We start from the raw sequence: 288,358 nt of genomic DNA on the forward strand, positions 1-288,358 counted from the left end.
GTAAGTTGAGGTAGTGCACAGACAGAGGTGATGGTCAATGTGGCAAACCGACCTTTGGAACACTGTCAGGGACATAAAAGCAAGTGTGGCAAATAGAAACATTGGTGACATAACAGAGCAGCAGAACCTACATTTAGAGCATTCTGGAGGCGGTATCAAAGCACGGATATACACAACAGTCGCAAGTTAACAAGTGAACAAAACCTGCATCTGAGTATGCAAAAAGCGTGTGGTGGCTGATTCAAGGGAGTCAAGGTGGATATTGAATTCACCAAGCAAGAAGAGTTTGGAGGAAGAAGTTGAGAGGGAGGAGACACGGTAGGCCCACTCCGAGAGGAAGAGAGGAATAGGGCCAGGAGGCCTATTGATGGTAGCGAGTGTGGGAGAGAAAGTAGGCGAGATCCCAAGCCTACAGACGAGACATTCAAAAGAGGAGTAGGATTGAGTAGGTATGACAGAAGCAGGGACCCACTCAGGGAAAATCAAGGCCACTCCACCTCCTGGCAAGTTGGGTCTGGGTTTGGAGAGGATTTTGGAGCCCTCAGGAAGTAGAGTGTCAAGAGCAGTGACAGAGCTGGCATTGAACTACATCTCTGTAAGTGTGAGGACGTCAAAGTCTTCAAAGGGAGAAAGTAGCTAAGTGAAGCTGATTGCCACTGTTGAATGTTTTCTGAGGGGATAGAGGGGGGGTGGTACTCCCGTTGGTGGTTGTGGAGAGGTTAGAGGAAAGGCAGAAGGAGGGGTAGCAGGAGAAGAGGGGAAGTTAATGAGAGAGGGCAGTCGTCGGTCAAGGAAGAGGAGAGTAGGTTGAGAGCCTTGGGCCATGATAGTGCCATTGCGGTAGATATTACTGATGCACCAAGAGGATGAGAAGTATTTTAAGAGTACTTCCCATCTAGTGCCGCCATTAATGGGAGAAGAGGAAAAAGAAGAGAGTGGAGTCCAGGTGGGAAGTCCATACATTAGGAGAAGGGACAGAAAAGAGGATGTCAGTGAAAGTCTGCCTGGTGGTAGCATTGTCAGCAATAGGTGACACCTTTAAATGGAGCACAACTCAGTGGCAGGAAAGAGTGACAGGAGAAGGACCATGAAGCCAGCGCAGCCAGCAGAGGACCGTGCAGCATTGCGTGGGAGTGGGGACTCCCTGGAGCAGACTAGGAAAAGTGAAGAGAGCTGTGCTGGAAGGGTGCCCTTTTCCTTTCTATTCAACGTGGAGGACCACCCCAGGAGTGTCCATGGGGCAGAAACTGGACCTCTGGCACTGAAAAAAGAAGGCTGTGTGATCCGCGTGGCAGCACAAATAAAGAAAGTGACCAGTGAGTTTCTGGGGCTTGAGAAAACCACTGGGTGCGTGTGAATTTAAGCCTTTCCTGAAATACATTGGGGGTCACTACAACCCGGGCGCAAAGGGATACCGGGCACCGGTAATGACACCGGTGCCTGTAATCCCTTTGCGCCCTATTCCGAGGTCCCTTTTTGGGTCCTTCCTTAACACCTGGTTTTAGCAGGCGTTAAGGACGGGACCCGCAAAGGGACTTCAGAGCTAATAATGGTACCGTAATTTACGGTACCATTATTAGCACCCTCCCCATTCCCATTGAGCCCTCTGGGAACCTCGGAATGAGGCCCATTGTATTGGAGTGGTCACGTCTAGCAAGAAACACGTTTTTGAAGGCCTCCAAGAAATTAACCGTTCATTTAAAGTGAAACAAACAACTATATTTGTCAATTATACAACAAAGGGAAATACTTTGTATCAGAGTAGTTGCGTGTTGCAAGGAGCATGTTTTCAAATGCTTCTGAACACCAAACTATTCAATTAAAGTGAAACAAACAGTTTCTATTTTTCTGTTATTGAACAAAGGGAATTATTTTGCATCGGAGTGGTCGTGTGTGACAAGAAACAGGTTTTTGAAGCTCGCTGCACATTGAGCTGTTCATTTAAAGTAAAACGTACAACTATTGACCTTTACATGAAGGGAAATGAACCCTAAGCAAAATAACCAATTATTGAATACTGAATTGAATTAAAACTTGCTGCTTAACAGAATTAAAACGTTGCTGCTAAATAGAATTAATCAGTTGAAATCTACAGGAGGAAAGAAAGTTTAAATCCAGTCAAACCATCATACATTTAAGTGCTAAAATTAATATAATTATAAACCAACCCCAGTATGCTGAAATATAACATAATTTGAAAAGAACAGGCAAACAAACAATACGATACTGAAGACTGATTTATAGTGACATTTTCAATGTGTGTGAAAGCTACAAAATTATCTGAACTGTACACTTTAAAACCAACATTAACTAAACTGTGGAAGATAAGGGCATTTTGTGTTTCTCTTGGAATAGTGACACTTGGAACTTGGGGTAGGGATCCCTGAATCCTGACTAGAAGCCTTTCATTTTATGGTCATTTAAAGTGTGTGATTTGGGATTTGGGGAAGAAAACCCTGAGTCCTAAAGCCTTTCCTTTCAAGGTATTTAAAGTGTGTGATTTGGAACTTGGGGACGGAACTCTGAGTCCTAACTTGGGGAAGGAGACCCCCAGATCTGGAAAGACAATTTGCATTCTAATTCTAAGAAAATGAATTTTGAGACGTACTTTGTTGAACTGTTTTATACTTGGGGAAGGGATCTGAAAGAAAGCTGCAAGCTGAAAGAAGGTTAGGATTTTATGTTGAACACTGTTTTCTTATGGTTGCTGACATCACTACACATTGTATAGAGTAATTGTGAGGGCCAGCATAGATTTGGACACAGGCAGATTCCTAAATTGAGCTCTTTGCCTCAGACTGTCCTTAGTTTTACATAGGTAGGGATATCCCACCTTAGTATAGGGCAAGTTAGGCCTTTTCCATCCTGACATTTAAGTTAATAAACCTGTTTTTAAAGAAAATGAAATCTGTTGTGTCCTTCTTCATGATGCCTTCAGAGCTGCCTATGAAGGTGGATAGAAAAAGAAAGGGAGGCAAAGAGGACCCACATCCTTCTCTTACTGATCTGTATGTGCCAGTTTAATATTTTTTCACATTTCTTGTTAAAACCTTATTACAAAGTTATGCACCTCAAAAACACAACACTAGTAACCAGACAGTTGTAATACACAACATTCTTCTAAAAAAGGCAAATGCTCTTTAAGGAACTTGGTATTCATTTTCCCTTGTGTGTGGTTCCCAGAGGGCTTATCACATCCCCATCTTCTAACAACAGCAGAGATCATTCGAATATTTGGGATGATCTATTTAAAAGGGTATTGTTTTGATTTTAAATATCCCTTATTATGGGTTGACCAGGTTCTGTGACACAATTCTGTTGATGCTCACCTTCTTCAGGACCGTAATGACTAACAGCTACAACCAGTGTTGTGTATCATATTTCCTGTTAACTTAATTTGCAGCTTTTATTCTGGGCAAAACCATACTTGGCTAAATGAGTGGATATCAACTAAACAAATACTTCCCCATTGCATGGCTCCCAGCTGGCTGTCAAAGTAGAGTGTAGCTTATGCTGCTCAACCCTTACCTTAGTAGAGTTTTCTGGGAGCATATTTGCCCAATGGCAGATGGGAAAAAGGCATGAACAAAGATACACAAAGCTTACTATTAATGTCTGTGAATAAGTATCTTGTGTCTAAGTTCACATAGTCCTTGACATTTCTTAAAGCTTAATTTCAATTAATTTTCAGAAAATATCTCGCTCCTGAATTGTGCAGGCAGCTCACCAGGTTACTTGAAGTCTGCCTACAAAGAATACTTTTACTAGTTAAAGAATCATTAAGAACACCTCGAAACTGCATGAAAAAGAAATAGCGAGCCATCATTCCATGTTGACAATCCTTACCCGATTGCATGCCCGCACGGTACTGATACGCGCAGCCTCACGTCTCCCTCAATCGCTCTCCCTGTACCAATTCCGACTCACTTAAAAGCTGGAGTTGCCCGATCACATGGCAAAACATGGAATATACGTGTACATTCTAGTGCCATTTCTATGACAACCCAGCACTCATGGCAACATTCTACGTTGAGTGCAAACGTAACTTAATTGTCAATTCACAGTGTTGATGAACTGCGTATGGTCACTATGATGACGCTTGATGCAGTGAAACTCAATTGCCAACTTGTCTGTCTTATCCACAACTGTTAACTCCTTGTATGATGTTGAAACTCATTTTTTTACATTTGTTACTGTTTACGGTGAAACGGCTGGAGGAGATAGTGGCCCTCATTACGAGGGTGCCGGAAAGCCCACCGGTAGGTGGCTGATTTCCGGTAACCCGTACCGGTGGGCTTTCCGGCAACCCCGTAATGAAGGCCACTATCTCTTATCCTATGTCCTATAGGACTCCATGGGAATGGGGACAGGGAACCACCGGCACTGTTGCTAATGGTGTCAGTGCTTCCATGACAACCATGCCAGTAGGGGCCTGAAAAACCAGTGTATTATTTGTGGGTTTAAATTCAATGGTGGGTGCCTTCCTGTGGTTCTAGATTTGGGATGTCTAGGTTTGTTTGTCCTATGTGTTGCAGGTTTGCTCTTTGTTCTCGGTGTGAGCTCCTTCTTGGACGACTTCTTTCTTTGTCTTGGGGTTAGTTTACAGTGGCAAATGCCTTGCTGTGTTGTCGAGTTGTGGGGGGTTGGTTTCCTCGGGTTGTGGTTTCCTTGTGTTATGTTTGCTGGTCCGAGGGAATAGGTCAATGTGCGTGCTGCAATTCACAGTGAGGTCTGCCTCGCTGTGGTTGATGAATTGAGGTAGCTTGCTTCTTCTCTCAGGGGTCTTGTCTTGTGCTTGTATTTTTTATTTGTTTAATTTTTAATTAGTTACTGAGGTGTGTAGCGTTTCGGTTGTCTCGGTGGGAGAGGTCTCCCTGTGAAACTCATCTCGTGGTTGTAAATTTATTGATTTGGGTTGGCACCTTGGATTTAGGTGTGGGTGAGGTTTGGTTAGGCGTCAGGGTTCCAAGTGGACGGATTTCATGAGGGTGAGGTACGAGGGTGTAGCCTGGTCAGAGCTCAGGTGTGGTGCTCCCTTCTTGATAGTAGGCTTCAAAAACGGTGCCACCTAGCAGACATGAAGTTTAAATGAGTGCCGAGATTAGCTTGAATTCAAATGTGGTGCCGGTCGTGCCGTATGCGAAATTTAAATGTGCAGCAACCCATGCAATAGTGAAGTTTTGGTTTGGTGCAACTCTTGTAGCATCAGGATTCTGTGGTGCAGTATGTTTGGAACGTTCTGTGAATCAGATTGCAAATGTGGCAAACAAGCAAAAAGCGTGTGGTGGCAAAATACAAACAGAGGTGGGTTGAGCGGCAGCAGAATTTTACATTTGGGCACTCTGGGGGCAGAGTGCAAGTGATGCAAAACCCAAATGCTGGTGAGAACCTACCTTAGGGACGGTTTGGGGGAAGGGTGGAAGAGTGCAATACACAAAACAGTGGCAAGATTGAATGTGGTGGACTTATGTTTGGGCCACAGTGGCGGGATAACAGAGTGCCAAAGCCTACATATGGGACGCTTTGGGGGGGGGGGGCAAATGCAGGTAGTGCTAATATACCAGCATTGGTGAAGTAGCAAAGCTCCAACATCTACATTTGGGATACTCTGGTGCGGTATGCAAGTAGTGTCAAAATTGCAAACTGCAAAATGCAGTGGTGGGATAACAAGCAACAAAACTACATTTAGGTCACTCTGGGTATTAATAGAAGTGGTGGCAGAATATGAACTGAAAAATACAATTTGCGAGCTAACAGGCAATAGACCTACATTTGGGACACTCTGGGGCTATATGCAAGTAATGTGAAAATATAAACTGCAAAAATACTGTGGCAAGATAACAGGCAACACAACTACTTTTGGGACACCCTCAGTCAAAAAGCAGGTATTTTGTATTGTATTTGAGTTTTACATAGCACTGTACATAGAATCAAATGGTACAATAGGTAAGAATTAACAACAGTTATTTAAGTTATTAACCAGAGTGAAGTAGGTAAGACTTCAGGGAATCACGGAACAAAGAATACGCTGTGGTAGAACGAACGGAAAGGGGAAGGGCATTCCAATGCAGGGGGGACAAGCAAAGAGCAAGAACGAAATTGTGATCGCGCAGAGGGTGCGGGGGACAACAGGGGGAAATTGAGAACAAGAACGAAGCGCGCCAGTGGGTATATTGAATGAAACCAGAGAAGAGAGATAATCAAGCACAAGTCCATAGAGAGATTTAAAGACTAGACATATAAAGTTAAATTTGAGACGAGACTGGAAAGAAAGCCATCTAAGAGTCGAACGTTTAGAGAAAATAGAGTTTTTAGGGGCTAGAAGACAAAGTAAGCTAATAGAGGTATTGAAAATAGATTTAAGAGGTGCAAGACAAGTAAGAGTGATGCCAAAAAGGGCGGAAGAACAGTGAAAAAGACAAGAAAAGATTAGAGAAGATATCAAGAGCTTGGTGTCATCAAAGGTTAGGAATACACAATCTTTCAGAATATTATATAAATGAAAGCGAAAAGCATGTGCAGATAAGGAGATATGATACTTAAAGGACAGCTCAGAGTCGAAATAAATTCCTAGGCTATGAGCTGTAAGAGAAATGGATAATTGGGAAGGAGGAAATGAGGAAATGAAACAAAGGAAGGGGTGAGAGGAGGTGGAATAGTGTTAGCTGGGAGGAAAGTACCTCGGTTTTAGCAGACTTAAGACCGAGAAAAATGAGCTGACATCCAAGATTGAATGGCCAGGAGACCCGTGGAAAGTTCAGTGTGAATATAGTAGAGAACAATAATGAAAAAGAAAGAAAAAGCTGGGTGTCTTCAGCATAAAAGTGGTGGGAGAGACCAGAGCAGGAGATAACTTCAGCCAAGGGGGAAGTATAGAGAGAGAAAAGAAAGGGGCCAAATACTGAGCCTTGGGGGACACTGTGAATAAGTTTGAGCGTGTCAGAGGAAGGCCCCTGCCCAAGAAACTGATAATGTCCTTTGGGATAGGTATGATTTAAACCAGGAAAGAACCAGAGGAGGAAAGGGAAGCCAACATTAGAGAGTGTTCAACAGTGTCGAAAGAAGCAGATAAATCAAGGAGAATAAGTAAATATGAGTGTTTAGAGTAACAGGCAGATAAAGGAGAATCTAGAACAGAAAGAAGGGAAGTTTTGTAGAGTGAAAGGAGTGAAACCCAGATTGAAAGCGAGGAAGATAGTGTTATCAGAGACGTACGTGGAGACTTGAGGGTAAACAATACGTCAAGTAGTGTCAGAATTATGAATTGCAGAATACAGTGGCAACATAGCAGGCAACAAAACTACATTTAGAGTCAAAATGCAAGTAGTGGCAGAATATGAAGTGCAAAATAAAGTGGCGAATTAGCCGTCAACAGAACTACATTTGGGACACTCTTGGTCAAAATGCAAGTAATGGTGAGTTTATAAAATGCAGAATACAGTGGCAGGATAACAAGGACAAAACTACATTTGGGACATCTGGGGCAAAATGTAAGTAGTGGCAGTATAAAGACTGCAGAATGTGTTGGCAAGATAACAGGCAACAAAACTACATTTGGGCCACTCTGGGTTAACGGGCAAGTGGTTGCAAAATTACAAATTTCAAAATACAGAGTATAACTAACAGGTAACAATACTACAATTGGGGAACTCTGTGTCAAAATGCAAGTTGTGGCTGAATATGAACTGCAAAATACAGTGGCAAGATAATAGACAACAAAACTACATTTGGCACACTCTGGGGCAAGATGCAAGTGGTGCCAGAATATTAACTGCAAAATACAGTGGTGAGGTAATAGGCAACACAACTATATTTGGGGCACTCTGGGTCGGAAAGCAAGAAGTGGGAATATGTAGACTGCAGAGGGCGTTGCAAGGTAACAGACAACAAAGCTACTTTTGGGACACTCTGGGTCAAGATGTAGGTAGTGGCAAAATTACAAACTGCAAAATACAGTGGCAAGATAGCAGGCAGCACAACTACATTATGGCTACCATAGGTCAAAATGCAAGTAGTGTCAAAATTACAAACTACAAAATACAGTGGCAACAAAATTACATTTGGGACATTCTGGGGCACGATGTAAGCGGTGGCAGAATATGAACTGCGGTATTCATTGGCATAATAACAGGCAGCAAAACCTACATTTGGGACACCATAGGTCAAAATGCAAGTAGTGTTAAAATTACAAAGTACAAAATACAGTTGCGAGATGGCAGGCAACAAACCTAAATTTGGGACACTCCGGTACAAGATACATATGCAAATTAGGCATCCTTACCTCAGGGTAGCTGTAGCGTGTGGCATCCTGTAGGGCTGGGGCACACAAGGCAAACAGGCAAACAGGGATGGTGAGCACCCAAAGGGAAGGCACCCTTTGCCTGTGCCCTTAGCCGGCTGCCTGGCCAAGGCTGCCCTGGGAGGGCCACAAATGAGTGCTGTTCCAGGTCATGTGACCCCCAGCAGCACCAATCAGGGCCTAAGGAGGGCGGGCTAGGAAAGGGTAGGGGGAAGGGGTTTAGGAGTTTAAAAAAAAGTTATATTAAAATGAAAGGAAATCAAGGGGGTAGGGGCTTGGGGGAGCAAGGCGAAACAGTGAAGTCATAAGGCTTTCACTAACCTTAGGTTGGGTGGTGTGGGTCTCGTCCTCGATGTGGTAGGAAGCTAGCGGGCTTCCCCATTCACTTCCCTGTTTTTCTTGGTGCTGCTGTTCTGGGTCACATGACACCCAGCAGCACCAATTAGGGCCAATGGAGGGTGTACTGGCGGATGGTCAGGGGAGGGGGGTTTAGGAGTTTTATTCTTTAATGTTAAATTAAATTAAATTAAAGGAAAGGAAAGGGGTAGGGGTCAGGAGGGAGTAGGGGTAAAGAGTGTAGACCTAAGGCCTATTGGCACCAAGGGCAATTTGATAAATTAAATGTATCATCATATAGTAAATTATGTATCACTACATGAAACTTGCGCAGCCTATTATCTGAGTACTTTGAAGACTCATTTTACAGGTGGTTTACTTGGTTTTTTGCCCATCACACTCAATAAGACACGACAGACTATTCCAAAACATTTTTCAAACCTGCAAACAAGACGAGTAATATATATACTCAAAAGTTCAAGTAAGAGGTGTTGCCTAACCAGTCAGTTCCTTAAAAGCCAACTGTTTGAGTTTGATATCTGTTCATGTTATGTTTCTATATGTGAAATCACAGTCACTGTATATATTATTGCCAGAGAAAGGATTTCACTCAGCTAAATAAAATATGCATTTTTCTAATTGCATGATCACCTGTGTTTGAGTCTATGAAAGGGCTGTTTGTCTTGTGCATATTTAGCTATATTACATCATTATAATTGCGCTTCCAGAGTTCCAGAGGAGAAGGACACAGCAGGAGCCTGGTGTGCTCAGCAAATGTGTTCTTGTACAATTTTGTTTGACATTTACTACATTGATATGATGTAGGTAGTAAAATAGCTCACTGGGTTGATGCACCATCTGCATCCTACTATCCCATCAGAGCCAACTCAGACTTTCCTCCTACTGAAAGTGATCAAATGAGTGCCATTGAGTAGGTCTTAGAAACATTTGGTAACCATGAAAGGAGACCTTTCTCACATTAGAAGGAACTGGGGATGACAATGTATCACTCTAAGATCCTCTCAGAGGGTGAGTTTTATGTATTCATTTAAAAATTAGATTGTCAGTGAAAGGCATCACTGCTTCTTGCACATAGATGGAGCACAGGACGTAAACGTTGTTATTTGTACAGCTAACCCATTTTCTCCTCTCGCCCACCACCGCACCTTCACAACTTAGTGGAAGGGACGGGCTCATGCCACACACCCTGCACTCACTTATAACACAAACACTACTGCACAACACCTCTGCCATAAGAATGAAGCTACCTTTAATGACATAAATTCGAACTGTAGCTTCCCACATAACTATCTCCTTAAACACAACCCTCCCTTTAGTTTATAGTATACCTCCGCTGGGCCCATCCACACACAACTAGACATGGGTGACTAGCTGGGTCTTGGCCACCCACACATAACTTTAATGGCTGAAATGCACACATTCATAATAGCACCTCCCAATTTTTTCAAAGTTTCGTGCTCCGGTCCCTCCGTAGGCATTCAACCAACAGTGCGTTGGGACTATAATTATGATGAAAGGTGCTTTACAAATGTCAAAATGAATGAAAATGAAAAAAATTGATGACAAGAGTGCTAAAATACTGCACAATGATGCCTTTCGAAAAGCACTTAAAACACATATTTTTTAGCAAGTCTGCTTACTGTGTTTTTCTCCTTTCTTTGGGCTGTCTTTCTCCTTCTCCTTCTTAACTTGCTACTCTGTAGCGCCAAGATACCCCCAGGTCTTTGCTGCACTTAAAGACGTTTTGATAACATGATTTGTCAGGAAGAGATAAAAACAAAGTAATTGTTTGCATTTACATACTTATATTTTTAATTTTGACTGAAAGTTGGCAAAGCAAAACTTCTTTAAAAAGTGTGAGAAATGCTTTTCTTTTCCATTTATAAGGTAAATTGAAAGGAAATGTGTTCTGGTATGTGTTAGTCATGAAGGACCTCCTTTAACTATAAAGAATGAAACAGGTACAACATTTGCACAAGTGCGCTTTGGCAATAAACATGCCAGAACTGAACAGGGAGATCATAGCACTGCACATTCACAAACACCAACACCAGCTAACACAAGCCCCTAGCCACGTACACGCACAAACCTTCCCAGCATTGTGTACACACCAACCCACTGCACTGCACACCCACCTCACCCCACAATGCACATACACCCTACTCCATGGCACATCTGCACCACCCAGCAGTGTGCATACACACCTCCCCACTGCCAAGCACATTTCATACACACCACCCCACTGCACTGCACACCCAGACTGCTCTACACGCACACCTTCCAGTGCACTGCACACATGCACACAGCCCAAACACTGCTCTACATTCCCATCCTCCACACAATGCATGAATGTACACAGCCCCAACCCTGCTCTTCACACACTTCCTCCCGCCCTGCAATCACACCATCCCCAAACTGCATGCAGTGTCACAGACCCAAAGCAGCTCTGCACTCACTGCTTCCAGCACTGCATACCCTCACATACAGGCTCTTGCACTGCACACATGCTCACACACTGCCCACAGTATTGTACTGTACACACAAATCAACCTTGCCACTACACGCATTGTCCCCAGTACATCATTGTAGTATACAAAGACACACTAACCCCAGCATTGTGCACACACTACCCCAGCACTGCACGCACAAACTGCCTCAGCATTGATTGCACACACAGCACTGATTCAACAGGGAGTCAAACTAACCTTCATGCGCACACAACTACCACAGCACTGCATACACACATAAAAACACACTCTGCCACAGTTCTGCACAAACACCATACACAATAATGAACACTAACCCTGAGGCACTGTGCACAAACCGCCCTCAGAACTGCACTGTGCGCACATACACACACAGCGTTCCAGCAGTGCACTCCACACATATCTCCCTGCAGCTCGCACTGCCCCCAGCACCACACATATACATTCCACTGCACCCCACATACACACACCGACAGGATATGTCTTTGTGGGCTAATGGACATACTGAGGTCTGAGATTACTGTGCTGGTGGTCATTATGCCATCTTACTTTACTGTGATGAATGAAAATAATAGAATTTAATTTAGCCTAACTGTGCTAACTTGGTACATTTGAATATGCCATGACTTTTGATAACTTGGCATATTGGTATCTGGCCATTCTGTGCAAGGTGGGCCTACTGGAACCTGCCATTGATGTCCAATTTTCCAAGTTAGGTGCAATGGGATCTTTCACTGCTATGCTATCAAGACATCAGGGAACCTGGCACTGCCTCCTAATTGGAATCATGGAGATTGGCACTGTTAGACTGAGTGTGCCTAGCCTTGAAAATGGTGTGGGTACCTGGGTATTGAATGATAATGGTGCAAGAACATGGTTTATTGATGAGAGTAGCTAGTAATGGTATGAACACCTTGAATTTCAATACGAAAACCTAGAATCGGTGAGTGTCCGGGCTTTTGATGTCATTACCTGGTATAGGGTAGCAAGATATGATACATGGTGTGAGTACCAGAGCATGTCATGACAATACCTGACAAATTGTGGTACTCTCTGGGCCCAAGACGGAAATAGCTGGTAATTAGCATTAGTGCCTAGAGTTATGATGACAATGCCTATAATATGCTTAAAGGTGAGTAATTGGAACTGACAATCTTTATTGTGCTCATAAAAAGTCTGGTTCTTATATCATGCTTCATGTCGGATGCCCAGCCTCTAAGCACGGTACCAAGATTTGAATCCATGATGCTCAGCATTGTGTTCTTTCCAAGATAAGCGTGTGACCCCTTATCTATCTTCCCAGCCTTGGCATCTGTGACTCCTCTCCCTCCCCCAAATGCTTCTCCACCCAAATCATCTTCTTTTACCACCACGTTCACTCAAATTGGTTACATGTCTCCTCCTGTCTACTCTCTTCTTTCACTCTCCCCCAACTTCCACCCTCCGTTCTCTTCCATTCAACTCTTCCACCAACCAGTGAGAGGCTCTGAAATGATTGTTAAATACCCAGAAATCAATGATTTCCTTCTCTCTGGTGAATTAACAAACATACCCAGTATCAACAAGTATTCTTCAGTCTCAGAACTGGTAGACATTTTTTGGAAGCACCCTGCCTACAGAAGGAGCTTTCTTTGCACAGCTGCAGTCACTGCAGATCCTCTTAACTGTTCCAGCTTCATCCTGTGAGGCTGAAAGAAGCTTCAGTGCTTTGTAACGACTGAAACCGTTGCTACATCCAACTATGTCTCAGAAAAGACTGAATCATGTTGCTGTGTGCAATATACATATATATAACATGGATCGAGTAGAACTAGAAGCAATAGCAAAAGAATGTATTATTCATACTGAATGCCACCAAAAAACGTAACAATGTTCAACAATGAACAATGTTCATGATCCTCACTATGAAATAATTGCCCCTTTTTACAGTGTGGCTTTTCTTAAAAAGAGAGATGGTGAAGGAGAAGGCAACCGGCAGTCAAGGAGATGGGGTTGATCGGTCTAGATGGAATTTCACATGTATCCTATTTGTCATTTTATATTTTATATAATTGTATTTCTGACTTATTTTTCTTATTCCCTTGTAAATGAACCAGTGTGTGTGTTATGTAGTACATATGTATGAAAACAAAATATGTATTGTGAAACACAACCTATTTTGTGGTTCAGGTTATTTTCTATGTATAGGTGAGATGTTTTATCAATTACCACACCAGCACACTCAATACTCTTAGTGCTGCCTTTGAATGTTGTGTGTAGCGTAAATGGTGTATCCATGTGAAAGGTGTAAGTTTGGGTCTGTCTCAATCTACTCTCACTCACCATGTGTTATTGCCAACATTTTGAGTGAGCTTCCACCAATAGTGAACTATTAGTTCTCTGAGGCTCTACAACTTCTCCCAGCAGTGTCATGCCAATGCACCAGAAATCACAATGTATGAGGTCCTTCCAACAATGCCACCTTAGTGCCATAGGACACAAGCAGAGTGGTTTTCTCCTCTAATGTATTGTCAGTTATATAAGGCTCCAAAGCAGGTTTTGTAGCAATAGCTCTGAAGGTACATTTTAAAACCGCATCTGGATTATTCGATTGTTGAATCCAAAATTGATTTTTTGAGACAACCATACGCTTCTCCCTCTTGCTCCCAATGTTGCAGGAGTCCAGCAGTGCAGAAACATATCTCTGAACTTTATTTCCTCATTTGGAGGAAACCCATTCTCATATTGATGTTTACCTTTTTTTGCATAAAAGACAACCAAATATTGTGACTCTCTATAAAACATAATCAAGCCCAACACATCAGTTGAACGATATAACAATATGAACTCCCCTCACTACAACTACATTACCATCTTCACAGAAATTAAGAGAACTATGTTTCCATAAAATGACTGTTGTTATATTTCAAATGTTTAAACTTGTGTTTTAGCAGTGCACAAATACTTCATTTCTAACTGTTTTGATACAAATTACAATCAACTTTACATTATGTGCCATTGATGAGAAATCTACAACTTATTGGAAGTGTATCTGCGCTTTTAAAACTGCCATTATTTGATGCTCTTTCTTAAAATAAATCTAACAGCCCATCTGTTGATAGGGGTTTTAATGTTCAGCACTTAGCCCCATGGCAGCTTGGATTGCATCAATATCAAAGTCCCCTATGTGTCCCCTGCCCCCCCACACCCCAGAGTTTGAGTGTCCCCTACACCTCTGAATAAAGACACCACCTTTCATTTCAGAACTTTAAATGTAGCCAGATCAAGTTGACAGGTGATGCTTACAAGGCCAACATGTGGTTGTCGTATGCTCAACAAGAGGCAGGGTCGGACTGGGGCATAAAATTGTCTCGGGTACCAATGAAAAAGTGGCCCACCGTTGCAAATGGCAATTCATTCCTTTTGTGACAGGCTGTTAAAGTAGTTCCTAAGGGGGTATTTTTTGATAAAATGTCATGCAAATTGTTCATTTTAAAGAATATGTATTCAGTAACACTTCTCAAAACTACAAGCTGCATGGTGAAGTAACTCATCAAAGTGGCCCACAATGGCCACAAAACTGGCCCACGTTAGCATTTTGCGTTTTGTGTTTGGGCATTGCCCTATTGTCCTATACGCCAATCCAAGCCTGACAAGAGGTGTAACAGGAAATGGCAAAAACAACTTTAAGGTCTGGGAATTCAGTCCAAAATGTTTATTTCTGTTTTTGTACAAACCATACAATACGGTACAATCATACATTCCATATATAATACAAAAGGCACAATCCAAGTTCAAAAGAGTTAAAAATAATCAGTTAAAACAATGCGCATACACAATGATCGAAGTAAAATCAAAAGCAATAGTCTTTACACTACATGGAAAAAAGAGAAAGCACAATTTGTTTTTGGCAAAAGGGTTGTGCTTTAGCACCACCTATTAGCCGCAATGATTGCATTGGAGTGAAAAAAGCAGAGAGATGGGATGTGAGGCGGGACACACAGCTGATAGGTGTTATTTAGCTATTTACCCAACCAGTTGACAGTCATGCGCTCATGCTAATCCCCATGGCCAGTTGCACTCACTACATGCCCCCCTCCTCCCAAAACACACCTTCATGGGATGTCTTTGAGCCAACTATTTCATGGACTCACATTAATCACTATATAGCCTACCAGTGCTCTTTCTAAGATGTTTGCTGGGAGTTAATGGCTTAACTGCAGCTTTAACTGAGTCTTTGGTGTAATCAAAATATCTTTACCAAGTGTGCCTTTAGCCAGTTGATTCATAAGAACTATGTGTGTACTCACATTTCTTCCTTGCACTGAAGTCCTTCCAAAAACAAGATCTCTGCATAAATACAAGTATGTGTGTCAAAGCCAACAATTTGGACTTGTGTAGAGGTATTAGTTGGGTATTTGTCAGGCCCTGTCAACATATGCCCAGGCACTCACACACTGTTGCAGCTGTCATTACTTAATACCATGATAGCAGTGCCTGACAAATGGCCAGCCCATGACTGCAAAAAAGGCAACACTGTTAGTCTTTCCCAAAGCTTTTTTTTTTTACTTTTTGAAGTGGTGCAAAGGTGGTGATCTCCCCCTGCAAGTATAGCAAAACGCAGTCACTGCCCATTTGCCATTATTAACAAGCATTGGCAATGCCAACAGTTTGGGCTTTTGTAGAGGCATGGGAAAGGCATTTGCCAGGCACTGCCGTCGTGGTATTGGCTTGCCATTGATGGTAGCCAGTGCGAGTACTTAGGCACCTAATAGCAGTGCCTAGCAAACGCCTAATACTTGTAAACAAGCCAAAACTGTTGGCTTTGCCAATGCTTGTTTATTCATTTGTGTGAACAAACTGACTGTGAGTTCGCTGCTCTGCAAGTGTGAACTGGACCCGCCCATAATGTAGTCCTCGGATTTACAGTGTAACACAGCCAAGGAGACCTTGCAGCAGAGATTGTATTGGCTCCACTTGTTTGGAGGGAGGGCGTGTGGGGAGGGGGGAGGGGTGGGTCAGCAGAAAGCTCTTCAAGAATTGGTCTTCAGTTTGTGGCCCAACATGACACAACAATTCACCCTCGCTTATTGCTGCTCTGAGCATCTGTCCACTCTTGAAGAATGAAGCGGGCAGATGTTGGCCACCAGCATCTCTTGAATCATTAGGAGTTCTCAGAAAGACATATACCTTTGAGGATTTTTAGGCCTAAGCATCATCAAATTTGCTCGGTTGCGACTCCGCGGCTTTCTCAGTGAAGGTTTACTGTTGATAAATAGTGCCTCTTTGTTAAGCCCTCCTCCCTGGGGTCTTGCATCTTGCTACACAGCTCACACTAGAGAGCAGGCCCTCCTTTGCAGCTGTGGTATTCCAGTTGCACCCAACTCATATCTGTTAGGGCATCTTGGCACTAAGAACTTGTAAACGCTGCCTCTATCGTAAGCTGCTATTAGTTTGCTTGCTTTAGAATGGCAGCAGACAGGCCATTCCACAGTTTTGCTACTGGAGCAGAAATGCTGTTTCCACAAAGCCTGGTAAGTGTCCGGTGCTTTTTGTACCTTGTTCATGTCTGCATGGTGCGAATGGGATCCAGGCCATAAGTTTTGCAGGCATTCTTCTTCTGGTAGAATCACCTACATGATACAGTGCAACACAACAGGACAATGGTTCTGGAGGCAAATCACGCTTTTACCTGGAGGCAGGCACTCACACTTATTGAAAACACAAGGATGTGTGAACCCCAGGCTTCTGAAACAGAAGCATATTCTATGAAGACAGCTGGATTGGGGGTGCCCCAGCATACAAACATCACTGCTGCGTGCGCATTTCTTAGCATCAGTGGTAGACGGTACACGCATTAGTATGGTGGCTTGGTATAGGACACCTTTGTCTATCCATTTGTTTTTCTACTACACATCCCATCAGTCATAACCAGCGCAGTCAATAGGAAGGGATCACGGGAGCTGTAGTTCGAAACATCTGGAGAGATGTGGGTTGTAGATTTCTGGTACAGGAGTACACACTTACAGAATACTTGCCAGAAAGAGGATTGTAACTAGACAGATTTGTGAATTTGGGGTACATTATTAACTTTTGGATATAAAGAGGTGCTTGTCTGCTATTTCCCACTGTCTCTGCCCACTTCAGAATGAGGTCCTGGGGGTTGTATGGAAATGTATTGGCAAAAATGTGCCTGCATGCATTCCCGCATGGCCGGCTGATAATGCAGCAGGGCTGATGGGGGACCATTTCAAAAATGATATTTGGGGGACTCTCTTGCCTTGGAGCTGGTAAAAACAGACAGAGCTGCTTGTGGGGTGTTTATGTTCTAATGAAGTCAAAGGAATACAGTGAGGTGGTGCATTGCTGCCGTTTATTGTGGGACAGGCAGCCAGCAGGGAGCCGCAACGCTAAATGTCTGACTGTAAAGCTATTAATCGTTCGTTGACATCAGGTGGCAGCCTGAGGGTCCAGCAAAGGCAGCCTGAGATGTCCACACTGGGCAGGTTTCATGTCCCACATTAAAGGACTGTGGTTTCTGTCTCACAAGACTAACAACATGGGACAGCTGCTCAGGGCCCCCCTGAGCACTGTGACCCATTTCAACTGAAAACGTTCAAAGGTCCTCACACCGTGTCTGCATTCCTGTTTTGCATTCCTTTTACCCTCCCTATACCCCCTTTCTCACAATCCGTCCACCTCCTGTATACGCAAGGAGGACAGCTGTCAGTGGCGTTTCTTGGCGACGCCATTCTGCTGCAGGCAAATCCTCCTAATACGGGGTCCAGTTGCCTTGATATGGTGAAGTTAACAAACGGACTGTTTTGAAATCAGTGGGACACGGCGTACATGTTCTTTATTAAAAGGTCGATTTTAAGCGAGCGCATTTAAGGAGGACAGTGGTACTTGCTGCCGTGGAGCACAGGTAAAACTCGGGTACTGCAAGTGGGGCACACGTACCAGGCATGCAGTGAGTCAGCGGTGCTGTGGTGTGACACTTTGACCCTATGAATTGCCCACAGGTGTGTTTGTGAGGCATTCATGGGAAGAAGAAATGGTGCGAGAGATTGGGCGTGTAATGGGGTTACAAGCATGGCACATGGACTGTAGGTGGTGGACAAGTGTGTGGTTCTGTGTGCAAGTGGCGCCCTTATGAAAGCCGTGCACAGGTGCGGAAGTGCTGGGAAGGTGTGAGACGCCAAATGTTGAATCAGTGGGGACGAAGGGGGGTATTGAATGTTGCAGTGTTAATGTGGAGGCAGGCATGGCAGATGCACGCGCTGAGGGCGAACAGGGAGATGGTTAGATAGTGCAGGCGCACGCAGTGTTTGATAGACAGGCAGCAGGAGGAGATCAAGATGACGAGGCACGAGCTCAGACATTAGAAGCAAACGAGCCACAGCATGGGTGTGTATCTGAACGCCCGGGTGTTGTAGAAAAACTTTTTGAAGGCCACAGAGATCCCACGTGCACAGCAAAGTGCCTTTGGAGTTCAGATCTTCAAAGGACGCTTGGGATTGTTTAACTAAGAGTGTGACCCGTGCAAAGGACTTTGAATCCTCAGAAGGCGGCTCTGTCTTTGGCTTTTTTTTGTTGCTAGTGTTACCACCACGCAGCATCATCAAATGGGAAGATGTATTGATCTGATTTGAAGATGCCGGAAAATGTGTTTTTCATGACAATAGGACGGGGGAGGGCTAGGTCCAATAGCAATTTTCTGATTGATGTATTTATTAATTCATTGTGCATTTGTAAGGCGCGTATACATCAAGTGAATTGTGTTTCAAAGCGCCCACAGGGCAACAGAGAGGGAACATGGAAATGAAAGGCAAATATAACAATGAAAGAGGGAGGCGGTCCTACTAGGCCCTGTGAGCATTCAGAGGGTGCAAGTGCAGAGCGAGAGAGAGGGATGGGGTAAGTGCTAGGAGTAACAAGGAGGGAAGTGTTAGGGAGTAAGTTGCAAACTCTTAAGTGACTGGCATAGATCATTTGGTGAGAGTGGTCGACTGCCAGTAAATAAGTACAGACCTGTGATAGCACAGGCCAGTGGGCGCCTAAGGCAAGTGCTGGGAGTGGGCAGAGGCTGAAAGCGAGTGGGGGTGGGAGGCCAAGACCCAGGTGGACACATAAGAGCCCTGGTCACCAATCTCAGGGACTGTGCGGTTTAGCAAAGGAGGGAGGGGGAAGGAGAAGATGAAAAGGAAAGTCTTGAGCCGCGTCCGGAATTTGAGGAAATCTGGCTCACGACGAAGAGGAAGGGGGAGGCTCTTCCATAGGAGGGAGCAGCTGAGGAAAGAGATCATCCACCAGCTTGTTTTTTAGCAAATCGCTTGACACGCAGAGAGTTGGTGCCGGAGGAATGTAGAGATCTGGATGAAGTGTATTTAGTGAGAGCCGATTGTCGATAGCATGGTCCCCAGCCCCAAACAGCCTTATGGATGATGCAGAGGGATTTGAATTTGATCCTTGCAACAACCAGGAGCCAGTGGAGGGTTTTTAGGGCTGGAAAGATACAGTCCCTGGCCGTGAGGCCAAGGATAAGTCTTGCAGCGCTATTCTGGATTAGCGGGATGGGACGTAGAGAGAAAGAGTGTAGATTAAGGAAAGGCTATTGCAGTAGTCAAGTCTACGGTCAAGCCTAGAGAGTACCAGAGCTCTAGAGACATTGAGCTTCTGGGGAAAAGTGAGGAAAGGAAGGATTCCTTTGAGGTGGTGAAGTTGAAAGTGGGACTTCTTGTCAAGGTCTTGGATGTGAGGGAGGAAGGAAAGAGAGGAGTTGAAGATGACTCCAAGGTATTTGGCTTCAGATGAAGGAAAAGGGGGAGAACCCACAGATGGTGGCCAGAGTGAGTGGAAGAATGAGGGGGCATGAGTCCTAATGGGATGGATTTCAATCTTGCTGGCTCTTGTTATACGATATGGACAGTTTTGCCTTTTCTTTACATCATTTTACTGAAAGCAAAATATTTTTGTATAGCGGAGTCAAAATTCCAAAGGACATTACTAAAAATTATAATTAAAAATTACAATAACATTTGACATTATGTGTTTGAAAAATTATAAGTCTCTAACCGAAACTTAACTATTTGATTTGCGAAAGGAGGGTGCATGGTATCTTTCCCATTCAAAAATGGCCGCTAGTTTTGGCTTGTTTCCAGAGAGCTTCCTTAGAGACAGTCATCCAAGATCGCTTCCTCCATGGAAGAGCTCAATGGATGGGATTAACCATAGGGATAAGCATGGTTAGGAGCAGGGAATGGGAGGCATTCAACTGTATATCCCTCCTCAAATGTCATCTCCATTGGAAAAGCATTACAGACCCTCATTCAAAGCCCATATGTGAAGCTCTAATGTTAAAGCTCTTATATTATTGACTATAATTTAGGCTTAAAGGTAGCGCTTTTAACTCTACCTAATAGCCCAAAAAAAAGCAAGCGCTAGGTCTATCATTGTTAAAATCTAATGTCCTCAAAAAGGGACAAAGCATACAATTTCTGGACTGATTTTATGGGGTGGCAGGAGAAAAGAAAGTGCATATATATATATCAAGTGCTTTATCTAGTCCACTACCGTCCCATCTTCAAGTATTAAAGCGCTGTTGAAGCTGCGACACGCAGAGGTTTGTCATCAGTGGTCTTGTACTATTGTTTTATTTTATAGAGAAACAATTTGCAGCCTGGCCTTGATATGAAGGGAAACTTGCACTGTGGTCCTTGGAGGCTCGTGTGAGAGGGGTTGGTATGATTGGAACTAACCAAACTTATAATTAACTTCTTTAAGATGTGTCTTCCAACAAGATTCTGGTACTAATGGGTGAAACAGTCATATATATTTGTTGCTATCTTCCAAATAGTCCACTCAACAAAGAGACACGAAAAAAACAGGGCATTCATTACATTACCTTATAACGGTAGGCCCTGCTAGGCACCGGGGGCCTGGGAATATTGAGGTCCCGGGCATGGAGCACACATATTTGACCGCTCAATGCAAAACCAACTAAAGAAAAGTGCTGCATATTTGATCAAATTCAAAGCAATCCATTGAGGTTGCAGACAGAGGTATTTATAGAGCTGCTTTTAACTCCCAACACTGAAATAATAGCAGTGTAGAACTTCAAGCTAAAAGGCGCACACACAGTGCTTTGTGTGCAAAGCCCCTGCCTTGTCCACCTGTCCTGAATTGGTAGTAGTGGCTGGTGTTAAGTTAGTGTGATGCGCCTGAAGGAATCTCACAACCACTCCCTGGGCTTTAGTCTGCTATCACAACACGGCTGGTCAGCATCCAAAGCCCTCGCTACCAAAGGAGGCTTTCTGTGCACTGGCAGCTGTCCTGAATGTGCCACTCTGCATAGTGCTCTCCATCCACATTTTCACATCCCAGGTGTTTAGACAGTCTCTTGCAGTTCCAGCTATATTGTATCAACTTCACGAGCAAAACCATAGCAGAGTGTGCCATCGCCAACACCACAGCACCTACGAATTCGGGTACTGACTGAACAATCACCCTGGATTTACCATAGCCTCCTAACTGCAGGTGTCCAGCCCTCCACCCACGACCACTTGCTGCGACTGCCTTCCTCCTCCACTGTTGGATCCCTGGCCTTGGATCTTGGCCTGAAAAAGCCAGCTAGGAGATACATTGCACCCAAAACACAGCACCAGCCTCTGCAGGATCATGGGAGGACATTCATAATCTCCTCACCTCCCCAGACAAGACCAAACATACACACTTAGTCAGCCCCTAAACCACTATCTCTCTTTCAACCCTGCTAGCTCTTGGCTGATTGGCCCAGGCAGATGGCTCATTTCCCCAGACTCTTAAGGCTATCTAAGCAGCTCACGGCGCTGCACACCAAAGTATGACACCGTGGTACATTTTCACCCCACACCAAAGAACCCGACAATTCAGGCACCAGCAGTCCACTGAGCCCAATGGCACATTTACCTGACTCCATAATGGAGCACTGACCCCACTTTTACTGCAGAGCTGAGAGGGTGAGAGATGGAGGAAGACAGAGGGACTCAGTGTCCCTCTGTTGTACCTTTACTGTGTATGATGGAAATTGCCCATTTGAACACTAGGGCAAACCTGCCTAACCTCTGGGTTTGTCCCGGATTCTCTGGGTTTTCATGCTCTTCTCCGGGCGCATTAAACCTCTGGGTTTTTCAAGACTGCAATAAAATGTGTGGCTGTCTTCCTTTAACAGTGAATAGAGGATGCCTGCGGAGGGGCAGGGGCCCTTAAACATTTAACATCTCTTTGTTAATGGCCAGAGATAAGAACTTGGGGGAGACATTTGCCATGTTGCATCATAAAGGACAAAAAAACACCACATAAATATCCAAGACTGTGCCTTGTTTCAAGACAAAAGCATTTAAACTATCTTCCAATTCTGTTATTTTATTCTTATTTTGAAACACACAAAAGAGGGTTTGTATTTATGCAGAATTTAACACTTTCTTAACACTACCTATAAGTAATCAGGATGCCTGGGTTAACAAAGCAGGCAAATGTATCACTGTATACTTTGTTATGGAGCTTTAAGTGTTGAGAGCACATTTGCAAGATGTAAAAGTAATTTTTTTTAGCTTGCACTACTTTGCATTCTGGAACTTACATTCCTACATTCAAGAAGGACAGGAAGAGAAAGCTACAACAGAGATCCATATGTTAAGTTACTATTGCTGCATTATTTCTTTATATATATATATATATGTATATATATATATACACGTATATATATATATATATATATATATATATATATATATATATATATATATATGGGACTTTGTTATTTGTATATGAACAAGCTAAGTGTGTGTAGCAAAACGTGTATTACAAGTGTTTCTTTTTTACCCTGGGCTCAGGGCTGCAAGCCATGAGCACGGGCTGTTGGCCACGTTATGGGCTCTAGTGGACACTGGACCAGGATGCAGGCTTGGTGCAGTGGACAACATGGGTGGTTTGGTGGGGCTGGTGTCATAGTCGAGGCTCATGCCTTAGGCAATTCAACCATGGCTTGCATCCCCAGCATGTGCTGAGGAAAATGACACACATCAGTATGCACTGCAAAAATAAATGTTTGTGAAAGGAGGTTTATAGTTCTTTCATATATGTTAAAATAGGAATTATTAATAATGTATATACAGTGCTGTAACATCATGAAACATTGTTTTGCCGTCACAGGTGACATCACATATCCAGGGCGGTTGTCTTTGTTCAGTGACGGTGAGAGTTTTAGCTATATTGTTATTCTACTTTCCTTAGGGTTTGGCATGAGCTCATGGTGTACATACATGGGATCATTTTATATACATGCGGATGAACCTTAATCTTATTGTCATTTTCTGGTCATGGCGTTTCTTTCCTACTAGAGTTTCCCTGTATGTGCCACAGATTGGTATGCATTGAAGCTCTCGAGGTGTATTTTGTGTACTAAAACGTGTGTAGTAATTAAGGTATTGTTAGCTGTTAATTCCAAGTTTAACATTAGTCAAGATTCTGATAGGTTTGGATTTGTGATTCTACTGGCCAATATTATCAGAGTGGCTGCAGCCATTGCCTATGTGTCTGTATTATTAGATTGCTGTATTAACAACAACACTTCAATAGAACGTTTCTGTTTCAAGAAGTACATTTTGTGATACATGTAGTAGTTCATGAGAGGTCTCCCGATAACCATTCATATGTTGCTAGCAATATTCTAAACAGACCCCCTTGTAGGGACTTTTCACCAGAATGTATGTAATTTGATGTCATCATGGATGCCATTTGTGATGTCATCTTTGATGTCCTGGTGTTAGTCTTAGCAGTGCATGGTGGTAATAATAATAATTTAACATTTATATAGCACTACAAACCCTCAGGTATCAAAGCACTGCGTTTTATTACCCACGGTGTGTGGTGCTGATTTATCAACCTCGGAAGGATGAAAGGCTGAGTTTGGCCCTGCTGGGATTTCAAACCTGCGTCAGCAGGCTCTGCACAGATGTCAAAGTGAACGCTCTACTCGCTGTGCCATCAGACCAGCCGGTGGTGTGAGTTATGGTTGCATTGCTTACCATAACTGCCAAATTTCATTGGTTTTTCGATTTTATCTTGCAACCATAACGTCCCTTTAACGTTTTTTTTTCAATTAATTTCATAGGTTTTTGTTAGTGCAACTTAAACATAGCGTCCCTTCAACAATGTTTTTCAGTGAAAATATATATATATATATATATATATATATATATATATATATATATATATATATATATATATATATATATATATATATATTTAAAAAAACAGACAGAAACCAGACCGCACTCCTGATCAAAAGGATGCCGAGACCAATTGAAAAAAAGACCAAGATGGAATGGCTTGGAACGTTTTATTAGTAAAAAAGCACAGCATGCAGGAGGCACACAGGGGAAAAGGTTACGGGTTTCACGCTCGCAGAGCGCTTGCTCACACAGCAGTCACCGCCCTATATTTAAGATAAAACTGAGTTACATGGGAAATCCCAAAAATGAATTGCTAATAACTTTTGACACATGTGTCAGATTTGGCTGAAGGTGTGCAAAATAAAGGTTTGTCACAGGCCGCCCAGACTGGAAGGTTTCGAAAAGATTCTTTGAAAAATAATAAATGCATTAAGAAAACAAATAAGCGCAGGTTGGGCCTAGTCCCCATTCTTTATCCCACAGACGTAAAAGGTCAATTTTTGCCAGACCGCACAGCCAAAGCTGCTGGACAGATTTGGATCAGGTCTGAAACAACTTGGGCACAAATCATTCACTTGCGATCCTTCTGTGGTTTGGGGTTATTCTGGCCAGTACTTTTTTTAGTATTTGACCGAAGTGGGAGTGCCCTGTCTTCAAAATAGATAGCTATATCTTGGGTAAATTGCCAAGAAACCATGTGTTTATTAATGAAACAGCAGCTATCTTTTTTTTCTCAATGCAACAGATAGCTGCGGTTATACCCCAGGTTATAGCCGAGGGTATTGGAAAATAAAGTGCCGAAAATAGTCATTTTTAGGTGAAAAAACATGTAAATGCCAATAGTCTAGAGGTGGGGTAGGAGGGGTAAGAGGACGCCAGGTGAAATTTGGGAGTTAGTGTGGGGCTAGGGACCTAGTTTGCAACATGAGGCTCTGACATTTGTTGCATACCCTCAGTTATAACCTGGGGTATAACTGTGGCTACCCAACATTTCAACTGAAACTGCGTCACAGAAATGACAAGTGTTATAGGGGAATCAGAGAGGGCTGGGGAGGTCATCAGGGAAGTGGGAGGAGTGGGCACAGATGTGGGGGGCACTTGGTGAGGGCCTGGGAGAGTAGGGAATCTTTTTTTTTCCCCATTTTTCCCAATAGCTGAGGTTATGATCAAATAGAAATAACTGGTTTAATTGCTTAGTGGCATATACGCGGGTATTCAGCATCGCACTTGCTATATAACCTGGGGTATACCTGCAGCTAGCTGACATTTCAACCGAAACTGCATCACAGAAATGACAAGTGTTATAGGGAGAATGGGAGAGCACAGGGGAAGTGAGGAGGCCATCAGGGGATTGGAAGGGGAGCTGGCAGAGATGTGGGGGGCACTTGGTGAGGGTCTGGGAGAGCAGGGAACCTATTGTTTCTTCTTTTGTCATTTTTTACGATAGCCGCGGGTTATGATAAAATAGTGTAATTGGTTGTTGGCATACTCGTGGGTATTCAGCAACAAGCTAGGCATATGTAGCCATGTTAATGTACGACGCCAGCTGACTGGTTGTTAATGTACACGCGGCTATGCAGGATAGCCATCGGTATTAAGCCACACATTTCTGTGCAATAATCATATTGTTCCATGGATGTTAAATCACACAATTTTACATGTATTTCTTATTCCTTGCCCTCACCTCTACCCTTCTGTCAATTGAACATTGAAACCGTTGCAATGTGTGTTTTTGAGCATGTAAAGAATGTACGTGTATCCGCAGTTACAAGGTGTTCATAGCTTTGGGTGAAATAGCCATGGTTATAAAAAGATGGTTAACAAAAGTGTTGTTTGTGATTATATGTCTGCATATGTATGTAATAGCTAGACCTTAAAAGGACTGTTTTGGAGTAAACTGAGGGCCTGATTCTGAGCTTGTGATGAAATGTGTGTGAAAATACGACATTCTGCCCCCCAGTTGGATTTGTATAGGATTATTTGGGGATTGCACTGCTTTTGGATTTTTATGAGATTGTTTAGTGATTACACTTTATTTTTTATTGTATTGTTTGGGGATTGCATTGCTTTTGGGTTGTTATTGGATTGTTTGGGGATTGCATTGCTTTAGGATTTTTATTGGATTGTTTATGGATGGTATTGCTTTTCGAATTGTACTACTAAGGATTGCTAATGCAATCCACTAAATGCAAATGTATTTTCTGGATTTAAAGAGGATTTAAAGACCATTTAAATCATTGGAATATTCCATTAGTAATGTACTTTCAATGCAGATTGTTTGGGGTAGGGAACATCAGCATTCTATTTTTAGTCCCCAAGAGGAGACATAGATGAGGCAGCCACTGTCAGGATTAACAAGATCTGTCCCTTGATCCTCACCTGAGTCTTCCTAGGTGGATGGTGAGGGGGACCCTTCCTGTATCACCTTTTTATCCTGCTTCTTAGAGGTCTTCCTCTCTTGCAAGAGATATGGTCTGCCACGAAATGAAGCCACTATGTCTGACTAATGAACAGACAGACAAGAAGCCCAACTCTTGGTACAGCCGACTGCGGAGAAAAAGCCAATAAAGGCAAAAAAACGGAATTGTTGGAGTGTCGGTTCCCGGAGAACCCAGAGAGTAGATGATCTCTGAAGATTTGTAGTGTTATGATACTCAAACAAAGCAGGCAGGGCTCCTTCACAAAAGGGTAGTATCTCAAGGAGATATAGAGTGACAACAGGGATGAGGAGAGTAAACAAAGATGAGTAGCAGAGTTCCGTGAGGAAAGCAGCGGAGGACAGGGGACCAGGAGACTGCAGAGGATCCAGGAAGAGCAACACAAAATGGGGCAGAAAGGAAAGGTGGAGAGAGAGGAGAAAGGTCGGAGGAATGAGCGCTAGCAGGCGGAGGGAAATCCTAGCACAAGCGCCTTACCTGCAAGAGCAGGGAAGTCTGAAGGGTTGCAAGGCACCGCTCGAAAAGAGGAAGCAACGGATAACCAGTTGGACTGCAGCCATCTCGGGAAAGACTGGAACATTACAGCACATTCCTCAGGAAATGTAGCAGAATGTCAATGGTGCTGTGACAGTATGCCCTCTCCTATAACTGGTAGTAACGGGTTTGCCCGGCTGTATCCGATGAAACATTTAAAGTAGTCGGGTGGGAGTGGGTTCCCATAACATTTTTGGACAGAGGAAAATTCTTCCTCTTAGCCAGGTATTGGGGACTGCCCTTGTGAGTGGTAGACACAGGAGATCTCATACTCCTTTGGTGTGGAAGGTATAGGGGTTTGTATCTCCTTTCTCCGTCGGGAATAAGGGTCAGGCATCCAAGGACGTAGAAGGGATGAATGAATGAAAAACTGGATGTAATGGCTCAAGGAACTGGGTAGTCGTAATCTTAACGCCTGTAACGCTCACCTGATTCCCACAGAGGCGCCGACCCGTTCTGGACTGCTACAACTTCTTCCACGGTAAAGCGTAGTGCTTGGAAGATGGACTGGACTGGACCCCCAAACCTCGTCTGTCTGGCCCGTAGAATAATCCTTCTGTAGATGGGAAAAGGGAGTTAACTGTCTGCTAGATTGTGTGTGAGATTCCCCCCTTTTTCCCCTTCTCACCCTCCTCGAACCCTAGCTGTGCCTTCCGCAGACTCTCACCTTAATTTCTGTATGAACGAGCTCTCCATCCTGCTTCTGACGCAGGGGTGCGTAGATTTCCAGTTACTTCACTGGATCTCGGATTTGGCGAGGGTTCGATGTCTGCTTGCCTTTACCAAAATGCTGCCGTAAGTATATAGTTCAAAAGATCAAGTCTTATTTGTCCCTTGGCCTTTGTTTAATTTTCAGGGACTAGGTGAGGAATCCGTGTGGAGGAATGGATTCGCCGAGGTAAGCTCAGGTGAGTACTTTTAATGAAGGTGTGCCGTAGTGGTTTGCTCCGACACCTTAATGAGTGTGTCTTATTTCCCCATAGGGGCCAGGGTACGGAAAAGCCAGAAAAGCCGCTCCGACCCGAAAAGGGAACTGAGGTCCCAACAAAATTCAGGTAAGACTTAAGGTGAGTAATCTGTCCTTTTGCAATTAGTTCTTTGCTCACCTTGTTTTGTCCTTTTTCTTTGTAGGTCTTGAATGCGATCGATGTCGCCTATGGGCGCTGAAAAGGTTGCCGGCGCCACGTGAAGGTAAGTGGAAGCGGCGCGGCAGCGTGAGAAGTGGAGCGCTTCTAACTATTGTCTTTCTTTTCCGTAGGTGCTGGGATGCGGCCACGTGAAGGTAAGTGGAAGTGACGCTGCAGCAAGCGATGAGATGCGTTTCTAACCATTGACTTTCTTTTGCAGGATCGACGGAGTGAAGAATCCGGATGCTGGATGAAGGTAGGTAATGTCCTAATGCTTGCCTTTCTCTCCTTGCAGGTGTTCCAGGTGCTGGCGGGCGTGGCAGGATCCAGGATGCAGGAGCCGACTCGGTGAGTGTCCTGCTGCAGATGCAGAATAACGCGAAGCACGTGTGGCCATCCGGGCGTGGTTTAAATAGCCTTTGAAGAGCTTCAGGTGAGTGTTCTTCCACTGGCCCAACCCGAGTAAGAAAAGAGTTCCTGAAAGAAAATAGTTCCTCCCCAGCCTTAGTTGGCTTGGAGCTTCAGACAGCATGGTCTGCCTCGGGTGAGTATGCAGCATGGTCTGCCTCAGGTGAGTTCACCCAAGCATTACCATATGTTCTGCCATGATGAGCCTGGCGCCTATGGCGCCAGGTCAGATGCCTTTTATGAGCCTGGCGCCAAAGGCGCCAGGACAAGGTCCAAAGAGCCCCTATAGGGGTTTGCTGGGTCCTGCTTGGTGAGTATGAAGTCTGCTTCCGGGGACGCTGGGCCTGACCTGGCTCCTCGGGAGCAGGCATCATGACAGCACTCCCCCCCAAGGCCCCTCCCAAGGTTGTTTTCCCTGGGGGTTTTGGTTTGTCTGGGAAGGCCCGGTGAAATTTTTTAATTAACCGAGGAGCATGTACATGGTCATGGGGTTCCCACAACCTCTCTTGAGGCCCGTAACCCTTCCAATCGATTAGATAGAAAAGCCTTGATCTTATCATTTTAGAATCTAAAATGTTCTTCACCTCGAACTCAGGTTCTCCCTCCACTTGAATGGGTTCTGGAGGCTTGATTAGTCTGGTTCCAGGTTGCACAGGTTTCAAAAGTGACACATGAAAAACAGGATGTATTCGCATATGAGCTGGTAAATCCAGTTTAACGGCCACAGGATTGATTATGGCCGTAATGGAATATGGTCCCAGGTATTTGGGATTAAAAGTTCGAGGTCCTTTGAGTGATAAGTGTCTGGTAGCCAGCCAGACTTGTTCCCCAATCTGGTACTGAGGTGCCTCACTTCGATGTCGATCAGCACTTTTCTTGTATCTTTTCTTGGCTTGTTGTAAATGTTCAGTTGCTTCTTTGAAGGCTTTGGTAATTGCGGTATGCAGCTGGTCCACTGCGGGTGTTCCGAGGTCATGAGGTGGATCCAGGTCAGAGGTTCGAGGGTGAAGCCCATATAAAGTGTAAAAAGGACTTTGCCCAGTTCCAGAGTGCACAGAATTATTATATGCATATTCAGCTATCCAAAGAATGTCTTTCCAGTTACTTTCAGATTGTTGCAGCATACAACGTAAATATTGTTCGAGAGTCTGGTTCGTTCTTTCTGTTTGACCATCGGTCTGGGGGTGATGACTGGTTGATAGTCTTACATCGATTTGTGCCAATTGACAACATCTACGCCAAAAGTGGGAAATAAATTGGATTCCTCGATCTGAAATCAGCACAGACGGAAATCCGTGTAACCGGACAACATTTTCAAGGAATTCTTTAGCTAGAACCGATGGAATGAAGTGTGCCATCTTGGAGAATAAATCCACAATAACAAGAATAGTGTTATATCCTGAACAGGGGGGTAAGTTCGTAATAAAATCCAATGAGAGGGTGTGCCAGGGCGATGGTGGAATGTCTAACGGTTGAAGAAGACCGGCTGGTCTTTTCTTTTGGCCGCACACACCACAGGACATCACAAATGATTTTACATCTTTTCGCCAAGAAGGCCACCAGAATTGTCTTTTCACCTTTTCCTCAGTTTTGGCAATGCCGGGGTGTCCCTCTATTAGTGTATCGTGATAACAAGAAACAACTAGCTTTTGTAAATCTGTGTGTGGAAGAAATAATCGTCCTCGGAAATAAGGTAAATCGTTATCTATAGTAAAATCAGATCCCTTTTGAACCCAGTCCTGCAAGTCTGTTGGGTCCAGGAGTTGTTTAACTCTAGTTTGGATATTTTCTAGCGATTGTGAAGAAGTCATACCTAAGATCCTCTGTTCGGGAATTATCGGCACAGGCTCTGAGTTAGTGACTGTGTCCCCCATTCCAATTCGGGATAGAGCATCCGCTTTGCCATTCTTACAGCCAGGACGGTTGGTGACTATGAAATCAAATTCAGCAAAAAACAGAGCCCAACGGAGTTGTCGAGATGACTGAGCCTTGGCGGTTTTCAAGTACTGTAAATTCTGATGGTCGGTGATCACCAAGGTGGTATGTCTTGCGCCAAGGAGATAATGTCGCCAGGCCTTCAAAGCATATTTAATCGCTAACAGTTCTTTGTCCGTGATGGCGTAGTTAATCTCGGGAGCCGAGAACTTTCTGGACCAGAACGCAACGGGATGCAGTTGGTTAGTCTCTGGGTCCCTTTGAGAAAGGACAGCTCCCATAGCTAGACTGGATGCGTCGGTTTCGACGACATAAGGGAGATCCGGGCGCGGGTGTTTCAATACGGGTGCAGAAGCAAATTTAGCTTTTAGTTCTTGAAAGGCTTGCTCAGCTTCTTTAGACCATTCAAAACGTTTATTTTTTTTTAAGAGTGCAGTGATGGGTTGAACCACCCGTGAAAACTCCGGAATGAACCTGCGATAAAAATTAGCAAAGCCAAGCATGCTTTGAACACCTTTTACAGAGCTGGGTGATGGCCATTTCAGGATAGCATCCACTTTTCGTGAGTTCATGTGGACTCCTTTAGGTGTCAGGATAAAACCTAGAAATTCGACTTCCGTGACATGGAAAACACATTTTTCAAGTTTAGCAAATAGTTTGTGTTGGCGCAATTTCTCGAGGACTGCCCTGTCATGGTTTCAATGATCAGATTCTGAAGAGGAGTATACAAGAATGTCATCGATGTATACGATAACACAAACATCGATGAGTTCCCTGAGGACATCGTTCATGAAATATTGGAAGGCAGCCGGTGCATTGCACAGTCCAAAAGGCACAACTAAGTACTCGAACAACCCATATTTAGTGCGGAAGGCAGTTTTCCATTCATCGCCTTCTTTGATTCGCACTAGATGGTAAGCCCCCTGGAGATCTAGCTTGGTGTATATGCAGGCATCTTTTACTTGGTCAAGGAGTTCAGGGATCAAAGGCAAAGGGTATCTGTTTTTGACAGTTATCTGGTTCAGTGCGCGGTAGTATATACAAGTTCTGAGATCGCCTTCTTTTTTTGGCACGAAGAATAAAGCCGAGGATGCAGGAGAATTAGACGGGCGAATGAAACCATTGGCTAAGGACTAGTCCAGATATTGTAAATGAAGATTTTCGGGCTCGGTAAGGGCATAGATTCTGCTGCAAGGGGGTGTTGCACCGGGTAGTAGATCTTTCTAGCAATCGTATGACCTGTGGGGCGGTAGAGTATTGGCCTGTTCCTTTTGGAAGACGTCTTGAAACTCTTGGTACTCTGGCGGTATTTGCAAACTGACAGGAGTTACAGTAGCTAGGCCAATGCTTGTATTTCGTGGATAGCAGGTTTGTACACACTCTGGAAAGGTTATCCTCTTTGCTCGCCAATCAATTTGAGGATTGTGTGTTTCCAACCAAGGGATTCCTAGAATTACTTGAAATTGCGGAGCCTTGATTACGTCAAACACCATTGCCTCCCGATTACCGTCTTGACCCAGTAATGTCACTTCTGTGGTGGAGTGAGTTACCGGCCAGGAGGCGATTTCGGTTCCATCCACAGTGGTGATGACATCTTTATTGGTTTTAGGGCAAAGAGGGAGGTTCATCCTAGAAGTCAATTCACAATCCACGTAGTTTCCTATAGCCCCACTATCGATGTATGCCTTAATTGCATGCAACCGTTCAGGCTGCTTTGGATTTACGAGGACCATTGGCATGGTGAAGTGCGAGGTCAAAGAGTTGGTTTTTAAGCTCGGCAAGCGGACCTCTACGCTTGTCGGGCGTGGTCGTTTCCCGGCTCAGATTCTACAAGATCTTTATCCGTGGCTACTACCACCTTTTTGGGAGGTTTTACAGGGCAGTCTCGTAAGAAGTGTCCTGAAGTTCCACAGTAGAGGCACAATTGCATTTGCCGTCTTCTTTCACGCTCCCTTTGGGTCAAGGGTCCCTTGACTACTCCAATCTGCATAGGTTCAGTAGCATCGACACCCTTGGGGTGAACCTGGGCTTTGGCAAAAACCCGGGTTTCAAACCTGAACCGATCTGCTTTTCTGTTTTGAAGCCTGTGATCCAGTTGGACCACTAAGTCAATATAGTCCGAGCAGTCCTGGGATGGATTTACGACCTGGGCCAAGACATCTTTAAGTTCTCCACGTAGACCTCGATGGAATAGCGTAATTCTCTTATCCTCGGGCCATCTTGTTTCCACAACTAACCTATTGAAGGTCGCAATGTAAGCCAAGAGGTCCAGTTTACCCTGTCGTAGAGATAGGAGTTCGTTGTCCAGGGCCTGTCCCTGAGAATGCCTCGCAAAAAGTCTTTCCATACTTGTCTGGAAGGCTTGAAAGTTCTGAAGGATCCGGCCGTCTTGAGTAACCAATGGGATTGACCAATCAGCTGCGCTGCCGCTGAGATAAGAAAGTACAAAGGCTACCTTGGTTTGGTCATTCGGGAAGGCCCCAGGTCTGCAGAGGAAATGCAATCGGCATTGATTCATAAATACTGCGAATCTTTTGGGCTCTCCAGCAAAACGTTCAGGCGAGGCCAGTGGCACGTTTCCAGGTAGATTGATTTGCACTGGATTAGTTGACGCCACGGGGGTAAATCTACCCCCTGAACTTGGTAGAGGAGTTTGACCAGCTTGACTCTGCAACAGCTGGCGGGCAAGATCATCAGTTTGTTCCTTTGACACAATTAACTCCCTCCTGAGGGCATTCGTCTCCTGGTGAGCGGAATTAACTTTGGCCCGTAATTCCCCTAATAGCTGGGCCAGCTGGTCTGTCTCAGAAGTTTCCATGGCGCCTGGGTAGGAAGTTATTGGTAGGCTTTGCGTTCTGTAACGCTCACCTGATTCCCACGGAGGCGCCGACCCGTTCTGGACTGCTACAACTTCTTCCACGGTAAAGCATAGTGCTTGGAAGATGGACTGGACTGGACCCCCAAACCTCGTCTGTCTGGCCCGTAGAATAATCCTTCTGTAGATGGGAAAAGGGAGTTAACTGTCTGCTAGATTGTGTGTGAGATTCCCCCCTTTTTCCCCTTCTCACCCTCCTCGAACCCTAGCTGTGCCTTCCGCAGACTCTCACCTTAATTTCTGTATGGACGAGCTCTCCATCCTGCTTCTGACGCAGGGGCGCGTAGATTTCCAGTTACTTCCCTGGATCTCGGATTTGGCGAGGGTTCGATGTCTGCTTGCCTTTACCAAAATGCTGCCGTAAGTATATAGTTCAAAAGATCAAGTCTTATTTGTCCCTTGGCCTTTGTTTAATTTTCAGGGACTAGGTGAGGAATCCGTGTGGAGGAATGGATTCGCCGAGGTAAGCTCAGGTGAGTACTTTTAATGAAGGTGTGCCGTAGTGGTTTGCTCCGACACCTTAATGAGTGTGTCTTATTTCCCCATAGGGGCCGGGGTACGGAAAAGCCAGAAAAGCCGCTCCGACCCAAAAAGGGAACTGAGGTCCCAACAAAATTCAGGTAAGACTTAAGGTGAGTAATCTGTCCTTTTGCAATTAGTTCGTTGCTCACCTTGTTTTGTCCTTTTTCTCCGTAGGTCTTGAATGCGACCGATGTCGCCTATGGGTGCTGAAAAGGTTGCCGGCGCCACGTGAAGGTAAGTGGAAGGGCGCGGCAACGTGAGAAGCGGAGCGCTTCTAACTATTGTCTTTCTTTCCCGCAGGTGCTGGGATGCGGCCGATGTCGCCTATGACCGCTGAAGAGCTAGACAACGCCACGTGAATGTAAGTGGAAGCGGCGCTGCAGCGAGCGATGAGATGCGTTTCTAACCCTTGACTTTCTTTTGTAGGATCGACGGAGTGAAGAATCCGGATGCTGGATGAAGGTAGGTAATGTCCTAATGCTTGCCTTTCTCTCCTTGCAGGTGTTCCAGGTGCTGGCGGGGGTGGCAGGAGCCAGGATGCAGGAGCCGACTCGGTGAGCGTCCTGCTGCAGATGCAGAATAACGCGAAGCATGTGTGGCCATCCGGGCATGGTTTAAATAGCCTTGGAAGAGCTTCAGGTGAGTGTTCTTCCACTGGCCCCACCCGAGTAAGAAAAGAGTTCCTGAAAGAAAATAGGTCCTCCCCAGCCTTAGTTGGCTTGGAGCTTCAGACAGCATGGTCTACCTCGGGTGAGTATGCAGCATGGTCTGCCTCAGGTGAGTTCACCCAAGCATTACCATATGTTCTGCCATGATGAGCCTGGCGCCTATGGCGCCAGGACAGATGCCTTTTATGAGCCTGGCGCCAAAGGCGCCAGGACAAGGTCCAAAGAGCCCCTATAGGGGTTTGCTGGGTCCTGCTTGGTGAGTATGAAGTCTGCTTCTGGGGACGCTGGGCCTGACCTGGCTCCTCGGGAGCAGGCATCATGACAACGCCACTGGATTGCCTTTGGCGATGATCTCATAAGACCCAATACATTAGGGGGAAAGTTTGGAAGGATGGACCCATCTTTGTAGATATTTTGTGGACAACCAAACCTTAGAGCCAACATAACATCCGTAGACCTCACTCTGAGGCTTACTGGACTGTTCTTTGTGCCTGTTCTTACTGTCTTCTAAGCTCTGACTGGCAATCTTGTGAGCTTTTGTGATGTCCGCCAACAAGGAGTCAATGGAAGGAATCTTTGAAGGAGGATACAGGGCGCTCGTCAGAGTACGTAGGTGTAAACCATAAGTACAATAGAATGGACTTAACCTGGTAGAAGTATCCATAGAGTTGTTATAGGAGAACTCTGCCGTGGGTAGGAGATCTACCCAATCGTCCTGCTGGGTGCTGACGAAACACCTAAGATATTGTTCCATTGTGCTGTTGAATCTCTCCGTTTTGCCGTTAGTTTGTGGATGATACCCAGATGATAGGGCTCTCCTTATGCCCAATAGTTTGCATAATGTTCCCCAAAACACTATGTACTGCGATCCACGGTCTGAAATGATGTATTCAGGAAGAGAGTGTAGTCGGAATATCTTGTGATGAAACACCTTAGCCATCTCTGGAGTGGGAGGTAACCCTGGATGTGGAGAGAAGGGGACCAACTTGGTAAAGGTGTCGATGGTGACCATAATCGCTGTGCTTCCCAAAGAGGATGGCAGAACCACCACAAAATCCGTAGAGAGATGACTCCAAGGTCGTGTGGGTACCGGGCCTTGTTCCAAGTAGCCGATTGGTTTCCTGGTGCTATACTTGCTTTGAACACAAAAGGGACAGGAGCGGGCTAGGTCTTCACATCTGTTTGAATGATAGGCCACCAGAAATTGCACTGTATGAGTTCCAATATAGCAGAGAAACCTTGGTGGCCTGCGATCTTGTCTTCATTAAACCAAGATAGGACTTGGCTTTCTAAAGACGCATCCGGTATGACCAACCGGTTCTCGTGAAACCTCAAACCTTCCTTCCTTTCCAGATTCAGTTTCTTGTTCTTGTTCCACTCTTGAGTGATTGATGCTCCTTTAAAATCTTGCAAGAAAGGAAATACTAAGAAGACAAACCTGTTTCTTCGAAATAGGTATTCCTGCGGGCGACCTTAAGAGATTCCTACCTCTTGACAACGAGACAGAGCGTCTGCTAATGCGTTCTGACTGCCTGGTATGTAGGTGACGGAAAAATCCAATTGGGCAAAGTAATGAGCCCACCGGGCCTGTCGAGGGTTAAGGCATTCCATTTACTGTAAAATCCATAAGTTACGATGATCAGTGCGTATCTCAAATGGATGGGAGGCCCCGGGTAAAAGGTGGTGCCATTCTTCACAGGCTAGTTTCATAGCAAGCAGCTCCTTTTCAATCACAGAGTAATTGCCTTTGCTCAGGGACAGGGTCCTTGACAGATATGCAGTAGGGTGTTCTTGACGATCCACTTCTTGTTTGAGTACAGCTCCTACTGTGGCGGCAGAGGCGGAAGATTCTATTATGAATGGGAGATCCTGATTGGGTTGTAGCAAGAAGGGAGCAGAACAAAACAAGGATTTGAGGCGCCGAACGGCTGCTTCCGCCCCCTGACCCCACTGGAATGGGGTGTCCTTCTTTAGGAGGGATGTTACAGGAAGGACTATGCCTGAGAAGCCAGAGATGAACTTAAGGTGGAAATTAGCAAGACCTAAGAACCGCTGAATGTCCTTAACAGAAGCAAGAGCAGGCCATTTGAGTATCGCTGATACCTTGCAGTGATCCATCTTGATGCCCTTATCTGACTGGATATATCCTAAACAGCACTGTGGTGACTTTGAATAGACATTTCTCTGGTTTAACCAGGAGTCGGTTCTCTCGAAGCCTATGTAGAACCTCTCTGAGTTGGATCTGATGTTCTTGCCGGGAGGAGGAGAAAACCAGGATTTATTTTCAAATTTGTTTATTGGCATTTATTATTTATTACAGTTACAGGACACTAAATATGTCCGTAATTTGAGGATAATGAGCATTTCAGCATTCAACATTAACAAATTAACATTACAACATTAACTATCTCCCAGTGTTTTTTCGGTTGAGCTAGTGCTGCTTGGCGGACAAGGGGGGGTCCGGCTGGTTTGGAGGAGGGGGGAAAAGGGGGCTCATGTCTGTGAGGGCCCAGTGAGGTAGCGGTGAAATAGTCTCAGGTCCTTCCAATTCGGTTCATAGGTCCGCTTTCGGTGGATTTGTTCCAGTTCATGGGGGCTTGTCATCCGAGGGGTAAAACATGGAGTCTGTGAGTTCTTTCCAGGCCTCCAGGGTCATACTCGAGTCGTCTGTAGATCTGGCTATACTGTCCTCCCAAGCTGTTGTTTCTGCTCGTACCCAGCGTTTCAGCTCAGTGTGCCAGCTTTTCTGCTGGGGCCCAGCTGTTTTCTTCCAGGACATTGCAATTGTCCACTTTGCCAGTATACACATAATGTCCATTAGTCTGGCGAGGTGCCTGAGTTTGGCCGGTCTAGTGTATGTGCCCAATAGGCATTCCTCCGGGGTCCATTTGTATCAGGTCACCCCCAGATTATCGCTTGTCTGCTGTATGGCGGTCCACAGGGACTGCGTCTTAGTGCACAACCAGAACATGTGGATCAAGTCCGCATTATTCATTTCACACCATGTACAATTGGAGTGTGACATTTTATTGAATTTTGCCAGCCTGGATGGGGTTAAGTATGTTCGTTGTAGCAGGTTGAGTTGTATTTTTCTGAATCTGTGGTTTCTGGACACAGTCTTGGGAAATGTCAAAGCCCTCTCCCATTCTCCATCTGACATTTCCCAGCCCATGTCTGTTTCCCATTTGCTTTTCAGATCGGCACTCCGTGGGTTGGGGATGTCACTTAGGTGGCCGTAGATCTGGGACACCAGCTTCCATCCTTCACCCAGGGCATACAGTAGTGTAATCAGGGAGTTTGATTCCGGTTCCTCCGGCCATGACGTCCACTTGGTTCGTGCTGTGGTTCTCATCCTCTGATACCACAGGAACTGGCCTATATGGACTCCATCCATTTCCTGAAGTGTTTCAAAATCTTTAAAAGCTCCATCCGCAAATAGGTCCCCCCATGAGTATATCCCATTCCTTTCCCAGTGTCTGAGGTGATGTAGATCTATGACGGATCTGCATAGGTCCGAGATCAGTGGTATGTCCGGGGAGTACTGGCGCTTAGCACAGGTATGGGTTTCTGTCCTGCGCCAAATTTTTCATCTCAGGATGGCCATGAAAGGGCCATTTCGCATCAGGTGGGAGGGGGCCCAGATGAGTTCTCTCATATGCAACGGGGATACTAGGGACTGCAGCAGGGGCATCTCAGACGTGGCTTCATCTGCTAGCCATTTGGTGACAAAACTAAGCTGTGCTGCCAGATAGTATTTTTCAAAGTTTGGGAGTTGGATTCGCCCCTGGGTGTACGGTAGCATCAGGGTGGTGAGTGCTATTTTGCGTCTTCCTTTCCCCCACAAGAAATCTTGGATTATCCTTTCTAGTAGGCAGAAAAACGGCACGTTGATGTAAAAATGTATATTCTGGAACCCGTACAAGAATCTGGGAAGGACAATCATTTTAATTATTGCAGCTCTACCCATCATGGAAAGGGGAAGTTTCGCCCAGAAGTTCATGGATTGTCTCAGGACAGGATTCGCAGTCTTCGTGTTGTGCTCATGCATTAGTGTAGGGGTATGCATTATGTGTATCCCTAAATACTTGAATGAAGTCGGCTCCCACTGTATTCCTACTGCAGGAAGTTCTGTTATGTCTTTCCCCTTGAGGCCTGCCAGAGGGAATAGACAGGACTTCACCCTGCTGAATTGTATGCCAGAAGACTGCAAAGTTGTCTAAAACGTCTAGCATCGTGGGCACGTTGTTGTGTGGGGCCCTGACATACAGTAGTACGTCATCTGCGTAAAGAGAGATAATATGGTCTATTCCTCCCAGCCGTAACCCAGCATAAAAAAATTGTCTTTGAAAATATATAGCAATAGGTTCCAGTCCTAATACATAAAGCATGTGGGAGAGCGGGTATCCCTGCCTAGTGCCCCTGCATATGTCCCAGGTCTCAGATATGTATTTTCCTGTTTTTACTCTGGCCCTAGGCTTGGTGTAAAGTATCTTGATCCACCTAATGAATCCCGGGCCGAAGCCAAAACCCTCTAGTACCGCCACTAGCCACTCCCAAAATATAGAATCAAACGCCTTAATGGCATCAAGGGACAGCAGTGCATATGTCTCCGTGTTAGCCTCCGTCTGAGCAATAATCTGTTGTACTCTCCGTAGGTTCATGGTCGTGTTCCGGCCTGGTATGAAGCCACACTGATCTTCATGCACTACATCCCCTATGATTTTGGCCAGTCTATTTGCTAATACCATAGTCAATATTTTCACATCGTAATTGAGCATGGCTATTGGGCGGTAGGAGTCACATTTGTCGACAGGCTTATTGAGCTTGATAATTGGAATCAACGGGGTCTCCCTCATGCTGTCAGGTAGTATCCCTCTCTCGTGTGCTTCCTGAAAAACCCCATGTAACAGGGGTGTTAGGGTGGTCTCATATGCTTTATAGAACTCAGTGGGCAGTCCATCACTCCCAGGGGTCCTACCGGTGGCCAGTGACTTAATTGCCTCTGTTATATCCTCTGTTGTGATATCTGCATCCAAGGCTTCAGCCTGTACAGGGGTCATTTTGGGGAGCCCTATTTCCTCCAGGGTGTCTATGATTTGTTCTCGGGGAACCTGGTTCTTGTGAGAGTAAAGGTGTTCATAAAAGCCCTTGAAGGTTTTGTTTATGTCTTGCTGTGTCTGTACTACCTTACCATCTTCAGCTTGTATCATGGTGATCGTGTGTCTGGGGTGCTCTTTCCTACATAGCCAGGCCAGCATTCTACTAGGTTTATCGGCTTCTATGTGCGTTCTGTTTGTTTTGGTAGCATAGTCAAATTTGGCTAGTCTATCCCATGCCAAGGCACGTTTAACTCTGAGTTCTTTGAGGTTGTCTTCTCTTTGGTGGGTATTCACCGGGGTAGCTTCAAGTTGCTCAACCTGTCGTTCCCACTGATCTAATTCACCCCTTAATTGTTTCCTAATGCCCCCTGCCTACGTGATGATTTCCCCCCCGTCACTACTTTAAGGGCGTCCCATATCGTGCTCAGATGGTTAACGCTCCCAGTGTTCCTCTCAATAAAGCTATCTATAAATTCATGTATTCTTCCCTGAACGCCAGGTCACTTAGGGCGTCTATCGGCATTCTCCACATAGGGATAGGGGGTCTGAGGCCAGCTTGGTTCCATTCTATTAGGAGCGGCGAGTGGTCAGAAATGGTTCTTCCTAAGTGTTGTGCTTCTTCTATTTGTGACAGGTGTTCTTTGCATATGAAGATATAGTCTATCCTCGTGTGAAGATCATGAGGGGAAGAGAAGTATGAATAACCCCGGAAGTCAGGATGACGCTCTCTCCAGGTGTCGGCTAGGTTCAATATGTCTGTTAATAAGGACAGGGCTGTCGTTGCTGCTGAGGGGCCTTTCGGGTGGGGCAGGGACCTGCCTAGTTTCGCATCATGGACACAACTAAAGTCTCCCCCCCCCAGAAAAAGATCGATTTTAGCATACACAGAGTTCAAATGTGTCGGAATGTTAGTATTGGGGAGGTAAGAGTTTACTATGCATATCTCTTCCTGTTCCAATCGGCCCCACAGTATTACAAACCTGCCCTCAGGGTCTGTCTCAGACCTGATTAAGTGGAATGGGAGTTGGGGGTGGATCAAAGTGTACACTCCTCTTGCGTATCTAGAATAAGTAGTACCCACACCCTGCCCTCCCCAATGTTCCCCCAGTCTTGCCAGGGAGTCCGCCGTGCAGTGTGTTTCTTGCAAAAGCACTATTTGCACTCTTTTTCTGTTCAAATAGGACTTGATTCTGTTCTGACGTAAATAGGATCCCAAGCCCCTCACATTCCAAGTCATTATCTTTATTTTAGCGTTAGACGCCATGTCGGATCAATCGAAATGTCTCTGATTCATTCCGGCACCTACCAGTATCTTCTGCAGGTTCACGTGATCCCAGCACTCTCCCCTCCCGTCCACCTTCCTCAGCATCTTTTGTTTCACTTGTAGGAGATTTTTTAACTTGAGTAACTCCCATTGCCTTGAATGGGAGTTACTCAAGTTAACGAACAAGTTGAACAGTCCCTAGCAGTTGCTCTCAACTTGCAATGCTCAGGGGGTCCCGAGCCTTCCAGGCCACTCCTGGCCTTCCTGATCAGGTTGTGTGTGAGCAGACTGCTTACACAGTTTCCAGTGGGGTGGGTTGCCTTACTTTCGCTCGTGTGTTCCCTCGAGCTCTCGTCCGGTGTAGCTTACTTTGCAGAAGAATTACTTTGTATTGTGTTTGTCTGCGGTCGGTCGTTGTGTGGGGAATACCCGTTTCCTTTACTCTCTGGCAGGTACATGGTCAGCCCCGATCCGTTTTTGGTAGTTCTTTCCCGTCGTCAGCCAGGTTATTATGTTCAAGCCACATATTGGCTGTGGCTGGAGTCTCCAGGAATATCGCTTTTCCATTATAGAGAACCTTGAGGCGTGATGGGTAGAGCAGCATGTATTTTAAGTTGAGTTTCCTTAGCCGGGCTTTTATTGGAATAAAGGAGTTCCTCGCATGTTGTGCTGCAGGCGTATAGTCAGGGTATAGAACTATTGTCGAATTCTTTTCTCTTTATCTCCCCTCCTTCTCTGGAGTATCTTAATATGGTTTCTCGATCTCGGAAATTTAAGATCTTAGCTATAATTGGGCGTGGATGATATCCGGGCGGAGGGCGTTTCTGAAGGGATCTATGGGCCCTCTCCACGGAGAACCCTTGGGAGAGGTTTCCCGATCCTATTTCCTGTTGCAGCAATGTTTCGATAAAGTCTGTCGGGTCTGGGCCTTCCAAGTCTTCGGGGACCCCTAGTATGCAAATATTATTTCGGCGGGCACGCCCTTCGGCCTCTTCAGAGCGGGCCTCTAGCCTAGCCACTTTCTGTTCCAGATCTTGGACGGTCATCTTTAGGTCTCGGGTGTCCTCTACGTTTTCCTGGAGAGTAGTTTCTGCCGCCGTGACCCTTTCGGTTAGGTTGCGGGCGTCCTGACGCATGAGCTGTATGTCCGATTTCACCTCTTCCAGCCTTCCTTCGAGTGATGTACGGAGGGCAGCTATTGCTTGTAGGACTTGTGTGTGTTTGAGGTCCTCCCCCTGTTAGGGCAGTTCTTCGGGGAGTTCTGGATCTTGTTGTGACTGCCTTTGGGGTCTGACTGTCGTGAAGGAATCCATCGTGACCAATTTCGGCCTGCCCTTGGGGGGAGACATCACTTGTTTTTAAATCTGTGGGTTTGTTTCTGTGCAGTGTGCAGGTTGGTCCTGCGACCCCTATTCTTGGGTTCTAAGTTTCAGATATCAGGTTCGTCCTGTCGACCCGGACCCCTTAGTAGTTCTGTATCTGGTGGCCCAGATGAGACTTCACAATCACACCTCCCTCGCCTTTGGGGCAGTTGGTTGGGGTATAGCAGCAGCTGTTCGGATCGCCGACCTGGCCAGGTGTAGGCCTTTGCTGCTCACTAGTTTCAGGGTCTCAACCCTACCTTTGCCACTGTGTCTAGCAGTGAGCGTCCCAAGGGCCAATCTTCGGTCTCTCAACCAATGACTTTGGTCATGGGTTGTTTCCCGGGCTTGGGTCCGAGTTGACATTCTCTCAGGAGCCTGTTTGGGTTTTGAAGGGATGGTCCGGTGTCTACTGACTCCCATCTGTGTTGTCAATGGGCTGCCGGCGGGTCGGTGTTCCTGGCCTCATGTGGGATTAGTTTCCAGGGGCTTACTGTCCGTCCCAAATCTTTCCCAGGAGCTTCGGTAATGGAGCCGTTTGTGGTTCCCCAGAGCGCATTCACAGCCTTCGGGGGCTTTGCTGTCTAACGTGAGCCCCCACTCGTGGGTCGATCAGGCAGGGCGGGGGCCCGCTCCGCTCCTGTACTCCGGTCTCCCTCCACCTCACCTGCTGCGCCAGCCGCGCTCGGGGCCTCCGCACTCCCTCCTCCGCACGGAAGGCTGCAGCTCCTCTTGGCTCTTGTTCCGCGGGGCGTACGTCTCCGCTCCTGTCCTTCTAGCGGGGCACACCGTTGCAGTTGGTGTCTCGCGGCACAGGTCAGCCCTGCCTCGGGTGGCCGCAATCGTTCCGCAGTCCCGGGGGGCACAGTCCCAGACTCCGCAACTCCTCCGCACAATCACCGAAGCTGTGGTGGAGCCGGTGGAGCCGGAGAGCGATCGGTCAGCCTCAGCAGCCTCAGTGCAGGAGCGCGTCGTCTACTGCAGTCCGTCGCAGGGCGACTTGGTTCGGCCGCAGCTCTTGTCTCGGCGCGCATCGGGCGCTGCCATCTTGTGGGTCCCACGGGCTCGACTTCGGGCTTCTCGTTTTCTGCCTTTGCTTCTCCGGTTCGACCCAAGGATCAGGTCGAGTGTTGGGAAGTGGTTCCCTTCAGTTTCGTCCAGTTTGTTCTTGGATCACAGACCAATTAAAGCGATATTTGTGTCGTATTAAAGGATCTCGGACGGAGCTCCGCAGGAGCCTGTCTCTACAGCATGCGTGCAGACCACACCCCCCGAGGAGAAAACCAGGATATCATTGAGATATACTATGACTGACTGGAACAGCATGATATGACTGACCCTGAGGGAGTTGGAGGCAGATGAGCGAAGAGCTCGAGAGGGAAGATATTAAGGAAGAGAGAGTTGAAGGTATTGGGGCCCCAGAAGGCCTTGCGGACGATGCAGAGGGTTTTGAACTTAATCCTCGCAGCCATTGGGAGCCAGTGCAGAGATTTCAGTCCTGGAGAGATACGTTCCCTGGGCTTGAGGCCAAGGACAAGTCTCGCAGTCCTGTTCTGGATGAGTTGCAGAGGGCGGAGAGTAGAAGCAGGCAGATTTAGAAAGAGGCTGTTGCAATCGTCCAGCCTGGAGAGAACCAGGGCTCTGGAGACAGTGAGCTTCTGGGGGAAGGAGGAAAGGAAGAATACCTCTGAGGAGGTGCAGCTGGTAGTGTGACTTCTTAGAGACGTCAGAGATGTGAGGTGAGAAAGAGAGTGTGGAGTCGAAGATGACCTCCAGGTTTTTAGCCTTGCAGGTGGGAGCAGGAAGAGGGCCAAGAGAGGCCGGCCAGAGAGCTACAGGAAAGGAGGGAGTGGGTGTGCCGATGAGGAGGGATCTCAGTCTTACTGGCATTAACGCAGGGGTCATTGCCGGCACACCACTCCTGCATAGCAGACAGACAGAGATGAGGGACAGGGAAGAGCTGGCCGAGTGTCATCCGCATAGCACTGAAAGTTGGGGCAGAGAGTGGCAATGCAGTAGCCAAGTAGTGCCAGGTATTAGTTGAACAGCCAGGTAGAGAGGTTAGACCCCATGGGGGACACCACAGGTAGAGAAAAAGATAGCAGAGAGGAAGGGCCCAAGTTGGATCTGTGAGCGACGGTCAGAGAGGAAGGAAGTCAGCCACGCCAGGGCCTGACCGGTGATACCTAGGTTATCACGGAGCCACTTTAGCAGGATGGCATGGTTGACAGTGTTAAAGGCAGAAGAGAGATCAAGCAAGATGAGGACACAGGGGATGTTAGAGTCAAGGTTTGAGAGCAGGTCTTCACAGATGTTCAGGAGAGCAGTTTCCATGCTTCTGGCGGCTCTCAAGCCAGACTGATGGTCATGGAGACAACCAACAGATCCAGTGTGGAGATTAAGCTGGAAGATGGCCAGTTTCTCCAGGAGCTTGCCCAGGAAGGGAGTGATGGAGATTGGGCGATAGTTGGCTGGGCAGGAGGGGTCAGCAGAGGGTTTCTTAAGAAGAGGGTGCACAAGGGAGTGCTTCAGGGGGCATGTGAAGACTCCAGTGGCGAAGGAGTGGTTGCAGAAGTCAACAAGCGCAGGAGCCAGGGTGTCAATGTGGTCCTTGATGGTTTTGGAGGAACAGGGGTAAACCTGTTTTTAATAGACTTTCATAGATCGCACTTGTCTAGAAACCTTGTCTGTGGAGAACAGGGGATAGGCAGAGAAGGAGGGAGGAGGGGTGGCTGCAGAAGGGCCAAAGGAAGAGCAGGGAGTATAGGGAAGGAGGGGAGAGGAGGAGAGTGAGGACAGGATGTCCTGAGTTTTAGAGATGAAGTGAGAAGGCAGTGCCGTGTCTGAGAAGAGTCGGTCCATGAAGCGTTGAAAGATGGCAAGAGCATTGGCAAAACGTGCGAAAGAACAGCAGACACCAGAAGCACACCCTTTTTAAATGTTTAGGTATGTTAATAAAAAAGGAAAGTCTTAATCGTATTAAGAATGTATTTAAGGTGCAGGGGAGAAGGATGCAGCCTTGACACCTAGGTTGCATTAAGTGCTACAAAAAACAAAGATAAGTTCCCTAGTCGGGAACTCACGTCCCCTGCACACTTTCACTGACTGGAAAACCAGACCAACATAGTTGTGTTTAAATTATAAATTTAGTAGTTACAAATGTTTTTTTAGAAATGCAATAACTTAAATAAAACCTCATTAACACAAAATTAGGTCACAAGAAACCATCTTCTTTTTATTCATTTTCATGATGTGGTAATCAAAAGGGGCCCAACGCGTTTCGAGTATTACACACTTTTCATCAGGGGCAATAAGTGATTTCTAAGAAAAAAATATATATTTACATCCATATTAGTGGCGGGTCAATCTTAGTGTAAACACAATACATTACTGACTGTCATTTCATGATTACATCCTTTTTTCTAAAAGTAGACATTGGGCCTCATTACGAGTCCGGCGGTAACCGCGGCGGTAAAACCGCCTGGTTACCGCCGGACTCGTATTACCATTCCGCCTCCGTGATTCCCGGAATTACCGGGACATTACAACCCCTGTTTTCCGGGAATCACGGAGGCGGAATGGTGTAAATCCCCATTCCCATTGAGTCCTATGGGACTCAATGGGAATCGGGATCATGGAAACACCGGCAGCATCTTGTAATGCTGCCGGTGTTTCCTCGTCCGCCTGCATGAGGGAGGTGTTAAACCCGCCAGGTCAGACCTGGCGGGAACATCACCTCCCGCCTGCAGGGGTCGGGATCAGGCGGTCCGGAAACAACAGTGGTGGCGGGTTTACCGCCACCGTTATTTCCGGACCGCCAGGGTCGTAATGAGGCCCATTGTCTTTAAATAGAAGCATTTTAGCATAAGCTCAGTTGTGAAGACCTGATCCACATTTCTATACCTATGGGTTTCAATAAATTTGAACCAATCTTTTTTATAAATCAATGAGCAACAGAAAGCTTTCTGGTTACGAATCCTGGTGTGCAGTGGATAGTATTAAAGAAAAAGAGAGAAACAAAGGATGCTAACCTTGTGATTGTTTTTGTCCATACGAAAATATTATGGAGCTTGAAAGAAGTTGTCAAAGTGGAAAAGTCCAGTTTACAAACTCATCTGTATCATACTCCTGGTAAAGGCTTGGCTTCTGATTCTAAAATCTCGAGGAACCCGCTACCTGTAAGTAAGGCCAAGTTTATAACTCTAAACACGAGAGGGGTCCACTAAATTGAGTAAGCCAAAGAATTTGCACTTACTTAGAAGCACTGAGGATATTTCTCTATGTGCGAGTCCAGCATGTGCCTTATCTCTAAGATTCGAGGTCCCAAAGCGCAGCCACCTCGGTGTCAACATGAATTTTAAGGGATACAAAGTCACAAATAAAAAAGGGGGATAAAACTAAAGATGGTCTAATAAAGTTCCTAAATAGGAAGGGTTGTATAACTATGCTAACTATTCTCCATAGGGAGTATGGTCTCACCTGTATCATGTACTCCAGTCCAAAGGAAAACAGGAACCATCATGCTTGACAGTACCCGTGCTAATCTGTGTGGTATCTTTTAAGGGTTGCATACTAATGACGTCATCACGCACATGCACGTGTGACGCATCATCTTGAAAAAATGAGCGCTCGGGCTTTCGTTAATAAAGAGCGCAATGTTATAGAGCATGTTGGGGTAAACTAAGTGTGAGTAAGGAAACTCACAAAAAAATGTTTTTAGTGTATATCTGATATTTAGGAGCACGCGCTCTTTGTTTACATTGTGACGTAATCACGCGGCTCACGTGCATGACGTCACATGTAAACAACGGCCGGCCGAACGCGCACTGGAATAATATAAGCGGGCTGTATATTACATAATACCAAAAGGTAAAAAAAGGGGCTCTAAGTTCCTTGTTGATTTTTATGATTTTTATGATATTTATGATTAGTGTAGAGTTCACTTGTTCTTTTGCCTTGGCTTTCTTTTTCCCTCTTCGGGTCTGACGTCTCCTAAAAAAGGAGGAGGTGGAAGAGTTGACGGGATTGTTAACTCTGATAATCTTGGTGTTAATGCCAGTGGGCCTGTTGATGCTGAATTTTGTACTGTGCTGATGGAACTGGTGCTAGCTTGTTCTTCCTGTTCTCCACTAGTAACTTCACTGCTCTCAGTGTTGTTATTTAAAGATGGTTTCTTAGGTCCATTCATTTAAAAAACCTCTGAGTTACATTAGGAATGCTGTGTTAGAGTGTGATTGACAGTGATGGATCAACAGCATTGTGAAAGAATGTGAACCCAATTGAGGACAGGATTATTACTATCCAGTGTAATAACCAGTAAAAATAGACTATATGAGTTGTATCAGGGTGTCTATAAAATGTATGGCTTAAAACTCATGTCAAGTGGAGTCTTGTTTTTGACTCTTTTATGGGGTATAAGATCAAAACACACCCCATTGAGGGTCTTTTTACATCCATAAGAATGTGTAGATGATTAAAAACATATCCCACTGTGGGGATCATATATCCATGAGAATGTGAACCTGGATCAGGACAGTGATGTGAAGTACTTTATGTTATTGTGAGACTTTTAAATCCTCTATGAGCATGTTGAGTCAGGATCTAATAATGCGTATGCATCCTTCCACTTCTATCTCCATATTGCCACCATTTGCACCTCCACACTAACACTCAACAAATCAACAAGGAACTTAGAGACCTTTTTTTACCTTTTGGTATTATGTAATATACAGCCCGCTTATATCATTCTAGTACACATTCTTTGGCTTACTCAATTTAGTGGACCCCTCTTGTGTTTAGAGTTATAACCTTGGCCTTACTTACAGCTAGCGGGTTCCTTGAGATTTTAGAATCAGAAGCCAAGCCTTTACCAGGAGTATGATACAGATGAGTTTGTAAACTGGACTTTTCCATTTTGACAACTTCTTTTAAGCTCCATAATATTTTCGTATGGACAAAAACAATCACAAGGTTAGCATCCTTTGTTTCTCTCTTTTTCTTTAATACTATCCACTGCACACCAGGATTCGTAACCAGAAAGTTTTCTGTTGCTCATTGATTTATAAAAAAGATTGGTTCAAATTTATTGAAACCCATAGGTATAGAAATGTGGATCAGGTCTTCACAACTGAGTTTATGCTAAAATGCTTCTATTTAAAGACAATGGGCCTCATTACGACCGTGGCGGTCCGGAAATAACGGTGGCGGTAAACCCGCCGCCACCGTTGTTTCCGGACCGCCTGATCCTGACCCCTGCAGGCGGGAGGTGATGTTCCCGCCAGGTCTGACCTGGCGGGTTTAACACTGCCCGCCTGCAGGCGGACGAGGAAACACCGGCAGCATTACAAGATGCTGCCGGTGTTTCCATGATCCCGATTCCCATTGAGTCCCATAGGACTCAATGGGAATGGGTATTTACACCATTCCGCCTCCGTGATTCCCGGAAAACCGGGGTTGTGATGCCCCGGTAATTCCGGGAATCACGGAGGCGGAATGGTAATACGAGTCCGGCGTTAACCAGGCGGTTTTACCGCCTCGGTTAACGCCGGACTCGTAATGAGGCCCAATGTCTACTTTTAGAAAAAAAGGATGTAATCATGAAATGACAGTCAGTAATGTATTGTGTTTACACTAAGATTGACCCGCCACTAATATGGATGTAAATATATATTTTTTTCTTAGAAATCGCTTATTGCCCCTGATGAAGAGTGTGTAATACTCGAAACGCGCTGGGCCCCTTTTGATTACCACATCATGAAAATGAATAAAAAGAAGATCGTTTCTTGTGACCTAAGTTTGTGTTAATGAGCTTTTCTTTAAGTTATTGCATTTCTAAAAAAACATTTGTAACTAGCTGTTTTGTTGGGGGTCGTCTGTGCTCCTGCCTGATTTCCATTTTCCCTTGCTATCTCCATTTTTTGTTCCCCGGCAGCCGTTCTCCTAGACCCGCCCCTAGCAGTGTGATTGGTGGCTCTGCTGGACATGTGACCAGAAGTTCCTCTGTGTGCATCGGAGTCTGTGCTATCACAGTGAGGATAACTCATTGCAGCCCATTTCCTCACCAGCACTGCTGAAGGGAAGTTGTTTCTGGTAAGGGGTTTTGTTCGCTCTGTGCTCCTGCCCAATTCCTGATTTCCCTCGCTATCTCCATTTCTCTTACGCACCGGCCTTTCTCCCAGACCCGCCTCCCCATTCCCCACTGCCCGCCCCTAGCAGTGTGATTGGCTGCTTTGCTGGTCACGCGACCAGACATTTTGGTACATCTCAAGAACTCCCAGGGCAGTCTTGCCCTGGCAGCCGGTGAAGGACCTAAGGCAAAGGGGAGCTACCTAGGGCAGCTCCCACTGCCTGTTTGCACCTGAGGCAAAGGGCTGCTCTGTAGGGCAGCTCCAAATGTCAGTTTGCGCCTGAGGCAAAGGGCAGCCCCCTAGGGCAGCTCCCACTGCCTGTTTGCGCCTATTCGCCCTGGACACCCCATCCAAGCCCCAAAACTGTCTTCAGCAACCACCAGGTAAGAGACGAGTTCATTCTTATTGCCCTTTGAATCACGTAACAAAGGCAGTACTGTTAACGCTTGCTTTTAACTAACAGCACTCATCTGTATAGCAACTGTTTGATCCTATGCATATGCAGAGCATAACCACTGTACTAAAGCCAGATGCATACCTAGAGCGGTTCCATGTCATTTCATCGCAGGATGTTTTTTCGCTGGGTTTTTTACTGTGATTTTTTTTTTTAAAACCATTGCATATTTTTGGGGGGGGTCCCCCCAACCCCTCCCATTTTCTAAAAAATGTGATGCTTTTTATACCACAAACCCACTAGAAACTCTCAAATATTCTGCTTACTAACCCCACAACAAAATACGCCATACCTCTATTGCAGCGAATCATAAAACCACCACCAACTGCAAACATGGAACACCGAAAAAGAGCCACACACAAATCTCCACACACACTCATATAAACACCACATAACAACTACCAAGTAAAAACAAAACAGCACACAGCGACCGGTTTTTCCAGACTGAAGCTACCAACAGCACATCAAAGCTCTCTTGCGCTTTTCCGTCTCAATCCCATTAAGCCGCCTCAGCCCTCCTTCCTTTTCAGATCCGCCAGGGAACCAAGACACCACAAAAGTGGCAGCGGTGTGTAGTATAAATCCCAATAACATAGCATAACTTAACCACCTCCTGCCTCTCATATTTATTTTGCTGCTCCTGCTCGTCTGGCTGTCTGTCTCTCCCCTCCTACTGCAATGGTTCCCATGGAAAGACCCACCTCCTCAACACCTAGGCCATCACATCGCCCCTGGTGCCACCTGACGCCGCCTGCCCCTCTCCTCCCCACCACTCCTCTCCTCCCTGCCACCCTGTACAGCTGTACCCCTCCTCTGTGCCCCTCTGCATCCTACCCTTGCTGCATATCTGTTCTATTGGAACCTCTGAAAAGCGCTCCTATTGTTGTATACCTCTGTAAAGTGCTCTTTTGCTTCTTGAAGCGAGGTCTGCCCTAAAAATACATATTAATAATATTAATAATAACAGAAAAGGTGAAAGGACTAGGAATAGTTCCCTTCCCACGTTTTCATTGTGGCCATGTTCATGTAGTTTTTTTCCCAAAACCTTTGCAATGGCCAGAGTTGGCCTCCACGCTGTTTTACAGGTTAAAAATAATCTGATGGGGGGCTGGGACTGCTCGGCGAGCAGCATTACCACACAGTAATAGTGGCTTGATCCTTGTTAACTTGGGCCACAACCTTTTCTGGAAGGCAATGCTCCACCTCGGGGGATATTGTCTAAATGTAAGCTTCTTTAACATGTGACCAGATTCCAGAATCATCAACACGGAAGCGTACATTGCACAGGATGCGCATCACTATATAGGTTCCGATTTCTCATGATCTATTGGTCGGTACGACGTTGTTTCATCGCCTGCTGTTTCATAGCCAGGCTTTTAAACGTGCACATGACATCATATGTGCTCATCAAATTTTTTAGGGGGGTGGGAAAGGGCAAATAAGGGTTTGGGCGGGCGGGCAATAGTAAAAAATAAGTGTGGGTGGAGGGTTTGGGGGGACCCCCCGCAAAAGAAAAAAAAAAAAGATGAGTACATTCGATGGAATGGGAACGTTTAAAAGCCTGGCGATGTAAAAGCAGGCGATGATATCACATGGAACCCTATTGGTCTCACCATAGAGCTGGAGGAAGATTTTCTGAGTCAGTCGAAGCTGAAAAAAATCCCTGTTGCTCATCAAGAAGTCCACAGGAATCGTCTTCCTGGATGTCGCCAAAGAATTCGACCCAGTCTGGCACAAGGGACTGCTGCACAAGATGATTGGCCTGGGATTCCCGAACAACCTGGTGAAGACGATTACAAGCTACCTGGGAGGCCGCACCTTCCATTTCGCCATGCGGCCTGAGATGTCCTCATCACATCCCATCGAGCAGGCATGCCACAGGGATCGAACCTCGGACCCTTCCTGTTCAACCTCTTCACCAACGACATCCCGACAGATGTCCACAAGACTGACCTGGCGCTGTATGCAGATGATGTTGCAGTCATCTCCCAGTCATTCAGCGAAAAGGAAGTGGCGAAGAACCTGCAAGCTTCACTGGATGCCATTGCGACGTGGTACAGTGACTGGCGGATAGAACTCAACACCAGCAAGACAACCGCAACGCTGTTCACCAGAAAGAAGATCAAGGAGCACCCACATATCAGCCTCAACGGGGAGACCATCAAATGGGAGAGCAGCAGCCGCTACCTCGTTGTGACCCTGGACAGCAAACTCAACTGGGAAAGCCACATCAAGAATACTCAGCAGAAGGCAACAGGAAAGATGCCAGCGCTGTACCCACTCCTGAAGACCATGCCCATGCCCCTCCGGACAAAGATCAACGTCTACAAGGCGATTATCAGACCAACCCTGACGTATGTCCCCCCGGCATGGATGACATGCCATGAGCGACATTGGAAGAGTCTTCAAATAGTCCAGAACAGCGCCCTGTGGATATCGTCTGAAAGCTCCAATTTTCACAAGGATAGCAGACCTCCACAGAGACCTGGACATCGAGATGTTGGACGAACATCTAGCGAATCGGAGTAAGAACTTCTGCCAAGGACTGGATCAGAACCCGAACCCTCTGATCAGAAGACTCACTGCCACCACTGCAGACCCCTTCGACCGCTACCCGCGGCCCATCACTGCGAAGACCCTGTGAAACCAGCCCTACTTTGACAAGACCACACAGACCAAGAAGAATACTAACCCACGACTACATACTCAACCCGAGAAGATGGAGTAATGAGGCTCAAGCCTCGGTATCCAAAAATCACAGCTGATGGATAAAAAGCTATCAGTAAGAAGAAGAAGAAGTGTGGTCTATTGGTCTCACCATAGAGCTGGAGGAAGATTTTCTCAGTCAGTCGAAGCTGAAAAAAATCCCTGTTGCTCCAGTGCAGAATCTCTAACAAATCCCAAAGACACACACACGGCAATAGTGCCACTCTATGCTGACAAAGAGCCAAACTAAAAATCTCAATGAAAGGTGAAAAAACAAAGAAGGCCTCCACGAAACGCAGGTAGTTACGAGGCAATGAAAAGGTCGCTGGATCGTATGCAGCTACAACTTGATAAACCAGTTTTTAAAACACAGGCGTAATAGTAAGCAGAAAAAACATGAAGTTATTTGTGAAGTCGGTAATTCTGTTAGTAGTCATTCACTGTCACTCGCAGAACATCTACACAGCAAGGGAGGGTGCATTTGTTTAAACTTTGGTAAAGCATAGCATAGTCCGTCTCCCGTGCATAGTTAGCAGTCCGGGTGGTGTTGCGGCCTAGCAGCCATTTCTGTCTGCCATAATGCAGCTCTACATGGGCGTTGCACCCCAGTAGTGGGGCGCCTGTGGAAGTTTCGGCCCGTTTGCAACATCTCTGGCCCAGACACCGGGACACAGGTGAACAATGGGTACGTGTTTATAGTGCGTGAGTCATGGCGCCAGCGAGGCAATGGTTTCTTTCGACAGTACTTGTTCGCGGTGATCCCCTCAGGAAACTGCTGCCTCTGCCTTTCAAGTCTCCCACCATGGAGAGCGGGAACCTGCCTGGCTAAGGTGTGTGAAGACAATAAAACCAGCCCAACGTCCGGCTTTCAGCTGTGAAAGACAACACCCCTCGTCTAGGCCCCCACTGAGACCATGAAGGTGTGAGATTGCATCCAAAAGGTACGGGAAGCGAAGTAACAGCTTTTGTGCCTGTCAATGGCTGCCCAGCAGGGGCCAATTAATGGGAAATGACGCCATGAGGACAAGCTCTTCTATAGTGAACCCTTTGAGTGAAAATTTCAAATCTTCGACAAAGGTATTAAGAATAGGGGAACTTCTACATTTCAAAGTGTACCACCCCCCAAACCTCAGAGCTGATTGATTCATTTGTGACTGAAAAGTTCAACTAAATACTTCAAAAACTGTGCAAGAATGTTTGCAGGCAAAGACATTTTTTATTTTGGGACCGCGTCTATTTTATTAATATAGTGCACAACAAACCGCATTGCTGTTTCAAAGAGTAACGCAAGCAGGTGACTTTTTGTTCATAACACTGATCCTCAGAGAGTTAAAGGCGTCTCAAGTTATACCATTTTACTTGCGAATAGTACGTCCAGCCCTGTTTTCTTTCCAGGTGTTCTGTATCGACTAGCCAGAATGAAAAGAAACAAAAACACACACGGTGTGCCATCGGTCATGGCATTGTGCATCGGTATAGTGTGTTGCTGAATTGAAACACAAGCCATCATTTTAAGTGTGCTCTGCCCCGTGACTTGCACATACTAGCCAGCTCAAGGGCTGAGCGTTCCATCCAGTCCAGATCTACATTTGTGTTTGCATTCTAGTATCTGTGGACTGTGGTTCTGCACTTAAAGTGGCATAAATTGAATACGCAAATGCAAAACAACCCCCAGGTCGCCCCAAAAAGAAGGCCGGATGAACCACTCAATGTTGAGATGGTATGGGCGAACAATATTGTTAGTTCACGCGCCGCATACTGATAATTAGGTCGTTTTAGGAAACGCGCGTGACTACTGTTTGCCTTTTAGCTATTACCACTTTCCATTTAAGGGGTTATAGGCTCTGAACATGTTAGAAAAGTAAAACTGCAAGTCCCAGAATTCAAACTGCTGTAGGTTGAAAAAACAGGACTGGCCTGGGTGGATGTGTCAGTCACATTATTGGAGCAGATAATACTGAAAAACTTTTCGGAATTGAGTTCCCTCTATGCAAATCTTTAAGCCTGTGCCATGTTAAATATGAGATCCCCCCAGCCCAGTCTCCACTCTCCAGGCCACATGGCTGTCTGAGCTGTCCATTGCTTGTTGTCAAGCCTTTATAATCCTAAAAATCAACTTCAATAGGGTAAAAGAAAGCAAAATCGTAAACCAACGACAGAACTGGGGAGGCTGGTCCAACCTGATATAACACTAGAAAGTAGACTCGTTGCTGCATTGGTTTGAGAAGTTATTAGTGTAAATGAAGGAGAGATGTTAGATGACAATGCTGGTCCATGAGGGGCCAATGGGGGAGGCAGATAAGTAAAAGAAACGGAAGAAATTACCAAAATTGTTATGGCCTCTACTGTGATGCTTCAAGTTAAGATCTGGTAGGCAAGGCAAAGCATTGGTGCACAATGATGTGTGAAACTATGCATTGTATTTGGCTTGTGCTGTGGCATCACAGGAGTGGGCAACATTCCTTTTGGACCTACTAGGCATAGGAGACTGAAGTCACGAGCTGCTGTCCAAATACCAAATACCCTGGCTCAGGGAATGAGGTGCTAGTTTCAGAAATCTCTGTGCAACCGACAGTCACTGGTTTAATTCCCATCAAAAAGGATCCACCCTTCACACAACTGAGATGTACAAAATGCGTGCAACAAAAGTGGCTGTGAATAGCACCAAATATTACACGGCTTGCAAGCAGGATTAGTCTGGGAGGCTCGAGGAGACATTTAAAGGGTACGTATCATCTCTGGCTGTCGCCTAAACAAGGCTCCCAATTTGCTGGATGCCATTTGTGAGTAGGTCATGCGGTTTGGGACGATTTTCCCGCATCAAAGGGTTCGCATGAACCTTTTGTTCTAAAAATGCTACCACCAAAGTTCGAACACCAAAAGTTCGAACCTTTGGTGGTAGCCTTATAAAAAACAAACCGGGGCTGCGGGGGGGGGGGTTGTCCCCCGCATCGCCCCGCTCACTATACTTTATGGTATAGTGAGTGGGGGCTGCAGGGGAAACCCCTGCAGCCTTCTGTTTCAAAAAAAAAAAAGAGAAGAAAGGACCCTGCAGCGCCGGTTCCCGAAGTGCGGAAGTGAAAGGGAACTGGCGCTGCAGGAACCCAGCGTGAAGACAAGGTAAGTGTGGTTTGTTTATGTTGGGGGTGTGGGTGGGGGAGTGTTATGGGTGTGTTGTGTGTGTGGGTGTGAGTTTGTATGTGTGTTCGCATGAGAAAGGTGCAAACTTTTGGTAGTTCGCACCTTTCTCATGCAAACGATTTGCCTGCGGTAATTTCAGCCGCGGGCAAATCACTCGGATTCGGTCATGCAGCCAACGTAGGGATCTCTCTGCAAATAAATACATGTAAACATCTGACAGGGGTGCACTTGGTATCATCTAGTTCCAGAAAAACATGCCCTTTTTCAGCCCGCATTCGTGCCCGACGCATGTCAACCACACTCTATGTCAATCCAACAGAATGGGCCTCATGACGAGTCCTGCAGTGCAGTAAAAAAAATGGCAGTAAAGTGGTGGTCATGGATTTGCTGCCAGTTTACCACCATTTTACTAAACGGCTGGATTATGTGTTTGGAGGTAAAATGGTGAAAAAACATCCAGCACTTGCCTAGAGCTTTCCCCTCCACTTCATCACCAAAAACATAGGATTTACCAGGTGGAAGAACATGCTCATCGCTGCCAATCCAACACTCATGTTCTGGTGGATTTACCTGGCTCTCCCCCACGTCTTCAACATCCTCGTCCCACCCGGATACATCATCCAACATAGTGTCCCATCAGGGAGGATCGGGGGTGGGGGGTGTGTTAGTCATCCATGCGATCGAATGGCCCTGCACGGTGCACAACCAAACAGCATTAGAATCTATGGAGCTCCTTACATGTCAATTACCCCTATTACATGAGGAGGCCACCACTTATTTCCTCATATACCAACCACCTTCTATGTGTTTCACCATCATGGATGAAATCTCTGACTTGCTCTTGTCTGCTTCAGTCACCATCTCTACCAACATCTTACTCTTGGACTTCAACCTACCAGGAATGGAGGCAACTACAAAAATCAGAGATGCTCTCTTTAGCCAAGCAGAATCCCTGCATTTATATGAAAATCCCAACCCACGCCAGGGGAAACATCCTTGACATTTCTCTCTCCTCTTCCCCTCTAATTCCACCCCACCCCACTCGACTGAACAGACAACACCAATCCCTTTGACCTCATCACACGACTTATCTTACCATAAAGGTCAGGACAAACCCACCATGTCTACAAGTCACTCTTTCAGAAATGTCCTGGTGGAACAATGAACATTAGCTTGACCAACCTCCCTGCCACCACCAACGTAAATTCCGTAAGGGAACTCTTCAACCAAACATTAAAGGAGATGGTTGACACATACACCCCATAAAAAATATGGCGCATTCCAGCCAAACCTGCCACCTCATAATAAACACAGACGTTAGCTAAGAGCCAACGCAGAGTGCACAAAATGCACAACAAACCTGAAGACCTCCTCACTCTTAAGCCCTTCTGCTTCACATACCAGGTTTTGATTGTTGAAACCAAAACCTCCTATCAGACCTCAATAATTTTAGCAGCCTCTAATCAGAGCAAAGCCCTCTTAGCAACAGACAAATACTGTGTGAATCCTTGGGGAAACCCAGAAATACCAGAGTCATTAGAGAAATGCAATGCCATCAATGACTTCTTCTTTAGCAAAATGCACACAACTGGACATCACATCACTGCCTCCGAATCATCCGCACTGCCGCAACCTATCACACAATGGGTCCCCCTACACTGAACTGACTTCATCCCTTTTGCCCCCAAGGATCTCACCAACACCCTTGCATTAATAAAGCCAACCTCCTTTAGCAATGACAACCCATTGCCTACCATCCTAAAAAAAGATCTTGGGTCATGCTCTCATCATGCTTCTTCCGATTGTGAATGTCTCCATCAGCCAAGGCATTCCCCCAAGTAGCTTTAAAATGGGGTAGGCCTGCCAACTTCTTACGAAAACCACAATCAACTGAAAAGACCTCACCAGCTACCAACCAATCATTCATTGGTAAACTCATTGAGAAGGTAGTAGTGACTCAAATTCAAGAGCAAATAAACCAGTCAGCATTGCTCTAAGACTGCCAAACTGGGTTCCACCCTAAATGATATGATATGATGGGTTATTTATAACGTGCTTAATAGCCAGAGGTTTCCAAGCGCAGACCCGGGGATCGAACATGTGGTGATCCATGTCGTCTTGCTTCCAAGGCAAGCATGTTACCCCTGAGCTATCCTCCAGAGACAGTAACAGAAACAGCCACCATCCAGGTTATGGATGATGTGCATTGACAAAGAGGATTACCTCCTGGCCCTCCTTCATTGATCTGCCGACTTTAATACAGTGGACCACCACCACCACCACCACCACCACAAGTTTACCTTATCATCCAAGCGTGGATGGCCACTCATGGCCTGTGCTTGAACGATGATAAGACTGAGCTAATAATTCTGGGCTCACAGGCCAACATAAAAAAACTAGGCCAAGAATTTTCCTCTTTTAATATTGATGGGAACACCATTAAAGTCTGGAAGGATGTAAAAACCCTTGGATTCTACTTGGATTCCACATTATCCTTTGATAAACAGATTCAATCCCTTACCTCCTCTACTGCTTACACTTGCAAGCTACTCAGAGCTGGTAAGCCTTTCCTTTCCGACAATAGCTGCCTGATCCTGGCCAGAGCCCTAATACTCTCCAGAATTGACTACTGTAATGCCCTATAAAGTGGTGCAAATAAATCCACTATCCAAAAGCTCCAAACACTACAGAACAATGCCCTAAGAGCAGCCTTAGGCATAAATAAAAATACTCACATCTCCGCTGTGAGACACCAGCACAAATGGTTATCCACATCCAATAAAATACAATTAAAAACTCTCTCCTTGACCTAAAAAGCCCTCAATAACGCAGCCCCCAGTTACCTCATTGATAAACTCCAGAGAAGAACCTCTCTTAGACCTACCAGATCTGGGAATGCTAATTGTCTGACCATACCTAAATACAAGCTCACTACTATCGGTGGGAACAGCTTTACGGTAAAGGCCGCTAAATTCTGGAACTCAATGCCCCAAGATTTGAGAGTTGACCAACCTTACCTACATTTCAGAAACAATGTTATAAAACACATTATCGCCACTGACCCCTAGCACATGTTGTGAACCTGACTTTCCCTGAAGAGACCTTTCAATAACAGTGTATCACGACGCCACCTTCAAAAACCATGTGCTTATTAGTCCTCCTGTGCGCAATCTAGTCCACTTGTGAGACTTATTGATACATGAAGGGCTCTTGTAATATATATTTCTGTACAGTGTTCAGTGTTTATCTCTGTAATTATTTAAGCCATGTTTATTCACTGCTATTTTCTTGCACACTGTGGATATCCTGTAAGTATGTAAATATTGTATCCTGTATTCATGTCGCAACTTTGTAAGCTTTGCATTTCCATACTGCTGCGCCCTTATACTTACGAGTCTAGTGCGCCTAACAAATGAATAAATAGCAAACAAACCACATTCAACCGCCTTACAGAAATAATAGGCTACACTGGGACAGTTCTTAACGAGTTCTGCACCTACCTCTCAGAGAGATACCAGGCTCTGCAGCTGGGCACCTTCAGATGTAACCGCCATCCGGTTACCAGAAAAGTACCATAGGGCTCAATAATCTCCCCAGGGATCTTTAATCTTGACATGGAACCTCTGGGATCACCCTTTGATGACCCAGTTATCTTGCTACATTAGCCTGCAATTGATACCCAACTGTAACTTAACAAAAACTGCTTCCACATCAGTTGCCTCCAGAAATGCCTTACCACCATTCTAACGTGGATGAAAAGTGCACACCTAAAGCTTAACCTGACCCAAACAGAAATGTTTCTCATTGGCCACCCATTCAAACAGGAAACCATACAAGGATGGCTGAACAGGGCGGGTGGGGGGTGTGGCTTTGGAGCTATGTAACAGGATGTAAATCCACAGCAGCTCCTGCAGATCCTTCACAGATCCGGACAAAACGCAAAGATTAGGTGGTCCTAGCATAGAAGCAATCACACAGGAGTGCGTGTGAAAGGAACATGCACAACTGGATGCACTTTGCACTGACCCTGCACTGCCACCACAGCTGCCACGGCATACCTGCCTACATTGAAAAATCAAAATTCCTGAGATTTATGCCCCGCCCACAGCCATACAAGACTCCGCCCATTTGCACACGGCTCTGCCCACAAGCCTGGCCCACCTGTCAAAAAGGTAAACTTGGTTGTTGTAGCCTTCAGTTTGCTTACTATAGCATTGAAAATAAATAATTCAATGCTATAGTAAGCAAAATGAAGGCGGCGCCGCCGCCGAAATAATAGTGCTTTCAATCCATGTCAGTGGATTGAAAGCACTATTATTGCGGCGGCGCCGCCTTCAGTTTGCTTACTATAGCATTGAATGAATGATTTTCAGTGCTATGGTAAGCAAAATTAACGCGACACAGCCGCCGTAATAATAGTGCTTTCAATCCAATGATATGGATTGAAAGCACTATAATTATGGTGGTTGGGGGTCGCATTGAGGGAGCAGCGGCCTCATATAATGGTGATGCGGGCAGTGGGCACGAACATTTCGCGCTGTTTCCGGGTCCCGCCCACTTCTCCACCTGATTTGCTACCGGCGGCAGCCAATCAGGTGGAGAATATGACGGGACCCGGAAAGAATCTCAAAATTCCTGATATTCAAGGGACTTTTCCAGAGACCCAGAGAAATGCTTAAAATTCTGCAGTCTCCGGAAAAATTCTGGAGGTTAGGCAGGTATGTGCCAGGGGCAGAAGAAGATCCGGATGGACCGAATGCCACAGTGCCAAAATGACGGCCAACAAAGGACAAAGGAACTGAGCAAAGAAGTAGCCATCGAGCACTGGACCGCAACCCGAATGACCACAGGGACGAAGCTGACGAGGGCAGGTTTGTTGTAACGCCCCTTGACGTGAAGGTTAAAGCGGATCTACGGCGCAGCATAGGGGAAATATATTCGGCGGACTCTGATGTGTGACGCCGGAAAGCGCATCACACGCTTGGAACTTCATGCTGCAGAACGCAGATGAAATGGAACTGCAGCCCTGAACGGAGAAAGAGCCCTCAGATCTCCTCCGAAGCCGGGCCGTGTAATAACAACAACGCGGCTACATTGTTGCTGCAGAGCACAAGCCGGTGTATGTGGCTGAGGGAGGTAATAAACTGTCTCCCTGATGAGCCAGGCTGCAGAGCTGAGAAGATGTGGTAGCACTGTGGCAGCTGAAAGACGAGCCGAGGGTCCCCAGCCCCAAAAGACCAGTACACTGTGCGATGCCCGAAACACGAAGAGACACACAGATAACATGCCGCATTAGCTTGCAGGGGCGGTGAAGGCACGCGCACCTGCAGCAAGTTGCGAGTGCTGAAACTGCCCCAAATAGAAACAAAGGGGACCGCAGCACCGAGCGACCCGTCTGCCGGATGAGAAAGAATAAGCGGCCACTCGCCCGCATTGATGCGACATTGCGGTATACACTGGCATTCCTAGCAGTATACCAGCAATGAACCGGCATGCCCACGAGCAACCGAAATTGCATTGCATAGAGCAAGCTGGCTGAGAGAAACAAGTGATCCTGTATGTAATCAGCCTTTCAAGATGTACCTGCATCCATACCCATAAACAATGTGCGACAACAGTCTGACCCACACGTAAGGAGCACATATTAACATGGCCAAATAAAGGCAGTGAGGAATACAGGGAGCCACGCCAGACAGCCTGAATCGGATGGGCTTGCAATTCATGGACAAAGTCTATGTTTAGCCAGAGCAGGGCAAAGGCCCCCTGGGATGTACACACAATAGGATCCTGACTAAGAAGAGCCCCCTGTACCAAAGAACTTGAGGGCAGCCGGGGCAAGGCCAGAGACATAAGGGCAAATAGCAGACACATTTGGCAGCTTCATGCTGAATGAACCAGCGGGGTGGCAAAAAAGGAAAAAGAAAAGAGAGGGGAAAGGTGAGCAGATGTGAAAAAAGAAAAACTGGCCCGGCTTGACAGGCCACCGAGCACTGCAAGCAACACCAGTAGTGTGGTGGTGTAAAGAAGAGAGTAAGTATGGAGATGTGATATGGTGGTTTACCTTAGGTGCTTGAGATTGAGCACTCCAATAGTTCCATGCACTCCAAACGTTCCATGCACCCCGACTGTTTCATGCATTCGGACCGTTTCAAGCTCTTCAAACCGTTCCATGCACTCCAAACCGTTCCATGTACTCCAAACCATTTCAGGCACTCTAGACCGTTCCATGCTCTCCAGTCCATTCAATGCACTCTAAACCGTTCCATGTACTCCAAACCGTTCTATGCACTCCAAACCATTCCATGTACTCCAAACCGTTTTATACACTCCGTTTTATGCACTCCAACCATTTTATGCATTCCAACCATTCAATGTGCTCCAACCATTCTATGCACTTTGACAGTTTTATGCACTTCGATCGTTTTATGCATTTCGATCATTCACGCACTCTAATCATTTTTTTTGTACAGTGTCAATTCCGTGCACTCTTATTTGTTCTGTGCATTCCATCCGTTGCCTGTACTCGCTCAGTTCTATGCCCACTATTAGTTTGATCAGTTCTATGTGTTCCTTCTGAATAATGCACTTCGTCCGATCTTTGCATGTTATCCCTTCATCATTCGGTCTTTTCATTTAATTTGTTCTACCCATGTTATCCGTTCTCCATGCATCATCCATCCACATACTTGACCCGTTCCACACACCCCGTTTCACCCGTTCCATCCACCTACGTCATCAGTTCATCCACATACATTATTCGTTCATCCACATACATTATCCGTTCATCCACATACAATATCCGTTCGTCCACCTACTTCATCCGTTCCATCCACTTCACCCATTTCATCCACTTCACCCGTTTCATCTACACACTTCATCCGTTCCACCCACTTCACACGTTCAACCCACACCACCGGTTACACCCACGTCATCGATTACACCCACTTCACCGGTTCCACTCACTTCACCTGTTCCATCCGCATATTTCATCTTTTCATCTACCTACTTCATCCGTTCTACCCACTTCACCTGTTTCGTCCACACACTTCTTTCGTTTCACCCACTTCACCCGTTCCACCTTCTTTATCCGTTCCACCCACTCCAATCGTTCCACACACTCCATCCGTTCCACCCAGTTCATCCGTTCCACCCACATACTTCGTCCATTCCATCCACATACTTCACCGGTTCCATCCACATACTTCACCGGTTCCATCTGCATGCTTCAATTTTTCCATCCACATACTTCACTTGTTCCATCCACATACTTCGCCCATTCCATCCACATATTTCACCCTTTCCTTGCACATACTTCACCCTTTCCTTCCACGTACTTCACCCTTTCCTTCCACATACTTCACCCTTTCCTTCCACATACTTCACCCATTCCTTCTACATACTTCACCCATTCCTTCTACATACTGCCACATGTTTGGGCTTTTGTGTAGACATGGGAAATGCACTTGCCAGGCACTGCCGTAGTGGTATTAACTGGCCATTGGCGGTAGCACGTGCAAAATGGTGCAAGTACTTGGGCATCTAAAAGCAATGTCTGGCAACTGACAAAGCAAAACTGTTGGCTTTGCCAATGCTTGTTTTTAACAGGACTTGGGCAAACGACACACACAGTGCTCATAGATCGAGGCCCTGAAGGCAGACCTGGTTAAGACATTTGTATTACACCAGTAGCAGGTTTATAGCTCCAATGAAGTCTATGAAAAGACAATGGCAGGCACTTCGAGTACTAAATTATGGTAAGGCTTGACTAAAGCGAGCTCAAAGAGTTACCACAAAGAGGCGCTATGGTCAGGAAGGGGCAGGAACTGGGTGGGAATGGCCATAGGGAGTAGCATGGCCTTGGGCAGTCAATGGGTGGACAAATAACCAAAGAACACCTACAAGCATATGTGTGCCCCTCTTCATATACCATTTCTTCCTATCTGTCCTCTAATGCAATAGTTTTGGCTTATAGGTGGTGCAAGCACCACCTAATAGTCCAAACTAAAACATACCTCTGTGGGCCAGATTTTTAAAAGCACGTGTGTTCTCAAGGAAACCAGCCAAAAATTCTCTAGGCGCTGCATGATCCAAATCTTATCACGTACATCACGCACACCCAATGTTAAGCGCACGTTTCTGCCAGATGTACGTTTTACACGAAAATGTCATGTGCTTCACATCGCGTGTGCACGTGACAAATGAGCCAAAAAAACATGTGAAATAACCCTCAGGGGCTCTCCAAACGCAGGAAGCGTGCCAAAACACAACCAGTGGACCTGCGAGAGAGCAAGATGGCGGCAATGGTGCTGCGGTATGCCTGACAAGGATTTACAGGGTATCCAGGAAGGAACCAGGGGGCACTGGGCAATAACTTCTCTGAAGCGGAATGGAACCCCACAGTGTGGAACATTTTTTCCCAACTCATTGGACAATGTTCCAGCACAGCGTTGTGTCTACAGCTTACCAACAACATCAACGCTTTGGGTGTTGCCAAGCGCATCCCAAAGAAGTGCCTGGGCGACATTAAAGGTTGTTGCAAAGAGAAGGTTGCATAGAGTTGGTGACATGCAAGTGGCACAGGTGGTGGGCCAGCCTCCCACACCACCCTGGCACTTACAGACGATCGAGGCAGTGGAAGGGATGCTGCCTACCCCTGCAGTCATTAATATTGAAGGAACCAACACTGCACAGTCAGAACCAGTTAGGCTTCCCCAAAGCCCCTTAGTACGTCTTGTGTGTGTTGCCAACATTTGCGGTTTGAGTGATAGGGTACTGTAGGGTTGGGTGGTTGCCAGAATGTATAGATCACAGGGAATGACTGACAGGACTAGTCAGTACTGCGTGTCTGCCAGTATGATCCTGGGGCCTCACAGTATCTACATTGGTCAAATGCTAGTAGGCGCTGCTGTTGTGATGAGTGCATCATGGCAGGCCATCACTGCTGGGGGGGTGTTTTGTCAGCACTCTGTAGCCATGAGTGGGGATGGTCGTGTGCCTGTGTAGCAAACATGCGGTATTCATGCATCCTAGAGAAAAGGTGTATCAATAGGTGTGGGGCCATGAGGATAGATGTGTATTGTGTTTTGGCCCATATATCACAGAGTAATACAATTGTGGATTCATGTCATCTGAAGGGAAGTAGAGCACCTCTAGGGGCGATGAGGGCATAAAGGAGGCTGTCTTGCCGGACACGTCTGGATATCCTGACACTGAACAAGGCACCATGCATAGGGATGGATGGATGTTGGCACACATTTTGAAGGTCAATTGTGGGTCCCAAAAGTGGCGGTTGGAAACCCACCACATGCTACAACTAAATCAGGCCCTGACGTGCCGCAGTGTGTGCCTCCAGCAATGATTGCCCCTTAGCCAGCTGACTTTCATGCATGCAACACTGGCAGAGTGAGTGCAATGCATCTGCAGTGAGGTGGGCATTACCTGTTAAGGCCTAGTGGCTGAGGCCAGGAAGAACGTGCCCTTGCACCAGAGTTGGAGAAACCGGGAAGCGTGCATGATCACACTGCCGGAGGCAGATGAATGCCTTGCTGCCCAGCACCCAGAGATCATTTCTGCTGCAAACCTCTTTGCGGTGGCGGTGCAGGGCTTTGAGGCAGCAATGGTCACATCATTGGGCCCCATCCCAACGCCCAGTGTTGCTTCCCTGACACTGAATGCCCAGGCACAGCTCACCCACGCAGAACCATTAGAGTTGGCCCCTGATACGGCAGAAGGTGGCTCTAGAGAGTGGTGATTCCTCCACTGCAGGAAAAGACATGCAGGCGAGTGCAATCCTGTGGTGGATCATTGTAGAGCACAGGGCATGATATTTACAGCTGGGGTTAGGATGCATTTATTTTAATTTGACCCAATAATGTATCTGCTCTGAAGACTAAGTAAACTATTGTTGGCAGTAGCACTGTGCCATGTGTCTCATTTCATTCATGCACGCTCCAGCAAGTGGGCCTGGGGTGTTGTGTGGCAATGTGCTAGTTGAGGAATTGCGACCAACAATACACGTCACATAGCTCCGTCCAAGTCGGTGTTCTGGTTAAGGTGAATGACAATGTGTGTTGATATACATGCATAGGAAATGATGGGTACACGTGCCTGCCACGGGTGAATGGATGAACTTCATGTTGGCTTCTGAGTGTGGTGTACCAACAACATAGGTCACTATGTATACTGCCATGCTGTGCTTTAAGTGGGGTGGTAAATTGAGGGGGGAGTGGGGCTCTTGTTAGGGGCATGGCCTAAGTACAAGTGCTTAAGGCATGCCCCCCAGCAAGAGCCCCCCTCCAGCCCTTGCAGTTACGGAGCCGCGGTTAAAGATATGCCAGTGGGGGTCGTTCACCCTCCCAGGCAATCTTTTAAGCACACGTATCCTTGAATGCAATGGACTGCCCGCTTAAAACAGGAGGCGGGCTGGGTTGTCCAGCCTCTCCTTTTGTTTCTGAGTAAAGAGCCAACAAGCAGTGGATGTCCTTTAACCAAGCACAGTTAATGGGCTTCCTGCTGCATTAACCTGTTGTTAGTGGTCTAAAGGGATATGGTAAGTGTGCCATGCAGTTAACCTGCTATATTCAGTCTTTTCTGTTCACAGCCACTCTTTCCTCTCCCTCTCCTCTCTTGTCTTCACCTCCTAACCCTCTGACATCTCTCACTTGCCTCCACCCGTTGATCTTTCTTCCTAATTTCTCAAGTCACTATACTCTCTTACTCCACTATTATTCTCTTCTCTATTTCACTACTCCCACCTCCACACTACTACTCTCCCTCCTACACACTATTACTACTTAGATACTCTACTTTCACTCGTACCATACACTTCCGAGTCACTCCTTACACTAAGAGTCCCAACCCCACATGCCACACTAACTCGTGCACTCATGCCTCAGTACCACTTCCACTCACTAACCAATGCCTCTCATTCTGCAAACCCCTCCCACACTCTGCCGCTTCTTCCTTCAGTATGCTGATCCACCACGTTCACCTCCTCTGACCTTACCCAAATAAGCCACACTTCCTGCTTGCTCTGGTCCCCTTTTATACCAATCTGGCCCTGTTTCCCCACCCAGGGGTTGATGTAGGCAGTCAAGATTACAAATAGGTGGCCAAGCCCACCCCCCCTCTCTCCTGTCTCATCCCTTTGATGTTAACTGTTCCTCCCTCCAACTACTCCAGTACCACTTCTATTATAGCTCCTTGCTTCAATTCCTACTACCACACCTCTCCACTACCACTATCCCTCCTATCACTACTACTCCTTCCCTCCTGCTACCACGCCTTACCCACTACTACCACTCCTCATACCACTCATCCTAACACTTCTACCAATCCGGGTATAGCTTTGTGAGCTAAAGGAGATCACTTTTTTAATAGGGGCTTGTGGGATGTGGTCAATACCGGATAGACAGAAGAAGAAATCCCAAAACAAGCTACCTACTGGTGTCACACTTCTGGGCTGGTTATTTAGGTTGAAATGAGGCAATCGTGAATCACAGTCTTCTGTCAAAGCAAATAGCACAAGATATGCACATAGGCTAGTATTTCAAAAGGAAAAATTCAATTTTATTTTTCTAGTACATATCAAAAAAAGGAACATAATGGGTCCAATTATTAAAAGAGCACAAGACAAAACTGAGAGAAATTACAGTCCTTTTGGAAAAAACTCATGTGAAACGATCACGTGAATCTATTTACTTGAGTCAAATTGTACATCAAACCTGTTCTATTTTTAAGGTGATGTTAGTAGTGAAAAAAGTGACTTCACATCATAGACATAGTATTGTAGTACTTTTGCAAAGACCCCAGTCGGGACAATGTGTGAAAATAAACCCGTGTGGGGCACGTGTCGACAGGATGGCTCTGTTTCCAGCCTTAATAGAGTACAGTCTTCGGAAGTTCAAAGATGACTGTTGTCCTTTGAATGAACATTGGAGCACATAAGGCTTTCATCAGGACACATAAACGACAGCTTTAACCCAAGAGTCGTATTCTTCACAGTAGGTGTGAGATGTCTAGTGATGTATCTCTATGGACAAACAAACATATATGTTAAACACTAGCTATATTGCAAATGGCAATAGTGAAGATGCCACATAAATCCTAATAGAACCAGCCCTTTCATACAATGTTCAGTGTGCAACCTGGACATATTCATAGTTAATCATGTATATATCTCTTCAAGTTATTTAAATAGCATGTTTGTCATATTGCTATTTGGTGTATTTTACTTTCACAAATAGATGTGACTCCACATCTTGTGTTTTTGCGTAATACAGCAAATGAGGATCACGCAATTATCCCATTTATGTAAATCCAAATTAATGAATACACTCTAGTTATCGTAGTACCTTTTGGGAAATCTTCAATGAAGTGCTCTGCATGAGTCAAACGATGTCTGTAAGTGCTTCACACATGCCTAGAAGGGCAGCTATGCCGGTCAGTAGCCATCGCTGGCTGTGTAGGAAACACAACAATGCAAAAAACATGCGTCATCATATGTCTAAATAATATCCCATTTGATATTAGAAAATGTATGCATATGTGTACTCATACCTTCCATGAGTTGTTTAGTTGGTGAAACCAGTGCTTTATTATTCTGAATGGGCGTCACCGCAGTGATGGTGGTATTCTGCCCAAGTGTGGCACGTACAATAGCGGCGTTCTAGAGACACGGGGAAGTGAGAAAAACACTCTAAGACACAGAGTCCTTACTGAGCTTACTACGTTCAGACTCGTATTTTTGATACATGAGGAGGACTTACTTTTAATTTTCGGAGCACTCTTTCTCTCTAGCAGAACGGCATCACCGTTTCTGGGTCCATATAATCAGTTCAAGCGATTAAATACTCACGTAATAACGTGGACATGATCATGTGGTCCAGCGGAAATCGCCTGGAGGAACTCAGAAACTGTTGGCCATCTTAGAGTGTCTAAGGAAAGTGGCCGTACGAGTATCGGCGCGGTGGCACTGACATACTCGGCGAAAGTAAAATTAAGCTAATGGTTCCCATTAGTGTGTCAGGACAGAAAAAGGATTAATTAGCTAACCGAATGATTCAATCACAGAGTGGCGGACCAACTTAAAAAACATCCATTAACCAAATGTGATGATTGACATATCTTGCTATGTAGAAATGACTAATGGTGTGTATGAATTCAGCGTCAAGAGGGATACATACGGACACGTGATCCAAAATAATGATCTGTTGTCTATTAATGGATGGAAAAACTAAGACACATGTATGGAGACTGGGACATAGATATGTGCTGTCTGGTTACGGAGGTCTGGTGAGGATCCTGATAAAACCCAATGGTACCTGTCAGGAACCTATTTATGTACAAACAGGTTCCATTCGATGTACAAATTTAATCCACATTTGACCAAATCTTGTTTAAAAATCCATTTCTGCTCCAACTTTCGCAGATTCAGGTCCCTATCTCCCCCACGAGGGTGTGCATCAAGAGTTTGTAACACGAACCATGTCATGTCGTTGTGGGAGTGTTTCATCTTGTTTTAATGATGAACTAGTGGTTTGTCTTTAGTGCCATTCTTGATACAGGAACGGTGTTCCCCTATTCTAGTCCTGATGGTTCGTTTAGTTTTACCGATATACATGAGTTTGCATGGACAAATGATGCAATAAATAGCCCATTTAGTTGCACAGTTTGAGAACGATTTTAGAGTCCAGGTGCCAGTTTTTAGCTCAACACTTTTAACATTTTTAGTGAAATTGCACATTAAGCATTTGCCACATTTGAAGTGGCCTACAGCTGGAGGTAAACTCCATAGTGTTGGTTGTGTAGGTGTTTTAATGGGCTGTCTAGGATACGTATGAACCAGTCTGTCACCAAGGTTTTGTAACCGTTTAAAAGCAAAACAGGGGGGGGGGTGGAATAGAAAACAACTCTGTGTTAATCATTTTCCAGTTTTTTTAGAATGGTTCTTCTCAAGGCGTTGCTGACAGGGGTGAAAGTTGTCACACAGGTGATTTTATCCAGCTTGGTCCGATCTTGTTTAGAAAGGCAGTCAGCTCTTGGAGTGTTTTTCGCCCTCTTATATGATCTCCTAATGGTGTAGGGAGGATATCACCTGGCTATTAGATTGCTCTTCAGTTTTTCACTGTGGACTCGAAAGTCTTGTTTTTCAGAGCAATTCCGCCTGATCCTTAGAAACTGCCCAAAGAGCAAGTTTTCTTTAAGTGATTGAGGATGAAAACTACCAAAATGGAGCAGCGTATTTTTCTGAGTCGGTTTTTTGTAGAGGCTGGTTCCAATTGTGTTATTTGGTGTGCAGTATATGAGAAGATCCAGAAATGGTATTTCTCTATTGTTGGCTTGCCATGTAAAGTGGAAGGACAACTCACACTGGTTAAGCCAGGTATTAAAGCTTATAAGTTCTTTCATAGTACCGCGCCAAATCATAAAAATGCCATCGATATAACGATGCCATGTGTGGATATTTTTGCCAAAAGGATTGGTGTCATTGTATATATGGGTGTTCTCAAAGTGATCCATATATAAGTTTGCCAAATCTGGGGCAAAAGTAGCCCCCATGCTCGTGCCATTCAGTTGTTGGTAGAAGGAACTGTTATGAATGAAGACATTTTTTGTTAAGGCCATATGTATGCACTCGGCGATAAAAAGAATCTGCTCGTGATGCAGGAACAAAGGATAGCCCCTTGGACAAAACCTTTATTTCATCAGGCAGTAGTGTGAGTTCACTTAAATTGAAAATTGGAGTTACCAAGTGGTTGGGGGGATCCATTGGCGGGTCCGCATCCCGTGGTTGCCCCATTGTCTGGTTCTTCCCCGATTTCCCCGTCGTTGAAAAAACTGTTGTCGTCCCCTTTGGGGTTGGGTAGTGCCACTTGCATTCAGAGCATTTGCAGAGCTATCTGAATCACTACTATTGGAGGAGTTGGAGAAGCTTACAAACTTTCTATTTCTTTCGTCACCCTTGACATCACGTCACTCTATACTAATATACCCCAGATGAAATGTATTGATGTCATGCTGAAACTATTGGAAACACGGTCTGACAAACAACCACCTTAGGCGTTTATCGCCGAGTGCATACATATGGCCTTAACAAAAAATGTCTTCATTCATAACAGTTCCTTCTACCAACAACTGAATGGCACGAGCATGGGGGCTACTTTTGCCCCAGATTTGGCAAACTTATATATGGATCACTTTGAGAACACCCATATATACAATGACACCAATTCGTTTGGCAAAAATATCCACACATGGCATCGTTATATCGATGACATTTTTATGACTTGGCGCGGTACTATGGAAGAACTTATAAGCTTTAATACCTGGCTTAACCAGTGTGAGTTGTCCCTCCACTTTACATGGCAAGCCAACAATAGAGAAATACCATTTCTGGATCTTCTCATATACCCCACACCAAATAACACAATTGGAACCAGCCTCTACAAAAATCCGACTCAGAAAAAGACGCTGCTCCATTTTGGTAGTTTTCATCCTCAATCTCTTAAAGAAAACTTGCCCTTTGGGCAGTTTCTAGGGATCAGGCGGAATTGCTTTGAAAAACAAGACTTTCAAGTCCACAGTGAAAAACTGAAGAGCAATCTAATAGCCAGGGGATATCCTCCCTACACCATTAGGAGATCATATAAGAGGGCGAAAAACACTCCAAGAGCTGACTGCCTTTCTAAACAAGATCGGACCAAGCTGGATAAAATCACCTGTGTGACAACTTTCACCCCTGTCAGCAACGCCTTGAGAAGAACCATTCTAAAAAACTGGAAAATGATTAACACAGAGTCGTTTTCTATTCCACCCCCCCCCTTTTGCTTTTAAACGGTTACAAAACCTTAGTGACAGACTGGTTCATACGTATCCTAGACAGCCCATCCAAACACCTACACAACCAACACTATGGAGTTTACCTCCAGTTGTAGGCCACTTCAAATGTGGCAAATGCTTAATGTGCAATGTCACTGAAAATGTTAAAAGTGTCGAGCTAAAAACTGGCACCTGGACTCTAAAATCGTTCTCAAACTGTGCAACTAAATGGGCTATTTATTGCATCATTTGTCCATGCAAACTCATGTATATCGCTAAAACTAAACGAACCATCAGGACTAGAATAGGGGAACACCGTTCCTGTATCAAGAATGGCACTAAAAACAAACCACTAGTTGATCATTACAAGATGAAACACTCCCACAACGACATGACATGGTTCGTGTTACAAACTCTTGATGCACACCCTCGTGGGGGAGATAGGGACCTGAATCTGCGAAAGTTGTAGCAGAAATGGATTTATAAACAAGATTCAGTCAAATGTGGATTAAATTTGTACATCGAATGGAACCTGTTTGTACATAAATAGGTTCCTGACTGGTACCATTGGGTTTTATCAGGATCCTCACCAGACCTCCGTAACCAGACAGCACATATCTATGTCCCAGTCTCCATACATGTGTCTTAGTTTTTCCATCCATTAATAGACAACAGATCATTATTTTGGATCATGTGTCCTTATGTATCCCTCTTGACGCTGAATTCATACACACCATTAGTCATTTCTACATAGCAAGATATGTCAATCATCACATCTGGTTAATGGATGTTTTTTTAAGTTGGTCCGCCACTCTGTGATTGAGTCATTCCATTAGCTAATTAATCCTTTTTCTGTCCTGACACACTAATGGGAACCATTAGCTTAATTTTACTTTCGCCGAGTATGTCAGTGCCACCGCGCCGATACTCGTACGGCCACTTTCCTTAGACACTCTAAGATGGGCGACAGTTTCCCAGTTCCTCCAGGCGATTTCCGCTGGACCACATGATCATGTCCACGTTAGTACGTGAGTATTTAACCGCTTGAACTGATTATACGGACCCAGAAATGGTGATGCCGTTCTACTAGAGGGAAGAGTGCTCCGAAAATCAAAAGTAAGTCCTACTCATGTATCAAAAATACGAGTCTGAACGTGGTAAGCTCAGTAAGGACTCTGTGTCTTAGAGTGTTTTTCTCACTTTCCCGTGTCTCTAGAACGCCGCTATGGTACGCGCCACACTTGGGCCGAATACCACCATCACTGCGGTGACGCCCATTCAGAATAATAAACCACTGGTTTCACCAACTAAACAACTCATGGAAGGTATGAGTACACATATGCACACATTTTCTAATATCAAATGGGATATTATTTAGACATATGATGACGCATGTTTTTTGCGTTTGTTGCATTGTTGTGTTTCCTACACAGCCAGCGATGGCTACTGACTGGCATAGCTGCCCTTCTAGGCATGTGTGAAGCACTTACAGACATCGTTTGACTCATGCAGAGCACTTCATTGAAGATTTCCCAAAAGGTACTACGATAACTAGAGCGTATTCATTAATTTGGATTTACATAAATGGGATAATTGCGTGATCCTCATTTGCTGTATTACGCAACAACACAAGATGTGGAGTAACATCTATTTGTGAAAGTAAAATACACAAAATAGCAAAATGACAAACATGCTATTTAAATAACTTGAAGAGATATATACATGATTAACTATGAATATGTCCAGGTTGCACACTGAACATTGTATGAAAGGGCTCGTTCTATTAGGATTTATGTGTCATCTTCACTATTGCCATTTGCAATATAGCTGGTTTTTAACATATATGTTTGTTTGTCCATAGAGATACATCACTAGACATCTCACACCTACTGTGAAGAATACGACTCTTGGGTTAAAGCTGGTGTTTATGTGTCCTGATGAAAGCCTTATCTGGTCCAATATTCATTCAATGGACAACAGTCACCTTTGAACTTCCGAAGACTGTACTCTCTTAAGGCTGGAAACAGAGCCATCCTGTCGACACGTTCCCCACACGGGTTTATTTTCACACATTGTCCCAATTGGGGTCTTTGCAAAAGTACTACAATACTATGTCTATGATGTGAAGTCACTTTTTTCACTACTAACATCACCTTAAAAATAGAACAGGTTTGATGTACAATTTGACTCAAGTAAATAGATTCACGTGATCGTTTCACATGAGTTTTTTCCAACAACAGGACTGTGATTTCTCTCTGTTTTGTCTTGTGCTCTTTTAATAATTGGACCCATTATGTTCCTTGTTTTAATATGTACTAGAAAAATAAAATTGAATTTTTCCTTTTGAAATACTAGCCTATGTGCATATCTTGTGATATTTGCTTTGACACAAGACTGTGATTCACGTTTGCCTTATTTCAGCCCACATAACCAGCCCAGAAGTGTGACACCAGTAGGTAGCTTGTTTTGGGATTTCTTCTTCTGTCTACTTCTACCAATCCTACAACTCCTACTACTCCACTATTCAGTCACCATCCTTTCACTTTGTACCAACCTCCTCCGAATTACACCTTAGACTGTCTTCCTAATCACTCATCTCACAAGAATGCACACTCACACTACATCACCACTAACACTCCTAAGCCATTGCCGCACCTTCTCCAAAACTCTTCTCCATAATCCGCCACTCCCTCCTTCCTCCTGCTGGTCTCTTGGTCAATTTCCTCCTCATCCTCTGACCTCATCCATTTCACCCACACTTCCTGTTTCCTGTCCCCATCTTATAAAACCCTCACTTTCTGAGGGTTGGTGAACTGCCCATACCGATCCACTTTCTTTCTATTTTTCCAGTGCGTGTATTTGTAAGAAAAGGTTTAAAAGTGGGTCTTAGCCCGGCCCACTTTCTCCACATGGGCTAGCTGCGCAGGAGATTTGGGGTTGCTGGAAGATGTTTGCTTTTCAGGCTGCATCATTTGGGACCCTGCGCGGAAGTCAAGGAACATTCCCCTATCCCAGTCCAGGGATGTCTAGTGTATATCAAGGATTGGCAGTGAGCGCTGAAATCACATTTGTTCTGCAGTCTCTAGGGGATGCTGCATGGCTGTGCTGAGGTTCGCGCTGCTGCTGCATGGATCTGCACCGCTGGAGACCCTTTTCTCTCGCCGCTTCACTGCGTTGATTGGGTCTCTGCAAGGCAGGAACCTCGATCTTGCAGATACCCGCCTCTGATCTTTCCTGTTTTACTCTTTGGTTTTCTGTTTTCGCCAGCTGCTCTTTTTCATTCCCTGGACTCTGCCCCTGAATCAGAAAGAGAAGACTGGTGAGCATGTGTACTAAGAGGCAAGGCTGCAGATAAGGTTCTGCACAGAAACAAAGTGGCCCAATGGGGGCAGGAAAAGGAATTGGGTCCCTCTCTGCTGCCACTTTCCCCCTCAGCGGTAGGACAATACCTGTGCTAGGCCTCCCACCCCGCCTGATTGGGGTCGCTGCCCCCCTTTAGACAAGGCCCAATTATTGGCGTTGTCCAATTACTCTGCTCTTTTTTTTTAATCTTGTCTTAGGATATGTGGCTTTGCACTCTTCTGGCTATATGACTGTCTTTCAGGTCATACTTTATCTGTCTCTTGGGAGGGTTAGACATCTTTCTCTCATCCCTCTTCTTTTCCTTATTCTTCAAGGCATTCCTTTATTGACCTCGATCCACACCATCCCTCCTTTATCTCTTGTATCCTCCTTTGGTCTTTCCTGTCACTTCTGTGCTGATGGCTCACAAATGTTCATTTCTTTTCCCTCTTTCGTCAATCTCTTTCATTCCAAAATCTCTGACACTTCTACTCCTCAAAAACCCAAGTCCTCTTTTTGCCTCCTCCCTCTCCCCACTCTCACTACCAGAACTCATCTCTATTGCATTCCCCCCATTTTCCATCTGTCTTTCAGTATATTCTTCAAATCTTTGGGTCATCTTTGACTCTTCCCATTGTTTCCTCTTCTATTTCTTCTGTTGGCTGCACTTCTTGGTGCCATCTTTTCAATATTTGTTAAACCCACTATTTACTAACCTTTTATGCCATAGCATTTCTTATTTTTACCCTTGCCCTTTTCCACCTATACCATTGTACTTCAATTCTTTATGGTACCCCACCTATGTTCTCTGCCCCTCAAATCTATCTACCACAACTATTTATGTTCTTGTTCAACTTGTCCCCAGTGCCCACTTCTTTGCCTCATTTTTCTCGCTTCATGGGCTCTCTTTTTCTACTCCTCTGTGTAGCCTGAGCTTGGCAAAGAGTGCTGATAGCACAGGCCTGTGTGTTTACAAGAGAGAGACTACAGAGACCCGTTAGGTCTTTCCCTGAGATCTGTCTAAGAATCCCTTTAGTGTGTGTCCCTGCTCTCATTCCATAAATCATATGGGGTCATTTTCCAAGTTCCCAGGATCATACAAGCATTACATAATAAACCCTGTCTCAACACCTTTTGTCCCGTTCTGGGGGATTTTCCTGTTGTTTTGAAGTGGAGCGCGGTACTGAACAGACTATTTATGTCTTGTCGGGTTATCCTTTTTTGGGATCATCCAGCCAGTAAGAGCGCTGAGCTTGATGGGGAATTCCCTCGCCTCTCTGCTTATGTGAGAGTAAGTTCTAGCGCTCTTCTATGCGACAGGGAAACAACCAGTTACTAAATGCGACCCAGAGGATGTCGCCTCTCGCCTGTTGCAGTACCTGATAATGCGCTTTCTGCTTCAATGAATTATTATGTGGTTTTGGGAGCTCAAAACCTATTTCCTTTCCCAACTCAATTACACAGTTCTAATGTACAACCCATTCACCTGCTGAACCTAAACTAATGGTTCTGCAAAACGTCCATGATAGGTCCTTGTTGATCCTAATGCATATATGAGATAGAGCGGTTTTGGAGAAAACAAAAAAGGCTTCAGGTAGAGAGGCATAATATGCATTGCATAACAGAGTTATTATATTCACATAGCATTTCACTGTACAAACGTTTTTAGAGCCAAGAATGACTAAAGTTGTAAAAAAGAGGAAATGTTTATTTACACATATAAAACCCTGTTACATTCTAGCTAGAATTCCACAGGATGCCAATTCTCCAAGTTCACATAGAATTCCAACATGTTCGTTTGTCTGGTATATAACAAGTCTCAGCTTCTATAATCAAATCAATCTATATCACCTCTCTAGTCATGGGTATTCACATACAAGTCAAGTATGTAAAGCCCTGACCAACCCATCATGGGGTTGAAATCATGTTTCTGACAAAGATACAAAAGCCCTGTCCAGTCTTATCTCTTGTGCTTAAGGGAAATCAAAACCAAAATACACTTGCTCTTTCACTGAAGCAATATTGTATAAAATGATATCACATGTCCAATGGCAACATCACAATATCTAAACCTTTAAGGTAATACCTTATAAAACACTTCAAGCCTATTCTCTGGTGTGATTCTGGAAATGCATTGGACGGAAAGGGCCTCCATGTCCTTGTCCTGTACTCCCTTATCATGTGTGTTCTGTGTTTCTCTCTGCACAGGAGTCCGTCTGGGACTCCTGGTGGTACAGCCCTTCCTCTTTTTGGTTGTGGTAAACAGAGACCCTTGGAATACCCTTATGGCACCCACCCAGAGGTACAACCCTGTGCCCCCAGTGTATGGTTTTGGGCACCTGTGTGTGGCCCACAAAGCAGGATATGGGGCTGGTGGCAGCTCCATCCTGAATTTGACAGGTGCGCTGAGTATCCTCCATTTTGGGATACCCAGGCCCTGCCATAGGAATCAGTGGATTCCTGATAGGAGACAAGATGGCCCCTGTGGCCACTTGGTTTCTATTACCTGTTACCTTGTTTTCCCAAAGTCCTGGGAAACCCTGAGTCTGTCCCTTCCCCTGACTGGCTGTTGGGTGGAAGAATCGTATATGGTATTGTGGGGAAGTCCAGGCCAGACTGGATGGAGCCTTCCCAGTGACTGTATGTTGTGAGTACACCCTTGAGCTGGGAGCTGGGTGAATGGAGTGTGTGACCAATATGCATTCCATGTGGTGGGTGGCTGGTATCTGTGTGTGTGACACAAAGAATGAGACAGCCCTGTCCGAAACTGACATGAATACAGTGTGGTGTGCTGAAAGGCTGGGTGCTTACCCCAATCCACAATCTGGTTATTGGTGTCTGGGTGGAAGTGAATGGCCTGAATGCACTGTGAGCCTGATTGGCTGCCTGCATGAATGCCCTTCTGAATGATTGGCTGCCCGAGCTTGGCTCAGCAGTGTGAATGGGAGACAGAACTGTATATCTGGGGACCTCTCACTTATCAGAATTGTTCAGAAGCTTAATTCAAAACTTGTTGCTTAACCTTGAAGCCCAACTGGAAGAAGAAGGTTTTGCTGCTGCTTGCTGTCATTGAAATCTGAAAGCTGTTGTGTCAGTCAAGGACGGATCCATGAGAGGACCTGGCTAGGAGACCTCTTCCCGAGCTACGAGGGAACATCGTGCGAAAGCTAATCTTCACCAAGGCACCCTGGAAGCAAGTCCCGAAAGACTGTCGCCCAGAGATGGGGGCCGCTGAGGAATCCTGAAGTGAAGCACCCGGATATCGAAGTCCATCGTCATCGACCAGGGTTCGGAGGTTTGCCGTAACTGCTGGAAGCCCGTCGAGTCGTGTTGCCCAGAAGCGGGGACAGCTTGACGCCGTGCTGCTCGATGACCAGTGCCGCAGCGCTCCACCTTTTGCCTAAAACATTTGAAACAAAGGACTCCCTTGCCATCACCGTCCGCCACTTTGTCACGCTGGAGAAAGTTGAGGTTGCCGACGAGTCGAGGAGAATCCACCGGTTGGTTTCCCGCCACCCGAAGTCCACAAAGACACAGACCAACAAAGATCCAAAAGCCAGCTGTGATCGAGTCCCGATGGTCACCGCCAACGCCGACACTGGATGCCCACTGCCGGGCCTATGTTCTTCATCGATCTTCTTTGTGGCAACAAACTCTTATCATCGAGGAGCACTGCACACCTCATCTTCATAGGACGTCCACGATCGTCGACGAGCACCGCAAAGGTCGAAGTTGCTCTCTCAACGACAGTGTTCACCTTTTCTTCGAGGAATCTTGACACTGTGTGGCTCCTGCTTTAAAGGGAGTTCACCCATGAGGGATCCAGGGAAGAAACACTGCTAAACTCAGGTACATTGGGGTAGTAGAACATTTTAGCAGGAAACAAGACTATTTTAAACATATATGGACTGGGCTTGTTGATACACTTTATTTACAGATTGCCCAGGTGGGGGGGGATACTCACACAGACCTGTTTCAGGGTAGTGGGACAAAGTATTCTGCCAATGTTTAACCTAACTTGTCTTCCTTCCTATGGCCTATGTTGATATACATTATTGTTTGATATGCATGCAGTTAGAACTGTCAACAGTTGGGACATTTTAAAGGAGTCAAGAGTAAACTGTGGTACCACATACATAGACATTGTACAAATTTAGCATATTCGATTTGCCAAAGTACAAAATCTTTTATTAATTTTATATATATATATATATATATATATATATATATATATATATATATATATATATATATATATATATATATATATATATATATATATATATATATATATTTGAACCTTATTTATATAACAAACTGTGTGTGGTCATTCCTTGTGGGGGCTTGGGGACTACACTGTACTTAAGAGCCAGCCTGCATCACCTCCTGAGAGCTTAAGCTTTGGTTGCTCGTCCATTGCTACCAACAATAGAGAACCTTGGCTGGGGTGCTCTGTGCTTCTACACTGACATAGGGCAGGAGTACACATAACTCCCCTCCAGTCTTTAAATCAGGCAAATCACAATATATCAAGTAGTACATTTCAATATATATCATCATAATGTTCAAATGCAAAGCATAATTTCACTGCATCATCCAAAAGACTCAAAATTAAGCATTAATAAAGACTAAGGGCCTCATTACGAGTTGGGCGGTAACCCAGCAGTAAATCCACCGGAATACCGCCAAACTGAATTACCGTTCCCGCCACTTGGTCGGGCAGGATTACCGCGGACTACATGTGGTGGTGGCGATGTAATTCCCCATTATCTCTGAGTATATTGGACTCAATGGGGCTTTTTTTGCGGAATTACCGCAGTGACATTTCCACCCTGGTAATTCCGCTGATTCTGCTGATTGTTCCCGGAGGTAAATCCTCCACTCCAGGCCCAACCTTATAATGTGGCGTAGTGGTAAAATTGGCAGTAACTACGTTACCGCCAATTTTACCACTTACCGCCATACTCGTAATAAGGCCATGTTGAGTGCATGGTTCAGTCAAGCAAAACCCATAGAAAAATGGCTCTAAGGTGCAACTTAGAGCTACACCCCCTGCACCGCCTGACAGAATCACAGCATAACACCATCACTGCAAGTAAACCAGCACCTGTATGGGGCTGTCATGACATATTTATGGGGTCTATTCTGGAAAATTCCTTACCACAAAAATCTGCTGTCATCATTGGGCAGAACCTCAGCTTCTATTGATACTAACCCATACAACATGAAAGGCGCATGCCACATGTGTGATGTGAGTAAACAACTGAAAGAATACCTGCTCTTTATTAGCTCTACCAATGGATGAACATCAACAAACTAAAAATGAACCCGGACAAAGCTGAAATCATGATTACACCAAAATACAGAGGAAACAACCAATACATGCCATGGCCAGTGGAACTGGAAAACCCGCCAACGGCATTCAAAACTGTAAAAAACTTTGGAATCATCCTGGACAACAATGCATAATGCACAGAGCAGTACACGGCCAGGGAGCAGACTTTATCCAAAAATAATTCACCATCTACAAACCAGCCAGAACCCTGAGATCCTGCAACGACATCCGCCTTAAACCCAAACGATACACGAAGAAAAAGCTGGGCGGTTCAGCATTCTCATGCTTAGCTGTGAATCTGTGGAACTCCCTTCCCAGGGAAATACGAACCATCAAGGACCATACTAAATTCAGGAAGTCATTGAAAACCTGGCTCTTCAACTCCGAACACAATCAAACCGACTGATCGGCCCATGCACACCTCACAACCAAGCAAGCACGGGAAAAAGGAGAAGCACCCAGAAAAAACAAGTTAGGGATCAAACCAAAACAGAAGCACACCACACCCCTCCCCAACGGAGAACATCTAGGCAAAAGAAGGTGTTAAGCCAGAAACGCTAGGGCCAGGGAAGAAGGCCCAGGGAAACCCAGGGAGGGAAATCGGGGAAGGGAGGCTCACCACCAGGCATGCCACGAGTAAGGGCGATCAAGAGCAATCTAGACTAAGCACCAACTCACAATCTTGCACAACACCACATGACAGCCACCTCCCGAATCCCGCACCCAGGCACAGTGAATGTACACCTGAACTAAAGCTGCCAACAGTCCATCAAAGCTCCCTTGCTCTTTCTCCCGCTCCTCCCACTAACTTCCCCCTTCCTCCTTATTTTCACAGAGCTGCCAGAAAGCTGGGAGACCACGCAAGTGGTACCTGTGCGCGGCATAACAAGCTTTAAAATGAAATATAACATGTTACAGTATGGACTGCATGTTTCACAATGCTGGCTTCAAGGCACTACATTCTGCTCAAAACCTTGTCTAGCTGGGGGCGTGGCCAACGGATGTGGCATGAAGACGTGAGCTCTTGGTGCTCCTGAGGCCGGCAGCCGTATCCTGCAATATCCTACCAAAAAACTAAATCTACATGTGAAGAGAAAGATCTTTCAGAGTGTCGGAACATAACATCTTTCGCACCCGGTGGTTCGAGTGTGCAACCGACAGCCAGTTCCAGAGAAATAAGCCGCCAAAGAGTTGGAGCGACGGCGTCTTGGAAGTCTCCAAGATGGCCGCCGGGCGCTGTTGAGCGCAAACCTAGGGACGCTGCAAACACTGATCCCCGGGGAAGAGGTGCTGCGGAGAGACGATCGCCGCTGCGGAGGGAGGAGACTGCCCTTCCTCCCCCTGCGTGGACCAGCTTATTGCCGGAGGGCGGGTGACTGAGGGAACGGACCGGCAGAGAGAGGAGACCCGCGCCGGACTCCCGCCCCCCCTGCCTTCCGAGTGGAAGCGGGCGCTCCGTAAACCGTTGAGCGCCTGCCTGCCTGCTACCTACCTGCCGCTCTGCCGACCTGTGCCGGGGGGAAGAAGCCGCGAGACTCGGTAAGGAGAGGCGGGGGTGGGCCCTGAATTCAGTCCATCTGCCAGGGGTGCGCTGCCGAGGAGGAACCCCTGCAAAACCCGCGGCCCCCTCTCGGTGCGGGCTGGCCCCCCCCCCACCCATCGCCTGGGATGTCAGCCTGAGTGATCTCTGGCCGAGAACTGCACTGGGATCCGTCCACTTTCCCGACGCGGCGCCAAAATCTTATGAGCCCAGCCCACACGATCTCCCATCCCGGGCTAGTACGTGTTTTTCCTCGTAATATAAAGCCTGCTTCGCAAGATGGGAAAGGACAGGCCGAGGAAAACTTCCACGCAAAGCAGGATAGAACAGTATGCAACCACCCTGCTGTCCCGCTCACCACAGAGACCAGCATCAGCTCAATCTGAAATTATGGAAGAAGACATCTCCCTCAGGGATGTAATGGGTGCCATCGCCAGCTCCAGGGCATCCATGGAAAAGAAAATGGACGCCATAGGGGCTGAGGTATCCCTGCTGAGGCATGACTTGCAGAAGCTGACTGCACGCACTGGAGAGGCGGAAGCACGCATATCGGAGACCAAAGACAATCTGCAAGGAGTTAACCGCCAGATAACCGGCATGTTACAACGTATAAAGTCCCTGGAGGGAAGAGTAGATGAAGGGGAAGGTCGATCACGGCGCAATAACGTCCGCATCCTAGGCCTTCCCGAAAAGGCGGAAGGAGAATGCATGGAGCTGTTCCTTGAAATATGGCTATTGGATATATACGATGCTGAATCCTTCTCCAAATTCTTTTCTATCGAAAGGGCCCATCGCATCCCATCGGGGCAGGATCACCACGGGTGCACCACCGCGTGCAGTCATAGCAAGACTTCTGAATTATAGAGACAGGGATGCCATACTACAAATGGCGAGAACGAAAGGGTCCATCACCTTCAATGGCTCGAAAATCTCCTTCTTCCCTGACCTCACGAGGGAGGTCCAAAAAGCGCGCCAATCCTTTGACCCACTTAAAAAACGCCTCCAATCGTGTGGAATCAAATATGGCCTGATTTTCCCTGCTCAACTTAAAATATACTACAAAGGCACGACAGTACACTTCACGAATCCCAAGGAAGCATGGGATTGGGCAGAAAGGCACATTGAGGGTGACTGGAGTGGAAGGAAGAAGACTGGAAACGACCGTAATAGGCCACATCCAGAAAGACCACCAGACAACGACTCACCACAGCGACAGGTGGATGTGGCACAACAAGGGAACGCATGATGGAAAATGGCAATGGATAAAACAAATGAAATCACGGGACGCGGAAGAAAGCGAATCCAAACATAACATGTCTCACATGACAGGAAGAAAGTAATGGCTGACGGCTGATACCGTCCCGCCCCCTCTTTGGCAAGAAACGTACACATAACGATAGGCAAAGTTCTAGATTGCCTAGATATACTGTTTAAGTAAAGTTTGAAGTGTTGAAAGGGCGACAGATGCTTCGGTTGGGGATGAAGGATGAAGTATGGGGAGGGGGGAGTTTGGCACAAGTTTACAAGTTGGAACCACTCAATGAAATACTACATATTACAGAAGATAGTGATCACTCAGACAGCAATTTCTGTTCCCTGCTGCAAATCAAACGAGTCCAATGCCCCTGCTAAAGGAGGCCTTATCGCCTGCTGGAACCATACATATAAACGTGACTCTGCAGGATAACAAAAACAAAACTTTAAAACTACTCACCTGGAATGTAAACGGCCTAGGAAACAGCCTGAAAAGGAGGCTAGTGAGACAGTTCCTGAACCGACACAGCCCGGACATAGCCTTCCTAACAGAAACCCATTTGGCAGGTTCTTCCAATGCGCTATTTAAACGATCGAACTACCGCACAACCATACAAGCTGGTTTTACTATGGGAGCCAGTGGGGTATTGATGTTAATCCATAACAGGCTACCGCTCACCCTCACCAAAATAATACAGGACACCGGGGGCAGATTTACATATGCCACGGGCACGCTTTGGAACAGGACGATATCCCTTATGGCGATCTACGCCCCACTAGCTCTTCAGTCTGGACTTATGGAAGATATTACGCCCCTACTAACCAGCGACACCTCAGATGTTCTGGTCCTGGGAGGAGATTTCAATGACGTCATGAACAATGTACAAGACCGTACGCATCTACGCAACAGAGACCCCAATCGCCGAACAAATCTGGCCACGTTTGTAGAGGATTTTGGCATCAGGGATGTGTGGCGTGACCTACACCCGGAAGAAAAGGGGTACTCCTTTCACTCAGGAGTGCATGCACCGCTGTCACGACTGGATTACTTCTTCATGCCTGCGACATTAACACACACAGTAACGCAAGCTGAATATCTTCCGCGGGGCATCTCGGATCACTCCCCCCTACTCATATCACTTACGACATGCAAACCAGCTCCTCCACCGAGGTGGAGATTGAACAACTATTATCTAGGCTCTCCTGAACTAATAGAACGTATACAAAATGTCACAACAGAATACTTTGAGACCAATACGGGAAAAGTAGAAAGTCCCGCCGTACTTTGGGAGGCATATAAACCGGTATTACGAGGAGAAATCATCTCCTGGACGACGGCCCAAAGGAAAATACACCTGGAATCACTGCATGAAGCAGAAACGAATGTTAAACAAGCAGAAGACGCACATCTCACCAACGACAGTCCAGATACTAATAGAGCGCTGATACTGGCTCAAAAGAAACTGCAAAATATCGCATTGGAAAACGCCAAACAGGCACATAGTGCAATGAGGGCCAGAATATAAGACACTGGAGACAAAGCAGGGAAGGTCCTAGCCTGGCTTGAACGGAGGGACGAAGGACATTACCATGTGGGATCGATTGTGTCCCAAAACCTGGAATCCTGCCTCGCGGACAGTGACATAGCTGAGGAATTCGCAAAATTTTATGGAGACCTATACAGGGCCACCACAACTCCCCCTGAAAACTCTATACTAGATGATATCACCCTTCCGATCCTCAATGAGACCCAAATTGCTGGTTTAGAAAGAGACATCGTGGAAGATGAAATCTCAGTGGCTATGACCCAGCTCCAGTCTGGGAAGACCCCTGGTCCGAACGGTTTCCCCATAAAAACCTGGAAGAAGATCGGCTGTAGCAATCTAGCTCCCCACCTACTACGCATGTTCCAACAAGCCCGGACAATGGGATCCCTCCCGGCAGACCTGAGGAAGGCCACAATAATTGTTATACCCAAAGTGAATAAGCCTCCGGACCAATGTAGGTCATATAGGCCTATCTCCCTTATTAATGTTGAAACCAAGATTCTGGCCAAACTTCTAGCGATACGCCTACAGCAAGTCATAACATCCCTAGTCCACCCGGACCAATGTGGCTTCATGCTGGGCAGATCCACGAGGATGAACATAAGAAGACTTCATTTAGCCATTGAGCGGGCCCAGACCCTCAATATTCCCCTGGGTGTACTTGCAATAGACTTTGAAAGGCCTTTGACTCTGTCCGATGGGAGGCACTCTGGGCTATCATGCGAAAAATGGGTTTTCAGGAGCAGTTCCTATCCTGGGTCCAATTGCTACATGAGGCACCGATGGCTGAGGTCCGTGTGAACGGTTGGACCTCACGTCCCTTTGCTTTGGGGAGAGGGACGAGACAAGGATGCCCACTGCTCTTTGCACTGGCAATGGAACCATTGGCTCAGTTGCTAAGAGAGACACCCATATGGAGTGGAATCCCGGGTGGTTTGGAGTGGGAAGACAAAGTCTCATTATATGCAGATGACCTATTGCTATACCTGAGGGACCCCAGAACGACATGCCCGGTGGTGACACAGTTGCTCCCGAAATATGGTGCTTTTAGCGGTTTGAGAGTAAACTGGGCTAAATCTACACTATTTGCATTAAATACTCTAGGCAGTGAGGTTCCTGAGTCATGCCCATATAGAATAGCTCCTGATCACTTCCAGTATCTAGGCATTAAGATCACGAGGAACCTAGATGATTATACACTGAATAACCTACAACCCATTACGTAGAGATTCACAGGGGATGTACGACACTGGAGGTCCCTGCCTCTGACACTATTAGGCCGAGCTGCATTGTTCAAAATGCTGACACTCCCCCGCTACCTGTATGTGCTCCAGAACGCCCCCCTATATATACCTATGATAGAATTTCGGAATATAGATAACATACTCAGAAAACTCTTATGGGAGGGACGCCCGAGAATTGCCTTACAAACACTACAAAGATCAATATGGGAAGGTGGGATTGGCCTACCAAGACTACAGACATACTCCTGGGCCAGTCACATGTCTGTAGTAAATGATGCGATGCACGCAGACCCAGCACTACCACATGTACGGGCATCGCCCCCACTGGATCTGTACAAAGCAACGTCCAGAGCGACTTCCCGAAACATGGCGGCACAGACGCCCCGTATTTGGGCAGAATCACACATCTTCATAGGATGGGTAGACAAGGTCACACCAACCCAACCACTATGGAATAATAGGAGCCTCCACAAAGTAGCCAAATTACCGAGATGGCCAGTATGGAGGGGATGTGGTATAGAGAGAGTGGGCGACATTATAACCAACGGCACCATCAGATCCTACGAAGAGCTGGCTATATCCTTTAACCTCCCAGAGACAGAAAGGTACCATTACACGCAGCTTAGACATGCACTACAGCAACATCTCCCCACACTAGCTGACATGCCAGACACCACACCAATAGAACGCAATATAATAACGGATAGCATTCAAGCTAAGGTCACCACAGTCATGTACAATGCCATCAACTCCTTCGCTACAACGGAGCTGGTGCGCCTCAAAACGAAGTGGGAAACCGAAGTTGGGGTGATATTACCGGAAGACTGGGTTCAGATACTGATGTTCCCCAGGGAGGTAGCCATTTCAACCAGACTGCGATTGGTTCAGATAAAAATATTGCATAGAATTTATTACCCGAGGGTAGCATTATACCGCTGGGGCAAGATAGCGGAACCCAATTGTTTACGATGCCATAGTGAAGAGGGAACCTTCTTTCACACACTGTGGGAATGCCCGAATATTCGCGAGTATTGGCAGCAATGCTGCGACATCCTAACTAGAGTACTGCATAAAACAATCCCCAGAGACCCGAAACTGTTACTCCTCGGAGCGGACAGTGAAATTGACTTGTCAAGGTGTGAAAAACTCTGCTTTATGACGGCTACTGCAGTTGCTAAAAGGAATATAGCACAATTATGGGGTGCTGCGGAGACGCCGCAAATAAACCAGTGGATCACTGATGTACAGATTTGCATTGCCATAGAAAGGAGAGTGTTTAAAAGCCGAGGTTGTCCCGATAAGGCGGACAAGATATGGCGCCAATGGGAAGACGAGTCTCAACACCTTTTGTCCCGTTCTGGGGGATTTTCCTGTTGTTTTGAAGTGGAGCGCGGTACTGAACAGACTATTTATGTCTTGTCGGGTTATCCTTTTTTGGGATCATCCAGCCAGTAAGAGCGCTGAGCTTGATGGGGAATTCCCCCGCCTCTCTGCTTATGTGAGAGTAAGTTCTAGCGCTCTTCTATGCGACAGGGAAACAACCAGTTACTAAATGCGACCCAGAGGACGTCGCCTCTCGCCTGTTGCAGTACCTGATAATGCGCTTTCTGCTTCAATGAATTATTATGTGGTTTTGGGAGCTCAAAACCTATTTCCTTTCCCAACTCAATTACACAGTTCTAATGTACAACCCATTCACCTGCTGAACCTAAACTAATGTTCTGCAAAACGTCCATGATAGGTCCTTGTTGATCCTAATGCATATATGAGATAGAGCGGTTTTGGAGAAAACAAAAAGGCTTCAGGTAGAGAGGCATAATATGCATTGCATAACAGAGTTATTATATTCACATAGCATTTCACTGTACAAACGTTTTTAGAGCCAAGAATGACTAAAGTTGTAAAAAAGAGGAAATGTTTATTTACACATATAAAACCCTGTTACATTCTAGCTAGAATACCACAGGATGCCAATTCTCCAAGTTCACATAGAATTCCAACATGTTCGTTTGTCTGGTATATAACAAGTCTCAGCTTCTATAATCAAATCAATCTATATCACCTCTCTAGTCATGGGTATTCACATACAAGTCAAGTATGTAAAGCCCTGACCAACCCATCATGGGGTTGAAATCATGTTTCTGACAAAGATACAAAAGCCCTGTCCAGTCTTATCTCTTGTGCTTAAGGGAAATCAAAACCAAAATACACTTGCTCTTTCACTGAAGCAATATTGTATAAAATGATATCACATGTCCAATGGCAACATCACAATATCTAAACCTTTAAGGTAATACCTTATAAAACACTTCAAGCCTATTCTCTGGTGTGATTCTGGAAATGCATTGGACGGAAAGGGCCTCCATGTCCTTGTCCTGTACTCCCTTATCATGTGTGTTCTGTGTTTCTCTCTGCACAGGAGTCCGTCTGGGACTCCTGGTGGTACAGCCCTTCCTCTTTTTGGTTGTGGTAAACAGAGACCCTTGGAATACCCTTATGGCACCCACCCAGAGGTACAACCCTGTGCCCCCAGTGTATGGTTTTGGGCACCTGTGTGTGGCCCACAAAGCAGGATATGGGGCTGGTGGCAGCTCCATCCTGAATTTGACAGGTGCGCTGAGTATCCTCCATTTTGGGATACCCAGGCCCTGCCATAGGAATCAGTGGATTCCTGATAGGAGACAAGATGGCCCCTATGGCCACTTGGTTTCTATTACCTGTTACCTTGTTTTCCCAAAGTCCTGGGAAACCCTGAGTCTGTCCCTTCCCCTGACTGGCTGTTGGGTGGAAGAATTGTATATGGTATTGTGGGGAAGTCCAGGCCAGACTGGATGGAGCCTTCCCAGTGACTGTATGTTGTGAGTACACCCTTGAGCTGGGAGCTGGGTGAATGGAGTGTGTGACCAATATGCATTCCATGTGGTGGGTGGCTGGTATCTGTGTGTGTGACACAAAGAATGAGACAGCCCTGTCCGAAACTGACATGAATACAGTGTGGTGTGCTGAAAGGCTGGGTGCTTACCCCAATCCACAATCTGGTTATTGGTGTCTGGGTGGAAGTGAATGGCCTGAATGCACTGTGAGCCTGATTGGCTGCCTGCATGAATGCCCTTCTGAATGATTGGCTGCCCGAGCTTGGCTCAGCAGTGTGAATGGGAGACAGAACTGTATATCTGGGGACCTCTCACTTATCAGAATTGTTCAGAAGCTTAATTCAAAACTTGTTGCTTAACCTTGAAGCCCAACTGGAAGAAGAAGGTTTTGCTGCTGCTTGCTGTCATTGAAATCTGAAAGCTGTTGTGTCAGTCAAGGACGGATCCATGAGAGGACCTGGCTAGGAGACCTCTTCCCGAGCTACGAGGGAACATCGTGCGAAAGCTAATCTTCACCAAGGCACCCTGGAAGCAAGTCCCGAAAGACTGTCGCCCAGAGATGGGGGCCGCTGAGGAATCCTGAAGTGAAGCACCCGGATATCGAAGTCCATCGTCATCGACCAGGGTTCGGAGGTTTGCCGTAACTGCTGGAAGCCCGTCGAGTCGTGTTGCCCAGAAGCGGGGACAGCTTGACGCCGTGCTGCTCGATGACCAGTGCCGCAGCGCTCCACCTTTTGCCTAAAACATTTGAAACAAAGGACTCCCTTGCCATCACCGTCCGCCACTTTGTCACGCTGGAGAAAGTTGAGGTTGCCGACGAGTCGAGGAGAATCCACCGGTTGGTTTCCCGCCACCCGAAGTCCACAAAGACACAGACCAACAAAGATCCAAAAGCCAGCTGTGATCGAGTCCCGATGGTCACCGCCAACGCCGACACTGGATGCCCACTGCCGGGCCTATGTTCTTCATCGATCTTCTTTGTGGCAACAAACTCTTATCATCGAGGAGCACTGCACACCTCATCTTCATAGGACGTCCACGATCGTCGACGAGCACCGCAAAGGTCGAAGTTGCTCTCTCAACGACAGTGTTCACCTTTTCTTCGAGGAATCTTGACACCGTGTGGCTCCTGCTTTAAAGGGAGTTCACCCATGAGGGATCCAGGGAAGAAACACTGCTAAACTCAGGTACATTGGGGTAGTAGAACATTTTAGCAGGAAACAAGACTATTTTAAACATATATGGACTGGGCTTGTTGATACACTTTATTTACAGATTGCCCAGGTGGGGGGGGGGGGTACTCACACAGACCTGTTTCAGGGTAGTGGGACAAAGTATTCTGCCAATGTTTAACCTAACTTGTCTTCCTTCCTATGGCCTATGTTGATATACATTATTGTTTGATATGCATGCAGTTAGAACTGTCAACAGTTGGGACATTTTAAAGGAGTCAAGAGTAAACTGTGGTACCACATACATAGACATTGTACAAATTTAGCATATTCGATTTGCCAAAGTACAAAATCTTTTATTAATTTTATATATATATATATATATATATATATATATATATATATATATATATTTGAACCTTATTTATATAACAAACTGTGTGTGGTCATTCCTTGTGGGGGCTTGGGGACTACACTGTACTTAAGAGCCAGCCTGCATCACCTCCTGAGAGCTTAAGCTTTGGTTGCTCGTCCATTGCTACCAACAATAGAGAACCTTGGCTGGGGTGCTCTGTGCTTCTACACTGACATATAGAGGGCAGGAGTACACATAACTCCCCTCCAGTCTTTAAATCAGGCAAATCACAATATATCAAGTAGTACATTTCAATATATATCATCATAATGTTCAAATGCAAAGCATAATTTCACTGCATCATCCAAAAGACTCAAAATTAAGCATTAATAAAGACTAAGGGCCTCATTACGAGTTGGGCGGTAACCCAGCAGTAAATCCACCGGAATACCGCCAAACTGAATTACCGTTCCCGCCACTTGGTCGGGCAGGATTACCGCGGATTACATGTGGTGGTGGCGATGTAATTCCCCATTATCTCTGAGTATATTGGACTCAATGGGGCTTTTTTTGCGGAATTACCGCAGTGACATTTCCACCCTGGTAATTCCGCTGATTCTGCTGATTGTTCCCGGAGGTAAATCCTCCACTCCAGGCCCAACCTTATAATATGGCGTAGTGGTAAAATTGGCAGTAACTACGTTACCGCCAATTTTACCACTTACCGCCATACTCGTAATAAGGCCATGTTGAGTGCATGGTTCAGTCAAGCAAAACCCATAGAAAAATGGCTCTAAGGTGCAGCTTAGAGCTACACCCCCTGCACCGCCTGACAGAATCACAGCATAACACCATCACTGCAAGTAAGCCAGCACCTGTATGGGGCTGTCATGACATATTTATGGGGTCTATTCTGCAAAATTCCTTACCACAAAAATCTGCTGTCATCATTGGGCAGAACCTCAGCTTCTATTGATACTAACCCATACAACATGAAAGGTGCATGCCACATGTGTGATGTGAGTAAACAACTGAAAGAATACCTGCTCTTTATTAGCTCTACCAATGGATGAACATCAACAAACTAAAAATGAACCCGGACAAAACTGAAATCATGATTACACCAAAATACAGAGGAAACAACCAATACATGCCATGGCCAGTGGAACTGGAAAACCTGCCAACGGCATTCAAAACTGTAAAAAACTTTGGAATCATCCTGGACAACAATGCATAATGCACAGAGCAGTACACGGCCAGGGAGCAGACTTTATCCAAAAATAATTCACCATCTACAAACCAGCCAGAACCCTGAGATCCTGCAACGACATCCGCCTTAAACCCAAACGATACACGAAGAAAAAGCTGGGCGGTTCAGCATTCTCATGCTTAGCTGTGAATCTGTGGAACTCCCTTCCCAGGGAAATACGAACCATCAAGGACCATACTAAATTCAGGAAGTCATTGAAAACCTGGCTCTTCAACTCCGAACACAATCAAACCGACTGATCGGCCCATGCACACCTCACAACCAAGCAAGCACGGGAAAAAGGAGAAGCACCCAGAAAAAACAAGTTAGGGATCAAACCAAAACAGAAGCACACCACACCCCTCCCCAACGGAGAACATCTAGGCAAAAGAAGGTGTTAAGCCAGAAACGCTAGGGCCAGGGAAGAAGGCCCAGGGAAACCCAGGGAGGGAAATCGGGGAAGGGAGGCTCACCACCAGGCATGCCACGAGTAAGGGCGATCAAGAGCAATCTAGACTAAGCACCAACTCACAATCTTGCACAACACCACATGACAGCCACCTCCCGAATCCCGCACCCAGGCACAGTGAATGGTACACCTGAACTAAAGCTGCCAACAGTCCATCACAGCTCCCTTGCTCTTTCTCCCGCTCCTCCCACTAACTTCCCCCTTCCTCCTTATTTTCACAGAGCTGCCAGAAAGCTGGGAGACCACGCAAGTGGTACCTGTGCGCGGCATAACAAGCTTTAAAATGAAATATAACATGTTACAGTATGGACTGCATGTTTCACAATGCTGGCTTCAAGGCACTACATTCTGCTCAAAACCTTGTCTAGCTGGGGGCGTGGCCAACGGATGTGGCATGAAGACGTGAGCTCTCGGTGCTCCTGAGGCCGGCAGCCGTATCCTGCAATATCCTACCAAAAAACTAAATCTACATGTGCAGAGAAAGATCTTTCAGAGTGTCGGAACATAACGTCTTTCGCACCCGGTGGTTCGAGTGTGCAACCGACAGCCAGTTCCAGAGAAATAAGCCGCCAAAGAGTTGGAGCGACGGCGTCTTGGAAGTCTCCAAGATGGCCGCCGGGCGCTGTTGAGCGCAAACCTAGGGACGCTGCAAACACTGATCCCCGGGGAAGAGGTGCTGCGGAGAGACGATCGCCGCTGCGGAGGGAGGAGACTGCCCTTCCTCCCCCTGCGTGGACCAGCTTATTGCCGGAGGGCGGGTGACTGAGGGAACGGACCGGCAGAGAGAGGAGACCCGCGCCGGACTCCCGCCCCCCCTGCCTTCCGAGTGGAAGCGGGCGCTCCGTAAACCGTTGAGCGCCTGCCAGCCTGCTACCTACCTGCCGCTCTGCCGACCTGTGCCGGGGGGAAGAAGCCGCGAGACTCGGTAAGGAGAGGCGGGGGTGGGCCCTGAATTCAGTCCATCTGCCAGGGGTGCGCTGCCGAGGAGGAACCCCTGCAACACCCGCGGCCCCCTCTCGGTGCGGGCTGGCCCCCCCCACCCATCCCCTGGGATGTCAGCCTGAGTGATCTCTGGCCGAGAACTGCACTGGGATCCGTCCACTTTCCCGACGCGGCGCCAAAATCGTATGAGCCCAGCCCACACGATCTCCCATCCCGGGCTAGTACGTGTTTTTCCTCGTAATATAAAGCCTGCTTCGCAAGATGGGAAAGGACAGGCCGAGGAAAACTTCCACGCAAAGCAGGATAGAACAGTATGCAACCACCCTGCTGTCCCGCTCACCACAGAGACCAGCATCAGCTCAATCTGAAATTATGGAAGAAGACATCTCCCTCAGGGATGTAATGGGTGCCATCGCCAGCTCCAGGGCATCCATGGAAAAGAAAATGGACGCCATAGGGGCTGAGGTATCCCTGCTGAGGCATGACTTGCAGAAGCTGACTGCACGCACTGGAGAGGCGGAAGCACGCATATCGGAGACCAAAGACAATCTGCAAGGAGTTAACCGCCAGATAACCGGCATGTTACAACGTATAAAGTCCCTGGAGGGAAGAGTAGATGAAGGGGAAGGTCGATCACGGCGCAATAACGTCCGCATCCTAGGCCTTCCCGAAAAGGCGGAAGGAGAATGCATGGAGCTGTTCCTTGAAATATGGCTATTGGATATATACGATGCTGAATCCTTCTCCAAATTCTTTTCTATCGAAAGGGCCCATCGCATCCCATCGGGGCAGGATCACCACGGGTGCACCACAGCGTGCAGTCATAGCAAGACTTCTGAATTATAGAGACAGGGATGCCATACTACAAATGGCGAGAACGAAAGGGTCCATCACCTTCAATGGCTCGAAAATCTCCTTCTTCCCTGACCTCACGAGGGAGGTCCAAAAAGCGCGCCAATCCTTTGACCAACTTAAAAAACGCCTCCAATCGTGTGGAATCAAATATGGCCTGATTTTCCCTGCTCAACTTAAAATATACTACAAAGGCACGACAGTACACTTCACGAATCCCAAGGAAGCATGGGATTGGGCAGAAAGGCACATTGAGGGTGACTGGAGTGGAAGGAAGAAGACTGGAAACGACCGTAATAGGCCACATCCAGAAAGACCACCAGACAACGACTCACCACAGCGACAGGTGGATGTGGCACAACAAGGGAACGCATGATGGAAAATGGCAATGGATAAAACAAATGAAATCACGGGACGCGGAAGAAAGCGAATCCAAACATAACATGTCTCACATGACAGGAAGAAAGTAATGGCTGACGGCTGACACCGTCCCGCCCCCTCTTTGGCAAGAAACGTACACATAACGATAGGCAAAGTTCTAGATTGCCTAGATATACTGTTTAAGTAAAGTTTGAAGTGTTGAAAGGGCGACAGATGCTTCGGTTGGGGATGAAGTATGGGGAGGGGGGAGTTTGGCACAAGTTTACAAGTTGGAACCACTCAATGAAATACTACATATTACAGAAGATAGTGATCACTCAGACAGCAATTTCTGTTCCCTGCTGCAAATCAAACGTCCAATGCCCCTGCTAAAGGAGGCCTTATCGCCTGCTGGAACCATACATATAAACGTGACTCTGCAGGATAACAAAAACAAAACTTTAAAACTACTCACCTGGAATGTAAACGGCCTAGGAAACAGCCTGAAAAGGAGGCTAGTGAGACAGTTCCTGAACCGACACAGCCCGGACATAGCCTTCCTAACAGAAACCCATTTGGCAGGTTCTTCCAATGCGCTATTTAAACGATCGAACTACCGCACAACCATACAAGCTGGTTTTACTATGGGAGCCAGAGGGGTATTGATGTTAATCCATAACAGGCTACCGCTCACCCTCACCAAAATAATACAGGACACCGGGGGCAGATTTACATATGCCACGGGCACCCTTTGGAACAGGACGATATCCCTTATGGCGATCTACGCCCCACCAGCTCTTCAGTCCGGACTTATGGAAGATATTACGCCCCTACTAACCAGCGACACCTCAGATGTTCTGGTCCTGGGAGGAGATTTCAATGACGTCATGAACAATGTACAAGACCGTACGCATCTACGCAACAGAGACCCCAATCGCCGAACAAATCTGGCCACGTTTGTAGAGGATTTTGGCATCAGGGATGTGTGGCGTGACCTACACCCGGAAGAAAAGGGGTACTCCTTTCACTCAGGAGTGCATGCACCGCTGTCACGACTGGATTACTTCTTCATGCCTGCAACATTAACACACACAGTAACGCAAGCTGAATATCTTCCGCGGGGCATCTCGGATCACTCCCCCCTACTCATATCACTTACGACATGCAAACCAGCTCCTCCACCGAGGTGGAGATTGAACAACTATTATCTAGGCTCTCCTGAACTAATAGAACGTATACAAAATGTCACAACAGAATACTTTGAGACCAATACGGGAAAAGTAGAAAGTCCCGCCGTACTTTGGGAGGCATATAAACCGGTATTACGAGGAGAAATCATCTCCTGGACGACGGCCCAAAGGAAAATACACCTGGAATCACTGCATGAAGCAGAAACGAATGTTAAACAAGCAGAAGAAGCACATCTCACCAACGACAGTCCAGATACTAATAGAGCGCTGATACTGGCTCAAAAGAAACTGCAAAATATCGCATTGGAAAACGCCAAACAGGCACATAGTGCAATGAGGGCCAGAATATAAGACACTGGAGACAAAGCAGGGAAGGTCCTAGCCTGGCTTGAACGGAGGGACGAAGGACATTACCATGTGGGATCGATTGTGTCCCAAAACCTGGAATCCTGCCTCGCGGACAGTGACATAGCTGAGGAATTCGCAAAATTTTATGGAGACCTATACAGGGCCACCACAACTCCCCCTGAAAACTCTATACTAGATGATATCACCCTTCCGATCCTCAATGAGACCCAAATTGCTGGTTTAGAAAGAGACATCGTGGAAGATGAAATCTCAGTGGCTATGACCCAGCTCCAGTCTGGGAAGACCCCTGGTCCGAACGGTTTCCCCATAGAAACCTGGAAGAAGATCGGCTGTAGCAATCTAGCTCCCCACCTACTACGCATGTTCCAACAAGCCCGGACAATGGGATCCCTCCCGGCAGACCTGAGGAAGGCCACAATAATTGTTATACCCAAAGTGAATAAGCCTCCGGACCAATGTAGGTCATATAGGCCTATCTCCCTTATTAATGTTGAAACCAAGATTCTGGCCAAACTTCTAGCGATACGCCTACAGCAAGTCATAACATCCCTAGTCCACCCGGACCAATGTGGCTTCATGCTGGGCAGATCCACGAGGATGAACATAAGAAGACTTCATTTAGCCATTGAGCGGGCCCAGACCCTCAATATTCCCCTGGGTGTACTTGCAATAGACTTTGAAAGGCCTTTGACTCTGTCCGATGGGAGGCACTCTGGGCTATCATGCGAAAAATGGGTTTTCAGGAGCAGTTCCTATCCTGGGTCCAATTGCTACATGAGGCACCGATGGCTGAGGTCCGTGTGAACGGTTGGACCTCACGTCCCTTTGCTTTGGGGAGAGGGACGAGACAAGGATGCCCACTGCTCTTTGCACTGGCAATGGAACCATTGGCTCAGTTGCTAAGAGAGACACCCATATGGAGTGGCATCCCGGGTGGTTTAGAGTGGGAAGACAAAGTCTCATTATATGCAGATGACCTATTGCTATACCTGAGGGACCCCAGAACGACATGCCCGGTGGTGACACAGTTGCTCCCGAAATATGGTGCTTTTAGCGGTTTGAGAGTAAACTGGGCTAAATCTACACTATTTGCATTAAATACTCTAGGCAGTGAGGTTCCTGAGTCATGCCCATATAGAATAGCTCCTGATCACTTCCAGTATCTAGGCATTAAGATCACGAGGAACCTAGATGATTATACACTGAATAACCTACAACCCATTACGTAGAGATTCACAGGGGATGTACGACACTGGAGGTCCCTGCCTCTGACACTATTAGGCCGAGCTGCATTGTTCAAAATGCTGACACTCCCCCGCTACCTGTATGTGCTCCAGAACACCCCCCTATATATACCTATGATAGAATTTCGGAATATAGATAACATACTCAGAAAACTCTTATGGGAGGGACGCCCGAGAATTGCCTTACAAACACTACAAAGATCAATATGGGAAGGTGGGATTGGCCTACCAAGACTACAGACATACTACTGGGCCAGTCACATGTCTGTAGTAAATGATGCGATGCACGCAGACCCAGCACTACCACATGTACGGGCATCGCCCCCACTGGATCTGTACAAAGCAACGTCCAGAGCGACTTCCCGAAACATGGCGGCAAAGACGCCCCGTATTTGGGCAGAATCACACATCTTCATAGGATGGGTAGACAAGGTCACACCAACCCAACCACTATGGAATAATAGGAGCCTCCACGAAGTAGCCAAATTACCGAGATGGCCAGTATGGAGGGGATGTGGTATAGAGAGAGTGGGCGACATTATAACCAACGGCACCATCAGATCCTACGAAGAGCTGGCTATATCCTTTAACCTCCCAGAGACAGAAAGGTACCATTACACGCAGCTTAGACATGCACTACAGCAACATCTCCCCACACTAGCTGACATGCCAGACACCACACCAATAGAACGCAATATAATAACGGATAGCATTCAAGCTAAGGTCACCACAGTCATGTACAATGCCATCAACTCCTTCGCTACAACGGAGCTGGTGCGCCTCAATACGAAGTGGGAAACCGAAGTTGGGGTGATATTACCGGAAGACTGGGTTCAGATACTGATGTTCCCCAGGGAGGTAGCCATTTCAACCAGACTGCGATTGGTTCAGATAAAAATATTGCATAGAATTTATTACCCGAGGGTAGCATTATACCGCTGGGGCAAGATAGCGGAACCCAATTGTTTACGATGCCATAGTGAAGAGGGAACCTTCTTTCACACACTGTGGGAATGCCCGAATATTCGCGAGTATTGGCAGCAATGCTGCGACATCCTAACTAGAGTACTGCATAAAACAATCCCCAGAGACCCGAAACTGTTACTCCTCGGAGCGGACAGTGAAATTGACTTGTCAAGGTGTGAAAAACTCTGCTTTATGACAGCTACTGCAGTTGCTAAAAGGAATATAGCACAATTATGGGGTGCTGCGGAGACGCCGCAAATAAACCAGTGGATCACTGATGTACAGATTTGCATTGCCATAGAAAGGAGAGTGTTTAAAAGCCGAGGTTGTCCCGATAAGGCGGACAAGATATGGCGCCAATGGGAAGACGAGGTGTGAAGCATGTAACCGGACTCGACGTGACACCCCTGTACGTAGAACGTGCTGGCAACAGGGGATCCGTCTTCGTAGTATAGCAACTCTATTGCGATTTTGTATGATTTGCTTGTTTGAGTGTACCACTGTACGATATTATTGTTTTAGTTTGTTTTGTGTTTTTGGTTCGGTAAGGACCACAGTTTGTATGTTACAAAACCAATAAAATATTACATTAAAAAAAAACCTTGTCTAGCTAATGCTTGCTCACTATCATGAGGAGAATTCTGACATGAAATGGTATCTCATGCGCTTCTCCCACCCTGCAGGGGCAGAATGGGTGACCTCCCATGACAGTCCGCTGTGCATGCCCACTCTTCTTTAAAACTAAAAGATACTTTTCTTAAGCCTTTGAGCATGACAACAGGTACCTACTTGAGAGACACTATGAATACCATCCAAATTTTTGAAAACTTGAGTTTTGACCCCAGTGAACAAATCCTAGTCACGATGGATATAACATCTCTTTATACAAGTATCCCTCAGCTACAAGCCCTTGATTGCATGAGGGAATACTTGACAGAATTTGAGTCACCAAGGGTGCCCACCAACTGTATTATGGAACTGATGGAATTGGCGCTTTACAAGAACGATTTTGAGTTTAATGGGACCTTCTTTCTCCAGATCAAAGGAACAGCGATGGGGGCTGCCTTCGCGCCCAGTTTGGCTATTGTATTTATGGCCATATTTGAGTTAGAACATAGTCTTTGCGAAGCAAATCCCTTTTTCAAATTCATCACTAATTGGAAGCATTATATCGATGACATTATTTTTGTATGGAAAGCCGTCAGCAGTTGAACTTCAAACCTTCCAAGTGTGACTGAATCAGATCGACAGGAACATTCAGTTTACTTCTGAATATTCCAAAACACATGTCATCTTTTTGGATCTTGAAATCAAACATGATGAAGGCAGACTCAAATGTTGTCTTCATCAAAAAGAAAGTGCCAGCAATACCTTATTGCACTATACAAGTGACCACTCTCGTCACCTTGGGGATAACCTTCCTTATGGACAATACTTACGCATAAGACGTAACTGCACTGACATACAGGACTTTCAAAAGAAATCAGATAAGGTGGATATTAGATTAAAAGAAAGAGGCTATCCCAAGAAACTCATAAGCTGGTCTCGCAAACGCGCATGCTTTACGTACCGTGATGCTCTATTGACTATAAGAACTCAGATACCTGATAACAGTAAGATGACTTGTGTGCTTACCCATGGTCAAAACACTTTCCAGTTGAAGAAAATAATTTCCAAACACTGGGATATTGTCAGACTAGATTTGACTGAGGAACCTCTTCCACGTTTTGCTCTTAAGAGAGCACCAAATATCCATGAGAAATTGGGACACTCCCATTTTCAAAAACAACTTCCTAAAACAGGACTCTGGGATCTACGTTCTGCGAAAGGACATTACACTTGTGATACATGCACAGCATGTGCCTTTACCTGCAAGATGAAAGAATTCAAGATTGGAGACACCACATGGGTCCTACCCCATCTCACCAATTGCAAAACGAAATAAGTCGTTTATTGTATTGGATGCCCTTGCAGGCTGAGATACATAGGGCAGACTAGCAGAGCAATACACATCAGAATATCTGAACATCGCTCACGCATTAGGTGCAAAACTACCACGGCACCCCTTGTGAATCACTATACTACACTGAAACACTCACCAAATGAAATATTGTGGTGGGTACTGGATGTTATAAAAAAAACTCTACTAACATATCCAGGAGCTTACTTGAAAAAGAAGCGCACTGGATTTTTTTCGGATGGAAACCCATACACAAGGGCTGAATGAAGAATTCATTCCTCCATTATAAAATATAGGTATCCATCTCTTGATTGACTGTTTTTTGGTTTTTAGTTTTTTTTAAAATGTTTTGATCATTTGAGTGATTCATTCATTCTCATGCAAAAACACCCCACAGTGTTTTTCAACTGCTACCGCATTGTATCCATATCTTTTATCTTGGTAGTGGCCCATAACAGCGGCTCATACCCCATAATTGTTCTTTATCAGTTGGGAGTTATTTTCACTCTGGCCAGAATGCCTCCATTTTATTTTCACTATTTACAACCAGGTAATGTCCCATCTCAATCAGCTAGTGGGTTCTGCACATGTTATTTGGAATAGCGTGCTAATTTACATTTCTTTGTAAACTACGCACTTTCTCACACACACAGCCATGAGTTACATACGTAGGACCAAAACATTATGAGTGAATCACTCGCCTCCCCGTTTTGGACGCGTGGACATGGCTTTCACTTAGACACGTGAGTTTTTCACAAATCAGATAGCCACACTCGTCGTTTGTTACAACCCTCCATGAGCGCTGTTTCCTTGGCAACTGGTGACTAACATTTGTGGGACTGCCTTCGCTGTCCAATCACTTTCTGAGCACGTCAGCTCCAACGAATACGATAGAGGGGTAGGTGTGCCGCCCTCACCATATCAATCAGCGCTACGTCACCCAAACAGGAAATATCCTGTTTGGGCTTGAAACTCAGCAGATTTCCTTGACAGCAAGCTTTGCTGGACTGCACGGAAACACACCGCAGTCCGCCTCGCAGCGACGCGGGTAAGTCCAATTGATCTATCTGCCGCACTTGTTTTGTCGGCAATATCGGAGGGAGTGCAGCATGTACGATTCATGTCCCTAGATACCTGACATTCTTTGTTTTCAAGATGGGCCATTTCTAAACGCACTGATTCAATAATGCACAAAATCAAATTGATTTTTTTCATAACGTCTTTATAACGTACTAATTTAAAACGCACAACCATTCAGGTTTTTTGGCGAAAACTGCCTTGATTTGGAGTTCTCCATTTCACGTCGGAACTATGCCTTCAGTACTCCTTTTGTTTTCCCATAGGTCTATATGGGACACGCCAGCCTCAACTGATTTAAAGTCTTTACAATGGCATACCTGGCGCTAATTCACCACATCCTTTAAACAGATTTAATTTGCAACTAATTCAAGCAAGCAAGTGAGTAGAGGTGGCACAATACTGTTTTGCCCCTTCCGCAAATTTCTTGAGTCTCACTGCAGGATTAGAATGAATTTTAGAATTGTTTTGACTCAAATAGATTGAAGATTGTCAGGAAACATAGCCCATACTTCAGATGTTTGATGTTAAATCCAGCTATTTAGGATTCCATCACGCAATGGTTGCACCAGTTTTCATAATCAGGTAGGTGTTTGACCAAATCTTCTTTCCTACCTAATATGTACATCATCAGACTAATGAATAATGGACTGATTTGTCCACCCATAGATGGTACAACTGAATGTTGTTCTTGATCTTTCGACCTGCTGGTGTGCGCTTGGTCGTCACGGCGTGGGCTTCTGTCAAGCAATTTTGTCAGTGGAATCCCCCCAGTACTATTGGGTAAGGCTCTTTCTGGACAGATTCAAATTAGTAGTCTTTCTTTGTTAGATAAAATAAGATTCAATATATGTTCTTCAACCCTGTTGACTGAACTCAATCCATTGAGAGGTGTACAGAAATGTCAATCCTTTCACGGATTTTTAAAAAATATTTCTTTTTTTGTCTGCTTCCCCGTAGGGTCCACCACTCCATATTCTGCCCCGAGGAAGGCGGTTTCAGATTTTAAAGGCCTACAGGTGGCCCGCCGAAACATAACCAGGTCCATGCTAATTGGGACTTTTTTGTTCCTTGAATTGACAGCATCTCGGACCGCTCTTGATATCAGTTCATGATATCAGTTAATGAAGAATATTACGTAGGCAGACCTGTATACTGACACTACTGTGGAAATACATGTACTTATCATTTTGTATTCCAATTGTTTTTTTCTTTGTTTCTTCATTTGTGGAAATAGATCCATTTTATTGTGGTATTTAGGACTGTTAATTCATTCAAAACATTTTCTGTCATTTCATTGTTCTTCATTTATTGTTTTGTGTCTATTTATCTATGCATTTTTTCGAATTCTAAAAATGTTGAATTTTGTTGAATTCATTTTGTTAAGCATCATTGATTGTGTTTTCTTTCTATACATTTAAGTCATCAAACTTAATGAAATACAGAATTAATTCCCATACGAGTATTGGTGTTTCTTTCCACCTCTTTTTGATTGAGTTTTGTGCTCCAAAGGGTAATTATATAAGGATATCCTTCAATACAAGATTTGAATAAGAATTATTTAGGATTCAGGTTTGAATGCAATTCTATACAGCTTTTTGGATTTCATGTTTGATTACACTCTTCTTTAAAACAACACATGGTTTAACACAAGCATGACATTTTCTTGCTGGTGTTAAACCAATGGATTCCTGTGGAATCTGCAGTTTTGTTTTAAGGAGTAAAAGCAAGTGGCTTCCATAGAAATTCCCTGTGAACGCCTCTTGCAGTCATTAATTGCGGGAAGCACAGGGGGTAATTATGAGTTTGCTGGTATCCCGCCAGTAATGCCGGCGGGATACCGGCAAATGGCCCCTACCATTTCCGCTGCCTGATATTCCGGTATTACCGGGATATTCCAGGTGGAGGAAACGCTGATAAATCCCCATTCCATTGAGTGCCACTCCATGGGAGGGATTGCTGTAATTACTGGCACCGGAAATACTAGTGCTGGTAATTGCAGCATTGTTTTGCTGGTAGGGGCCTGATTTACCGGCAGGTCAGGCCTAGAGCTAAGTCAGTGCCAGACCAGCAAACTTGTGTTTCCCGGTCTAGTAAAATTGCTGGTGCCAGAATTACTGGGAATTTTACCGGCAATTTTTCCAGACCGGGGAAAGTGGCATGAGGCCCATATGCACTTTTTCCAACAGGTAGGGGAAAATAAAGGTGTACAAACGATTTTTCCTGTTTTTACACTTTTGTTTTCCCCTGTCCCTTAGACATTATTAAAATTGCACAATGGGGACCTTTTGCATGGAATTGAAAATGGAAATGGTCCCCTATGTATTTTATTCTTTGAATTAATATGACCCCAATGGACTATTAATTGGTAGCTATATGGGGCTGACGGCTCCACCTGAGGTGTTTGGGCACCCCAGGGAAACCCTGTAAAATCATACCGGGATATGTGCATTATGAACTCCCAATCAAATGTACTCTAAGAGTCATGAAATCAGCCAGAAAGTATTAGACTTACTTCTTTATGCTGCATTTTAAGAACATCTAGTAAGAAGATCGGAAACTGCAATAGCAGGCGAAGTGGTGAAACGGTTAAAGGGGGTAAAGATATCCCAGGAAAGGGATTGTCAGGAAAGAAGAGGAGTCCGAGAGGGAAGGGGCCCTAGCTATGCCCCACATCAGGCGGACCTGCAGACTCAGCATGAGGTGCGAGTCTGTGGTGAAGCAACAAGGAGGTTAATGGATATCATCAGAGTATTGAAGGCAAAGAGAGACGAGGAGGAGCCCATACGAATTAAAGTGTTATGCAGACACAAGGGGGACAGTCAGGGTGGTATTTGTGGGTTAGTCAGGGAACATCAGGGCCAAGAGTTATGAGTCCCTCCCTCCAAGACAACACACCAGCCAGCCTGCCTAAAAGCACTCAGAGATCCCGGGAGCTGCAGTTGCTGACCAATCCGTATTTGGACGGAGGCAGTACCCCTCCTTGCCCTCTCCACTCCCCAATCTGCTCGCCATCCCCCAGACCCATGTCCCCCTGCTCAAATGACCACTCCTTCTTCCAGGCCAGTCCTGTTGCCTTTCACTCTCCACGCTTTACAGGCAGGATATTTCACATGTGCGACGTCCTTTTTCCATAATGCATTGCAAGGCTCTAAAAATAGAGAGCCAGCTTGGTAGCCATTTTAGAAAAATATACACCATGACGATTATGTTTCACATTGGCAATTCCAGGATCAAGTTAAAAACTAAAATATGCTGGAAAAGTCCACAAATATATACAAAGTTAATGGAGAACACCTGAGCAAGATGAAATAACAAATGAAGAATACTGTAAAGATCATAAATCAGCACTATTGTGCCTGTCATGAACCCACTGGTGATCATAATTTGCATTTTAAAAGGTAAATGTACTTAGACCAAGGAAAAGCAGTATGAACGTACAAACATTTCTAATGAATAATAGCGGATACAATGATGTACTCTTAAGAAGAGTGTTCTGAAAAAGAGAATTGTGTAACAAGAAGATGTTTTGAATACATTCCTGCAGTGAAATCCTTTTAACAGTTAAAGGTGTAATTTCTATTTCCTGAAACAAGTATTACTTGAGAAGAATATTTGGAACAGAAATATTTTTAATAATGTGCTTCTTTTAACCCACTTCATCCCAGAACCTATTTTAACAGAAAGGTTGTTTGGAATTGCTCAGAACAACATGGTTACTCCACTCTAAGCATCCGGATCTCGCAACAAAAGGCTTCAACTCTTTAGAAGAAAAAGAAAATGGAGGTATAATAGGTTGGAATTAACCCGCCCTGCCTAAAACCCATTTGAAAGAGAAACATTTGCCTAGAATCCCCCTGAAAGATGTGTCGAAGCCAGGTAAAGTATTCCAATCTATTGGATAGCACATTTAGAGCCAAATTCGCAGAAGCATTTTATAATGACGCAATCCCATTGGAAAACGCTCTCTGAATTTCGCCCTTATACTCTAGAAAAATGTTATAGGACAACAAAATACCCAAAACATGTTCTAAACAGCCATAGTGCACCGAAGAGCACGGAATGGCAAACTAAAGATTACAATCCAGATAATATTGGTATCCCTACTTTCGGAAAATATGTTGGAATTCTAAAAAGGAACAATAAACCTTTCTGGACCAAATTCTGCCTAACGCCAAGATGTATGGGGCAGCCTGGTAATGTCACTTCAAGCATTCAAGCCTAGGTGAGAGAGGTATCTTTTAAAAGATTATTTGGCTACAAAGAAAAGTGAAAGAACATACAGTTCATACAATCTTACTACTCAAAGGCCCATTCTAAACAGCTAAAAGCGTCTGGAACAGCACATTAATTGTAATGTAGGCATTACATTCTTTGTGAAATAGACACTTTAGAGCCATTTTTTGGCAAAGTAAAATATGTGATTTACCCCTTTCTTTAACGGCTGTGGCCCAACAAAACCTTCTAAAAAGCAAAAGATGCACAGTATATTCTGGAGAAAAAAAACATAGGGCCTCATTACGGGTCTGGCAGTAGCCGTGCTGGTGATACTGGCGGGTTGCTGCAGGACCTGTAATTATTTACTGGCACCTAACTTCCTAGTGCCAATGGGGAATTACAACCCCGGCGGCCCGGAAACTCAGGCCCCGGTAAATTGTAAGTACCCATTCCCATAGTGTCCCATAGGACTATATGGGAATGGGACCATGGAAGCACCGGCACCATCAATAACAGTGCCGGTGCTTCCATGAAAACTCTGCGGGTGGATGCCGTCCCATCTGGCAGGTCTGACCTGCCGGGTGGGTTGGCACCCGCCCGCAGGGTTGTAGTGTGCCGGTCCAGAAAAAACGGTGACGGTAAGCTTACCGGCACCGTTGTTTCCAGAACGGCACACTTAGAATGAGGTCCATAGTAATTGAAATGCAGGCGATCGGATCTAGTTGAGATGATGGGCATATGTACATGAGAAGAATATTTAGGGACAAAGAAATGTGAAATAATACGATCGCCTTAATCGCTTCTTGCGCCAAACTCATCCAAACCTGCTAAAAGAGCTAAGATCAGTCAGCAGCGGCATAATAAGTAATCACAACCAGAAAGATATCTGTACTTAAAAATAACATTTTGGGATGGAAGATTATAAAATGGGGTCATCTCATTAATCAGAAACCCATTCTAAAGGTTAAAAAATGCCTGGAGCACCTGAACAACATAGCACATCCATTATAAGTAGTGACATTTAGGTGAGATAGATGGCGTATTTTAGCATAATGTTTTGGGAGAGAAAATGGCCACATAGGGTGGTCTCTGTAACTGATAATGTCCAGAACCTATACTAGACATCAAAGGTGCCCAGAAAAGCAGGGAGTAGCAGGGTACTTTTCATGTACGTATTAAAATATAGGTGAAATGGTATCTGCGCATTAGAACAATATTATGGATAGAAAGGTGTGAGATCGGTTGTTCTCATTAAGCAGGGCTGGCCGGAATCCATTCACTGCTTCTCAAGGGACAGTAACTGCACAGCATTTCCAATTTAAGTATTCATATCTCCTTAACCAGTATTGGCCTGAATTCCTTGCAGACATCTAAAAGTGCCCCAAACAGCCCAAAGTGGCCTCTTACTTCCAACTCAAGCATTCAAATGCAGGTGCAGTAGGTATCTGTACTTGAGAATGATGTTTCAGAACAGAACCGTTTCAGATGCAGGAATCCCATTAATCAGTGGTGGCAAGCACGCATTCTGGATATCAAAAAGTGCCCATAACAGCCCAAAATTACATTGTACATCCAGTGCAAGCATGCATCTAGGGGTGAGATGTACTTCTGAATAATATTTTGGAACGGAAAAACGTGAGATGGGGGTGATCATTTTGGTCAGAATCTATTCTTGACATTAATACGTGCAAGAACATCAAAACAGCATGCTACTCCAAATGTAAGCATTCAAATCTATGTGAGATTGGTATTGGTACTTACGAATAATATGTTGGGATAGAAAAATGTAACATAGGTTGATCTCATTAACCATTGTTGGCCAGAACTCACTCTAGACCTCAAAAAGTGCCTGGAACTGCACGATACTTCCAATGTCAGCATTGAAATCTAAGCGAAATAGGTTTATTTATTTATTTATGTATTTATTGTTCGCTTGTTAGGGCAACAGGGAGGGGGCAAGGCATGAGAAACAAATAAATACATAACAAATAATAAATACAGTGGGATGGGGAAGGACAAACCTACTATGCCTTGTGAGTGTCCAGAACATGCGAGTGCAGGAGGGAGGGGAAAAGGGATAGGTGATGGGGTGCTCATGGCTGGTGCACCACATATCACCCAGAATGAAGGGACGCCAGGGCAAGAACAGGTAGAGATCACATTTTGATAAATGACCTGGGTGAGGGTGGGCATGGCAATACTGCTTTTAGAGACAAGGGGGTCCTACATAGATTCTTATGAATAGAAAGGATACGAGCAGGAGGTTGAGGGAGGAAATGGTGGATGAAGGCCTTTGCATAGCCCTGGACTAGCTTGGTGCATTCATGGAAGGTAATGGACATAGATTAGGTATCCCAGGTCTACAGGAAGACATCTGGAGAGTTACAGGAAGTACAAATGGACCAAATCGGCCGTTTTGGGGAGAAAACACTTGACATTCAAAGGGGGGCGGGTTCAGGTAAGGAATTATATTGACGATATCGTAGTGCAAACTAATTTCTTCAGAGAGGCTAAGGCTAATGCTGGAGGATGTCTGACAGCAGCAATTCTAAATGCAAAAGAGTTAAAGTCTTCCAAAATATATCCCTGGTAGTTAGGGTGAACAAACAACACTCACTATCCATTGTATTCCTTATAGAAACTGCATATGGAAAGGAGTGGAGCATCACATTTATGGGAATCAAATAGGAAACCATTTTTGGGTATGGGATTCATAAACAAAGTGGGTAATTCTACTCCAACTCTCATTAAGGTTTAAGCTTCACTACCACTGAAATAAAGACGGCTTTACATGGAACGCTATTATTAGTGGAGGGGCACTGTGAAATGTATTTACTATTGGTTGGTTGGGTGATATACGGGCTGAACCTGGGATAAACAACCTTTTGCGAGGACGTTTTTACGTCTATACGGGATGGGCTGAGGCATTGCTGCTTCTGGGTGGGGACATGAATATGGGGGTGGATCATGGCATGCATTGGTATGCCCTCAGGGAGAAGGCACATTTACATAGACGGGCAGAAGTGGGGAAACTCAAGAAACATGTGCAATATCATTTCTTTACAAATGTCCAGGCAGGAGCGTACTCTTCCAAGAAATTCACACAGAAATAGACTACCTACTGGTTGAAATGGGTACCGAATACATGGTGACCTCATGCAACATTGCGACGATAGGTGATCAGACCATGATATGGCTTTAATAGAAGTTCTTGTTGGGGTGGCTCGTTCTAAAGAATTCCAATTGCAAGTAATGATACGCTGTTAAAGGACCCAATGTTTAGAGAGGATTTGACTAGGTAATCGAGTGTTATTTGAGGCAAAAAATACAAGCGAGGTCTCAACGGCAGCAGTCTTGGAAGCCACTAGGGCTATCTTTTAGGGCTTTTGCTCAAAGAGGGGTCCAGGAAGAAAAAAGAAAGCAACCTCAGGGAAGAGCACATTAAGGGTGAGATGCAGTTTCTCTGGGATAGTCTCCAGGGCCTTCAAGGTTAATTATGTGATAATCTCATGGAAAAACCTATGACGAGACAAGAACTTGATGCCCTTCTGATAGAAGGAGAGCAGAAGTATTTAAGAAATTGAAGCTCCTGAAACCAATGTTCTATGAAAAGAAAGGGGTACAAAGCAAATATATTGTAAGCTAAGAAAGGGGTACAAAGCAAATACATTGTAAGCTAATAGCTTGAGGATGTTAAGGCAAGAAAGACACATGGCAAGAGAATGTGCTCCGCCTAAAGATACAGCACTGCATTGTGCCCCAGAGAGTTGTATACTTGGTATAGGGAATAAACAGTGGATACGATAGAGAGGTATCTCAGGGATCGAAATTAAGGTTTGAAAAGCAGGAGCTAAAGGCATCTCCTGGGTATCTAGCATTAATCATTGACCAGGAATAACCATTGGGGGACAAGGAGCTAGTACATAGCAGTCCTAATATCTAACTTTCACATAAGATGCAAACATTGCCCATTATTTATGACTCCTTATGCTTCTAAATATCATATACATGTATCCTAATTTTTGTTTATAGATTGTCCCAAACACAGAGTTAAGTGCTGAAGCATTAAAACCCTCATCAACAGGGGCTGCTGTTGCACGGCGATCAAGGTGGCCGCTTTCCTAGAGCTCCTGCACCCGGCACCATCTGAAGACTAATATATGCTTTTCCAGCAGCTGACGTTTTTTCTGAAGACTTCTAATCTTTATGTGCCGGTCTACCTGGTGATCCCCTCCCGACCCCGCTAGGACACCGGGTGCCTGAGGACGGGCCGCAGAAGTTTTGGCACCGAGTGAGGGGCAGTGGACGCCGGGAAGCCCGCACTGCCCAGCTGCCTGCGGTGACTGTCGGCAGCGGTGGTGCAGGCATGGAACCCGGGTTGTGTTTCATCTGGAGATCAGGTTATCAGTGGGCCCCCGGTCGAGGTGTGATGTCTTCTCCCCCCTATCGTGGCACTTGGTGTGGTGCGGCCGCAAAATCGTCCCGCTGGATTTGAAATGGCCGCCTCGCGGCGAGAGGGACGACTGTGATCCGCATCTAAGGTGAGGCCCCTGGGGGGAAACCTCTCCTGTCACTCTGCTTGAGTGGGATCACAGAGAGAGCCGCAGCATCATAGTTCCTCTCCTGTGGTGCTGCAGCCTGTGCAAATGCTCTCATAGTTATAACGTTCCTCCTGCTGCTGGGGTGACCATACCCCCTTCAGACCCCTTCAGCGGCAGCTAGATGGTGGGTGGCTGTATTGCGGCTCTGGCAGGTAGAGTCTTCCTGTGAACACTCCTTTCCACTTGATCTATTGCCTGCAAACACCCCAAATATCCTACCCTGAAGGGCTCCAGCGACCACATTGGAGCAGCCTTGTCTTTTCTACCACCCAACCCAAACTTAACTGTAATCGGGTACACACTGGCAACCAAACCCTATAAGGTCTTCGGATACCCGTGGACACCACCTCCCCTAAGGTCTGGCGATGACCACGGGCAGGCTGGGGCAGACCACCCTGCACAGGCTGCAACCACAACTAAGATTGCCTGTTATCTGCCCATACTGGCCCACTGACCTACTACTCTGTACCCTGTTTGGCTCCCACCCGGCTGTTATACTACAGCGCTTGGTACAAATTGCACAGTGGAGGCTCTCTCACCATGAAGCCTACTCCCCTTAGTGTTCCATCCTCCATTACCCTTAAAAACCTGCCCTACTGCACAGGATGACCAAAGGGGGGTCCGAAAACGAACTCTCAATGAGCCATTATACCAAATCTACGCCTAAGCCCTCAACCTCAGACGAGAAGTCCGGCGTAGCGGAACCTGAACCTGTCATGATGGAACTCACTGAGACCCAATATATGATGGCGTGCATGCTAGAGGGAATCGCTAAGGTACACAGTAAGCTAGATGATATGACAAGGACCATTGACTGAATCAAAACACGCATTGACAAGATTGACCTACGCCTGTCAGAGGCCGAGCCGAGGGTGGGCATGGTGGAAGATGACATGTCAATCATAAGGGCTGAACTAGCTACACTCTCCAGGCGGGTACTTCAGGTGGAAAAAAAGAAAGATGATCTGGAATCGCATTCCCGCCATAACAATGTTCGCGTTATTGGAGTCTCAGAGTGCAGTTCCAAATCCTCCCTCGAACAATGGATAGAATCCACCCTACTACCACTTCTCGGGAACACTTCGTTGTCACCACAATTTGCTGTTGAACAAGCCCACAGATCCCCTGCTCCTAAACCCAAACCTGGAGCACCCCCCCTGTGGACTATCATCGCCCGCATACTCAACTACCACAATGAGATGCAATTCTTCAGGCGGCTCGGGAGTGGGGTGACCTTATACTGGGTTCCACCCGGATACACATCTATCCAGATTTCTCGGTGGCTGTCCAACAGGAGAGGAAGTCTTTCCTTGCGGTGAAGTAGCAGCTGCACGCAAATAACATAAAGTACGCTATGCTGTACCCCGCCAAACTTGCGGGTCGAATGGAACAACAAAACCTTCTTCGTCACTATACCAGACGAAGCTATGAAATTCTTGAACAAGACCTTGCCGACACCTTAGACCCGGACGTCCTCTCTTCTATCTCTACCTCTACCTGTGGTGTACCGCAGGGGTCTAACCTCTCTCCCTGGCTGTTCAACCAATACCTGGCACTTCTTGCCCACCGCATTGCTGCTCTCTGTGCAACTTTCAATGCTATGGCGATGACACTCAACTTATTTTCAGGCTCCCTTCTGTCACCTCTTCTCCCCCTCTCATCTCTGATTGTCTGTCCGCCATCCAGGAGTGGTGCACCGCCAATTATCTCTTCCTTAAAGCGAGTAAGACTGAGATTCTCTTCATCGGCACACCTGCTCCCTCCTTTCCTGTCACTCTCTGACTGACCTCTCTTGGCCCTCTTCCTGCTCCCACCTGTGAGGCTAAAAACCTTGGGGTCATCTTCGACTCCACACTTTCCTTCTCTCCTCACATCTCTGACATCTCTAAGAAGTCACACGACCAGCTACAACTCCTCAGAGGTATTCTTCCTTTCCTCTCATTCCCCCAGAAGCTCGCTGTCTCCAGAGCTCAGGTCCTCTCTAGGCTGGACTACTGCAACAGCCTCTTTCTTAATCTGCCTGCCTCTACTCTCCGCCCTCTGCAACACATCCAAAACAGGACTGCGAGACTTGTCCTTGGCCTGAAGCCCAGGGATCGTATCTCTCCAGGACTGAAATCTCTGCGCTGGCTCCCAGTGGCGGCGAGGATTAAGTTCAAAACCCTCTGCATTGTCCACAAGGCCTTCTGGGGCCTGGGGCTTCAATACCTTCAACTCTCTCTTCCTAAATAACTTCCTTCTCGAGCTCTTCGCTCATCCGCTTCCAACTCCGTCAGGGTTAGTCGCTTCTCCAAACAGCAAGTTGGTGGTAGATCTCTTTCTTCTGCTGGGGCATCCCTCTGGAACAGCCTCTCTGCCTCTTTTAAACTTGAGGAGAACCATCTCCGGTTCCGGAAGCACCTCAATACCTTCCTGTTTGCTTCTGCTTTCTCTCCTCCTCTCCCCTGCTGATCTCCCGGCTGAATCTGAAACTAGTTACCTGGCTACCCTCTGATCTCAGGCCCAAGTCCCCTGCCTGCCAGTTGCAAACCGGCACTGCCCACCTGGCAATCCTTGCACTTGGGGACTGTTTCTGTATCCCTACAGCCCCTTCTAGCACTTGACACCTGATGTCCCCGTGTACCTGTGCACCCGCCACCAGCTGGCCACACTTTTATTTATTATTTACTTATTTTTTATTGTCTCTATTTATTTGTCTGTTCTCCTATGTACTGAACTGCCTCCTCCCCTTTCACCCCACACTTTTCCCCTTCCTCCTTCCCCCGCACCTGCACGATCTCAATGTCACTTGGCCTAGTAGGATCACTGTCTCTGTCTTCCCCGTTTCCCCTGTCTTGCCTCGTTATGCCTTGAAACACTTGTGTTTAGGCGCGTTATAAATGCCATATCATATCATATCAACTCAACTACTGTACCTGTCCATGTTGACTATCCACAAACACTTGCGGGATCCTCTCTGGGTCGCCAAATTTGTCACCCTGAACTGCTACTGCACCACAGTTCAAATCTCTTGAAAGCAATCCTCCTACTTCACTACAATGTGGCGGGCAACGACCATGCCTCTAATTTGAAATGCATTGCACAATAAGCCTGTTGGTACATATCCTTACTTATACCATACCTAAGTCCGGAGATGGCCCGGGTGAGCCTGTGCATCAGCCTCCCAATGCAATGTTGCATTTATAGTTATGGGTGTTCCTTAAGGGGCAACATCGCCCCATTTCAGGGGGGCAGTGTGGGTGGGGGCATGGGGGTAAGTTGGGGTTGTTCTAAAAAAGACAAAAGCACTTGGTACACACCATATACATGGACAAGTAAGATATGGGCACTTAACGAAACCCAGAGCCGTTGTGCAGGTTGGTTCAAAACATTGTGGGCAATGCTACTACATGATTCATACCGAGATGGTTGATTTAATCCTCCTTAGTTGGAATGTATGGGGCCTGGGTAACCCAATTAAGCATCGTAAGATACAACTCTATGTGGACAGGCACAAGGCTAAAATCCTCTTCCTGCAGGAGACTCATGCCCTTTCTACAACTCGCAAAGGGTTTAAAAACTGGGGTTCACACCTCTTTTACACAACGTACTCCTCGCAATCTAGGGGTGTCATGACCCTGGTGCAAAAGTCCCTTCCATTCCAGTGTAAATATGTGAAAGCAGACCCTCTGGGTAGATATATTCTAGTGTACGGTTCTCTTACAGGGAGGGAGTTGGAACTAATGAATGTATACTGCCCCAACGTGGATGACCCCCAATTCTACAAAGATGTAATTTGTGAACTCAACCAGTACCCACTGATTCCTATACTATGGGGCGGAGACTTTAACACCATCCTAGACCCACGGTTGGACAGGTCCACCCACGCTCAGAGAGCTCTTACACGTGCAGATACCACTATCAAAGAGGGCATCCAGTCACTGAAACCTTTAGATGCTTGGAGGACATTACATGCAGAGGAACGGTCCTACTGCTTCTATTCATCTGTCAACGATTTCTCCTGCTGTATTGACTTGTGGCTCATTTCAGAGACACTCCTTGGGGGAGTTATGGAAACATACACGCTGCCTCGCACCAACTCGGATCGCGCCCCAGTCATCATCTCCCTGACATTACCGTCACTTTCTAGACCATGAAATACCTGAGATTGAAATCTCTAGAAATCTCTAGCACTGCAGGATGTTGTGTTTACATCCACTATAGATAAACATGTATATAAAATGTGGGTTTTGTGTCTTCACCCGGTTCACTATGGGAAACATTTAAAGTCTACATTAGAAGAATAGCATTGTCCTCTGAGTTCAGTGTTCTCAAAACAATCCGACATAGTATACTGCAGTGTGAAGACAAACTTGGAGAACTGGAACAAGGCCTGACTACTGATCCCCCTTCTGCCATGCTAACACAAATCAAAGAGGCCATCAACAACTTTAGAGTAAGGGCAGAGCGCAAGGTAAATTTCTTTGATGTCCCAACACTGGATAGAAGATATGGGGAGGGATATAGACGAGGCAAATTATTGGCTCGTATGGTGTGTCACAAAAAACAGCAGCAGATGCATCCCTGCTGTGACTGACACTTCCGGTAACCTAGCTCACACACCCACTGCCATCAATGAGGTATTCACAAACGTCTATACTGACCTCTACACCAACAGAGACACACGCATGGTAGAGGAGATAGAATTGTTTCTCAACACTCTACCGCTTCTGAAGACACTAGAGCGCAGGTAGACCTCCCAGTTTCGCTCGCCGACATTACCCAAGCTATTGACCAATTTCCCACCGGGAAAGCACCTGGCTCTGACGGCCTCATGACTGAATTATATAAACGATACAAGGAGATCCTTGCCCCCCACCTTTTACAGGTGTGGCAGGACTCGCCCAAGTCCCGATCACTCCCAGCCACCATGCGAGAGGCGGTCATCATGGTTCTACTAAAACCACAGAAACCTGCTGACCAATGCAAATCCTACCACCCCCTCTCCTAATTAATACCAACGTAAAGGTGTTTGCTAAAAATACTCTCTACCCAGCAAATGCCAATCATGCCACATATCATTCATCTGGATCAATCAGGATTTATCCCAGGCAGGTCCAAGGCACTAAATCTATGACGCCTATTTAACATCCTAACACAAATAGATCCCGGGGTCCAAGCTGTTGCTGCTGCCCTGGATATCCAAAGGGCATTCGACTCTGTGTCCTGGCAGTTCATGTATGCTGTATTGTCGGGATGCAGCTTTGGCCATGGATTCCTGGACGGTCTTTCTCTCCTCTATGCATCACCGGTGGCCCGGGTCAATACAAATGGGCTGCTCTCTCTGCAGTTCATGATAGGCAGAGGAACTCGCCAGGGGTGCCCCTCGTCCCCCATGATATTTGCCATTGTAATCAAAACTCTGGCAGATATGATATGCCTTAGACACAGGCACCGGGGAGTCGGAATGGTGGGAGACGTGACGCGCGCAGGCGTGCATGGGCATTTCAGCGCGCGTGAAAAACTGCACGTCCGTGTGTAATCCAAGGAAAGGGCCCATGCGCGTAAGTGACGTGATGTGACGCGCGCAGGCATTTCCCTCAGCACGGGTTAAAGGTGAGCGGGGCCAGCAGTTCGCTGTACGTGCCTTTCGTGGAGACCGACGTGTGTTGCTGCTTCCTGTTGTTTCGCGCGCCATCACAACTTCACAGCAATCAAGGACGTATCTCTTCTTTTGGCGGGGGTACTGGCTACGCGGGTTTTTCTGCATCGCGCTAGTCAGACGGTGAGTCGCACACGCTCTTTTTCCCACTGCGGGTGCCCCTGTGTATCGCACCCATTTTCGATGTCATAGTAGCCTGCGTGTCCCACGTGTGCGCGTTATTCGTGTTACTGGGTGCCACCGCGTACTGTGGGAGGTTGAATCCACGCACGTAGGCTGCATGGTTGCGTGCACGGTTTTACTGCAGTTTTGGGGTGCCTGAGCGTTGCGTGTCCCGTCACTACATCACCAGGGTCACATACAGCCTTGCAGGTGCAGGGGGGCTGTTAACATCTTGCTTCCCACCCCCTTCACCCCAATTGCCCAGGTCAATTGTGGTGTACACCTCCCATTGGCACCACTCCATCTGTGCCGGCACTACTACATCTGTGCCATGGTTGGGAGGCCACCAAAGGTGAGGGGCGCCTCAGCTGGGCATCCTCCTCGTGGCGGGCGTGGTCAGGGATGTGGCCGTGGTGACCAGGGAGTAGGGGGACTCCAGGGTGTCCAGGGCAGCCACAGAGGGGGAAGAGGCAGGGGTGCGCCACTTGAGCACAATGTTGTGCCATGTGTCGGTGCAGTCATGCCACCACCCCCTGTGGTTCCGGGGGATGCAGCTTCTGCATCTGGCACTGGCGCCGTGTGACCCGGCAGTCTGTTCCATCGACTGCCACGGGCCCAAGGGTAGTGGTAGCTGCAGGTGCAGCTGTGGACACCGCCACCCAGGCTCAGGGTCTGCCAGCGCAGGCTGCGTTGGCACTTGAGGAGCCCTTGGTAGATCTCCAACAGGCCAGGAGGGAAACCATAGGGGCAGGCCAGGCTGCTCAGACCAAGACACGTGTCCCTGGGGCAGTCATGTCATCTGCTGCCCCGAGCAGCCGGGTGTTGGCAAGTGCAGGGGCAGATGCACCCAACAACACCCCGGTTGTGAGTCTGCCAACCAGGACTGTTGCGGTCAATGACCCTGCCACAGCTGATGTTGCTGCGCAGGGTCCATTAGAGGGCACCCAGCTGCCACTGACACAAGTCAGGCCTTTGGTCGTCCCTCCACCTGCCACTCCCTTGGCTCAATCCACCGAACCCACTGGCCATACTGGTCAGGGCGGCATTAGCCAGCCAGGGTCTGCGCCACAGTCCAAGAGGAGGAAGGTTGCACCTGCAGCACAGGCTGGGACCCCACACACAGCCACGACCTCCTGCACATCGAGGAAGAAGCCTTTCTGCAAGCAGGAACTGGACTTCCTCGTGGACTACGTGCGGGGCCACAGCCGTGACATGCTAGTGGGTGCCGATAGTCAGACTACGGCTGCCCAACGTGACACCCACTGGAAGCATGTTGCGGAACATGTCAGTTCATTCGGCCATGAGGTGCGCACGGCGCAAGAGTGCAAAAAGCATTGGAATGACATCAAACGCAGCACTAAGGCTAAGCGTGCCTCTAATTACAACTTGACTCTGGTGACTGGCGGTGGGCCTGCACCAGAGGAGGAAGTGCTCACTCCGCATGAGGCACTCGTTGCGGAGATCATACCACCTGAATTGGTCGAAGGAGTGGGAGAGATGCTGGACTTTGATGCCCAGTCCAGTGAGTGTTGATGTGTGTTTGTTTCACTGGTGGGATGTGTTGTGCATGATTGCCACTACATGTGACCTGTACATGGTTCTGATGTGTAAGTAATGCAATGCTTCCGTGATGCATGTCTCCTCTGTCTGCATGCAGGGACTCCATGTAGGCATGCTCCCTTGCCCCTCCTCCGCCACTCTGCACCCCAGTTCCACCTTTGCACTGGTGTTCTTCAATCTTGCCAATGTGTACTTTCTTGTTTATGCGTCCTGTGTAGATGCTAACTTCCAGCATAGAATCTGCCAGACATATGCCGTGTGGTACAGCCTTAGTACTTGATGCAGGGTATCTCACTTGTACTGTGCATAGGTCAGATGTCCCGCGGGGACATGAGTGCCCATTCATGCTCCATGTGCATTGCACGCATGCCCCTACGTGTCCTTGACTGGATGATCACTGTAATACAAGTCCTTGGTTACATACATTGCCTGCCATCTCATCAGCCTTCCCATGTCAACTGTGGCTCAGTCCTGCGTTGCACACATGTTTAGGGTCTGACAATCTGTGTGGCTCACAGGCCTCAGCCTGTTGAATGGCCAATGACTCTATCCAACTGTTGTTGTGTCTTCTTCACACATGGGCGGCATCCAGAGTTTTCATCATGTGTCCTGCTTACTGTCCCAGCATCATTTGCAGTGTTGTCACTTGAATCACATTAAGCTGTTGATGCCAGTCAACACTGCCTGTCAATACACAGGTGTATGGGCAGCCTTTTGATACCATGCTAGGCATCCCTGCTTTGGTACTGGGGTGGAGGGGTGCTTAGCTTTCTAGATATGGTACACATTGAATGCACAATGCACGTGATGTCTGAATTTGACATTGCACTGCCTTCACATTTCCTGGCACACACCATGGAGTCCTTGTACATGTAGGTAGTGAGTGGCGTACACATTTTCTGCACTGCATAAACCCACTTCCATGGAAACTGCCACCTTTCAACAGGTCTGATCACAGAAGCAATTCAAAGTTGACCCAGCAGGCATGCCAGGTTATATGTTGTGTGTCACATGTCTGCCTGATGCGTTTGCTGTCGGTGTGTGTGTGTGTTGTGTGCTTTCTGACATGTGTAGTGACCTTTTTCTCTCTTATTTTTCAGGTGATGATGCAATGGAGGCAGAGGATGGTGTTGTCATGCCAGACACAGGGTCGTGACCACTACATCAACCCGGCACTAGTGGGGGTCGTTGGTGGTAGGCCACGAAAACCCCCAAGTGCTACAGTCCATCTTGTCTCTGGCTGCCTATGAGTCCAGCCTTGATGACGACTCTGACGTCCATGTTGAGTTGGATGAGCATCAAGTCCATGTGAGTGATTCTGATGTGGACACTCCTCTGTCTGCGACACCTGCACTGAGGGATTAGACAGTCTTGGTTTCTCCGCCCGTGGTGGATCGGGACGCAGGGTCACCCTCCACACCAGTCACTGATGTGCCTGGGACATCACGTCGACGGGGGCATGTAGTCGTGCAGCCGCGGGCGGTGCCAACACAGCGAGGACCCCCGTCCTTGGGTCCCGCAGGGGTCAAGCCCGGCAACGCGGTCACCGCGCGCAACCGCAGTATACTGAGTGGGAGCAAGACATGACTGCCAATTCAGAACGGCAGGGGGCAGCAATGGAGAACATCGCTGAGAGCATGGAGCGTGTGGCCCGATCTGTGCTCCCCCCTGCTAGGCAGGTGCTTCTCCAGCAGCAGGCGGCACGGTCCACGGCCCGCTCGCTCAGGCTGGGCATGGCGGCCTCAGACAGGGCACGCCAGGCTGAAATGTCGTCTCTGCGTCAAGCAATTGCTGCTCACGCAGAGGCGCACATGGATGCCCTGAGGGAGGAGTATGCTTCCCTCAAATCCACTCTGGGTGTCCTTATGATGTCCCAGAGGTAGCGGGCAGAGGAGAGGTTTGCACAGCTTGAGCGTACCATCTCGGCTGAGCTACAGGCTTGCCGGGAGGTGCAGCGGTTGTCCAGCCAGGCCTTGCAGGAGGAACTCCGTGTTACACGTGCTGCCTTGCAAGAGGAAGCACGTGTATCACGTGAGGTTCTGCATGCAGACCTACGTCACATCGCCACAGAGAACCAGGCTCACCCGTCCTGCAGACTTGCTGCCGATGAGGGGCAAGCTGCGACTAGGCGTGGCCAGGCTACTGTGCCACGTCCTCCTTTCCAGGATGAGCCAGACTCGGACGACCAGCTATCTCCCACATAGGTCGGGCTGTGCAGGCGTTGAGCCCATGGAGGGGTTTTTTTTGGCTCAGCATCATTGCATGTGGATGTTGAGCAGCACCCTGTACCTCCCCCCTCCTGGGTGCCTCCCCTCCCCCCGGGTCGTATGTGGCCATTTTTGATTTTTCTTTTAGTTTAGTTAGTTAAGTTTCTGTTTGATAGTTAGTTTAATTAGGTAATGTAGGTTTTCCATAGTTAGTGTAATTAGTTAATATAGTTTAAAATTGCTTGTCTATTGTGCTTTCATGTGACGGTGCGGTGCTTTGTGGCTTTTGAAGGCATCCACTGTCTGTTCCAGCTGGGCCCTTCAGGCTTGTCTTGTGTATGTGTTTGCTGCTTGGGGTCCTTGACTCACATATACCACTCCTGCCTCCCTTATCCATGGGCTCGCAAGGATGGTTCGGTGTCACAACCTTTTACACAAGGGCTTTGGACTGTTATATATGTGGCATGTCTGGTGCTGTGTGACTTGTGTTTACACCTCTAGTGGGGATGATTCTGGTGTTATTGTCCACTGTTCAGCTTTTGCTAGATGGGGTGTTTCATGATTAATGTGTACATTAATTGCTATGCATTGTGTAGTATGTTTCTTATCTTTACTGTACACGTGCTTGTTGCAATTCATGCTGTAGATAGTGTCCCACACTTTGGATGTGAAAGACGGACTGATGGTGTGATTTATGATGTGACTCTCTGACATGGTCAAGTAATGAGATGCCTGAAGAGACACACACAGATGACTTTGAAGCATTAATCATGTGTTTCATGCCCTTTCTGCAGGGGGATGAGCCTCCAGAGCACCCTTGCCAGCAGACATGGCCCATTGGACGACGAAATTCTGGACACGTTTGTTGGTGCCCACATGCACATGTGTGCACAAGCAGAGGCACAGGGATTGCAGACCTACATCCTAGAACTGCTGACGTGTTCCAAGGAACTCCAGGAAAGGTGAGCAGCACAGGGGGGCCACAACACAGCAAAGCTTGCACCAGGCGAGTTGCATATGCAGGCTTAGTCACAGCACTGAGGGTGAGCTTGGACGAATATTGGTGTTGAAGCACACAATGCAGCTCAGATGTGTTGGTGGACTGATGGCTGTTGATTGTAAGGTTGTCTGGGACACCTGCAGGGGCAGTGGCACATACCCTCCGGTACACCAAGGTCCATCGAGGCACTTGTATCAACCATGTAGCCTTCCGAGACATGGAAAGGGGCAGCTCACAGGGACATGCAGCAAGGGACATACTCGGGTGCAGTGCATTTCATTTCCATGTACATTATGATAAATGCACTGCCAACTTTGTTTCGGTCATGGTGGTACACAACTTGCTCTGAAGTCATGGCTTGCTATATGGGTATGTCTGCATACCCAGGGAACATTGCATGTTGTGTGAATTGTGACACATTGGTGTTCCATTTGCCACGCACCCACCGGCGGCTGACTTACTGCATTGACTGTGTATGACCCATCACAGGGGTAATGTTATATATGGGTACGAAGCATCTACACCAGATTGTCTGTTTGTAGAGTAGTTTGTTGCTATGGGGCATGTTTGGTGGTGTGTTTTTGTGTAATTGGCACGTACAGGTTGTTGACTGTGGCTCTCTTTGCAGCATTGCAGTGCTCCTGTAACCGGACCTGAGAGTGCGCAGGCAGGAAGCCAGCACTCAAAACCAGAGCTAAGTGTCTTGTTGTTTTTCTTTTAAACTGCTCTGCATAGGCTTGCTGGGGGGTGCACTAATGCATGGATGAATGTGTAATTCAATTTGGTATGTTTTTTCCCCCTAATCACCCGAAATCCTATGCAATTTTGAACCCTGTACCCTCTACCCGGTGTTCCTGATTCCCGTACCTATCCAAGCAACGTTCCCTAACCCTCTTTTCCTGCTGGGGTTGTGGATGCCTGTGCAAGCCCCAAACTTGCAGGCGCCAAAACCCTAGAGGGGGTGGTTGGTTCGTGCCACTCCTAAGCCTGGACTACAGAAGGCCATGACAATGATGTCCAAGTTTGTTTGGATTGTGTATGTGTTCATGCAGGTAGTACATTTTCATGCATTCCCTACTTTCATGTGTCATTCCTCCTCCCCTCTCCTGCCACTCATTCCAGTTATCCAGTGTGCCAACACCTATCTACTGGAGGGTGTTCTGGTTCGTTTTTATGCCTTGGATTTTGTGATTTTGGAAATGAGTGTGGATTCTGAGGGTGCAGGCACCTTTTTACACACAAGGTGGGAGATGGTGATGAAGGGGAAAGGTGATCCTGTGGCCAGGTGGAATTGAGGGTTGAAGGCTCCATGACCCAGGTGCAGTTGTTCAGTGGGTCATGGTCATTTGTGAGGGAGGGGGGGGTTGTTGTTGATAGTTGCCTTGCCCTGCAGTGTGATGGGAACCCTGACATTGTAATGGTGGTATCCTATGTACATGTTGTGTTCTGCTGATCAATGCCTGTTCATGTGTTATGTTTACCTTTCAGGTGCGAGGGGGTAGTTGTGGTTTGACATGCTGGGGCGTACACATGGTGAATGTTCACATGTGATGTGTAGAGAACACTGATGGTCACTTGATTGCACATGCATATGTTGAGTGCATGTCCTTGCTGACCCACACACTTGCACTCTGATGCACTACATGTACTACCACCCTTGCATATCCACGTGTACACTCTGTTTGCCTTCTGGTGCCCACTGTGTCCCTGCAGCACATGTTCTGTGACCAATTATGGATCCTGTACATGCCTAATTTGCTTTTTGATGTGGTCTGTCGCTTAGATGTGATGCTCAGGGTGTGCATCACACAAAATGGCTGTTCACTGTGCTGTAACGCTCACCTGATTCCCACGGAGGCGCAGGTCTGGCTTCGAGTGCAGATGCTTCTTCAATGGTGAAGCGCAGGACTCTGAAGATGGACAGGAAGGGCCCTCTACTCTGGCTTCTCCAGCTTGCAGGAATATACCCCTGTGCGTGAAAAGGGAGTATTACCTACTGACTGAGTTATGCTCAAGCCTCCCACTCTCTTCCAACCCTCCACGATACCCTTCCACGATTCCCCATGAAGTCTCACCTTAGGGTCAGGAAGGATGAGCTCTCCATCCTGCTTCTGATGCAGGGGCGCGTTGAAACCCAGTTACTTCACTGGATTGAGGATTGATGGGAGTTCAGGTAAGCTTGACTATTCAGGTAAGGCTCTGTAAAAGTTCTGTTGCAAGTTCAAAAGTCCAAGCTAAATAATAATGTTCATTGTCTTTTTGCAGCAAGCGCTAATGCTTATGTCTTTTTTCCCCTTAGGGGCCGGGGTTCGGAATGCCGGAGATATGGCGCCGACCCGAAGTGAAACGTGCAGTTCCAGTTCCAGTAAATGGCAGGTTAGTTCTGGATGAGCGCTCGGAACTGTCTTTGCATACGCTCATTCAATGTCTTTGTCTTTTTTCCCCATAGGGCCGGGGTCCGGAAAATGCCTGGAAGCGGCAAGACCCGAAATGAAATGGGAATGACCCGACAGGTAAGTCTTATTCCCTTCCTTCTCTCACCTCTTATTCTTGTCTTTTTCTCTAGGCTCTGGGAAGTGGCTGTGTATCCGGATGATCGCTGCTGAAGATGGAGGCACCCAGGAAAGGTGAGTGAAATGCAGCGCTGCAGCGATCGTAACGAAATGCTTTTAAAAATAATGTCTTCCCTTTCAGGATCGTCGGTGATGTCTCTGTGGTGCAGATTTTGCTGGTAAGGTCTCTTGTCTCCCTTTGCAGGTGACCCAGGATGCTGACAGGCGTGGCTGAAGTCCAGATGCAGGAGCTGACACAGTGAGCGTCCAGCTGCGAGGAGCAGAACAACGCAAAGCGTGAGTTGCTGATCGGGTGTGGTTTAAATAGCTTTGGAAGAAGTTCAAAGTGTGTATCCTTCCTCCGATCAGGTATGTATCCTTCCCCGACCACACCCGGGTGGAAAGTAATCCCACAGGTAAAGTAGTTCCATTCAGGCCTCAAGAGGGCCTGGATGTGGCAGCATGGTCTGCATCAGGTAAGTGCACATTAAAACACTTGAACACATGTCTAGCTTTATGAACCTGGCGCCTAAGGCGCCAGGACAGGGGTCCAACATGAGCCTGGCACCTAAGGCGCCAGGACTGCGTCCAAAGGGCCCCAGCTTGGGCCCGCTGGCACTCCCCTGGGGGAAATGATGCCTGCCTCTGGGGTTGCTGGGTCGGAACTGGCTCCTTGGAGGTAAGCATCATGACAGTGCTGTGCGCTGAGCAGTGTGTTGCAGGAGTAGGACACAGCACACAGAAGCTGCAGTGTTGATTTTGCAATGCACAATGTGCATGTAGACAGGCATTCATTGTTATGTTACGTCTACAACTCTTGTAATGCATTTGGAAATGACTTATTTTGGGTGGGAGGTTGTTGGTCAGTAATTTCATCTGATTGCAGGTCAGGCATCATTGTCTGATGCCATAGTACATTTTGGATATGGCAATGTGCACCTTATTGTTACTGTGTTGGTGTATTGGTTGGTGTATGGATATTGCTTGCCATGTCATGTTGTGGTTTGGGAGGGTTTGAGTGACATAACAGTGATGGCCATGGCCTGTTTTGCAGGTGTGTGTGATTCACACCTTGCATGTCTGGGTCATCCGCTTCTCAAAGCAAATAGCTGGGGGTAGATCTCTCTCCACGGCAGGCCCTCCCTCTGGAACAGCCTTCCTGCCTCACTGGAACTTGAGGAGAACCATCTCCGGTTCGGGAAGCACCTCAAGACCTTCCTCTTTGCTTCTGCTTTCTCTCTGCCTCTCCCTTGCTAAATTCTTCACTGGAACTGCACTGGATCTGCAACTGGGCCACTCTCACCGACCTCGGTCCCTGGCCCAGCCACTCTCCACTTGCACTGCCTCCCTGGCAACCCCTGCACTGCGGTACTGTCTCTCTATCCCTACAGCCCCCCCTTCCCAGCACTTGTCTGCACTTACCTTTGCAGTTGCCACCAGCTGGCCTATGTATTTGTTTTTTGGTCTACTTACCCTGTACTGCACTCCCCCCCTCCCCTTCCCCTTGCACTTTTCTCTTCCCCCTACCCCTGCACTTGCACAATCTAAATGACACCTGGCCTAGTAGTACCGTTGTCTGTCTTCCCTTGTTCCCCCCTCCCTGCCTCATCACACCTTGAAATACTTGTGTATAGGCCATATCATGTCATGTCATATGTGTGCCTTTTGGTCACACAGGATAGCTTGTGTTTAAGTAGCTAGGGATGCAGACAATGTGGCACTTCCATGGCAACTATCTCAGGGTGGTAGGGTTGTGACAGTTGACTGTCTCTTTGTCATCATCGATTGTCACCTGCTATGTGCCAGGCCTGTGTGCACTCCTCAGGGGTGGGAGTTTAGGTGAAAAATGTGGCCACAAGCTGGGTCCGGGCTTCCTCGCCACGTGCCCTGTCCCCTCCCATGGGCAGCGCCTGTGCCTGTGGTTGGGGATGTGGGGGCACTACCATGTCCACCTGGACACCCTGCCGTGTTGCAACATTGTGCAGGACACATGCTGCCACAATGATCCTGCACACTACTGGTGGTGCATAGAGTAGCTGCCCGCCAGAGCGGTCAAGGGAGCGAAAACGTGACTTGAGCACTCCGAATGTGCGCTCCACTATGGCCCTGGTTGCAATATGGGCGGCGTTGTATCTTACCTGGGGTGGTGTGGTGGGGTTCCGGATTGGCGTCATCATGTGGTTGCTCAGAGGGTAGGCACTGTCCCCTGGGGAGGTGTAAATGGTTGTGATTATTGGGGTTTGTTTATTTGTGTGTGTGTGTGTGTGACATGCATGCATGTGCAAGGGCATTTGTACTCACCTAGGAGCCATGTGTAGCCATGCTGCCCAGCTTTCAGGGCCCGGCTCAGGGCGGACATTCTGTATATGAAACTGTCATGGGTGGAGCCAGGGTAGTTTGCATAGACAGAGGTGATGATTCCCTTTGCATCGCATACCACCTGTAAATTGATGGAATGCCAGTGCTTGCGGTTTCGGTAGGTGGACGTAGGGCCACATGGGTGCAATCTATGGCACCGAGCACTTTGGGGAAGTGTGCCACCCTGAAAAAATCCAGGACAACAGCCTGCCTTTCTGCGGGTGTTTTGGGCATGTATATGTGCCTGCGGACTGAGGGGCGCGCTGTCATGATTGCCAGTACCTGGTGTAGGCAGCGTGACTGCGTGGCCTGTGAGACCCCCCCCCACTATGGCAGTAGTCCGCTGAAATGACCCAGTGGCCAAAAAATGCAGGACATTGAGCAGCTTCTCCAAGGGGCTCAATGCCTGGGAGCAAAGGGTGGGGGATGTAAGGTCATCTTCCCACTCCCTGACCAGGTCTAGGATGATGTGGGGTGGAAACCTATACCTGCCATAGACCTGGTCGTCAGGCATCCCAAAAAGGCTTGTCCGTGGTGCGAAAATGCATGCCCTGGCTATTCTCCTCCTCCTGCGGTGTCCCACGATCAGTGATGCGACAAATGGGGCATTCATCGTAGCTGTGTATACGTGTTTGTTGTTTGCGCGCACTTTTATACTGTGCGCGGGGACGCTTCCGCCTGCCTTCGTGTGGCGGACGCGTTGACGCCTTTGTGCGTCTTTTGCCGTGCGAGGGTTTCCCGTATTCGAATCCATGAATACGGTTTGTTCGCGTGCGTGTGGGCGTTCCGTGTAGTTCCCTGCAGTACTTCCCCAGTTACGCCTTCTTTTTCACGCGTTATTCCCCATTCCGCGTGTTACGCCCACTGTTCCGCCCACTTTGGTTGTGTGCGCCGCTCTATGTGTGCTTTTTGCAAGAAGGCCTACCATGTCTTTTTGTTGGTTATTTAGTACAGCATTCAAACCAACTAAGGAAGTTTCACAGCTGCCCACTGCTTTTGATAGCTCCATCAAGATGCCTGAGTACGTGTGGACCTCTTCTTTGAGAGATTCAAACACATTTACAAGAGAAGTAAGAACGACGCTCAATACAGCAAGAGTTGAATTTTGTGAATGATATGCTTTTTCATTATGAGTACGTGGGATATTGCTAGCACGTGCTTTATCAGGTCTTCCTCGTACGTTTGTGCTGCGAGTGATTGGGGCAAAGAAGTGGCCCTTCGAGTGCTAATAATCAGCGGGGCATCAGTACTTTCCCTTGCATGAGTATGGCTCTCACTTGGGTTTAAATCAAGTTCCATGTCAGTTACACATAATGCATTTTCTTCCAAGCCTGAATGGTTTGAACTTAAGTCGTTATCAAGAGAATGATGGATTGTACGTGCCACCCATGATACGTTTTCTAGGGCAATAAGGCTAAGCAATCTTTTTTTGAATGCTGCCAGTCTCAATATTGTGCGCTTCATTGAAGATGTTGAAACAGTATATTCCAAATTACGATGCATGGTATCTTTTACCAAGTGGTTTGGAAATGATGGAATTACTGTTGGAATAAGAGAAGACATTGCTTTGTTATTTCCATTTTTGTTTACATTTTCAGTGGGATTTTCGTCTTCACTCGCTTCAGTGAGATTTTGCGCCTCAAGGCACACTGTGATCCGAGGCATCGTGCTCAAGTTACTTTGTGTGCATTGCAGATTTTCAACAGATTCCTACTCTGGTGCTTTGAAATCATCTTTATATATGGAGCTGCGTAAATTATACATGCTGCTCAGAATTGATGGTAAATGTGGATGATGTTTAAATATGTAAATAGGGGTTAAGTGCCCCCATTGACATTAATCATGCACAGTGCGCACAAGCGAATATACGCTATTTTTAGGGTCTGCACTTACCACGTTGATTCTGCGATATACAGCAGATTCTGCCCCACAGCCTCCCAGCTAACACAGCCAACACACTCGCAGCACTCTGCTGTTTTTCTAGCAGATTCCTGTTCCTTTGCTCCTCCTCCACAGCATGGCAAACAGTGAAAAAAGACTTGCATAGAGTCACGTAGAATCCTGAGGATAATAAGCTGCACACCACAGCCAACACACGTGCAGCACTCCCCAGCGCTGGGTTGGGGGTTTTTGAGCAGAGTCCTCTTCCTTTGCTCCTTCTCCACAGCACAGCAAACAGTGAGAAAATACTCTTTATGTATACTGCACACAACATGATTCAGTCTTTTCTGAGACATAGTTGGATGTAGCAATGGATTCAGTCGTTACAAAGCACTGAAGCTTAAATCAGCCTCACAGGATGAAGCTGGGACAGCTAAGAGGATCTGCAGTGGCTGTAGCTGTGCAAAGAAAGCTCTTTCTGTGGGCAGGATGCTTCCACAAAATGTTTACCAGTTCTGAGACTGAAGATTAGATCTTGATACTGGATAAGGTTGTGAATTGTCCAGAGAGAAGGAAATATTTGATTTCTGGGTATTTAACAATCATGAAAGAAGGGAGTAGACAGAAGGAGAGTTATTAACAAATTAGAGTGGGTGTGGTGGTAAAAGAAGATGAGCTCGGTCGAGCAGCATTTGGGGAGGGAGAGAAGTCACAGATGTTATGTTAGAGGCATTTATAGCGCACACTTTCAACCAGAGGCATCTTGGCACGAGGAACAGAAGGAATACCAGGCCCAGCAGTGTCCCTAAAATGGGAAGGTTCCCAACGCTCTTCTGAACTGAAACTGGTTCACCACGCCTCTGAGGCCAGATGGAAGCCCATTCCACAATCTACTGGGAGCATATAAGAGAAGGCCCGACCACCCACGTGGGCCAGACGGACCTGGATAACAACTAATTTGGCGTCACAGGAGCGCAGCGGCCTGCCCGGAACATAGGGGTGAAATTTGTCCTGCAAATATTGCGGCCCGCCTAGACAGGGCACAGTGTGCCAAACGTAAGGCCTTGAACTTAATCCTCTGTGCCACCGGTAGCTAGTGTAGTGACCGAAGCACCGGGCTTATATGAGCTCCATAAGGGGAGGCAGTAGCCACCCTAGTGGCTAAATCTTGCAACAATTGCAAACGATGTATCAGCCCGAGAGGTTGAGCCAAGTAGAGTGTGTTACAGATACCAGAGGGAAGATAGCTAAGGAGTCACACGCTTGTCTTGGAAAGAAGACAATGCTGAGCAGGATGGATTCAAATCCTGGTCCTGTGCTTAGAGGCTGGGCATTCAACACGCAGCGCGATATAAGAACCTGACTTTTTATAATGAGCACAATAAAGGTTGTCAGTTCCAGTTACTCATTTGCCTATTACGATGCCTGCTGCAACACTTTAGACACCACTTAGAAAATGTATTGATGAAGTCAACAGTTTCGGCTCATCTTTAAGCATATTATAGGCATTGTCATCATAACTCTAGGCAATAATGCTAATTAGCAGCTATTTCCGTCTTGGGCCCAGAGAGTACCACAATGTGTCAGGTATTGTCATGAAATGCTCTGGTACTCACACCATGTACCATATCTTATCTTGCTACCCTATACCAGGCAATGACATCAAAAGCCCGGCACTCACCGATTCTAGGTTTTCTTATTGGAATTTAAGGTGTTCATACCATTACTAGCTACTGTCTTCAATAAACTAGGTTTGTGGATCATTATCATTCAATACCCAGGTACCCACACCATTTTCAAGGCTATGCACAATTAGTCTAACAGTGCCAATCTCCATGATTCCAATTAGGAGGCAGTGCCAGGTTCCCTGATGTCTAGATAGCATAGCAGTGAAAGATTCCATTGCACCCAACTTGGACATCAATAGCAGGTTCCATTACGGCCACTTTGCACAGAAAGGCCAGATACCAATATGCCAAGTTAACAAAAGCCATGGCGGATTCAAATATACCAAGTTAACAGTTAGGCTAAATTAAATTCCAATATTTTCATTTATCACAGTAAAGCAAGATGCCATTATGACCACCAGCACAGTAAGCCCCAATCTCAGTATGTCCGTTAGCCCACAAAGACATAGCCTGTTGGTGTGTGTATGTGTGGTGCAGTGGGATGTATATGTGTGGTGCTGGGGTCAGTGTGAGCTGCAGGGAGATATGTGTGGAGTGCAATGCTGGAACATTGTGTGTGTGTGTGCAGTGCAGTTCTGAGGGTGTTGTGGGGACAGTGCCTCGGGAATAGTGTTCACTACTGTGTATGGTGTCTGTGCAGTACTCTGGCAGAGTGTGTGTGTGTGTGTCCATATGGTGCTGGGGCGCTGGTGTTCACATGAAGGTTAGTGCTGACACCCTGTTGAATCAGTGCTGTGTGTGCAATCAATTCAGGGGCAGTTTGTGTGTGCAGTGTTGTGGGCAGTATGAGTGTGCAGTGCTGGGAAGTGTGTGCACAGTGCAGGGATTAGTGTGTCTTTGTATACTACAATGATGTACTGAGAACAATGTGTGTGGTGGTGAGGTTGGTTTGTGTGTACAGTACAATACTGTGGGCAGTGTGTGAGTATGTGTGCAGTGCCAGAGCCTGTATGTGAGGGTATGCAGTGCTGGAGGCAGTGCATGCAGAGCTGTTTCGGATCTGTGACACTGCATGCAGCTTGGGGATAGTGTGATTGCAGGGCAGGAGGAAGTGTGTGAAGAGCAGAGTTGGGGCTGTGTACATTCATGCTTTGTGTGGAAGATAGGAGTGTAGAGCAGTGTTTGGGCTGTGTGCATGTGTGCAGTGCACTGGATGGTGTGAGTGTAGAGCAGTGTGGGTGTGCAGTGCAGTGGGGTGGTGTGTATGAACTGTGCTTGGCAGTAGGGGTGTGTATGCACACTGCTGGGTGATGCAGATGTGCCATGGAGTGGGGTGTATGTGCATTGCGGGGTGGTTTGGGTGTGCAGTGCAGTGGGTGTGTACACAATGCTGGGAAGGATTGTAAGTGTACATGGCTAGGGGTTTGTGTTAGCTGGTGTTGGTGTTTGTGAATGTGCAGTGCTATGATCTCCCTGTTCGGTTCTGGCATGTTTATTGCCAAAGCGCACTTGGGCAAATGTTGTACCTGCTTCATGCTTTATAGTTGAAGGAGGTCCTTAATGGCAAACACATACCAGAACACATTTCCTTTCAATTGAGCTTATAAATTAAAAAGAAAAGCATTTCTCACACTTTTTAAAGAAGTTTCGTTTTGCCAACCAACTTTCAGTCAAAATTAAAAAATCTAAGTATGTATATTCAAACAATGACATTGGGCCTCATTACGAGCATGGCAGGAGCCGTGCCTATATGGCAGGCACGGCTACCGCCATGCTCGATACCAGCACCGCCTCCCGCGATTGGGCAATAACCGTCCCATTACGAGATGAATGGGCCGGTAATTGCCCATTCACGGGTGGCAGTAATGCCGGGCTCGCGATCCCCATTCTGTCCCATAGGGCAGAATGGGGGTGGAGAGCATGGTTGCACAGGCACCGTTGATAACGGTGCTGGTGCAATCACAAGTTCTGCTCGCGGGTGCCGCACAACCCGCCAGGTTAGACCTGGCGGGCTGTCAGGAACCCGCGAGCAGAACTGGTAATGCGGTGGGACGGTATGAACGGTGCCGGTGCCTTACCAGCACTGTCCATACCGTCACCGCCAACCTTTTAATGAAGCCCATTGTTTTTATTTCTTCCTGACACCATCATGTTATTTTATCAAAGCTTCTTTAAGTGCAGCAAAGACCCGAGGGTATCTTGGCGCTAGAGAGTAGCAAGATGATGGGGAGAAGGAGAAAGACAGCCCAAAGAAAGGAGAAAAACACAGTAAGCAGACTTGCTAGAAAAGATGTTTTATGTGCTTTTCGAAAGGCATCATTGTGCAGCTTCTTAGCACTCTTGTCATTCATTTTTTTTCATTTTCATTCATTTTGACATTTGTATAGCACCTTTCACCATAATTATGGTCCCAACGCGGTGTTGGTTGAACACGCTCAGAGAGACCGGAGTCCAAAACTTTGAAAAAATTGGAGGTGTGCATTTCAGCCATTAGAGTTACGTGTGGGTGGCCAAGACCCTGCTAGTCATCCATGTCTAGGTGTGTGTGGATGGGCGCAATGGAGGTATACTATAAACTAAAGGGGGGGGTAGTGTTTAAGGAGATAGTTATGTGGGAAGCTAGAGTTCGAATTTTTGTCGTTAAAGGTAGCTTCATTCTTATGGCAGAGGTGTTGTGCAATAGTGTTTGTGTTATATGTGAGTGCACGGTGTGTGGCATGAGCCGTCCCTTCCGCTAAGTTGCGAAGGAGCGATGTGCGAGAGGAGAAAAAGGGTTAGCTGTACAAACAACGTCTACGTCCTGTGCTCAATCGATGTACAAGAAGCAGTGATGCCTTTTACTGACGATCTAAGTGCTAAATGAATACATACAACTCACCCTCTGAGTGGATCTTAGAGTGATACATTGCCATCCCCAGTTCCTTCTAATGTGAGCAAGGTCTCCTTTCATAGTTACATGTGGCGGCATGGCGCACCCTCACGTGCTTTAGAGTTACATAAAGTACTGGCTACAAATGTTTCTAAGACCTACTAAATGGCACTCATTTGATCACTTTCAGTAGGATGAACGTCTGAGTTGGCTCTGATGGGATGGGATGCAGGTGGTGCATCAACCCACTGAGCAATTTTACCACCTACATCATATCAGTGTAGTAAATGTCCAGCAAAATTGTACAAGAACACATTTGCTGATCATATTTACATGTGTTTCTGAGCAAAGCAGCAAACCTGGTTCTGTAGAATTTGGGTCTGACAGGTGGCTCTGGGGGCAGGGCCAGCTGAAGATGTATTAAGGCATGATGTTAGGAGCCCCCTTTGCCTTACAACTGGTAAAAATGGTCAGGGGCGCAAGTGGGGGGCTTTACATTATAATACATTTAAAAGAATGCAGCAAGGTGGTTAACAACTGCATAATATCACAATAAAAGCAGCCGGCAAGGGCTGAACCACTAAACATCACCTGAAAAGTATTATTTGCTCTTTGGCAGCAGGGTGCTAATGATGGGGAGTTCCGAATAAAAAGGCAAATGAGCTGCTAAAAACATTGACAGAGACTGACAGAAGGAGGTGACGGTCTTGTGTGCACTGCGCATTAAAGGGGTTTGTTTCTGTTTCATAAGATCTCCATCCCGGGGCATCTGCTCCCGGCCCCCAAAGCTCCATGGCACATTTCAACTGAACAAAATGTAAAGGCTCTGATGCCATTCCTGCTCTGGGGTGAGTGGCGAAGTCAGCAGGCAGCAGCTCTCCTCCAGGGGCAATCAAGTAGATCCAGAAGAAAATGGGACGAAGAAGTAGCATTCCCAGGTTTGGGGGCTGGAATGCTTCTTCAGTTGAAAGGCAGTTCCAGGTTGGGAAACTGCAGCTCAGCCAAGACTCCTCTTGTGCAGGTGATGAATTATGTTTTACTCAAGCATCTGTCTTTTGTCTGTTCTTTTTTTCTGTACCTGGCCTGTAGCTGTGTTGTGATTTGCAGAGGAGAGATTGCCCATTTAACGCAGCCCTCCCAACCCAATGGTTAGGAAAAGTCACCCCTCTTCTTAAAAATGTGTCTTCCATTGACAATTGTCACATCTTCGCTCTGTGGCAAACTATGAAATATCAGTTTTGCAACAAATTGCTGACGAGGCCGTCTGCATGAACTGCTAATAAATTACCCGCTTTGTTAAAGTGTAAAGTTTTTATATCCTGCTGGTACAAAAGAACACGTCTCCTCTCCAACCCATCACATACAAACAAAATTCTCACCTTGCTATTTCTAAATAAAGCAATTTAAAGGTAAATCGGGCAGGTCAATCTGAAATTGTTTGCCACGCCAAAGATGCCCCCAGCTGTGCCTTTGTCACAGATCAGTGGCTGTGGTGGGGCAAGGAGGGGTTATATGGCTTTTATTTGCTTTTAAAATATTACAAAATGACAGCTATTCTCTTTGTATATTAAAGGAGTAGCGCGCTCAAAAATGTTATTGTCCCGAGCGTTCGGGGCATGTGGTTTTAAGCAAACTGAGCAATCGTAAAGACATTTCCTATGCACCTTACCCTAGTTTTCCTCACTTTTACACATGCGAAATCAACAAGCGGACGCGGCCATCTTGTAATAATCTTATCCATTGCCGCATCACGCTAAGTTCAACTGCCCTTGCGGCTCTAAATCATATCACCCGCCCCCTGAAGCTGACATCACTATTCCTAGCGATATTCTCCACCTATTTTCATGACGTCAGTTGACGGAGAACCCAGAATATCAACACACACATCCTCTCACAGCACAGCGCGTCCCAAATCAGAATAGAAAACACTATTTTTAAAGGAAACATCAATACTCTGCAGTTTACAATGTTCTTTTATTTCACAAAAAACGCCCAGAGAATATCCAGTGATTTTAATGTACCACCAATTATTGAAAGTCCTTGGGTTATAGTATCAAAACTTTATCATGAGGCACATGGTGTTCCTTTCAGGAGAAGATGCGCATTCGACACATCTTGACTCGCAAGGCTTCAGCATCAGCTTCTTGCTAGACCACCATAAACAATGACAGGTTGCTCCTTGTTGCTGGTACTGCCAAAGGGCATATCGGTCCCGGGCGATCGTCCCACATCAGCGTAATCGAAATCCATCCGTTTAGGCTTATCTGCCACTGCTGGCTAAAGAAGCCATCACTCGGTATCTGGAAACAATGACATTCGCAGAAAGGAAGAATGTAGGTTTGTAGAAAACATAATTAAAATATATTTCAGTAGCCGTTCTTTATTACAATGTATCCATTTACCCTTTAATTCTGCATCGGGTGAAACCTAATAACGAACACAAACCACAAACAGAGGAAACACACAGAAAATATTGGGTAAAGTTGGATTCTACGATGTGCTTGAGAGGTTAGCGCTGTGGAGTATGTTTAGCTCCCAAAGGGAATGCAGAAGTTGACAGAAAAATTCAAACAACACATAAACAGCATTATAACGGAATATTAGCAACAAACTTGGGGTTGGTGGAACCTGGGAGAACGCAGAAGTGGACTCCATGCTCTCTCTGCTCAGAGAGGCACAGCTCTCCCTCACTGATGAGGCACAACAAGGCTGTAACGTTTATGGGGTTGCTGTACATACTCTAGTTCAGAAGGGAATTGCCATAGCATTTCGGTGCTGGACTGCCCATGTGGGCGGGGCAATGCCTGATATGCAAACGGATATTTCCCATTTGTAAAAGGTACAGTGAGCTAAAAGCAATGGCTACGGACTATCAAAGTGAGAAAAAACGACAGAACCGGTTATCATGCCATGTTTTTTCTAGAGAGGGGTGCCTGCTACCTTTTTTAAAAATGTAACGGAACTGGCAACATCAAATTTCGGCAAGCAAACCACCGGCTCACCCAATAATACAACGTTGATAGCACACACTGATATGCCATGGGACGAAGTGGTTTAGATATCTGTAGCCTGCATACAGGTTGTGTTTGCGTGTATCACTATATGCCCCAACCAACATCCCATAAGAATGTAAGCAAGCAATAGCGGTCATAAAATGAAACCTTTACTTGTTCGTCTATAAACTCGTCTTCATTCAAACTTACATTATATTTGGTATTTCCATTCTAATTGTTCCAATATCAAGTTTTAAAATAGTGAACCTTAACATTTTTGTGGGTATTTGACACCTTCCGTCCTTAAATCCATAGCGAATCCTCCCTTTCTTGCAAGGTCGAATAACAATTGAACCTTGTTTTGAGCGTGTATGCCTAGTAACTTTCGTTTTTGTGAAGGAAAGCCACAAATCAAAAACATACTGTACAAGACGCTGTAAAAGTAGATATATTTTGCATTATAATGTTGGCCTAAGCACATACACATACACATTGAACCGTGCCATTGCGGTTCCCGTACATGCCATCTTGGCTGCTTTGCTCTCATTTCCGAGTTTTCATTCTGAACGCGGTGAAAGCTCACAAAGTCACCACTTTGGAAGCATCCCTGAAACCTGACCCCACACAGGAATGTTAAGAATCACTGAGCACGCTGAACTCTGCCACAGAGAACCTTGAAGTACTGGCACAAATGTAGCTAATCTATAAATTAGGTGCCATTTTGTCTTTCCTGACTATCTTGTTTTCCGCAGTTAATTGTGAACGTGCCATCTAGACGATTAAAACAAAGCACGATTTATACCATATTCTGTTGCTAAAATGAACAAGGTACTGAGTAGACATGCAGACTGACCTTTTAGCTTAGCACAGCATAGCTAAAGTAGCGCAAGGAATGTTACCTTGTACTGAAGAACACACTATCTTCCTACATCCTTCTTTCCTTGCTTCACAGACAGTAAATAGTCTCCAGGGTGACATGGAGTGTTCGACCACATGTAACCATGGAGAATTGCCCAAGTACATGGGTCGTTAGGTCAGAAACAACTATCACGTGATGAGCTTGCCCAAATTCCTCATGATATTGTAAAACTGTATATAACATCCGTAAGCCCACAAGTTGGGGCTCACTTTTCCTATGCGTGTATGCCGTGCATTTGTAAAAGTCAGTCCCTGCTCGAGTACGAATAAACTGCTGTTTATACCTTTGTTCCTCGTGACTGGCGTGTCTTCATTGTTTTACAGTAGCCTCCTATTTTCAGATTAACAACGCTTCGGTGTGAATTACCCACAAGCAACATCAAACGAAGTGACCGTCACCCCAGGAGAGCGATTAGCCCGGCCGACCAACGTGGCATTTGAAATATGTTAAAAAAATAAACAAATTGTTTGCTGTCATCCACCAATGCCGCGCTATCGTGAATACTTTTTTACCCATCAATAGTGCTAGTGATTTAGATATTTTTGGACAACAGTTACAGTTAAGGTAAGTAAAACAGATAATTAGGAACCCATTTTCAAATAGGCCGAATGACATCTTTCTACTAGGCCCGCAAATCCATCTCTTTGTACAAATGCAGCTCTCCCATCCCCAGCGACTAGCTCAGCCAGCGCACACCATGTCCACACCATTGCTACATCTGCGTGCACCCTGTTCTCGCGGAGGAATGTGCTCTGAGGATAACTTGAGACACTGACAAGTCATAAGTCCAAGTGACCATTCATCTCCACTGAAATTCCTGTGCACTCACAGCCTCCACCCCGCCAGGCCTGAGCCCTCCAGCTCAGATCCCGCAGTTCCTTCCATGCTGATATCCATCTGACCCTCCCGTGCCCTGATCATTCAAGGACCCACAAAAGCGGGGCAAAAGCGGGAGGGGGTAAAAGAAAAACACAGGCATCCTACAACAGGCACTTCTTTCAAAAAAAAAGTTGACAAAGAGGATACATTTGAAAAGACAATTTGGACGCTATGGTCACCTATGTCGGGCTTTACAGAATTCAAGCAACAACAGACATGTATGTTATCGTTCAAGATATAAATGAATAAATCATAAGCCGGATTAAATCTGCATAATAGGATACTTCTTAATACTTTAATAGCTTTGAAATTAGAGTTTAATAGCATTCCATTGTTCATGTACAATGTACAAACGTTGGGGAACATATCCCAAAAGTTATAGTGAGCACATTAAGGACACCACTGCAAATCATTTATACCGTGAAGTCAACTGTTCAACGAGTTGTGCTTTAGGTGGACAGGGCTCGTTTGCAATGTTTTGTGGCAAAGTATGTGTCCTAGGAACAAAATCAGGATCGAATCCATGAGTATGCATGGCCAACACAGTCAAAGTGAGATCTTTCACAAAATCGAATTCCATTTCCTGGTATATTGGCTTGGCCACCCATTGTTTGCTTTGTTTTGCAAAGGCACAGGTGTAACAAAGCATCACAAAGTTTCCTGCAGTTCTCAATTGTTCTATCCCTATGTTCTCGTTATGCGCTAATACGGCTAGTAATGTCCTAGCTTGCATCCTGTCTATGCCGAAATGCAACCTTTTGGGTCTGTACTTTAGGCACATATTGTGGAACACCTCCAAATCTCCAGTGTGTCAGAATTCTGTGAGTCCCTTTAGGTCTCTTGAAAGAGTTTTATCAAACACGATCTTCTCAAGAGCTTTGTGTGGAGGTGAAGATGGAACCAACCACTTCTTCTTGCGTTCCTGCTCCTCCGATAAAGGTCCATTAGTACATTTGTGAACATTTTGGTTTTCTGTCCATGAGTGAATGTTGGAACAGTGGTGCATCAATGAGCGCCATTTTTCAAGTAGAATTTCCACAGACCCATCGCAAGTTTTGGAGCTCCACCAAAGATAGTTGCTGAAAGACTGAGACAACTGTAAAATATTTTCTGAACCCTTTTTTTGCCAGCAGCTGTAATTTATTTATTGACTGACTTGGCAATGTGCCATACATCAAACTGATGACGAATGCTTGGAAACTGCTCTCACATGGCCTTGGCTATTGAAACATGTCTGTCAGTGGCTACAAGGTTTATTTGCATTCCCCTCGATTGAAGATGTTTGAGGGATTTTAGTTATGAAACCATGTTTCTCCATGGCCACAGAGGATTTACATTGGGACACCTGCACGAACTCCAAACTCACAATTCTTTTAGTTTCAATGTCTTGAAAGTGGTAAGTGCAGTACTTTGCTGAAAAACCGGGGCTATCACACTGCCCATCGTCAGCTAGCCTGAACCGTTTCCCAGAAAATGTGCTTTCAATTGACATTTGTTCAATTTTCCAGGCTTGACTAATAGCGGGGAATAAGAATTCTCTTTGATATTTGTAGTACTGTGTTTTAACAAGGAACTGAACTCCTACAAATTGACAGAAACTCGAAAACCTACTGAAAGTAGTGCTACTGAAATGTAAAGCTGCTAAACATAGTAGATTTCCAGTTGGCACTTTGCCCAGCATCTGTTGAGCAGACCATGAAAATGGTTCATGGAGGTGGAAACAGCTGGGTTGGATTTTCAGGTTAGTGCCTTGTAATACACAAGTCACATGCACCAATGGCTGCCCGCATATTTTCCCCCTCAATGTATGGACACATTTCAGCATCAGTGTAATCTCTACAAGGCAGCTGTCGAATTCAATATATTTCTGCTCCTTTATTAGCCAATATTCCTGCATGATTGTGGTTTGTGAGTCAACTGTGGTGGACAAATCGCCCAAACTAGACAAAATGTAGTCAAGATCTTTGGCAAGTTCCTTGGTCAGTAGCGTTGAAGCCTCAGTCTCTGTTAGTTCAGCTTGTGTTATTTGCACACGAAATGGAGAAACCACCCACGTCAAATGTTTCTTGGGAGGACCTTTTTTTGCGGGTGTAGATTGTGTAAAGTGGTCAGCGAGGAATTCCAAAGCATCTTCAGTATATTCAGTTTCATATTGTTGAGTTGTCACATGGTAGCAATGGTCCAAGAACACTTTGCTGGCTTCGCCGGTCACATTAAATTCAGTTTCAGGCAATTGGACATAAATATCTCGAGTCTGCTTATTGACAGGACCACGCTGCGCCTCAAATAGTAGTTTCTCCATGGTGAAATCTGTTTGGCAAGTGGCATCTTTTGGTTTCTTTTGTTGTCTCTGTCTTTATACTTCTTTTCCTTCTGGGCCTCTAGGAGATGGGTTATAAAAACATGTTCAATGTATAGCGCACATACAGTAGATAGCAATTTAAATACAAAAACATGTTATGAAGAAAACACCAGCCCAAAACACTTCTAGAAAATGAAATTGTTTGTTAGTAACCCTTGTTTTCTTGATTTTCTGTGAAACCGTGATATTCTCTGTAACGACCGCACCAGCAAGCTGATCCACCACCTCTGATCCATGTGCCTCCACTTCTAATTCCTAACCTTGTGTACATTCCTTGAATAGAATATTCATATAAAAAAAGTCAATCATATTGGAAATTAAAATCTTTCATCGCACACACGCATACCCTTGCAAACAGTGTGCGTCATTTAGTCAAAATATACATTTCAAATTTCACTTCGATTGATGGCAAGAGTACTTGATCAAGATCACCGTGCAAAACATACTGATTGTAATGTTGCCCTCAAAGATTTTGCAATGTATTCTGCATTATGGTGGAAGTATAATGTTAGAACTGAAATCAGAAAAGTTTGAAACACTTTGTGTTTATATGAATGTCACTATCTAATATTATCCTATGTAGGATTTACTTTCTTTCATTCAAGGGAACTGTAAGTATGCATACCTCATACTCTGGACCAGCTGGAAAGGAGGATGTCATTGTAGTAAAAGTACCAGCATTCGCCTGTAACACAGTACCTGTTTTAGTACGGATAAAATCAGCGAAACGGAACTGAGACAATTGGATGCAGACAATGGTACATATAAAGATAAACCCATAAATGAAACCTAATGTAAACAACCGACCAAATACATAAACGCTTTCATATTATTTGAAATTCCAAGCATAATACATTTTCGTGATTGAAAAGTGAAATAAAGTGAAATAAAATTACCTGATAGGCGCTTGAAGTTGCTGTTGACTCCTAAAAATAAATGGATGCAGAATCTTGCTCCTTCATTTTCATTGTATTGTCATGAAGTGGTAAAAGGGAAAATTAAATTAGCATTAGATAGGTGAGAAAATCCAACTGTCGGGAATATAAACTTCTGCAACTCTGTAGGGCTCACCGTTGGTATACTGGACGTGTCAGTGGTTTCGTCACTTGAGAGGGTCTGTGCTTCCGTCAGTATGCTTTCCTAAAAAAAATGGACATGTCATGCAACCGCTTACGAAAACATTATGCGTCTTGTGAAGGGCACTTTGACATTGTTTTCCATGGTCATAATTACTTAATTTGAGGCTCCATACCAGGGACAGATGTATATTAAAATGTGGTACAGTTAAAATGTAATACAATCTGGTACATTTGCAAACTTTAGTAAGACACATTTACACCAAAAACACCAATCCGTTCACAAAGTTACCTGTTCAGTACCCCACCACCTACAGCTAATTCATCATCCGGGACTCACCTGAGGCAGAGTGTGCATCAATAGAGTTGGAATTGCATTTGGAAGCAATTCATGAAACATTCTGGCTCTATGCTTTTTTGCGTACTTCGATTGGTCGTACATATTGTCTGTAAAGTGCAGTCTGCAGATGCAGAATCAATTGCCCCTCAAGTCTCCCAAGACATCCTGGGCTCTACTTTCTATCTCGTCCACCGCAAAACCACAATATCGAATCCATCTTCTTATGAAATCAATATCCTTCGGGAATGTATGCAGGATTGTGCCCGACTTTTGACATGGCTCCTCGAACGGCAACCCAAAACCATACAAGCAGGCATTCTTGAAAAATCTATAAAATCTGTATAAAACAAGTATACATGATTACAAAAAAATTGTACTGAAGGCATGATATTGATGAAATTATATCACAGTTTTCTATGCAATGTTTGATTTGGTCAAAGAAGCAAAACCTGTGTAGTGTAGTCGAATATTGATTGAGAATTGATTGATGTGACACAAATCGTAACGTGTTACTCGTCCTTTGAATGTACTTTCATGCATAAAAAGGAAACATGCCTATAGACATGGTCCGAGAAAGATGTGATTCTATCACAATTGACTCTGATGAAATTTGCTATATTTCGAGATCAGAACACTTGAAACATTAGACATTGGTAAAGTCATTGAGATGAATAATCATTACACTACTGGGTACATAAGGTCGAAATAGATAGAAATTTTGAGATCAGAAACAGATGAATATAGTGAAGTTAATGTGTGACCTGCCCTTACCTATACTAACAAACAATTCGATTCAGCAAGCAGGGGAGTTAGTAGCAGGAGAACAGGTAGCATGATCAAGAGTTGACTTCCAGTGCACACAGATGTTCACAGGTAGCACGATCAAGAGTTGACTTACAGTGCTCCGAGATGTTCTCCGGATAAATATCAAGGGGTTTATAAAGGATTAGAAAAGTGGGTGTGTATGTGAATGTCTGAAATGTTTCTGGCGGGGTCTGCAAGAGGGGAGCCTGAAGACACAGGGTCTGGGGAGGCCATGTGTACAATGGCCCCTGTGAGGAAGATACCTTTGAAGTGTACATGGTGTTTAGCACCTTGGCCGTTCCCACCCTGCCAGCCCCCTTGGGAGGTCACAGCCAAAGGTGCGAACTGCCATTGATAGTGGAGGGGGGATGGATGGCCATGAGGCGTGCAATAAAGGCCTGGAACACTGCTGAAGGGAGAGACACTTATTTGGATTGCAGGGGCAGGGTCTGCAAGAGGGGAGCCTGGAGACATAGGGTCTGGGGAGACCATGTGTACAATGGCCCCTGTGCAGAAGATACCTTTGAAGTCTACATGGTGTTTGGCACCTTGGCCGTTCCCACCCTGCGAGCCCCCATAGAAGGGCACGGCCAAAGGTGCAAACTGCCATTGATAGTGGAGGGGGAATGGATGGGCATGAGGCATGCAGAAAAGGCCCGGAACACTGCTGAAGGGAGACACACTTATGTGGATTGGATGGGTGGGGTCTGTTGCCTGGGGAGGCCATGTGTACAATGGACCCTGTGTGGAAGATATCTTTGAAGTGTACATGGTGTTAAAAGGGCACCAACCATTGGTGCATGTCACTCATAGACAAGTGAGCGTGTCCTTGATTCAATGAAAAATTTAAACTACTATTCATAAAAGATCATTTGTATTTCATTTTGTTGCTGATGTTGATGGCACACATTTACTACAAATTGTATACTTCAGGTGGCAGCACAGTGTGGGAAAATCCCCCGTACTGTCCGCTGTCACTGGGGAATTTGGCGCAAATGGCTGCAACGACACAGGTGGGAATTACTCGTCGAATATGGTATCCAAGCCTCCCATGAAGCCACCATGTAAAGGAACGATAGGCCACCAGCCTGTACCACCTGTGGAAGAGAAGCATACATACTGGTTTTAAATGAAACTTTTAAGTGTACAAACCTTACTTGAAAATGCATCCTGTACCTATGGCATAGTTGCCAGTCAAATGTTACTTCATGGATCAATCAACTTGGGCTTTATAGTGTAGACATATTACAAAAGTGAACCCCCATGCAATCCTTAAAGGCATGGTCTAGTAAAACATTTTATTTAAAAAATAGATAGGCAACATAAAAAAAAATACTAGCATTCTCTTTTTTAAAACTTCCTATGTAAAATTTTGAGCTATTCATGCTCAAAATTCGCAAAAGCAAGCACACGGGCGCAGCCATTTTGTGAAATGGAGGCCCTCCTTTGCTGGCTTTTGCTTTTGCAGCACTAATGAAGGAAAAGCCAGCCAGCTGTAGTAAACAAAAGCTACCGCTGGGTGGCTTTCCCTTCATTAGTGCTGTACGCGGAGGACGGGGACCGGAGACCAGAGCAGGAAAGCTGCAGCTGAATCTCGGTAAGTGCTATTTTTATTTTTTTAAATAAGCACTAGCTGCGGTTATTTTTCTAGGTTTTCCGGGCTGGAGGAGCCAGAAAACTTAGAAATAAAACCGCAGCTTTAAAAACGTTGTATTTATGTTTGCGGTCGCTTTTGAAGCGACCGCAAGCATAAATACAACGTTATTGTGTTGGAAAATGCTGCGGTTTTTCTTTCCAAGTTTCTCAGGCTCCTCTGGCTCAGAGGAGCCTGAGAAACTCGGAAAGAAAAACCGCAGCGTTTTCCAACACAACCGCGTTGTTTCTGCCTGAATCTGCTTTCCCATTTGGGGCTCTGGAGCCCCAAATGGGAAAGCAGATTCAGGCAGAAACACCGCGGCATTGCGGAAAACAACCGCGTTGTTTCTGCCTGAATCTGCTTTCCCATTTGGAGCACGAGAGCCCCAAATGGGAAGGCAGATTTAGGCAGACACAATGCAGCATTTAGCATTTCCCATTTGGGGCTCTCAGGCCCCCCGTGGGGAGCCTGAGAGCCCCAAATGGGAAATCAGCTGTAGGTAGAAACACTACGTGGCATGTAAACATAACCGTGTTGTGTTTCTGCCTGCTGTGGCTTTCACTTTGGGTCTCCGGTGCTCCCTGGGAGCACCGGAGACCCAAAGTGATAGCCACAGCAGGCAGAAACACAACGTGGTTGTGTTGGAAAACGCTGCGGTTTTTCTTTCCGAGTTTCTCAGGCTCCTCCGAGCCGGAGGAGCCTGAGAAACTTGGAAAGAAAAACCGCAGCGTTTTCCAACACAATAACGTTGTATTTATGTTTGCGGTCGCTTCAAAAGTGACCGCAAACATAAATACGTTTTTAAAGCTGCAGTTTTATTTCTAAGTTTTCCGGGCTCCTCCAGCCCGGAAAACTTAGAAAAAAAAACGCAGCTAGTGGTTATTTTTTAAAGAAAATAAAAAGCACTTACCGAGATTCAGCTGCAGCTTTCCTGCTCTGGTCTCCGGTCCCCGTCCTCCGCATACAGCACTAATGAAGGGAAAGCCACCCAGCGGTAGCTTTTGTTTACTACAGCTGGCTGGCTTTTCCTTCATTAGTGCTGCAAAAGCAAAAGCCAGCACAGGAGGGCCTCCATTTCACAAAATGGCTGCGCCCATGTGCTTGCTTTTGCGAATTTTGAGCTTGAATAGCTCAAAATTTTACATAGGATGTTTTAAAAAAGAGAATGCTAGTATTTTATTTTATGTTGCCTAACTATTTTTTAAATAAAATGTTTTACTAGACCATGCCTTTAACATTTGGGGCACAGAGAAATATTGTTTCTTAGATGAAATTGAAAGACACATAAGATGATCACTATGATTTCCCCAAAGCGCGAGAGATATATTGAATTGCCAGACTACATTCATTTGGCAGTGATAGATCAAAGTTACGACAATATAGGAGACAAACAAGAAATGTCAGTGGCCTCGGTGGTCAAGTGACATCAAATCTAGACTGCACTTACTCATTACTTGGATTGCGAGGGCGAACTATTGCGCGAAGTTGATGCATAAGCACCATCATAATCCTCAACACGAACCTTGTGGCGCAGGCTGCCCTGAAGTCATGTAGCTCGGTAACACATAGCGAAGGTGTGTCTTCTTCCTATATGTAGGCCATGCATCCAGAGTTTTCTCTGCAGCAGCATTTCTCCTCAGTTGGCATGACCTTGCATCGATTGCAGGTACACCAGGTGGAAACATCTTCCATGCGACTAGGCTCTGGCTCAGGATCCAGTGATTCGTCTTCCCAACTGTCGTCCGATTCCCCATCGTTTCTGCATCTTTCTCTATCAACTAATTCCGCCTTTGAATACTCCGGCTTGTACTGGTAGGTCTGTATTGTTGCCTTTATACGACCAAATAAAAATCGATAGTAATGCTAGTACAAGAATCTATTTGCATGACCTCCGAGCAACGAAGATAGCTGAACAGAGCAGAAACGAATCACGGCTATACAAAAAAAGCAGTGAAACGAATGAAAAAGCAACTCTGATGTTATCTGATGAGAAGCGGTCTGTTTATACTTATTGAGGAAAGAGGCGTCCTGACATTTCCATGGAGACACATTAGCTGGCGCACTGAGAACGTTGACACGAGACGTGCATTCACGTTGTGAAATGGGCCGTACGTGGCTAGTGATGTCAGCTTCGGGGGTGGGGTTATATGATTTAGTGCTGCAAGGGCAGTTGAACCTAGGGTGATGCGCCAACGGATAAGATTAGCACAAGATGGCCGTGCCCCGCTCGTTGATTTCGCATGTGTAAAAGGGAGGAAAACTATGGTAAGGTGCATAGGAAATGTCTTTATGATCGATCACAGTTTGATTAAAACCACATGCCCGACCTCTCGGGACAATAAAATGTTTGCGCGTACTATTCCTTTAATATCTTTTAACCCTGAATCATATAAAGGAAATATTATTTGGTGACTTTGTGGGCTTAACATTACAATATTTTCACTTTCTTTGAAAAGATGCTCTGGAGAATATCTGACAGGAAGGTGGGGGGGTTCGACAGCATCCAGCATTGCGCCCACTCACCCTCTACTCCACAGGACAATTCAAAGGAAGGAACAAAGGAATGGTCTGTTTACATTTCTAGCACTTGGAAACGGCAGGTTTCTAAAAAGAAGGTAGTTGTTCCCAATTTGAAAAATAAACAGCCTTTCTTTTCACTTGCTCCAGATTCTGAGGGATGGGGGAGATAAATCATATTGTATCCCCCTGCTTAAAATTGTTGAGGGGTGTTATCACCCCTGTCCTCCTCATTTCCTACGGCCATGGCTGTGAGGAGTCAGAAGTGAGAGACAGGCACAAACCTTTAGTTTTCTCAATGTTTGCCATATTTATTGACATTAAATGGGGATGGGATAAATGCCTGTCTGTCCCTATCCTAATGAGAATGTTGATATCAAGCAAACTAAAACTAAACGAAAAGTGACCTAGTGTCCAAAATGTATCTGACCCTCACACAACATATACAACCAAGGTGCACAAGGTAAATATATCTGTCTTCAGTTCAACCAAAATGTGCAAAACTTCAAACCTATAATTCCCACAAAGCAATCCTTGTGACCAGGGTTTAGTTGCCTTCCCCTGAATCAATTTAGGAAGACTTTTGAGAGAGTTTTGTTTCAATAGTCTTCTATCCAGTGCAATGGAAAATGTCTTTGAAAGTGCAATGGAAAATGTCTTTTCATCCAACACGTCTTTCAAATTGGTGATAAATGTCTCTCTCACAAAACACTTTGTCCAAAACTTAACCAACTGTTTCTTCCACAAAGTATTCTTCCCAAGATGTAAAATGATTAATTAGACAGATGTAACAACCATCCTTTACGTAGAACACTTTTGTCAAGACAGCAGAGGAAATGCCTCTTTCACAATAGTTTTTCAGGATGATAAAGTAAATATTCTCCTTTCACAACACTCTTTATCACAACCAAGTTTCCTTCTTTAAAACAACTATTACTGTCCTGCTTTATTCACCTGCCAGGATTAACTTCTACTTTATACAACTTGTTCCTTTCCTGGTCTACTCGCCTGCCAGGAATGTTTTCCACTTCACACAACTACTTGTGTCTTCTCTGCTTGTGGCAATGTTTGTTCCAAGCTTCTCCAGCAATATATCACATGAGGAGAATTTTATGATATCTGCCTGTTTTTTTGCTTACGGCAATATGGGTTCCAGATTTCCCCAAACTGATATCTCACGGGAGGAGAACTGTACCCTCTTTGCCTTCTTATCTCTTCTTTATAGTCTCTTGGCTGGTGGCCATGCAGGTTACGGATTTCCTCAAACTGATATCCCAAGTAAGGAGAATTGCACCCTCTTTTCCCTTTGATCTCTTCTTTATAGTTTCTTAGCTGGTGGCAATGTGGGTTACAGATTTCCCCAAACTGATGTCCCATGTAAGAAAAATTGCACCCTCTTTGCCCTTTTTTCTCTTCTTTGTAGTCTCTTGGCTGGTGGCAATGCGGGTTACAGAGTGGCTCTGTGTCATCTTTGGGTGCTGCGGTGCGATATCGATGTGATCAAAACCTCTGTAAACTGTCAGACCATCTTTGGTCTGACAACACCATTGACAGCACTCCTGTAACTGACGTCTGCGTGGCACTTCACAGGAGCTCACTAGGTTCTGGTGGGCTTCCTGACACTCCAGCACACCAGAGCGATTCTCTGCAGCTCAGAAGTACCTCTCCAGTTCATATGGGCTTCTTTCCTCGCTTCTGCCATTCTCCACGATTCCGCTTTCCACTTCGCATACCCTGCATCACCACATGGCTTTGTGTCCAGCGTCGGCTTCGCCAGACGCTTCTGCTTCGGCGTCTCCTATTTCTCCTGCCACTTCTGCTGCCTCTCCTGCTGCTTTCCTTGCTGCTTCTCTAGCTGCTTTCCCAAATGCTGCTTTTTCACCTGTAGGTTATTTCTACGTTTAAATGTCCCACCTAGGTGATTGGATTTGGAACAACTAAACCGCACAAACTTCTTGGTAGCACTACTGATCATCATTAACTCCTTTCTTCTCTTCCTTGTCCATAATGGTTTTAGACTTCCAGGACTATTTTGTTTCAATTATTTGTTGAACTGAAGGTTATCAGAAACAGAAGATGTCATGTGAACATTAACAGTTACATTACTTGGCTCTACAATATGCCGAATGGAAGAATCATGTGTTAATGTGGTTACCACTTTCCCCCGATATGTGTCTCCCCTCACACGATCCTCCCTCATGATACCACCCCCAGGGTCAGGATCAGGTAGCAGCAGCCTTCACCTGGACATATGAGAGGGTTTTACCGATGATTTCAGAGGATCCATCACAGAGTAAAGAAGAATCCAGGGGAAGGGAGCTACTCTCTGGAACCAAGAACTTTTATCATTGAAAAAACCTTTGTTTAAATCGTTTATCATTCCTTTATGAACACTTTTTCCAAACCACTCAAGGTTAAAGTCACTTCCCTTTTTCACCTTAGAGTTAGGTTTGTAGTGTGAGGGTCAGAATAGAACACTGGGCACAGGACTGTTTTGTTTTTGCCATCATGACATGGGCAGAGCTTTAGTTTCTGTTTAGGTAGGGAAATTACTCTAGAGCTGGGTCAGAGAGGCCTTTCCCAACCCCTTCTATTTTTTAATAAAAGTCTTTAACCACAAACATAGCAAACATGTGTCTGACTCTCATTTCTGACTCATCACGGTGCAGTGGATCAGGCTACTGATGCAGCAGGGTGCAAGTGCACTTTGGTTTTGGCATGGAGTTGCGACAAAGTGGGTTGGATCGGGTAAGGAATCACCTGCATCATTTTATGTACTAAAAGATCAAAAAAGCCAGGCCTTTGCATCCTTGCCAGATGGCAATTCCTCACAAGTGTGCAAAGTGCAGCTCAGCGTGCCTATAGCAGAGTGAATACGATGAGGGTTTGTGTCAGAAAACACTGTCAGGCTGCTCTTTAAGCATTTTAGAAAACATAATAGGGCATAACTGTTGCTGGTAATGCATGTTCCTGATAATAACAGTTGACAGGAGACCAGCGAGCAGATCACTAATGGGGAGTTGATTAGGGACATCTCCATGCCTGTTGGTTATCTATTAAGGGTGTTTTTATAATGAAAGTGTGTTATTTCGAGGACTGTTTCCATGATCGCTTTTATGATTGTACATACCTCTTGCTTTTAAAGGAATACATAGCTGCTGTTCACACAGGATATACAGGTTTTGTTGGCTGTTTCTTCCAATGAAGAAGATACGGATTGGCGTAGTCCTAAAGCTAAAATCTATTGCCTGGGAAAGAGTCCTTCAGAAAGATTGTTTTAAAATCTTCACGTTCAGTTATTGTCCTGGGATTGGATGGGATCAAAAGCACGCTATAAGTAATAGCCCCATGCTCTTTTAACTACATGTTAATGATAACTAAAATCCTTAATGGTTGATGCCACCACTATATAAGCCACAAAACTCAATGTTCACTCAAATACAGGTGGCACGCTCCCCATTTTTAATAGGAGCATCCAAACTATGCCACAAAATGCAGATGGAAGGTGGAATTCCTTTGCAACTTTGACTCTGTAAATTAATGTTTTGCTACCCTTTAGGAAGCAGAAAGGCCAGCACAAAATATTTCAATCTTACCTGCAACATAATATATCAATAAGAGATGGCAGATCATCTGAAATGGGAGTCTGAATGTGGGGTTATTTTTTGTACTGCCAAAAGCTGCAATAAATAATAAGCAAGGCATGCCATGTTGGAACCTCCGGTCTGAATATGTTGTTATACCGTGACCTTCCAATTGCCTCCTATGAAGAAAATGAAGCATCAGTGAAAGGATCAATAAGAAATGTATTATATATAGTTTGCACTTTAACTATATGATCATTTTAAATATTTACATAACTAAATGTACTTTTCTGATCACGCAGCTTCATGACATGTGCTGCTTCTGGGTGTGCCAAACAGTCACAGTCCTGTGAAACTGTGAAACTGTGCCACATATTAGATCACAACACAATCATAGATGCAGGTGTTCCTTGTGATTGGCTGTTTATATTCACTGCATCCATAGGAATGGGTGCTCATATACGATGTCATCAAAGCCTAGAGGATTTCAGAAAAATAATTTCTTAATCCAGTTTCACCCAATTAATTTGTGTGAGAAACTTGATGGCATTCATCCACTTATTCCCCGCGGATCCTCTATTCAGGTGGTCAGGGAAGGGCCACTGCTTGTGGATCCCGACCCTGGTGGTGGTGAAGTGAGGGAGAATCACCTGAGTGGAGGGTCTGAGGGGGTTGGGAAGAGAATGCCAAAGGGCGAGACACGCTATCCCAACGGGACAATAAGTGAGGAAGTAGAAGTCCCAGAAGCTTTTCTGGGATATGTTGGTTCCATCATCTCTGATCCAGGCCTTAACCCCAATACAAGAGAGGACAAGAAAGGATTTTATAATAGGAAATTAGGTGAGAAAAAACATCCAATATGACAAAGACATGGGGCCTCATTACGAGGTTGCCGGTCCGGAAACAACGGTGCCGGTAAGCTTACCGGCACGTTGTTTCTGGACCAGCAAACTACGAGTCTGCGGGCGGGTTTGCCTTCCCGTCCGCCAGGTCTGCCCTGGCAGGCGGAACGGTGTTGTGGCTTGTAGAAATCAGATACATAACAAACGGCACCCGCCCGCAGACTTTCTCTGAAACACTGGCACCGTCATTGACGGTGCCAGTGTTTCAGTGGTCCCCACTCCCATAGAGTCCTATTGGACTCTATGGGAATGGGGAGCAACATAGTTACCGGCGTCTGACTTACCGGCAGCCGGGGTTGTAATACCCCGGTGTTACCGGCAAGCCAGGCGCTGTTAACTGTTTACGGATCCGGCGGCAGCCTGCCGGATTTACCAGCATGGCTACTGCCGGACTCGTAATGAGGGCCCATGGTCTTAGGGGAAGTATCCATTCATCTTCTAATACTCTAGACCACAGGGAATACTATCAAGTCCTATGCTTGTATGCCAGTATGTCAGGGGTACAGAGTAACCTACCGAAAGTGAAAGCTATCCATTTAAATAAAACCAAGGCTAGAGGGTTTTCCTATATGCCCTGTCAGTCACCTACTAATGTTTCACTAAATAAATCTAATCTACAGCCACATTTCATCTCCCCCTCCCCATTTTCAACAAATACTGAGAAGAAGAAGAGGCGATTGGGATCAATGAGGATTACCAAAAGAAACAACATAAGAATACAAAGTGAGGCCTACCATGTAACACCTTTGAAGTGTCCCACTAACAGAGTCAGGCAAGGTCAGATACTTTACTCCAACTGGGAACACCTGATTCCAATTGACTCTCACCTGCATTACAAAAAGGGTGTTTCTGCCAGAATCATGAAGCGAGCTGGGGGTGCTGACTGGACAAAAGGAGTCAAGGAGCAGGGAGCTGCAGGAAGAAAAGCCTGGAGGATCCGGAGGAGAACGACCTGCCGAGACGCTGACCCGGTGTTCATGAGAGGCTAGAGTGTGGCTAGCGAGCCGTGTCTCCAGGTAGCCGGAGCGAGGCAGCCTGTATCCTGTCGGCAGGGTTCAGGGACATGCTTGTTCCCTTGGAACATGTGCTGGTCCCAAGGGCATCTGGGGGACAGGTGGTGAGACCCTGATCTCAACCCAAAGTTGAAAAAAGAGCCCGGTGAGCGAAAGTGGAATGAAAGCAAGCGAAAGCTGGAAAGAGGTGAAAGAAAGCAAAGCGAAGCAAGAGAAAGGTAAAAGCAAAACGAAGCAAGTGAAATCTGGAAAGCGGTGAAAAAAGCAAAGCGGAATGACAGAAAAAGTGCACTAGAGTCACGGAAGTAATAAATGACAGCAAAGTGTGCTGGCTGTGTGGAAACAGCCAAGAGTGGGTGCAAGAGAGACCCAAAAGTAAGAAGAGGGGTGCAAGCAACCCAAAACTGGGAGAGACAGCAAAGAGACAGTGAGAAGGAAAACGGAAAGTCAAGGGTGGGTGCAAACGACCCAAAAGCAAGATAGAGGGGGCAAGTGACCCAAAAGAAATGCAGAGAGTGCAAGAGGCATGTTAAATGGCAAATGAAGGTGCAGGGTGAGAAACTGAAGGTGCAAGAGAGCACAGTGAAAAAAGTAAGGAGAAGCCTGCAAGTGGCACAGAAAGGTGTAAAGAAGGTACAAGTGTGCACGACAGAAAAAGAAGGTGTGCAGGAAGCACAGTAAAGTGGAAAACGACAGAGTGAAAGAGGCACAGAAAAGGAAAAGGTGCCAGAGAATAAGGAGAAGGGTTAGAGGTCAGAGTGGTTGTGCCTGGGATGAGCAAAGAACACAGCATTCTCGAAAGTCTCTGATACTACCCCATGAAAGAACTGTACAGTGAAAGCTACATCCTGACAAAAGGAACTTTTTGTTTCTTTGAGACCAAGGGGCCTAGGCTTGGGGAATGGAACCCTAAAAGGCCCACAAAAGACATTGTTGAACTTTGTGAAGAGAGGCCTAAACTTGGGGAAGGGAACCTTGAGAGGTACATACTGACAGGAGAACATTGTTTGTTTGAAGATAAAAGGGGCCGACGCTTGAGGAAGAGAACCCTGAGAGGCCCACAAGGACATTGGAAACTTTACAAGTGAGGCCTAGACCTGGGGAAGGGGACCCTGGGAGGCCTGAATGGAAGAATTGTGAATCCTCAGTTGAGTTGTAAAGTAAGAAACTGTGAAACTTTTGAACCCTAAGAGGCCTGGAAAGAACTGTGACTTTTTGTTTTGAAGCCAGAGGGGTCCGTGCCTAGGGGAAGGAAAACCCACGCGACCCAGAAACATTGTGAGCTCTATTGACTTACGGCAAAAGCCCTACGTGGAAGGTTCCAAGGGCAACCCTTTTCAGTTGAACAATTTTGAACAGGCAAAACTACACTGATTGGTAAGACTACCTGAAACCAGCTGTGGTTTACATTTCCTTTTGAATCACCATTTTTCTGTTAAGAAGACCCCCTGTCACATTTAGTTTAATAGTGGGGCAAGCATAGGTTTGGACAGAGACAAACTTTGATTTTGGACTTATGGACATCGACAGCCCTTAGAAACATCAGTTGAGGGAACAGCCCCCTTAGAGTTAGGGCCAGATAGGCATTACACCAACCCCTCAAAGTTTGATAATAAAGATTTTCAAACTGTTACTTTTGAGTCTGTGTCTCTCTTGATACCATGCCTGTCTCACATGTGAGTATTATGTACAAGTACTCCAGAGAGACACTTAAAATACATTCAGGAGAAATATTAGACGCAATATGAAGAGAGTATGGTCAGAGATGCTCATTTTGTCACCCATTTTCAATTGCCCTAAGGGCTTATTTGCTCTCTGTAGTGAAAGGAAGCTCTTGCATTTCTGCTGTAATATAAGTAAAATTCTTTCAAAATTGTGTAGGCCTTTTGAAACATTTGCCTCCAACTTTTTCGTTGAGGTAAACATAGGAAACCCATCAGCTAAAAATCTGCATTAGAATGCTGCTGGTAGATGTCCCTGTGTAATACCTCCTACTCTGAATTGGGCAGATGGTAAATTGCCAACATTTGGCAAATATGTCTGGATTCAGCATTACTGCCCAACTCATTATGGGCCCCTAAGTCATTCTAACAGGTTATTCGTTATTTTATGATCCGTATAAAGTTCTTGTATTCTCTATTGATACTTTTGTTATAACATGGCTTGAACAAACTTCTTAGTTGCTAAACAGAGATTGTGCATTTAGTTTTCTGTTGTGCGGATCACAGCATTGCAGAATGTGCACTCTGAGGACACTATCAGTATCAACAAGATCTATGCCACCATCCAAAACTGGATGGCCAATCACAATATATGTGCTGAAACGACGATAAAACCAAACTACTGATTATGGTGTTTCATCTCAGCAAGCTTGCCTCCGCCTACTCCCTTTTCTTCATTGATGGCACTTCCATCCCTGTCCTCAGACAAGTCAAAACGCTGGGAGTTTATCTGGACGCTGAACTAAACATGACTAAGTACATTTACGCCCGTGCATCATCTACAGCCTACACTTCGAAACTAATTTCCCTAAGTAGGCAATTCCTGCCGTCAACCAACTGCCTCACACTTGCCACAGCAATTATCATCAGCAAGCTTGACTATTGCAACATTCTCGACGTGTGCACTTTGGCGACCAAACTAGCCAAGCTGCAACTCATTCAGAATAAAGCTCTTCCGGCTGTCCTGGGATTGCGCCGATCCAAACACATCTCCGCCATAAGAGCGCACATACAGTTCAAAACTCTAACACTGACACATCGCTGCATTTACAGTCTCGCCCTGAAGTACCTAAACAAGAGCATCTCTCAGAAGCTCCACTCACGTTCTCTTCACTCACCTAACTAAAAACCACTCTTGCCATTCTACGATTCAAAAAGTCTACAGCTGGAGGAGTACGTTTTGTGGTCATCGCCCCCTCACTCTGGAACTCTCTTCCCTCAAACATCAGAGATGGAACTTCCTACACTACCTTGAATAAACTTTTGAAAACGTGGCTCTTCAACAAATATGATTAATGACACTGTGCTTCTGTGTAAGCAATCACCACCCCTACCATACCTGTTTGTTCGTTGTGTTATCATTTTGCCTATTCTGACCAAACGCTGTGGTACCCTTGGGTTTGTGCGTTGCACATTTTTCATAAATGAATAAAATAAATAAAAAGTAACAATGGCAATGTTAGTGCTTGTCACGCATCGCCCCTCCACGTACCTCCAGCAGGACTGTCCGTCTCGGGGGTAGAGGGTGTATCCGCAGTGCCAGCTGAGCTGGGAGTGCCTGCTATCTAGACACTGCGGCACGTGGCGTATACCTGTGATGGGGGGGGGGCGTATTGGAGGATGTGCGCATGCGCAGGGGGTCAGTGGTTGGTTTTCCCACATGCGTCCTTCACAGTGCTTGGTCTGTTGCGAGGGACAACACTGATGTTGAGGTTGGACTGCATTTCTAATGCGAGCAGGCAGAAAGACTGAGACATTGAGCTGTTCGGTGCATCTCAATCCTCTTCTTCCTGTTGAGGCAACGCTGTCCCGTTATTCCTGGCTTCTGACTGGCAAGAGTATCGTGTTGCCTCTTCACCCAGACTTTTCTTAGACGTATTTCCAGTTAACTTTTGGCCCCCCTTCCTTGCCACTCAGCTCTTTTTTGCCCTTAGTCTGTTTCATCCTGGCTTTCACTTCTAAGTTATTCATCTTGCAGTGGTGTGTTACCCCAGTCAGTGTTTGCACTGCCCTGACACAACAATAATCTGGGGTTACATCTGTCCTTTGTGGTGTTGGGTGGGGAGTACCTGTCTCTACTGGTCAACATTGTTATCTTGACCAGGGGTGAGAGAGGTCCCACCGTACTGCCCACAACCGGACCAGACTGGATACACTCCATTGTGGAGACAACAGATCGATTCCAGTCCTGAATAACAGGTACAGAGCAAGGGACACAGCATGACAATGCTTCAATTCACAAAGTGAGTCAATTCAAACAGTTAGGAGTTACAATTCAACAGGAAGGCTGGCTCTCCTGAATCAGCCCAAGTCTACATTTCTGAACCACATGGTGAGGTTCTTCCTGGACAGTCTGCCCTCAGATAGTCCTATCACTGTGATAATAATGTTTTACTGTCAAGGTCTTTGAAGGGTACTTTTCATTTCCTGTGGTTAAGTTTGAGGCTTCCAGGTGTGCCGGTTACCAGTCAACCAAGTGTGCAGTAAACAGCAACCTCTGGGTTACAGACAATCTTGGCTGCTCATCAGAGTCACAAGTTGCAAACGCTGCAGAATACCATCACACTTTTCAAAAGTGTTGAAAGTATGCAGTTTGGCAGAGCTTCCTACTCATTTGTTCTAGGTTTCCTTCATCTTTGTCTTTTGGGGCTTGTAACCAAGTTGGGTGTATACCATTGAGATGATTATGAGTCTAGGGATTTGAGGCCAGGTGAGCACACAATCACAAAAATGCATGAATTCAATGTGTTGGCAGCCATTCAAGCACTGGAAGATTGCCACATTCAAACATTGCCATGCACCTTACGAGGCTTATATTCAGATGTGGATTTCAGCAAGGAACCCAGACACCATACAAGTAGCAGGTCAGATTTGGTCACGGCTCTGCAGCAGAATGTGTGGCCCATTATCTAGTGCAGGCACATGTGAGGCTGATGAACTGAGAATTTGGTTTTACATAACGAGTCACTTTAGGGACAATAACGGGTAGACACTCCATGCAAAAGTCAGGCTAACCTGTCAGGATAAAATGCAGAAATTCAGGGTCTTTTCTCAAGAGGGGTAGTTTTGGAACTTTGATCGCTCAGAAGAGTATCTGGCAGTAACTGTGAACCTCCAATGCCTTTCTTAGAGTTAATTTTCATCTGGTTAAGTAATGGGGACTACTTTGTCACCATGGGAGAGAAATGCTGTTTGTGCAAGTATACTGCTATGTTCGAACTATTGAGAATAAGTCCCTCCACCTGGTTCACCATTGACAGGGAAAATTGCAAACATATGCATTAAGGATGTAGAAAAATTTAACTGCAAGCTCTTAATCATGAAATGTGTGTTGATTTGAGAAGAACTAGGTCTTAATACATCAGTAGGCCCAAGTCAATGGAGAAAGAGAAACATCTTGGAAGATGCCTATTTGGGCATTGCACCCTTGTGTGTTGTACGAAAGCTTGACATGATGACTTACCCGACATAGGGCCTCATTACACGTTGTCCGGTAAAAATCGGAATTTTACGGCATGGCACTATTAGCGTGAACGCCCTCGCAAGAGGCCGCTAATAGCGTCCCATTACGAGTTTGCGGACACGAGCATAGCGCCATGCCGTAAATGTCCGTACCGCCATGCCGCAAAAGTCCCCAAAATGCCCCTTACCGGCTTCGACCAAAGTGCTGATAGCATCTCCGCCCCCACGCTACATGCAAATAGCGGTCACCGCTATTAGCGGTCACCGTAAAAAAAGCGGAACCGGAAATAGCGTCATCACACAGGAACGGGAAAGAGCACGGCGGCCATCTTTAAAAACACAATCCATTGCCATCCTCTGCATCCAGGACCTCTTTCCGGAGAACTCCGACAAGAAATCATCCAGGAAAGCCCGAAGATGCCCAAGGCTCTAATAAAATGTTCAGATCGTCAGCGGAAAGAAAAATTCTCAAATGAGGAGCTGATAATGTTGACCAGGACACTTGCAGCTAATGCAGAAGTTGTCTTCGCCAATGATATGCGGCGGGAGGCCATCAATAAGAAAAAGGCCATCTGGGCCGAAGTTGCCCGCAAAGTCAGTGCGGTGGGCACTACCACCCACAGTATCAAGGACTGCCGCAAGAGGTGGGACGACCTCCGGGTCCGTGTGCGGAACATACTAACGGCCAACCGTAACTTGGCAATGGCCACAGGAGGTGGCGCAGATTCCCCTTTGAAGCTGAAGGAGTGGGAGGAGACATGTGCCTCCACAATTGGAGTCGAATCCATAGAGGGAGTCGGCGATATGGAGCATGGTGTGGCCATTTCATCCGATGGAGGTGATACATCAAACAATGCACAGTGAAGGGTGAGGGGTCCCCCAAATATGTGTCCATGACCAGGCCATTGATCCAGCCACACACATACAAGCATGCATCACCATATGCACGTGCAACAGAGACCCATCCATGCATGACCAACCCGACATCCCCATTACTAGAATCAATGATAAAGAGGCCCCAATGCATAGAGCAGCATGACGTGAACATTCTGCATAAGGCACCTAGAACCATTAACGATGATACACCCTATTTTTGTCCTCTACAGGATCACCGACAGACACTGAAGGCACATGCACTGCAACACGTACCCCCCCCCAGCAGCCAAGAAGGCCAGGATGAATGAGAAAGGTGACACCGCCACCACCTCTAGGGGAACTGGGAGGAGTGCCCATCAGCAGAGGCCCAAAGGCAGCAGGAGCACCAGTTCCACACAGCTTGAGGGCACGGCTGCTGTTATTGCTGAACCCACGCCAGTGTGCCCCATCACAGGTGAAATGAGCACGGAGGGCACGCACTCCGCTGCCAACAGTTCAACTGGTGAGGCAGCAGCCACCGCACTGCTCACTGACGAGGCGGACGCAATTGACGTTCTAGAACAAAGCCATTCCCCTAGCCCAACACGGTCCATTGAGGAAAGTCCAAGGGCAACGTCCAGATCAGGTAGCCATGGAGCACATGACACCCACACCGTTGAAGGGGCATGGAGCCCTCAGGTGTCCTCACCTGATGCCGGAGGCACGGACCAGGACGCAGCAGCCAGCCCAACATCACATACCACCCAACCTGACCTTGCAACCATCAGCCGGAGGCAGGCAGACATAACTGCGATGGTCGCCCAGCATGTGGCCGAGACAGGCCGTCTGAAGGATGACCTCAGCAAATATGCAGGCCAAACAAGGGAGGCCATTGAGGCCTGCACTAACAGGATCTGCCAGGAAATGGGCCAACTCCGCCAGGCCATTGCACGTATTGGGGACATCATGGAGCGGCAATACCAACCCCCAACACGGGACCAGCCGGGCACCTCCTCCTCCTCGAGTTCCCAGCAGACAAGCCCCCTGCGTCGCTCTCTGCGCAACCTGAGGCGCCCCACGTCACAACCACCCAATGGTGGAGGAGGCCCTGTGGCTTAGGTCCAGCAAGGACTAGGTGGCACATGTGGAGCAGGACACATAGACACTATAAGGCTCACATGGGGGTGTTGTGGGGGGAGGGGTGAGAGGGTGTTTTGGGGGTGTTGTGGGGGGAGGGGGAGAGGGTGTTTTCGGGGGTGTTGTGGGGGGAGTGGGGAGAGGGTGTATTTGGGGGTGTTGTGGGGGAGGGGGGAAGCGGCGTTTGCAAAGTTGGGGTCATGCACATTTTTTTCACATTCTGTTCACAATACACTGTTCTGAAGTTGAAAACCAGGCATCGTCTCCATCATTGTGTATGTGTTATTTATTGTGGACATGGTCCTTTGTGGGCCTCAAAACATGCACCAGGGCAACAATACCCATCTCCATCCATGTAATTTCACCTTTGTACCTGATGAAATTCCTGATTCAGATGCTGACGCACATCGTGTGCCTCCTTGACATCGCCTCTTGCATGTCCTGCCGGAGCATTTCACCCATACTCAGCCCCATCCACATCATCCTCATCTGGTGGTTGCATGTCAATGTCAAGTGGCATAGGCACATTCCATCAGATGCACATTTTGTGATGCTCTACACATGCCATGGTTGTCTTTGCCACTTTGTCACGGCCGTACAGGAGAGCCTCACCCAGGCTGCTTAGGCACCAGCGCACTGTCATTGGAAGGCTGAATGCCGGCTCTATCACGACGCGGGTACGGGTATGTGCAATATTGTAGTCCTCTTCCTGCTGGTTCTGTGGGTTCCGTACAGGGGTTAGGAGCCACCTCTTCAGTGGATAGCTGGCATCGCCTGTATGGTGTGAGGAATGGGTACCTGTTACGGGTCACCTCTGGTGCGGCCTGTTGTTGTTGGTGCTGCACTGCAATCATGTACTGAAGCCCATGTCATGCTGGTGGTATTGGGACCATCTTGGTGTGGGAAGGGGTGTGGGAAGGGTTGTGGTGTGCTCTTTTGTGCTGCGTGTCTCCATTGCCTCCACCTGTGCTGATTGTGTCCATCTGTGACAGATGGGAACACTGCTCAGGTCTCTTAACGGGTGCTTTTAGATGCTGTTATTTGCGCCATGCCGGTAAGGGGTTTTGGGATCTTTTCCATGCCGCTAATGCCATGTCCGCATGGCTTGTGATAGCGTGATATTTGCGCCATGGCGCTATTTGCGGTCTGGGGGTCGCGCACCCACGGCCTTGACACTATTAGTGGCACCGTACTTACCGGGTCCGCTAATAGCGGTGGGTCAGGGTCGTAATTGGCTTGGGAAATTACCGGTACCGGTAATTCTTTACCGGTACCGGTATTCCCTTACCGGACAACGTGTAATGAGGCCCATAGTCCCTTGTAATGATCATAGAATTTGTGATGTATGTTAGGGGGTGAGCTGGTTGGGATATGTGAGTTTTCAGTGAAATATGTTTTCAGAGCTATTGGGGAGCTACTATTTACTTCAATTCACACAATGTATTTTCTATGGTAAGGAGCTACGTGTTACTAGATCTGATGCAATTGTATATTTTTGCAACAGAGATACTGCAGTTTCTTGGCTCTAGATGACTACACAGCAGACATAAATGTCTCAGTGAGTCCCTGTAGTTCCTGCCTTCTTTTATTGGCCACAAGACGCGACAGCGCTGGCGCGTCAGCGACCAGCCGGTCTGTGTAGGGCATTTCACTGCACTGCACTTTAGCCATATGCTGCTCGTTTTACTTTTAGTGATTGCACTGTTCTGAATAATTGACACCTGTATTAATTTTTTTATTGATTGCATTTTCCCTGTCTTTTAAAATACCTAGATTCGAATTTTATTAGATTAGCAGAAATTGGACATGGGTAGAACAGAACAGCAGCAGATTCTCCTGCCTGCCTCGCAAACGCATCGCGCTAAGCAAACGTTTTTTGACCATATTAACTTGTTGTAAAACTACAACTCCCAAGATAGTTGTAGTTCCTGTCTTCTTTTATTTGCCACCAGGCACTACAGCGCTAGCGCGACAGAGACCAGCTGGTATGCTTTGGTCCATGGCAGATGTGGTGGTGTGGGGTTGCTCTGTCTCGGGAAACCTCTGCAAGTTCTTAAGCAAATTTAGCTGTGCTTAGCTATGCAGATCACTTACACGTCTGACGTTATTCGATCCTTTACAGAAACTACATTTGGTACACTGACACTATGCACCTTAAATCAGACCAGACTGCACAATATTGCTGACAATGGACATCTGGTGCAAACCCACTCTATGACAGCACCATTGAAAGTTGCATTAATCAATGCCTGATCAGCAATAAAAATGCGGTTGCACTAAATGACATTATATCCACTATGGAGCTTGGCACACTTTTTATATCAGAATCATGGTTCACAGATAGCAGTACCGCCCACTTTCATTTGTCAGTACCAGACCAATATCAGATAATATGGCCAACAGAGCGAATCAAAGAGGGGATGGGGTGGCCATTCTGACCAGATTCTCATTAGAAGTCACTAAACTCCACTTCCCCGACTGGGACTCTACATCCCAGGTTTTGGCCTGTACCTACCACCCATCCCCTAACAAAGCAATTCATTTGTTACAAACTCCCTGACTCAGCTACTTTGTTTTTAGATGCCTTGGATGTTTTTTGGAACAAGAAGCATTTCAGCATCGAAAGTTGATTATTTTGAGTGACTTAAACATCTGGTGCAATGAGCCTGAAGACGATGACTGCAAACACTTATTTGATGTTATGCAGATCCACGATCTTCACCTTTTGTCTAACTTACTCACACACTCCATAGGACACTGTCTGGACCCTGTGATTTACCAAGGCCTAAGGTTTGAACTAATTCCTGTGAGTTGGTCTGGTCATTTCATAGTTGGGTTTTCAATCTTTATCCCCTACTGCTTTCAGCAACAAAATATCCCCATTAAGGAGCAATTGCATTGCCATAAAAAGGACCTCGATCGCATTTCCAGCACTGATCTCCTGCAGGATTTACCCTCTATGCAATCTACTACCGATTGCACTGAATATCATTGCAAAGTTACATCATGTTTGCAAACCAACTGCAATCATACTGCTCCCTTAAAAAGTATAAAACAAATCTGTAGGACTAATAATCAGTAGTACAATAAAAAGCTGAAAAGTTTTAAACAACAATATAGGAAAAATGTTTGCTTAGATCTAGAAACGTACCCAATCACCAGGCAGTGAAATCAGCCTTGGAGACCTATAAATGAGAGATCATGCTTGCTAAATCTGCATCTTTTCAAAAGCAGATTGAGCTGGCTGCAAACAGACCAAAGGCTCTGTTTCTTGCCATAAATTGTTTTACTATCCCTGATTATTAATTCAAGTTTGCCAGCGTCATTTGCAATGGCCAACGAGTTGAATTTCTTCTTTCAGAAAAAGATTAAAATCATTAGAAATAGCATGAACACCTGTCCCATTGGCACTGCTAGTGTGCCAGAAAAAACGGGCCCTTGGACATTGCCAGTGCCATGCTCTAAATTCACTTTCTCTCCTGTAGGATCTGAGGAAATCATTGGTCTTCTGGAGAAACTGAAACCCACTAACCTGGAATATGATCCGATCCCAGCCTATCTGACAAAGCAGCATGCTGCTGCCCTTGGCACATCCATACAAACAATGGTAAATGCCTCTTTATCTCAGGGCTGTGTTCCCGAAGACCTGAAGAAATCCTACTGCCAAAATCCTAGAAAATATCATGACGAGTCAACTACAGAGCTATGTGGATGAACATAGGATACTCGACCCCTTTCAGTCGGGTTTTAGACCGGGCCACAGCACTGAGACAGCCCTGGTGACAGTTTGGGATGCCTTGCTGTGGGCCACCGACGAAGGGGATGTCAGCATGCTTGTCATGCTGGACCTGTCAGCGGCCTTTGACAAAGTCGACTTTGAGATACTCCTTGCCAAGCTGTCCTCAGTGGCACAGGTCTCGGATGAAGCTCTGAGATAGTTTGTGTCTTTCCTGACCAACCATACTCTGTAGGTGAAAATGGGGCCTATCTTCCCAATGCCATCCCTGTGGTATGTGGGGTTCCTCACAGGTTTTAATATCTACATCTGCACTTTGGTGAACATTTTCTCTGAGTTTGGTCTGTCGTACTATTCATATGCCGACGACACACAGATCTACGTAAGACTCAAGCAACCTTGGGAAGCAATAGAAGGATTCTTGGCACGCGCCAATAGAATCAAAGATTGGATGCTAGCTAATAAACTTCAGTTAAATCCCTCAAAGACAGAGGTCATTGTACTTGGCTCCAATAGATGGGTAAAAAATACTGTCTGGTGCACTCCCTGCCTCTCACTGTTTGGTGTCCCTACCAAATTTTCAGATACAGTGAGGAACTTGTGCTGCATCTGGCAGTCGAACATGGACTGTAACTCCCAAATTAGCCAGACAGTCAAATCTATATATTATCAATTGAGACTTATAAAACCTGTTGTATCACTTATTGCAGAGAAGGATCGCTTAATGGTAATAGCCGTAGTCACCAATGCCAGGATGGACTATTGTAACTCTCTTCTTATGTTGGCTCAAAAATTTCAAATTAAAAGACTACAGGTTGTCCAAAACCCATTACATAGAAAGACAGCTATCTCACAATATCGGAGGAATCTCCACTGGCTTCCACTTCAGCAGAGAATTGTTTAAAGTACTTTGTCTGGTTTTCAAATGCATCCATGGACTGGCACCAGTTTACCTGACTGCAACAATCCAGGTGTAGTGTCCTCAAAGACAACATTGCTCTAAGGACCAGTACCTTCTGCAAGTCCCACAGACAAGAACAACTACTTGGGGTCACAGGCGGTTCGCCTCTTTTGGCCCCCGGTCCTGGAACTCTAGCACATTGAAACTCCAGGGGATCAACTCTTTGACTGTTTTTAAGAAACAGTTAAAAACACATCTCTTTCTATAAATTGTCTCAATCACCTGACAGGCCTACGAGATAGTGCAGTGCTGTATTCATTGAATCAGTTATTAAATCAGCACCTAAATGCAGTCAATGCCTGGTCCGCTCGGCGTATGCGCCATACAAATAACTAAATCAAATCACATTAGTGAGGATTGCATGCTGTTTACAGTCAGCAACAAGTGTGTTTAAGCTCAAACAAACAATTTTGAAACTGTCATAGATTCACAGTATTGTAAATCCTTCTGCAACGTAGGTGTGAGGAGAGGTGCTTATCCACCACGCTATAACTGAAGGGTCCCCACTTCAGGGCTCAGAAATAAAAAACATGTTATATGCATTTCCAAAGTCATGTATGGTGCAGAAACTCTCAACTGGCCCGACAGAGGGAGCATTGAGCCTCTAGAGGTGAAAATGGAGTGGCTCGACGCAGAGTGAAAAGGCCTTGACATACAATACACACTAATTGACTGACTACACACACACACACACACACACACACACACACACATCCCCCCCCCCAGTCATCTAATGAGTAGCAGACATGATCTACACTCTGACCCGTATGGGCACAATCGCGATGGGGCAGCTTTCACAGGAGGCTGCAGCTTCAGCAAGAGAGATCGGAATTGCCTCACAAGTGGTTCCGACATTCAACAGTGGGGGAGCCCATGGCAGCAGATCACCAGATAATCTATACACGGTGGGGCTCAACACTAAATAGAATAACCCAGCTGCAAGGCACCTTTTATGAGATTAAAGAGTGTCCTTCTCAGTCATACAGGGAGTTCACATGTACAGACACCTAAGGAGCCTCCAACGCCATGTCTCAACAAGCCGATAAATACAAAGATACCCCAAGAAAGACTGCCAAGAAACAGACCTCAGATGAGGAAATGCTGGAGGGCATAAGTTCATGTGGATATCAGACAGAGAACCAGCATGTATGCCCTTCTGCAATCGGTAGCAGGGGATGTGTCCTTCATATGGAGAGATCTGTAGGAAATTGACAGTGACCTGGGTACAATCCATACTAGAATGGACGAAGCAGAGGGCTGTATCTCCACACTTGAAGATGATATACATGTCATGAAGAATGGTGACCCATGGCTTAGTGAGCATCTAGAACACCTCATGGAATGGCTGGATGATTAAGAAACTGGGGAGAGGCGCAACAACATAAGAGTTCAGGGAGTGCTGAAGGACAAGACTGCTAGTCCTTTATATTGAGAGCCCTATATACTAAACTACACTTGGAGAATCAAGACCATACAGAAATAGACAGAGCGCATAGTTCCTGAGATTTGCAGTCAATGATAAGGTAACAAAGGAAGCCAGAGAAAAGCAGCAGGTGGTGTGGGCAAACCACAAGATAGATTTTTTCCAAGGCCTAGTGTGAGGAATCCAAGGGCATCCTCACTTCTTTCCCTTCACTAGCTTCTGCTCAGGTGGCCATGGACGGGCCATCGCTCTTGGATCCCGACCCTGGGGGTGGAGATGCGAGGGAAGATCACCTGGGTAGGGGAAACTTGGGGAATGGTAGGGGGATGACATAGTATTCCCCATCTCCATTCCATGAGGAACTCTCTGTCCCAGATGCATTTATGGTATATTGTTACTCTTTTCCCTCTGACCGGGATATCACCAGAAAACACTATCAATCAAGAAACACTAGGAAGAGGGTGAAGAAGAGGAGCTCCACCAGCGAGACATGCTATCCCACTTTTTCCCGTGAGAGCAATCTTACCCTCCCCCTACCTTTGTAGGCTATTGCAAACCATTTCCCTTCCTTTCACCTCATTCATACCATCATAGTACTGGGCCGAGGAAGAGGCGCCTAGGAGTAGTGAAAACTGACATGTCATTTCACCACTCTAGTACTGAGACGAGGAAGAAGCCTGCAGACTGTTGCAAGGGGCAGGCATGTGGTGTTCCCCAGTGGTCTAACCTCTCTCCCTGGCTGTTCAACCAATACCTGGCACTTCCAGTGCTATGTGGATGACACTCAGTTCATTTTCAGGCTGCCTTCAGCCACCTCCTCTCCTTCACTCATCTCTGACTGTCTGTCTGCTATTCAAGAGTGGTGTGCCGTCATTGATTTCTGCCTTAATGCCTTAATGCCAGTAAGACTGAGATTCTCCTCATCTGCACACCCGCTCCCTCCTTTCCTGCCACTCTCTGGCCGGCCTCTCTGCCCTCTTCCTGCTCCCAACTGCAAGGCTAAAAACCTTGGGGTCATCTTTGACTCCACACACTCCTTCTCTCCACACATCTCTGACGTCTCTAAGAAGTCACACTACCAGATGCACCTCGTCAGTGGTATCTTTCCCCCAGAAGCTCATTGTCTCCAGAGCTGTGGTTCTCTCTAGGCTGGACTATTGCAACAGCCTCTTTCTAAATCTGCCTGCTTCTACTCTCCGCCCTCTGCAACTCATCCAAAACAGGACTGCGAGACTTGTCCTCGGCCTCAAGTCCAGGATCGTATCCCTCCAGGACTGAAATCTCTGGACTGGCTCCCAGTGGCTGCAAGGATTAAGTTGAAAACCCTCTGCATTGTCCACAAGGCCTTTTGGGGCCTGGGGCCTCAATACTTTTAACTGTCTCTTCCTAAATATCTTCCTTCTCAAGCTCTTTGCTCATCCACCTCCAACTCCCTCAGGGTCAGTCGTTGCTCCAAGCAACGAGTTGGTGGTAGATCTCTTTTTTTTTCGGCTCCGGCCTCCCTCTGGAACAGCCTCCCTGCCCCCATGAAACTTGAGGAGAACCATCTCAGTAAGCACCTTAAAACCTTTTCTCTTTGCTTCTGCTTTCTCTCCGCCTCGCCCTTGCTGAATTCCTGGCTGAAACTGAAACTGCACTGGTTACCTGGCCACCGTTCTGATCTCAGGCCCAGGCCCTGCCAGTTGCACACCTGCACTGCCTCCCTGGCAACCCCCGCACCCAGGGACTGTTTTTCTGTACCCCTACAGTCCCCCTACCAGCACTTATATCTGCACCTACCTTGCAATTGCCACCAGCTGGCCGTATTTTTTATTCATCTTATTTATTCTATTATCCCATGTACTGCACTTTCCCCTCCCCCACACACTTTTCCCGTTCCCCCTTCCCATGTACTTGCGCGATCTGAATCATACCTGGTCTAGTAAGATCGTTGTCTGTCTTCCCTCTGTTCGCCCTCCCTTGCCTCGTCGCACCTTGAAACACTTGTGTATAGGCGCGTTATAAATGCCACATCATATCAAAGTACTCCACTAACTAGGGTCAGGCAATTGGGCCTGAAGACTCACACCTACAATCTGTCAAACGGTTGCAGGTGTATATAAGGTGGAGCCAACAAGGAGAATGAATTGACCAGCAGGAGAGAATCCGGGCCGAGCGTTGGAAGCCAGAGGGGAGAATCCTGTGCAGAAGGAGGAGGTGGCGTGTGGTCCTGCTGGGAAGCGAGGATGGCCGCAAGCATCCCAAAGGAGCTGAGGATACGAAGCCCGGGGGGCCGTGAGAGGGCCACAGCAGGGGGAGCCTCAATGGTCAGTTGTCTATAGTAGGAGCTGCGGACATGGAAGAAATACGATAGCTGAAAGCTGCCGGCAGTGTCTGCTGGAAGCAAAAGGACCCACAGAGAGTGGAGCGAAGTGCGAGCAGGGCTCGCAGTCCAAAGGAAGGAGAGAAATCAGCCACCTGGAGGAGACGCCTTGGACTGGTGAGTGCACAGGAAGGAAACACTCAAACTCAGCCGCCCCTAGGGGCTGTAAGAGCAAAAGTGAATGCTGAATGAACGAAAAATGATATTCAAAATATAGTGAACCCAAAGCAACAGGTGGTGCGAAGAAATATGAATAAGATGAACTCGGAGCAACATCATAAAAGCTCAGAATTATTGAATACCGAACTAAATGAAAGCTTTTGACAAACCGATGAACAGATGACAAATTTGTGTGAAGTACACATGCAATATATTGAAAGCAAAGACCGAATCTGATGAAATGCAGTGAAAAGCAAAGATTGAATATTGCTGAAGAGTGTGAAAGCAATGTGATGAAAGAAGGTGAGCACCACAAATTGAACTGTATGAAAGAGTACATTGTGGCAAAGTCTAGAGACTGTTAATGGGGAAAATACATTGTGGCAAAGTTAGAAGGCTGGCAAGAACAAAGTCAAATGCATACAAACCAGAACACAGGTGCAGAACAACCTGTGTGGTGAAGAAAGCCTGGGGTGCATTTGAGCCGGAACACAGGTGCAGTTACAGAAGAACCTGTGGGGGCAAGAAAGCCTAGGGTTACCAGTTGCGTGACCTGTAATGCGTGGACTGTGTGGTCCGACAACTGAGCCTAGACCGGGGGTACCCAGTCTGTGAAAGTCAAACATACAGAGAACAAATCCAACTGTATGAAAGAGGTTGCTGAAGTGAAGCGGAAGAAAGTAATCTGCCTGAACTGTCAAGAAACTAGAAGGGGTGTAAAGTTGACCTGAAACTAGTTTTGAATATTTATAGACTGAGACTAAGTAAGTTGGCAAGCTGAAGTCTTGGGGAAGGGAAACCCGAGACCTTGTGAGGTTTGGTGAGGCCTTAGGAGAAAAGAATCCTGAGGCCATTGTGGAACTGTATTGTCTTCTTGGGGAAAGGAACACTGAGTTTCCTTTTGAACAGTGTTGTCTATGTGGGAAAGATAATCCCAAGACTTTGTGGAACAGTCTTGAACTTAGAGAGTCTTCTTGGGGAAAGTAACCCCAATACTTTGTGGAACTGTCTTGAACCTGGGAGGAGTAGAGCTGGAAAGTAAACCAGGAGCTGTAAGAAGCTCAAAACTTTATTTGGAACACTGTTTCTTTTGTGGTTGACATCCCTACACATTGTTTAGCTTTAGTTGTGAGGGCAAGTATAGGTTTTGGATACAGAGGGACAAAATGCAATGGACCAGTGGAAGAGAGGGGTGATCTCATTCTTCTGTATGGTCTTTTTATAAATATCAACCAACAGTTCATATTATTTGATCAATCAATTCAATTTAATTGTGTCAAACACATTTTAAAAATACATAAAAAATACAAAATACATCATACATTCGTTACCAAATCCTGTATTAGTTCCAGGGTTGGTTATAAGACACCAAGGCTCACTTGTCAATTATACTACCACTCATTCACTTTCATTCTCCATTCCATTCATACTCTCTATCTCATCTCTCTCTAACCCTCCTTGGTTAGACACCGCTATTTTACTGTAATGATTCCTTCGTGGGTTCAGATCTATTGCTCAGTCAACCCATCTATGTAGATTTGAATCCCACAGAATAAAAATGTCTACTCGTGTTTTGGTTGTCCTTTGACCATTATTCAGGTCTCTTCATACGGCAACCTTCTTCAGGACGAAAAAACAGCAACCCATCTATGTGCTGTCTCATACGGTAGGGTGAACCATGGTCCCTGCACTTTTGATTTGGCGCGGGTGGTTCAGATGTAGAAATTAATCCGTATTTCTACGCGGGTCCAATCAGGCACCCCATTTTTTTTAATTTTGTAGGTTTTGGACACAGACAGACTTTTAAGTTGAACTTACTGACTCTGACTATCCTTAGTTTCTTTAGGTAGGGAATTCCCACCTTAGCATAGGGCAAGTTAGGCCTTAAACCAGCCTGACATTTAAGTTAATAAACCATTTCTGTTTGAACTTTGAATCTGTTGTCTGTGTCTTGCTTCATGATGTCTTCACCCTAGACCCCAGAATATTTGAAAAAATAAAGATTTCAAGAATTTAAAAGAACGCTAATAAGATGCAAAATCCGCTATGCTTGTGGCTTTGCGCCGGTATTCCTGTTACGCTCACCTGGCTCCCACAGAGGCGTCGATCGGAACTGGACAGCTGCGGTCTCCACCAATGTGACACGTAGGACCGAGATGACGGACTGGACTGGCCCACCTAGCTTCGTTTGCTTTGCCCGTAGGAATATTCTTCTGCAAATGGAGAAAGGGAATTAACCACCCGTGGAGTTGGGCATAAATCCCCCCACCCCTCCTGTTCTCCCCACAGATCACCTTTGATGTCCCCTCTTATAGTCTCACCTGATGGTTTGAAAAGATGAGCTCTCCATCCTGCATTGAGCGCAGGGGCGCGTCGATAACCAGTTGCTTCACTGGCTAGAAGGAATTGGTGAGTTCCAGAACAATATTGACTCCGAGATTCCCGGCAAGACGCCGTAAGTATAAAGGTCGTAAGAGTTCAAATGCCTGACTTTCACTCTTGTCCGATTCCTTGCAGGTTGCAGCTTGACCCTAATGAAGAATTCCTTGTTTATTCAGGCGCTGAGAGAAAGTATGAAGTCTTGGGGAATAATACCTCCGGCGGTAAAATCAGGTAAGTCTATTGTGGTGAGGAGGGTTCCCCTTGTTAGTTCCTTTGTTTCACCTTGCTGTCCTTTTGTTTCCCTTTAGGGGCTGGGGTTCGGCAAAGATGCAGTGGAAGCTGCGCCGACCTGAGAAGAGGAATAGTACCCCCGGTGGTAAAATCAGGTAAGTCTATGGGAGGATAACTAATATTCCTCTGTGTATTCCCTTGGCTCACCTTGCTGTTCTTGTCTTCTCCTTAGGTGCCGGAGTGCGGCAGGAACTTAGGGGAGGATGCAGTGGAATGTGAAGATGCTGCGAAGGCCGGTGAGTTCAGCGCGGCGCTGCAGCAGGCGAGGCGACGTGCATAAAATAACTTCTTTCTTCCAGCTCGAAAGTGGGATGGATCGGGAATTCAGGTAAGGATTAAAGGTATTGCTCTTATTCTAACCTTTTCTCCTTCTTTCTCCCTTTTTCTAGGAGCTCCAAACTCGAGGCGGGCGTGGCAGAAGGCTGGATGCAGACTTGCAGGCACGGTGAGCGTTACGCTGCTGGATGCAGAATAACGCAAAGTGTGTGCTGCTCTTTGGGCGTAGTTTAAATAGCCTCCAAAGTAGTCCCAGGTAAGTATTCCTCCCCAGCCCCGCCCGAGTAAAAAATAGTCCCTAAGTAAAGTAGTCCCTTCCAAGCCTCTTTTGGCTTGGAGCTCTTGCAGCATGGTCTGCATCAGGTAAGTTTGCAGCAGGGTCTGCATCAGGTAAGTTTTAATCTATGAGCCTGGCGGCTGGATCTATCTAATCTATGAGGACTGGACCCAAATAGCCCCTAGCATGGGTTGTTGGGCTTGCTTAGGATAACTTGATGCCTGCTTCCAGGGTTGCTGGGCGTGGTCTGGGTCCCCGGGGGTAGGCATCATGACAGCACCCCCCCCCAAGGCCCCTCCTAAAGTCGTTCTTCCCTGTGGTTTCGGTTTGTCTGGGAATTTCTTCACCAATCGGGGTGTATGAACATGATCACTAGGTTCCCATGACCTTTCCTGTGGTCCGTAACCTTTCCAGTCGATTAAATAAAAGAGTTTAGACTTCATCAGCTTGGAGTCCAGGATGTTCTTAACTTCAAATTCGGGTTCTCCGTCTACAAGGATAGGGTCTGGTGGCTTCGTTAGTCTTGACCCTGGTTGCACTGGCTTCAAGTGACACATGAAAGACGGGGTGAATTTGCATATTAGCAGGTAAGTCCAACTTGACAGCCACCGGGTTGATAATGGCCTTAATAGAGTAAGGTCCCAAATATCTGGGGTTAAAGGTCTGTGTTCCCTTTAGAGGTATATGTTTTGTGGCTAACCATACTTGGTCCCCTATCTGATATTGTGGAGTATTACTTCTATGCCGATCAGCATCTTTCTTGTATTTTTCTTTCGCCTGTTTTAAATGTGTAGTTGCTTCCTTAAAGGCTTGTGTAATCGTAGTGTGCAGATGGTCCACTGCGGGCATTTCTAAGTGTTGGGGTCAGTCAACGTCTGATGTTCGAGGATGGTGCCCATATAAAGTATAAAAGGGGCTTTTTCCACTTCCAGAGTGTACTGAATTATTGTATACATATTCGGCGATCCAAAGAATGTCTTTCCAATTACTCTCAGTCTGATGTAACATACAACGCAGGTATTGTTCGAAGGTCTGGTTGGTCCTCTCCGTTTGACCATCGGTCTGGGGGTGGTGACTGGTCGATAACCTCAAATCGATTTGCGCCAATTGACAGCATTTTTTCCAAAAATGTGAAATGAATTGACTGCCCCGGTCAGAGACCAATATGGACGGAAATCCGTGTATGCGAACAATGTTTTCGAGGAACTCCTTGGCCAGGATTGAAGCTGAAGGTAATCCCTTTAAAGGAATAAAGTGGGCCATCTTGGAAAAAAGATCCACAATAACTAGAATGGTGTTAAATCCATTGCATGGGGGTAGATCAGTAATAAAGTCTAACATTAAGGTGTGCCATGGTGTTGGCGGAATGTCTAAAGGTTGGAAGAGTCCAGCTGGTTTTTTCTTTTGACTTTTGTTTTGGGCGCAAATGCCACAAGACATCACAAATGATTTAATATCCTTTCGCCAGGTGGGCCACCGGAATTGTCTTTCAATTTTAGCTTCAGTTTTTGCAATACCTGGGTGCCCCTCCATTAGGGTATCATGATAACGGGAAATGACTATCTCTTGTAGTTCCTTGTGTGGCAGGAATAGCCGCCCTTGATAATAAGGCAGATCATTGGTGACAGAGTAGTCCAGGCCTTTTTTATCCAGTCCTGCAGGGCTGTAGGATCAAAGAGTTGCTGGATCTTTACCTGAATGTCCTCTAGTGTCTGTAGAGTAGTCATGCCAAGAATTCTTTGTTTGGAAATTATAGGTACGGGTTCTGGGTTCACTTCTGCCTCTCCCATCCCTATTCGGGATAAGACGTCTGCTTTACCATTCTTACAACCTGGTTGATAGATTATTACGAAATCGAACTCGGCAAAGAACAATGCCCATCAGAGTTGACGTGACGATTGGGGCTTGGCTGTCTTTGAATACTGTAAGTTCCGGTGATCGGTGATCACAGTAATGGTATGCCTGGCACCGAGAAGATAGTGCCGCCAAGCCTTGAAGGCAGATTTAATGACTAATAACTCCTTGTCAGTAACCGCATAGTTTAACTCGGGTGCTGAGAACTTTCTGGACCAAAATGTTACTGGATGAAGCTGGCCAGTTTCAGGGTCCTTTTGAGACAGGACAGCTCCCATGGCTAGACTGGATGCATCAGTTTCCACTATGTATGGAAGTTCAGGGCGCGGGTGCTTTAATACAGGTGCAGACGTGAATTTCGCTTTCAGCTCTTGGAAGGCATTTTCAGCTTCTTCAGTCCACATAAAGCGTTTATTTTTTCGCAAGAGTGTTGTGATGGGATGTACAACATGTGAAAAATCTGCGATGAATCTGTGGTAGAGACTGGCAAAGCCGAGCATGCTTTGTGCTCCTTCAACTGAACTTGGTGATGGCCACTTAAGAATTGCGTCCACCTTTCGTGAGCCCATTCGGACTCCCTTTGGGGTCAGGATAAACCCAAGGAATTCAACTTCTGTAGCATGAAAAACGCATTTTTCTAGTTTTGCATATAGTTTGTGCTTTCGCAATTTTTCAAGGACTGCTCGGAAGTGCTTCACATGGTCAGATTCTGAAGAGGAGTATACTAGAATATCATCGATATATACGACAACACAAACGTCAATGAGTTCACGAAGGACATCGTTCATGAAGTATTGGAAGGCTGCTGGTGCATTGCAGAATCCGAAAGGCATCACCTGGCTTTCGAATAACCCATACTTAGTGCGGAAAGCAGTCTTCCATTCGTCGCCTTCTTTTACACGTACCAGATGGTATGCCCCCGGAGATCTAATTTAGTGTATATACAAGCGTCCTTCACTTGGTCTAGTAGTTCAGGGATCAGAGGCAATGGGTATCGGTTCTTAACAGTTATCTGTTTCAATGCGCGGTAGTCTATGCACGTTCTGAGGTCACCTTCCTTTTTGGGCACAAAGAACAAAGCTGAAGATGCAGGGGACTTGGATGGGCGAATAAAGCCATTGGCAAGGTACTGGTCTAAGTATTGTCTTAGGTGAAGGTTCTCAGGTTCCATAAGGGCATAGATCCTGCTACAAGGGGGTTGCGCACCAGGTATGAGATCGATTTGACAATCGTACGATCTGTGAGGAGGTAAGGTGTTTGCCTGTTCTTTTTGGAAGACATCCTGGAATTCTTGGTATTCTGGAGGTAGTTGCAGGACTGCTGTGGTTACTGTGGCCAGGCCTGCGTTCTGACTTTTCTTTGGGTAACAGGTTTGTGCACAATCCGGGAAGGTTAATCTCTTCTCTCGCCAATCAATACAAAGATTATGTGTTTCCAACCAAGGTATCCCCAGTATTATTTGGAACTGTGGGGCTTTGATTAGATCAAACACAATAGTGTCTCGATGCCCATCCTGACCCAATAGTGTCATCTCTGCGGTGGAATGAGTTACAGGCCCAGAGGCAATTTCAGTTCCATCGACTGTGGTGATGACATCTGAGGTGGTTTTTCGGCAGAGAGGTAGATTCATCCTGGAAGCCACTTCATAGTCCACATAGTTTCCTATGGCCCCGCTATCAATGTATGCCCTTACTGGGTGCATACGTGATGGCTGCCCTGGATCTACGAGGACCATTGCTATGATGAAATGTGAGGTCTAAGTATCCTTCTTCAAGCTCGGCAAGCGGACCTCTACGCTTGTCGGGCGTGGTCGTTTCCAGAGTCTGACTCCATATGGCTTTTATCAGCAGCTCCTACGACCTTCTTGGGTGGTTTTACAGGGCAATCCCGTAGAAAATGCCCAGAAGTTTCACAATATAGACACAATTGCATTTGCCGTCTCCTTTCTCTTTCCTTCTGGGTTAAGGATCCTTTAACCCCTCCGATTTGCATGGGTTCTGAAGCATCTGCTCCTTTGGGGTTAGCATGGGTTTTGACCAACACCCGATTCTCAAACTTGGCTCGATCAGCCTTTCTGTTCTGAAGTCTGTGATCTAGCTGGACCACTAAGTCTATATATTCAGCGCAGTCTTGAGGTGGGTTCACGGCTTGAGCCAAGACATCCTTGAGTTCTCCTCGAAGCCCTCGATGAAATAACGTGATTTGTTTTACCTCAGGCCATCCAGTTTCCACTATCAACCTATTAAAGGTTGCGATGTAGGATAGAAGGTCCTGGTTACCCTGTCGTAGAGACAAAAGTTCGTTATCCAGGGCCTGTCCTTGGGAGTGCTGGGCAAATAGTCTTTCCATGCTTGTTTGAAAGCCCTGAAAATCCTGAAGAATTGGGTCATCCTGAGTAACTAGTGGAATTGACCAATCAGCTGCACTTCTGCTGAGATATGACAATACAAAGGCTACCTTGGCTTGATCGTTTGGGAAGGCTCCAGGTCTGCATAAAAAGTGCAAGTGGCATTGGTTCATAAACACGGCAAACCTTTTGGGATCTCCGGCAAAGCGTTCGGGTGGAGCTAATAGTATATTTCCTGGTAGGTTTATTTGCACAGGGTTGCTCGATAACACAGGAGCTGGATTTCCCCAGGAACCAGGTAGGGGTGCTTGTCCAGCCTGGCTTTGCAACAGTTGCCTAGCAAGGTCATCAGTTTGCTCCTTTGACAAAATCAGTTCTCTCCTAAGAGCATTGGTTTCTTGACGGGTGGAATGCACTTCAGCCCTCAGTTCCCCTAGTAATTGAGCCAATTGGTCAGTATCTGAGGTATCCATAACGCCCGGGTGGGAATTTGTGGGTAGGCTTCGCATTCTGTTACGCTCACCTGGCTCCCACAGAGGCGTCAATCGGAACTGAACAGCTGCAGTCTCGACCAATGTGACACATAGGGCCGAGATGACGGACTGGACTGGCCCACCTAGCTTTGTTTGCTTGGCCCGTAGGAATATTCTTCTACAAATGGAGAAAGAGAATTAACCACCCGTGGAGTTGGGCGTAAATCCCCCCACCCCCGCTGTTCTCCCCACAGATCACCTTTGATTTCCCCTCTTATAGTCTCATCTGATGGTTTGAAAAGATGAGCTCTCCATCCTGCATTGAGCGCAGGGGTGCGTTGATAACCAGTTGCTTCACTGGCTCGAAGGAATTGGTGAGTACCAGAACAATATTGACTCCGAGATTCCCGGCAAGACGGCATAAGTATAAAGTTCGTAAGAGTTCAAATGCCTGACTTTCACTCTTGTCCGATTCCTTGCAGGTTGCAGCTTGACCCTAATGAAGAGTTCCTCGTGGCAACCGGTAGTATTCTGGTAAGGATTTGTATTTTCCAACACAGTTCGATAAAATAATGTCAATATGTAACCTGTTGCTTTCTCCCTTATTCAGGCACTGAGAGAAAGTATGAAGTCTTGGGGAATAATACCTCCGGCGGTAAAATCAGGTAAGTCTATTGTGGTGAGGAGGGTTCCCCTTGTTAGTTTCTTTATTTCACCTTGCTGTCCTTTTGTTTCCCCTTAGGGGCCGGGGTTCGGCGAAGATGCAGTGGAAGCTGCGCCGACCCGAGAAGAGGAATAGTACCCCCGGTGGTAAAATCAGGTAAGTCTATGGGAAGGTAACTAATATTCCTCTGTGTATTCCCTTGGCTCACCTTGCTGTTCTTGTCTTCTCCTTAGGTGCCGGAGTGCGGCGGGAACATACAGGAGGATGCGGTGGAATGTGAAGATGCTGCGAAGGCCGGTGAGTTCAGCACGGCGCTGCAGCAGGCGTGGCGACGCGCATAAAATAACTTCTTTCTTCCAGCTCGAAGGCGCGATGGATCGGGAATTCAAGTAAGGATTAAAGGTATTGCTCTTGTTCTAACCTTTTCTCCATCTTTCTCCCTTTTTCTAGGAGCTCCAAACTCGAGGCGGACGTGGCAGAAGGCTGGATGCAGACTTGCAGGCATGGTGGGCGTTACGCTGCTGGATACAGAATAACTCGAAGCGTTTGCTGCTCTTCGGGCGTGGTTTAAATAGCCTCCAAAGTAGTCCCAGGTAAGTATTCCTCCCCAGCCCCGCCCGAGTAAAAAATAGTCCCTAAGTAAAGTAGTCCCTTCCAAGCCTCTTTTGGCTTGGGGCTCTTGCAGCATGGTCTGCATCAGGTAAGTTTGCAGCATGGTCTGCATCAGGTAAGTTTTAATCTATGAGCCTGGCGCCTATGGCGCCAGGACTGACTCTCCATATGAGCCTGGCGCCATAGGCGCCAGGATTGGACCCAAATAGCCCCTAGCAGGGGTTGTTGGGCTTGCTTATGCTAACTTGATGCCTGCTTCCGGGATTGCTGGACGTGGTCTGGGTCCCCGGGGGTAGGCATCATGACAATTCCTTGGATTCCAAATGGGAAATAAACAGGTAACGGCAATAACACCTGATGAGTTCTGCAAATATCTGCAGGAACATACACACAGTAGAGTGCCCTTCATTCCTCAGATCCTGGTACTAAGAGAACCAGAGACTCAGAAATTAACACCTGGCATATCTGCAAAGAGAAATCTTGATAGAATGGACACACATTCAAGGAACTCCTCCACGGTTAGTTAGTATTGAAGAGATTGGTTAAAATGAATCTCTTCTGGGTCTCAGCGATTGGCCGTATCTTTAGTGGGAGACTGGTGGTCTTCTGTTGTATGTATGGTCCGTCCCCTGATGCAGCCACAGTAGTCTCTGATGACAGAGAGAACCCGGGCTCCGTGAGGGGTTGAGGCCCCAAAGAAAAACCTCTGAATATGAAAACCTGAGATAAGGCAGGTAATGGCAGCCTTCAGGAACCTGGATAGAAGATCCTTGTCAGCTACTGGAGAGGTGGTCCAGATTGTAGGATCCACATAGAGCAGCAGTTTATGAGCAAAACACGGACTGCTGTGGGAAGCGTGATAAATCCTTGTCAGCTGCTGGAGAGGCGGTCCGGAGGGAAGAATTCACAAGGAGCAACAGCTCGAGAGCAAGACACGAGCTGCTGCTGAAATAAGGAGCAAGGAGGAACCTAAAAGAGGAACAGAAAAGGAACAGGAGGGTGTGGGAAGGATACAGATGCACTGTGGCAACTGGGGAGGATGAATTGCGATGCACAGTTGCGATATGCCGTCGCAACCACAGTCCTTCCTTATGTTCTGTCATGGAGCCGGATCGGCTTCCGGCTCGTCCAATGCATTGTTGCTGTTTACCGTGTCCCTTGCTCTTTCCACCGGCCATGTGGGGAAGGTCGCTTCCAAATTCCCCAAATCCAACATCGCCATAGCGACCACTGGGGCCTGTGCCTGTGTCGTCTCCTGACATAAGGCCTCTTCTCAGGCCATGCTCCACCTGGATTCCAGGGGTGATGGAGGTGGAAGTCCCTCACCAGGTGGGGAGCATGTACATGGTGATCTGGCTTCCAGGTTCTGTCACAAGGGGCATACCCTTTCCAGTCCAGTATATACTGTAATACTCCCTGATAGTATCAGGAGTCGCAGATCCGATGTACATTGAATTCCTAAAGGGTATCTTCGAGAACAGGCGGGGGAACTTTTTTTTGTCTTCTCATTGTGTACCCAGGAAGGTATCTCTTTAGCAGCGAGACGTGGAACATGGGGTGAATTTGTGACCAGCTAGGAGGAAGTTTGAGCTTGAATGCCACTGGGTTTATTATCTTTACAATGGGAAATGGTCCAAATTCGTATGTTTTAGCCTTCTGGGTAGGTAGGAAGAGGAGAGCCATACCTTGTCTCCGCATTGGTAGGGAGTGTTGTCGTTCCATCATGATCTGCATATTTTTTGGTGTCTGACTGTGCTTTTTGTAAACTTAGGGACACCTTGTTGGACCTGCAGCAATCGCTTTATGGTATCTTCTGCCGCAGGATTGTTAGAGCTATACTGAGTTAGGTTGGATAGCCAAGCAGGGTGACGTCCGTATGTATAGTAAAACAGAGACATCACTATTGAGGAATGCATGGTGTTGTTGTTTGAGAATTCCGCTGTGGGCAGAACAGCTTTCCCATTCTCTTGTGTTGTGGAAATGAAACAACAAAGATATTGTACCAATGTCTGGTTTAATCTTTCAGTTTGACAATTGGATTGTGGGTAGTATCCAAAAGGCATGTTCCTGCTGATAACGAGAGAACTGCATAGTGCCCCCCAGATTTGTGAGATATACTGAGAACCTCTGTTAGAAGTGAGGCATTCAGGGAGGCCATGTAAACAAAGCATATCCTTCAAAAATATGTTGCTCATCTCAAATGCCGTGGATAGCAGAAAGAAATTAGCCATTTTAGAAAAGAAGTTCACCGTGACCATGATGGCCATATGTATTGTGATGAAGGTAACTCCACAATAAAATCTGTGGAGATATTTTGCCAAGGTCTGCCGTGTGCTTCAGGCAGTTGCAGTTTCCCAACATAATTGGTTCTCTGTGTCTTTTGTTGGGCACATATATCACAAGTATGCATGTACCTCTGTATCTATGTAGCCATATTGGGTCACCAAAAATTTTGTTAAATCACGTCCTGGGTAGCTTTAATTCACTGGTGCGCTCCTATTTTGGAATCATGACATAAGGATGTCATTTCTGATTGTAGGTCTTTGGAAGGAAGATACAAGAGTCACTTTCAGAAAATAAATCAGTCTTTCAGTTCCATCAAATATATCTTTATTTCGTTGTTGTTCAGGTTCTTTCTCTTGACAGAGTTTCTGGCTTTGTCTAAAAAGGTATCAACTGCACTAATAAAGGTAATGGTAGGAAACATCTTTTCTTTCTGTCTTTCCTCTTCTGATATATTCCATCCCCATTGAGACAGTACATCTGCTACAATGTTTTTATAACCACGTATATGTGTAAGACAAAATTGGTAGTGAAAAAATAAGTATACCTACCGGATTGGCAACAATTCCTATATTCATAAGATTGTAACAGCTGAAGATATTGGTGATCCGTCTGAATCTCTGTTTCGTGTGCAGCTCCCAATAACAGATGTTGCCATTCCTGACATGTCAACTTCATAACTAGTAGCTCCTTTTCCAGAATGGAGTAGTTCTTCTCAGATTTTTCGAAAAATAGGACAGAGGATGTTCTTCCTGATCTTCTTGCTTTCATATCAAAACTACTCCTGCAGCCCTGCCAAAAGGATCAGTCTCCATTATGAATGGTTTCTCTACATCGGGTTGGAAAAGCTCAAGAGCCATCGAAAAAGCCTGTTTGAAGCAGCTTAAGGGGATGGGGACTTGAACTTGATGTTCTTCTTCAACAAGGCCGTGAAGTGTAACACCAGGCGGGAAAACCATGAGATACACTGCTGATAAAAGTGTGCAAGTCCTAGAAACCTTTGTGCTTCCTTTTCCGACGTGGGCACCCTCCAGGAAGTAGTGGGTTTGAACTTTTGAGGGTCCCTGAATACCCCTTGTGCTGAAGTTATGTATCCACGATACAGTAATGATGATGCATCAAAGAGACACTTTTCAGTATTGGCGCATAGATGATTTTGATCAAGTCTTTTCACTACTTCTGACACATGAAGCTAATTTTCCTTGCTATCTTGTGAAAAGTCTAAAATGTCATCCAGATAGATCACTATGGAGTGCATCAGCAAATCAGCAAAAAGGTTGTCCATTAATCTTTGGAATATAGCGGGTGTGTTTGCCAACCCAAAGGGCATAACGTAGTACTCAGAAGGGAGTCCTGAATGCCATCTTCCATTCATGGCCTTCCTTTATGCAAACCAAGTGATAGGCTCCTCGCAAATCAAGCTTGGTAAAAGTGCGAGTGCTTTTTACAGCATTCAGAATGTCCGGGATTAGCAATAAAGGATATATATCCTTGAGGGTCATGCTATTTAAACCTCTATAATGAATGCAGGGCCTGAGTTCTGTGGTATCCTTCTTGGGTATAAAAAGAAAACAGAGGCACCCCGGACAAAGTTGATTCCCTGATCAGCCCATTGGTGAGGTTTTCTTGTAAGTATAGCTCAAGAGCTGTCTTCTCTGCAGGGGATAATCTAAACATTCTGCTGAATGGCCCTTTAGTGCCTGGTACGTGGGCCATAGCACAATCTTCGGGTCTATGAGGAGGAAGGGTCTTCAACTTCTCTTTCTGAAATATTCCAGAATACTTCTGATACTGTTTGGGGATGGGGCACACCACTGGGATGGCTTTTTCCAAAGGAGGTGCCTCCATAGTCTTGGAAGTCAGAACCTGTCTGTTGAGCTTCAGGTATTGAGTAACGCAAAATTCAGAAACCAAAAACCAAGTAGGGTCAGTCCAGGTTGTATCTTTATTTATTTTACTTATTGGACATTTGAATGGTGCCTATACACAAGTGTTTTCAGGTGCCACAAGATAAGATGGGGGTGGGGTGGAACAAGGGAATAACAACAAAAAAACAAAATAAACTATCATATTGGCCTTGTGACAATCCTACTGTGCAAGTGCTTGAAAAGGTGGTAGGTGCAGGGGTAGAGGTAGAAGTGCAGGAGTCGGGTGCCCCCAGGGAAGGGGTCAATAAAGTACTGGGAGGGCCAAGAAGGTAAGTGCCATGGGAAAAGGGGGAAAGGGAGGTTGAGTGCGGTGTGCAGGGTGGACCATGATATGATACAATATGATATGTCATTTATAACGCACCTGTACACAAGTGTTTCTAGGCGCGATGGGCTAGTCCTGGAAAGGGAGCCCAAGGGCAAGTGATGGCAAAGGATGAAGGGGGACCTATGGGGGTTGGACTGGCTCCTGTATGACTCTGAAGGGATCAATCCCCAGTCGTAGCAGCAGAGGGAGAGTTAGCATGGGAGTGGGGAGAGGGAAGGAAGAGAAGAAAAGGAAAGTCTTGAGAAGATTCCAGAACTTTAGAAGATCCAGCTCAAGTGGGAGGAGGAGGGAAGGCCATTCCAGAGTGATGAGTCAGGCCCAGAAAGGGATCTACCTCCCATTCTCTGCTTAGAGAAACATTTGACCTGCAGAGAGTTGGAGCCAGAGCTATTTAGGGGGGGGAACTGGATATAAAGAGGTCCCAGGCCCCAGACAGCCTAGTGGATGAAGACAAGGGTCTTCAATTTGGTACTTGTGGTCACTGGGAGTCAGTATAGAGATTTTAGGGCAGGAGAGATGCAGTCCCTGGGCTTGAGGCCAAGGATAAGTCCCAGAGTCCTATTCTGGATTAGTTGGAGGGGGCGAAGGGAGGAAAGAGGCAGATTTAGGAAGAGGCGGTTGCAGTAGTGAAGCCTAGAGAGAACCATTGCTCTGAAGATTTTGAGCTTCTGGGGGAAGGTGAGGAAAGGTAGAATGCCCCTCAGAAGCTAAAAGTTGGACTTCTTCCATGATCCATGATGTGTGGAGATAAAGAGAGACAGTGGAGTCAAAGATGATCCCCAGGTGTTTTGCCTCACAGGTGGGTGAGGGGATGGGACCCAAGGAGTGTGGTCAGAGAGAGTGGGGTGCGGAAGGACAAGGAGCAGACATCCCAATGAGTAGGATCTTGGTCTTACTGGCATTAAGGAAGAGATCATTGGCAGAGTGCCATGCCAGAATAGCAGTCAGGCAGTCAGGTATGAGGGAGGAGGAGGAGGAGGAGGAGGTAGTAGAGGATAGCAGCCTGAAGAAGAGCTGTGTGTTGTCTGCATAACACTGGAAACGAGGTGTGAAAGTGGAGATCAGGTAGGCCAGGGGGTCCAGGTATATGTTGAACAGTCATGGCGATAGACTGGAGCTCTGGGGGATGCCACAGGTGGAGAGTGTGGTTGAGGAGAGACAAGGGCCCATTTGCACTTGGGAGGGTCTGTTTGAAAGGAAGGAGGTAAGCCACGCCAGTGCCCTTTCCGTGATGCCTAGACAGGGCATTCCCAGGATAATGGGAAAATGGGCAGCTTGTTTGAGGTCGAATGCTATGGTCTCTTGATGTTGGTTAATCTGTAGAAGCAGGTCAGAGGTAATTTCTGTGATGGGTCCGCTCTCCAAGGGTCTTTCATCTACCCCTTCTACTGATAAGGCTAAAGGTTTCCATACAAGAGAAACCCCCATCCTTTTGGTCCTGGCCTGATCTATGAACACGCCTGCTGCTCCTGAATCCACCAGGGCATATTTTTAACAGATACGTCCTGTTGGAAGGGTGAAGTATACTTGCAAGACTAACAAAACCTCAGAAGTATATTGCATGTTCAGCACCATCAGGCAGTTCTTTTTTGGGGACTTACTATGCTCTCCTGATCCTGAGTCCAGTTTAAGGACAGGAGTGAGCATTTACCAGCTTGCGTGGTGGAGCCAAGGGACAAGCCCAGAGCAGGTGAGTTACTGAAAAACAGTACATGCATAATCCCACTGATTGCAGTCTGTTCCCTTCCTCGTCTGAGAGAGGTCCTCAGGCAGACCATATCTATTTGGGTTCAGATGCATCAGGGTTCTTTGGAACATCCAACATAGACAGAGATGGTGCACAACTCCCTTGAGTTCTTCCTTTGCATCTTTCAGCTCATGTTTTTTGCAAGTGTAAATCTGCAGGACTAATCCTATCAGTTGGTCTAATGTGGCAGGATGAGTGATCCTGACTAACTCGTCCTTGAGTTTGTCACATAGTCCCCTTCGAAAAAGGGTAATAGTGGCTTCCTCGTGCAAGGCTGATTCTTGACCCAATTTCTTTAACTTGATGGTATAGGTTAATGAGTCATGGGAGCCTTGCTGTTAGTCAAACAGGTTTTCTTGCATAGTATATGCCAGAATTTGTCACCCAAAAAGCCCTTTCAAGGCTGCTAAAAAACCCTGCATAGTTATTCAATATTGGGTCATCTGTTGTGACCAAAGAGATAGGCCAAGATAAGGCACTACCAGTAATATGTGTGACCAGAAACCCCACCTTGGACTGATTGGTCTGAAAGGATGCCTGTTGAAATGAGAAAGTCACTAGACAGGCTTCAAGGAATCCTTTAATGCATTTTGGGTGCAAAATGTTTCCACCCCTAAAGGCCCTGAAGGGGTACTCAAAGGTAAGGCATCACGAGCAGTCAGAGCTTATCCCAGATATTGGTTTTCTGCCTTTAGGGCCTGTACTTCAGTGGTGAGGTTTTGCATAGCCTCAACCAATTCCAGCATCTGTGCCATATTGGTACTCTGCCTTTGACTTCGCAATCGCAATCTCTTAGCAATTGGTCTTAGCTTTGGTTGGAGACTGGTGGTCTGATGATGTAAGTATGGTCTATCCCTTGATACAGCCACAGTTGTCTCTGGTGACAAAGAGAACCAGGGCTCCAAGAGGGGTTCAGTCCCCAATGAAAAATCTCAGAAGAGGAAAACCTGAGATAAGGCAGGGAGTGGTAGCGGTCCGGAGTGTAGGATCCACACAGAGCGGCAGCTCAGTAGCAAAACACAGACTGCCGTGGAAAGCAGGATAAATCCTTGTCAGCTGCTGGAGAGGTGGTCCGGAGGGAAGGTTTCCCAAGGAGCAACATCTCGAGAGCAAGACACAAGCTGGTGCTGAAATAATGAGCAAGGAGTAACATAAGGAGCAGAAGGAGAAAAGAGGAGCAGGAGGGTGCAGGAAGGATACAGAAGTGCTGTGGCAACTGAGGAGAACGAGTTATGACATGCGGTCTCAGCCATAGTCTTTCCTTGTGTTCTGTCATGGAGCCATATTGGCTTCCGGTTCCTCGGACACATTGTTGAAGTGTACTACATCACTGGGTCGTTCTGGTGGCCATGTTGGGAAGGTCACTTCCGGCTTTCTCAAATCCAATGTCACCATAGCGACCACTGGAGCATGTTTCGCATGCTGTCTCCCGACAGTGGAGTCCACCTAAGTCTTTCACATATAGGTAATGTTATCCATATTATCTATCTTGTCTTGGATTGTCAATGGAGTAAACCACCCCATGCATTATGAAATGTGTGGCTCCTCATGGCACCCCGAATATCAGGTGTCTGCGTAGCATTTCTATCTAATGTGAGTTTGTCACACAGGGCAACCTTTTGATAGTTTTACAAGTAGAGCTTTAAACAGAAACATCAGTATTTTATTGAATATCTTTCTATGAAAGAAAGATTTGCTTAGCATTCAGCAATATGCCCTGATAGCCAGACATCCATCACATCCTGTGTTTTAGTGAGAACATCGTAAATGAGAGAAACAATTATTATTTATAGCAATGTATTGTTAATGGCGGTATCGATATTGCATCATTAAATCAAACTGCCTTAAAACATGGAATATTTTATAAACAAAAATAAATAACCATTAAAGATGATGTACACTATTAAAAACATGGGTTCTTCATAACTCCTAAGGGGAGCTTTTGAAAAAGTAACCCTGGGATATTAATGGCAAGTCCATGGCAAATTCAGGATACCTACACGTTTTAGGAAGTTGTGGTGGACTGCTAATCAATCCACAAACGCTCAGTGTAACCGATAAGCACGCCAAATGCGCAGATAGAAAAAGGAAAAGATAAAAAGGAAAAAATGCGGCTAAAATGGCCACCAGGCCAGAAATATTATTTCTATTGTAGGAACACCAGATTAAGAAATAGAAAGAAAAATAAACACTTCGACCTCGAAGTTGCTAGAAAACTAGTCCAGTAAGTCCTTCCCACATCAGTGGGGCATTTTGTAGGGCTGTGACGCTGTCTTCTCACTCTCGCGCCCCCATATCCCTTCTTATCTCCCCTTGCCTGGTCCCTTAACCAGCTTCACACTCTGCTCTTGTCACTCTGCCAATTCCCTGCTCCTCACCACTATCAATACTTGTCCTCTCCCCCTTCTCAGAGAACACCAGACAGCTTACAGCAAAGTCACAATTTGAGATCCGGATGAGAAAGCTATCCATTACAAAATCAAATGGCTTACCTTCTGTGATGTTCTTTCTGATGCTGTTAACTTTCTCCCACAGACCCTCTTTCTGCCCTCTGCCTTCTTCCTAACCATTTGGCATGCCTTGGTTACTCGTAGCATTAGTTTGGATTTTTAGGAGGCTTCAGGCACAGTGGAGCACTGGAAATTGGAGGAACATACGGTTGCGTATGGCTACCAGATATGTGACACCCAAAGCAGTTGCACGCGGGACAGAGTGGCTACGGATGGCTTAGTTCCACAGTGATAGGTAGGGGTTGGTCATGCAGGCATATGTCAGGCATATAGAGCATAATGCCATATTCCCACATTAGTAGTATTTCATTATATATTAATACATAATTGTTTCTTTTCAGATTTTAATCACATATTTTCTGATGGTGCATGGTTCAGGACAAGAGGGGTTATTACATATAGCATCAACTGCTGTGACACGGAGATAATCTAGTCTGCAAATGATCATGTCATATTCTGTACTATATGTATCCCAAAGAGGTTTTGTCTGGAAACGCTCAAACTGTTTCAACCATTGGATTTGTCCATCCGTCCATTCACATTTAGTAAAGTGAGCACGCACCACCATGAGTGAGTGAATCCATGATATATTCATCAGTTCATGGAAAACATGACGGCATATCTGCATTGTCAAGTGGATTACAAAAAGTAAGTTGTCAATTGTACATGTGTTACATAATCAAATCTTTTTTCCTCCTGCACATTCCGGTACCTGACCATGGAGGACACTTGCTTGTTACTTTCCGTAATGAAGATTTCGATTTTGGTGACTAGTAATACTTTTCCTTCCTTCTATTTTCATTTGCTGTTTTCCTTTTCCATTGCTCTTCGTGAGTTAACATGTTGCCTTCATCTTGTGCGCAATGTGCACTTGCCACTGCACTCTCATCTGTGGAGAGAATAGGAAACAACGCTGCCCCCCGCTACTTAGTCGACAGAATAAGTAAACACGCCTCTAACAGACCCACAAGAACTTCCAACACAAATCTGCTCACAGTTCCTAGGTTCAAACACACCAAAATGGGCGGCAACAGCTTCTAGGTGAAAGGAGCCCAACATTGGAACTCCTTGCCACCCTCTCTAAGGACACCCCAAACCTTCACACACTTTATACGTAACTATATCCATTGGTTAATGTCTAATGACCGCTAAAGTGACTATTCAACCTACCTCACCGCTGCTAACTATGTAAACATGTATATTTCTAAATTTGCAAACTGCTGTCTGTATCGTGACTGTTTCAACCATTGTACCCATTGTAATTATTGTACTGTATTTTAACATGTAACCAAGCTGTGAATAACCTTGTTGCTTCTGCGCCCTCATACCCTCGGGTCTGGTGCGCAATACAAATGAATAAACTAAACCAAACTAAACGAAATAGCTTCTTGGGTACATTCACTCACATGTGTGTATCCTATGTTGTCTTCTTTTTCTCTTCTGCAGTGGTCACTTTTGCTACTATTTAAATTCACTAAAGCAATCTCACGTATTTTTCCCTCCACAAACGTATTCATTCTTTGCAAAAAAAGGCCCTTGCCCTTCAATGTAGTCTGTCATTTAATACATCTTTTTTTACAGAGCTCAACCAATTTTCAACTGTTGCACATTTTCCCTCCGGTAACATGATTCCACTCCATAGTGGTACCATTGCAAAATCACTTTCCAGCAAAGTAATCAATTATGGACACTAATGCACATTTTTATTTTGGTCCATATTTGCAATGCCAGCAAGCTTTATTTCTTTATCATTTTCAGATGTAATTGTCTGGAACAGATTAAAACATGAAGAGTATTCTTTAATGGTGCATTCTCTCTTTGTCATCTGCTGTCTCAACAAATGTTTCAGCCTCTTCTAAAGTATCACTAAATGGCTCTATTTTCTGTTTGTTAATAGATCTTCTAATGAGGTTCAAATAGTTCAAATATGTAGCTGTTTCTGTTTTCACCTTCAGAACATAGAGCAGCCTAGTAATGTGTGCCTTCATCTCATTGAAATTGGTTGCATTTTGCAACAGGGCAAATGAATACATAAACAACTCTTTGGTTTCCTTCCTGACTTCTACTTTGCTGGCTTTAACATTCACAAGTCTAATCATGTGAGCTGCACAGATATGAATTACAGGGAGTGTGTTAGTTTGTTCACCGATACAAATGTTAAAGAATTGCTGCAGGTATTGAATAAGTAATCTGATGAAATGCCTGCATAGTGGCATGAGTCATTGCCCAACTGAAGTCTATTTGAACCTTTTGTGCAATTAGTCTACGGTTAGATAACTTTATGAAGTCACGGCCCAAACAGTTTAGCCAGTGAAGAATGGTGGGTGTGCTTTGGTCAGAAGATAAGATTTCTGCCATCGGTCGCGTGTGATGAGCCAAAGTCTGAATTCGGAGACACAGTACATAATACAAAATATTATGTAGGGTTCCGTTCGGTTTGGCCACTAGAGTCTGTACCATCAAGATAAAGAAAACAACTTTCAATGGATTGAAAATCCGTAGCTGATCCTCAGAGTACACAAGGATTTCAAAAGGACGAAAGCAAATATACTGAATGTGTGAATGCCTGGTCCAAATTGGGGTAGTCTCTTTCCTATCTTGTCTTGTTGTATTTCAAGGCAATTTAAAAACTCATTCTTGTTCAATCGATTGCCAAGGTTCTTTTCACTAGTTAGTTTCTGAAAAACCATGCTAGACTTTACAGCATTATGTTAGCCAGCTAAAAGCAATTCAGAATCTGTAATGGCAAAAGACTTCATGTACAGATGTGCCGGTCGTGTCTTTCCTAATTGGGATTTCAGTTTCTCTCTCTCTTTGCCCTTGTATGCCTCTTAAAACACTGATTAGTCGAATGGTTTATTGAGCAGCTAACCTCCACTTTAGTAATAACTTTGTTGACTTTCTGATGAGGTTTGTTCGAATTATGAAAACATATTTTGTGCAATACCTACATTTATAATGTCCATTTGCACACCAGTAAACGGGGGATTTTTTTCGGGAGCGGTTGCATCTCTCTCTGTTGTATTTGAAAGTAATAACACTAAATGTATTTATTTCACTGACCTCTCTTCTAGGTCAGACCAACTTTTCTTTAGTAGACGGTAGCCATGTCTACTCTCTGGGTTTGCTTCCATTCTTCCTTGGATTACTTTAGTACAAATCTTGTTGGGAGCTTCTTGACTTGTGGCTTTTATTCACAGATGGCATTCTGGGCAAAACCATGGTGAAATTGATGCAATGTCTACAGTACTTTTGTACCGAATACAAATTGGATGAAACCAATCTTTACAAAAATTGCATTGTACATATGGTAAAGCAGGAATATTTTTCCAGCGATATACACAGTTTAGCTTTTCATCTTCTGTTGATGTTACAGCAGAAAACTGAGGTTGTCGGCTATTTTATGATCTTTGTTAACAGATGATTGCACACTTTGGTGGGTCTTCTGATAATCCAATGTTTACTTTCCTTCTGTCATTTCTCCAATTGTGATAAAGCCATACAATTGTAGACACTGTTTTGTGTTCTAGAGCTAGACCAACCCTTCCCTACACAGAATTATATTAACAGTAACCCTCTTTGTTCTACAATGAAAGGTTTTCAAAGTAAAGCCTTAGCAGTCTGCTTTCAGGGGCCTTATTAGAAATAAGCTTCCAAAACACCCTGAACTTTGTACAATTATCACACAAATAAATCAGGAGATATAGTTCTATTGCAAAAGTTGTAAATCTTTTTAGGGAAAAGGTTGTTCATACATTCACAATGCAGTGCCCTTTAATCAAGTTAGGTTAAAAAACATTCATGGTGGCGAGATTCCAAGATGGCCGCCGTCCCCTGAGGGTGCACGCACCGAAGCTTCGTCCGAGTGGCACAACAAAAGGAAGAAATAAGCACTGTGTGAGGAGTATATTCCCACCTTTCCCCCAACTCAGCGTCGATAAAGGAGGCACCCATCCCAGCTGCAGGGCAGTATAACACTCCACGCGACCGGTTTGACTGCCCGGAATGAAATGTCGCAGCAACCCCGTGTGAAGAAAGCCACACAAGAGACTTTAAGGCGGTAATTGGCGGTGAGACGGGTCCCGGTGAGGGCTAGTGGAACCAGAGAGGCCTGCAGACCTTGAAGTCAAGCGGAGAGTCATCCAACCCCACGCTGCCCCAGGGAGACATAACGCTTCGGACACCACTTCGACTGCCGAAGGTGCAGGGCTGAAGAGGAGAGCGGGACATGCTGGCCCCAGGGGCATCCCAGAGGCATTCACTGGCGAACCTGGTGGCGTGGCTGGGAACTCTGAGGAACTTGTAGAACGGGCGGTTTGCGGATCGGGCTGCCAGCGGTGCCCTGGGATCTGCAGCGAGCCACCAACGGAGCCGACAGCAAGAGGAAACCATCTGGCCTCTGGAAGGTGAGCGGGTGGGGCCGGGGGGAGCGCCGAGGGAAAAGCGCCCCCCAACTTGCCTGGAAGGTCCTGGGGTCCAGGCAATAGCCGTGTGCTGGTACCTCATCGTGAGTTGGGGGGAAGATTTTGGGCCCGTGGCTCCCTGTGTCCCAGTCCTGGCTCTTCCCCACCCCACCCATCATAATGCACTAGGCACAAAGCCGGCCCGAAACGCAAGGAGCAGCACCATTTAACTGCTGGAACGACGGGCAGAAAAAGCTCAAGACGAAAAGAACACTACCCGCGGCCCACAACTGCACAGAACAGTGGGTCCTCACTAGGGGGCACACGGAATAGAAGCCCACCTCACTGCAGGCCCGAGCAGCAACTACCCGGGAGACATAGCCTGCTTCAAGACAGAACACAGAACCCAGTCAGGCCCCCGCAAACAGACCACAATCTGGTCATTATTAATCCCAAGGCTAGAGTGCAGGAGCCCAAGAAGAGTGGGCTGAGAGACATATGCGAAAGCTGAATTCATAGAGTGAAAGGAAGCAGAAGAGGGCCCGAGAGGAACTCAGCTACGCCGGGCCATCACGCTTTCTATGCTGCATTAAAGGCCTTCATAGAGCATATTAACCCAAATAAATCCCCACTTCGCCAGCCTCCATTGCTGGGTGACCCCTCTCTGGGAAAAATACAGATGCCAGGAGCCAAGTCCAGAGGCGCCCTGACAAAAACTAAAAACACACCGAATGCAGGAGAGGGGCAATTGGAGCACTGCTGGAGGCGACAACGGACGGGGAACCCCAGAGCGAAGTGATAACAGAGGAGATTGACTCCCTCAGAACCGCAGAAAGACCCATTAGTATGGCACTGAACAGAGAGGCACTCAAGGAGTGCTTGAAGGGAATGGAGAGCCGCATGATGGAGTCCTTACAGGATCAACTTGGGAAAATTAGAGAAGAATTGCGCTCCTCTCTGCAAGGATATTACAGACTTAGGAGAGAGAGTGGACACAACAGAAGCAGGGCTTTCAGAAATAGCTGATGACTCAAAACAGACCAGTGTACTTCTGGAACAAATCCCTAGTGAGACGCACAACTTGGAGCTTCAGGCAGAGGATCTGGAAAACAGATCTCGAAGATCCAACATTAGAGTCAAGAGCCTGGCTGAATCAATTTGTGACAAAGACTTGAAAGAGACGATGCAAACTTGCTTCAGTAGCCTGCTACCTGGCACCCAACCAGAGGACATACTTATAGAAAGAGTGCACAGAGTGGGCCCCCAAAAAAGAGATCTGGGTGCCAGACCTAGGGATGTCCTCCTGGCAATGACCTCCTACAAGGCGAAGGAGGAAATCCTCTGTGCAGCAAGAAACCGGTTGTAGGTCAAAGGATCGAAAACAAAAGGCTTGAATGCCTTTTTTTTTACACCAAAAGGACCGAAAAAAAGGGTTGAATTTCTATTTTTTTTATAGGGGATTCCCCCCAAACCTCCTGTTTGCTTTTTATAAAAAAAATGTTATGCATACTAAACCTTAAAAAATATATAAATAAATAAATAAAAAACATTAGACCCTTTTTTTTCCGGTCCTTTTGTATTCGGACAAAAGGGCATTCGATCCTTTCTTTTCGATCCTTTGACTGGACACCCAAGAAACCTACAGATGGTCACTATCAACGGGGTGCAGGGCCAGCTTTTCCAGGACCTAGCCCTATCCATCCTACACAAAAGGAGACCAATGGCACTGGTCACAGGAGCATTAAGAGCCAAGGGAATCACATACAGATGGGTATACCCCTTTGACTTACCGTTTACCTGGGACGAGAAACAACAGTGCATCACTACCTGTGAGGAGGGAATGACCCTCCTGCACTTGGAGGAAGAAGAATTGCACCCGGGCACAAACTCTACTCGCAGCCTCCGAGGCGGAAGCTCTAGACAGTGGGAATGGTCATCCACCCCCATCAAGAAGCTGGGATCAGAGGGCACGGTGAGGGGCCCCCAATGGAAATGATCACTGTCGCCCAGCGGAACCTGGACATAAGATAACTGAAACACGCCGGGACCTTCTATGGGGAAAGAGGAACAGACAAATAAATGAAGCTATGTTAGAAGACTGTACCCGCCCCGGAAGGAGGGAAGGGATGAACCATTCTGGAATCAATTCAGGACAGATACATGTCCTGGCAGAGTACAAGTTGGAGTAGGGATGATACTCAATGCCCCAAAAGGGGTGCAGGGAAGGATCCGCAGAGTCTTGATCTGAAGGGTACTAGGTGGGAAGGGAGGTGGAAAGGGGGGGAACTAAATGTTACAAGGTTAATCAGGTTTGGGGTATGGCATGGATCAGGAGATGCGACGGCGAGAAGGAGAAACGACCAGAGAAAGTGCATCCGAAAGCAAAAGGAAATAAGCACAAACCAGATTGCTGAACTGAATTTAGTTTCACTCAACGTACAGGGCCTAAACTCGCCATTCAAACGCCAGTCTATTTGGTCGAGACTAATCGACCTACAGACATCAATTGCCTTCTTACAGGAAACACACCTTCTCCTTGAAGATGAAGGAAGATTGAATCATAGAGCCTTCCCCGACGATACTTTGCCTCGAGCGGGAGGAAAGGGGGTGGCCATATTAATTGGAGTGAAACTGCTATTGAAATAAATGGGCAAGATATAGGCCCCGGGAGGGGCGATACCTAATACTAAACAGGATACTACAGGATCAAATATATATGCTAATTGTAATCTACGCCCCGAATGAGTGGCAAGACCTATTCCTGAGGGGCATACTAAAAACTCTGGGGGGATGGTGTGAAGGTCAGATAGTGATTGGTGCCGACTTTAACTGTGTCATGGATCCCATTTTAGATAAAACACTTCCACCCACAGCATCAGACGCAAGAAACAGGCAGGCACTGGGAAAACCTTTCAGAGACCTGGGGGTGATTGAAACATGGAAGTTTTTCCACGAGCAACAGAAGGAGTTCACCCATTATTCCGCAGTCCACAAATGGTACTCGAGAATTGACATGGTACTGGTCTCGGCCACCCTGATCCTTCACATTAGTAAGGTTGAAATAAGGGTCCAATATGTATCAGACCATGCCCCTGTCTTGGTACAAATGGAGATGAGCCAAAGTGTCCATAAGGGCCAAAAGCCCTGGTAGCTGAATTAAATGATTCTGAAGGATTTGGCCCTGAGGGTGCACATTGAGGAGGCTATAAATAATTACTTCAGAGAAAACTACGGGGAAACAAACTGGAGAGTAATCTGGAATGCAGGGAAAGCAGTGGTCTGGGGGGAATTCATATCGCAAACAACAGCATATATGCGGGAAAGAGTACTCATAAAGAAGAAACTCAAAACAGCACTAAGCGAAGCAGAAACACAACACAAAACCAGGCAATCCCAAAAATCACTTAGACTGGTCCGAAAAGCAAGAGCCCAGCTAGAATAACATGTAGCCGGCCGCACAGCACAAGCGCTACTTAACACCAAACAGACATACTATGTCCAGAGTGGCAAAGCGAATCAATTCTTAGCGGCCAAACTCTGCAAACAAAACTCCCGTAACTATATTGTGCAACTTAAAGATGAAGAAGGGGAATTATGTGCTACAGAGGAGGGGAAACTTAAGATACTGGAAAGGTTCCACCGGGGACTCTTGAAATGTGAGTATCTACCCCATCAGGCACAAATAGATTACATGGCAAGGATCTCACTCCCTCAGGTCATAAGGGAAGACAACACCGCGTTACTAGCCCCCATAACGGCACAGGAAATTAGTGATGCCATAACCTCATTACCCCCTAACAAAACTCTGGGGCCAGACGGACTAGGAAGCAGATATTATAAAACGTCCGTAGCCAACTGCTGGGTCTATTAACAAAACTATTCAACCATATAAGGGAGAGTGGCACGGTCACACCTGACATGGGAAATTCCATCACAATTTTAATACTCAAACCGGGTAAAGACCCCACAGATTGCACTGGCTATCGACCAATTTCCCTGCTCAATACTGACGCCAAGATTTATGCTAAAGTTCTTACAACTAGCCTTGCATGGGTTCTGCCCAAAATAATCCACTCCGATCAAGCGGGATTTATAAAGGGGAGACACACCCAAGATAACATTGGTGAGCAGTGGACATAATAGACCTGGGAACCAAAATGGGACAAAGATTCTCCATAGCCGCTTTAGATGCGAGGAGGGCATTTGATAGTCTAGACTGGATGTATCTGAAGCTGGCCTTACAAAAGTTTGGATGCAACCCCATCTTCATCAGAATGGTTCTGGCGATCTTTCATTTCCCCAACACATCCTTTATGTTTAATGGGAAACATACGGCAAAAATTGAAATACACAGAGGGACAAGACAGGGCTGCCTGCTCTCAACCTTAATTTTCGCAATGGCGATGGAACCCATCGCTGAAATAATAAGGCAGGATCCGGAAATACGGGGGGTCACATCTGGAGGGATTATACATAAAATAGCACTGTATGCGGATGATATCATGCTGTTTCTGGGGGAATCTAAGAACACCCTATCAAAAGCACTCGAAAGTCTACAGGACTTTGCTAGGATATCAGGGTTCACTATAAACTTCACTAAATCTAAAGCTCTGAATATCACAGAAAGGGAGGAGGAGATTGAGGTTCTGAGGTCACAATGCCCACTAACTTGGGAAGGAGACTCGACACTGACAAAGGACTATAAAAGTCTGTACGGAGCGAACATTACATCCCTGGTGAAACAACTGGAGGACCTACATAGATGGGACACCCAGGAACTATCCTGGTTTGCGCGCATTGCGGCACTTAAAATGACTCTGCTGCCCTGCCTGCTATATGTGGTTAGCTCACTGTCAATAGAGGTCCCCCCCAAAATATGGAAAGCGCTACAAGGAGACTTGACTTGCTTCATATGGCATAAAGGGAAACCCAAAATACAAAAACAAATTCTAACTAGGCCGCCAACTCTAGGAGGCCTGGGGGTCCCTGACGTGGAGAGGTATACCCTGGCTGCTCAAATAGCACCAATGATGAGCTGGAAGAGGGGGGACATGACAAAAGGATGGGTTGGAATCGAGCAAGGGATGACCACAATCCTGCTGAGAACAATACACTGGCTGCGGAGGGGGGCCAGGGAAGCGGAGGGAAACTTATTGGAGGCAACCAAGACCTCATTGAAAGGATGGGACCAAGCCCTGAAAAGGCAGAACATTACCCTGGGGCCGGGCCCCATTACCCCGATGGCACATAACCAAGACTTTACACCGGGCAGGCGATCCTGATTCTGGGAAAACTGGGGGAAACTGGGTACAAGGGCAACCCTTATATTTAAAGGCCTTCTTCCAGGGGGGAAACCAATTATTGTTTGAAGAATGCAATTAGAAATTGGCATAGGGGAAAGGGATTGATACACGTACATTCAGATCCGACATTGGATAACACACAAGGAAATTAAGAAAGCAGCTACCAGGACCCCGCTGGGTCTGGAACTGACGCTACATGAAGGGGATGAGGCAAGGGCTGTATCTAAGCTGTATAGACTATTGGACAAAGCACAAGAGGGTGACATCCTCTCATATAAGGACAATTGGGCAAGGGATATGGGAACCCCCATCAATGAGGAGGATTAGCCCCAAATCTAGTGAAGAGCACATAAATCCTCCAAATGCACAGCCATTAGAGAGACGGCATACAAAATTTGCTTCAGGTGGTACTTGACCCCCCATAGAATACACAAAATGAACCCCAGCTACCCCCCTACGTTCTGGAGGAACTGCAGCAGCAAAGGAGACTTATACCACATGTGGTGGTCCTGTCCTAGGGCGGTTCTGTATTGGAAGGAAGTCCTGGGGCATATAAAAGACATTACAGGGAAGGAACTGCCAGCGATGCCCAAAGTTATACTTCTGGGAACAGTGCTCAAAGACATCTATGCGGCAACTGGCAACAATGCAGCACTCATTACCCACCTGTTAATGGAAACAAAGATGACCCTTGCCCAAGGTTGGAAAAACCCAGATGTCCCTATATTTGCATGCTGGTGGGTAAAAATTTGGAACATAATGGCCATGGAAAAGGTGGGGGCCCTGAGGGACGGCAAGTATCTGAAATTCCGAGCAATTTGGGACCCCTTTCTAGACTTTTTCAGGGACAGAGAAGCATACTTTTTTAGACTGAACTTGTTGAGAGAGATTCAAAACTGAGTGCCTACGAACAAAGAACAGGAACCTTGATCCGGGGCGCAAGTTAATTTAATGAAAAGCAATTTCGTCATCGGAGGGCAAAAGGAGTGGTCCATGCCATAGGGGAACCGGGTGGGGGGGAGGGGATCGGGAGAAAGGTTGTTGAACAGTTATTGTTAAAGCTACTCAAAAGTTCGTAAAAATGTACAATCAATAACTGTAAGCCTGAATAAGATTATGTGGCTTCTGCAAACGGTATGTGTCAAGGTTACTCAGTCTCTGTGCCACTACAGTATCTGACCAAGATTATACTTGAATAAATAAAATGTGTTAAAAAATAATATTCATAGTTCTACTGCACAATTTCGTCATCGGAGGGCAAAAGGAGTGGTCCATGCCATAGGGTAACCAGGTGGGGGGGGGGGGGATCGGGAGAAAGGTTGTTGAACTGTTATAGTTAAAGCTACTCAAAAGTTTGTAAAAATGTACAATCAATAACTGTAAGCCTGAATAAGAGTATGTGGCTTCTGCAAACGGTATGTGTCAAGGTTACTCAGGCTCTGTGCCACTACAGTATCTGAACATGATTATACTTGAATAAATAAAATGTGTTAAAAAAATATTCCTAGTTCTACTGCACAATGCTGGCGAGGTCAGGATAATTTAGATGAAATGGAAATCACATTTCTGTTCAAGTAGCAAAGAAGGAAAGTAGATGTTGCAGGGGAACACATATACCTAAAATGTAAGGTTTTGAAAATAGAGAGCCTGTTATTCAGGCAATGCACTTTTGTTGTGATATGAAGAGCCAAACTTTGTCAAATCCTTTTTTACTTTGTGGAACCACCATATCCAGGAAGTGTAGGCAGCTAGCTGTGTGGTAACCAATTAAACATTGAATTCCTTGGCTACTAATTCCAGGTTCAGGCTGAGCTAAGTACGGTGGCCTCACAGTCCATTTTACAATACAAAATAAACCTTAAATATATGGCTCAACAACAATGAATACACAATAGCATGGCATGCGTTTCCAAACCTAGCTTAAAGTTACAGAGTTGCACTGATGACAGGACAGTTCACTATATGCTGTGCTGTCGAATGCCTATGTGCACTTCGTCACGTTTCAGGAGTTGTGTAATAGTCAGTAAAGGGAAAGAGCTAATAAAAGTGAAGATTTTCTTTCTTTGAATGGTGCATTTCTGCAACAGGGTGATAGATTCCTGGTTTAGAAACATCTGAATCATCAAATACAAAGAAAACATTACTGGCTAGAGTACTACAGAGAAGTCAGTGGAGACAGATGCATTATCCAGGACTCTGTTATGGCAACTTAATGTAGTTGAATTAAACTCCATTGGCCTAAGCAATGTTGTGGGCTCAGACGTCTCTGAGGGGCCTCAGAATTCTAAATTATTCATGGGTCAGTTCTCGTGACTGATGAATGTTTTCAGTGGAGAAGCCTCAATCTTTCCCAAAATAGCTACTTTGTGTAGTGAAGAGCCCAAAATAAGGGCAGTTTAGGGGTTACACACTGAGAACATTTGAGGACTTTTTTTAAAAAATGGTGCATTTGCAGCACAATGTTTTAGATGACTGATGTACAAAGCCATACAATTAACAGTTAGTTCCCCCAGATAACTCATGAAATAAATCTGGTAAATGCTATATCACCAACAGCGCACAAGAGCACTTTACCTCCTTTTCATGAGGATGCAGCCACAATCATATCTATTGTGTAATGGTCATTACACATTATTTGCATGAAGCTAGGGTCACAATTTAAATATACCAGTAGTGGTCATAGTAAACCACATGCATGAAGTTGCTACTGCACCCATCATGCAAGCACACATTTAATTCATAATTACACAGGCACCCTGCCACACACGCACCGATTTAAAAAACCTGCATAACATTTATTGCATGCATTACACTGAAGCATGCACGGATATAAAGCAGTGGCACAAAGGGCTTTGCAATATATACCCATCAACTTCGAGATCTGTGAGCCAAGTTGATTATTAAGTAGAAAAGGGCTGGTTACTTTTTCAGACATATCTTCTTAAGATTGCATTCAGTAATGTGGGACACACTCCCGGTTTCATAGGACATACTGTTTGGCTCAGGCTAAATACATCTGAATGTCAAATATCTTGACTATTTCTGCTTGGCTCTGGAAGTTACACAAGGATTTAGGTTAATGGCTTACCAACATATGCATATCAACATCGATGTCTGTGAGCCAAGTTAATATTAAGTAGGCAAGGGCTGGTTACTTATTTGTAGATATCTTCATAGAAATACATTGAGTAGCGTTTCTCAGATTCCACATTTTATGAAAGATCATCTTGGGCTCTGGCTAAATTTACTAGAATCTCAAAGAGGGATGCCCTGTGAGGAGCAATAAAAAGATATGCATGGCAAATCAATTTTCCTTAAAGAGATTGGAGTTTCTCATCGGACATATCTCCATAGTATTACATTGAACTGAGTCCACCAGATTTGGTGCCAAATAGCTTGACTTGTCTTGCTTGGCCCCAGAGAAGTTACACAAGTTTTAAGTTGATGGCTTACCAACATATGCATATCAACATCGATGTCTGTGAGCCAAGTTAATATTAAGTAGGCAAGGGCTGGTTACTTATTTGTAGATATCTTCATAGAAATACATTGAGTAGCGTTTCTCAGATTCCACATTTTATGAAAGATCATGTTGGGCTCTGGCTAAATTTACTAGAATCTCAAAGAGGGATGCCCTGTGAGGAGCAATAAAAAGATATGCATGGCAAATCAATTTTCCTAAAAGAGATTGGAGTTTCTCATCGGACATATCTCCATAGTATTACATTGAACTGAGTCCACCAGATTTGGTGCCAAATAGCTTGACTTGTCTTGCTTGGCCCCAGAGAAATTACACAAGTTTTAAGTTGATGGCTTACCAACATATGCATATCAACATCGATAGTTGTGAGCCAAGTTGATTTTGGCACATCTTTGAAGAAATTATATTTTTGGGGGTTTCCAAAGTGTGGTGAAAAATACAATGTCAAAATATGTGAGTGAAGTTGAATTTCACAACCAAATAACTGAGCATCCCAAAAACTGTAATGCATGTATCATTTGATGCAGAGGACTGATAAACAAGCCATTCAGTAAAACTGTAATATTTTATTAAAGGGAAGTTCGCTCAGAAATGTTATGGGCCCAATAGATCGGGCATGTATTTTTGAGCAATCACTGATCGATTGTAAAAAGAATTCCAATGCATCTTGCCTTCATTTTTCTCACATTTACACACGTGAAACTGGCGGGTTGGGTACCGTCATCTTGTGCTAAACTTAGCCCTTGATTCATCGTCCTAAATTCAAGCGCCCTCTTGGCACTAATTCAGATCACCCGCACCTCAAGCTGACATTACTAGACACTTACGTCCCTTTTCACATTGCTAATGCATGTCTCATGTCAACGTGCTCTTGGCGCAATCTATTGACGTGTCTCCATGGAAATGTCAAAAAGCCTAAGTATAAACAAAACGTTTCTGATCAGACAACATTGGAGTTTATGTTTCCTTTGTGTCAGTGTATTTAATTCCATGCCTACCTGACTTATTTTTGCTCTGTTCAGCTTTCTAACATGTACGACGTACTGCGAACAGGTCAAATGAATTAACTTAAATTTCAAAGCTGATGCCCATTACTCTTGTCTTTGCACTATGGGTTTTTGTAACATAGCTGATTCTTCTCTTGTTTTTCTTTAACAGTGCATTTTAATGTAAAACCTCATTTCGCTACTGTATACAAACATTAACATTTTTTTATTTTACTCACTGATGATTTTATACTTCTTCAATATTCAGGCATTATGGCAACAATTCAGCCTTACCTGTACGAACCCAAATATTCAGAAGAGGAGTTAGTCGAAAGAGAAAGAAGCTGAAATTATGGGGAATCAGATGAAAGTCATGACGATCAATCACCAGAGCCTGATCCCAGGTGCATGGAAGCCGTTTCCACCTGGTGTACCTGCCATTCATGTGAGGTGATGCCAACTGCGGTGGAGAACTGCTGTTGCAGATAAATCTCTGGCTGCTTGTCCTACATGAGCGAAAGAAGACACATCACTGCTATGCGTTATTGAGCTGCATCACTTCAGGGCAGCCTGTCTTACAAGATCTGTGTTACGGATGATGATGGTCCTTATATATGAAGTTCAAGCAATGGTTTGCCCTCGTAGCCGAGTAATGAGTATGTTTACTCTTTATACGTTGCATGTTTGACAACCTAGATGGCTTACATTTTATGTTGTTCTCCTACATTATAACTTCGATGAATCACTGACGAAAGATTATTTCTGTAATTTGAAAACATTTCTCATTCTAATCTCAAGCCAAAGCAGTCAACATTATATTTAATGACCAAACAATTACGTTTCTTTCACTTTGAAGTTAAAGTGCACCCTTTTTCGAGAAAGACAAGAGCTTTTATTTTGCATACAAAAAATAAGGTGACAGGGTGTTATGAATCCACTGCCATAGAGCTCTCTGCCATCATTTGTACAAAACTCACAATATAAACACAAAACAAAAATCATCACAAGTGACACACTCAATGTACAGTATTAATCCCCCATCCGCATTGGCTACCGTCTATAGACATGCTAATAATCACATACAGCCCATTCTCCGATTGGTTCCACTGTCTTCTCATCCCTCGTCGCCTCACAGGGGTAACATCCATCTTGAATCACTTTGGAATAATTAATTCCATTCAACTGGCACCACCCTGCCTTCAATCTTAATCATGTGATGCACACCTGGTTATTTACATGAACTCGGCAGTGGACTTCAAGGTCAGTCTGGTCCTTGCTAAGAAAGCATCACTTTTCCCATCCCAGACATGTTGGCGGCCCATCATGCCTTTCCCACTGTATGGGCATCACTCTTGGATCTCCTTGGCACAAATCATAGATCATGCTATTCTCCACTTACCCCTTTATTAGTTCTCCCTCCCAAGAGTAAACATAGTGTCCCATTTTTCAATCCAATTTGTGAAGGATTTAGGACCCATTTTCCTACACATCTGGTAGTTTAAATAGTGTGACCATCGTTCTGGTGGGTGCTAGTGTCTTAAATCTTAGTTCATGTTTTGGCAACCTAGGACCTCTACCTTGTTTCTCAAGAGTCTGACCTTCATGCTAGGCTGCAGCCCCTCACCTGTTCAGCTGCACACATTCCTGACTAATAGTTCAAAGGCCCAATTAATGTGGGTCAATGTTCCCTCTAATTATTTTTCTCCAAGTACGGAACTGGTTGCCTTTCGTGCACACTTTATTTTCCATGTATACAACTGACTAACGAGGTTAGCCACTTTGTGAGCATGCGTACTTAGTGAGTTACCATCTCCGAAGACAGTTTGCAAAGGAATGTCCCCTTCCCAACGACTGCAATTCTTTACAAATCTGTGTACAAGATACATTTTACAGCTCTTTTTCCAAACACAAATATTGTATATGTGATTATAAAGAGAACTTAACAACCAGTTCTAGATCTCAAGATCTGCCACAGTAGCTAGCAAAGGTACTCCTGTGTAGAGAAAAATGTGTGCTTTATGCCATTGGAAAAACACTCATGTGTATTACAAAAAACAAATATCGCTTTTTTCAACTGATGTGGCTGTCAAAAAAATCAGACAGGATACAATATTTGCAGATGGAATAATGGGAAACAAAAGGAATGTGACAATAAAACATGCCAATAGGAGTTAATGCGCCACTTTAATGAAGTAATTCAAAGGTCCGGAGAGCATGTCTCTCATAATTTGTGTAAGGCTGATAATTGCATCATAATAACTGCATCACTTAATATGATGATACAAATTCCCTGGCTTCTGATTACTTTCCACATTACGATGTCATGTGAGTTGTGACAGTGCTTACTCGAAACCAGCCTTACAGCCAAGAGACATGTACACTATCAATGTTTTCTCACTAAAAACAGAAAAATGTGCCCAACAAAACAGGAAACAATGATCACATATTTGTCAACCACCTACTTCTGCCCACAAAGCTGCACTGATATTTTTTGAATCAGTGACCAGCATAGCATTGGCACAGGAAGGAACTCTAATAATATTTCTGCCCAAACTCAAGATGAATTATTTTTTGAAAATTAGATTTTATTGGCATTTAGGTTATAACATCTTACAGTAACAATCATAACATGCCGTTTTGTTTCAATTATAACATTACCCCACTCCCCCCTACCACGCCCCTACCACCCCCTTAGCCATGGACCACTCAATTGTCATTATTTCCGGGGTCAGACCCACAGAGTGTCTTTTCCCTTCTTGTTCAGAGTAGCCCAACTATGCACGCTTGAGTGATGGGCACTGCCACCACCATTTTTCATTGTTCATCATCGGCCCCTCCCCCACCATCACCACATTTCCCCCAAACCTATAAGCTGCCAGTCCCCCTCCTTTAATGTTCCTCAAAAACCTCAGGCTGACCGTCCATATTTCTCAAAAAAGGGAAGCCACAGTTCGACTTAGATTCATCAGTAAGGTAAGTTAGGAACTCCATGTCATAAATCGCACAGACTTTAGCAATCCATTCCTTCTCCCCAAGCATTCCCAGAGTTTTCCATCTTTGGGCCAGACAGCATCTAACCTCCACCAACATGACCTGGAGCATATGGTCATGTGTCTCTTCAGGGTTACTCTCCACTTCCACCCCGAAAAGGAGAAGCCAGGGAGACAAGGTCCTTGCTATCCCATCAATCCCCTTTATCCAGGATAAACCTCTGCCTAGTACATCTGCACCACTGGACACATCCACCACATGTGCACATAGTCCCTTTTTGCAACACAACACTTCCAACAGTTCGGGTAGTATCCCTCCCTCATGCAGGCTATCCTCTGTGGTGGGTAATGCCATCTGTGCAGCAATTTCAAGGCCTGGTGGTGGTACTGGAGTGAGGCATTCGAGCGATTTTTGCCTGCCTGCACATGACGGTCCATCTCTTATCATCAATGTCCTCGCCTAGGTCTTTCCCCAGTGCACCTGCACAGGTGGCGGGTGCCTCGGGGCCGCCAAAAGCAGGAGTCTATAGAGTCTAGATATTACACCCTTGGATCCCTTGTGCGAGATCAAAAACCTCTCGAAATCTGTTAGTTCCCTTCTAAAGGTGTCCCCCTATTTGTCTTCCGTGAGGACCCCCTTTAGTTGCAGATAGCGAAAGGGGAAGAGGTTGTCTGTGCCTAGGGCCTCCTCCAGCTCCTTTAAGGACATAAAAGTTCCCCCTACCCACAGCTGACCCGCCCTACTAAGACCAGCCTCATACCACTGTTGGAACACGAGTGGTTCCGCTATGCCATCCCTAAGCGGGGGAGCCCAGATGCAGCTCAAAGGGGAGGGCCATGTTGTGAGCCATCTATATATGCCTCCCTCCTTCCACACCGACCACTAGACGCCCAACACCGGGTGTTGCAGAACCCTCCCTGGGATAAGTGTCTTGGGAACCCACAACCATTTGTCCAACGTGACTGGGGGTAAAACCTTGTTATCCATCGCCACCCATTGTTCCCCGTGCCCGGAGTAAAGTGATCCACCAAAATTCTTAACTGAGAAGCCCTGTAGTATATCTCTAAGTCTGGGAACCCGACTCCTCCTCCTCCTTTGGCCTTGCCAATACCTCATAAGAGATTCTGTGCATTTTGCCCGCCCAGAGGTAGCGCAGTAGGACCCGTCCAACCTCCACCAGAAACAGCTTGGGTATCTGTGTTGGAAGCGTCTGAAACAAAAATATAAATTTGGGGAGGATTACCATTTTCACCGAATTGAGACGTGCCATCCATAAGAGTCCTGACCCTGCCCATCGCTCAATGTCTCTCTTTACAGCGGACCATAGGGGAAGGAAGTTACAAGCAAAAAGATCTCCAGAGTCCTGTCTCACCTGTATGCCAAGGTAGCAGAACCTGTCTCTCCGTATTCAGAATGGGAGCCCCTCCACATACTTCCCTTCAGCATCTGACAGGTTGCCTGCCACGAAAGCCACCGAATTCCCCAGATTAATCTTATATCGCAACAGGTCCCCATACCATTCAAGACTTCTCAGGACACATGGTACCGACTGGGACAGGCTAGTAACATAGAGTAACACGTTGTCCGCAAACAGGCTGATCTTGCAATGCGTGTTCCCCACACTCACCCCACTGACTCCTCCATCCTTCCGAATAGACGCCGCCCATGGCTCCATAACCAATGCATAGATGAGCGGGGACAGGGGGCAACCCTGTCTCGTTCCCCTCTTCAATCGAAACGACCCAGATTCGTTACCATTCACAACTACCCTTGCTGAGGGGCTAGAGTACAAGGCCGACATCCAGCCCAACCATCTCGTGCCCATCCCGAGGACACAAAGACTTCTCTCATGAAGGCCCAGCTCACCCTGTCGAAGGCCTTTTCGGCGTCCAGCGCCAACAAAAGAGCTCCCTCTTCCCAGACTGCCCTCGAGTTCAGTACATGGATGGTCTTTCGCATGCTGTCGGCTCCCTGTCTGTTCAACACGAATCCTGCCTGATCGGGGGGGCCAATCGGGGGAGATAACTCTCTAAACGCGACGCCAGAATCCTGGCGAAATCTTTGCATCCACGTTTAGGAGGGAGATCGGCCTATATGATCCGCACTCCGCTCGGATCCTTACCAGCTTTAGGTATCGCAGCAATTAAGGCCTGGAGGAATGTCAGAGGTATCGTATCCCACCCCCTGATTTGGTTAAACAATTTAGCCATTGGTTTCACCAGGATAGCTTAGTATAGCCTAAAGAAATTGGCCGTGAAGCCATCACTCCCCGGGTGTCACGACCATAGCCTGTGGCCCTGGCATTCGGGCCTCTGGACTGCATTGCAGTGTTCCTGCGTGGCCCCAAGGGCCCTTGGCACCAGGCTCATATAGCAGAAAGAGGGGCTGTAGTCTTCAATGGCAATAGTACAACATGGATGCCCCCACATGGTTCAGTTCCAGAACTGAACCATGCGGTCTAGCTCTTTGGGTGTGGTCAGGCCTGAAGGCACCTGGGATACCTGCCGACTATGTAAGCCACGCCCGAGCTGCAGAACACGCTTCGCGTTGCTTTGCACTCGCAGCGTGACGTTCACCGCGGTCTGTTCTCTGCATTCCGGGCCTGCACCTGTGGAAAGAAGAAGAAGAACATCATTATTCATCCTTACCTGCTAGTACTCCAGCACCTGTTGTTCTATCCAGTGTCCTGAACCTCCAGCATCTCGGCGGACGTTCCCTCCTGGAAATCAACCTGGGGAAGAAAGAAACAGAAAGACGGCATTAGTAAGCGTTCGCATTTCACATTTAAACAACAATTCAGAAGCACGCTTACCTGAGCGGAATTCGCTGTTGACTTATTCTCATCCCGGCCTTCCATCAACCTGCCGCAAACTTACTCGACAGTGATTCGGACAACTTCCACCCGTCGCTACACATCCTCTCGGCAGCTACCATCCGGAACATCAAGACCACCTGTAAAGAAGAATAACACAGGTTAGCACATCCTAAAAGCGCACATAGTGCCGCGCTCCGCGCATTCACCTACCATCTTAAGCACAGCCCCAGCCAGCTTGGCGACTTCACCATTCCTACCGCACCTAAGGGAGATGAAAAGACAGTAACAGGGGCAATAACAAGTACGGACAAACAATCAAAACAAAAGACTTACTTGAAAAACTGAGTCGCAGCAGGTCTGGACTCACGGGCCCGTGCCAGTGAAGCAACTCAGCTGCGAAGCGCCCCAGCCACGGCGCACCCCTGCACAGAACTGCAGGACGGAGAGCGCACCATGTCAAAATCCAAGGTGAGAAAGGCTCTACAGGGATCGGTGGGTTCACGAGGGAGGTGGGCCCAGAGAGGAGGAGACTGTGGGCTAAACCCAAACTCCTGTATTCCAGATCAGATCCTTGGCAGAACGAGAACCCAGGAGAGGAGGATCCAGGTCGAAGGCAGTCCATCCAGATCGGGTGGGGTCCCTGTGGATACCAGGTGAGCGTTACAGAACGCAAAGCCTCAAAACTATAATCCACCCAGGATTCCAGCATGGAAACCTCAGAAACTGACCAGTTAGCTCAGGTGCTGGGGCAGTTACGTGCTGAGGTGCATTCAGCTAGACAAGAGACCAATGCATTGCGGAGAGACCTAATAGTGGCCAAAGAACACACTGATGATCTAAGTAGACAACTCTTTCAATCGCAGGCCGGACAAGCTCCATTGCCTGGGACCATTCCATCGATTAGCAATATAAGAAAGGTAGGAAAAGGGAATTGTCAACAGTCACTTATTCTCTAAGTGATAAATTCACATTTAGAAAAGATATAAAAAAACTTTAATAGTAATTATTTTAAGTTAAACATTGTACATATATAGATACACAAAAAATTTCATTTTCGAACACTCTAAAATGCATGCATGGTCAAAACCTTATCAAAGACTAATTAAGACTCATAGTTCTAAAACAATTAGGAGCATATGGTGGTCTAGCTGTTAGTATTTAACCTAAGCTTTGGGTCCTGTAGTTTATCGTAGGGTATTAGATCTTGTTAGATCTCTAGCTATTTCTGTGCAATCTAGTTAGACTCATAGATTGCCAACTCAACATGTTTCAGTCCTCTATATCGGGTGTAGGGACTTTCTTCAGGAGTAGTCTTAAACATCCATATTGAGTGATCAGGCAGATGGTCTGGAATCTTCTTTAGATGAAGAGTCTTTAGTTAAAAAGAGAGGTGACTGTTGACAAAACCAGAAAACCAGAGTCAATATTATATAGTATTCTGGTAACACAATTTAGGGTGTTATGAAGCGGAATTAGATAGATAAATTACCTTTCCGTTCTTGTGTAGGGGCTCCCTTTGTTGGTAGAGATAAATCCACATATGTTGGACACGTTCTCTTAGGGGAATATGTATTATTCCTTAGGTACCTGAAATGGGTTAAATAAGGGAGTCATTAGATCCGTTTTTCTCTTTGGGTCGGGATTAGCCAGAGTCCTAGGTAAACAACCTAATGTTGATTTAGTAGCCATGATGTAATTGGCGTATATTGCCTTTCATTCCTACCTTTTCAGGCGTGGGTAGGGTATTTCTTTCTAGTCTCTAACGGACGCTTGGAAAAGTCGTCGCTGCGGGGCGGGCCATTTGATATTCAAAACTCGTGTGCGGCGTCTAGAGGGTCAAAAGTACCTATTAGTTATGCCGTTGTGTCGAATGTTATGATGCGGAAACCTGTTGTTATTATAAAACTGTTTACCTTTGTTTCGCGGCAAAATTGCGTGTTTGTGCCCTTTCCTGGTCAATCCCTTGTTCCTAACTAGCGGAGGGTGTTCTCCTGGGCGGTCTGGTTGATGAGCCGCCGAACGTCTGTTGGTGCCGTTGGGAAACCTGAGTAGGCTGCCATGTTGGGTGTATAAATACATGAGTGCCTAGTTCTCTGTGTTAGTCCTTCTTTTGTGGTGTTGTAACGTCCTACGAGGATAGCTGGCTAGTGTCTTATTTTACTGGCAATCAGGTTAGGTGTAGTGAGAAACATTAGTAGATCTCTAGCAAAGTAGTTCTATTGGATGTCGTTTTTTCCAAATAATTCAGAAATGAGTATTTAGATTTTAAGCCATTCAATGGACTCGTTAAGTCCTTTCTTATCACTTTGTGTTATAAAGATGAGTCTTTGTTCTTTTTTAAGAAGAATTCTACTTTTAGTATGGTGATCGTTCCCTTTGATCATTAGCAATACGGTCCATTTGAAATCTTCGTATCCGTGTTTGGCTTCTGAAAAATGTTTTACTAGAGGGGCATTTACTGTTTTGTTCTTAAGACAGCTTTTGTGTTCTTGCATTCTTACTTTTACTTTTCTGTTTGTTTTTCCTATATAATGTTTGTTGCAGGGGCAGGTGATCATATAGAGGACATATTCCGAATTACAATTTGTGAACTTTTTTTGTTTCCACATTTCTGGTAGTCCTATATCTACTTCTTTAGTTTTTTGTGTTTGTTTACACATCATACATTGACCGCATGGATAATGGCCCACAATTGGGTCGTAGCCCCAAATTTGTGTGAGGCTTGGCGTAGAGGGTCTAATAGTCTTTAGTTTGCTATTGCTCACTCTGTTACCTATAGTGGCTGATTTTTTATATGCAAACATAGGTATTGGTATAGATGAATTGCCCTTTTCAAAGATTTTCCATTGTTTCTTAACTATTTGATTGATTTTGAGACTCAAGTTAGTGAAGGTATTCACACATACAAGGCGATCGTTGGTAGGTTGTTTACACTTATCTTCCAATAAGGCGTCGCGGTTGTTATTGAATGCTCTCTTTGCGGATTTCCTCACTAGTTTTTTAGGATACCCTCTTTGTCTAAGTTTTGCAGCTAGGTTCTCGGCTTCTTTTTCAAATGCTGGTTTTTGGCTGCTATTCCTTTTTAGACGTAAAAATTGGCCATAGGGTAAATTGTCTCTTAAATGTTTAACGTGATGGCTTTCGTAATGTAACAGGGAATTTTTCTCTGTGGGTTTGTGGAAAGGTTTCACTAGTAGTCGGCCTTCTTCATGATAGATAGTAAGGTCTAAGAAGTCGATCGAGTGTTTTTGAATGTTGATAGTAAACTGCAGATGTTGATTGCAGCTATTAAGCCAGTTGAGGAATTCTTCAGCTTTTTCTGCTGTTCCTGTCCAGACCATAAGTATATCGTCAATATACCTTGCCCACGATTGAATATTGTCTTTAAATGGGTTTGTCATGTAAATGTATTGTTTTTCGAAGAATTCGACAAACAGATTTGCTAGGCTGGGGGCCATAGTGGCTCCCATTGCTGTGCCCTCAACCTGTTGGTAAAAGGTTTCGTGAAATTCAAAATAATTTCGTGTCAGTGCAAGTTCTATGCACCAAAGGATGAATGAACTTGGTACAGGGTCGTTGTCTAGTCTGTTGAGTAGAATTTCGCTTATTGTTTCTAATGTGGCTTGTTGTGGAATATTGGTGTATAAAGAAACAATGTCTAACCCTATTAAGTAGGAATTCTCAGGGTTATATGGTAGATTTTCATACTTAATTATCACGTCTTTGGTGTCTTTTAAGTATGATTTCATTTTAACCACGTAGTCTTTCAGATAGTGGTCCGCGAATTTAGAAAGAGGTTCCAAAATGGAATTAATACCCGAAACTATAGGCCTACCCGGTGGATTAATTAATGATTTATGTATTTTGGGTAGGCAATAGAATTTTGGTACGCTGGGTTCTGGATTGTTTAAAAATGCCCATTCTTGTTTGCTGATCCAGTTCCTTTCTAGAGCTTTGGTGGTCTTCAGTTCTATCATTTGTTGTAAATCTTTAGTGGGATCCTTACTTAGTTTTTTGTAATAGTTTCCATTTGCTAGTTGTTTTTGACATTCTGCGATATAGTCGTTCTTATTGAGCATTACGATCGCTCCGCCTTTATCAGCTCTCTTGATGATAATTTTGTCATTAATCGCTAGTGATTCCATGGCTAGTCTTTCTTGTGTCGTTAGATTATGGTACATTGGTATATTCTGTTGTTCTAACTTGGTAACATCTGCCAGGACTTTCTTCTCAAAAATTATTGATTCTGGAGAATAAGTGTAAGTTGGTGGACAGAAGGTTGAAGGATTCCTTAGGCCTGAATGGTTCACTGTATTAGGTTCTTTTGGTGTGGCTGGTTCTGTGGCGAAAAACTCTTTAAGTCTAATCTTACGCATGAATTTAAAGAATTCCATGCGGAACTGGAAAGGGTCGTGTTTATTAGAGAATACAAACCCTAAACCTTTCTCCAAGAGTTGTTTTTCAGTGTTGGTTGGTTCATAAGTAGATAGATTGACTAAAAGTTGTTGCCGCTTCGGAGGTATCTCTGGTCTCCGTTCCGGTTGCCCCTGTTGGGGCCTTTGTATAAAAAAGGTTGTGTACTTGGATTCCCTCTTCTTTGTCTATAGTTCGGGTTACCTCTTCCTCTAGTTGGTGGATTACCGGAAGGGCCTGGGTTGGTATTATCTGGGTCATTACTGGAGTTACTCGAACTATATGATGTAGCTCTAAATCTAACTCGTCTATTTTGGCGTGGCTGGCCATATGTAGGTATTGCTTGTGTTTTATATCCATCTTTAGTGTAGGGGTATGCTTTCTCGTGTGAGTAGTTGGCAAGGTCTTTTTTAAGTCTTTGTATTCTTTCTAGGGTGTTTGTTTGTTTGAAATCTTTCATTTCTTTGTCGATTTCTTCTATTCTTTTCTTTAATGCATCTAGAGCGATCAGTTTTTTAATGTCGTCTTCTAATTTTTTAAGGTCGATCTCTATTTTGCTTGTGGTTTCTTTGGCTGTGTCTATTATGAGTATAAGCCAGTCTCTCCCGCAGCGATTCGCAATATAGCTCCATTGTAATACGAATTTAGGGTTGTCTAGAAATAGTCGTGGTTCATTTGGTACAGTTAACCCTTGTGGTAGGGCCTTGTTTTTAAGATATTCTAGCATTATGGCTCCATGTAGTTCTGTTCTGATCAGTCTTTTACGTAATTGGATTATTTCATCCCAATCGTTAAGTTTGTCACTATTTTCTTCTAATTCGCTATTGTTAATGATCGAGACGGCATTCATAAGTGCCGTGGCATAATCATCGCTGTAAGCGAGTAGTCTTTCGTCTGTCATTTTGAACAGAGCTAAAGAGGTGTATATCTTAGGTATTTAGTAAAGTCTGTAGGCTCTGGGGTCCCTCTCACAAAGAGGAAAGAACGGATCACTACACTGAGTGAGTCTCCGTGACTAATTAGCCACTATAGAAGAGGAAAAAACAATGAGGAGATCCCAAACGTCCACAAGTGTGGAATCCTACCTTAAATTTGGGAGAGTTAAAGGATTAGCAATATAAGAAAGGTAGGAAAAGGGAATTGTCAACAGTCACTTATTCTCTAAGTGATAAATTCACATTTAGAAAAGATATAAAAAAACTTTAATAGTAATTATTTTAAGTTAAACATTGTACATATATAGATACACAAAAAATTTCATTTTCGAACACTCTAAAATGCATGCATGGTCAAAACCTTTACAAAGACTAATTAAGACTCATAGTTCTAAAAAAATTAGGAGCATATGGTGGTCTAGCTGTTAGTATTTAACCTAAGCTTTGGGTCCTGTAGTTTATCGTAGGGTATTAGATCTTGTTAGATCTCTAGCTATTTCTGTGCAATCTAGTTAGACTCATAGATTGCCAACTCAACATGTTTCAGTCCTCTATATCGGGTGTAGGGACTTTCTTCAGGAGTAGTCTTAAACATCCATATTGAGTGATCAGGCAGATGGTCTGGAATCTTCTTTAGATGAAGAGTCTTTAGTTAAAAAGAGAGGTGACTGTTGACAAAACCAGAAAACCAGAGTCAATATTATATAGTATTCTGGTAACACAATTTAGGGTGTTATGAAGCGGAATTAGATAGATAAATTACCTTTCCGTTCTTGTGTAGGGGCTCCCTTTGTTGGTAGAGATAAATCCACATATGTTGGACACGTTCTCTTAGGGGAATATGTATTATTCCTTAGGTACCTGAAATGGGTTAAATAAGGGAGTCATTAGATCCGTTTTTCTCTTTGGGTCGGGATTAGCCAGAGTCCTAGGTGAACTGAACCACGACTATTTCTAGACAACCCTAAATTCGTATTACAATGGAGCTATATTGCGAATCGCTGCGGGAGAGACTGGCTTATACTCATAATAGACACAGCCAAAGAAACCACAAGCAAAATAGAGATCGACCTTAAAAAATTAGAAGACGACATTAAAAAACTGATCGCTCTAGATGCATTAAAGAAAAGAATAGAAGAAATCGACAAAGAAATGAAAGATTTCAAACAAACAAACACCCTAGAAAGAATACAAAGACTTAAAAAAGACCTTGCCAACTACTCACACGAGAAAGCATACCCCTACACTAAAGATGGATATAAAACACAAGCAATACCTACATATGGCCAGCCACGCCAAAATAGACGAGTTAGATTTAGAGCTACATCATATAGTTCGAGTAACTCCAGTAATGACCCAGATAATACCAACCCAGGCCCTTCCGGTAATCCACCAACTAGAGGAAGAGGTAACCCGAACTATAGACAAAGAAGAGGGAATCCAAGTACACAACCTTTTTTATACAAAGGCCCCAACAGGGGCAATCGGAACGGAGACCAGAGATACCTCCGAAGCGGCAACAACTTTTAGTCAATCTATCTACTTATGAACCAACCAACACTGAAAAACAACTCTTGGAGAAAGGTTTAGGGTTTGTATTCTCTAATAAACACGACCCTTTCCAGTTCCGCATGGAATTCTTTAAATTCATGCGTAAGATTAGACTTAAAGAGTTTTTCGCCACAGAACCAGCCACACCAAAAGAACCTAATACAGTGAACCATTCAGGCCTAAGGAATCCTTCAACCTTCTGTCCACCAACTTACACTTATTCTCCAGAATCAATAATTTTTGAGAAGAAAGTCCTGGCAGATGTTACCAAGTTAGAACAACAGAATATACCAATGTACCATAATCTAACGACACAAGAAAGACTAGCCATGGAATCACTAGCGATTAATGACAAAATTATCATCAAGAGAGCTGATAAAGGCGGAGCGATCGTAATGCTCAATAAGAACGACTATATCGCAGAATGTCAAAAACAACTAGCAAATGGAAACTATTACAAAAAACTAAGTAAGGATCCCACTAAAGATTTACAACAAATGATAGAACTGAAGACCACCAAAGCTCTAGAAAGGAACTGGATCAGCAAACAAGAATGGGCATTTTTAAACAATCCAGAACCCAGCGTACCAAAATTCTATTGCCTACCCAAAATACATAAGTCATTAATTAATCCACCGGGTAGGCCTATAGTTTCGGGTATTAATTCCATTTTGGAACCTCTTTCTAAATTCGCGGACCACTATCTGAAAGACTACGTGGTTAAAATGAAATCATACTTAAAAGACACCAAAGACGTGATAATTAAGTATGAAAATCTACCATATAACCCTGAGAATTCCTACTTAATAGGGTTAGACATTGTTTCTTTATACACCAATATTCCACAACAAGCCACATTAGAAACAATAAGCGAAATTCTACTCAACAGACTAGACAACGACCCTGTACCAAGTTCATTCATCCTTTGGTGCATAGAACTTGCACTGACACGAAATTATTTTGAATTTCACGAAACCTTTTACCAACAGGTTGAGGGCACAGCAATGGGAGCCACTATGGCCCCCAGCCTAGCAAATCTGTTTGTCGAATTCTTCGAAAAACAATACATTTACATGACAAACCCATTTAAAGACAATATTCAATCGTGGGCAAGGTATATTGACGATATACTTATGGTCTGGACAGGAACAGCAGAAAAAGCTGAAGAATTCCTCAACTGGCTTAATAGCTGCAATCAACATCTGCAGTTTACTATCAACATTCAAAAACACTCGATCGACTTCTTAGACCTTACTATCTATCATGAAGAAGGCCGACTACTAGTGAAACCTTTCCACAAACCCACAGAGAAAAATTCCCTGTTACATTACGAAAGCCATCACGTTAAACATTTAAGAGACAATTTACCCTATGGCCAATTTTTACGTCTAAAAAGGAATAGCAGCCAAAAACCAGCATTTGAAAAAGAAGCCGAGAACCTAGCTGCAAAACTTAGACAAAGAGGGTATCCTAAAAAACTAGTGAGGAAATCCGCAAAGAGAGCATTCAATAACAACCGCGACGCCTTATTGGAAGATAAGTGTAAACAACCTACCAACGATCGCCTTGTATGTGTGAATACCTTCACTAACTTGAGTCTCAAAATCAATCAAATAGTTAAGAAACAATGGAAAATCTTTGAAAAGGGCAATTCATCTATACCAATACCTATGTTTGCATATAAAAAATCAGCCACTATAGGTAACAGAGTGAGCAATAGCAAACTAAAGACTATTAGACCCTCTACGCCAAGCCTCACACAAATTTGGGGCTACGACCCAATTGTGGGCCATTATCCATGCGGTCAATGTATGATGTGTAAACAAACACAAAAAACTAAAGAAGTAGATATAGGACTACCAGAAATGTGGAAACAAAAAAAGTTCACAAATTGTAATTCGGAATATGTCCTCTATATGATTACCTGCCCCTGCAACAAACATTATATAGGAAAAACAAACAGAAAAGTAAAAGTAAGAATGCAAGAACACAAAAGCTGTCTTAAGAACAAAACAGTAAATGCCCCTCTAGTAAAACATTTTTCAGAAGCCAAACACGGATACGAAGATTTCAAATGGACCGTATTGCTAATGATCAAAGGGAACGATCACCATACTAAAAGTAGAATTCTTCTTAAAAAAGAACAAAGACTCATCTTTATAACACAAAGTGATAAGAAAGGACTTAACGAGTCCATTGAATGGCTTAAAATCTAAATACTCATTTCTGAATTATTTGGAAAAAACGACATCCAATAGAACTACTTTGCTAGAGATCTACTAATGTTTCTCACTACACCTAACCTGATTGCCAGTAAAATAAGACACTAGCCAGCTATCCTCGTAGGACGTTACAACACCACAAAAGAAGGACTAACACAGAGAACTAGGCACTCATGTATTTATACACCCAACATGGCAGCCTACTCAGGTTTCCCAACGGCACCAACAGACGTTCGGCGGCTCATCAACCAGACCGCCCAGGAGAACACCCTCCGCTAGTTAGGAACAAGGGATTGACCAGGAAAGGGCACAAACACGCAATTTTGCCGCGAAACAAAGGTAAACAGTTTTATAATAACAACAGGTTTCCGCATCATAACATTCGACACAACGGCATAACTAATAGGTACTTTTGACCCTCTAGACGCCGCACACGAGTTTTGAATATCAAATGGCCCGCCCCGCAGCGACGACTTTTCCAAGCGTCCGTTAGAGACTAGAAAGAAATACCCTACCCACGCCTGAAAAGGTAGGAATGAAAGGCAATATACGCCAATTACATCATGGCTACTAAATCAACATTAGGTTGTTTACCTAGGACTCTGGCTAATCCCGACCCAAAGAGAAAAACGGATCTAATGACTCCCTTATTTAACCCATTTCAGGTACCTAAGGAATAATACATATTCCCCTAAGAGAACGTGTCCAACATATGTGGATTTATCTCTACCAACAAAGGGAGCCCCTACACAAGAACGGAAAGGTAATTTATCTATCTAATTCCGCTTCATAACACCCTAAATTGTGTTACCAGAATACTATATAATATTGACTCTGGTTTTCTGGTTTTGTCAACAGTCACCTCTCTTTTTAACTAAAGACTCTTCATCTAAAGAAGATTCCAGACCATCTGCCTGATCACTCAATATGGATGTTTAAGACTACTCCTGAAGAAAGTCCCTACACCCGATATAGAGGACTGAAACATGTTGAGTTGGCAATCTATGAGTCTAACTAGATTGCACAGAAATAGCTAGAGATCTAACAAGATCTAATACCCTACGATAAACTACAGGACCCAAAGCTTAGGTTAAATACTAACAGCTAGACCACCATATGCTCCTAATTTTTTTAGAACTATGAGTCTTAATTAGTCTTTGTTAAGGTTTTGACCATGCATGCATTTTAGAGTGTTCGAAAATGAAATTTTTTGTGTATCTATATATGTACAATGTTTAACTTAAAATAATTACTATTAAAGTTTTTTTATATCTTTTCTAAATGTGAATTTATCACTTAGAGAATAAGTGACTGTTGACAATTCCCTTTTCCTACCTTTCTTATATTGCTAATCCTTTAACTCTCCCAAATTTAAGGTAGGATTCCACACTTGTGGACGTTTGGGATCTCCTCATTGTTTTTTCCTCTACCATTCCATCGATGCCAGCAACACCAGTTCATCCGGTACAGATCACCCTTCCTGGAGCAGTTCCTTTAGCCCCACCAGAGCGTTTCACGGGGGACCCTAGGAAATACGCAACCTTTATGAATCAGTGTTGCCTTCATCTCCTTTGTAGGCCTGGGGCATTTCCTAATGATCAGTCACGAGTGGCCTTTATGCTGTCTTACCTGAGTGGTAGTGCTGCAGATTGGTCTGTACCTTTTGTTAGCCAGGATGACCCACTGCTACGCGATTTGGGAGTATCCAGCAGGAGATGGAAAAGCTCTTCGCCTGCGTTATCATGGGCAAGTTTTAGACAATGAACTCTTGTCCCTCCGTCAAGGAAACCAAGACCTATTGACATATCGAGCAACCTTCAACAGGCTAGTGGTCGAAGCATAGTGGCCGGAGGACAAAAGGACCACGCTATTCCACCAGGGCTTAAGGGGAGAGCTAAAGGATGTTCTTGCCCAGGTAGTGGACCCACCCAAAGACTGTGCCGAGTTTATCAACCTGGTAGTTCAACTTGATCATAGGTTGCAAGATCGAAGAACGGATCGAAGCAGACCAGACGTACGTCCCATGTTCTTGCACTCCAAGGACCATGTTCAGCGAGGGACGGGCAGTTTCGCGGAACCAATGCAACTAGGAGGAGCAAGACCCCCTTTAATCAAAGCTGAAAGGGACAAGAGGAGAGAACAGCAGTTTTGCTTATACTGCGGAAAAGCAGGTCATTTCCTCAAAGAGGGCCCTGTAAAGCCACCAAGAAGGACCATAGGAGCCACGGATAAGGAGAAACCAAGTGTGGAGTCGGAAAACTACAAAGCCCGGCAAATGTAGGGGTCCATTTGTCGAGCGAAGAAACTCAACTATAGAGCTCCCATTTTACGTTGCCCGTGATCCTAATCAGCTACCAACAGCCGTCAAGGATGCATTCGGTAGAAGCATACATTGACAGCGGAGCCCTGGGGAATTACATGGACCAGGATCTTGCAGCAAAGATGGGGCTCCCACTCTGTCCTAAATGAACCACTGAGACAGTAACCACCGTAGACGGTACTGAAATCGCCTCCGGCCCAGTATCTGAATGTACCACTGTTCTAACCCTCTTATGTCAGGACGGCCACTGGGAATCAATCGCTTTTGATCTCATCAAGGCACCCCAGTTCCGGTTGATGTTAGGAATGCCATGGCTGGTTGCACACAATCCACGAATCAACTGGCGCACAAGAGAATTGACGTTTTCCGAAGACTGTACACGCACTTGCTATTATAACAGAAGGAAATCAACGAACACAGGCTCGTCTGTCCAGGAAGGGGCGGCAAGTACCTTAGGCATGGTTGGTACCCTACCAAGCCAATATCAGGACTTTCAAGACGTGTTTCAAAAGGAACAAGCTAATACCTTGCCACCCCACAGACCCTACGATTGCCAGATCGACCTGGTACCTGGTGCACAAATCCCTTGTGGTCGTATCTATGCGCTTACAGAACCAGAGAATCAACATCTGAAGTCCTACCTAGAGCAATATCTGGCCAACGGTTTCATCCGCCCCTCGAAGTCACCTGCAGCATCTCCCCTGTTCTTCGTGCTGAAGAAGGAAGGTGATTTGAGGACTTGTATTGACTATCGCGCACTGAATCAAGTCAATATTAAAAATCGCTACCCTTTACCCCTTATCCCGGAATCGTTAGACCAAGTCAAAGAAGCCCAAATCTACACGAAATTGGACCTTAGAGGGGCATACCATCTTGTTCGAATTAAAAAGGGGGACGAATGGAAAACTGCGTTTTGTACCAAATATGGGTTATATGATTACCAAGTGATGCCATTTGGCCTTTGCAATGCCCCCACCGCATTTCAGTATTTCATGAACGATGTCTTAAGAGAGCTGATTGACATCTGTGCCCTCGTCTACATAGACGATATCCTGGTATATTCGGCCTCAAAACAGGACCATGTCAAGCATGTTCGTTCCATCCTTACCAAGCTTCACCAACATCACCTTTACGCCAAACTTGAAAAACTTTCATTTCACGTTACCGAGGTAGAGTTCCTTGGGTTCATCCTCACTCCAAAGGGAATCCTTATGGATGTGCACAAGGTTGATGCTATTCTAAATTGGCCAGCCCCAAATTCATTCAAAGGAGTCCAGAGCATGTTGGGTTTTGCAAACTTCTGCCGCCGATTCATCCCAGGATTCTCTCAAATAGTACACCCAATCACGTCTTTATTGAAGAAGTGCAATAAGAAATTCCAGTGGACAGAGAGGCTGAAAAGGCTTTTCAGGAACTCAAAGTGAGATTCACTTCCGCTCCAATCTTACGACACCCCCGCCCAGATCTTCCGTATGTGGTACAAATGGATGCCTCCAGTATGGCTATGGGCGCTATTCTATCGCAAAGAGACCCACACACCGGCCAGTTACATCCAGTAGCCTTCTGGTCGCGTACGTTTTCAGCACCCAAACTCAATTATGCCATCACGAACAAAGAGCTTCTGGCCATGAAATCAGCCTTCAAGGCCTGGCAACATTATTTGCTAGGGGCTAGGTACACAATCACCGTGATAACGGACCATCGAAATCCACAATACTTAAAGAGTGCGAATGCTCAATCCTAATGACAACTACGCTGGGCCCTCTTCTTTGCTGAGTTTGACTAAGTAATCACGTTTCGACCTGGGGTCAAAAATGGCAAAGCCAATGCCCTTTCGCGCATGGGTATAGATGAACTGGTATACACGACCCCTGATGCTGTGGCCATCATTCCGAGCGAAAAACTCCTAAGCATTACAACTGCCCTGACTCAAGACAAATTGCTATAAGGAATCTGACTTGCAATGACAGCTGAATTATTACGAGAATGGGGGTCGTGGGGAGCACTCTACGCAGTCAATGACCAACTACCATACTTCAGAAACCGTCTATTCTTGCCCAAGAAAGAGCTTCAGGAACAAGTCATCTCGGGATATCATGACTCCCTCATGGAAGGCCACCCTGGAATCGCCAAAACTCTGGCCAAGGTGAAACGGAGCTACTGGTGGCCCACGTGGCGCAAGGACATAATTCAGTTCATCATCTCTTGCAGTATTTGTGCACAGAATAAGTAATCGAAACAAAAACCAGCTGGGCACCTCAGATCATTGGACATTCCGCCGGCTCCATGGCATACCTTATCTCTTGACTTTATGTCACAACCCTCGCCCACAACCCCCTCTGGCAAACCCATTGGCCAGGTGGAGTCAGGACTCGGGCCTCTAGAGCCTGGCATCCTCTTCAAAGGCCCTCATGGGGCCAGTCCTGGCGCCTATGGCGCCAAGCTCATACACCATGAAAAACAATGTGCTTGGGAACTACTTTATTGTATTGTCAGCCAACATGGAGGCATCCACATAGCTTGGTTCCTAAGAACCAAGCTATGCGGTCTAGTGTTTTGGGTGTGGTAGCCTAGGGACTACTTTACCTGGACTATTTTGTTGGGGCTATTTAAACCACACCCGAGCAAGACAAGACTCTTCGCGTTACTTTGCAGCTTGCAACGTGACGCTCACCGTGTCCAGCTATTTCCTCGAACCTCGGAGAAGCATAACCTGCAAGGAGACAAAAGGAACATCATTAGCAGCAGCCTCTTACCTGCAGTCTTCATCTTTAAACACTCGCAGCTACTGAGAACAGCTTCCTCGAAACTGCACACCTCCTGGACAGAACGATCTGAAAGAGGAAGATAGAGGCAACATTAAAGAAAGCAGTAGAGACATTTACAAATTACGAACTGCTCAAAAGGCTTACCTGGCTGGTCGCCTCTTGGCTGGCACCACTCCGGACATTCCACTCACGCTGAAGAACACTGCGACCTACAAGGAAGGAAAACACAGGTTAGCAAAGGCAAGACTTAGCAGCGCTGCGAATTGCGCTTACTTACCGCATCATAGCGCTCTTAATGAGCCATCATTTACCAGCGGGGCTCAACCAAGCCAGTTCGCCGGGCTGAAGCTCTGCATACCTAAGGGAGAAAAAATAGACATTTTAAACAAAGAACGACATGCAGGATAGCAACAAAACTAAAGAACAGCAATAAGACCTACCGGAACAATATCAAACGGGCCGGCGTCTGTGAAGTAACTGGACCGCACCCACCCATGAAAGACAACGCGCCCCTGCAAAGAAGACAGGACGGAGAGCACACCTAATTCTACCACAAGGCAACCTTCCCTGCAGACTACATCAGGGCAAAGCTGAGAAGCATACCAGCGAGTAACCCGGCTGGGTGGCGCCCTGTGGATACCAGGTGAGCGTAACAGAACGCGAAGCGACCATAACAAATGCACCTGGGCACCATGGAGACATCAGAAATGGACCAATTGGCCCAATTACTAGGAGAGCTTCGTGCTGAGGTTCATTCTGCCCGACAAGAGACTAATGCCCTCCGGAGAGACCTAATAGTGACCAGAGAACGCACTGAAGAGATTAGCAGGCAATACTTGCAATCACAGGCAAGACAGACGCCTCTACCTGGAAGCAATCCAACGATGCAAAACCCCGCCATACCACCCACTCCAGTACAGATCACGTTACCTAGAACAGTGCCCCTGGCACCACCAGGAAGGTTCTCAGGCGACCCACGGAAGTATGCGGCATTCATCAATCAGTGCTACCTTCATTTTCTTTGTAGGCCTGGAGCATTTCCAAACGACCAAGCTCGGGTATCTTTTGTCTTATCATACCTGAGTGGTAGTGCAGCAGATTGGTCGGTGCCTTTGGTAACCCATGACATCCTCTATTACATGACTTTGGTTCCAGAGAGAAATGGAAAAACGTTTTGCTCGCCATACCCAGGAACGAGCAGTAGACAATGAACTCTTGTCCCTCCGACAGGGGAATCAGGACTTGTTAATGTACATTGCTACCTTCAACAGACTGGTCGCCGAAGCTAGGTGGCCAGAAAACAAAAGAACCACGTTATTCCATCGAGGCTTATGGGGCGGATTAAAGGACGTCTTAGCCCAGGTGGTTGATCCACCCAGAGACTGTGCAGAATTCATAAATCTGGTCGTGCAGCTAGACCACCGGTTGCAGGATCGAAAGGCAGACCGGTCTAAGACAGACCCTCGGACCGTGCATGTTCGACCAAGGGGAAACACACCCCGTGTACCTGAAAATGCTGTAGAACCCATGCAGATTGGAGGGATACGGCCTCCATTAACAAAACAAGAGCGGGACAAAATAAGACAACAACAGCTTTGTTTGTATTGTGGGAAACCAGGACATTTCCTGAAGGACTGTCCAGTAAAACCCCCAAGAAGAACAGTCGGGCCACAGAGAAGGATGAAGCTAAGGAATCGGAAAACTACCAAGCTCGACAAACGTAGAGGTCAGTTTGTTGAGTGAGAAGAAAGAGTTGCTGACCTTGCACTTTGCAATACCAGTGATCTTAATTAACCACCAACAGTCGTCAAGAATGCATGCCGTTGAAGCATACATCGATAGCGGAGCAGTTGGTATTTATATTGATCAATAACTGGCAGCAGAGATGGGGCTTCCTTTGTGTTCTAAGCCAACTATGGACAAGGTAACCACCGTGGATGGGACAGATATTGCTTCCGGACCACTAACCCAGTGCACAGCCAGGGTAACCTTGCTGTGCCAGGACGGACATCGGGAGTCTATTCCATTCGATCTCATCAAGGCACCTCAGTTCAGGCTAATACTAGGGATGGCATTGGTTGGTTGTGCACAACCCTTTGATAGACTGGCGGACACGAAAATTAACCTTCCCCGGTGACTGCTCCCCTGCCTGCTATTACCAAGAGGAGAAACCCGACGTCTGTATCCCCATGACTCCCGAAGCGACAGTATCAACCCTGGCAGCAACTAATACCTTGCCAAGTGAATATCATGATTTCCAGGATGTTTTCCGAAAGGACCAAGCCAATACATTGCCGCCGCACAGGCCCTATGATTGTCAGATCAACCTTGTTCCTGGTGCACAAATCCCTTGCGGCAGGATCTATGCTCTCACAGAACCAGAAAACCTACATTTGAAATCCTATTTAGACCAGTACCTTGCAAACAGATTTATCCATCCTTCAAAGTCCACCACAGCCATTCTGTAAAGACTGGTAGGGGGTGTCTGTACTTCCGCTCTCTATATGGTAGAGGAGAGGCACAGAGGACCCCAGCCAAGATTCTCTCTTGTGGTAACAATGGACAAGCAATCAAGGCCTAGCTTCTCAGGAGGTGATGCAGGCTCTTAAGTACAGTGTAGTCCCCGAACCCCCACAAAGGAATGTCCACACACTGTATTACTGAAAACACAGTCTTTATATAATTAATATTCAAAGGTATGTACACGATCACAATAACGCACTTTGTACTCGGAAGTCAATAATGATAAATATATACAATTCTAAAGTGGTACCACCAATGTTATCGAATCTCATTAAAGTGCATCAACTGTACGGTTAAAATGTCACACAGATCAATAACGAGGAAACCAGCAATAGAGATAGGCAGGAACGTAAGATGGTTGAAACAATAGGCAGGAAGCTGGCCCCGTTACCTAGACACAGCTCTGTGTGGAGATCCCCCCACCTGGGCAACCTGTAAATAAAGATATATAGCACACGCCCAGTCCATGTAATGTTCAATAGTCTTATTTCCTCCTATTAAGGTTTTACACCCCCAATGTACCTGGTGGAGAGTTCTCCGAAGAGGCGTCGACCGATCCTTCTTGAGTGACTCCCTTTAAAGCAGAAGCCACGGATCGTCGAGAGGCATCGAGGAACTCGGCGTTCGGTGTTGGGGAATCGGCGGCCCTTCTTGAGTGCCCTGCCTTTAAGGCAGGAGTCACGGGTCGTCGAACGTCCGACAGTGAACAGGTTGAACTACGGCAGGAAAGTGGCAGCTTCGTTCCTAGCTGTGCTCGTCAACGACAGAGCATTGGCATCCTGCAAGGAAGAGGCGTGCGGGGCACCTCGGTGACGATAGTTCTGGACCGCAAAGCGATGATGAAGAACTGTGGCCCAGCAAGGGCGTCGAGTCGTCGGCGTCTCTGTGGTCCTTAGGTGGCGGGAAACCCACCGGCGGACGCTCCTCGGCACGTCGATGGTCAGGCCTTCTCCAGCGGGATAAAGCGGGCGACGATGCAGACGAGAGCGTCCAATGATCAATGAAGTTCTTAGGCAAATGTCAGCACGGCGGCTCCGGTTGGCGACGGCGGTCGTCGACAGTAGCGGACACCAGTCCGAGTGCTTCTCTTTGAGATTCCGCAGCAGTCCCCGTCTCAGGTCGGCAGCCTGTCGTAGGTCTGTCTACCAGGGAGCCTTGGCAAAGATCAGCTGTGCACGATGGTACCTCGTAGCTCGGGAAGAGGGCGCCTTAACAGGTCCTCTCTGGGTCAGTCCTTGGAGGCACAGCAGCTTTCAGATTGTGAAGGAGAGCAACAGCAATTCTTCTCGTCCAGCAGGGCTTCAAGGTCAAGCTTCAGTTACTCCAGTTACTCGTCGTAATGGACTTCAGCTTCTGAACACGATTCCTAGCAGTGAGAGGTCCCCAGATATACTGTTGATCTCCCATTCATTCCGCTGGGTCACACTCAAGCATCCAATCACGACTAAGGGCATTCATGCAGGCAGGCAGCCAATCAGGCACACGAGGTATTCAGGCCATTCACTTCTCTCCAGACACTCACAACAAGTTATGTGTATTGGGACAAGTACCGAGCCATTCAACACTCCAAGCTGCATTCATACCGGTTACGGACAAGGCTGTCACAGTCATTGTGTCAACCACCAGATACTAGATCTACAACACAGAATGCATATTCGTCACACACTCTATTCACCCAGGTCCCACCCACAGGAGGTACCCACAACATACATCACCGGGAAGGCTCCAGCTAGTCTGGCCGGGCCTTCACAACAACACCATATATCGCACTTCCATCCAACAGCCAGTCAGGGTGAAGGGACAGAGTCAGGGCTTCCCAGGACTTTGGGAAAACAAGGTAATGGGTAATAGAAAGCAAGAGGCCACAGGGGCCATCTTGTTTTCCATCAGGAATCAACTGATCCCAATGGCAGGGCCGGGGTATCCCAAAATGGAGGATACTCCGTGCACCTGTCAAATTCAGCATGGAGCTGCCACCAGCCCATACCCTGCTCTGCGGGCCACCCACAGGTGCCCAACAACATACACTAGGGGCACAGGGTTGCACCCCCCACCCATGGGTGCCAGAAGGGTATCCCACGGGTCCGTTCACCAAACCAAAAGAGAGAGAGCTGCACTGCCAAGAGCCCAACATGGACTCCTGCGTGGAAAACACGACAGAACACACGATAAAAAGCAGTAAAGGACAAGGCTACGGAGGCCCTGTCCCTCTGATGTATTTCCAGCATCACAATCGCCCCCCCCCCCAGACTGAGGTGGAGGGTGCCTAATCTCCCACGGGATAGACACCCTCATCCAGACGGTCAACATACCTTCTGGAAAGGCCATCTGCATTATCGTGACTCTTCCCTGGTCTGTGCTCTATGGTGAAGTCTAGCCCTTGCAGGCTAATGGAACACCTGAGCAGTTTCGGGTTCTCACCCTTCATCTGCATAAGCCACTTCAGGGGCTTATGATCTGTTTGGACCCTGAAGGTAGACCCCGTAAGGTAGGGCCTAAAACGCCTCAGGCTCCAAACTATACTAAAACACTCCTTTTCAACAGTAGCCCACCTAAGTTCTCTACCCTTGAGTTGTCTACTGATGAATATGATAGGATGTTCTCTCCCTTTGTCATCTAACTGGGACAAGACAGCTCCAATTCCGGTGTCGCAGGCATCCGTCTGGACGATAAAGGGTCGGCTGTAGTCAGGCGCACACAACACGGGTGCCCTACACAGACTTTCTTTCAAGCTATCAAAGGCACTCTCACAGTCTTCAGTCCAATTAACCTTCCTAGGCTGTTTGGGTGAAATCAGAGCTGTCAGTGGCGCAGCTATGGTTCCATAGTCCGCCATGAAATTGTGATAATACCTGGTGAGGCCCAAAAAGGCTCTCACCTGGGTTTGAGAAATGGGAGTCTCCCAGTCATGTACATCCTGTACCTTACTGGGGAGAGGTTCGATTTGACCCCCTCCTACATCATGACCAAGATACGTGACTATCCCCTGAGCTATCTGGCACTTGGTGGCCTTGATAGTGAGGTTAGCCCTTTTCAAGGCCTGAAACACTCTACCCAGATGTGTCAAGTGCTCTTCCCAAGTGGAACTGTAGACGGCAATGTCGTCTAAATAAGCCACACAAAAGGCTTTCAGCCCACTGAGAGCATGATTGACCAATCTCTGGAAGGTGGCAGGGGCATTCTTCAACCCAAAAGGCAAGACCCTAAACTGGTAGAGTCCCTCTGGTGTTGAGAACGCCCTCTTTTCCTTGGCATGGTCCGTCAGAGCTATTTGCCAATAGCCTGAGGTAAGGTCAAAGGTGCTCACAAATTTGGCAGCACCTATGGTGTCCACGAGCTCATCAGTCCTGGGCAATGGGTGCGCATCAGTTTTGGTTACGGCATTGACTCCTCGGTAGTCCACACTGAACCTCCAATCCTTGGTACAGGCCTGGGAACTTTCCTTGGGGATAAGGACCACGGGACTGGACCAGGGACTGGTTGAGGGTTCAATAACTCCCAGATCCAACATCTTGGCGACCTCAGCCTGGATGTGGTTCTTAACCGTATCTGACATTCGGTAGCTCCTGCTTTTGACAGGCACGCTGTCACCAGTGTCAATCTTGTGCGTAAGGCCTGGCGTCAGCGAAAACAGAGAGGCATACTGCTGGAGCAAAGTCCTGCAGGCCCTCTTCTGCTCGGTTGTCAAATCTGGAGAGAGATGCACTCCCTCCACTGAGCCATCCTGAGGGTTGCTATGCAGCAAATCAGGAAGGGGCTCACTCTCATCCTCTTCTTGCTCTGAAGCCAGCAAGAGACATGAGACTTTGGCTCGCCTGTGGAAAGGCTTGAGCCTATTAACATGGAATACCTGAGGGGCTACCCCTGGGATTCCCATGTCAACCAGATAATTGACCTCGCCCATCTTGGAGATTATCCTGAAGGGTCCAGTCCACTTATCTGCCAATGCCCGAGGCTTAGTAGGCTCCATCACGAGGACCTCCTGTCCCGGAGTCCAATCCACTTGCGAGGCTTTAAGGTCATGCCAGTATTTGTTCAATTCCTAGCTGGCCTTGAGATTCGCTGTTGCCTGACCCATCATCTGTGTCATCCTCCGTCTGAGGCCTAACACATAGTCCCCCACTTGCTTGGTGGGACCGGGAGGGGTGGCTTCCAAACCTTCTCTGATCAAGGCAAGGGGCCCCCTCACGGGATGTCCAAAGAGTAACTCAAGGGGCTGAAACCAACACCCTCTTGAGGTACCTCTCTGTAAGCAAACAGCAGGCATGGCAGGAGGAGATCCCATTTCCTCCTTAGGGGCTCTTCCAAAGCACCTAGCATGCCCTTGAGAATTTTATTAAATCTCTCAACCAGACCATTGGTCTGGGGGTGGTAAGAGGTGGAGAACTTGTAGGTTACCTCGCATTCTTTCCACATGGTTTTCATGTAACTAGACATGAAGTTGGATCCTCTGACAGAGACAACCTACTTGGGGAATCCAACACGGGTGAAAATGCCCAGGAGAGCCCTGGCAACCACCTTAGCAGTTACAGTCCGAAGGGGTATAGCCTCAGGGTACCTGGTGGCATGATCTACCAAAACCAGGATGAACCGATGTCCACCTGACGTGGGAGGGTCAAGGGGCCCGACAATGTCGATGCCCACCCTCTCAAATGGTGTGCCAACCATTGGCAATGGCTGCAGTGGGGCAATGACACTGCCTCCAGTCGGGCCAGACAACTGACAAGTTGGGCAGGTCCTGCAGTGGGACTCCACTTCTACTCCCATCCGAGGCCAGTAGAAATGGGCAGAGAGCCTCTGCTTAGTCTTCTTGAACCCAGGATGACCAGCCAAGGGCACCTCATGCGCCAACTGCAGAAGGAAGGGCCGGTAAACCTGGGGTACCACCAACCTCTTGAGGGCACCAGGTTCAAGATTAGTGGGCTCACTAACAAGGAGCTCACCCTCCCAATAAATCCGGAATGTCCTAAGCACTTCTCCTTGTGCCTGAGACAGGGCCTGTTTCCTCAGACTCTCGAGAGAGTGACACTCTATCTGTCCTTTACAGAAGTCTGCCCGGGAGGGTCCCCCTTTAGCTAACAAGCATTGAAGATCGGGATGATCCTCCGGGTTGAGAACCTCTCCCACAGGAGAGTCTTCTGGCTCTTCTCCCACAGGAGTTGAGACAGGGTTTACCACTAGACCCAGCCCGTCCGGAGCATGGATCCCAATGGTTGCTGTAGGAACAGCAGGAAGAGAAGGAGCTCCCTCCACAGAGGTGGCCTTCTTGCTCTTCCTTCGTCTTGCCTTAGGCCGCGCCTTCGGCTCGGGTACCTGACTCACAGCCAGACCCGGTGTCACCTGTGACCTAGTGACCGCAGCAGCAGTCATGGGAAGACCATCCGAGATCAATCCCAACTCGACTAGATCATTACCTAACAGAATGTTAGCAGGGACATTGTCCTGAACCAGGACAGGAAGCTTTGCTGTCTTGTCTCCAATTACGAGTGTGACTAAGGCTACAGGCGATAATTTGGGAGGCCCACCAGCTAACCTGGTGGTTCTCAGAGGAGCACCTACATAGTCCTCTGGCTTGAGCAGGGTCCTGTCCACCACTGTCATGCTTGCCCCAGTGTCTCTCAAACCAGTAGAAGGCTGGCCATTCAAGAGGACACTTCTCAAAAACCTACGGGTGTTCTGTGGGATAGTCGCCAGTACCTCCGCGTACTGGTCCCAGGCCCCAAGGGACACTAAGGAAATCTCTACGGGAGCACCAAATGTGATCCCTGTAGAGGAGGGGAGGACAGTGGCCTCCACCTCAGACACGGGGTAAGGGTAGGTCAGGCTAAAAGCCTGTACTCCAAGTGCCTTACCTTTACACTTGGAGTCACCCCTTTTGTGATCCAGAGCCCCACAGTCCCAACAAGTACCGGGAGTGCGGGGTACGGTACTGGAACCACCGGGAGCCTGCTTTGCAGCAGGTGGACCACTACTCTTATTCCCACCCACAGATGACTTATCCCCACTAGATTTTTGGGTCTTCGGAGAGGAGGGTTTAGGTTTATTTGACTGTGACTGCTTTTGGGACTCCTCCGCTTTCTGAGAGGTCCCCTTTTCTTTGTCCTTGTCCTTCCCACTGGAGTCCTTAGGGGACACCTGGTGGGAGACCCACTTGTCAGCCAGCCTAGCCAGCTTAAAGGGATCCAAAATTTTCTGGTCAGCAACATACTGACGCAGCTCCGGTGAACAGTCTTCAGAAAAATGCTCAAAAAACAACAGGTGGGACAATTCAACAAATGTTTTCACCTTGTAACCATCAATCTACCCCATCATATTCATGTGTGCAGCACTCACCCAGTCAACCCAAGACACATTCTCTCTTTTCTTAAAATCCTTGAACCTTTTAAGGTATTGGGTAGGTGTCTTGCCAAACTTGGCAATCAAAGCAGATTTCATACACTCACACTGACCCCTTTCTTCCACACTCAGCTTCAGAATACAGTCATTCTCAGTCTGAGGCACTCTGCTTAGCAAACACTTAGCCCAATCTCTTTTGTCAACATTGTGAATTGCACAAGCCATTTCAAACGCTTCAATACATTGGAGGATATCTGAATCCTCCACAAACACACCAACCAAATCTTTCATGAATTTAGTTGCTGGGGACCTAACACTCTCAATGGGTTTCGCTGAAGTCTCCACTCTAGCTTTCTCTAGCTGGATTTTCTGACATTCAGTGTCCTTGTCTTTGAGTTCAAGATCCCTATTCTTGAGTTCAACTTGTTGAGCCAGCTCCTCCTTCTTAAGCTCAGCATCTATTTCCAACTTGCAATATTAATAACTCAAGCTCCAGGGAATTGCTGGGGTTCGGAATAGAGGCAGCAGGAATGGTGGCATTTCCAGAAACAGATTCAGTAGAAACCCCAGGGGCAGAGTCCTCATTGGTTGCATTCCCCACCTCATCAAGAGTTTCACCATCGGTCTGGTAGTCCACCAGGGCAGCTATCAGCTCAGCCCTAGACTTATCCACAAAGTCTAACTCCCTGGCTTCACAAGCACTCTGGAGAGCCTCTAAGCTCATCCGAGTTAATTTACCATTTGCAATAGACTCCATTGCTTGTAATGCAGTTATTTTGTACAAAAACAAACCTTCATTTAATAAAGTGCAGATATTTTGTAAGTGGCCCGGTTATACACTGATTCTTAAAACCATAAGCATCCCACCGCTGCCACCAGTGTAAAGACTGGTAGGGGGTGTCTGTACTTCCGCTCTCTATATGGTAGAGGAGAGGCACAGAGGACCCCAGCCAAGATTCTCTATTGTGGTAGCAATGGACGAGCAATCAAGGCCTAGCTTCTCAGGAGGTGATGCAGGCTGGCTCTTAAGTACAGTGTAGTCCCCGAACCTCCACAAAGGAATGTCCACACACTGCATTACTGAAAACACAGTCTTTATATAATTAATATTCAAAGGTATGTACACGATCACAATAACGCACTTTGTACTCGGAAGTCAATAATGATAAATATATACAATTCTAAAGTGGTACCACCAATGTTATCGAATCTCATTGAAGTGCATCAACTGTACGGTTAAAATGTCACACAGATCAATAACGAGGAAACCAGCATTAGAGATAGGCAGGAACGTAAGATGGTTGAAACAATAGGCAGGATGCTGGCCCTGTTACCTAGACACAGCTCTGTGTGGAGATCCCCCCACCTGGGCAACCTGTAAATAAAGATAAATAGCACAAGCCCAGTCTATGTAATGTTCAATAGTCTTATTTCCTCCTATTAAGGTTTTACCCCCCCAATATACCTGGTGGAGTAGAGTTCTCCGAAGAGGCGTCGACCGATCCTTCTTGAGTGACTCCCTTTAAAGCAGGAGCCATGGATCGTCGAGAGGCGTCGAGGAACTCGGCGTTCGGTGTCGGGGAATCGGCGGCCCTTCTTGAGTGACTCTCGGCGGCTCCGGTCGGCGGCTCCGGTCGGCGACAGTGGCGGACAACAGTCCGAGTGCTTCTCTTTGAGATTCCGCAGCAGTCCCCGTCTCAGGTTGGCAGCCTGTCATAGGTCTGTCTACCAGGGAGCCTTGGCAAAGATCAGCTGTGCACGATGGTCCCTCGCAGCTCGGGAAGAGGGCGCCTTACCAGGTCCTCTCTGGGTAAGTTCTTGGAGGCACAGCAGCTTTCAGATTGTGAAGGAGAGCAACAGCAATTCTTCTCGTCCAGCAGGGCTTCAAGGTCAAGCTTCAGTTACTCCAGTTACTCGTCGTAGTGGACTTCAGCTTCTGAACACGATTCCTAGCGGTGAGAGGTCCCCAGATATACTGTTGATCTCCCATTCATTCTGCTGGGTCACACTCAAGCATCCAATCACGACTAAGGGCATTCATGCAGGCAGGCAGCCAATCAGGCACACAAGGTATTCAGGCCATTCACTTCTCTCCAGACACTCACAACAAGTTATGTGTATTGGGACAAGTACCGAGCCATTCAACACTCCAAGCTGCATTCATACCGGTTTCGGGCAGGGCTGTCTCAGTCATTGTGTCAACCACCAGATACTAGCCATCCACAACACAGAATGCATATTCGTCACACACTCTATTCACCCAGGTCCCACCTACAGGAGGTACCCACAACATACATCACCGGTAAGGCTCCAGCTAGTCTGGCCGGGCCTTCACAACAACACCATATATGGCACTTCCATCCAACAGCCAGTCAGGGGGAAGGGACAGAGTCAGGGCTTCCCAGGACTTTGGGAAAACAAGGTAATGGGTAATAGAAAGCAAGAGGCCACAGGGGCCATCTTGTTTTCCATCAGGAATCAACTGATCCCAATGGCAGGGCCGGGGTATCCCAAAATGGAGGATACTCTGTGCACCTGTCAAATTTAGCATGGAGCTGCCACCAGCCCATACCATGCTCTGCGGGCCACCCACAGGTGCCCAACAACATACACTAGGGGCACAGGGTTGCACCCCCCACCCATGGGTGCCAGAAGGGTATCCCACGGGTCCGTTCACCAAACCAAAAGAGAGAGAGCTGCACTGCCAGGAGTCCCACATGGACTCCTGCGCAGAAAACACGACAGAACACACGATAAAAAGCAGTAAAGGACAAGGATACAGAGGCCCTGTCCCTCTGATGTATTTCCAGCATCACAGTCGCCCCCCACAGACTGAGGTGGAGGTTGCCTAATCTCCCACGGGATAGACACCCTCATCCAGACAGTCAACATACCTTCTGGAAAGGCCATCTGCATTATCGTGACTCTTCCCTGGTCTGTGCTCTATGGTGAAGTCTAGCCCTTGAAGGCTAATGGACCACCTGAGCAGTTTCGGGTTCTCACCCTTCATCTGCATAAGCCACTCCAGGGGCTTATGATCTGTTTGGACCTTGAAGGTAGACCCCGTAAGGTAGGGCCTAAAACGCCTCAGGCTCCAAACTATACTAAAACACTCCTTTTCAACAGTAGCCCACCTAAGTTCTCTACCCTTGAGTTGTCTACTGATGAATATGATAGGATGTTCTCTCCCTTTGTCTTCTAACTGGGACAAGACAGCTCCAATTCCGGTGTCACAGGCATCCGTCTGGACGATAAAGGGTCGGCTGTAGTCAGGCGCACACAACACGGGTGCCCTACACAGACTTTCTTTCAAGCCATCAAAGGCCCTCTGACAGTCTTCAGTCCAATTAACCTTCCTAGGCTGTTTGGGTGAAGTCAGCAGAGCTGTCAGTGGCGCAGCTATGGTTCCATAGTGTGCCATGAAATTGCGATAATACCTGGTGAGGCCCAAAAAGGCTCTCACCTGGGTTTGAGTAGTGGGAGTCTCCCAGTCATGTACATCCTGTACCTTACTGGGGAGAAGTTGGATTTGACCCCCTCCTACCTCATGACCAAGATATGTGACTTTCCCCTGAGCTATCTGGCACTTGGTGGCCTTGATAGTGAGGTTAGCCCTTTTGAAGGCCTGCAACACTCTACCCAGATGTGTCAAGTGCTCTTCCCAAGTGGAACTGTAGACGGCAATGTCGTCTAAATAAGCCACACAAAAGGCTTTCAGCCAACTGAGAGCATGATTGACCAATCTCTGGAAGGTGGCAGGGGCATTCTTCAACCCAAAAGGCAAGACCCTAAACTGGTAGAGTCCCTCTGGTGTTGAGAACGCCGTCTTTTCCTTGGCATGGTCCGTCAGAGCTATTTGCCAATAGCCTGAGGTAAGGTCAAAGGTGCTCACAAATTTGGCAGCACCTATGGTGTCCAGGAGCTCATCAGCCCTGGGCAATGGGTGCGTGTCAGTTTTGGTTACGGCATTGACTCCTCGGTAGTCTACACAGAACCTCCAATTCTTGGTACCGGCCTGGGAACTTGCCTTGGGGACAAGGACCACGGGACTGGACCAGGGACTGGTTGAGGGTTCAATAACACCCAGATCCAACATCTTGGCGAACTCAGCCTGGATGTGGTTCTTAACCGTATCTGACATTCGGTAGCTCCTGCTTTTGACAGGCACGCTGTCACCAGTGTCAATCTCGTGCGTAAGGCCTGGTGTCAGCGAAAACAGAGAGGCATACTGCTGGAGCAAAGTCCTGCAGGCCCTCTTCTGCTCGGTTGTCAAATCTGGAGAGAGATGCACTCCCTCCACTGAGCCATCCTGAGGGTTGCTATGCAGCAAATCAGGAAGGGGCTCACTCTCATCCTCTTCTTGCTCTGAAGCCAGCAAGAGACATGAGACTTCGGCTCGCCTGTGGAAAGGCTTCAGCCTATCAACATGGAATACCTGAGGGGCTACCCCTGGGATTCCCATGTCAACCAGATAATTGACCTCGCCCATCTTGGAGATTATCCTGAAGGGTCCAATCCACTTATCTGCCAATGCCCGAGGCTTGGTAGGCTCCATCACGAGGACCTCCTGTCCCGGAGTCCAATCCACTTGCAAGGCTTTAAGGTCATGCCAGTATTTGTTCAATTCATGGCTGGCCTTGAGATTCACTGTTGCCTGACCCATCATCTGTGTCATCCTCCGTCTGAGGCCTAACACATAGTCCCCCACTTGCTTGGTGAGACCGGGAGGGGTGGCTTCCAAACCTTCTCTGATCAAGGCAAGGGGCCCCCTCACGGGATGTCCAAAGAGTAACTCAAAGGGGCTGAAACCAACACCCTCTTGAGGTACCTCTCTGTAAGCAAACAGCAGGCATGGCAGGAGGAGATCCCATTTCCCTCTTAGGGGCTCTTCCAAAGCACCTAGCATGCCCTTGAGAGTTTTATTAAATCTCTCAACCAGACCATTGGTCTGGGGGTGGTAAGAGGTGGAGAACTTGTAGGTTACCCCGCATTCTTTCCACATGGTTTTCATGTAACTAGACATGAAGTTGGATCCTCTGTCAGAGACAACCACCTTGGGGAATCCAACACGGGTGAAAATGCCCAGGAGAGCCCTGGCAACCACCTTGGCAGTTACAGTCCGAAGGGGTATAGCCTCAGGGTACCTGGTGGCATGATCTACCAAAACCAGGATGAACCGATGTCCACCTGACGTGGGAGGGTTAAGGGGCCCGACAACGTCGATGCCCACCCTCTCAAATGGTGTGCCAACCACTGGCAATGGCTGCAGTGGGGCAATGACACTGCCTCCAGTCTTGCCAGACAACTGACAAGTTGGGCAGGTCCTGCAGTGGGACTCCACTTCTACTCCCGTCCGAGGCCAGTAGAAATGGGCAGAGAGCCTCTGCTTAGTCTTCTTGGACCCAAGATGACCAGCCAAGGGCACCTCATGCGCCAACTGCAGAAGGAAGGGCCGGTAAACCTGGGGTACCAACAACCTCTTGAGGGCACCAGGTTCAGGCTTAGTGGGCTCACTAACAAGGAGCTCACCCTCCCAATAAATCCGGAATGTCCCAGGCACTTCTCCTTGTGCCTCGGACAGGGCCTGTTTCCTCAGACCCTCGAGAGAGTGACACTCTCTCTGTCCTTTACAGAAGTCTGCCCGGGAGGGTCCCCCTTCAGCTAACAAGCATTAAAGATCGGGATGATCCTCCGGGTTGAGAACCTCTCCCACAGGAGAGTCTTCTGGCTCTTCTCCCACAGGAGTTGAGACAGGGTTTACCACTAGACCCAGCCCGTCTGGAGCATGGATCCCACTGGGTGCTGTAGGAACAGCAGGAAGAGAAGGAGCTCCCTCCAAAGAGGAGGCCTTCTTGCTCTTCCTTCGTCTTGCCTTAGGCCGCGCCTTCTGCTCGGGTACCTGACTCACAGCCAGACCCGGTGTCACCTGTGACCTAGTGACCGCAGCAGCAGTCATGGGAAGACCATCCGAGATCAATCCCAACTCGACTAGATCATTACCTAACAGAATGTTAGCAGGGACATTGTCCTGAACCAGGACAGGAAGCTTTGCTGTCTTGTCTCCAATTACGAGTGTGACTAAGGCTACAGGCGATAATTTGGGAGCCCCACCAGCTAACCTGGTGGTTCTCAGAGGAGCACCTACATAGTCCTCTGGCTTGAGCAGGGTCCTGTCCACCACTGTCATGCTTGCCCCAGTGTCTCTCAAACCAGTAGAAGGCTGGCAATTCAAGAGGACACTTCTCAAAAACCTACGGGTGTTCTGTGGGATAGTCGCCAGTACTTCCGTGTACTGGTCCCAGGCCCCAAGGGACACAAGCAGATTTCATACACTCACACTGACCCCTTTCTTCCACACTCAGCTTCAGAATACAGTCATACCCAGTCTTAGGCACTCTGCTTAGCAAACACTTAGCCCAATCTCTTTTGTCAACATCGTGAATTGCACAAGCCATTTCAAACGCTTCAATCCATTGGAGGATATCTGAACCCTCCACAAACACACCAACCAAATCTTTCATGAATTTAGTTGCTGGGGACCTGACGCACTCACTGGGTTTCGCTGAAGTCTCCCACTCTAGCTTTCTCTAGCTGGATTCTCTGACATTCAGTGTCCTTGTCTTTGAGTTCAAGATCCCTATTCTTGAGTTCAACTTGTTGAGCCAGCTCCTCCTTCTTAAGCTCAGCATCTATTTCCAACTTGCGATATTAATAACTCAAGCTCCAGGGAATTGCTGGGGTTCGGAATAGAGGCAGCAGGAATGGTGGCATTCCCAGAAACAGATTCAGTAGAAACCCCAGGGGCAGAGTCCTCATTGGTTGCATTCCCCACCTCATCAAGAGTTTCACCACCGGTCTGGTAGTCCACCAGGGCAGCTATCAGCTCAGCCCTAGACTTATCCACAAAGTCTAACTCCCTGGCTTCACAAGCACTCTGGAGACCCTCTAAGCTCATCCGAGTTACTTTACCATTTACAATAGACTCCATTGCTTGTAATGCAGTTATTTTGTACACAACTAAACCTTAATTTAATAAAGTGCAGATATTTTGTAAGTGGCCCGGTTATACACTGATTCTTAAAACCATAAGCATCCCACCGCTGCCACCAGTGTAAAGACTGGTAGGGGGTGTCTGTACTTCCGCTCTCTATATGGTAGAGGAGAGGCACAGAGGACCCCAGCCAAGATTCTCTATTGTGGTAGCAATGGACGAGCAATCAAGGCCTAGCTTCTCAGGAGGTGATGCAGGCTGGCTCTTAAGTACAGTGTAGTCCCCGAACCCCCACAAAGGAATGTCCACACACTGCATTACTGAAAACACAGTCTTTATATAATTAATATTCAAAGGTATGTACACGATCACAATAACGCACTTTGTACTCGGAAGTCAATAATGATAAATATATACAATTCTAAAGTGGTACCACCAATGTTATCGAATCTCATTAAAGTGCATCAACTGTACGGTTAAAATGTCACACAGATCAATAACGAGGAAACCAGCAATAGAGATAGGCAGGAACGTAAGATAGTTGAAACAATAGGCAGGATGCTGGCCCCGTTACCTAGACACAGCTCTGTGTGGCGATCCCCCCACCTGGGCAACCTGTAAATAAAGATAAATAGCACAAGCCCAGTCCATGTAATGTTCAATAGTCTTATTTCCTCCTATTAAGGTTTTACCCCCCCAATATATCTGGTGGAGTAGAGTTCTCCGAAGAGGCGTCGACCGATCCTTCTTGTGTGACTCCCTTTAAAGCAGGAGCCATGGATCGTCGAGAGGCGTCGAGGAACTCGGCGTTCGGTGTCGGGGAATCGGCGGCCCTTCTTGAGTGCCCTCACTTTAAGGCAGGAGTCACGGGTCGTTGAACGTCCGACGGTGAACAGGTTGACCTACGGCAGTGAAGTGGCAGCTTTGTTCCTAGCGGTGCTCGTCGACGACAGAGCGTTGGCGTCCTGCAAGGAAGAGGCGTGCGGGGCACCTCGGTGACGATAGTTCTGGACCGCAAAGAGATGATGAAGAACTGTGGCCCAGCAAGGGCGTCGAGTCGTCGGCATCTCTGTGGTCCTTAGGTGGCGGGAAACCCACTGGCGGATGCTCCTCGGCGCGTCGACGGTCGGGCCTTCTCCAGCGGGATAAAGCGGGCGACGATGCAGACGAGAGCGTCCGATGATCAATGAAGTTCTTAGGCAAACGGGAGCACGCCGGCTCCGGTTGGCGACAGTGGCGAACAACAGTCCGAGTGCTTCTCTTTGAGATTCCGCAGCAGTCCCCGTCTCAGGTCGGCAGCCTGTCATAGGTCTGTCTACCAGGGAGCCTTGGCAAAGATCAGCTGTGCACGATGGTCCCTCGTAGCTCGGGAAGAGGGCGCCTTACCAGGTCCTCTCTGGGTCAGTCCTTGGAGGCACAGCAGCTTTCAGATTGTGAAGGAGAGCAACAGCAATTCTTCTCGTCCAGCAGGGCTTCAAGGTCAAGCTTCACTTACTCCAGTTACTCGTCGTGGTGGACTTCAGCTTCTGAACACGATTCCTAGCAGTGAGAGGTCCCCAGATATACTGTTGATCTCCCATTCATTCCGCTGGGTCACACTCAAGCATACAATCACGACTAAGAGCATTCATGCAGGCAGGCAGCCAATCAGGCACACGAGGTATTCAGGCCATTCACTTCTCTCCAGACACTCACAACAAGTTATGTGTATTGGGACAAGTACCGAGCCATTCAACACTCCAAGCTGCATTCATACCGGTTTCGGGCAGGGCTGTCTCAGTCATTGTGTCAACCACCAGATACTAGACATCCACAACACAGAATGCATATTCGTCACACACTCTTTTCACCCAGGTCCCACCCACAGGAGGTATCCACAACATACATCACCGGTAAGGCTCCAGCTAGTCTGGCCGGGCCTTCACAACAACACCATATATGGCACTTCCATCCAACAGCCAGTCAGGGGGAAGGGACAGGGTCAGGGCTTCCCAGGACTTTGGGAAAACAAGGTAATGGGTAATAGAAAGCAAGAGGCCACAGGGGCCATCTTGTTTTCCATCAGGAATCAACTGATCCCAATGGCAGGGCCAGGGTATCCCAAAATGGAGGATAATCCGCGCACCTGTCAAATTCAGCATGGAGCTGCCGCCAGCCCATACCCTGCTCTGCGGGCCACCGACAGGTGCCCAACAACATACACTAGGGGCACAGGGTTGCACCCCCCCACCCATGGGTGCCAGAAGGGTATCCCACGGGTCCGTTCACCCAACCAAAAGAGAGAGAGCTGCACCACCAGGAGTCCCACATGGACTCCTGCGCGGAAAACACGACAGAACACACGATAAAAAGCAGTAAAGGACAAGGATACAGAGGCCCTGTCCCTCTGATGTATTTCCAGCATCACACAGTTCTTTGTTCTTCGTACCGAAAAAGGAAGGAGACTTGAGAACCTGTATTGACTACCGCGCATTGAACCAGATCACTGTGAAGAACCGCTACCCCTTGCCACTTATCCCTGAGATGCTAGACGAAGTTAAAGATGCCCAGATTTATACCAAATTGGACCTTCGAGGAGCGTACCACCTGGTTCGAGTCAGAAAAGGAGATGAATGGAAAACCGCCTTCCGTACTAAGTACGGCTTGTTTGAATATCAAGTCATGCCCTTCGGGTTATGCAATGCTCCTGCGGCATTCCAGCGTTTCATGAATGACGTCTTCAGGGAGTTAATTGATGTGTGCGCCTTAGTGTACATAGACGACATCTTAATATACTCAGCCTCGGAACAAGATCATGTCAGGCATGTTCGTTCAGTCCTCACCAAGCTCCGTCAACATCGCTTGTTTGCAAAGCTTGAAAAATGCTTTTTTCACGTCACCGAAGTAGAATTTCTTGGTTTTATCCTTACTCCAGGAGGCATCAGAATGGACGTGCACAAGGTAGATGCCATTCTGAAATGGCCTTCCCCGACGTCTCTGAAAGGGCTACAAAGCATGCTGGGCTTTGCGAACTTCTACCTCCGGTTCATCCCAGACTTCTCTCAGGTTGTGCACCCAATCATACTACTATTACGAAAAAACAATAAAAGGTTTGCTTGGACCGAAGAAGCAGAAGAAGCCTTTCAGGAACTTAAACGAAGGTTTACCTCCACTCCAATCCTGCGACATCCTCGTCCAGACCTCCCTTATGTCGTTGAAACTGATGCGTCCAGTCTCGCAATGGGTGCTGTCCTTTCACAGAGAGACCCGGAAACTGGCCAGCTACATCCTGTGGCCTTCTGGTCGAAAAAGTTCTCACCTCCAAAGATTAATTATGCCATCATGGACAAGGAACTCCTGGCTATCAAATCCGCCTTTAAAGCCTGGAGGCACTACCTTCTGGGGGCCAGACACACCATTACAGTCCTCATAGACCACCGAAACCTGCAATATCTCAAAACAGCCAAGGCCCAGTCCTCGCGCCAATTACGGTGGGCCCTTTTCTTCGCCGAATCTGATTATGTAATCACATTTCGACCAGGAGTCAGAAACGGAAAGGCGGATGCCTTATCTCGCATGGGCATAGATGAAATAGTATATACAACTCCAGACCCAGTACCTATTATACCTGAATACAAACTCTTGGGTATCACAACAGCCTTAACACAAACAGAACTACGAAAAGAAATCCAACGGACAATGAATCCTGATGCCTACCTCGCATGGCAAACTCAAGGAGAACAATATACCATCAAGGACCATCTACCCTTTTTTAGGCATCGCCTATATGTACCCAAGAAGGAATTACAACAGCATATTATTTCAAACTATCACGATTCACTGATTGAAGGGCATCCTGGCATCGCCAAAACCCTAGCTAAGGTGAAAGAGAACTTTTGGTGGCCTACCTGGCATAAGGACATCATTCAGTACATTCAGTCCTGCGGTGTCTGCGCACAAAATAAATCACAGAAACAAAAACCATCTGGTCTCCTACAACCATTAGACATTCCTCCAGTTCCATGGCACACTATTTCCCTTGACTTCATCACTGATCTACCTCCAAGCCAAGGGTTCAACACCATCCTTGTAGTTGTGGACTTATTCTCGAAGATGGCCCATTTTATTCCTCTCAAAGGCCTCCCAGACGCAGCCAATTTAGCAAACGTGTTCCTGGAGGGTGTGGTTAAGTTACATGGCTTCCCTTCGGTTCTGGTCTCTGATTGAGGCAGCCAGTTTGTTTCAAACCTCTGGAAAAAATGTTGTGCAATGGCGCAGATCGACGTTCGACTATCTACCAGTCACCATCCCCAAACGGACGGCCAAACCGAGAGAACCAATCAGACACTCAAGCAATATTTACAGTGCATGCTGCACCACAAACAAAGGAATTGGAAAGACCTACTATGGATAGCCGAATATGCATATAACAATTCTTTGCATTCAAGCACGGGACAAACACCCTTCTATACCCTTTATGGCAGACATCCACGTACCTCTGAACTAGACCTTCCAGCCAGCTTGGAAATGCGAGCGATAAAGACTCTACACACAACCATTACTCAGGCTTTCAAAAGGGCAAAGGAACACCTTATTCATGCCAAAGAAAAACAAAAGAGATTTGCCGACCAACACCGGAAAAAGGTCCCTGATTATCAAGTAGGAGACAAAATTTGGTTAGCTGCTAAATTCGTACCCATCAAGGGAACCCGGACCTTTCATCCCAGATTCTTAGGACCCTTTACCATTAAGGCAATTATCAACCCAGCAGCCATGAAACTGGATTTACCACCTAATCTACACATCCAACCGGTATTCCATGTGTCCCTCCTGAAACCAATGCAACCCGGCACACGGATTGGGACACCACCTAATCCCATACTTGTTGACGGAGAACCAGAATTCGAAGTCAAAGATATCTTGGACTCTAAATACTCTAGGACCAAGCTATATTATCTCGTCGATTGGAAAGGATTTGGACCACAAGATAGATCCTGGGAGCCCAGTGAGAATATCCACGCACCACGTCTAATCAGGAAATTCCATCGGAACTCAAAAACCAAACCTGGGCCAGACAGAAGGAACACCATGGGAGGGGACTTAGGGGGGAGTGCTGTCACAACCCTCGCCCAAAACCCCCTCTGGCAAACCCATTGGCCAGGTGGAGTCAGGACTCGGGCCTATAGAGCCTGGCATCCTCTTCAAAAGCCCTCATGGGGCCAGTCCTGGTGCCTATTGTATTGTCAGCCAACATGGAGGCATCCACATAGCTTGGTTCCTAAGAACCAAGCTATGCGGTCTAGTGTTTTGTGTGTGGTAGCCTAGGAACTACTTTACCTGGACTATTTTGTTGGGGCTATTTAAACCACACCCGAGCAAGACAACACACTTCACGTTACTTTGCAGCTTGCAACGTGATGCTCACCATGTCCAGCTATTCCCTCGATCCTCGGAGAAGCAGAACCTGCAAGGAGACAAAAGGAACATCATTAGCAGCAGCATCTTACCTGCAGTCTTCATCTTTAAACACTCGCAGCTACTGAGGATAGCTTCCTCAAATCTGCACACCTCCTGGACAGAACGATCTGAAAGAGGAAGATAGAGGCAACATTAAAGAAAGCAGTAGAGACATTTACAAATTACGAACTGCTCAAAAGGCTTACCTGGCTGGTCGCCTCTCGGCTCGCACCACTCCGGACATTCCACTCACGCTGAAGAACACTGCTACATACAAGGAAGGAAAACACAGGTTAGCAAAGGCAAGATTTAGCAGCGCTGCGCATAGCGCTTACTTACTGCATCATAGCGCTCTTAATGCGCCATCATTTACCAGTGGGGCTCAACCAAGCCAGTTCGCAGCGCTTATGCTCCGCATAACTAAGGGGGAAAAAAGAGACATTTTAAACAAAGAAAGGCATGCAGGATAGCAACAAAACTAAAGAACAGCAATAAGACCTACCTGAACAATATCAAACGGGCCGGCGTCAGTGAAGTAACTGGACCGCACTCGCCCATGAAAGACAACGCGCCCCTGCAAAGAAGGCAGGACGGAGAGCACGCCTAATTCTACCACAAGGCAACCTTCCCCGCAGACCACATCAGGGCAAAGCTGAGATGCATACCAGCGAGTAACCTGGCTGGGTGGCATCCCTATGGATACCAGGTGAGGGTAACACTTTATCACCGACCTACCTTCTAGTCAAGGATACAATACCATCCTAATGGTCGTAGACTTGTTCTCTAAAATGGCCCACTTCTTGCTGTTTAAGGGTCTCCCAAATGCATGCAGCCTGGCAAAGACATTCCTAGAACACATCGTACGACTCCATGGGTTCCCATCAGTACTGATCTTGGATCAAGGTACCCAATTTGTATCTAACTTTTGGAGAAAATGTTGTTCAATGGCCCAAATCGACATTAAAATATCCACTAGTCACCATCCCCAAACGGATAGCCAAACGGATGGCCAAACGGAAAGAACAAACCAGACACACGAACAGAACCTGCGCTGTATGCTCCATCAAGTAGAAGGGAATTGGAAAGACTTATTGTGGATTGCCGAGTATGCCTATAATCATTCCCAACACAGCAGTGCTGGACAGACTCCATTTTATACTATGTACGGCAGACACCCACACACGTCCGAACTGGATGTCCCTACGACTCTGGAGATGCCGGCCGTCAAGACCTTACACGCCATGATCTCTCGGGCCTTCACAAGTGCCATAGAGCATTTACATCAAGCCAAGGTTCGCCAGAAGAAATACGCAGACCTGCATCGTGAGAAGGCCCCCAACTACCACGTCGGAGACAGAGTGTGGCCAGCATCAAAGCATGTACCTCTAAAATGGACCATTGAATCCATTGTAACCCAGCTGCAGTTAAACTGGCCTTGCCGACCAACATGCGTATTCACCCTTTGTTCCATGTATCTTTCTTAAAACCTCTCTTAAAACCAGTTCAGCCTGGAACACGGGTGACCACACCACCTGAACCTGTAATGGTCAATAGAGAACAGGAATTTGAAGTCAAGGACATTCTGGACTCGAAGTACATCAGAGCAAAACTATACTACCTAGTAGACTGGAAGGGATATGGTCCACAGGACAGAACATGGGAACCTAGCGAATACATCCATTTACCACGTTTAATACAATGTTTTCATCGTGATTACCCCACCAAGCCAGGACGAGACAGAAGAACCACCTTGAGAGGCGCCATGGCGGGGAGCGCTGTCACGACCATAGCCCCTGGCCCTTGCATTCAGGGCCTCTGGACCTTCCCAAAGACTCTCTTGGAGTCAGTCCTGGTGCCTTTGGCGCCAGGCTCATATAGCAGAAAGAGGGGCTGTAGTCTTCAATGGCAATGGTGCAACATGGATGCCCCCACATGGTTCAGTTCCAGTACGGAACCATGCGGTCTAGCTCTTTGGGTGTGGTCAGGCCTGAAAGCACCTGGGATACCTGCAGACTATATAAGCCACGCCCGAGCTGCAGAACACGCTTCGCGTTGCTCTGCACTTGCACTTGCAGCGTGACGTTCACCGCGGTCTGTTCGCATTTCACATTTAAACAATTCAGAAGCACGCTTACCTGAGCGGAATTCGCTTTTGGATTATTCTCATCCCGGCCTTCCATCAACCTGCCGCAGACTTACTCGACGGTGATTTGGGCAAACTTCCACCCGCCGCTCAGCATCCTCTCGGCAGCTACCATCCGGAACATCAAGACGACCTGTAAAGAAGAATAACACAGGTTAGCACATCCTAAAAGTGCACATAGCGCCGTGCTCCGCGCATTCACCTACCATCTTAAGCACAGCCCCAGCCAGCTCGGCGACTTCACCATTTCTCCCGCACCTAAGGGAGATGAAAAGACAGTAACAGGGGCAATAACAAGTACGGACAAACAATCAAAACAAAAGACTTACTTGAAAAACGGAGTTGCAGCAGGTCTTGACTCACGGGCCCGCGCCAGTGAAGCAACTCGGTGGCGAAGCGCCCCAGCCACGACGCACCCCTGCACAGAACTGCAGGACAGAGAGCGCACCATATCAAAATCCAAGGTGAGGAAGGCTCTACGGGGATCGGTGGGTTCACGAGGGAGGTGGGCCCAGTGAGGAGGAGACTGTGGGCTAAACCCAAACTCCTGTATTCCAGATCAGATCCTTGGCAGATCGAGAACCCAAGGGAGGAGGATCCAGGTCGAAGGCAGTCCAACCAGATCGGGTGACGTCCCTGTGGATACCAGGTGACCGTTACACCGGGGCCTTCCCTGTCCTCAGCTTCTTGATAGCTTCCCCCACCTCTTCTTCCGATATTGCCCCTTCCAGAACTTTGAGCTCAGAAGCATTGAGCTTGGGGACAGAGTGTCTCTCCAGGTAGCTGCGGATGTCTTGTATCGACTCCTCTTCCCGTTTGGTGTACAATTCCTTATAAAAGTCCATGAAACATTCTGCAATATCTGTCCCTTCTTTGCACATCTTTGCACATATTCCCTCCTTTATACCGGATACCTCCCACCCTCCTCTCCATCCTACAACCTCTAGTTCAATATGCCAGCAGGGTCCCCACCTTATCCCCCCTTCCGTAGTACCTCTGCCTCGTGTAACTGATCTTTTTGATCTCGATCCTCACCCCTGCAGGTGAGCCTCGCTCTCATGGCACACAATTCCTCACGAAGTCTATTTTCAATCAGGGCCCTTTCGCGTTTCCTTCATGACCTCTCCATAATGAGGAGTAACCTAAAGGTGACCTTCGGAGGTTCCCACACCATTGTCATCTCAGTTTCCTCATTATCATTAATCTCGAAGTATGCCTCCATTTCTTTTCTCAAGAATTCTTTAAATACTGGGTCTCTCGTTAGGGTATCGTTACACCGCCATCTGTACTTCCTTGTGGCCCTTGGGAGATGCCAATCAACCACAAGCAGCTCATGGTCCGACCAGGTAATGGCCTCCACACTGGGCACCCCAACCTCCCCTCCTCCTTCCTCCCATACCAATAAAAGGTCAATTCTTGTATATGTATGGTGTGGGGGGCGGAAAGAAAGTATAACCTCCCAGGCCTGGCCATGACTTGCACCAGACGTCGATCCAATAAAATTCCTGCTTTAGGTCCCTCATGGCCAGATTGTCTTTTGTAGGCTCTTCAACCCCTGTCCCCTTCGCTGACCACCGATCTAGCCGAGGGTCCGCTATAAGGTTGAAATCCCCACCCAGGATCATGCACCCTGCGCCCACTTGTCCATCACCCTGAACACCTGGCATAGAAACTTTATCTGCCCTACATTGGGTGCATAGAGAGTGGCCAGGGTAATCCGTGTGCCCTCGCACAGACCATGATCCCCAGGAACCTTCCTCCGAAGCCCCTCTTGGTTTCAACCTCCCTGAGGTGCAGTGACTTGCCCAAGAGAATCCCCACTCCTTCCTTCTTGGAGGATTTATGGGAGGCCCAAAAGTTCCTTCCAATTTCCTTCCCCTTCACTGCTGATTCAGCCCCTTGCCTATAATGTGTTTCCTGTAGGAAAATGACCACTAGCTTCTGCTTACGGAACATGTTGCCAGTGAGGGACCATTTGTTTTGTGAGTTCAGGCCCTTGACATTAAGCGTTCCCACTCGTCCCTCAACCATTATCATTGCTAACTCCATCCTCCGAGACTTCTGTGTGTCCACCTCGGCCCAGGACCGCCGATCGCCTGTAGGTCCATGGCTTGACCTGTCTACCCCCGACCCTAGCGCTGCCACCCCCCCTTTTCTCCACCCACCTTCCCCCCTACCTCCTTCTCCCTCCCTTCCCTCCCCTCCCTCCCGCCCTCCCTCATCTTTTAGGCATCCATCTCCATTCCCCTGACTTGCCGGGATCAGTTGACGAACCACCAGGGGTCACCTGTCTAACGAGGGTCCTGCTTCCCCCTTTTAAATCAGACCAGTGTATTCAATGTGTCTCAGTGGCCCCGAATAGGGGCCCCCCTATCTCCTCCCCTCCTGTCCCCATGCCTCCAATCCGGACAACATTAATATGAAAAAAGGAAAACTCCCCCGCCCATCCCGCAAGGAGGAGCAGGCAGAACCTTGTTAACAGAGCATCCGCCTACACAACAGTGTCGGCGCCAACCTGGAAAAAAGAACAAGCCCAGTGAGGAGATCTGTCTGGGCGATACATTCCCCCTTGGCCCTCCAAGACTCCGCCATGGCAGAAGGGGGCCCAGCAGTGAGCGAATCACCTATAAAGCAGTTTCACTTAACTTTAGGTGCCCCCCCAAAGGCAGCACAGGGGTGATTAGTTTTTTTACATTTTCGAGTTCCTTTCACCCTGTGCTTTCCCCTGGTCGAGTCTGGGCTTCTAGGTCCCCGGGTGGGATCCAGGCTCTCCTCAGCCCGTTCCATTGAGGAGCCAGATCGGCCTCCAACCAGGTCATCTGTGACTCTCTGAATGTCCTCCCCGACGACAAGGCGGTGTCTCTCCCCCTGCCATTCGAAAGCCTGGTAAAATGGAGGTCCCCAGTGGTACCTAACTCCCTTCTATCGCAGCCATTTGGTGAGGGCCTCGCACTTTTTTCTCATCAGGAGCATAAAGGCCGAGGGATCCTGGATTATGGCCACTCTAGAATCCCCGTAATGTATTTCTCAAAGGTTCTTTGCCTTCTCCATAATCCTGGCCTTGTCTCTATAGTAGTGCAGCTGTGCCAGCACGGAGCGGGGACCTCTCCCAACTCCCCCTGCTCAGTGGACTCTGTCTATCATGACCTCTTTTCCAGTGTCTGCTCCAAGAACAATCCGTATTATGTCCTGCACCTTGCCCTCAAGGCCTAGCTGGTTCTTGCCTTCCGTTTCCATTCTTCATATCATCCACTTTGAGGCGGAGCTCCTTCTCTCAGCGGTGTACCTCCATGAATCTCGCCTCCATCTGCGTCTCCAGGATTCCGGTGGACATCTGGTTGCTCTCAACACCATCCATTTGTTCCTCCAAAGTGGACACCTTAACCGTCAGGTCGGCCATGTCCGTTCTCATCCCCCTTATCTCCTCTAGGATCATATGGATATTGTTTTGCATGGTGCCTAGGTCTGCCACAGTCATCCGGGGGGCCTGGCTTCCATCTCCATGCCCCCTGCCTGCAAGTGATACTGTGATAAGGTCTCTTTCCAGCTCATAGGGTGCCCCCTCCCCAGTATGTTCGCATCCGGTAGGCGTCTGTGGCTCAACCCTGCCGGGAAGCGGGTTCGTTCCTGGGGGGACACTTCAGTGACTGTAGATGCTGGGGTTCAGTGTTCAGAGAGGGGAAGCTGCAGCACGCCCAAGATCAAGTCGGTGCATCAACTTGTGCTCCTCAGCTACTACCCCGTACTTTTGCTGACTTTTAGTCCCACAATCTTCAATACTGGGTACCAGGCTCAGGCACCGGGATGCCAGGGGGTGAGGGGTCTCCCTAGGGCTCCACTCGTCTCACTGCCCTCTCCTCTTCATAGGCGCAGCAGCCAGGTGTGCTCCCTCGGCGGCTCGGGGAAATGGTCTCCCGCACCAGGTGTAAATGTCCAGGTCTTCTGTGGGGTCTCACTACTTGTAGATGGAGGAGCCACCGTGAGAAGGATCGTCGTGTGGGCGCCTATGGGCTCCGGCACGTGTTTGTCGCCCCAAGGGGGTGGCCACCCACTCCAGCAAGGACCGCACCCGCACGGGACGCGCTGTCAAAGCAGACCTGTATGCGGTGGTGAACACCGCCGTGGGCCCGTTGTACCCCCTCAACCTCCAGTCCCCACTCTGAGTTGTCTCCTGGAATGGTGGTACGGCCAGCTGCAATTGTGCCCCTCTGTGTCTCTCCCACCCAGTCACTGTTATCACTTCCTACTCCAAGAGGCCTTCAGTGGGTCTTCATGCAGCTGGTCGCTTTGTCTTGGGGTTCCCCCTCCACAGAGCCCACTGCTGGCCGGGTCCTGTGTTGCCGCTGGGGTGTGGTGGTCCCACCAAACAGGTTTCGCCCCTAGGTCTGGGAGTCTTGGGGCCAGGTGAATTCTCCCCTCCTCACTGTACAGTCTTCTTCTCTGCCCCCAACTGGGGCCTTTCTTTAGCCCTTCAGTGCATCCTCTCCCCTAGGGGGCAGCCACTTATTTCCAATCCGTGTTGGCCCCCCTGCATGCGCCATGGGTGCCGCAGGCCTTCTGTGCTGTCCCGGGGGAAGAGGGGGCTCACCACTCACCTCCTCATATCCCCATGTGCTGTTCCAATCATGCTTAGTCTCTCCAGCGGCCAGTGAGGGTGCGCATCCTGCGTCGGCTCGGGCCGTGAAGGAAGATCCAGTGGCAAAGGACTCCCCACCGCCGCTGTTGCCTCCCCGGACTCTGCAGAGCGGGGAGCGGCCCCCTCCCTGGGTGGCGGTGTGTCCGCCATCAGACCCACTCCGCTCCACCTCCTCCTCAGGACGCGGGCTGGGCTGATGTTGCGCCCGGGCTGCATTGCTCACTGGTGCCTCGTTGAATGTTATGGCGCGGTGGGCCCCACCTCCCAGGCCTCAATGCGCCCGTCACCCGGCCCGCACGGCTCTCCCACCGCAGGCCGGGGGTCGGAGCGCAGCTGCGTGCCTGCTGTGTTGGTCAGCAAGTGGATGCAGAGGCAGGGTGCCTCCAAGGCACAGGTCTCCCCTGCAGACGTCTGAGGCTCCCCCTCCGTCGGTGGGCACTCGTCTCCGCTCTGGGAAACAGACCGAGAAGAAGTCCTCAGAGAGGTGGCCCAGGCTCAGCTTCAGTCTCCTCTGTGGCCTGGTGCAGCGTGAGCGTGGGAGTGGCGGCAACAGAGTCCCCTTGTCTGTTCCAGGCAATGGGGGCAGCGCTGGAGCCCAGGGTTTCACCTATCGGTGGGGCGCCGGTTCAGACACCCGATTCTTGTTTCAGTGAGGAGGTCGGGCCCTGTTCTCCACGTTATCTCCACAACTCTCCCGGGGCTGGGTACAGAAATCTCGGCTCAGGCAGCCATCTTGCCTGCGCCCCCTGGTGGCCTCCCTCAAGATTAATTTTAACAGGAAAGAACATTTTTAATAAGCATAAAGTATCCTGGTTGGCAAAGCTAATTACTTTTTGACTCCCTGAAAAATCATTTCATTCCAAGTAGGAGACAAATTCTTATCGGAGCCTTGCTTGTTACCCTGACATAGCAAGTAAAATGACAGGGCACATATTACTGCCTATAGTTTTGCCCATCCTTCCTCACCACAGCCTAGATAAAAATTGAAAATGCCTTACTGAGGTTTCTTATGGAGCTTGGTTGAAGAAAATCACACATATGCCTTTTAGGTTAATAGCATCAATGCCCAGAGGTCCAACAGCTTCAGTGCCTTCTTCTGTAACTAGGGACCCCTCTGTAATTCGATTAATTTTGATCAGTTAACAAGATGCAGGGGGATGCTAGAGTCAACATGTTTATATTGAAATGTCCTCAGCAGCTAAGCATAGAAAGACACAGAAGGTGCAGTTCTATAGAGTGTTACTAGAGTTTCCTATCCTTTAGCAAACAAACAACACATTTTCTTCACTGTACTGTACTGCCGAAACAACTGACTTTGAAAGTTACTGATTTGCTCATCACCTGCAAGGAGTGTTATCCGATGCCCTTCCACTCGTACCCCTCTCCGGCTCCTGTGGTAGCCTCCAATACTAGTTGACAGGGCACTATAAAAAGTGAGGGATTGCAGTAGTAAAACACTCACTGGGATATTTGCAGACCCATAACACTTTGCAATTAAAACATATTTAGTGCCTGACCATATGATATACATTTTAAGAAAGTGGCATGAATCTGCATGTACACTATTATTTTGCAGAGCATACAAGATTGTTTGCAACTTATCCCACCCTTAATTAGTTGGGTAGGATTATACAACTGATAAGTGAAACCGTTTTAGTATAGCAGTGAGTTACAATATAATTTGTTGAGGTATATGCCCAATGCAACTCTGAACACTTGGAAAGGATGCAGATTGTGTGAACAGCCGTCTACGTTCTGAATATCTGGTCCCCTACTACTATAGATTAGTACTACTGGGGTTAGTCCATACCCATTATCCCTTGCAGGCCAAGTAAATATATGCTACTCTCCACCTATAGGGTAATGGTAGCAATGCTAAAGTTGGAGACACTGAGCATGACATTTGTCTACTCAGAATCCATAGAGAGAAAATTAATATTTGAGTTTTATAATGCATTAACTTGCAAGGGACCCCCTTCAAAGTGCTTGTGTGACATATGTTCGAAGAATAGAAAGCATGGGATGAGGTTGGACATCCAAGTAGCCTGCTTACTTACAGTCAGTATCCGATATTTAAGATGATAGTTGGGTTATATAGTGCGGGTGACACTTTTATTATTATTATTAGGGTATTTATTGAGCGTGGACCTAGCTTTGGGAAGCAACCGAGCGCTTTACAATCACAGTAAGGGAAGCAGAGAAAAAGGTAATGGAATCTAACGGGTAGGCAATTTGCAGCAAGGGATCTACAAGCAACCAGGGTAGGAGACAGTGACAAGCAAATCACAGTCTCAGTACGGTGGGGAGTGCAGAGCGTGTGGACCTATGTGTTACAGAGGAGCCACTCCTTGAAAAGAAAGGTATTGAGCTATTTCCTGAATGGTAGCAGCAATGGGGTGAGTCTGATGACCAACTCGTTCTTTTCTTCCTGCGCCATCGGAGTTCAAGTCTGCATATTTCCTAACTTCTGGTGGATCGCAGGCCTCTGGAGATGCAGAGTTTCTCAGTGAGGTAGCTTGGGGACTTCAGGGTGACAGCCTTGTAGAGGCTTGCAGCAGGAGCCAGTGCAGTTAGAGGAGGGTCAGGGTCGAAATCCAGAGTCCTTTCATGGGTTGTGATACAGCATGCAGAACACATCGCAGGGGTGCCAGTGTAGTCAAAAGGGCACTTTTGATAAGGCACCATGAATAATAGAAGGTCTGTTGCTTGAGCGCTATTTAAATTACAACAAACCTAAAACAAGTAGATGTAGGTACAAGTCTGGTAACCTTTTGCAGAGCCAAGGGAGGAAGAGTCCTGGTTGTCCATTAATATCTAATTAGGTTCTGGGGTAGAGTTTAGAGGTCTGGGTAAATGTGTGATAGAGTAAAGCATAAGAGTCATGGGTGGGGAGGGGACAGTATTTAGTCAATGTGTGCAGGCATATCTTAACTAGATTTTTCTGTTTCTGGAATCACTTTTTCATATTAGTTTTTGCCTCTTGTGGCTGTATTTGGTTTTTATGGTCACACTTGCATAGTAGGGTAATGTAAACGAGCTAGACCAGAATATCATGACTAATTAATTATTTTAAGTGAAAGCAAACGTCAGGTAATTGCTGTGGCTTGTGCCTTATTAAATCTTATTTCATAGGTGAGAAATGTTTATATGCGCTGCTAAAAATCTTCTGAGCGGCACCCGGAAGGAGGCTGGGCAAGTGCACATGCGCACAGCTTAGAGGGAACATTGATGTGGGTATACGTGTGTTTCTTGCCATGTCTCAGAGTCAAAATGCAATGGGTAAACAAGGGATAAAGCCTCATTATTCTGTGTGTTTGACACAGCCTGTGAGGATTCATGCCTACTTAAGCAACACTGCTTTATATTAAAACTACCATGCATATATATATATATGTGTACTGTATCTCATGTGATTCTATTGCAACACTATTGGTTTGTTTCCCCCTATGTAATTCCCCACTCCTGCCAGTTAGTCCCATCCGCGAAACACGCCCCTGCCCCCTGCACTCATTCTTCATATTTTAATATATTTTCCACAATCTAAATCCTCTGTGAGGGGTGGCAATCTGTACATGCAACCCAACAATCCCCCCTTTAGTTATTCCTTCATTAACTCACTTCTCCCTTTCTCTATCTGCTTCATCCTGAGGCACCCATGCCCTAACAACATGATGCAAACTACCCCCATATCGTGCATTTTTCTCTGGGGTACATGTAAGGTATATGCAATCCCCATTACCCGTAAGATCTACCCAGTGCTACATATAGTTCTCAGGATCTGGTGGGGGTGATGTTAGTGCCCATGGGGGGGGGGGGGTAAAAAGGTTGCTCTATTCTGACCATACATGGTTTATTCGAGTCCTCAGTTTGAAACTGCCCATTATTTGTGCCTGAGAGAGCCAATCATGCCCCAATAGTAACCATCATTCTTCTGCTGACACCAAAAGGAACATCCTAATCGGAACCATTATATTCACCAGTGCCCCACGGCAGGATGGCACCCAAGAAAACAGCATGTCGAACCAATTTTAGGCCTGCACACCTGCTTCGTTCTCCATGCCAGTCTTGTTCAAGGCCCCTATGATGTGCGTCAATGATCCATTCTCTGCATCATTTCGGGGGTATGTGCAACATGGCAACCCAGTCTTTTTTGCACACTCCCCTTCCATCGCCACCAGGAGATCTGAAGCATACCAGTTTTGAAGTGTCATCAACCCAATCACCCTCAGCTCACTTTTGATAGCATTGAGGCCCTGTTCTGTATCATTTGCCAACTGCACACTTCCCAAAGGATGAACTTTAGCCACTTTGCATTTGCGGCAGCCTGGTTACCTCTGTTCAAGTGTGATGCGAAGAACAATTCTGTTTTAGTATGCAACTGGTATTTATCTGGAATCGCTCTGAGAAATTTGGATGACTCTGCCTTCTTGTCTTCACCGACCGCCTCTTCTTCTTCACTTGGGGGGTGGGGGTTGGATAGAGGGTCAGATGGATTGTGATACCCCTTACTTAGATGCAATAGCTAAGTGCAAGGTTGTGAGTGTGCATATACCTCACCAGGTATGCTTGTTGGCAATATACTCAGTACATGTCCATTAATGCTGCTGTCCCTTTTGCCAGATCTGGAATAAACATTGTCTTATTGCACTTAGTGTTAGTGCTTACTGGAACAGCTCCACGCACTCGAAAACAACACTGATATTCATCTACTTGTTGCACTTTTACTGGGGTTTGACGTGCTTAAATCCATGTTAGTTTTATATATATGCAGTCCATATCGCAAAACAGTTCTTATTAATGTTCCATATTACTTCTTCTCAGAACCCTGTCAACCCCCTTGCTGCAGAGCTCACCACTGCTTTCTCCCATCTGTTTGACACAAACAGCACTCCTTACTCTTTACAGCTGCCTCCCTGTTCCCGTATCGTGCATTTTATTATAACCGAGTCAGATTTTTAGCCGTGGAATGGCTAAGATAAATGGACCGTTTTACACGTGATCGCATTCACTTGTGATCACGTGGTACTTCGGACACGGCGTCCGCAGCCCATGACCATAACGCAATAAATTAAAAAGCTGATGCGGGATGGAGGCTGTTTTCACAGCTCCTTCCCGGTTCCCGTATTGAGCTTTATATTGGAATCTACATCGGGTAATTTATTAAGGACTTATAGCGATGGACTTTTGACACATAGCTTTTTAAGAATAGCTAATCTATAACGGAGACTCAAGCTTAATTCTCCTTTCTCTACTTCTCCAATTAATGGTGGCACCCGGTGGGAGGCCCTCCTGCCCCCCTTCCACTCCACTAAGGTAATCATTAATGTTTACCTTAATGGCACCGTCTTGGTCCAAGGCTCTCAGGCCAACCTTCTCTTCTTTGATAGACACTTCCCGCACCTCATCAATTTCCTTTCTTCTCCTGCTGTCCCTTCTCTCCCTTCTTCAGCTTCCTTGCTTCCCCCTTCTGCCTCCTCCTTGGCTACCTTGCCCTCTCCTCCTTCCTCTTCTGCCCCCCTTCGGGCTCCTTCTACACCTGCACAGGGCGTACCTCTTGATCTTACCGGAGTGGATAACAGCCTCTGTCATTCCTATGCAGGCCTACTCCTCTTTTGAATGCCTTGTCTGCAGGCTCTCTCTCTCCTGGTCACTCTCCTATCGTGGCTACTATCTATCGGCCACCTGGTCAGATCACCTCTTTCCTCTTTGAGTTGGCGGACTGATCCTCCTCCCTCCTTGTCTCGACCACTCAACTCCTCCTACTTGGAGACTTTAATATCAAACTGGATGCTTCCTGTTCCTCCTCTGGACTCTTTCGCGACCTCTGTGACTCTCTCTCTTTCTATTCTCCCCTCTGGCCAGACTCACTCTGCAGGGCACACTCTGGATGTTCTGATCTCCTCAGACCTCCCCCTCTTTAACCCCCTCACCACTCCTCTATCCTGGAATTAACATTTTCTCCTTTCCTCCCATCTCTCCCTCTCCAACCCTCATGCCAACTCCAGCACTGCCACCTACGATCTGACCCATGAAACGTGTGTTTCCTCCTCTTCCTCCTCGTCCTCCTCTTCCTCCTCCTCCTCCTCCTCCTTCACCTCCTCCACCTCCACCTCCTCTTCCTCCTTCTCCTCTTCTTCCTCTTCTTCATCTTCTTCCTCCTCTTCCTCCTCTTTTTCCTCTTTCTTTCCTCTTCCTCTTCCTCTTTCTCTTCTTCCTCCTAAAGTGCAACTCCTGGTATGACTCTGACCTCGTCATCCTTAAACACAAGTGCAGGGTGGCTGAGATTAAATGGATAGCTTCTTGCACATCCGCTGACAAACTGACATGCTGCCTGCTCCAAAGGCAATACTGACTCTCTGTCCGCACTAAGAAGAGAGCCCACATCCAAGCCTGCATCTCTGTGGCATCTAACAACTCGGCCTCTCTCCTCTACCTCCGGCTCCCACTGTTGCCACCCCTCCTCCCTCTTTATCTTCCTTTCCTCTGTTCTCCCCAGACGAGGTTTCTAGATAAGTCCGATCTATGACAATCTCATTAAAAGAGGTACTTCCCTGTTCTTCGAAAACCATCAAGGACCAATTGACACCCTTGTGCCTGCCCTGGCTGGCTTCTGCAACCACTCCTTCACCACTGGAGCCTTTTACTTCCCCTCTGAAGCACTCTCCTGTGCACCCTCTTCTCAAGAAAACCTCAGCTGACCACTCCTGCCCAGCTAACTATCACCCGATCTCTATCACTCCTTTCCTGGGAAAACTCCTGGAAAAGCTGGCCACCTCCCAGCTTAATCTTCACACTGAATCTGTTGGTTGTCTCCATGTCAATTAGTCTGGCTTCAGAGCAGCCAGAAGCACGGACACTGCTCTCCTGAACATTCATGAAGACCTGCTCTCTAACCTCGATTCTAATCTCCCCTCTGTCCTCATTTTACTCGATATCTCTTCTGCCTTTGACACAGTGAACCATCCTGCTTAATCGTCTCTGTGATAACCTGGGTATCAGCAATCAATCCCTGGCCTGGCAGACCTTGTTTCTCTCTGATTGACCCTCCCAGGTCCAACTGGGGTCCTTCCTTTCCTCTATATCCCTCTCTACCTGAGGTGTTCCCCAGGGGTCTAACCTTTCTCCCTGACTGTTAAACCAATACCTGGCACCTCTCGCCCACCGCATTGCTGCTCTCTGCTCCAACTTTCAGTGCTATGCGGATGAAACTCAGCTCGTTTTCAGGCTTTTCTCTGCCACCTCTTCTCCTTCTCTCATCTCTGTGTCTGCTATCCAGGAGTGGTGTGCAGCCAACAATCTCTATCTTAATGCCAGTAAGACAGAGATTCTCCTCATCGGCACACCTGAACCCTCCTTTCCTGTCATTCTCTTGCGGGCCTCCCATGGCCCTCTTCCTGCTTCCACCTGTGAGGCTAAGAACCTCAGGGTCATCTACGACTCCACACTCTCCTTTTCTCCTCACATCTCTGACTTCTCTAAGAAGTCAAACTACCAACTGCACCTCCTCAGAGGTATTCTTCCTTTCCTCTCCTTCCCCCAGAAGCTCACCGTCTCTAGAGCCCTGGTTCTCTCCAGGATGCACTGCTGCAAAAGCCTCTTTCTAAATCTGCCTGCTTCTACTCTCCAACCTCTGCAACTCATCCAGAACAGGACTGCGAGACTTGTCTTTGGACTCAAGCCCAGGGATTGTGTCCTTCCAGCACTGGAATCTCTTCATTGGCTCCCAATGGCTGCAAGGATTAAGTTCAAGACCCTCTGCATTATCCACAAAGCCTTCTGGGGCCTGGGGCCTGGGTCCTTCAATTCCTCCAACTCTGTTCGTAAATACCTTTCTACTCGAGCTCTTCGCTCCTCCACCTCCAACTTCCTCAGAGTCAGTCGCTTCTCCAAGCAACAAGTTGGTGGGAGATCTCTTTCTTCGGCTGGGGCCTCCCTCACAGTCTCCCTCCCTCTCTGAAACTTGAGGAGAACCATCTTGAGGTGCTCCGGTTCCAGGAGCACCTCAAGACCTTCCTCTTTGCTTCTGAGTTCTCTTTTCCTCTCCCCTGCTGATTTCCTGTCTGATACTGCACTGGCCACCAGGATACCCTCTGATTTCGGGGCCAGGTCCCTGCCCATCCAGTTGCATACCTGTACTGCCTCCCGGCAACCTGTGCACTTGGATCTGTATCTGTAACCCTACAGTCCCCCTACCTGCACTTTTGGACACCTGCTGTCTGCTGCACTTACCCTTGCACCTGCCGGTCACACTTCTTCTTATTGTTTTGATCCCATGTACAGCACTGCCCCCTCCCCTCTCACCCTCCTATGCACTTGCGCAATCTCAGTGTCACTTGGTCTAGTAAGATCGTTGTCTCCGTCCTCCCTCTGTTCCCTCCTCCTTGCCTCGCTGCACCTTGAAACACTTTTGTATGGGCGCGTTACAAATGCCATATCATAACCCCCTTGCTGCACAGCTCACCACTGCTTTTTCCCCATCTGTTTGACACAAACAGCACTCCTTCCAGTTTCAACATGGGCCGTGGCTTGCATTGAGGGCCACTGTCGTCCATGGCACATTTCTCTACATCTCCGTCCATTAGCACCACTTGCACCATATGCCATTGGAATAGACTGCGGACCCTACACAGCGCTAGGAGCAGTAAGCACTGAGCCTCTAAAGGCAATATTTCTTGAGGTACTAACATTGTGGGTGCCCCAGACAAGTGTGGGTTGAGGAAGCAGACAAAACTCCTGTTGCACCTCCGTTACCCCACTGTGGTCATGTAGCTATACCTCATATTGTTACATTCTGGGTGGTGCACATTATATATTGTATCAAACACTACACCTTTGTACCAGTTGTATTCCTTCTCCTTCAAACCCCTCCTCACTCGCATTTGCAACTTCCATATGAGAGCATCATGTACATGCGTCCGCTTACAATTAACAACTGTAGTTAAATATTCATCACTTGGAGTTGTGGTTTCAAACAATTGAACCTGCGTACATCCCTTTAAAGAAATTCTACTACACCTTCACCCACGCCCCTGCCTTTATATGGCCTACCCATATAACCTCACTAGACACATATATAAATACTCCAAAAATAAGGCTGCACATAAGTGGAATCAACATTTTAATACATAGTGTAAACCATTTTCTTGTGTAAAAGCATGTTAAAATCCACATTTACAAATATACTCTAGAAAAAGAAAAGAAAAACAAATCACCACTAAAAAACACTAAAATGCCATTCTTAATATAGTGACCTGAAAGTTGGTGGCAGTGCTTTCCTAACATCAGACAAATGCTCCAAATAGCACAATTATTTTACTTTGACAGCAAGTGGAGTAGCATATACAACGGTGTAAGGACTGTTGTAATGTGTTTCACTCCACCTCTGCACAACGTTTTTTACATACATTTTATCATTAGGAAATAGTTGTAATGGTGGCAAGCTCGCAGATTCTGGTGCAGTGCTGTTGTAACTTTCTTCCGATCATCGTGGAGCAATCTGTTGGGAAAGGTATTTAATACACTTTGTTAACTGAGTTAAATTCAAATGCAACTCATACCCCAGAATCGACGCAGCCCGGTGGTCTTCAGTAGCACTCGGCACAAGAGACAGTTGCATATCCATACATCTCTGTCACTATTTCATGAGGGGAGAGGGGATGGTCCTTACAGGGCTGAGTCCTCAAACTGAACAAGGCCAAGGGGAAGCAATGCACCCAGTTCCTCTTCGGAGCGACACAGAGCTTCAACATTTTTGTTTTAAGCAATTTGTTCATCCTTTCTACAACTCTGTTGGCCTGGGGATGATAAATAGAACACAACTTGTGCTTTATTCACAAAAGAGCTGTAATCTCCTTAAACAGCTCATTAAGTGGGTGCCATTGTCACTTCTATGATATCACACACTCCCCATCGGGGAAACACTTCTCTCACCAGAAACTTGCCAGCCTATTTGGCATCAGTATGTGCACATGGACCAGCCTCAACCCAACAGGATAAAGGACAAACTACCACTATTAAAAGTGATGAGTTACATCTTTGTCACATGTCAGCAAAATCAATATGTAAATCGTGAAACAGGCCAATTTATCAAGGCAAAGTACCCCTCAGCGTCTTCAACATCTGCCCTGCACTGTATGTCTGACACACTATGCAGTTAGATGTAAACACAGATAGTAATTCCTATCCTCTTGAAGGTCTGCCACAATATGTTGTTTGGATACATAGGCAGGGTAGTGAAGTTGGTCAAATGCCAAAGCTTGAGGCATCACTCACTTTCCCGTACTCGCCTGACTCATACTAAAATCAGTTGCAGACTGCACACACCCTAAGTTCTCACTCTGTGGCGCCTATCGTTGAATCTCAATAATTCCAGCGACAGGAAGGGCTTTACATGAAACTGCAACTGCATTTTTGCGAAAACAGGATGGTAAGGGATGTTCTGAAGTGGTAAGTATGCAGCTTGCTTGGCCGCTGTGTCTGCCGCTTGGTTCCTGAGCAAAACAAAATCCACACCAATGGGGAGGGCAGCTCACTTAACAATTAAAGCTATTGAAGGGCTCAGAAAGAGCTGCAATTAGTCGATCTAACAAAGCCGCATGCTGCACAGGAGACCCGTCAGGCCTACAAAATCCTCTGATCCATCTGACAGTCCTGAATGTGCAGTTGTTGTCATGTATGAGAGTCTGAATAGATTACTTGGCATCCCTGTTCTGCCTCAAGTGCTTGAATCAAAGCGATTCATTCTGCTGCATGTGCTGAAAAATGACCCGGGATCATCTGAGTAGAAAAGACCTCATATTCCCCATCCACTAATCGCACCACATCCAGGGCATATCACGCACCTTGGGAACACCATACTCAGGCCTCTCGTAGGTAGCACTTCGTCATTGTCAGTAATGGGCTCAGTCAAAAAGGTTGCAGGATTCACTGTCTTACAAGGAACAATATGAATAGACCGGCTTGAAAGAATCACTTCATATGCAGACGCCCTCTGTGTAGTAAAGTTAGATTTAGACCTCTCTAATATTGTAAAGACAGCGTGTTCCACATACAATGTTAATGAACCCCCCATGACAACGGTCGCAGATTTCTCAATGGTATAGGCAGCAGCAGCCAATGCCTGTACACACAGAAATTGTCCCTGCATGACAGAATCTAACATTCCACTATAATAGGACAAAGGTTTGTGCCCCATTGTGGTGTGCTGTGCTGTGTCAATACAGCAGTCATAATCTGTCCATCAGAATGCAAAAAAAGATAAAACTCTTTTGTTTAATCAGGTGTGGCCAATACCGGGGCAGTAGAGATGACATTTTAATTCCTGAAATTTCCTGACCATCTCATCAGTCCAAATAATACTATTCTTTGTTCGTTGTGCTTCAATGAGGGCCTGCTGCAGTGGTTTAGTGTATGACATATAATCAAATATCCACGCTCTACAGTAGTTGCACAAGTCCAGAAATGTCTGCATATCCTTAACCGTCACTGGCTGGGGAATAGCGCGTACTGCTGCCACACGCTCTGGGTTTACTCTCTTACCATTCAATTGTCCGACATCAATTGTCCCAAATACAAGACCACTTGCTGACAATGTTGCAGTTGTGCTCTGTCCACCTTATACCCTTTGTCAGCCAACAATTGCAACAAAGTAACATAATCCTCCCTACACTGCTATTCTGTAGTGCTACTTACCAAACAAATCAACCACATATTGAATTATAGTACTGGCACCAACAATATTTCCCAAATCGTCATGCAACACTCTTATTGAAAATACTCAGGTATTCAGAGTACCCTTGAGGAAGCCTAGTGTGTTGGAATCAGCTCCCAGCAAACGTAAACACAGTGAGATACTGTGAATCAGGATGCAGGGGCACCGAGAGGCATTCTTCAAGTGGGTGGCATCAACAGGTATGTTGCATAATATGGTAGGATTTGAAACCACTGGAAATTCGGCCTGTGTAATGTCATTGAGGGGGGTGCAAATCCCGAATCATTCTCCCACTAGCCCCTTTCACTTTCTTCACTGGATAAATAGCTGTATTACAGGGTGAATAAGAAGGTACTATTATACCCTGATGCAAAAGAGCCATTATGGTGTCATAGATTCCCTTCTCTGCTGCTTTTGCTTCACTCGAGGTAGCACAGCGCCAGGTTTCAGAGTGATCCGTATCGGCACAACACTCCATAAAAGGCCCACATCATGTGTGTTACTTGTCCACAACTTACCAGGTACTTGAGACAAATCAGTAGATGCAAAAGAGGGAACATTCCCTACCAGTAACATGGGGCAGGTGAAATGTCTATATTGTATCATAATTTTCGCATGGACACACACTTTCAAAATTATTTCCCCTCCGTTCTCTCTATTTTCAAATGTATTCAACTGAAAAAAAAGTATCTGAATTTTCTGGTCAATACACAAAACTGTACGCCACTCTCCTTTTTTTTAAATCAATTGCTATCAGCACAATCCTGTCTTCCGCCACTAGCACTCCCCATATATCAAGCTCAATGATAGTTCCTGCAACAATCTCCTGGGGCTGGGCAGGCCTGAACAGAAACTCAGAAGGTACCCGCCAATATTTGTTTGCTACCTGCAGTATTGTGCTAAGCAATATGGCAATGCCATACAAGAACGAGTCTGAGGCCACTGGTATTCCACTTCCGTCAGATTCAATGCCCAATGCATGCAAGGTCAACAGAACCTCACGGCACACATGCCAGGTGTCAAACAGACCACACCTCTTTCCATAAGCGAGATAGTCATGTTGAACTTACTCAAAATGTCCTCCCCCAACAAGTTGATCGGAGTTGCGGTAGAATACAACAAGGGGGCCCATACCTCTATGCCGCTTTTCTTAATGGGTAATTTCTTTGTGAAAGGAACCGATTGAACTGCCCAAGAGAATCCCTGCATTTCCATGACCTCGCTTGATAAAGGGAATCCTCCCTCACTGATACACGATTTGTTCGCACCCGAGTCTACTATGAAAATGAATGGTTTATTTCCTATCTCCACGCCCACCAAGGGTTCCCCTTTTGGGTCGGCGTTGACCGATAGGAATGGACATACCAAGGCTCTCTGTGAGTTGTCCTAATCTGGATATGTGCTTGTCCCATGAAAAACAAAGGGATTCCCTCCAACCACTGTTGCCCCCTGATAACAGGTCACTGTGCTACCTGGGACGGTAGTATTGTTCACAATATGGGGGCCTGGTTGTTACTGTCACATCTTTGGGTAACTGGCGGCTTTGGAACCGATGGAAATGGCATCCTCCATTGCTGTTTCCATCACGTTCTGAGCAACGCAGAGTGCCGGTCCAGTCTTTTCATTGCGGCACGTCCGACGCCGGTTGTTTTCTTCCTGCACTTCCGGCTTTCGGGCGCGTTGCAACATCCTGAGTTCCAGTTCGTCTGTGTTAGCCTGCGTTTCTCTTGCTATTCCGTAGCTCCCTCATTTTCTCTCCTTTGCTTACCTTTCGGTCTTATTTCTCGACCGCTCTCTCTCTGTTTTCTCTGCTGCCCCATCCCGGCTTGACTTGTACCTTCTCACCTTGTTCCTCCCTTTCTGCCCGTCTCCCGTTTATTCTTTCTGCTCCCTCTTTTTTGCCTTTCTTATTCTTCCTTTCCCCCATTCTTCTGTTTGACTTCCCGTGTACCGACCTTGCCTGCCATTGGATTTCTTGCCCTCGTCCTGTGTCTTGATATTGCGCCCAGGATACCTGACCTATGCCTGTCCCTGGACGACTGCTTCTTTTCCCTGTGCTGCTCAGATCTGTCCTCGCTGAGGCTCCTTCTACTACTTACCTTCCCGAGGAGTTCTCACGGGGGCTCCACTCTACATCCCGTTCTGCTGCCGGACCAGGCCACAGAATATACCTCCCAGATCTACTTCAAGAACTTCTGGATCTCGTTCTTGCCTAACCACTCTGTGTGGACTTCCTTGGGGGTTTTTTGTGCCACCGGCTTTTTCCCCACATTCAGGCGGCCGCGGAGGATAGCCACAGGTTACCTTTAAGGTGACACTGTGGCATCCTTCCACGGTCGCCCCTATCTACATAAAAAAAGGAGAAGACCAGACCCAAAAAAGACAAAAGCCAGCACTCCGGTGGACAGACAGAGGTGAGGTGGAAGGAGAGGTGGGAGAGACGGAGTCTTCGGTGGAGGAAGAAGATATTACCGACCATTCTGGCAGTTTGCAATGCCACAACCTGTCATGGCCACTCCACAGCAGGTTCAAGAACTTGTGGCAGCTGTTCGGCATCTGAACTTGGAAGTTCAGAATCTTAAGAGTGCCAATGCCACCCTACAACAAAGGGTCACTGAAAGAGAACAGCCTACGACAGATTTACCTCTGCTTCCCTTAGTCTCTGGGAAATTTGACGGCTCACCGAAGAAAGTAAAAGAGCTTTTGGATGCCTGTAACTTACATTTTTCCGTTCGGGCACAAGTATATTCTTCAGATCATGCCAAGGTTGGCTTTATGATTACTCACATGACCGGAAACGCCCTGGCTTGGGCTACCCCTCTGGTCAACCGGACTGATCCGGTACTCCAAGACTATAACGCCTTCAAAACACTGATTCTGCAGACATTTTTGTGCACTGAAAGTACCTATTTGGCCTCCGAGGATCTCCTGGACATCAAGCAGGGTAATACCGACTTGCTGTCTTATATCACGCTATTCAAGCAGATCGCAGCGGAAGCTGGATGGCAAGAACAGGCACAGTATGCCATTTTCCGGAGAGGTCTGAGAGAGGACTTGAAAGATGAGTTGTCACATATTGCCCGACCTCTCACATTTACGGATTTGATTACAGCTACACTCCGCATTGATTTCCGTTTATCTGAACGGCGAGCTGAACGTAAGAAGACCAAGGGCTACTGTGCTTCTCCTTCAGAAAACCTTCCTCAGTTACCTCCTCCTTCCACACGCTCCTCTCGAGATGAACCCATGCAAATCGGAACTACCCGTGCCCCTCTTACGGCTGAAGAACGCAAGAGGTGTCGAGAAGGAAGTTTGTGCATGTATTGTGGTTTGTCTGCCCATCTGCCTCGGGACTGTCCGGATGTGCCCTCCAGAGGTTCAGGAAACGAACGCCCTCGGTGAGTGTGGGGACTCACTACCGAGGGGTTGTCTCTAGTCCCTATGCTACCCTCTCCGTTACTTCCACGGATAGGTCAGAAGATGCTCGTTTTATGGTGGTGGCAGTGTCATTGCTGGTAGGAAAATCCACAATCCAGACCCATGCCTTACTTGATTGTGGAGCCGCGGGAAATTTTATTGACACCCAATGGGCGGAACGAAGAGGCTTAAATCGCATCAGAAGACCAGAAGGTGGAGGGTGTTGATGGCGAACCCCTGAGCTCGGGCCTCATCACCCATACTACAGAGGAACTCACAATGTTTATCAAGCAGCATTCCGAGCATCTCACCTTTGATATAATACGAGCGGCACACTTCCCTCTCATCCTGGGGATTGGTTGGCTTCGCAAACACAACTCCACCATAGACTGGTCCAAGAACTTGTTAAGTTTCCATTCCTCCTTTTGTAAAACAAACTGTCTGCCTAAACCTACCTTTGAAGCTGTTCAAACTACATGCAGTATCGATTCTAAGAAGGTACATTGCCTACCAGTTCGTCTTAAGGAATTCACGGAAGTGGTAACAGAAAGGGTTCCCTTAGAGCTACCACCGCACAGAACGGAGGATTGCTGTATTGATCTCCATCCAGGAGCCTTGGTTCCTTTTTGCAGCATGTATCCCCGAACGATACAAGAAAAACAGTACCTTCGAGATTACTTAGACAAGAATCTCGCTAACAAACTAATCCGACCTTCCAAATCCCCAGCAGGCGCCTCGCTGTTTTTCATCCCTAAAAAAAGGGACTCACGAATTACGGCCATGTATTGACTACAGGGACTTAAACAAGGTGACCATAAAAAAACGCTAACCCATGCCACTGATTGCAGAGATCATACATGCAGTTCAGGGAGCTACCATTTTCACAAAATTGGACTTACGCAATGCTTACCATCTACTCCGCATTCAGACCGGCGACGAATGGAAGACCATTTTCAGGACTCCGTTCGGTCTTTATGAATACCAAGTGATGCCTTTTGGTTTGGTCAACGCACCTTCAATTTTTCAGCGCTTCACGGACCGACTTTTCTCTGATCTACTTGGCCACACTACCATTGTTTACCTCGACGATATACTAGTCTTTTCGCCCACTCAGGAAGAACATGACTTTCAAGTCAAGGAAGTCTTCCAAAGACTACAAGAAAATCACTCGTCTGTAAAGTTGGACAAATGCGTTTTTTCAGCTTCTTCCATCTCATACTTGGGTTTCATCCTTTCCCCCGAGGGTATCGCCATGGATCCCCAAAAGGTCAGTTCCATCCTAGAATGGCCATCACCCAAGTCGGTAAAGGATATTCAAAGATTTCTAGGATTGGCAAACTTTTATCGAAAATTCATACCCAACTTTTCTCAACAAGTTGTGCCAATCACTACACTCCTCAAGAAATCTTCGATGCCATTTCATTGGTCTCCGCAAGCTGAAGAAAGCTTCCAACAGCTCAAGACTTTGTTCTGCTGTGCTCTGATACTCCGGCAACCTGATCAACATCTTCCATTTATTGTGGAATCAGATGCATCCGCAGCAGCCGCAGGAGCGGTATTATTACAGAAGCACCAAGAAAAGGAACACCCTGTGTCCTACTATTCAAAAACACTTAACAGCAGTCAGAGGAACTATTCCGTAATAGAACGCCAGTTGTTGGCCATGAAGTTGGCCTGCTCAGAATGGTGTCACCTTCTCCAAGGAGGAGAACACCCTTTTACTATTCGGACTGACCACAAGAATCTACAGGTCTTCCGACAGTTCGAATGTTACAACACCAGACAAGCAAGATGGGCTTACTTCTTCGCGCAGTTCAATTTTGATATTATATACATCCCAGGCGAGCAAAACCTGGTTGCCGGTGCCCTATCCAGACGTAGTTATTATACTACTGATTCTGAACAGTCTAAGGAATTGATGTTCCCCAAGCCCAAGAGAATTGGGATCATGCCTACCTTTCTGCAGCAAGTTAAGGAAGATTTGGGAGGAAGGTTTGAGCTGGAAAGACATTCCAAGAAAGCCGAATATGTTATACAGGATGGCCTGTATTTGGTAAATGGCAAATTGTACCTTCCTTTTCAGTCATTAAGAAATACAGCCTTATCTTGGTGTCACGATTCCAAGTTAGCAGGTCATCGTGGTATTAAAGGCAGTCTTGATTTACTACAACGACATTTCTACTGGCCGGACATGAGGAAACCAGTCTATATGTCCAGTCTTGTTCGACTTGCCTTCGCAGCAAATCCTCCACACAAAGGCCTATTGGACTGTTGGAGCCATGCGACATTCCTACTGGTCCTTGGAACATTTTATCGACAGAATGTATAGTCGAATTACCCAAGTCCTAAGGATACACCTGCATAATGGTGGTGGTAGATTCATTCACCAAGTTGGCTCACTTTTCCCCCTTACCCGGAGTACTCTCTGCTTCTGAAATGGCAGAGGTCTTTCCGAGAGACATCTTCAGATTGCATGGTCTTCCAACCAAAATTATATCAGATCGAGGAAGCCAGTATACTTCTCATTTTTGGAAGGCTTTCTGCAAGAAATTGGGGATTGAAAGGGCACTTACTTCTGGGTCCCAGCTGCCATCAAATGGGCAAAAGGAGCGCCTTAACGGCACTCTGGAACAATACCTCAGGTGCTTTGTGAATCGGCAACAAGACAATTGGGTCCAGCTTCTCCCCACTGCAGAATTCTCATACAATAACTCCTTTCATTCGACGCTAGGAATGAGTCCTTTTTTTTGTACTTACGGTCACCACCCACGTTCCAACCTTCCCCTTGCAGGTCTGGTTGCTAACGTTCCCTCGGTCGACTCTTCCGTAGCCCTCATTCAGGAAGCCCAGGAAAAGGCCAAACTAGGTCTTAAGGAGGCCCAAGATCGGAATAAGACTCAGGCGGATAGACACCGCAGACCCGTTCCCGATTGGGGAGTCGGATCCAAGGTGTTACTGTCCACTAAGTTCCTGCCAGGATGGGTACACCCTTCCAAATTATCCCCCAGATTCATTTGTCCCTATAAGATAACTCATGTCATCAACCCTGTGGCATTCCGCCTCCAACTCCCCATGAGTCTACGTCGCATCCACCCGGTGTTTCACACCTCTCAGCTAAAACCCTTTGTGGTTGACAGATGGGCTCGTGGCTCTGGGAACACCCCTGTTCCTCCTGATCCTTCCAAAGATGTATATGAGGTGGCGAGCATATGCGACTCCAGGTATTGTATGGTTCGCTTGGAGTACCTTGTACATTGGAAAGGATACCCCACATCGGAAAGTTCGTGGGAACCCAGATCTCATCTTAATGCCCCCCCCTATTGTTACAAAAGTTCCATCAGATTCACCCGGGGAAACCAGGAGGGGTAGGTCTTGGGAGGGGGCATACTGTCACATCTTTGGGTAACTGGCGGCTTTGTAACCGATGGAAACGGCGTCCTCCATTGCTGTTTCCATCACACTCTGTGCAACGCAGAGTGCCGGTCTAGTCTTTTCATTGAGGCACGTCCGACGCCGGTTGTTTTCTTCCTGCACTTCCGGCTTTCGGGCGTGTTGCAACGTCCTGAGTTCCAGTTCGTCTGCGTTAGCCTGCATTTCTCTTGCTATTCCATAGCTCCCTCATTTTCTCTCCTTTGTTTACCTTTCGGTCTTTCTCAACCGTTCTCTCTCCGTTTTCTCCGCTGCCCCATCCCGGCTTGACTCGTACCTTCTCACCTTGTTCCTCATTTTCCGCCCATCTCCCATTTATTCTTTCTGCTCTCTCTTTTTTGCCTTTCTTATTCTTCCTTTACCCCGTTCTTCTGTTTGACTTCCCGTGTGCATACCTTGCCTGCCATTGGATTGCTCGACCTCGTCCTTTGTCTTGATATTGCGCTCAGTATATTTGACCTACACCTGTCCCTGGACTGCTTCTTCTTTTCCCTGTGCTGCTCAGATCTGTCCCCGCTGAGGCTCCTTCTACTACTTACCTTCCTGAGGAATTCTCACGGGGGCTCCACTCTACATCCCGTTCTGCTGCCGGACCAGGCCGCAGAATATACCTCCCGGATCTACTTCAAGAACTTCTGGATCTCGTTCTCGCCTAACCGCTCTGTGTCGACTTCCACCTTGGGCTTTTTCCCCACATTCAGGCGGCCGCGGAGGATAGCCACAGGTTACCTTTAAGGTGGCGACACTGTGGCGTCCTTCCACGGTCGCCCCTATCTACATAAAAAAAGAAGAAGACAGACCCAAAGGAAGACAAAAGCCAGCACTCCGGTGGAAAGACAGCAGTGAGGTGGAAGGGGAGGTGGGAGAGATAGAGTCTTCGGTGGAGGAAGAAGATATTACCGACCATTCTGACAGTTACCCTTGATGTACTGCATAAGATGGTACATTGCTGGAACCTGGGGCTGGCACTGTGGAAAAGATGGCAGGGAGCAGGTGGGGCCACAGCGCAGTGTAAGGGGTTGCCGGGGGGTAACTATCCAACTCCTGGAAATATGAGACCAGACCTCCTTGAGGATAGGGGTACATCTGTTGTTGATGGTTGTGATGCTGGAAAAGCATTGGCAGGACAGGGCCTTCACATCCTTGTCCTGTACTCCCCTGTGTGTGTTCTGTGTTGTTTTCTGCACACGAGTCCATGTGAGACTCCTGGCAGTGCAGCTCTTCCTCTTTTTGGTTGTTGTGAACAGACCCTTGGGATACCCTAATGGCACCCATGGGTTGGGGTACAACACTGTGCCCCTAGTGTATGTTTATGGGCACCTGTGTGTGGCCCGCAGAGCAGGGTATTGGCTGGTGGCAGCTCCATGCTGAATTTGACAGGTGCTCTGAGTATCCTCCCTCCATTTTGGGATACCCAGGTCCTGTCACATGAATCAGTGGATTCCTGATAGGAGACTTGATGGCCTCTTGGTGTCTATTACCTTGTTTTCCCAATGTCCTGGGAAGCCCTGACTCTGTCCCTTCCCCCTGACTACCGGTTGGGTGGATGTTCCATATATGATACTGTGGGGATGTGCAGGCCAGACTGGCAGGAGCCTTCCCAATGACTATGTTGTGGGTACGCCCTTGGGGTGGGACCTGGGTGAATGGCGTGGGTGACCAATATACATTTCATGTTATGGGTGTCTGTTTTCTAGTGTGTGACACAATGAATGAGACAGCCCTGCCCGAAACTGGTATAAATGCAGTGTGGTATGCTGAAAGGCTGGGTGCTTGTCCCATTCCACATTCCTTGTTGCGAGTGTCTGGATGGAAGAGAATGGCCTGAATGCATTGTGAGCCCGATTGGCTGGCTGGCTGGCCTGCCTGAATGCCCTTCTGAATGATTGGCTGCCTGAGCTTGGCTCAGCCGTGTGAATGAGAGACAGAACAGTATACCCGAGGACCTCTCACTGACAAGAATTGTTCAGAAGCGGAAGTCGAAACTTGATGCTTATACTTGAAGCCCAGCTGAAGAAGGTGGTTTGCTGCTCCTCAACATTCACAGATTCTGTAAGCTGTCGTGTCTGTCAAGGACTGATCCAAGAGAGGACCTGGTTAGGAGACCTCTTACCGAGCTACGAGGGACATCGTACACCAGCTCATCTTCACCAAGGCTCCCTGGAAGTCAGTCCCAAGACCGTCGACCGGAGACAAGGACCACCGAGGAACCATTGAAGTAAGCGCCAGGATGTCAATGGCCATCACCGTCAACTGAGGTTCGGAGGACCGCTGTAACCTCATAGACAGGAGCCGCAATGCTCCATTGCCTAAGACACTTTGAAATCAAGGATTCCCTTGCAACCTCGTTGACCGCTTTGTCCCACGGGAGAAAGTCAGGGTTGCCGACGAACTGAGTAGAATCTACCTGTGGGTTTCCCGCCACCCAAAGTCAACAAAGACGCAGACGAAGATCCAAAAGCCAGCCATGGGCGAGTCCTGATCGTCACCGCCAGCGCAGACGACCCAACGCCCTTGCTGGGCCTACGTTCTTCATCTGGCAACAAACTCTCATCATCAGGGTGCACTGCACGCCTCGTCTGCGCAGGACATCCATGACCGATCATCGATGAGCACTGCAAAGCCCGAAGCTGCTGTCCCGACGACGGTGTTCGCCTTTTCTTCACAGCATCTCGAAGACAATGGCTCCTGCTTTAAAGGGAGTTCACTCACGAAAAATCCAACGACGAGCTGTCGGCGAAACACTGCTAAACCAGGTACATTGGGGTAGTGGAACATTTTTAGAAGGAAACTAGACTATTTAAACATATATGGACTGGGCTTGTTGATACACTTTATTTACAGGTTGCCCAGGTGAGGGGGGGTCCTCACACAAAACTGTCTGGTGGTAGGGACCCAGTATTCTGCCATTTGTTTAACCTAACTTGTCTTCCTCCCCATGTCTAGTGTTGATTCACGTTACTATTTGATTTGTATGTCATTGAGACTGTCAGCAGTTGGTGCATTTTAAAGAAGCCAAGAGTTAACCATGGTACCACATATTGTACATATTTACCATATTAGAATTGCCAAAGCACAAAGTGTGTTATTGATTGTGTATATATATTTGAACCTTATTTATATAAAGAAATGTTATCACCAACATAGTGTGTGGACATTCCTTTGTTGAATTCTCCCAGCTCTGCCCGCCACATCTCTTGAATGTGCAGTATGTATTGGGCAGGGTCCTCACCATCGCGCATCGTTCGAGGCCCGATGTTGAAATGTGCCCCATCATGCCCATCGTCGCCCAACTTCACACCTAGGTACCCTACTTTAGCTCAAATAATCAGCCTGATCTCCCAGAATTGACACAAACTTTTCAAATCTCCTACAGCCAAGGTAGTTCCTGCTGTATGCTTCTCAAATGCATACATTCACATACCCGCCCCAGTTGTGAGGGACAAAAGGTCCTTTATAAGGTTATGTTTATCCATGTGGGCCCATGGTATATACTGTGCTCTCTCCTGTCCCTTATGTAGTAAAGGAAACTGTGCTCCTACTGCCTTCACAACTCCCTTCTTTCCCACCATCCATCTCTTAGCTACTGCCATCCCTCCAAACCCATTTCATAACCTAGGAACACACAAACATTCGCACCAATTCACCCTCCACCATCCTCAATGCATCGACCAACTCTTTGTTTGTGGCTTCATACCGTTCCCCTCCAACCCCTTATCCCACACAGCATCTGGCATCGTGGGTTTAGGGAGAGGTATTGTGCCAGCGTGTATGGCGGGGAGCCATGGCAGGCAATGGAATATACATGGGATTCTTATATCCCGACGCAGCACATGTAGGGTGACAACCTAACGTGGGGTGGGGGCACCAATCTGTTTCAATAGGAGGCCACAGGGGCACTCGGGACGGCAGCCACAGTGGTAGTTGTACTACACAGAGTAATCGTTTCACATACCATCCTCAAAGAATTTGTAGATTTATCCTCCAAGTCTTCAACTATTTTCCATAATTCTAATACTTCCTGTCTAGTCTTCAGTTTTCTCCCCTTATATTTAGCTGTGAAAAATGTGTACACATGACTCAGTATCTCCCTATTGTTTGTCCCCTGCTCGGGCCATGGCTTAAAGGAATGGTTCGGTCAAACATTTTTATTGCCCCTACGGGTCGGCCATGTGTTTTTAAGCCTAAGTCGCTCGATTTTAGAAAGATTTCCTATGGACCTTACCCGGGTTTTCGTCCATTAAACGCACGCGAAAACAGGCACCAAGGAGCTGCCATTTTGTGATAATCCTATCATTTCCCCCATCGTCCCCTGGCTGACCTGCTTTTGCGGCACTAAATCATATCCCCCGCCCCCGAGCCGGTCATCAGCAGACGCGTACTGCCCATTTCACAACGCCAAAGCACGTCTTGTGTCAACATTCCTGCGCTTCAGCTAATGACGTGTCGCCATGGAAATGGCAGGACGCCTCTTTCCTCAATAAGTATAAACATACAGTTTCACAACACACAGCAGATTTTCGATTCCATTCCTCTCTCTGTGTTACTTTGAGTATTCCGTGACTCGTTTCTGTGCTCTGGTCAGCTAACTTCGTTGCTTGTAGCCCGTGTGGACAGATACCAGTACCACCGCTATCAATTATTTTAGTTTGTGCAACACACAATGGATACAATAATGCCCTACATGTACGAGCCCGAGTATACCGAGGAGGAACTACTGGAAAGGGAAACATGTGAAAACGATGAGGCTTCGGACAGCAGTTGGCAGGACGAATCAACGGATGAAGACACTGGACCTAGTCGCATGGACGGTGTTTCCACCTGGTGCACATGCAATCAGTGCGAGCTAATGCCGACCGAGGAGGAGAACTGCTGCTGCTGTGAAAACCCGGGATACGTGGCCTACATTTCGGAAGGCGAGCCACGACCGCAATGCATCACTGAGCTGCCAGACTTCAGGGCAGCCTGCCTCACACGGTCCGTGTTGAGGATAATGATGGTGCTTATGCACGAACTTCGCGCAACTGTTCGTCCTCGTAATCCGAGTAACGAGTAAGTATACTCTGCTTGTCATGCCACTCCTATTTCATGGTCTTCCACTATTTCCAAAATTACATCTACATATCATTGTAACGCATGAAAGTCTTTCAATAGTGTGCAGTGTCTAGATAGCATTTGTCCGAGCAGAATGCCATTAGTTACAAGAATTGTCATTGACAACAAACGTTTATTAAACTTATCTTGGTCATTTAAAAACAGTTTGTTTCATTCCTTTTCACAGGTGGTACAGGCTGGTGGCCTATCGTTCCTTTACATTGTGGCTTTACGGGAGGCTTGGACACCGCGTTCGAAGAGTGATACCCGCCTGTGCCGTTCGTGCCATAAGAGAAACGTTCCCGAGTGACAGCGGTCAGTACAGGGGATTTTCTCTCGCTGTGCTGCAACCTGACCTGTACAATGTGTAAAGTCTTGTATTTTTGTGCCATCAAAATAAGATACAAAATAAAACACCACATATATTTTAACAACAGTTGGTTCGATTTTTTAAATGAATCAAGTGTGTCTCCATTCAAGGATGGACGTCAGACATCTGTACTCCGAATGGGTGAAGGTCAGGTCGCTGTGAAGCAGGGTGGTCACTATCTAAGCTAACATAATATATTCTCAATAATGCATGCACTAAATACCACTTGTTCAAAGTCTTTCAGTCGGTTATGTCTCTATAAAAGTCACACATATATCAATACTATCAATGAACATTGGATTATACAGGCCTTAGGTCAAGGGTCTTGACCACTATAATACAGTGTTTGAAGTGTGGGTCTGTGCTCACAATAATCTCTGATATGTGGCATTTGTTATTGATAGGCAACGATATACTGCAGTAGGGGTCTAATGTCAGTTGGGGATCTGCTAGGTGGCCATCATGGCGTGAACAGTGGTCTGGCACATGAAGAGAATACCTTGCAGGGACACAGGGTCAGAATGGCAGTAACTTTCCACTGGCGAGTGTGCGTGGGCAAGGACATGTTTGTGGAGATGAACGAGCCATGTGCTTGGTTCAGGCCGGTTCACATGCAGGACCGTGATCTCAGAGAGTGATGTGTTACATTTATTAGCTGTTGCAAATACCTCTGGAGTTTTCCAGTCGGAGTGGGAACGAGGCTGTGGGCCATGTGCTCTGCGCGCTGTACTATCGCAGTGAGGCTTGGTCACCAAAATGGAGTGGAAAGGGGGTACAAAAATGGATGCCCCGGGTCCTGCTCAGTGTTCCCATCTATGCAAATGTCATGCAAAGTTAACATCACATAAGGGCAAGGACGGGCGCAAACGGCCAAGGTGCCAAACAGCATGTACACTTCAAAAGGTATCCCATGCCCAGGGGCCATCGCTCACATGGCCTCCTCAGACCCCGTGTCTCCAGGCAGGCCTCCCCTGAGGCAGGCCGCCCCCCTGCAATCCACATAAGTGTGTCTCCATTCAGCAGTCTTCCTGTGCCTTATCTGCGCGCCCCAGGCCCATCCATCCCACCCCCTCTATCAAAGGCGGTTCGCACCCGGGTATGAGCACTGGCATGGGGAGCTGTGACGGGCGCAAACGGCCAAGGTCCCAAACAGCATGTACACTTCAAAAGTTATCCCACGCCCAGGGGCCATCGCTCACATGGCCTCCTCAGACCCTGTGTCTCCAGGCAGGCCTCCCCTGAGGCAGGCCGCCCTCCTGCAATAAACATAATACCACGACATACACACGTCATTCATTCACAAACACACCCGTTTCTAATACTTTATAAACCACTTGATATGTCTCATGAGAACATCTTTGTGCTTTGCAAGTCAACTCCTGAACCTTCTACCTGAGAAGCACTGAGATCTATGCTAATCTCCTCTTCGCCGTGCTATCTGTGACAGCTTCGAGCAAACTCGTCAGTGTGCTACCTGTGGCCATCTAGCTGTTCTCCTGCAACATACTGCTCGACCTGCTGAATCCAACTGTTTGTTGGTCAAGGTAAGGCCATGTATCCTAGTCATATTTCAGTCATTTTTACATTTCAATCTATTTGCTCTTACAGTACCCAATAGAGCTATGGTCATTGGTCTCATTGCTTTTGACTTGAGTTTCAATTGTTATGCTATCAATAGATCTATTTATTTTCATCTGTGTCAATTGTCATCGAATTGCATCCTTCGGTGGTCAAATCTATAATGTAAGCATGGTTCCTTTTCGTGCAAGACAGAACATCCAAGGGACGAGTCACATGTTCAGAGTTTAGTCCCATAATTTAAAAAATGTCTGTAATTTATGCAAATACTAAGCCGCACATGATGAAATGGTATAGTTCTGGCAACCAAAACAAATCTTGCATTGAGCATGGTATGGTTCATTTTCTTTTTTTTTGACATTTTTATTCATCAAGGTTTTATAATAATCTTGATATTTACTTTTCAGAATTTTCAACAATGCCTGCCTGTTCGATTAGCGGTTGCCCTTCGAAGACCCATGCTAAATCTGAAGGCACTACAATGCATGTGTTCCCGAAAACTGTTGATCGAATAAGAGAATGGGTCAGACATTGCGGATATCCACTGGATGAGCTGGAAAGTAGAGTCCAACAAGTCTTTGAAGACAAGAGGGGTGATCGATACCGCATCTGCAGCCGGCACTTTCCCTCGAACATGTCCACGACATCTTGGGTAACAAAGAATAATAAACGGCGATCGACGCGAAAATTGCTTGCAAACACTATTCCCACTCTATTTGTCCACAATCTGCCACTGGTGAGTCAAGTGTCCGTTTTTAGCTTTAGGCCTTGCGGTAGTGTGTAGGTAGCCGAATGGATTCATTGATATTTTAGGTGTTGTTTCCAATTTGTAATACTTTCGACATTGATATGAGTGTATAGCTTTTTGAATAATGACATTTATCAATATATTATTTTTAGATTTCATAACCCACAAACGAAATCTATATATGGGCACAGGGAAATGTGCTATATTGCGCATTACTCAAGTATTCTGTCTCCTTACATGGCAATTTTAAATATTGGCATTTCATTATCAAACAATAATTTACCTTTACAACTTCTTGACTATCCCTTGAATCTGAAGCAAGAACATTCTACTTCCGTCACGTGCTCGCAGTTATCAACCACTTCTAGTGCGCATCAGGTAATCATACTTGGCTATTCCGCTACAGACTTGTTTTATGCATGTCAAGTAATAGTTTGTATGCATCATGTGATTATTTTACCAATTGTTTGGTTAGTGCTTTCCAATTGATATACACCTTAGTTGTCGTCCCCTGGTGTTTGTTTTCAGTTATAATTAGTGTTACCCATACTAATGCAAGTACTGTCTTTCAGGGAGATGCTGAAGCGTCCACCACATTGACAACAGCCCTAGATGTTCTTCAGCAGCCCGAGGTATGGATACTGACAGCTCAACTGACCGTGATCATCAGGACTGGAACACTTGTCGTTTGATTGTTCTACACCATGTTTCATTTGTGGTTAGCCGTTGATATGTACCTGTGCGGTCGACCCCAAGCGTGTGTTGTGTTTTCAATATTGTAATCCTTACTAATGCAAATACTATGTTTCAGGCAGTTGTTAAATCTTCAACCCACGCACTTGATGCAGAGCCTGACATTCAAGTAATTCCGGTGGAAGCGGGACCATGCGGATACGAATTGACGCAACAGCTTTTGGAAGTGCGCACCACATTAACAACAGCCCTAGATATTCTTCAGCAGCATGAGGTATGGATACTGACAGCTCCATCGAGCGTGATCATATAACGTGATTCCATTTGCTATACTTTCTTCCCTATTAACGCAAGTACTGTGTTTCCGGGAGATGATGAAGCTTCCACTATAATCACAAGATCCCATTTAGATGATGCAGATGTAAAGAAATCAGAGAAATAAGTCGATTAAATCTGATCATTTTTAAATATTCCTTGATTCTTTTCGACAATGCAACTTTTGTGGTTATCTCTTTATATGTACCTGTGCCGTCGACCCAAAGTGTGTGTTATGTTTACGATATTGAAAACCATACTAACGCAAGTACTGTGTTTCAGGGAGTTGCTGATGCCTCCTCTTCAATACAATCATTCGTGGCAGTCCATGCAGAGCCAGAGGTATGGATACTGACAGCTCCATCGAACTAGGTCATCAGAGCTCGAATACTTGTCGTTTGATTGTTCCACACAATGTTTAAATCGTGTTTGGCTATTGAGATGTACATGTGTGTTCGTCCTCACGTGCGTTTTATGCTAACAATATTTTGATACACAGTAATGAAAATACTATGTTTCAGGGAGTCGATGGAGCCTCATTCCGTGCTGTCTATGCGGATACAGAAAATATAGTCGTTGCAGCGCAAGAGGAAGGGGTGACATGCGGATACGTATCGGAGCAACAGCGTGCAGATGTTGAAGGTCGAGTCAAAAAGGTTGCAAAGAAAAGAAACAAAAATAAGGTTAGTTACAAACAGTTCATAACTTTAGAAATGTTTTTGTGCTGGGGACTATTTTATGTTTTTTTAAAGTCAATTGTATTATACTTTATCTTGTGTTTAAACTGAACATCCCTTTTCCAATCTGTCCTCTAATTACCCGTGGGTCTACGAACTATACATACACAGACAGTGAAGCGAATGAGAGATGTTGATTGCCAGACCATTTACACTATGGAGGAACTATTAATTCAGACGCGGCGTGTTGAGACTTGGGATGCTCATGTCCAATATACAGAAAATGAAATGAATGTGTCCGGAGAATCCAGCAAAGTTGTATTGGACCATTGCTACAGTACAACCGCAACAGCATGATACTGGATGTATTGAAGATAGCTCTGAAGTAGTCGCAGATCAATTTACACAATCTACACCGGCCAAAAAATTGCCGCCAAAAAAGCTGTCGACATTGTTGTCTTCTCCCATCAATGTTGAAGTAGCAGATGTTGAAATGACAGAGAATGAACCAGCAGCAGCATTCACTGACGCATCAGAACTTGATAGCAGCGATATTTCTTTCAAATGTGGTGATATGTCCTCAACGTCACAGGCCGAAACAACTTTGACGCAGGATGACAGTCTAATCAAAGAGGACAAAGACATAGTATTCGACAGTTGTTTGATGGATATTATAAGTATGCTGAAATGTGGGCATTCCGTCAGAGGGAAAGTATGTGGGAAGCCATTGATTCATGTGACTCGTCAAAAACAAGACAGTAACGTCACAATACATGCCACCTGTAGATTACATCATACGTTCTCATGGTCTGCACAACCAATGCTGGGGAAACTGCCAGCAGGCAATCTACTGTGTGCAGCTGCATCACTTTTTAGTGGCTCCAGTTTTAGAAAGTTAAAGTCTTTCTTTCAGTTTGTGGGACTCCATTTCATTTTAAAAAACACAGTAGTACAAATACCAACATGATTATCTGTTTCCGGCCATTAGTGATGCTTGGAAAATTGAACAATTGTCTCTAGCAATTACATTCGAAGGCAAACGATTCAGGCTAGCCGGCGATGGACAGTGCGATAGCCCTGGATTTTCTGCCAAGTACTGCACCTACCACTTTCAGGACGTGGATAGTAAGAAAATTGTGAGTTCGGTGGTCGTGCAGGTAACACAATGTACATCCTCAGTGGCCATGGAGAAACTAGGATTTATAAAATCAGTGGAATATCTGCAATCGAGTGGAATGCACATCGACCTCATAGCCATGGACAGACATGTTTCAATTGCCAAGACAATGAGAGAGCAGTTCCCACATATTAAACATCAATTTGACGTATGGCATCTTGCTAAATCAATCAATAAGAAAATCTCGGCTGCAGGGGAGGAAAAAAAGGCTTGGAAAGTATTTCAGAGTGGTCCCAATCTATCAGCAACCATCTTTGGTGGAGCTTCAAAACTTGTGAAGGGTCAGTGGAAATACTACTTGAAAAATGGCGGTCACGGATGCACCACTGTACCAACGTGCATCGCAGGTCAGAAAACCTACATTTCCACCAATGTGAACATGGCCCTTTATCCCCAGTGGAGGCACGGAAGAAGAAGTGGTTGAATCCATCTTCACCGACACACAAAGCCATTGAGAAGATTGTTTTCGATAAAACTCTATCAAGAGATTTGAGGGGACTGACAGAATTTTGTCACACTGGAGGTGTTCCACAATATGTGCCTAAAGTACAGGCCAAAGCACTTGCATTTCAGCATACAGGGCATGAGACATAGGACTCTACTTGCCGTCTTGGCCCAGAACGAGAATCTCAGCCGTGAACAATCTAGGACTAAGGGTAATGTAAGGATGCCTCGCTACACTAAGGCCTTTTCAAAAAGAAGTAAGCACTGGATGATCAAACCAGTCTATGAGGAAATGGAGTTCAACTTTGTCAAAAGCCTTATTGTTGCTAGAAGCACAGATATGGAATTTCGAACGTTTCTGTGCAGAGCACTGATCCATTGCCACCCAACATTGCCACTGTGCCATGTCCACCCAAAGGAGAGCTGGTTGTGAAGTACAAATCCCGGTTTAAATAATTGTAATATAATTGTCTTTTTGTAAATACATTTTATTGTACAGTGTGCATACAAAGTATGCTAACCCTTACCTTCACCATCCTGGGTGCCGAACTACCTGGGTGTCATCTTTGAATTCTCTCTCTATTCACCTCATATTGCTGACCTTGTCTATATGTGTATGTATATATTTTTGTTGATGTAACTAATTTTGGCAATCTCTTATAAATGCTGGGCACTGTTAACCGAGGGGAGGCTTGCGTATTGCAAATAATAAAACAAACAATAAATCTCACTTTCAACTCAACTCCTCGGGTACTTTATACTTTCCCCTGACCTTCCCCAAAAAATTAAAAGTCTCAATAGTTATGGTTCTTTGGGGCTTCAAAGCTCGCAGACAACGAGGACAAAATTGGGGCCTTAGAACGCGCCAAGCGAGCCGTTGCAGATGGGAGAGAAGCCAGTTCGCATTTGCACATTGAGGCGCACTACATAGATGGATTCGAAATTTCAAGTTCTCACAGATGGCTTTACTACGGGATGTTGCAAAGAAAGAATGTATGCTAATTTCTAGTGAAGGTCAGCAGCTTTGATTTTCAGCTCGCGTCCTGAAGAGGCCCACGACTCGCACTTGCAGTATAAGGTTCTATTGTTTTTTGACCTGGAGAGACAGGGACCATGCAGAAAGAACTTCATTTGAAGGGGGCTTGGGGGGTGCAATAACGTTTGAGACGATAAGGCAGAAAATTCTTAAACTAGACCGAGTTTCATGTTAGTTCAGTATACGAAAAATCATTGTCAAGAGCACAGTGGGATTTACAGACTGCATTACTCAGAGACACAATGGAAATTGCAAATATAATGTAAGTAACTCTTTAGACGCCTTTATACCGGAATGAAGAAATTAATGAATGGATGCATGAATGAATGAAGAGCTTTGAAAAGGTTTGTGGGATCGTCCTTGTAGCGGGCACATGGGCATGCAGGTCCACATTCCACACGCATGTAGACAAAAAGTCGTTTCTCATTGTGTACCAACCTCGATTTATTTTGTTAGTTTTCGCATTGATTTTAGAGCCGAACACCTTGAAAGCAAATAGTTTCAGCTCAGCCGTAATAAATAATATTAATAAAGATCAGCTGGCGAGACTAATTATACATTTTATGTTTTCAAAATAGGTACATCCTTCCATTTTGCCCCTGCCACCAGTTTCAGACACCGGCAGACGGTTTCTTCAGCCACCAGCTGCAGCTTAATGTAAACAGCTGCAGCTTAATGTAAACAACTGCACCATTCTGATGATCTTATGGGACGATCGCTAAGGGCCCATAAGCCCTTACGCGGTACTAGCGGCTAGAAGCAACATATCAACCTTTACGCTGGCCTAGTACCTACTTGATGGAACAGCCTTGCGGTTCAACGTGCGACAAAAGTGCCTCTTTGAACAAAAACCAACACCCCGTGTACCATAAATGAACAGCGCGTGACTCACAATAAAATTTTAAGGATTTGCGGTTAGCAATAAAAGAAAATAAATGACTTTCGGAGTTCATATGGCAATTGCAGAATATTCTATAAACATTTAATGTCAAATAAATGTACTTTACCAAATTTACTGTGTTGCTGTTTGATTTTAAAGTACAGTTTCATATTCCAAATTGTGGCGCGCTGTGTTGTGAGGTGATCTGTGTTGGTTTCCGGGTTCTGTGTGAAGTCGCGTAGAAGACGACTGGGCGCACTTGCCTACGCAGCACAGTAACGTCACGGAGAGGTGGGGAATATGAATGTCTTGATAATGTCAGGCTCAGGGGCGGGGGGATATGATTTAGTGCCGCAAAAGCAGGTCAGCCAGGGCGATGGGGGAAATGGTAGGATTATCACAAAATGGCAGCTCCCTGGTGCCTGGTTTCGTGTGCGTTTAATGGACCAAAACTCGGGTAAGGTCCATAGGAAATTTTTCTAAATTCGAGCGACTTAGGCTTAAAAACACATGGCCAACCCGTAGGGGCAATACACATTTTTGACCGAACCATTCCTTTAAATATCCCCCGTTTTGTGTCCGCAACCCATTGCTGATGGTACTTGACAATCTTACCTCGGTACAGAGGAAGGGCTCAACACATTTAACCCAACGGTGTTATTAGCTCCATTGTAGTCACCCCTCATCAGTTTTTTACAATATCAACACCACCATTGTCCCGCCCCAACAAATTGCACCCCTTCGCAATACCCACTTGTTATGTCCCATACTCTCCCCTTTTCACACATCACACCTCCGTCTCACCACAATTGACCCTCTCCGGTCACCACCAACCACCACAAAAACTAAACAAATCACCAACAATAAATTCACAAACTCTACGTTTTCATTCCAACACCCCCTTTACATCGGGTGAGGAGATCCCAGGCCACCGATTGCCTCTACCACAACTACTTATTGTTCCCACGCCCTCTTTATACTGGACAGAGATCCCAGACTCACTAAATATGTGGAGCCTCTATCCATGTCCTCTTTTACTTCAATTCACAGCACTGTCTTCTTTCCTTTTACCTCAGGAAAGGGTCCCATTACTCCACAATCCATCATATAAAATCAAAAATATGTTCACCGCCATGTGGGCTCCCACATTTTCAACCAACTCTCTTCTCACCTCACACATATATCCACTCTCCACCACACTCCATAGCATCCATACTTTTACCCTCATACCCCTCATTTTTCTCTGAATAGGGTACACTGCACAAAGCCCTCCATTATGGGGTGCCGTTAACGGCCTGCACAATCCGAGGACAGCGCCAAACTCCAAAGAACAGAGGAATTCTGATAACACTGCCCCTGTAAACCTTGCAAAGGTTTTGCACCAGGGGGGCTGGTCACTGCAGGTTGGGGCAGCCCCTCCGGATGTGCAGCCAGGAATCCTCAACTCCCCAGCAATCAGACCAGGAAAAAACAATCCACTAGGGAAAAAGGCTAGCTGCACCTTCATGAAAAAAATAAGATTTTATTTTGCATACAAAAACTAAGGCAACAGTGTATTATGAATCCACTGCAGTAGAGCTCTCCGACGCCTTTCATACAAACCTATTAGAAACACAATCACCACATGACGCACTTGGTATACAGTAATAATCCCCCACCCGCATTGGCTACCGCCTATAGACATGCTAATAATCACATACAGCCCATTCTCCGAATGGTTCCGCTGTCTTTTCATCCCTCGTCGCATCACACGGGTAAAATATTTGTTCAGCTTGAATCACTGTGGAATAATTACATTTAACTGGCACCACCCTGCCTTCAAATTTAATGACATGATGCACACCTGGTTATCAACATGAACAATGCAGTGGACATCGAGTTAGTCTGTTCCTTGCTAATAAAACACCCCCCCCCCCATCATGCCCTCCCCACTGTATGGCCATCACTCTTGGCTCTCATTGGCACAAATAAATCATGTTCTCTGTGTTCCCCTTTATCATTTCTCCCTCCCAAGAGTAAACCTAGTATCCCACTAATCAATCCAGGCACAAATCATAGATCATGTTCTCTGCGTTCCCCTTTATCATTTCTCCCTCCCAAGAGTAAACCTAGTATCCCACTAATCAATCCAGGCACAAATCATAGATCATGTTCTCTGCGTTCCCCTTTATCATTTCTCCCTCCCAAGAGTAAACCTAGTATCCCACTAATCAATCCAATTTTGCGAAGGATTTAGGACCCATTTTCCTACATATCTGGTCATTCAAAATAGAGTGACCATGGATCTAGGGGCGCTAGTGTAATCTTAAGGCAACCTGGGACCTCTACATTTTCTACCCAAGAGTCGGACCTTTGTGTTAGGCCGCAGCCCATTGCCTGTTCAGCTGCACAAGTCCCTGCCTAATAGTTCAAATGCCCAATTAATTTGGATACACGTGCCAGAATAAAACCTAATTATTCTGTGTCTTTGATGTGGCCTGTGAGGATTCAGGCCTATTCTTAAATGCAACACTGCTTTATATTAAAGCTACAGCACAAATATGTTTGTACTGTATCTCACGCAATTCTATTGCAATACTATAGATTAGTTTCCCTCCCTATGGAATTCCCCACTCCCGCCAGTTAGTCCCATCTGTGAAACACCCACCCTCCCCCGTTCTGGACCAGTTCTCCATATTTTAATATATTTTCCGTAATCTAAATCGCCTGGGAGGGGCGGCAATCAGTACATGCATCCCAACACATAACAATGCCTTATATTTTAGACCAGGGGTGCACAAATGATTTTGACAGAGGGCCGAAAGTACCTTACATGATGGCTATAGAAAAGTAACTGTGGGTGGGGCAGTAGGCGCGGCAGGGCGTGGCATGGCAGGAGGCTTTTTCAACGCCCAATTTTTATTAAACACATGGAAAAAAAATTGGTTTTTGAGATGTAACGATTTTTATTGCATTTCAAACTTACATTTTGTACTACACATCTTCCATTGTTATCATTTATTTCTATTTAGTTATTGCATATCATCTGTTTAATTATATATATTTTATTGGACATTGGGTTGCCCAAGAGTAGTATGGCCTTCGTTGAGCCAGGTTTCCACAAAAAGCAAAGGATGTACATCTCCTAACTGTGCCTGTTTAAGCTTTATTATTGGGTTCTCGCTTGGGGTCAGACACTATGCCCCATGGCCCCCAGATCCCAACCAAACACTATACCCCATGATACCCACTCCCCAGCCAAACACTATGCCCCATGGCCCCCACTCCCCAGCCAAACACTATGCCCCATGGCCCCCACCCCTCAAGCAAACGCTGTGCCCGATGGCTCCCACCCCCAACCAAACACTATGTCCCATGGCGCCTACCCCATGCACCCATACCGCCCGACACACCCCCCCACCCCCAACTCAGCACACAAACTCACAAGCATACATCAATACGCTATGCACCCATACCGACCTGCACCCCCACACCAAACTCACAAGCATACACCAATTAACTATGCCCCCATACAGACACGAGCCCCCCACCATAGCATCTCAACAAACACTGCACAGACATACAAATACAAACACCCATACAGACCCGACACACCCCTGCATCTCAACATACACTGCGCAGACATACAAATACAAGACACCCCCCATCCCAACATACACCGCAGACATACAAATACCCATACAGACCCAACACACCCCCCACCTCAACATACACTGCAAACATACAAACACCCATACAGACCCGACAGACCCCCCCATACCCACATCTCAACATGCACTGCGCAGACATACCAATACCCATACAGACCCCCCCCAACATGCACTGCACAGACATACAAATACCCATACAGACCCGACACACCCCCATCTCTACATACACTGCACAAACATACAAATACAAACACCCATACAGACCCAACGCGCCCCCCCCACCCCTGCATCTCAAAATACATACAAAAACAAAAAACACAGTCAGGACGGACCCAAGACAGACACACAGACATACAGCCCCCCCCCCCCCTACCATGTACTTACCAGACGTGCTGGAACGCCAGCGAGGCTTCTGGCACTACGGATGGCAAGGCTGAAATGCCTTCCGGCATCAAGCCTTACTGGCCACGCCAGCCATAGTGCTGGCACTCCATTGGTGCAGCACACACACACACACTACGTGGCTCGTGGTCGGTGTGCACTGAACCAATGAGGGCCAGTGTTTTGTCCGGCGCGGAAGACAACAAAGACTTTCCTAATGGAGGGCGGCCGATGCTGCTTGCGGGTCGCCCTCCATTAGGAAAGTCTTTGTTCCTCGCGGGCCGGACAAAATGGCATGGCGGGCCGCAACTGGCACATGGGCTGCAAATTTGCACTGTCTAAAACACGGGTGCACAATAAAACATACAATTATTGGATTAATTCAATCTTACACAGATGGTACAGGCTTGTGGCCTATTGAGCGTGTACCTGGTAGATTCATGGAAGCCTGGGATTCTGCATTCGATGAGTAATACCTGCCTGTTTGGTCTGAGCCATTTGTGAGAAATTCCCTAGTGCCTCCGGACAGTACAAAGGAATTAAACAGACACTAACTCAACCGCAGCAGTACAATTTGTAGTTTGTGAATGCCATCAACCTTACCAAACATTTATTTTAAATTGAGGAAATATGAAACGTTTTTGGAAATGTTTTGTAAGTTTCCAACACGACCAACATTTATAAATGTATGCTATACCAAGAGGATCATGAAAGATTGGTGTCCTTTAACAGGTTTACTGGTACATTGTGCTTGCCACATCCACATCCATCCCCCTCCAGCACTCCCAGACCCAGCGTTTCCAGACTCCCCTTTGAAGACCCCACACCCACAATCAGCATATGTATGGGACCTTTGACTATGTTCTGGGCCTATTACGCTGCCTTATCCATCCCCCTTCCGGTATCAAAGGCAGTTTGCACCTGTGGCCGTGCGCTCGCATGGTGGCTGGGCTGCTTGTGAATTAACAAGGTGCCGAATACCATGTACACCTCAAAGAGTTCTTTCACATGGGGACCATTGACCACATGGCCACCCTAGATTCGGTGTCTCCAGACTCCCCTTTGAAGAACACGCCCCCTGCAATCAACATGTGTATGTGTCCTTTGACTATGTTCGGGGGGCCATTACGCTTCCCTCATCCACATCACCCCCCCCCCTCTATCAATGGCCGCACCTGTGGTTGTGCGCTCACAAGCGGGCTGTACTGGTTGGGAACGAATATGTCAAACATTCACAAAAAGGATGGGCGGGTGGGAACGAACACGTCCGACATTCACTTACACACCCACTTTTCTAAGCATTTATAAACATATTGAAAGTGAGCAAGAAAACATCTCTGCAATCTACAACAGATATCATCTATCTGCCTTTTTCCCTTGGTTGCTGAATCGGCTTCTTGCGGTAGACCAATGATATTTTGGCTAATTTGATCACCATGATGGTTAGACCAAGATACAGGGCATTTTTTATAGTGTAAAATAGTTTACTATCAAAGCTATGTGCTGGTTGATTTACTCACTGCGCTGTGATGTTACTCCCCTTTTTAACAACAAACCTTCTGGAAAACCAAACAATGCTTTCCTATACGGTTTCCCCAATACCAGCCATATTAAAAACAGTGATGCATGTTTTCCCAAAGGATTTGACTTTAATAACAACATGGCTGATGAACTGTGGATTGCCCATGTCCGAGATTGAAAACCGAGGCAAGGATGTCTTGGAGCACATGAGGGGTAATCGATTCCACATCTGCAGCATGCACTTAGAAGATACGTACAAGATACGTACAAACCATCCAAGTACACTAAAAACTATCGCCCCAGACTCCTTCTCAAATTACTTCCCAGTGCAGTTCCAAATGAATTTCAGCACACGGTGAGTAGTGGACTTATGTATGTTCATATGTACGCAATTAGGTCTATAAACATAGGTCATCTAAACGATCACACAATCTATTGAAATAGTGTGTCAAAAGGTAACATGATCAAATGGTCAATATTTTATCACACAATTTTCCATTGCAACACAATGTACATTCGTTTTTAAATTGTTGTTTGACTACTTTGTGTTTCCCTATTTTAGGGATACACAGTACAAAGGGGCCTTTCTAAAAACTTTAATAGCATCCTTGGAAAATACTGTGTCTCTCTTTACATAGACAACTGATGGAAGTACAGAACGTTACCACAGATGAAACCACAAACACGTCAAATACTCAAACGTTGAGGCCAAGCGATGTGCACGTAAACTTATTTTAGAGTGTATGAAATGGTCTACATTTTAACACCACAGTATGTTTTCTATTGAACACTGTTATAATTATATGTACATTTAAAAAAGGACCAAGATTCAACTTAAACTATTGCAGAATTAACCTCAACTCTTCTTTCAAGCAAATTCTTTTTTTACTATTCCTTCAAATGCAACTGTACAATACATATACACGTTCGTTCAAATTCAACTTTAACCATATTGATCATTGTTATTTAAAATATTATCTATTGATGTAAACTGGCATGTAGGATCATATCACAATATCGGCTATCTTTTCCATCAAATGTTTTTACTATATATTTCTTATATCCTCTATTATAACAATTATTTTGATACAAGGGGATGCAGGAAATTCCACAACATACTTTTCTTCTATTGTAAATGGTCAGGGGTATGAGACTTGAGAATGTATTGAGATAATAATTGTTGCTTAATATTTTCTTTTAAATTAATTTTAAAAGTGCCTATAATTGGTGTGTCAATCGCCCACAGACATGCAACAATGACAGTAATCCATCACGAAAATTTAAGATTGAAAATTACATAGAATCTTTCACTCTCTGAATGATCTATGTATCAGTTAACTTTCACAGCCTACCTAAAGCGCAATAGGTGCAAAGAAAATAAGGCTACATACTTTAGGCGACATAAATGTAGTCACTTTGTTTGCAGGATTAGCTCACACCAATGCAATTAGCTCACACCAATGTCCTGCGACATCTCTGAAGCTCACCAGGTACAATTTAAAATAGCTTTTTAAAAACATTACATATATACAGTGGTCGACTTAATCTTAGGAATGTGAGTTTTATAAGCGTGTTCACACAAAAATGTCCTCTTACTATCCGTTTTCAATTTGTAACTGATGTTGTAAACTTGACAATCATAAAAACTAAATCCCCAAGAAGCACTTTTTCAAATAAAAGGTTAACTTTCAAATTAACCATTACACTTTTCATGTTGAATTTGTTATGAAAAAAGGAGTGTACTGCGGTGGGGATTAAAGAGACCTGGACCCATGGTACACATGATATTGTAAAGGATCAGTTATCAATTTTTCTTGTCATTTAATTTTTATTATGTGATAATGGCTTTCATACGGAAATTAGGTTCATATGTATATATGCATCATGAAATGAAATAGTAAAATGTATGGTTTATACAATGCTCTTTTACAGCTGGGTAATTCAGCAAATCAAGTTTGACTGTATTAAGTCACATTAGGAAAACAAGGGTAAATAAACAGGCTTTCAGTGTTCAAGTTTCGATTAGAGGTCTAGGAAGAAGAGGAGCAGAAAGACCACACTACAAACTAATGATATTGCTTGGCAAACCAATATCAGTTGCAAGTAGATACATTTTGAGGCGCAGCATGCCCATCACATGATTCAGCATTGGGATGCAGATGTCCAGTGGCCAGAATTTGAACTGAATGTAAACAGTGACACATGGAAAGTAACCATGATCCTTGTTACAACACACATCCCCCAGAAGAGACAGACAACACAGAAGATGTTACAGAATTGCTTGCAGACCCGCTCACACAATCCACACCCTCTAAAAAAAAATATATCAAAGAAAGCGACAATTGTCCTGTTCACCAATACATGCTCAAAATCCAGAAATATCACAGACTGAAATAACTGAAGCATCTTTGGAATTGATACTAATGTGCTCATGATCAGGACTGCCATCTCCCTAGTGTAGAAGACTTGTCCACCACCATTGAATCGCAAACCACTCTACAGCAAGACAACTTGCTATTATGGGAACTAAACTACCCTGCATTCCACTGTCTGCTAGAGATTATTAAATGCAAAAATTATGTTGGATTTTTGGGGAGCCATTGGTGACGTCTATTCGGCAACAACCTGAAGATGAAGGGGAGATCTGTCCACCAACATAACATACATTTTCAGGGTCAGCTCAACCCTGGAAAAGTGCTTGCTGGAAATGTACTTTGTTCACCTGCTTTGTTGTTTAGAGGATCAACATTCTGTAAAGTTTGTGTAAATTTGTGGAATTTGAGTTCCTTGCTAAAACCAAACTATAAATACCAGAGCAATTTCTTGTTCCCCACTATTAGCTTGGCATAGAATCGCAAACAGAAATCAATGGACAATGCTTTTGCAGGCAAAAGGCACAGGCTTGCTGGTGATGAACAGTTCAACAGTCCTGGGTCTTCTGCAAATTACTGTACTTACCACTTCCAAGAAAAGGAAAGCAAAAAAGAATAAGTTTAGTCATCACGCAAGTGTCTAAAGTACATGTTCTGTTGACATAAAAAAAATAGGGCTTAAATTAAATCAATTGAAATTCTGCAAACCAGGAGCATGCAAATAGACCCGATAGGCACGTTGGCATAGCAAAGGTCACACAACACCAGTTCCACACATACAGCATCAACATGATATATGGTATTCTGCAAAATCAATATAAACAAACTAACCGCTGCTGGGGAGACAAAGGGTATAAAGACATTTTGAATTGGTCGTCTATCAGCAACCATCTCTGGTGGAGCGCAAAAACGTTCTAGGGATCTGTAGATATTCTTCTCGAAAAAGTGGCATTCAATGCTGCACCATTCTTCATGCACTCTTGGGAAGAGAATGAATATTTCCACAAAGAAGCAACAGATCCCAGCAGATCATGGTCCCAGAAGGAACAGAGACCGAGACAGTGAATAACCTAGTTTTGAATCTCTCTAGAAAAGAACACTCAGATACTGAAATATCTATATTAAAGGATAGTTCCGGGACTTTTTTTTTATTGTCCCTACGGTTCGGCCATGTGTTTTTAAGCATAACTCGGTAGATCGTAGAAAACTTTCCTATGGACCTTACCTGACTTTTCGTCCATTAACGCACTCGAAATCAGCCGCCATTTTCTGATAATCCTATCATTTCCCCCCATCGCCCTGGCTCACCTGCTTTTGCGGCACTAAATCAAATCCCCCGCCCCTGAGCCTGACATCAGCAGACGCGTACCGCCCATTTCCCAACGCCAAAGCACGTTTCGTGTCAACAATCGCTGCGCCTCAGCTAATGACGTGTCGCCATGGAAATGGCAGGACGCCTCTTTCCTCAATAAGTATAAACACACCGTTTCACAACACACAGCAGCAGATTTTCGATTCCATTACTCTCTCTGTGTTACTTTGAGTATTCTGTGACTCGTTTCTGTGCTCTGGTCAGCTACCTTCGCCGCTTCTAGGCCTTGTGAACACCTGTACCATCTCTGTAAATTATTTTACTTTCTTTACCACACAATGGCTACAATAATGCCGTATATGTACGAGCCCGAGTACACCTAGGAAGAACTACTGGAAAGGCAAGCACGCGAAAACGATGGGGATTCGGACGGCAGTTGGGAGGACCAGTCAACGGATGAAGAGCCTGGACCATGTCGCATGGACGGCGTCTCCACCTGGTGCACGTGCAATCGGTGCGAGCTAATGCCAACTGAGGAGGAGAACTGCTGCTGCCGTGAAAATTCCGGGTGCTTGGCCTACATTTCGGAAGGCGAGCCAAGTCCGCAATGCATCACCGAGCTGCCAGAGTTCAGGGAAGCCTGCCTCTCACGGACCGT

This window comes from Ambystoma mexicanum, chromosome 12 (genome assembly GCF_040938575.1).
Source record: "Ambystoma mexicanum isolate Mex_15411 chromosome 12, UKY_AmexF1_1, whole genome shotgun sequence".
In the NCBI taxonomy this organism is placed as follows: Eukaryota; Metazoa; Chordata; class Amphibia; order Caudata; family Ambystomatidae; genus Ambystoma; species Ambystoma mexicanum.